General features: G+C 42.0%; 2 protein-coding genes and 3 long non-coding RNA genes across 6 annotated transcripts; 2 read left to right on the top strand and 3 right to left on the bottom strand.

Annotated features, from left to right (window-relative positions):
- Window positions 1-17,939: 17,939 nt before the first annotated feature.
- On the bottom strand, window positions 17,940-46,342 carry zdhhc1 (zDHHC palmitoyltransferase 1). Its single transcript, XM_004066826.5, has 13 exons — window positions 44,912-46,342; window positions 44,636-44,729; window positions 40,840-44,275; window positions 39,447-39,666; window positions 38,177-38,352; window positions 36,908-37,009; window positions 35,886-36,010; window positions 35,423-35,578; window positions 25,209-25,327; window positions 25,039-25,127; window positions 22,479-22,593; window positions 22,226-22,301; window positions 17,940-21,445 (listed from the first exon to the last, which is right to left on the bottom strand). The coding sequence occupies exons 4-13, from the start codon at window positions 39,663-39,665 to the stop codon at window positions 20,952-20,954; spliced, it is 1,671 nt and encodes a 556-aa protein (XP_004066874.1). The 5' UTR covers window position 39,666; window positions 40,840-44,275; window positions 44,636-44,729; window positions 44,912-46,342; the 3' UTR covers window positions 17,940-20,951.
- Window positions 45,952-51,041, top strand: LOC144990924 (uncharacterized). The gene is made up of 2 exons (XR_013654791.1): window positions 45,952-50,807; window positions 50,886-51,041. It is a non-coding gene; the product is annotated as an uncharacterized LOC144990924 (long non-coding RNA).
- An 18,593-nt stretch (window positions 51,042-69,634) lies between these two features.
- Window positions 69,635-91,029, bottom strand: hsd11b2 (hydroxysteroid (11-beta) dehydrogenase 2). The gene is made up of 5 exons (XM_004066807.5): window positions 90,508-91,029; window positions 74,887-75,099; window positions 71,742-71,927; window positions 71,250-71,387; window positions 69,635-71,173 (listed from the first exon to the last, which is right to left on the bottom strand). The coding sequence occupies exons 1-5, from the start codon at window positions 90,788-90,790 to the stop codon at window positions 70,770-70,772; spliced, it is 1,224 nt and encodes a 407-aa protein (XP_004066855.1). The 5' UTR covers window positions 90,791-91,029; the 3' UTR covers window positions 69,635-70,769.
- LOC144990922 (uncharacterized) lies at window positions 78,700-181,350 on the top strand. 2 transcript variants are annotated; one of them, XR_013654786.1, is made up of 3 exons: window positions 78,700-81,127; window positions 164,378-164,558; window positions 181,194-181,350. It is a non-coding gene; the product is annotated as an uncharacterized LOC144990922 (long non-coding RNA). The 2 variants fall into 2 exon arrangements; XR_013654785.1 differs by lacking the exon at window positions 78,700-81,127 and adding an exon at window positions 117,758-118,553.
- LOC144990923 (uncharacterized) lies at window positions 118,233-123,036 on the bottom strand. The gene is made up of 2 exons (XR_013654787.1): window positions 122,367-123,036; window positions 118,233-119,311 (listed from the first exon to the last, which is right to left on the bottom strand). It is a non-coding gene; the product is annotated as an uncharacterized LOC144990923 (long non-coding RNA).
- Window positions 181,351-206,368: the final 25,018 nt, after the last annotated feature.

Genomic DNA, 206,368 nt, shown 5'->3' with positions numbered 1-206,368 from the left:
AATCCGGTCTCACAGGATTAACTGTTAAAAAACTATGAGCAATCAATAAACATTACATACAGGTGTTTAGTCGGAAAGGTCATTTGGGCCATAAATCATGTTTCACACTCACCTCCTATTCAGAAGACCCTCACATACTACTAAAAAGCACACACATACCATGGTAAATACTTGGACATACCTCTACAATAAATGTAGACACGTTGATGTGAAAAAACACGCAGACACACACTCATGTAAAAAGCAACCGCACACTAGTACAAATGCACACGTCCTCTTTCTTCTTGCTTCATTTTTTCTAATTGGCTTCCTGAAAATCTGTGTTTATTTATATTGAAAGAAAACGCATTAAGGGCAATTTGCAAAAAAAAAAGAAAAACATCCAGGAAGTTGATTTTTAAAGAACTTCTTTGAATAATGGTGCAAAAATAAATATCTATCTCCTTCAAACAATCAAGCGTTCTGTTCCCCACTAAGCTGCTACTTCTAGAAGAAGCTCCTTTATTCAACAACGGTTACCTAAAGGTAATGGCTGCCCCTTTGAGAGAGCAATGTCCCTTTAATGCCCCTTTGAGAGAGCAATGTCCCTTTAATGCCCCTTTGAGAGAGCAATGTCCCTTTTCCTTTTTTTTTATTCAAAACACCATACACTGTACGAGTAACTCGATCTGTCACCAGGGGTGAGTGTAGGATTCCTAAACGTTAAACCCAGTTTGGTAGTTCTACCTTCTGACGTGTGGCCATGAGTCAATGGAATGCCCTTCCCACAGAATTGATGTTCAAACTCCCATACATTCTTATGCTTATCAAAGCACTTGTAACAGGTAAATTTTACTGACATTATTGTACAGTATGTAAATGTTAATAGCAATTACTCTATGACATAGTATAGAGCTGGTGTAAAACCCCACTGGACCTCTAGATTGAAAAACCGTCAATGCAAGTGAATGTGGGAAAACATGGGCAGGACTTTCCAGCTCTATATACTGTACCACAGCATACAATAAGTAAAAATATCTTTCACTACATCACATACTGTACCACTGTAGCAATTTTCTGTAGTATTGTAATGAAGGGTTGGTATAACTGTGTGAGTTTTCACAGAGCCCTCCAGGTTAGAAAGTGGTTCGATACGAACCAAAGTTTTATCAATCTTTGCCTTCCACCGTACTCCCCTTTCCTAAACCCTGTTGAGGAACTCTTCTCCTCATGGGCGTGGAAGCTATATGAATGCCAACCTTACACCAGGGTTAATCTCCTGCAAGCCATGGAACTTGCCTGTGGTGACATAGGTCATGCCAGGGGTTTTGCCCCCGATTGCCTGGCAATGTGGCCTGGGATGTGGATGAAGTCAGATGGCCTGACCCAGTATTTTTATTTTTACACAGGTGCCAAACCCTTATTTGTCTTTACAGGAGCTATGTTTAAATGCACAAGAGTTCAGTTTTTTGTTTCTTTTTGAACAAGCCCTAACTGCACAGGTTTTCTGCAACATGCTGTCAGAAGTCAGGACTCTGTCTCCCCCTCTGGTCACCGGTGGGAGCAGTCTCCAGAGTACTGAATGCACTTCATCTCCCAGCAACCCCAGCTTGCAGTTTCTGAGTGCTGCACACCTGACTCATTTGCCAAATCAACCACAAGTACTTCTCCAAGCTTCACTCAGTGTGAAGTATTGTTTGGGCCACTCCGCCTTCATTACAGAGTGTTATATCTGGATCTGATGTTCTGTTTCCTGACCGTGTTCCTCACTCAGTTTTTCTACCACCTGCCCCGACTCTTCTCTGGATCCACTCTACCCCCGTCTCTTCTCTGATGCTCTCGTGTTATTGACCCCTGCCTGACCCTGATTTAGCTTTGTGGACTTTTAGCTAAGCTAATAAATCTGCTGATTTGGATCCAGCCGTCTGTTCTTGTGACACATGCATTTAGCCTACAGTCAACAATAAACATTTCTCCAACTTCATTTCCTGAGCATTGTGTTTTCTGTAATTGTAACGTAATGTCTGCAGACACAACAGCGAAAAGAACTTAAACTGTTAAACCAGAAGAACGGCTGTTGATCAGCAGAACATGGAATACTAACCTTGAACAATCGGCAGAATATGGACCCTTTTTTCTTTTGTATTTATTGCATTTTATTTCACAGCACTACCTTAATAAAAAAAAAAAAAATCAAAAGAAAGAATGCTTAATTATTGAAGATGGTTAGGAGTGTTGAGTATATTGCTTCATTGCTCCAAAAATTGATTCATGATTTTTCCTAATGTAACATTTTGCACATTTTAACTTTTGATACTTGATCAATTTCTATGAAGATTTTTCAAAGGGTTATGTCTATTTTTCTGAGTGTTTTTTAATTATGCACATGATTTTTCTAATTAATCCAATCTGCATATATTTAAGAGCTGATCTGCATTTACTGTTTTCTAAAATTGTTATGTCTGTTGTTTCACTGACTCATCTTTGTCATGTACTTTGATACCCAAGGATTCTTAAGTCTGAAAAGTTATGAACCAGAATGATCATGTAATAAAATGGTTATGGTAGAATGGGGTGGGAATATTGTAAAAGTTCACTTCCCATTTCTAATTATCCTAAGTTTGATACATCATTGTATCAATTACTGCTGCTTTTATCGTTTGTGTATTATTCTTACTTGAAATAAAATCAATTTGTAAGTAGTGTTTTGTTACTTTTCAGTGCTGCTTTTGACTTACTTTGGGCATAATTTCACAATGAAATTCAGTTTTGGGCACAGATTGAGCCGTTTTAAAAAGTTGAGGTTTTGTGACTGCCGTTTAAAATTTGGGATTTTTGTTCAATTTAGATAAAAAGCAGAGCGGCGTTCAGGAAAAGCGTCTTATTGTGACCGAATGCCCTCTTACATTGCACCCTAAATGGAGACTGGATGTGATAGTGGTTAAAAATATACAATTTATTAAAAACGTGACAAGTTCCATAAATGAGAAGGTTAAAATTAACTCTGACAGTTGGACCGCACTCCAACACTGCATGAGGGCGGCTGCCTCCAGGATCACTCAGCCCCACTGCACCGGCGGGTGGCCACAAACACCACCAAGGGAGATCTCCAATCCAAACCCTCACCAGGAGTACCTGCTCAGGGCCCAAATGCACACAAAAACACACCACAACCCAAACAGTGATTAAAAGAAAATACAAAACAGGAGAGGTGCACCTGAGCAGGACACCACTAATTTATGGGCTGAAAACAGGGGGTCCCCCTTACACAATACTATGTATGGCACCCACCAGCTACCGTGAGGATAAAGGGAGGAGGCAGCCACCTCCAGCCAGGTCCAACGACCAAAAGACTAAAATGAGCACAAAACAGTTTAAAAATGGATAAAAGCAAGGGTGCCAAGCTTGATTAAAACATTAAAAACAAGGACTAAAAACACCATGCAAAACACAGCAGTGGCAACTCTGCTGGAAAAAGAAAAATGAGTTAGTTCTCCCTGGGACAAACACATGTTTACAAACCCTTATATTACCTCTCATGCCCCAGGGTCAGAACTCATGCCACCATCTCTTAATATAAGTAGAATTTAAAATGTTGCAAACTCAAATGCTTAAAAACTTTAGTAAAAGGACTCAAATGATTAAAAGCTTTAGTAAAAAAAAAGGTCCACATATCAAGATCACTCACCAAGTCCAAACCAGGAGGGGGTCCGGGCCAAGATGGCGTCTCGGTAAGACACTCGCGCTCGAGCTCCGCTTAAAAAGCCTTGTTAAAGCCAAAATTAAAAAGACTGTGACAACAACAACCGTATATTTATATCACCACCATGCCAAAACCCGAAAATAAACGGAAAGAGCGAGAAAGTCTGCCCACAAAAGGCTGTGTTATAGACGCACACAACTATGCTAACCAAGCGGCTGCAACAGACTCAATGGAAGCTGACGATTTCACTTTGACCCCCCTCCCTGATACGCCACTGAAGTCCCCACTTCTGAAAAAAGGTAAAGCTTCTGAAATCGAAGACCCTGAAGGCATTGTTTCCAAACTCTCTTGCCTCATTAACTCAAGATCTGACTCCATTGAAAAGATGGTGGGGGAGAACTGTATGAAAATTGAGGGTCTGAAAAAAACTATTGACTTCCTTTCGGAGGAACTGAAGGAAATGAAAACTAAAATGAAGGAGATGGACACCAAAGTTAAAATGGGGGAACAGCGCATGGGGTCCTGTGAAAGTCGCATTGAAGAGCTGGAACGTTATTCTCGACGGTGGAACCTGCGGCTGGCCGGGGTTCCAGAAAACAACACCGAAGATGTGAAAGCTAAAGTCATCAGCATCTGCCAGAAAACCCTACTGGATGAAAACATCAAGGTAAATGAAGGACTCGACATCGTGCACAGACTTGGAAGGAGAGACATTAATAAGACCACGCCACGGAACATCATTCTCCAATTTTCCTCCCGCGCCCTGAGAGATGCTCTTTGGAAAGCAGCCAAAAAGTCCAGATACCTGAAAGAAAACAACATGCGATTTTCTGAAGACCTCATCGCTTCTGACCGGGAGAAACGACGCCTCCTTTGGCCGCTGGTGAGAGATGCTCGGGCTGAAGGCAAAACGGCTTACTACGTTGCTGGACGCGCCTTCGCCAACGGCACCGAGTTGTTCCTGCCCCCTTCCACCTAACCGTCACCGTGTGACCATCCTGAGGATGATGCTGGACACCACTCTGACTACTTTCTGGTAGAAAACTTAACTTCAAGGTGTCTGCCAAACTTAGTTAAAATCTTTCTGTTTTGATCTTGGTTGTTAAAATGTGACTATTCACGTCACTTAGTTTTTAATGACATTATTAGGCTTTAAACATGTTAATATTCTGAGTAAGTGAAGCTCGAGTTCTAACGTGTTTCTTTAAGTAAGAAGCACTCTTCTGAAGTTCACATTTCTCCTTATTGTTCTCTGTTGAGAATTTGTTATACTGTTCATGTCTTTATCGTTTCTTTCTTTTAATGCCAGGGGTTTAAGAAATATTTTGAAACGCAAAGCAGTTTTTTTATTCATCAAACAATTTAAATGTGATTTTTGTTTTATTCAGGAGTCTCATAGCACAAAGGAAGATTTAAACTTTTGGAAAAGTCAGTGGGGTAAAGAAATATGGGGAGCTCATGGTTCTAAAAAAATGGCTGGTGTTTTGATTTTAAAGGATACATTTCTTGGGGAAATCATCCATCACTACAGTGACCCTAATGGGCATTTGATTATTATGGTGCTGTTAATCTCCCAGAACGTGGTGATCATTTCTAATGTATATGGCTACAACTCTCCTTTGGAAAACAGTCAGTTATTTGATTTATGGGATGGAAAAATTAGTTTGTGGCTTAAAAAATATCCTGAGGCCTTTTTGATTTTTGGTGGTGATTTCAATGTTGTTAATGACAATACCTTAGATAGACACCCTCCTAAAAAAACTAATCCAAACAATAAGTATTTAGAAAATTTCATGGATAAATTTGAAATTGTGGATGCTTTTAGAGCAAAATTCCCTTCGTTAAAATCATTTACTTGGCACACCAAAGATTATTCTAAACAATCTCGGATTGATTACTGGCTGACGTCAAAAAGAATTAATGTCACTAATATTGATGTGAATTCTCATCCAGCTCCCTTTTCTGACCATATGATAGTCACCCTAAAGTTAACTCTCTCCCCAATGTCCAAAATTCCCAGGGCTGTTTGCTGGAAAATAAATAACAGTCTTCTGTCCCACAACACTGTAATAGAAATGACAAAAAAAATAATCCAATAATACTGTGAAGAAGCTACTGAATTAAAAATATTCAGCCCTAAATGGGAATTATTAAAATTTGATATTGGGAAATTTATGAGATCTTATAGTAGTAACTTAGCAAAACTTAGAAGGAAAGAGGAAAATGAACTTAGCTCTAAAATTGCTGCCTTGTCTAATAAAAGCAGTGAGAACATCACTGAAAATGAGCTGATAGAACTTGGTGAATATCAGAACAAGCTGGAAGAGATGTATAAAAGGAAAACACAAGGTGCATTTATAAGATCTAGAGCAAAGTGGATGGAAGAAGGGGAACAATGTTCTTCCTATTTTTTTGGACTAGAAAATTCTAATTTCAGCAATAACTCTCTGGATTCTCTTCAAATTAACAACAAAATTGAAACAGATCATAAAATTCTTGGCTCATTTTGCTCTGACTTTTACAACAAACTTTACTCTTCTAATTACTCAGAAATTAAAACGCGTGAGCTGCTAGATTCTATTAAACATTGTAAGATTATCAGTGAAACACATAAAAAACTCTGTGATGCCAGTATAACCTTAGAGGAAGTGCAAGATGCTATAATGATTCTAAAAAAGAACAAATCTCCCGGTAATGATGGATTGTCAAGTGAATTTTACAAAAAATTTTCAACAGAACTTAGTCCCTTTATCCTGGAGACGCTCACTGAAAGTATTAATCTGGGAAAACTACCCCCTACTCTAACACAAGGTGTTATATCACTAATACCCAAACCTAATAAAAATAAACTACAAATTGATAACTGGAGACCTATCTCGTTACTTAATAAGGACTACAAAATATTAGCTCTAATTTTAGCCAAACGAATTAAACAAACCTTAACATCTATTATAGACGAATCCCAATCAGGATTCATGTCTAATAGACACATTACTAATAACATCAGATTAGTTTTGGATTTATTGGATTATTCCGAACTAATAAATGAGAATAGTTTTATCCTGTTTTTGGACTTTTATAAAGCCTTTGATTGCCTAGAACATGAATTCATTTATCGATCTCTAGAAAAATTTGGGTTTGGACCATTTTTTATAAAAGCTATTAAAACTCTCTACAATAATTCTAACAGTACAATAAAACTTAAATATGGTACGTCTCCAAGATTTCAGGTGGGTAGGGGGGTACGCCAAGGCTGTCCAGTGAGCCCTTATTTATTCCTGCTAGCAGCACAAATGCTTGCAGCTTTCATCCAGGAAAATAACATCCATGGCATTTCAGTCGCTGATAAACACATTCTTATAAGTCAAGTTGCTGACGACACCACTCTTTTTCTGAAAAATTCAGATCAAATTCCCGTTGTTATCAACCTTATTCATAAATTCTCAGAAGCTTCTGGCCTTAAACTTAATATAAATAAATGTGAACTTTTACCTATTTCAGAATGCGATCACTCAGTTTTACATGGTATACCTGTAAAATCACAAATTACTTATCTTGGAATTATGATTTCTAAAAACACAGAGGATAGATGCAACCTAAATTTTAATCCCATAATTGAAAAGACCAAAAAGAGATTTAACCGCTGGCTTCAGAGGGACGAGTGCCCCCTTCAGAGGTCACTTTAAGAGGAAGAACTTTATTATCCAAAGCTGAAGGAATCTCCAGATTAACATATCCAGCACTTGCCCTCAATGTTAACGCATCCACATGTAAAACCGTTGATAAAATGCTTTACAAATTTATTTGGAAAAATAAAACTCACTACATTAAAGATAAAGTGCTTTTGAACACAATAGACGCAGGAGGACTTAATGTCTTAGATTTCACCACCTTAAACTACACCTTTAAAATCAAGTGGATTAAGAAATTTCTTAGCAACCCAGATTCCTTATGGAATTTTATTCCAAACTATTTATTTTCTAAACTCGGTGGACTCCCTTTGCTTCTCCAATCTAACTATAACATTCAAAAGTTGCCCATTAAATTAGCAAATTTTCACAAACAAATGCTTCTGGCCTGGTCTCTAATCTATAAACATTCATTTTCTCCTCACAGCTTTTAAACCTGGAATAATACTAATATTTTGTACAAAAATAAATCTTTATTCTTCCCTTACTGGTTTCAAAATAATATACTCTATGTAAATCAACTTTTTAACTCAGGAGGGTGTTTAATGTCATATAATCAATTTTTGACCACTTATAATATTCCAGTTACCCCCAAAGAGTTTGCAATAGTCATGGATGCTATTCCTAAAGGCGTTATAATGTTATTTAAAGGTATTGTTCACCCTTTGCCCTCACATTCAGTCTCTTTATTTGAAACAAATATTGGTAAGACCTGCTTTACAAGAACATCTACAAGAAATAAAAAAATAAGATCACTGTTTCAGAAAGATATTGCAGTTGTACCATATGTGACCCACTATTGGAGAAAATTTGCCCCAGATATTGAATGGAAGAAAGTTTGGACTTTGTCCTCTAAATATTTTATTTCAAATAAACCCCGGGATGTTTGTTTTAAACTTCTTCACAGATGCTACCCAGCCAAATCCTCACTCCACATAGACATTGATAAAAACTGCTCCTTCTGTAAATTAGACTCTGAAACAATTATACATCTTTTCTGGAAATGCCCCCCAACAGCAATTTTTTGGAAAGACTTCACCTCCTTCGTTCAATGTAAAGTTTATGAAAAATTTGATTTGGTATACAAGGATGTATTATTTGGTTTTTATAGTGTTAATAATTCACTAAGAAGGGAATACTATTTAATTAACCTTTTGATAATACTAGCCAAATTCCACATACATAAATGCAAATTTTCTGAAAAAAAGCCCTTATTCAAACTTTTTATGATTGAGTTAAACCAATATATCAAAGCAATAAAATATTCTTCCAACCCCAAAGCTATAAGAACGTTTGACACCCTGGAATTTTTTAAATGTACAGAATAGCAACTTGCTGCTTTTTCTGCTCTTATTTATAATTTTTTTTCCTCTCTTTTGTTCTTTATGCTCCCCTGGCACATTTTGTTACTCTTTGTTTTGTCTGTGTACTTAAAATTGACTTGAATTTGTATCTTGTATATCTTCAATCAAGTTTAAAAAAAAAAAAAAAAAAAAAAATTACCGCCAAAGCACAACCCAGAGAAAAAAAAAAAAAAAAAAAAAAAAGTCCAAACCAGGAAACCAGCATCTATTTGGAACGCCCACAGCTGCTATTTATCAGCCTCATGAGCCAATCACAGCTCAACAGACAGGTGCCGGCCAGGAATGTTAACCTATGGAACACCATGAGGGACAAACTACCACCCACAGCCCTGTCTGTCAAATTAGCAATCTAGAAAAACAGTAATATGCTAAAGGGGTTGGCTGAACAGGCTAACAAGCTCTCACACTCACACTATAACTCTGACCCTCTTACTCAACCCCAATCATTCTCACTTGGTCACTAACTCTCACCCACATTAACCTACTCTCACTAACATTAACATCCTCTCACTCTAACTCACTCCTACACTTATTCACTTTCATCCTCTGATTCTGACCACACTACCCTACACTCAATCACTCGATCTCACCCGCTTTAACACTAACTCACCCTCAGCTGCTAGCTCTTTCACTGACACTCACTCACTCTAACACACTCGTTCACAAGCTCACTTTCTTACTCCCACACTACCTTTCTTTTTTACTCTGATTAACCCTCATGCTTACTCAATCTCACCCTCACACGCTCACTCTAACCCCCACTCACTCTCTTACATTCACATTCACACTACCTCACTCTGGTACACTCATTTACTCTCACCCTAATTCTTACTCTTTTACTCCCACTTTAACTCATCCTCACCCTCTAACTCTAACTGGCTCACACACTAACTCACTCTCACAATTACTGTTTCACACTAACTTCCTTATTCAGTCATTGATTTACACCCTTACTAACTAATGGACATACTTTCATTTATTCAACCCATCACGCCTTCACTCTCACTCATCCTCACACTAACTCACCCTTACTCTCTCCCACACTACCTCACTTTTACTTTTTCCAAGTCAATGACTTACTTACTCACTCTCACACTTACTCTCACTTAATTACTTTGTTATTTTCACACTCAATCCCACTCCAAACTAGCCCCACTATCTATAACTCTCACACTTTTACTTAGTCACTTACTCTTACACTTACTCTGACCCATTCACTGCTTGCTCACTGAACTCACTCTCAAAACCTAATACTCACTTACACTTATTCCCACATTATATCACTCTCTAACACTTACTTTCACTTCCTTACCCTCACTAACTCACTCCCACTTACAGATTGCCTCACTCTTTCATACTCAGTCACTCTCACACTCACTAAATCGTATTCACTCACCCTCACTTTAACTCATCATAACCCAATACGACTCACTGGCATACACACTCTCACATTACCCTCACTCACAGTTAATCACTCTCACCTTCTCACACTCTCACTTATTCCCACACTCACTTATTATCACAAAAACTCACTCCTACACACTCACACTAATTCACTCACCTACTACAACACTACCTTACTCTAGATTCCTATCACACTCACTTACACTCTCTTTGACACAACCTCATACTAATTCACACTGACTCACCAGCCACAAGGGACCAAGACTTAGCAGCATACAGTACAGGGTTGTGTCAGGAAGGGCATCCATTGTAAAAGGTAAAAAACAATTTCACTCTCAAACTCAACCTATCACTCACTCTCACAGTAACTTACAATAACTCGCTCTCACATCGCTTACTCACTCCCAAACTATCTGTCACTTATATTCAATTACTCTCACACTAACTCACTCTCGTACTCACTTAACAGTCACCTTTTGTTGCTTAAGGGAGCAACACAAAAGTGACAATGCAGAGCAGATGACCTGACAATGAAGGACTGAAAACCACTTCAATACACTTAATAATAATAATAATAATGGATACTTCATTTATCCCACAATGGGGAAATTCTTCACTGCATTTTGACCTTTCCCCTGGGGGGAGTGGTGAGCTGCAGACTAGCCACCCTTGGGGGGTGACAACTGGGTGGGGAGAGTTGGGATTGATCCACCAACCGTTTGGTTGTTGGATGACCTGCTCTACCGCCTGAGCTAAACTGCCGCACTTAGTACAATTAATAGAAATGAAAACAGCTGTGGATAATAAACATGAACTTGAGTTCAGGGGTTAACTTAAAACATGACCAAAACTAACTTAAATACCAAACGAACCACATAATCCTCCCACTGAGAGCAGTTTTGCCTAGCTTTGAGTCTAGAACAGAAGAGGGCTTTCTGTTGGTCTTTGCTGATCTTTCAGATTACTTTATCAAGAACAGGAGAAAGGCTTGGAGGACTCCAGCAGCTTGACCCAACCTCTTCCCAGGCTGTGATCAGGAAGACAGGTTTCTGCCTGAAACCTGATACAGACATGTGAGCAGTCAGATTCGGTCAGCAGGGAATCATTTAAGGGAAGCAGAGTGTGTGTGTGTGTGTGTGTGTGAGTTTGTGTGTAAAAGGGCAGGAAGCGACATCATGTGAGTAGGAAGCAGCTGCTGGACTCAAATAACCATGTGGTCATTGTCCCGATTGGAACATCAGATGATCCTCACCAGTATGTATGCTTCACTAGAATTTCACACTGTTTGAACACAAACTGCCACTGGGATCATTAGGTTTTTTCAACGATTTAGGATCACCTGCTTTATCAGTGAAAAACCACCTGGCTAGGAAACAGAACTTGTGGAGACTTTAAATGCATTTTGTTTTTTAAGCTATACATTTTTTACTGTCGGTGGCACAGTGGTTAGCGCTCTTGCCTCACAGCAAAAGGGCCAGTGGTTCAATCCCTGTTCCCCCCAGTCAATTGCTGCTGTGTTCTTGGGCAAGACACTTCACCTTCCCGGTCTCCAGCGTGGCTCCCTATGATGATGGTCAGAGGGGCCATAGATGGGAACTGGCAGCCACGCCTCTGTAAGTCTGCCCCAGGGCAGCTGTGGCTACATCAGTAGCTCACCATCACCAATTATGAATGAGGAGTGAATTAATAGTGGACATTCCTTCTAAGCGCTTTGAGGATTTGGAAAAGCGCAGTTAATTCAATTCATTATTATTATTTTTTCATAGGTTAATTGGATTTGTGACCCTGCAACAGATTGGCTAACTGTCCAGGGTGTCCCCTGCCTTCACCACGAGTGGCTGGGTAGGCCCTGGCAGCCCCGTGACCCCAAAGGGAACAAAAACAAGTTCAGAAGATGAAAAAATGAAGAAATTTTTACTGGCCAGTCGCAGCTTGAACAACTCCTCAGTATTGTACATGTGCATCACAAATCTGTGCAGTTTTGTTTTACTACTGTCGTAGATCTAAATGGGAAGACTTAACACATTAGAATAATAAGAAGTGTTTTTTTTAACTCTCTTTGTGTCACTCAAAGAAGAATTTGAAACAATTAAGAATTGCAGAGCAGTTTCTTGATAAAGCTAATGAAACTACCTGATCATATCAAACACTGGTTCCTCGGACCAGGACAGAGGTCCGTCTGCAGGCCAGCATGGAGTTTTCTTTGGGACAGAAGTAGTTCTGTGCAGCCTCATGCTGCCCTGCGGCTCTCCTGTAAACCTCGCTGGGTTCTGCTGCCGTGGCTCGGCACTCACAGCTCCCTGCTGTCGCCTTGAAGGCTGTCCAAGTTCAACACACATGCACATGTGTGTGGGCCGTGCCTCCAACTGCCACTCCTTTGTGACTGTCCCTGTTTTGACGTTACCATGACTGGTTGCTAAGAGAACCTCTCCTCACATCCCAGCAGAATGAGAACATGCAGAAACAAAACACACAGACTCCATGGTGTGTCGGGTCAACAGCTTTCACATGAAGAACTAGTATTTACTTGTGGAAGCAGAAATGAAAATGCAGGACTGGCACACGGGAAATGAGGGTTCAATTCCCAGGGTGCTTCCTCCAGTTTGGGTCCTTGGGCAAGACCCTTAACGCTACCGCCTAACTCCCCTGAAGGGATGTGCCTAAAGGTGAACAACAACTTTGCTTTAGCTGCGGACGGTGTTGGCTGACCATGCTAAATCCATTCGCATAATGCTAAATTTGCTGAAGGGTTTGAAGTTTCCTTAAGCAAAAATGTGGTATAGAATTACAAATAGCCCTGGCATGCAATCAAGTGTAAAATGTTGAAAAGAAATGCAAAGTTGTATTGAGGAATATTCTTTAAATGATGATTTTTTACTAATATGAGATCTATATATACATTCCATTGTAAGTGTTAGAATTAGTAAGCAAGAGGCTAAAGCGCCAGAGACTGCAGATGTTTAGAAACAGTGTGAGCATGTGTAGCTCATTGAGGAAACCCAGAAAGGATGCAGAGACACAGCTTTACCCCAAAACATCAGCAATGTTTCTAAACTATAATCATGATCCAAATTACATTTCAGTTCTGAAAAGCTCAGACAGAAGAATCCAGCAATATACATTTTATTTGTATCCAGCTGAAACTCTTCTTCGGAATTGATCAGAAGCGTGAGGGAGAAGTTGTTCCTCTGCTGAGCAGAAAAGCCTGTGTACATCTGTGGTTCAGAGGTATTTTTTTCTACCTCCAAACAAATGTTCATAACTTTAAAACTCAAAAAAGTTGAGCCATTTTGTGAGAACCACAACCATTTGGGATACAATCTGTGTGTCAGTTTCATCTCTCCAGGTTCAAATATGTACTCAGTCATGAGTTAAAATCAAGATTTGGGATGGGAAGCAGCCACCAAATTTAAAATGAACAGCAATAAGAGAGTCAGTAAAGTCTGTCCCGGACTTTGGGTTCTGGGGTAAAAATTTTGTTCCACAGCTTTGAGAGTTGAATTTTATAAAACCACAGGCCTTTTGCTACGTTTTTCTGAAAAGATTTCACTCTGACGAATGCTGTTGGTGAAAAAATTCAATTATATGTCAATAAGTTTTGTTAACCCTAAAGCAATGATTGTTTAACTGTTATCCAAGACACACTGCTGTTTTAGTTTCAGTCATATTTAGAAATGCAAGTTCCTCATGCATCACGATTTTGCTCAGGGGGCCAAAATCCAGAACACACTGCAGGTTGAACAGGATAAACCTATAGTAAACATACAAAACAAAAAAAAAAAAAAAAAAAACTTTTATTACATAAATATGACTAAAAATAGACCAAATATATTATTCCAGAATACTCAAACCTCAGAAAACTTATATTTTTCCTTTCATAAAAATATGTACTGTCAAAAATATACAAGTTAGAAATAAAGTAATTGTCAAAAGAAAAAAGACATTGACCTTTCTTTACTCTTATGTCATTTTATAAAAAAATAAACTTACAGTTTAAATACACCAAAATATTTTTCCCTCAATAAAAATATATTATGTCACAATTACACAAAATCAAAATAGGAATATGCTGCATAACAAAACTAAAAAAATGGAAATATGAATCAAATCTGTGCTTTTCGGAAATTCAATTCTTTTTTCGTGGCTCTTGTTTTAATTTATCAGAGCTGGATGCCTCGCATCATTTTTTGTCAACAAGTTGGTTTGTGTTTGTTGTGAGGTCCTGTGTTGGGGAGATTCTCAGGATTCTGCAGGTGCTCCTCAGTGAGACGTGGACGACGCTTAGCCTGCTGTTCTTCAACCTCTGGGTCTGTCCCACTCAGATATGGAAGTGATTGATGAGTTTATTATGGCATGGCGGGCTGATTCTCCATAAAACTCTGAGATGGAACACACATGCACATATGTGCACAACTCTCTCAAACTCACAAGAACACAAAACAAACAAACAAAAAACTTTTTGCATTCTAACATCATGAGAAGTAAAATAATTTCTGTTTTCCTTCTAAGGCTTTCCAAGGAGAGTAAAGATGAATTTGAAATCTTTTTACTTTTAGTCTTTTAGGTTTTTCTTTTTCAAAACAGACACAAAAAAGTCTTCTATTTTTGCTCTTTCACCATGGACGTACTTCAGATATAAATTCAATTTTCTTTGCTATCTTCTTGCTTCTATGTGTTGTTCAGCTTTGTTGATATAGAGTGTATTTTTGTTCCCTACATTCACGTTACATTAACTTTAAGCGAAGTAAACAGAAAGGCCTCCGAAATGTCCCAGCTGACATTTTTTTTTACTTTAGATTTTGTAATTTTACTACTCAAATAAAAATCCAAAACAGAAACAAAACACAAAACCATTAAATACACATATCATCAATTCTTTCATTCTCTTCCTTAATGTGTAACAGCAACATAAATAAATAAAAAAGAGCTATAATGTAACTGAAATTTCCTCAATGTTTACTATGTTTATCTGCTGGTCTGGCTACCAAATGTATGTAACATGTATATGTATGCATAGTAGCCTTCAATGTAAATATCCAGGTAATCCTTCACTCTACTCCACCGCTGTCTGGTTTTTTGAACCTCAGGATGCACAAAATGCAGATAAAAGGAAACAGGCTTCATGGCAGAAGGAAGTGACCCACAATGGGATGTACAGGGACTGGCAGAGTCCAGCAGGCTGGATCAGACCGAACTGTGTCAGACGGAGCAGGGTTGGGTAGATGGCGTCAGGCCGAGCAGATGCGTTGACTGACGCTCTGGCAGAGAGGTGGCGGTGAGCAGACACTGTGAAGGCAGCTGCTAAGGCCAAAGGCATGAGGTTGATTGCAGGTCAGGCGAGGCATGAGCAGGATCCTGACACGCTGTCTACAAGCCCCCATTTCTAAATGACCTTTTTCAAGGTCCCTTAGATTTCAAAGAGGAAGTCATCTTCTAGAATTTCCTTTCAGACTAATGTCTTTCAATTTCCACTGAAATCAGTTTAAAGTTTCTCTCTGACAGAGCATAAAATCTCACACTCGTACTGCTTGCATGACGTCACCATGAAGCCCGAGTTACATTACAACATTAAACTGTTGTAATTCCTAAGTTACAAGGGAAAAGTATCAAATATTTCTACATAAATGTTCAAAATATATTTGTCTAAATTCTCCAAAAACCTTTGCTTTTCAACATAAAGAGATGACAAAGTGTCCGGAAGCTGCTGAAACATGCACTATTGGAGTTTGTGTTGTCAGAGTATTCTGATAAAGAAAGACTGGCTTTCAGCGTTTCCTCAGGCCTGAGGAAACGCTGAAAGCCTGCGGCAGCCTGGCTGCGGCAGCCTGGCTGCGGCAGCCTGGCTGCGGCAGCCTGGCTGCGGCAGCCTGGCTGTGGGCTCTGTGCTGATGATCGTTGCTGGCGGTCAGACCTGCTGGTCACTGGGTCACTACGTCCGGTTTGCCCCCGGTTGTTGGGCAGGGGGGTACAGCTGGTGCTTCAGCCTGACGGTTCTTGGATTGGGGAATGCTGCAGTATTCCAGCCAATGAGTCGTCCGCAACGATCCTTTGAATCTTTTGTGACGTAATTTCCCGGTGTTTCCCCAATGCAGTTGATGTCAGAGAAGAAACAAACAACAACCTTGGTGTGCCTGGGTGAGGTCTGCGCTGATTTTGGGGCCCAGATTGCTGCTGCCGCTGCTGTTTAGGCGGTTAGCTTTCCAAAATAAAGCTCAGACTCTCCGGAGCTCAACCGCCGCTTCAAAGATTAGTGATCAGAGGATCTGCTCTCCAGCGGTTTAAATCCTATCTGTCCGATAGGTATCAGTTCGTTAATGTAAATGGACATTCCTCTCAGTGCACTCGAGTTAACTATGGAGTCCCACAGGGCTCAGTCTTAGGACCCATCCTGTTTACGCTTTATATGCTACCCCTAGGAAACATAATCAGGAAACACAGCATTCATTTTCATTGTTATGCCGACGATACGCAGTTGTATTTATCCATGAAGCCTGACCAGAATGACCAGATAGAGAAACTGAACGCCTGCATCAGTGACATCAAGACCTGGATGACAATTAATGACCTCCTCTTGAACCCAGAAAAAACTGAGGTCATTATACTAGGTCCTAAAAACCTCAGAGATGCTCTGTCTGATCAGATAGTCTCCCTGGATGGCATAAGTATAGCCCCCAATTCCACAGTTAGAAACCTTGGGGTTTTATATGATCAGGATTTATCATTTAAGGCTCACATATCTCAGGCATGTAGAACTGCCTTTTTTCACCTGCGGAATATAGCTAAGATCAGAAATATATTTTCTAAGAGTGATGCTGAAAACTCATCCATACGTTTGTTACGTTTAGGCTGGATTACTGTAACTCCTTGTTAGCAGCGTGTCCTAAGAGTTCCTTAAGAAGTCTCCAGCTTGTTCAGAACGCAGCAGCTAGATTGTTAGCAGGAACTAACAGAAGAGATCACATCACTCCTGTGTTAGTTTCGCTCCATTGGCTCCCAGTTGATAATAGAATCAAGTTCAAGATCCTCCTGTTAACCTATAAGGCCTTACAGGGACTGGCCCTGTCCTATATTAAGGACCTCATAGTCCCTTACCATCCAATAAGAACACTTTGCTCGCAAAATGCAGGACTGCTTGTGGTTCCTAGAATTAGTAAAAGTACGGTTGGAGGTAGAGCGTTTAGCCACCAAGCCCCTGTTTTATGGAATAAACTCCCAGCTCATGTAAGAGAGGCCGACTCAGTTTCTACGTTTGTGCCACCAAACAGCCAATCATAGACAAGAGGGTTCATGCTGATTGGTCTAGATTCCTCCCAATCACGTCATTGTATTTTTCTAACAAACTGACTACAACTGAGGCTCAGAAGCCCAACTGGCTTTTTACCCACTATTTTGCCTTTCTGGCTGAAGAAAAGTTCCTTTTTAAAAAAAAAAAAAAAAAAAAAAACCCTCTGTCGTTTTCTAGGACATAGTTTCTCCAGAGCGGCAGAAGTTAATTAGGAATTCACCTCTGAGTTGTGGAGCAACCCTGTCCCCCCTTCCCATCACTCATAACTGAGAGCTCTCTGTTCCCACGCCATGTAATGTGATGTCAAGTTTAAAAACGTGTTCAGGAGCGCCGTTTAAAGCACGCCCTATTTCATAACTTTAGGTTCATGGCAGTGAGGCATGAACTGGAGCCCCGCATGAAGCAATCATTTTGGTCAGAGACATTTTTAAGATCGTTACCGTTTTCCTACGCTCAGCCCATTACCCCCCCCCACCCCCAACATGTAAAAAAAATTAGCAAACTTTCCTCACACATCCTGGTGAAAAATAATTTATTAAAATAGTAAATGACTTTTCCCCAAAAATTATTACGTCACAGCGGCGTCAAACCTGCGTCCAGTAAAAGAAATGCTTGGAGGCGGGAGGATTTGTGTGTATTTTGACAAACCAAACCTTTGTTACTTTGTCAGGAAAATTCTCCAAAACGTCAAGATTGTCATTGCAATAACCTTTGACCTACATTTCAGACCCCATCACAGAATTTTTCAATGCTAACGAGGCTCTGTGAGATCATTGGTTTCCTTAACCTTTGGACTACTTAACTCCGTAACCATTGTGCTATCCTAGGCACTTTAACATTGGGAGTTGGGTCATGTAGACCCACTAGACAGTGCTCTGAACCTTTTTTCTTCAATGATTTGTGATCTTCACAGGTGTCCATGGATTACATGAAATCTTTCCACCTTTATCCACCTTTGTCATGGTAGGGAGAACACGTCAATGGAAGGGTGGGGTCCTCTAAGATAGCACAAGGGTTAAACAGGAGAAGCTCCTCATCCAGAATGTATATCATTGAACTGAACTGTTTATGCAAGGAACAAAATTCAACCAATTTTGAAGCTGAGAAAAGCAGCGTTGCTCTGATATGCAACACGGTGAAAGAGTTTCTGTAGTTCAGAGAGCATTTGTTACGGCGACAGGTCCTGTGTCAATGGGTTAAGTTGGCGACATTGTCTGACATCAAGAGAAGAGCCCAAAATGACCACGCAAGGTTTCAGTGAAGCCAGGTCTTTGCTAGAGCAGAGCTGGGTGGGAGAGAGCGCGGCGGGTGTCGGCAAATGGTGAGGGGCATTCAGCGCCGCTTGCAGCTTTGACTTTGCTTAAACTCATTTGTTAAGAAAAAGTAAACGTGTTTTTGTTGTTGTTTGACACAACAGCAGGACTCATGGATTCATTATGTACTTTTGGAGATGGCCAACAACAGAAAGCATATGAAGAAGAGAATCCAACTTTCCTGTTGGGCTTTAGTTCACTTAACTCCAGAACATAAGGCGCTTCTGCAAAGTGAAGGTGACTGCGTCACAGAAGGTGCTAAAACAGCTTAGCTCCTCAGGATTCCAGGCTTAGCTAAACCGTCGTCGAATCCTTCTTCAGAGGAGCCTAGAACAGTCACTGAGAGGGATCTTAGCTCATCTGTAACACTCACACTACCCTTCACAGTCTAACTGGTGGGGTTCAACAAACTCAGTGTTATTTTGAACCTAAGAAGTTTTCATTTTGGGACCAGAGCTTATAAAAGTCATTCCTCTAAGCTCTTGATCTTTCCTCCCACAACGTTTTTTTCCCCTTAGAATCATATGAAATTCTACAATTTGGGATGAAAACAATTTTAGAAAACAAAGTTCTTTAAGGTTTGAACCCAACTGGACTCAAACTAATCATGAATCCTCAGATTCTCACATGGAGGAAGGATCCGAACCTGAATCTATGGAGTCACATTTGTGGCTCCACATTGAGAACAAAAGTCCCAGTTTAAAAAACATTTCCTAAATTACAATGAAAATGTTCAGTTTTAAAAACAAACATTTCTAAACAGCAAATAAAATTATTAAATGTTTGCTTTCAAAGTTTTTTTCTTTTGATTCAAAATACATGTTTGCGTTTTCAATGTGTTGTTTCACATCTCGCTTTCTCCCTAACTTTGAATTTGCGTTCACATCTCAGAGTTTAGCGTGACGTTTGTGCCCCCAAACAGCCAATCATAGACAAGAGGGTTCATGCTGATTGGTCTAGATTCCTTCCAATCACGTCATTGTATTTTTCTAACAAACTGACTACAGCTGAGGCTCAGAAGCCAAACTGGCTTTTTACCCACTATTTGGCCTTTCTGGCTGAAGAAAAGTTCCTCTTTAATCATTTTATTAATGTCATAAATTTTTAGAATCAATTTCAAATTTAGTCAGATTTATGAATTAATGTCTGAAGAGCTCCTGAAGCAGTAAAATGAACTACAAAATGACATTAAATAAACAGGCCTGTGAGATCTATGAACCCTCCTGAGGAAAATATTAAAGGTTGATTTTCTGTCAGCTCTGTTTATTATCAAAACAGATTTCAAGCACATACGGAACAACAATGTTTTCAGTTTCTGCCCAGAGAGAAAAAGATACAAACATTTGAAAACCATTTTCAAAGCAAACATTTAATATTTGCATTTTAGAAATTTTCTTTTTAAAACGGAACACTTTGTTCGCAATTTAACCCTAGTGCTATCCTAGCCACTTTAACATTGGGAGTTGGGTCATCTAGACCCACTAGACAGTGTGCTGAACCTTTTTTCTTCAATGATTTGTGAACTTCACTGGTGTCCATGGATTACATGAAATCTTTCCACCTTTATCCACCTTTGTCATGGTAGGGAGAACATGTTAATGTAAGGGAGGGGTCATCTAAGATAGCACAAGGGTTAAGAAATGTTTTCAAAACTGTGACTTCTGTTCTCAAAATAGTGGCACATTTATGACTCCATAGAATCCAAAGTCTGCCATTAAACGACTCCACGTTGATGCTGGAATCCGGATTCTCTCCAGCTCAGTAGCCGAGCAGCAGCCTGATGGAACGATGGCGTTCTGTGCTGCAGACACATCTCAGTGTTGAAAACCTGACAACAAGCACCTTTTCATGACATCACAGGAGCGATCTCTTTTACCTCTACACTGATCGTACAGGTGCAGTGTGGAACTGCCTTCCTGGTCTGAGGTTACCATGGAGATGAGGATATGGACGGCAGCTAGCTGCACCCAGGAAAACGTTGACATCATCATCACAACATTTAAAGGAGGGGTGATGTATCAAGGGTGTGTGACGGTGGATAATAAGAATTTGGATGCCTCCATAGGAGATTCACAAACATGCACACAGTTTACTCTGTCAGACTCACTTAGGCTGTAAAATTCCAAAGGTGAGTCAGAGACTATAAAAAAAGGTGTTAGGCTATCTGAACGGCTCAGTGCAGGTGATTGTTGATTTAAGAAGAGTATATTAACGCTAAGGTTGCTCTGTCCACAAAGCTGAGCTCTGAGACGTCCGGGATCTGGGGAGGAGTCTGGAGCTACTCTGTCTCCTGGTTGGTTGAAGCTCCTCTCCCTGAGGATCAGCTGGGTTCCCACTTGCCTGACTGACAAACACAGAGGGAGGCCGCGTAGAGACCATCTGAAACCTCAGCTCTGCTGAGCTCCGATTTGGTCGGGAGGAAAAAGCCCTCTTTTTGGTCCTGGGGTGGGGGGAAGGGAGCAGGACCACTGGAACAGGCTGGTGTGATGATGTGGAGGCGTCTCCAGCAGCAGAGGAGGAGGAGCCTAGCTTGGCCAGGACCACAGGAATCTCCTCCAGAGACTCGGCAGAGTCTGAATGGTATTCAGCAGGAGGGGCAGCAGCCTGGACAGAGCCTGGAGTGTGGGCCAGAGAATGGGGGGCCCTCAGGGGGAATGCTGGAAAAGGAAGACGCTGAGCCTGAGATGAGGTGGACCCACTGCTGGACTCTGTCGAAGACAAAACAATCCAGCCAGGAGAGGTGTGGTGTCAGTGAAATCCAGAATGACAGCAGTTTTGGTTCCATTCAAACCTTTAAGGATGTTCTGGACTGGACAGAGTTTCCTTAATAAACAGGTTTTTTCAGGTTAAATGAAAGGCCTTTTTCAGCCACTTGGAGCACAAAGCGATACCCTTCACACGGTCTACGTCACAGGCAAAATGAGCAAAAGACCTCCCTCTCCACCTTCTTTCAACAAGGCATTTTCCATGCTGTTCGCGAGCATCCAGTCCATTTTAGGGAGCCTAATGTTGTTCTGCGGGGGACCATGCAGGGGCCCTTTCATGTGGAGACACTGGGTTCTGGAGGAACAACAGTTTGGACCAATCGCCCCAAATGACAAAAACTCTTCTTGAGAGCTGGTTGTAAAGGACTTAACTCTCACTACCAATATTTATCGGGATTTGAATGCAGAAATAGGAAAAACGGATCCTGAAAACTTGTTTGATAGGATTGTGTGAAGCGCTTTAGTGTTGTTTTGATTGTTAAGCTTCACACTCACACATCCCAGCTGGGAAGAGGAGACTCCTCCTCCATCTCTCTACAGCTGGGAGTTCTTCTCAGCAGTCTGGGTTATACTCCTTGTGTGTGAATTACTGCCATTCCAAGGTGGAGCGGTTGTTTCTCAGCTGAAACTTTGACTGTTCAAACCCCAGTTAACACAATCACCTGTCAATGTGTCCTTGGGTAACACTCCTTCTCACAGATCTAGAGAGACCGCTGGGATTACCTGGAAGCTGCACAGTCGTCAGGCAGCGCTCCCTGGAGGCCTCTGTTGGGATTTGACACTCCCTCTTCTTCTTCTTCTGAGAAGTTACAACAGAAAACAAGTTACAAGTCTATTTATCAGCTCCCATAGAATGTCAGACAGGCCTGAGGCCACTTCCAACTCCGTCTACAGGCTGCCTCCCAAACTCTACATGTGTGTCCATGCTCAGCTATTAGACGGAAACTTTATGAGAATCAAGTGTTTTCATGTTTACCCGTGCATTTTGGCGCGTGTGTGCAGCTATTTTCCCTTCTGTAGAGACAGGAGGCGGAACCTCTTCCTCCATCACAGGGCTGGACATGCACCGCATTCTACCGTTGGGTAATAACCTGAAACAGACCCACCCACACGCACGCACACACAAACACACACAAACACACACGCAGTCTTAAGTCTTGAGCATTCAGATTTGGGGAAACCTGTAATTGGACAGTGGATGAAGCTGTGAGATGTGATCCACGCATGTTTGGGGTAATAATGGGGTTTCTGTCTGTAGAAGATGGCGGTTTTTGACCACCGTTTATTTTACGTAGAGTCCAAGAACGGACTTAAACACTTGCGTAGGAATGTGTGGACTCGAGTTTTGAATGGTGAAGCTCTAAACCAGGGGTCTCAAACTCAACTTACCTGGGGGCCACTGAAGGCAGGGTCTAGCTCAGGCTGGGCCACAACTTTAGCGCATAAACACACAACTTGAGAGTATCTGAGAGCCAATAAATTTGTATGGAACATATACTATACTATACTATACGGGATACGCTCTGGCAGCCCCGTGACCCCGAAAGGGAAAAACGGTATAGAAAATGAATGAATGAATACATAAATAAAAAAAGTAATACATTTCTGTTTATTTAGTCTTCTATATCTGCTGTTTTCGGATTTCAATATCCTAATTAACTCAGTTCAGTTAACACTGTTGAATAATAACTAAACACAAAGAAGACTCAAATTTTCTTCTGATCACGGCTTCTCTTGTCTTCTTACTGCTGGACACTTATCTGCTTCCTCCCAAACAGCTGAGACCCTCAGTGTGGCTTGAAGATGATTGTCAGTAAATCTGGACTGGACTTGGACTTATTGAAATTTAAGGTGGAAAAGTTGGAGAGGATGTGCTCCCAATTTTGAGTCTGTGTTTTTTTTTTAAGTTTACATTTTAAACCACAAATCAGTAAAGGAAAATCAAAATTCAGTAACCATTTTTGGATTTTTTTTCTTATGACTTTTTCCACATTTAAACCCTGGTCACAAGTTATTGTTGGGCAGCCGGTCAGCCACTCCTATATTTTCATAGTTTAATTCAAACTGTGGATCGTAAAAGAACGGCCGCTGTTCACTGGAGATCAGAACACTCGATACAGATATTGAGATCAAAGGAAGGCTCAAAAATGAATGGAAATTCATGTTGGCGACACCAACTAAGTGCAGCCAAGATGCACAATAAGCGTGTCTGAGATCACCCAGGTGGACGCAACGCTGCACAGATCACCTGGTGTGTGACGTAAGTCTTTGCTTTTGCTCCAACATCACCTGTCAATCATCACAAAAATATCACCAGAAAGGGGCGGGAGCAAGGCCCCAACCTATGCGAACACAGCTGGAAATATAGTATTGTGCTGACTGAAAGCTGCCCTGATGACTACAAAACAATGCATTATGGGAAACGTTGTCCTGAAGGTTTTTGTAGTTAAGTGAATTTGTGCTATTTTAAATCATTTAAAATACCTATTGATTAAAAAAAGGCTACCGGTACATACATTACAAAACATTAAAATAAATATAGAAGATATAATAGCACAGATCATACTAAGGGGAAGAGGCATATCAAAACTAAATTGAATGTTAAGGACAACGTCCTGTTCTCAAACACGTCTATCGTGTCAAGAAATGCTTATTTTGCTGTTTAGTCTGGCAACCTGTGTCTCCTGTGAGAACCACAGCTGCAACCCAGGAGCTGCTTTTCTCTGTTCTGTGCCTGAGCGTCTTCAAACTTGGTGGTTTTGGTTCTGTCCTTCATGGAGATCCCTGCTAAATTGTGGAGTTGTTGTCATGTCCTTCCTGCTCCTGGGTTCCTTCCTTGGCCCCCCCGTCACAATCGTTGCATTTCCCCACGTATTTTTAGTCTCTCTAAGACTAAATCTTGTTTTTGCTCGCCCGTGTTTAATGTTGAAGCCCCGTTAGCCGTCACACATGTAGGTGTGGGACATTTATTCTCCTCAGCGACCCATCTCCTGGGGGAGCGGTGGGCTGCAGTCACAGCCGCGCACAAGAACCGTTTGGTTGGGGTTAATACGCCACCCCACGTAACCGTAATCATAACCTTCCTCCGGATCCGTGTGACCCAGAAACAAGTTCAGCTCTGACTGCATGTATTTAGAAAATTACATGCGAATAAATACGTTCTAAAAAGGAAAGTAAGAAAGTCCTAAATGTGGTCCGGAGAGGGGGCTGTCAGGTTTCCCTAAATGTTCTCCTGCTTTCAAGTCCGGTCAATGTCACGCCCCCAAGAGTCAAATACCCCACTGTGATTGGTTGGTCTGTCAGCTCCGCGCACAACACTGAAAAAGTGTCATTCATACAAACTGACGGGACGGACTAACATTAAACTTTATATTAAGGCGGGGGCCGCAAAATATCATCTTGGGGGCCGCAAATAGCCCGCGGGCGGCGAGTTTGAGACCCCTGATCTAAACGCAAGTTTCCTGACATTTACATAGACTTTTATTGATAGTGGCCGCTTGAACGCGAGATGCCGCGTGGTAGGCATGAAGACTTACTCTGCGCCTCCCTGCACTGCCAGGACCATGGGCTCCTCAAAGTCCAGCTGAGTGTTGGTGTAACCCAGAGTACCAGAGTAGTCCACATCCTGGAGACAATAAAGAAGAGAGGCTCACACAGTCAAACCCCTCGCCCCACAAATATGACGACTAATGGCCAATGGCCCTACCTTGAGGACTGGTGGAGCTGTATTTTCATTCACTGTTGCCGGCTTCCTTGAGCAGTCTCTGCTATCCAGGCGGTGGCGCTGTCGTACAATGTACTCATAGGTACTAAGTCTGTTCCACACTGTCGAAGTACGAGAAACCGTGAGACATGCCCCCCCCGGCCAAACAACAGAAAGTTTCCGATTTATACATGAACAACTCAACAGATGTCATCAAGGCCAGATAAAGACTGTTCTGTGACTTTGACCAAATGCGTCAGTGTTAAGAGATGCCCCACAACTGAGAGTTTGAAATATGTTCCCCCCAATTGTAGCGGTGAGCTGTCGTCACAGCCATATTTCAGTTGAACTCCCCATTGTAGTGTCAAGCAAGGATGTATTGGGTCCAAGTTTGAGTCTGGAGGGATTGTAAGCTTCTGAAGATCTCCTAAACGACTTCTAAAATTATGCCATGAAACAGAAACATCATACAACACACCAACAAAAAATGTTTACCGTTTTTGACTTTTGTTTATAATAATCATACTCATATTTTCTTACTCCATAAAGTATTTACATCTTGTCAGTCATTGATTTAGGAGGTTGTTCCAGTGAAAAAGCTGAGTTTGGTCTGTAAAAATCATCATTTCCTTTTTCCTTTATTTATTTGTTCCTTTCATGAAAAGGATTGAATGTCCAATATGTTTACATGTTTGTAGTACATAATGGAAAAGTTCATGATTGGAAGGGAGCAGAATTGAAGAATACTATTCTTATAATTGTCTGCTCCTTTTCATATTTACATTTCTCACACCATCACCTGTGCTCAAATGTCACCATATACAGTTCAAATAAACAGTAAACACTTTCCATTCTTCAATTTCATTGTACAATGGACAATCTAATCTAATCTAATCTAATCTAATCTAATCTATTCCAGTCAACAGTCAAGTTTGTACAATCTAATTTGTGTAGCTTTATACATCCATTTAAATTGAATAATATTTTGACGTTTTAACTGATTCTCTTGGGAATTCCACATTTTTACCCCTTTTTTACAGACACAAACTTTTGCTTTAGTGTTGTTAGGGCAAACTGTTGTTTGAAATCAAATTTTCTATGATTTTCATCTCCAGTGGTAAAAATAAAAAGCTTTTGTAAGTGTTCTGGTAAATCTGTTTCTGGCTTGAAACATAACTAATAAGGTCTGCAATTCAATTACAGTTTTAATAAAACCTGACTTCATGACTAGTTCATTTGTATGATCTCTAAATTTAGCTTTGTGAATAATTCAAATAGCTCTCTTTTGTAATAAAAATTAAGGGCCTTATATTAGTTTCATATGTATTTCCCCACACTTCAATACAATATGTAAAAAGAGGTAAAACCAAAGAGCAATATAACATGTGCATTATATGACATGGTAAAATATATTTGGATTTGTTCAGATCAAAAAGGCCCTTGGCTATTTTATTTTTTACATAAAATATATGAGATTTCAATCTTAATTTGTCATTCCCTAAAAATTTACATTCAGACACCTGTTCTATGTTTCTGTTGTCAATGGAAAAAAAATCACTTCTGTTTTTTCTTAATTACCAAACACCATAAACTTTGTTTTTATTAGATTCAAAGACAGTTTATTGTAGTCAAACCACATTTTGAGTTTTATCATTTCCATTTCAATACTTTTAGCTAAGGTTTTCAGATTATCCCCAGAACAGAAAAAGTTAATATCATCGGCAAATAAAACAAACTGTAACAACTTAGAAGTCTCACAAATATCATTTATATAAAAAATAAAAAGTTAAGGTCCTATAATTGAGCCTTGTGGAAGTCCACAGATAATATTCATGAGATCAGACTTCTTACCTCCAAACTGCACATATTGTTGTCTGTTTCATATATAACTGGTGAGCCAGTTCAGGGCGATTCCTTTAACCCCAGATGCATATAATTTAGAAATCAGCAAAGAATGATCGATGGTGTCAAAAGCCTTCTTTAAATCAATGAAAACTCCTATTGGGTATTTATTTTTGTCAATTGCTGTTGAAATTTCTTCAACCATTTTATTATAGCCAAACCTGTAGACCTATTAGAATGAAATCCAAACTGATTCTCACTTAACAATTTATTTTTGTCAATAAAGCTGTCTGGTTTGTTAACAAACAACTTTTCTAACACTTTTGAAAATTGGGAAAGTAATGATACTGGTCTATAATTATTAAAAGTATGTCTGTCTCCATTTTCAAAAAAAGGAATAACTTTAGCTCTTTCATCCTTTCAGGAAAAATTCCCAATTTGAGTGAAAGATTAAAGATATGATGTAGTTGTTTGACAACACAGTCTATTGTCATTTTGATTATTTCCATGTCAGTCCCATCACTGTCCTTTGAGTTCTTCTTTTTCAGTTTGTATACTGTAGTCAAAATGTCATTTTCAGTCACATCAGATAAATATATAGATTGGGAAATCAAACTTTATTTTTTACTAACATCTTTTGATTATATATTGCATGTAATTTTTTCTGCTAGGTTTGGTCCTATATTTACAAAAATGAATTTAATTCATTTGCCATGTCCTCTTGCTTTTTAATGACCACATTATCTTTAAGAAAGGAATGAGGAAGTTCTGTTGCTGCTGACTTATTTCCATTACTTTGTTCAGAATATTCCACATAGCCTTTATGTTATGTTTATTTTCATACAGAATGCTACGATAATATTTCTTCTCCGCTTTTCTCAATACATTTGTTAACTCGTTTTTCTAAACCTTATGATGTTTTTCAGCTGCTGCTGTTCTTAAGTTCAAAAAGTTCTTATGAGGTTTCTTTTTCTTTTTACAAGCATTCTGTAAGCTCTTTATCGTCCAGGGTTTTCTGTTGTTTTTAGATTTAGGTCTACTTAGAAATTCTGGACAGTGTCTATTGTAAAGATCTAAATAACGTTTTAGAAAAGCCTCATATGCACCATTTACATCATCTGTATGAATTCCATTCACGTCTTGATTCATGAGATCGTTTCTGAAAGTGTTCACAGTTTCAACATTCTTTATTCTTTTATATATTTGGTGGATTTCTGCTGACTTTTTTGGCAATTTAAAGTCAAGTATAGCAAATATAGGCAATTGATCGCGTATGTCATAAATTAATAACCCACAATCTCTTTGACTTTCCAAAATATTGGTAAAAATGTTGTCCATTAAAGTTGCACTAGTTGTTGTTTTTCTGCTAGGCTTTGTAATCAAAGGATACAGTCCTTTACTATATAATGAATCGAAAAAAATCAGATGTTTGTAAATGTGAATCAAGCTTTATGAGATATACACTGAAGCTTCCACAGATTATTAATGGTTTATGTTGGTTTAGATTACTTAACATATCTTCTAAATTTTCACTAAAAGTTTCAAGTTTTGATCCTGGTTTCCTACATACACATCCAACAGTCATATTTTAGTTTTTTTGTAACTCTATTTCCACAGCAACACTTTCCATTTAACCATCAATAGCAGAAGTCATGCATTCTACCGGTTTCCATTTTAAACCATTGTCAATATAAAGGGCACCCCCCCCCCCAATCTGATTTGTTCTGCTATTGAAATACATATCATAACTTTCAAATATAATTTCTCTTCCCTTAATTAATCCATGTCTCTGATAGTGCAATTCCTTTCAATTTTATTAAATTAATATTTAATTTTGTTAAAGTTTCTTGGCAGACTTCTACAATTGAAATAGATAACAGAAAATGTTCCCTCAGTTTTAACTTCACTGAGTTGTTCTTCGCTGTGGAGGACATGATATAAACGACTGACTCACCACTGAGTCAGTTATTTGTGCTGAAAATAAAGTCCTGCTCTCTACAGAATAGTCCACAGTCTGATTCTGTCAACAGAGCCTAAACAAAAATAGAACTTTTGAGTTTTTCATTTGTACTGATCCAGCTCTTTCACTTGTCTCACTGCTACCACTTTGGCTTGCTCTGGTGATCTATTTAGATTTATGAACACTTTTCCATTCCTGGTCCAGGTGGCTTACAATTTTTGATGCTTTTTCTGGATACGACATGTCCAAGCAATTTCTGAGTTTTTCTTGCAGGGCTCCAGACTAACTTTTTTCACTAGGAGCACTGTGGCCCCTAAATGAAAATTTTAGGGGCACAACCTGAAAATTTAGGGGCGCATACCATAAATCAACATGCAAACCAGATCTTCTAATTTCCACTGTATTATAAATACACTAAATAAAATAAATAAAGTAAATAAATACTTTAATTATAGATGCAAAAATTACAATCTGCTTTTTCAAATTCAGTGTCAGATTTTATTCTGCACTTTTGAAGATGCAACAAGAAGGTAAACTGACAGCAGCATCGCTGTCATGACAGAAAAAAATAGTAAACAAAATACCATAAATTTAGAATAAAAAAAGTTTTTAGTAACAAGTGATTACCGTAATAACCTTTCGGTCATTTCACAGTTAAGAACAATACTTAAATGTATGTAAACATTAGGGGATGGAAATTCATGTTGGCGACACCAAATAGGTTCAGCCAAGATGCACAATAATTTGAGATCACCCAGATGGACGTAACGCTGCACAGATCACCTGGTGTGAGACATATTTTTGTTTTTGCTCTAACATCACCTGTCAATCAAAACCAAAATATCACCAGAAAGGGGCGGAAGCAAGACCCCAACCTGAGCGAACGCAGCTGGAAATTTAGTACTGAACTGACTGAAAGCTGCCCTACAGACTACAAAACAATGCATTATGGGACATGCGTCCTGATGGGTTTTTGTAGTTCACTGATCAATTAAAATAATTTAAAATACCAACTGATTAAAAAAAGGCTACATACATCACAAAACATTGAAATAATTATAAAAGATGTAATATCACAGATCAAACTTAGGGGGAGAGGCATAATTATTAAATTGAATGTTAAGGACAACTCCAACTTCCTGTTGCAGCTTCGCCTTCATGCCCCCCCCCCCCCCGGCGCTGGTTCATCTTAAACACGTCTATCGTTGCATTTTCCACACGTGTTTTAAGTGCGTCTAAGACTAAATCGTGTTGTCGCTCACACGTGTTTATGTTCGAGCCCCGTTAGTTGTCACGCATGTAGGTGTGGGACATTTATGCTCCTCAGCTGACCATCTCCCGCGGGAGCGGTGTGCTGTCGTTACAGCCGCGCATGAGAGCCGTGGTTTGCTTCGCGAGTTTGAGACCCCTGCTGTACACTCTGGCACTGGTATACTAGCCGCAGGTCGAAAGAACGAATCAATAGTTCGCTAGCTGTACATAGCTCAGACGCACATATCAGGTTGTGATGATTTGTCTCCATTTCCTTCCCACAGACGTTAACGCGCACTCGATTATCTCTAGGCCCCGCCCCTCCACATATTTTAGCCACTTGCAGTGACTTTCCCTATTCTTCTCACACGCATTGGCCGCCTCAGGCATCACTCAATGACATGCGAGTGTGCGCTCGCGTGTGCTCCAGTCTCACGAGTGTGTGTGTGTCTGTCTGCGTGCGTGTGGGCTCGCGTCTCATTGATGATTTCATTGCTCATTTCATTGATCATTGACGGGCCGCTTCCACGTTTAATGAATAAAAAAATACGGAGGGTGGGGGAGGCAAATTTACTGGTCGCGCATGTGCGACTGGATGTAAAATTCAGTCGCACAGTCTCAAATTTTGGTCGCAAAATGCGAGCAAATGGTCGCAGTCTGGAGCCCTGTCTTGCCTTTACGTTTCTTTGCCTCCTTTAGGTTTTCCACCTTGTGCTTTCTGTTCCCAAATCTTATAATGATTGCCGACTTGTTTTTATCCTTACTTGGCAGAGTGTGGCATGCTAAGATGTGTCGACTATCCAGATCATAGAAACACTTCAACTATGAGAGACAGAATGTAAATGTGCCTTTTTTTTCCAAAAAAAAAAATTGCGTAATGGGACAGAATCTCAATCTCAATTCTTTGTAATTTGAACCTGGTCTTCACCAGGTTTGCTCTGTAGTTGCTGTTTGGTTCATGCAGATCTTCTCAAACCTGCTTTGGGGGCTGCAGAAAAGTATGATGCTTCTGCCCCCATGCTTCACAATGGGTGTTGTGTTCTACTAGGACTATATTTGGGATTCATTCAACCTCACGACAATCTCCCAATCCTCCTCCAGATCAACCAGATGCTCTCTGAAAAACTTTAAATGGACCTGGATATGTACATAGGCAGGAGGACCAGGATTTGGATCCATCATCACGAAGTGTGTTACTATAATAACATTTAATATTAGGGTCCCAGCTCACTTCTAATAATGGACTAGTTCCCATTGTAGTTCTGGGCTGTTTCCTCAACGTTCTCCAGATAATTTGGTCTCCACCAGGTGAGATCTTGCGTGGAGCTCCAGGTGGAGGGAGATCATCCGTGATCTTCTTCCATTTTCTAATAATTGCTCCATCAGTTAATCTCTTCTCTCCAAGCTGCATCTTATTGTAGATTGGTTCATCCCAATCTTGTTCAAGTCGACAGTCTTGTCCCTGGTGTCCTTTGAAAGCTATTTGGTCTTGATTATGGTGGAGAGGTTACAGTCTGACTGTTTAAGGGTGTGGACTGGTGTCTTTATACAGATGACCAGTTCAAACAGGTGACATTAATATGTTATGGATAGAGGAGTTTCTTCAAGAAAAAAACAGGTCAATGAGGAAGAGAACACTTGATTGTTAGAAGGAGATACTTATTTTCTGCTCTTTTATATAAATTAATTCATAAAAAAAACAAACGCTGTGAATTTCTGAATTCTTTTTTGACATTCTGTCTCACAGTTAAAGTGTTTTTATTTTTCTGCTCCACTGTGTGCAACTTTAAAATTATTTCCTCTTCTTTTAAAAAAACCCACTAACCAAAACAGTTTTATATCTGGAACAATATTGGAGGGAAGGCTCCCTTTTCAGAATATACAGTTTATACACAACACTATTTGCTACCAGTATCTACGAATGGAAATCACGGACACAGACAAATGGTCCAGCTGTGATGGAGTAACCATGACAGAACTAAAATATACACTGACCAAAAATATAAACGCAACACTTTTGTTATTGCTGCCATTTTTCATGGTATGAAGTCAAAAAAGTGAAACATTTTCCACATACACAAAATAAACAGTTCTCTGAAATATTGTTCACAAATCTGTCTAAATCTGTGATAGTGAGCACTTCTCCTTTTCCAAGACAATCCATCCCACCTCACAGGTGTGCCATATCAAGATGCTGATTAGACAGCATGATTATTGCACAGGTGTGCCTTAGACCACAAGAAAAGGCCACTCTGAAATCTTCAGTTGTATCACACAGCACAATGCCACAGATGTCGCAAGTTTTGAGGGAGCGTGCAATTGGCATGCTGATAGCAGGAATGTCCACCAGAGCTGTTGCTAGGGAATTGAATGTCCATTTCTCCACCATAAGCTGTCTCCAAAGGCGTTTCCGAGAATTTGGCAGCACATCCAACCGGCCTCACAACCGCAGACCACGTGTAACCACACCAGCCCAAGACCTCCACATCCAGCATGTCCACCTCCAAGATGGTCTGAGACCAGCCACTCGGACAGCTGCTGAAACTATCGGTTTGCATAACCACAGAATTTCTGAACAAACTGTCAGAAACCGTCTCAGGGAAGCTCGTGGTCCTCATCGAGGTCTCGACCTCACTCCAGTTCGTCGTCGTAATCGACTTGAGTGGGCAAATGCTCACATGCGATGGCGTCTGGCACGTTGGAGAGGTGTTCTCTTCACGGATGAATCCCCGTTTACACTGTTCTTCAGGGCAGATGGCAGACAGCGTGTGTGGCGTCGTGTGGGTGAGCGGTTTTCTGATGTCAATGTTGTGGATCGAGTAGCCCATGGTGGTGGTGGGGTTATGGTATGGGCAGGCATGTGTTATGGGGCGAAGAACACAGGTGCATTTCATTGATGGCATTTTGAATGCACAGAGATACCGTGAAAACATCCTGGGGCCCATTGTTGTGCGGTACATCCAACAACATCACCTCATGTTGCAGCATGATAATGCACGGCCCCATGTTGCAAGGATCTGTACACAATTCTTGGAAAACATTCCAGTTCTTGCATGGCCAGCATACTCACCGGACATGTCACCCATTGAGCATGTTTGCGATGCTCTGGATCGGCGTATACGACAGCGTGTTCCAGTTCCTGCCAATATCCAGCAACTTCGCACAGCCATTGAAGAAGAGTGGACCAACATTCCACAATAGACAACCTGATCAACTCTATGCGAAGGAGATGTGTCGCACTTCATGAGGCAAATGGTGGTCACACCAGATACTGACTGGTTGTTTGAGTCCCCTGACCCCCTCAATAAAACCAAACTGAAGAATTCAGAGGAGCCTTTTCTTGTGGCCAGTCTAAGACACACCTGTGCAATAACCATGCTGTCTAATCAGCATCTTGATATGGCACACCTGCGAGGTGGGATGGATTGTCTTGGCAAAGGAGAAGTGCTCACTATCACAGATTTAGACAGATTTGTGAACAATATTTCAGAGAATTGGTTATTTTCCTGCCAAATCTGCAACTATTACAGAACTCTGCTGCACGAGTTCTGACGAGGACCAGGAGGCGGGAACACATTACACCTATTTTAAAATCGCTGCATTGGCTCCCTGTGCGTTTCAGGATTGATTTTAAAGTTCTTTTAATGGTTTATAAATGTTTTAATGGTCTTGGGCCTTCTTATTTAAATGATGTTATTTTAAAATACGAACCCTCGCGGACCCTGAGGTCCTCTGGCACTGGCCTATTAGTTGTCCCTAAGGTGAGGACCAGGACACATGGTGAGGCTTCGTTCTGCCATTACGGCCCTCGCCTGTGGAACGGCCTGCCTGAGGGCCTCAGGGCCGCAGAGACTGTAGAGGTTTTTAAGAAGAGGCTCAAGACCCACCTTTTTAGTCTGGCTTTTACATGACTTTGATCATTTCCTATGTCTTTTTTATTTTTTATCTATCTATTTATTAATTTATTTATTCATTTACGTATTTATTCATTTAATTATTTGTAAGGACTATTATTATCTCTGTTTTTAATATACTATTCTTTTTATTGTTATTTTACCAATGATACGTAGGTTATGTTTCAATCAGTTTTACGTATTTTGTTTTTTAAAATACTAAAATATTTAAATCTTATTTTATTTTTTATCTTTTTTTCTATTTTTAGTGTTGTTATTTTATGATAATTTTTATTCTGATGTTTTTAACTCCAGTGTTTCCTCTTGGGGATCCATTTTTCTGGGGCACCACCGGCTTGACCTGTAGGGGGTGGTATTGCTGCGGTGCCCATTCTGGTTGGGCGGGCTGGGGTCCCGCTCTGTGGTCTAATAGCCATGGAGTGGGCCCTGGGCTGCTCTGTGCTGGGCGGGCGCTGTGGTGGTGACCCCTGTGGTCGGGCTGGGCCTTGGAATAAATGGATCCCCATCATATCATATCGTTTCCTCACAGCAGTACCAAGCCAGACCTTCTTTTAGCTGCAGTTCTTTGTTTCTGTTCAGGGTTCTACTGGGGGAACTGGGTGGGTGGGTGGGGTGTGGGTGTGGGTGGCGGTGAGGGAGGGGTCGCATCTTTGTGTGATTGTCCTTTGTTTGCTGTTTTTAACAATTTTCGGGTTTTTTGACTGTTTTATCTGCTTTTATGTTAAGCGCTTTGTGTTTTTAACTGAAATGAAAGGCGCTATATAAATAAATAAAGTTTGAGTTTTGTTTGGTCAGTGTAATTATCATAAGAAGAATCGTTTTTCTTAAAAGGGGACAGTGCAATTAAAAAAAGACATGATTAAACATGTTTAAAAAAGCCAGAATTAAGCAAAGGCTAATTTTCATCTGTCCTCTGGCCATGATGTAAAAAAGCATAAATACATAAATAATAAAATACAAAATATACACTTGTATATTTATTTTACACACAAATAGCCTGTAATTATTTTGCACTTTTTATTTTTTTCCTGCTCCATATTTGCCATTTTTTCATGTTTTGACAGTAGGAGGACCAGGTATACCACTTAATTGAACTTGTCAGGGGGAAGCAAGGCTTCAGTGTTTTTAACCAAGGACACTTCAACATGTGACTATAGTAGCAGGGAATTGCACCAGTTTCCAACAACTGAAAGACGACTGCTCTGCCTCTGAACAGCAGGCACCTACAGAAAATGTGTCTGAACTCTTACTTAAGTAGATGTGGAAGAAGAGGAGGTGGCAGAGCAGCACCAAGGACAGCAGAGCCAGTGACACCGTAACAGCCGCCAGGCCGGGAATGACTGCCGCTGCTGACCTGAGGGGCGCCACGGGCAGGAAGACGAACCACACACCCGTCTCATTTCTCACTGTGGACACACAAGTTTGAAGCGTTCTGTTGACTAATGCTGTACAGGCCCAGCTGCGTTTTTTTTTTCTTCAGGATATCGAGAACAACAGTCAAGTTAAGCTAAACATGTTCTTATTCAGAAGCGTGTCCAGCTCACTTCTGCTCTTTGTTTTGTTTCATCAGTAGTTTAGGACACCATGATGGGACAGAGTGGAAACAAGACCTTAAAGGAAGGATGTTCTATCAACAGTGAGAGGGAAACCTCACCCCAGTGGCATCTCTGCATGCGCTCACATCTTGTTTGAGGGTCAGAGGCCAACGCTTACCTAGGAAGTGCTTGTCTGTTCGGAGTTTGGATGGATCCAGAAAGAACTCAATAAAGACGTATGAGGCAAAAACCAGCACAAGGCAAACTCCTAACAGAGCTGAGACCACGCTGTGGAGAAACAACCTGCAAGACACAAAGTGTTTTTGACCACATTTTAAGACTGTTCCCCTTCGGATCACACAACCCCCACTAAGACCCTCAGGCTCAGCACGGGGGTGGAACTCAGTGACCTTCAAAAAATATTTTTGGAGAAAGAAATATTTAATTTCTCTATCGTCCCATCATAACATCTTTACTGATAAGTACAAGTGTATAGAAATGATGAGGTGGTGCACCCGTGGTGCAGCCGTGGTGCACCTGTGGTGCACCTGTGGTGAAGCCGTGGTGCACCTGTGGTACGGCCGTGGTGCACCTGTGGTACAGCCGTGGTGCACCTGTGGTGAAGCCGTAGTGCAGCCGTGGTGCAGCTGTAGTGCGATCGACCTCTGATCGGAAGATTGCCACTGTGTGTCGAAGTGCCCTTGGGCAGGACACTGAACCACACCTTGCCTCTGGTGGAAGGTTGGCGCCAGTGTTCGGCAGCAGAGCCGCCATCATGGTGTGAATGTGTGTGCGACTGGGTGAATGGGTTTGTGACTGTAAAGCGCTTTAGAGGTGGGTAGAAAGGGCTATATAAGTACACGCCATTTACGCCACTTCAAATGTTGTAATGATGATTCTGAATAACGAAGGAATCATGACCAGTAGAATACCGTAAATGAACAAATGTGACCACGGTTCAACTTCGGTCAAGACTTTAGACCCACGTTTTATACAACTTTAATTTGATAGATATTCAATAGATAAATGGTTCCAATAAGTCTTCCTGTGATTTTGTTAGAACCACAGAGTGAAGGTGTGGCAGATGAAATCACAGAGCTGGTGATGGTGGCTTGGTTCCCACATTTATCCATTTTTACGTAAGTTTACAGTGAAAGTGTTTCACATTTGAAGACACATCAGGATACACCTGACACTCACCTGTAGTTCCTGCTGCCCACACAGTTGTTAAGCCAGCGACAGTGATGGTCAAAATTTGCCACACACTTGTTACAAGAACTGCAGTGCTTTGACTTTGGACCCCTGAAACAACAACACACTCAGTCTGTTCCACACGTATGAATAGAGTAAGCTCTTCTGCTGGTAAAGTGAGGAATTCTGCTGTTTGCAGCTGTTTGATTAGTTTATCCAGAGATTTTAAACATCATATGATGCAGTTTCTGGAAAATAAACATCAAAGTTGTTATGGATACTTTTCCCCTGCTGTCATAGCAGGATGCACTGCTATGACAGCAGCTCATGGGACCGTTCGTCTCCTCCTGTACACCTCACCCTTAGATGCCAAACTCAACGTTGGAAAGAGAGCAGGGTTTTTCATGGTTCTAGTGAGTCTGTAAACTGTCAACAGTCTAAACAGTATATTTATAAATATGAATTTAGGCCCTCATTCAAGCAAACCAAATTTCAGACAAACTTTCACACCTGCCAAACGAAGACCAGCTATTTGGTTTTAAAAACCTTGGTGTGAAGCTGTTGGAGTGAATGTGCTCTAAATACCATTTGAATCGGTTAGTTCAAAAGGGGCCCAAGTCCACAATTTTTCAAAATAGAGATATTCTATGTTCTATGGTCTTCGAGAGAAAAGCTATCTGATTATGTGCAAAAAAGTCCCAAGTCCATTGTAATGTATTGACTATGCTTGACATTTAAAATGCATTAAGTGCAATATTCCTGGACTTGGGCCTCTCTTGCATGGGTTTTGCATGGGTTTTTATTTTAGCATTTGTGAGCTATGAACTGGTGCTAAATCTGGGTAAAGTATTAATCAATTGGTGTTGCCTCCCTTTAAGCTATGCAATTAAAATAATTTCCTGGAAAAACAAACCTCTAGGACTTGGGCCCCTTTTGAACTAACCGGTTCAATTGTTTTCCCAAAGTACTGTTCAATGTAATTTAATATTACTGGTAAGTGTATAACAAACATGAAATCATAAAGAAAACATGAATTCATAGAATTCAATAGGTATAGGCTAAACTAAAAACGCTTAACTAAACTGGGCATCCCTGCCCTTATTAACTACAACTGTACATAGTGGCACTAAAATCGAGGGAAAGCCTAAGAAAAAAAAAAAAGCCTGTCAGACAGACGGTAACAGACTGAGCCTGTAAAAATATCACTTCAGGGAAAATGCTGAGCTTGACGTATAACAGTGCTTGTGTAAACCCCGTGTGGATGCAGTTGTTACTCACACGTCGACCTGGCAGAGGTAGCAATGACAGTTCTCAATGACGTGCGCATGCTTGGAGCGGTCAAACGCAGGGAGCGGACCTCGGCTGCTCTTCATCCTCACATTGTAGTCAGCTGGGTCGACAGACACCGCCATGACATGGACACACAGGTGGGCTGCAAACACGATGCCGGTACACTGTAGCACAGTTCAGGGCTCACACAACCAGAGGGATTAGGTCAGCTTTTAAATTAAGACATGAACTAAAACCGGCGACATCTGATCTGTTCCCCAATGAAATGATCCAAATTGTGATCAAAAGTTCAAAAACAACCAAATAAAAATATCAGATACCATTGTTTTCTATTCTTTTGGCAGCACATTTTTTAGACTAAAAATTGCGTGTTTTTTTATATTGTTTGACCAGAGGTACGACTTTCACTCAGGTACGCCTTCTACATGATTTTTTTTTAAATAAATGCTGGAGGACACTGTAGGTGTGTGTATCAATATTTTCTGCTGACAATGCAGAAAATGACGTGTCGCTCAGTGTAACATCAGGAATGGTGGAATTGTTCCAAAGCGACACATGGGATGAAGAATTTAATGGATTTAGCGATTTGAACGGGGAGATTAGTTGACTTGTCAGCCTGTTTTTTTATGCTATGGTTAATGGTTTGTATGTTGCGCTAATCTACTCGATATCTCATGTGTTTCATGAGGTCGAATAAGCATCAACGTGTTACGCTAGTGAAGCGTGAAGATATGCATATGCAGCCTATTGTTGTTATCTATTACATTATTATGAGGCACATAAATTGAAATTATCAGTTGTTTCTTTTGTCTGTGATTTGCTCAATAAATGTGTGCTCATAAGTTTACATTCCCTGGAAGAAATGATGATTTCTTGGTCATTTTTCCTAGAATATTGATATGATGATGATGATGATAAGACAGAATTTATTTATTTTCCACTGATAGTAAGTGATTGGATGAACAGAAGCCTCCCAAATGACCCTGTTCCTGTTCAAAGTTTACAAAGTGCCTTGTATTGCCTCCTTTTGCATCAATAACAGCTTGAAGTCTCTTGTGGTTGTTGTGGATGAGCTTCTCTAATAGTAAAGCAGCCCATTCTTCTTGATAGAAAACCTCAACTTCCTTTAAATTATTGGGCAGTCTTGCTTGAACTGCCCATTTTAAATCTCACCAGAACAACTATTCTCTTATACAGTAAGTGGTACAGACATCTCCCTGTGACAGATCACTAGTGGGAAACTGCACAAAGAGGATACAATGTAGCCTGCAGGAATCCAGTGTGAGGGCAACAGTGGTACGAACACACCAAAGCCTGTGATGGCAAAGTACAGGTAGAGCAGCCAGGCCAGCAGCTGGAAGGGATGTGGAGGCCAGCTCCATCCATTGGTCCGGGAACAAAGAGGAACATCAGCTCGGCGTGGAGTGTCCTCATTGACAGGGGCTGTGCGGTTTGGATTTCTGCCGCACACATCCATCCTGCACACAGTCAACACAAGTTGACCAAAAAAAAAAAAGTATCAGTCATTTTTCCTGTAGATTTAAAAAAATCTGCTCACAGACATGGTTACTGTGAATGCACTCACAGCCACAGCCATCACTTTCAGTGTAGAGTTTTTCTTTAGATGCGCTCTTGTCAGCAGGCAGACAAAATTCAGCGGAACACCAAAGACTGACAGCGCTACACTTTCATTTTTAATATTTAAACACAAACAGGAAATACTAATTATTGCAGTATCTAAAATGACCACCAGAGGCAGGTTTCAGAGGATAGCATTTTCCCATTGGTGATGCTTAAAACCCCAAGCTAATGTACAGCCTGGTGTCAAATGGTTTTATTGATGTTTATTGTTTCATTTTCTCTTGATGGCAGTCATGGTGGAAAACACGGTAAATTAGCTTTTCTGGTTTTACTAAGACTTAAACCTGTGCATAAATTAGGGTTTTTTTATTGAAAAGTGGTAGGACCGTAAAAATCACCCATCCGTCCATTTTTTCCTGCTAATCCAGGTTTGGACAGCAGATGCAAAGATGTCCAGATTTCTCTCCCCAGCCACTTCCTACAGAGGAATCTCCAGACATTCCCAGCCAAAAGACGTCTCTCGAGCCTGTCCTGGGTCTTCCTCGGGGTCTCCACCAAGTAGACTCTACAAATGTCTTTCATAACTCTGTTCCAACCCAATGCTGTTTTTACTAATGTTGTTAAGTAGGATGCAGTAAACTCTAGTTATGTTTTTTTTTACCTACAAATTTTACTTTTTGGTCTTCAGAGTCCGGGAGGTGACGTTAACAATGATTGGTCCAGTTCATGTTCATTTATGTCTTTTGGTGTGCAAAAATAAAAAAGAAAGCTGCAGGGACTTAGAGGATTAATCTTTGTTCAGGTGTATTGATGGGTTGGGGTAGGGGTCCAGCTGAGGGGAAGAGAGGATACATTTATATGCAAAGGGAAGTTCACTTCCGTTTCCTCTGGTTCTTTTGTTTGAATTCTTTGGATTGCATGAATAACGAAAATCGTGTCCTGTAGGCTGATTAGAAGGCAGTCACGGACTATATCTAGATAATCTAACGGGTTTTCAGTCTATGGTCTGGCAGAAATGTTCAGTACAAACAAAGGCATGAAGGGCAACGCATAGGGAACTGTCAGCTCACCTGGTTGGTTGGCGCGTGTTTCCGTGATTCAGGACGCTTCTCGTCTCATCTCCGGACTCTGGGATGGAGCCTTCGCACGGGTTGTCCCGGGACAGCGAGCCAGGGAGCAGAGCACCGTCGACTAGGCCGTCCCAAGCCAGGCCGGACGTCAGCTAACCTCCATGCCGGTTGTGGACGAGAACCGCCGGTATCTGCTGTATGCCAAACCGAGCGCGCGCGGGTCTGATTAGCTTGATGAGCTAAGCTGCTAGAGGGGCGCCTAGCCGGACACCGCAGCCGCCATGTCAACAGTAAGAGCGGGGCGTTTCCGAAGGCAGCAAGCGTTAAATTTTTAACGCGGAATAACCGACAGCAGCGTCTCAGCCAGCAGACTGGGCCACTTGGCCCCTCTCGCTTCCCACCGATGCCTCCCACCGCCTCGCGGCCCTGTATGCTGTTTCCAGGGTAACGGTATAGGTCCCGCCTGATTGGTCTGTTCATTTGACCCCGCCCAATTACAAATGGAACAGACAGGACGGGTCCGTAACTTATGAAATATTACAGAGGGAAGAACGCTGGAAGGCTGCTGAAGGAATGTTAGAGCCGTCACAGTCATTCTATTTACACAAAGTGATTAGAATTCGTTTCTTTATTTGTTCCTTTTATGAAAGCACCACAGAGACAAGCAAACACAAAGCATTCATTGCATCTTCAAAAGCTACACTTATTCCATAACTACAAAAGCCAATTGCTTTCAATAAAAAAATAAAAAAAACAACCGGAAAAAAAAAACAACAGCAATTTTTTCGTGTATTAAAAAAACAAGAAAAACCAGGTGATCTTCGCATAAATCTTTTCTGTGATTTTAATCTAATGATTTTGGGAATATAAATACAAAAAACTACAAACAGGGTACAGACATTGGGGAAGTTTTAAATATTGACCAGTAAACTGTTGTTGTTGTTTTTGTTTGTTTGTGAGTCAATCTCAAGGATATTTTACAGAAAGCAGCGAAGTCCGTGGCTGACCTGCTGGACGCTCACATTGTGGGTGTGATCAACTTTTTCAAATTCGCTGTAATGTTTACTAATTTTCGCTATTTTTTCCTACAATTTGCTATACTTTCTAATAATTTAAGTAGTCTTAAATTCATTGAATTTATACCGCACTCACACACACCTACATTATACAAGGAAGGTGGACCCTCTGATCTTCTATGCCCTATCCCATCCCTGGTGGCGATGTCACTTGGGTGCTGTCTTCCTTGGAGAGGGAGCCCTGACTCTACGCCATGAACTGGGGATCACATCACGTTTTAGCCTGGTGGGGTCCGTGTCCCTGTGATGCTGGTTCTGGTCTTTGCCTTCGAGCGCCGGGCCTATTTAAAATTCCCGGGCCAGTGGTGGTTCTGGCACAAATTACGACATGGGCGAGCCAGACCAGTAGCGCCTCTCTGTACCCCCCAATTACAGCCCAGAAATGTACAATTGATTTTTATGGTTTCCTTTATTGTTCACAAATGTAACAATTAAAAATGAAACTAGAGGCTTGTAAATTCCTACATCTTAGGACTGTTATGAAACACATACTAAACGGAACAACAAGTCTTACAAGGATAACAACACTCATGTTTGCTTGAGGTTTCAAATGACCTCCATTATAAGATTAAAAAAACATATACAACTAGTACAACTTAAAGCTTGAAGCCCATTGAGATGACTGTTGTTGTAAATTGGGCTATATAAATAAAACTGAATTGAATTGAAAATTCTCATGGCTTACACACTAGGAACTTCTGCTTCTCTTAATAGAAACTAAAAATGTGCCCGTTAATGCAGCAAAGTCATCAATCAAATCCTCATATGTTGGTTTCTCAGCTATGGTGTGGTTTATGCTTGTAACTACCAATCTTGAGTCATGGATGATCTTAGGAACATTTTGATAAGCTTCAGCTTTTTTATCCTTACAGCTAATTCTCAGGTTTTCATGCAGTGGATATAATCTGGGCTGTTGTCATGTGAGGTGGTCAAATAACTGGCATGCTTCCAGTCATTAAATCCAGGGTTTGTTTGTTTAACTAAGTTTCTGTTTGGAAAACAGTTTGCAGAAAAAACACAAAAGCCTATTAATTTTCCTCCCCCGAGTACACCAACCACGTTCTTTTGACCTCTTCTCCACTAAATAATGTTTTTTGAAGTACTGTTGATGGCAGCTTCCTCCATCATTGTCATTCCTGGGAAAACAAATGTGGATGGCACCTCAATTCCTCCTCTGGAAACCAGATGTGTTGGATTCCTGTCAGTCATAGATAAGGGCCATATAGCAGGGTCAGATCTTCATCCACTGAAGCTGCTGCAATGGATGGAGCAATGAGCTATATCGCTAGAGGAGACATGTGCGCTTGGGATGCCTGGCCAACGGTGGCGGAGCGTGTCGTTGGCGCCCACATGTCAATATAGCCTTTGGTGGCATCTAAGTAGCTTTAAAATAATATTTAATATAAATAATATTTATGTGTACACACCCACACACACACCTATATATGTGTGTGTGTGTGTGTATCATTTGTTGTTGTTAAATAAGAGAAACAGTCAGCCTTAAAAGCTCAAACTTTAAGAAAAAATGCATACTTGCAGGACTTCTTACAAATTATAAAATTATTACAAAGAATTAAAAATAATAATTTCTAAACATTTAGAAGTTTTAGACCTCTTTGACATGTAATTTAAATTATTTAGAAAAGCCCTACAATAAGTCAATAATTATAATAATATAAATAATAACAAATCAATAGTAAGTCAATAACAATAAATAATAAAAATAAACAAATACGTTTATAATAATAAATCAATAATAAGTCAATTAATAATAATAAAAAATAAATAATTCAACAAAAAATTAAGAAAAGATAATAATAATTAATACTTTATTGACCCCACAATGGGGAAATTCTTCTCCACATTTGACCCATCCTCTAGGGGAGCAGTGAGCTGCAGCTTAACTGCACTTGGGAGGCAGTAGCGTTAAGGGTCTTGCCTAAGGACCCTCACTGAGTGATGTTAATTGCTCGCCATTGATATGGTAAGTGCCCCCAGTACCATTGCTCATTCCCCTCCAGGAATTGAACCCTGGATTCCTGCATGGTAGCCTCTCACCTTACCAACCGAGCTACCCAGCCGGTTCATTTACCCTTAAAAAAAGAAGAAAAGAAAAAAACAATAGATGTGCCCTACTGATTCATGTGAGTGATCAATTTGTGTTAAAACAGATAGTATGGTGCCGGGTTTCAAGCAAACAGTCTGGCCTCTTATCAAAATCTGTTTCCACAAAATGTTCTGAACATAGCCAGACTGTTTTATATGCTGTATTGCTAGTTGGTAACCACAGTTATTCATCTGGGTTAGCTCTTTTGAGAGCTCAGGCCCACTTTTTCTTTAAGTCTGAATCCATTGGAAACCTGCAAGAGAAGAGTCACTGAGTCAGAAATGTATAAATCTATATTACTATAATAGCCTAGTCCTAGAATACTGTATATAGGTTTAACAAAATAAAGTTTACATTTATGTCGACAGCAAATTATACGTACATCATGCAGCATGTTGATAGTAGCCCTGCAGCATCATGCATGTCAACATGTGTATGATTAATGAAGCCCATGCAGCAGTAAAAGAAAAAGATTATAGTACGATGAAATGTTATACCTTCCTCCTTCGTGGACTCATTTCTCTGATTTTGGCAGGTGAAACCCGCACAACGAACTGGCGTTTTGCAAAAAATGTGTTCACATGCATGCACTGCAGCAGCGACTTGACCTCACCAAGATGGCGGCGCTCTCCTCCCATGAGGAATCATGTGGTGTCTCCTCTAGCGATATGACTCATTGGGATGGAGATTGTTTTGTGTTTGTAATCCTTAAAAAGAGACATATATTGTGAATAAATACGTTTTTGCAGTATGAGGCAGTATGGATTTTCATAGATTTTATGAAATTATGTAAGCACTGTGACTGACTATGAAAATATATACCATATCTACTTTAAATTTTTTTTTTTTTTTATTTATACTGCATTAGTAATTTAAATGATGTGCAAACCTGATGTTTCTTGCTGTTGTGGTTCAGAAACAAATAGGCCTTCAGCGTCTGTGGAAATGTTTGGCTCTGCATCCTGATCCAAACCGGGTTCTGAAGTGGTCTCCGTCTCCTTCTGAGTGACAGACTGATGGGAAATCATTATCGTCTTGTACCACAGCAGCTGATTCCAAATATTTTTAGAAGTTTATCTAATATGAAAGGAAAAAATGTAATATTCTTACAAAATATTAAGATAAATATACGAAAGTAGAGGGGATTGAAACTGTATATTTTAAATGTAATTTCTGACAGCAACCTGAGGAACCACCACAAAGTAATTCAAATAATACTGAGAATAAGAGACAAAGTACTGAATATATGTAATTACAAATGTCTAAATAATGTGACAGCAGGTCATCATGTCGTGTTATGCTATTTTAATAGAAGCACGAGTGAAGGAATTAATGAAAACTGGTTGGATATGAGTGAATATAAAATTGTATTTAATTAGCTGAATTTAGTGCACAAATTGAGTTTGGATTAAATAAAAGTTTTAGGCTAACATTGGCCTTACCGTAGCTAGTCTTCAAATATTATTGTGTTTAATAAACAACAACACACTGCTTTGTGAGAACAATAATGCAAAATGTTGCACATACAGTATTTCAATGTACAGTCACGACCAAAAGTTTTGAGAATGACAAAAATAGAAGTTTTCACAAAGTTTGCTGCCAAGCTGATTTTAGATCTTTGTTTCAGTTGCTTCTATGATCTACTGAAATATAATTACAAGCACTTCATTCATGTCAAAGGCTTTTATTGACAATTACATGACATTTGTGCAAAGACTCAGTATTTGCAGTGTTGGCCCTTCTTTCCAGGATCTCTGCAATTCGACTGGGCGTGCTCTCAATTTACTTCTGGGCCAAATCCAAATGATAGCAACCCATTCTTTCAGAATCACTGCTTGCAGTTTGCCAGAATTAGTGGGTTTTTGTTTGTCCACCTGCCTCTTGAGAATTGACCACAAGTTCTCAATGGGATTAAGATCTGAGGAGTTTTCAGGCCATGGACCCAAAATGTCCATGTTGTGATCCCTGAGGATCTTAGTTATCACTTTTGCCTTATGGCACGGTGCTCCATTATGATGGAAAATGCTTTGTTGGTCATCAAACTGTTGTTGGATTGTTGGAAGAAGTTGCTGTTGGACAGTGTTCTGGTACCATTCTTTATTCATGGCTGTGTTTTGGGGCTAAATGGTGAGTGAGCCCCCTCCATTGGAGGAGAAGCAGCCCCACACATGAATGGTCTCAGGATGCTTTACTGCTGGCGTGACGCAGGACTGATGGTAGCGCTCACTATTTCTTCTCTGGACAAGCCTTTTTCCAGATTCCCCAAACATCGGAAAGAGGCTTCATGGGAGAATATTCCTCACCAGCCCATTCACCATACTTTTTGGAGAAGATCGATCTGTCCCTGATGGTTTTTTTTGGAGAGAAGTGGCTTCTTTGCAGCACTTCTTGATACCAGGCCATCCTCCACAAGTCTTGGCCTCACTGTCCGTACCGATGCTCATACCTGCCTGCTGCCGTTCCTGAGCAGCTCTGCACTGGTGGCACTCTACTTTCTTGAACACCCTGAAGCCTTAACAAGAATTTAACTCTTTCCTTGAAGTTCTTGATGATCCTATAAATTGTTGATTTAGGTGCAAACTTAGTAGCCACAATATCCTTGCCTTTGACGCCATTTTGATGCAACACAATGATGGCTGCACCTGTTTCTTTGCAGGTCACCATGGTTAACAATGGAAGAACAATGACTTCAGGCATCACCCTCCTTTTAACATGTCAAGTCTGCCATTCTAACTGTTAAGTGTTGAATGATTCATATACAATTTCATTAATTAATTAATTCATTCATTCATTCATTTTCTTCCGTTTATCCCTTTCAGAGTCAAAGGGCTGCCGGAGCCTATCCCTATACAATTTCACTCTTACTCTTTTTACTCCTGCTCCCATGAGTCATTGTTGTTCTCTGTCTCGGGGGTTGATGACATCACTCACTAAATGAATGAACTCTGATGTACGAGGGAGACGTTTTTGTTCCATGCTCAGTGGTTAATAAATATGCCTAGAGGAGGCTAAAGTTGATCCTGTCCCGGAGTCTTCTTCATCTATCCACCACGCAGATGAAAGATCAGAGCTGCGCTTAACAGGTTATGGGCCCAGGCAGCAACAGAGGCAAGTGAGTTTGGATAGGAGAAAAATGGCGCGAAGAATAATGTGAAACTTCTGCTACTTGTGAACCAGCTTGGAGATGAAAAGAAGTTATTGTTGGGACAGTCTACATGCGACGTATTATGCATCACGTTTGATGTGATGGAAGTTGCTGACATTTAAATGAAAGAAAAAGAAAAACTGAAACAGCGACGTGAAAATGGCGGGCAGATTAATGACGGAATCGTGGCGGCACCGGAGTATGATCTGTAGGAAATAAGATTTCTGGGTCATTTACATAGTCTAAAACTTAAGGAGACTATTTTACGAGCACCTGTTCGCAGCAACGCGGAAAAACTTGCAGCAGATAGCAGGAAGAACGCTGACTCCTATGCGGAGCTTATAAGGCTGGTAGATGACAAAAGCTTGTCTTTGATATGACATGAAGCAGCAGATGATGATAGAAAAGCCCTCGGAGTATTAAAAGAACATTATTCTGGAAAAAGCAAGCCACGAATAATAAATATTTACACATTTTTAACTACTACGCATGACGGAAAAGAGAGTGTCACAGACTATAAGAGCAGAGAACATCAATGCAGCATTAAGAGATGCAGGTGAAACGATGAGCAACCAAGTCAAAACTGAAGAGATTTGCTCAAGACATGTTTGGCACCTAAACATGTCAAAGTTCTTTAAGACGTTTTCCAAGAAAAGAGGAAACTGTTTCATGTTTATGGTTAATCTGAAGAGTTAAGAGCGAGTGGGGGTGTTAAGTGTTGACTGATTCGCATACATTTTCACTCTTACTCTTTCTACTCCTGCTCCCATGAGTCATTGTTGTATCTGTGTTTCGAGGGTTGATGACATCACTCACTAAATGAATGAACTCTGATGTACGAGGGAGATGTTTTTGTTCCATGCTCAGTGGTTACTAAATATTCCTAGAGGTGGCTAAAATTGATCTTGTCCCAGAGTCCGGAGTCTTCTTCATCTATCCACCACGCAGATGAAAGATCGGAGCTGCGCTTAACACTAACCCAATCAGTCTGATATAATGTTCTCCAGCCTTGTGCTCGTCAACATTCTCACCTGAGTTAACAAGACAATGACTGAAATAAATTTAGCAGGTCTTTTAATGACAGCAATGAAATGCAGAGGAAAGTCTTTTTGGGGATTAAGTTAATTTTCATGACAAAGAAAGACGATGCAATTCATCTGATCACTCTTCATAACATTCTGGAGTATATGCAAATTGCTATTCTAAAATCTTGAGCAGCACATTTCCCAATGTCCAATATTTATGTAATTCTACAAACCTTTGGCCACGACTGTATACACATTTTTTCTATGCAGGACATTCTTGGCAAAAAACAACAACATAAAAATAATTAGGGTTATGAACCTTCAGGCACTTTTCCTATTGCCCTGTGAGCTACTTTTGAGACAACAAGCTCCAACACTCCCCCTCTCTTTCTGTATATATATATATATATATATATATATATATATATATATATATATATATATATATATATATATATATATATATATATATATATAATAGGATAATTGAGTCAACCCCATTTAAAAAGTTCTAAGTTGATAAGTAGCTCAATGAACAAACTTTCCACAATGTTAAGGTTTTATTTAACACTTCTTTAACTTCATAACATGAAATGAAGGTTTATGATCTAACTTAAATCACATAAACCTCAGTTTTGCTTAAATTGGTTGAAGCTCAAATGAATATACCCTGCAACAAAAACTACTACATCTAGTATTTTGTATGAGTCCCATGATTTTTGAGGACAGCACAAAGTCTTCTAGGCATGTAATGAACAACTTGGTGACATATTGCAACATCGATCTTTTCCAATTCTTCAAGAATAACCTCTTTTAGAGCCTGGATGCTGGATGGAGATGATGCTCAACATGTGGCTTCAGAATTCCCCACAGGTGTTTGATTGGGTTCAGATCAGGAGACCTACTTGGCCATTCAATCACCTTCAGCCTGTTCTTCAGAAATGCAACAGTAGCTTAGAAGTGTGTTTTGGATCATTGTCGTGTTCCAAAAGTGCTTGACGACCAAGTACATGGGGTGATGGCAGCATCTTCTCCTCCAGTATAGAGCAGTGCATTGTTGAGTTATGATACCAACAATGAAATGCAGCTCCCCCACCCCAGCAGCTCTCAAGCAGCCCCACATAAGGACACTGCCATCACCATGTTTCACTGTAGGCACTATGCATTTTTCTTTGAAATCCTCACCTTTGCGACGCCATACAGTTTTAAAACAAGTAGTTCCAAAAATGAAGATGTTTGTCTCATCACTCCAAAGTACTGAGTCCCAGTAGTCTTCATCTTTTTCAGCGTGGGCCTCAGCATATTCTAGGAGTGCTTTTTGTGCATGGACATTAGGGGAGGCTTACTTCGTGAACAATAAGCGCCGTATGGTGTCACGGGAAACACTCACTCCAGTTTGGCTTTCTGTTGCTTTTGCAAACTGCAGTGAACTTGCATTGCCATTTTCTTCAACCCTTTTCATCAGAAGACGCTCCTGTCAAGATTTTGGCTTCCGTGCACAACCTGAACCTCTCTTTCTTAAATTTGGATCACTTTTGCTATACTGACATGCTGACTGATGTGCACATCTTTGCTGATCTTCTCGTAGCCCTCACCTTTTTTTGTTTAAAGAAATGATTTCCTTTCTCAGATTTTGTGACATTTTTTTTCCATGGGGAGCCATTGCTGACAGGATGAAATACAAAGGGCTTTTCTTTGCTAAGAAATGCCTTTTTATAGTCACCTGTGTGCTGGACACCTCTTAAATGAATCATTAGACTCGAATGCCTGTAAATTAGAATTTTGTAGTGTTAAGTTTGGCTTTTCTCCTAGACCAGGGGTGGCGAACAAGTTTGACACCAAGAGCCGAATTTTTTCACTGAGAGTCAAAGAGCCACACCACACACTGGCCTGCCAAGACGCAAACACACAAACACACAATTAAAGCCGTATTATTTTCCATAACACACTCCTCTCCCTACAACACAACAGCAAGTATTGTACTTGTGTTTATTTCAAGGAAAGTGTCCACCCTCAATACACACATCAAATGTAGCTTAGCCAGAGTTAACACAGCGACTACCTTGGAGGTCAGATACCCCCTCCACACACACAGGCACCTCTCTCTCATCTCATTCACACACAAACACACTCTCTCTCTCTATCTCACTATTTTCTCTGCCTCTCTCTGACACACACTACTACTCAGTGACGGGTGGTGAGGTTGATGCTGGTGGTGAGGCACTGACTCCTCTTAAGTCAGATTTACGATGATAAAAACTGAATATTTCACTTTTCATCCAACAGTATTTAACAGGTAAATCTTTGCATCTCAACATTCCTCTTTCAATGACACTTACACCAACAAATACACAAACATTTGGACAGAGCATCCTTCTGGTGTCTGAGTGATTCATATTCACACTGAACACATTAAATACAATACATTTCAGTTGTGTGCAACTTAAATTAATTTTTACCCCCATTAGAATATCTTGCTGTCATGTTGCCTGTGAGCTACTCCCCCCTCCTTCCTGTTCTGGATGCGACCAGCTGCAAGTACTCACCTCATCACCGCTGCCTTCTTAAGGATCCCCTGGATCTTCAGTCGGTGCCAGTTCGTTGTTCCTCCTATGGTGCATAGTCTGGTCAACTCATGTTCACGAATGTTGTCTCGTTACGCTCTACTCATTGTGCTTCTCACTCTGCTTCAGGAAATACCTTCTTGGAAACTCACCTGGTCACAGTCCTCTGGACGCCTAAGTTAACTCCCTGGGAAATCTGCAGCAAGATCCCTCCAGCCAGCCGCTGCGCCTCGCCTAGGAAGAAGTCATTCCCACGTCAACTCTTCATTAAATCCACTAAACTTACTTTTGAGTCCGAGTCTCTTTCTGGGTTTCAGCATTTGGGTCATTCCGAACTCACGTCGTATCATGACACTTGCTTTTATATGTTTTTATAATTTAATTTTTGCATCGAAAGCAAATAATTTATTAAATGTTAAGACATTGCAATGACTCAGTTCATTCTTCAAGGTAGTAATAAGCAAACAAGTGCTAAGTCACAGTTGAACTGGCTGGCATGAGCCTTAGGGGCTGGAGGCGGGGCTAACCCCCAGGTCGCTACACTGCCCCCACCTAAGAGGGTTAAGTGTCCCCATAACCCTCACATAACTGCAGAGCACTAATAGCAAAACACAGGAACACACTGGCCGAAGACTCATTTGCACAATCCTGGGTTTCAACCACCACAGTGTACAGTCTTCATCCCAACTAGCAGGGTTAGCACATCTGCAACGGACACACAGTCCACGTCAGTATGTGCCCAGCCAGGAGAATCACTCCCCGCCTATGGCAGGCCATTTTAACATTAAAAGGCTAGACTGGATGTGTGTTGCAGATATCTTTATTTGAGTTTTGCCTAGTCAAAAAGAATATTTCAGATATCCGCAACTACATTCTTCCTATCCGTAATCGTAATTTTAGATATCCTCAAAGATATTATTCCTAGGACAAATGACATCACTTTCACCATTCATTTGTATGGGGTTTACAATTACAGATATCTACAGTTCAGTTGCAGATATCCACTTCATGATTTACGGATATCTGTAACTGAATTGTAGATATCTGTAATTCAAGTTTCAGATATCTACAATTTCATTCTTACTAGTCAAAACTCAAGTTAAAGATATCTTTAATTCAAGTCAATTTAAGATATCTACATGTTCCTTTTCAGATATCTTAAATTAAGTTTTGACTAGGTGAAATGACGTTGTAGATATCTGTAACTGGAATTATGACTAGTCAAAATGACGTTGTAGATATCTCAAACTGGAGTTAGGGATAGTCATAATTTAATTTTAGATATCTATAATCAAGTTACAGATATCTTGAAATGAAATTTGAATAGAGATATCTGAAACTTGAGATATCTGTAATGTTCATTCAGGATAGTCAAAATGTAATTACAGATATCTTGAATTAGAGTTTCGACTAGGCGAAATGACGTCACAGATATCTCTATGCAAATTAGGTCCGCATCGCACTTTATCGGAGGAGCAGAGCGTTTTGTTCTAATCATTCAAATCGCACCTGCTAACTTGTAATTAGCACTGATTAGCACCATGTTGCAGCAGTACGACGGGGTTTTAGGACCAGTTTACAAAAAACGTTTTGTTTTCTTTAATTACAACTTTTATCTCGTAAATTTAGGAGATAAAAGTGTTGTGGAGTGTGTGTGTGTGTGCGCGCGCGCGCATGCGTGCGTGCCTGTGTGCTGAGATGGGGGTGAGTACGGAGTACGGAGCGGAGGTGTGTGCGTTGATACTGTGTGTTCGGAGGACGGAGCACCGTAATAAAGAGAAGGTGTCCCTCCCAGAATAACTGTTTTGGAGTCGTTCTTAATCCGCACTGGAGGCTTAGGGTTCCAATCAGGAAAGTGTACCCCGAAGAAGAATCGCCTTCGGCGGAGGAAATCTCCCCTGCGCTTCTGACCGCGGTCGGAAAGAGAGAAAAGAAAAGAGAAAAACACCAAGTCTTCCGTTTATCGGAGCCTAGCTTTATTTCCGGATAGCTTTAACCGAAGTGATTCTGAACCTTTTGGTGACTCAAAATCAGATTATTGTCAGTGGAGCGGGCTTTCCGGGGTTCGGTGTCGGTAAAGCGGAGTTTTTGTCACGGGTCCGCCGTCAGCTGCCTCCCTCCTCCCTACTCCTCATTGGAACCAGCTGCACCTCATCACCTCTTCACCAACAGACCTTCTTAAGGAGATCCATCCCAGCATACTACGCCAGTCCGTTACACTCTCTCCGGTGCCTACGCCTGGTCTCTAGTTAAGTCTAGTTTTGCCAAGTTAAGCCACACACTTACCTTGCCTTGTTCTACGCCTTCAGGTCCGCTCCTCCACGGGTGCCGCTGGTTCTTCCTCGTCACAGGCTGTCTACGCCGTCCTCGGCTCCACCACTCGCTCCAAGCTGTGCTCGCCGTCCTCGGCGCTCCACCTCGTCACAGGCTGTCTACGCCGTCCTCGGCTCCACCACTCGCTCCAAGCTGTGCTTGCCGTCCTCGGCGCTCCACCTCGTCACCGGCTGTCTACGCTGTCCCTGACGTTCCTCCTCGTCCACGACTCGCATCCCCCCTTAGATTAAATCTTCTGACTCTGCCTCGTCTCCTGAGTTTCTTCCGGGTTCCAGCAACTGGGTCTCCATAGTGTTCGACCATGACAGAACGGACTGGCCTTAGCCCAGACCCAGCTGACCCGGAAGGACTCCGCTTCGCAGTCACGCAGCAGGGGATTGCTCTGGGACGCCAAGCTGAATCACTGAACCAGATGGCCACCGTCCAGCAGGATCTTTTCCGTCGGCTGGATGGAATATCTCATGCCCTAATGGACCTTACCGGTCAACAATCGTCCATCGCCGCAGCCAGCACCTCCTTCTCCGCCACCGGAAGTCCGGGCCCCGCTATCGCTAACGCAGCTAACGAAAACATCCGGCTTCAACCCGAGGTCTTCCATGGTGACGTCGAAGCATGCGGGGGTTTCCTCCTACAATGTCGGCTAATTTTCCAGCAGGCTCCGCGACATTACCACGCCGATCAAAGCAAAATAACCCTCATCGTGAACTCTCTCAGGGGTAAGGCGCTCCAATGGGCGCAGGCTTTTCTTACTGCCAATCCCATACACCAGGTCCCATTCGAGCGTTTCATAAATGAGTTTCGTCTGGTGTTCGACCAGCCCCGCAAGGAGGAAGAAGCTACTCGCCGACTACTAGCTCTCAGGCAACGCAGCAGATCAGTGAGTGACCATTTAATTGACTTTCGTATCCTGGCGGTGGAGGCAGGTTGGCCGGACATCGCTCTTAAGGGGGTGTTTTACCAATCTCTCAATGACTCCATCAAGGATCATTTATGTTCTCAGCCCGAAGCCAAGACTTTTGAGGAGCTCGTCACCGCGGCCTTGCGGTCTGACGTTCGCCTCCGAGAACGCCAGGCTGAGCGTCACCACTATCAAAAGAAAACGGTGGTCAAACTCCTGCCTCCGACATCAATCACTGAATCTCTCCATCCCGTTTCTCATGAACAGATCAGAGGACCCCCGGAGGAACCTATGCAAATAGGACACTCCAAACTTACACCTGAGGAGCGGCAGAGACGTAGAGACGAAGGTACCTGTTTCTACTGTGGTCAGTCGGGTCATCTCGTTCACCAATGTACTTTACGTTTAAACGCCAAGACCCCCCGCTAGACGACAGGCCGCGGGCGGGTCACCCTCCTCTCACCACTGAGAATACCTTTTTGTACATCCCTGTCAAGCTATGTAACCTTTCAAGAACCCATGTTTGCAAGGCTCTCATTGATTCTGGTTCCGAACAGAGCTTTATTGATAACCATCTGGTCTCTGAGCTCAATCTTCCTACAGAACCGTTGGAACATCCTGTCAAGGCGGCTGGACTAGGAGGGCAACTCCTTACTCACATCACCCACCGCACCAAGCCCGTACAACTCATCACTTCTGGTAACCATCATGAATTCATGCAGTTTTATGTCACTCAATCCCCCCAATCTCCGGTCATCCTAGGGTTTCCCTGGCTGTGCACTCATAACCCGCAGTTTGACTGGGTTAACCGGCACATCACCAACTGGAGTACTGCCTGTATGGCTAATTGCCTTCGCTCCGCCATTCCTTCAGTTCCCACAAGTCACTGTCCTACTCCGGAGGTCATCGACCTTTCCAAGGTACCATCCGGCTATCACGACCTTAAGACTGCTTTTAGTAAGGCCAGGGCTGGCGCTTTACCACCTCACAGACCTTACGACTGCTCCATAGAACTTCTGAAAGGGGCTACTCTTCCCAAGGGTCGTCTGTTTAATTTATCAGGCCCTGAGAAGCAGGCAATGGAAAAATACATCCACGAAGCTCTCGCTTCCGGACACATACGTCCCTCCTCCTCTCCTGGGTGGCTGGGTTCTTTTTTGTCCAAAAGAAAGACAAAACCTTACGCCCCTGCATCGATTTTCGAGAGCTTAATCAGATCACTGTTAAAAATAAGTATCCTCTCCCGCTAATCAGTTCCGCCCTTGACTCCGTCCAAGAGGCTCGGGTCTTTACTAAACTGGACCTTCGTAATGCCTATCATCTCGTCCGTATGAGGGAGGGGGATGAATGGAAGACGGCGTTTAACACCCCCCTCGGACACTTTGAATATTTAGTAATGCCTTTCGGGCTCACTAACGCAACCGCCATTTTTCAACATCTTGTAAATGATGTGCTTCGTGATTTTCTCAACCGTTTTGTTTTTGTATACTTAGACGACATTCTCATTTACTCCCGTGACCAGGCCCAACACACCCACCATGTCCGGCAGGTACTCGAGCGTTTACTCGAGAACCAGCTTTTCGTTAAAGCTGAAAAATGTGAATTCCATGTTCCCACCATCTCTTTCCTCGGGTTTATAATAGAGGCAGGTAACATCCGCCCTGATCCTGCTAAAGTCTCTGCCGTAGCTAATTGGGAACCGCCTGAGTCCAGAAAACAGCTCCAACGTTTCCTAGGTTTCGCCAATTTTTACCGCCGGTTTATCCGGAATTACAGCAGCATTGCTGCCCCTCTCACTAAGCTCACTTCGGTCAATTCCCCCTTTATTTGGACTCAGGAGGCTCAGGCTGCTTTCGATAAGCTCAAGGCCTTATTCACCTCGGCTCCCATCCTCATTCAGCCCGACCCTCTTCGCCAGTTCATAGTCGAGGTTGACGCCTCCGACTCTGGGGTCGGGGCGGTTCTCTCCCAGCGTGAGAGCGAGACCGGCAAATTAAAACCTTGTGCCTTCTTCTCTCGCAAACTCTCCGCTGCAGAGCGTAATTACGACGTGGGTAACCAAGAACTTCTGGCTATAAAACTCGCGTTAGAGGAGTGGCGCCACTGGCTCGAGGGTGCGGATCAACAATTTATCGTTTGGACAGATCATAAAAACTTAGCTTACCTCCGATCCGCCAAACGTTTAAATTCACGTCAGGCCCGTTGGTGCCTTTTTTTCGACCGTTTTTCCTTCGTTATTACTTATAGGCCTGGCAGCAGAAATATAAAACCTGATGCACTTTCACGTCTCTCCAGCATCAGTGACAGTCAGGAACCCTCTCCCATTATTTCCCCCACATGTATTATTGGTCAACTCACGTGGGACATTGAGACCCGGGTCCTACAGGCCCAAAACGAAGAACCCGATCACCCTCCAGCTCCTGCCAACACCCTTTATGTTCCCTCCTCGCTTCGTTCTGCGGTTTTGGTCTGGGGGCACACCTCTCGTATTTCCTGTCATGGGGGCATTCAAAGGACTCTAAAACTCCTCCGAAGGAGGTTTTTCTGGCCCACCATGGAGCGCGATGTCAGGGAGTTTGTCGCCGCCTGCGAAGTCTGTGCACGCTCCAAGTCCACGCACTCGCCTCCTGCTGGTCTGCTCCATCCTCTGCCTGTCCCTCAACGTCCTTGGTCCCATCTCGCCATGGACTTTGTCACTGGTCTGCCCCCCTCACAAGGTAACACAGTAATACTCACCGTCATCGACCATTTTTCTAAAGCTGCTCAGTTTATTCCTCTTCCCAAGCTACCCACAGCCACAGAGATGGCCGATATCATGGTCCAGAACGTGTTCCGCCACCACGGCATTCCCAGTGACATTGTTTCAGACCGTGGCCCTCAATTTGTGTCGCAGGTCTGGAGAGCCTTTTGTTCTGCTCTAGGGGCCACGGTCAGTTTAACTTCTGGACATCACCCCCAGTCTAACGGACAGGCGGAGCGCGCCAACCAGGAACTTGAGGCTGCGCTGCGCTGTCTGGCCGCTCAAAATCCGGCCAACTGGTCCTCGTTTCTGGTCTGGATAGAGTATGCCCACAACAATCATCCCTCATCAGCCACTGGTATGTCCCCTTTTGAGGTTTCCTTGGGCTACTCTCCCCCTCTTTTCCCCTCTCAGGAGTTAGACCTGGCCGTGCCCTCCGTTCAGCACCACCTCCAGAAGGTTCAGTGCGTCTGGCAGCAGGCCAGGGCCGCTCTCCTGCGCACTAGGGAGAGCAACTGCCGGATTGCTAACTGCCGCAGAGTGAAGGGGCCGACTTACCAGCCGGGACAGAAAGTATGGCTTTCCTCCCGTGATATCCCTCTTCAAGCCACCTCACGCAAACTGGCCCCCCGGTTCATCGGTCCCTACACGGTCGAGAAGATTATTAACCCCACCTGCGTGCGCCTTAAGCTTCCGGCAGCCCTCAAGGTACACCCCGCCTTCCATGTCTCTCAACTCAAGCCCGTTGTGCCCACCGTCCTCTTCCCCACCACCCGCCCGGGTCATCGACGGTGCTCCTGCTTTTACGGCCAGTAAAGTGCTGGATGTTCGCCGCCGGGGCCGTGGGTATCAGTTCTTGGTGGACTGGGAGGGTTACGGTCCGGAGGAGCGCTCCTGGATCTCCCGCTCCCTTATTCTGGACCGTACCCTCATCGATGACTTCTATCGGGCTCATCCGGATCGCCGCCCTGGACCGCCTGGAGGCGGTCGTTGAGGGGGGGGCACTGTCACGGGTCCGCCGTCAGCTGCCTCCCTCCTCCCTACTCCTCATTGGAACCAGCTGCACCTCATCACCTCTTCACCAACAGACCTTCTTAAGGAGATCCATCCCAGCATACTACGCCAGTCCGTTACACTCTCTCCGGTGCCTACGCCTGGTCTCTAGTTAAGTCTAGTTTTGCCAAGTTAAGCCACACACTTACCTTGCCTTGTTCTACGCCTTCAGGTCCGCTCCTCCACGGGTGCCGCTGGTTCTTCCTCGTCACAGGCTGTCTACGCCGTCCTCGGCTCCACCACTCGCTCCAAGCTGTGCTCGCCGTCCTCGGCGCTCCACCTCGTCACAGGCTGTCTACGCCGTCCTCGGCTCCACCACTCGCTCCAAGCTGTGCTCGCCGTCCTCGGCGCTCCACCTCGTCACCGGCTGTCTACGCTGTCCCTGACGTTCCTCCTCGTCCACGACTCGCATCCCCCCTTAGATTAAATCTTCTGACTCTGCCTCGTCTCCTGAGTTTCTTCCGGGTTCCAGCAACTGGGTCTCCATAGTGTTCGACCATGACAGTTTTATCTGTTTAATAAGGAGCTCTGAGACACATTTGGGCCACTGCAGCCTTTATTCTCCTTTTCATTCACATAACCTGAAGTTCATCTGTCACCTTATGTCAGTGCTTCTCAAATAGTGGGGCGCGCCCCCAGGGGGGGGCACGAAGCGATGCCAGGGGGGGCGCGCGGTGGTGGCGGTTTTAGGCACAGGTTTGTCCGGTGCGCAAATTTAACGTGGGGGCAGCGGTGACAGCGGCTCAGTGCTTGGAAAATAATCTGGTCCACTATTCGGTTCCTATTGTCTGTTCTGTCTGTCCGCGGCTGCGCGAGTGAGAACGAAAGGGGAGGGGTGGTGTGGGCCCTGTCTGCCAGGGGAATCGGGGCACGCGGACCACTGCTACCGCTGCCTGTTGCCCAAGATCACCGCTGCCCTTAGATTCCTAAGCTCATGCTAACAATGTCATTCTTTATGAACTATTGTAGACATTTTGATGACGTGTCTTTATTTTCCATCCATGTTTTCTTTGTCTGCCTGTGGTTTAGTTAGTGTCAGACAGACATAAAGACAGCAGGTAATGCAGGAAAACAGCTGCACTTTTATGAGATCAGAAATAAACAATCCGTCATTTAGAAAAAAAAAATCAGCACGTTTTTACCTATTTCTTCAGACTAAAAACGTTAAATATATTGGTGCTGCTGTGTTAATGTTTCAGATCAATTTAGATTTAATATTATTTATTGATTGAATTATTTTTTTCAGCATCAGATGGTTCAGTTGGTCAAAATGTTTCTAGTTTAAATAAGGAATGACAGATTTTTTTTATTTCAGGTACTTTCAGCTTCTTTTCTGTTTTAGACTAGAACAGGGTTTCTGTGGCTAAATAAAGTTAATATTTGTTGAAAGTGGATTTATTTTGCTTTTTTCTTTTGTTAGTGTTAAAAGATACAATTTTAGGTATACAAATTTTATAGATACTGACCTGATGTATTGTCACCGCGCGAGTGTGTCTGTGTGTGTGTGTGTGTGTGGGGGGGGGGTTATGGGGGGGGGGGGGGTCAGGGGGGGCGCGAAACATTTTCTTTTCCTAGGGGGGGCCTGGCAAAAAATAATTGAGAAGCACTGCCTTATGTCATGAACCTGTCATCCGAACACCAATGCGGAAGTAAACAGTGTTATATACACCTCTCCTCCAGATGAAATGTCCCGATCCAACATAAAACAATAAAGAGGAATGAAAATAGTCTGTTATATTAGCATTACAACGTTGAAAATGCCAAAAAGTGCTCCTCCACAGACGGAAGCGTCACAGAAACGTAGAGATCTTGTCTTTAATGGAGAAAGAAAGGATTCAGGTGGACATCTGCAGGGACACTGACGGCTTCGGGCTGCAGAGATCCTGCAAACCACCCATCGATGAATAAAACATGAATAAATCATAAATCAAACTAACGAATTTCCAAACATTTAGAACGTTATCAATAAACATTCAGCTCACCTCTTCAACAAAGTTTAGTCGGTCTGCTGCTGCTGTGTGGCGTTCACCTGCTGCTCATCATGCTCACTTCCACTTAATATCGTAAATTTAATTTAGGACTTAAAATCTTTTAATTTTACTGTTTTTGGTGGCCTTAAATCTCCCTCGTAGAGCAGCCAGCGGGCGAAGCGATTTTTAATCGTCTTTTTAATGCTGTAGCTCGTGCAGGATAGGAGGAGCTAGTGATGATGACGTTTGAGATATCTTTAACTGTCATTCTGCCTAGGCAAAACTGAATTACAGATATCTACAATTGTCATTTAAGATGTGTGACGAGTTGAATGTCGTTTTCAATGACGTCATTGCAGATATCTGTAATTTAGTTTTGGCTAGTCAAAACTGAATTACAGATATCTCTATCTGTCGTTTCGACTAGTCACAATTACGTTACAGATATCTTGAATTACAATTCCAACTATCCAAAATGTAATTACGACTAGTGAGAAATACGTTGCTGATATCTACAATGTTCATTCCGGATACTCAAACTTAGCCTTTTGATGTTAAAATGGCCTGCCATACCCGCCACAGTGGAAGCGCCACCATCAGGGTGCACGTCATCTTGAGGGAGTAGACCCTCTCCAAGCGAAGAGCTGCACATCAGCAGCGAAGGTCCCAAAGCATTCGTTGTCGTCGCTACGGTGACGAGACTCCAGCTGCTATCGCATCCGTTCCGTCGAACCCTGCTCCCCGCTGCCGTCCGCGCTGACAACTCACTTCAACTTCCAGCCCTCTCACTCAAGGTTTTCACCCCAAAACTCCCCACTTCCCATGAGCCTTAGGGGCTGGAGGCGGGGCAAACCCCCAGTTCGCTACACTATGATGAGACGCTAAGAGCTGCACGCTGATTGGCCAAGAGCCGCATGTGGCTTGAGACCCGCGGGTTCACCACCCCTGTCCTAGGACTATGACTGGGGTTTACTCATTTTTGCAACATGGGCTTGAATTGATTTATTAGGAAAATCACTTTTTTCATTGTGCAAATGAACATATCTTGTCCTAAGAAGTCCTTAGTCTACTTTTCTTTTGGGGTTCCAGAGAAGCCAGCTGTGGGCTCCGTGCCACATGTGTCACAAGGGGATTGTGACACAAATGAGGACAGAGCAGAACCTCTTCAACTTTATAAAATAGCAAGGTTATTAATGGTTATGAACAAATCCAACTTGCAACCATTTAACAGAAAACTGTCAGCAGGGGTCACTGTTGTCTTTGATAAATGTCATAGAGATGCTGCAACATTGAGCATCTCACAAGTAGGCCTAGTGAATAAACCTGCTGTATTTGGATCCAGCCGTCTGCATGTTCTTGTGACAAGTGGAGTAAAAGCTCCATGTAACCCTTGTGCTATCCTAGGCACTCTAACGTTGCCAGTTGGGTCATCTAGACCCACTAGACAGTGCGCTTAACCTTTTTTCTTCAATGATTTGTGATCTTCACTGGTGTCCATGGATTACATGAAATCTTTCCACCTTTATCCACCTTTGTCATGGTAGGGAGAACACGTCAATGTAAGGGTGGGGTCATCTAAGATAGCACAAGGGTTAAAACAATTTTGTAAACAACTAGACGAAACATTAAACAAGACTTAAAATGTTGTGCGTTGTAAACACATTTCCAAAGATTTGTTAAATCCTTCTATGTTCTCATTGATTTGAAGATTTGAGATGTTTCTTTAATGTTTTATTCATATGTTAAAAATTGTTTTACCTTCTAAATAAGAATCTCTCTAAGAAAAATTCACTACTGCTTAATATAATAAACTTGGAACACAAATTTACATTTGGTTTTCTGTAAGTTTGGCAGAAAATGTAATCTTTATAATTCTAAGAAGGCTTGAAATGCTGCATATTTTAATGAGGATCCCTTTTTCTCTTTGGGAGGCCTGTGGGAGACTGTGGGTATTTGGTATAGCCATACAGAATAGTGTGCAGCAATGAGAACATGTAAAGACACCAGTGCATTAGTGGGTGCAAAAGGATGTAGAGAATTGAAATATTTATTTCAAAATAATTTTTTTTAACGACAAAAAATTGTGTAGCACTTATTAACATCGTAAGATGACAAATGCAAATAAATGTCCAATAAATGTCTCATTAATTATTTAAAAATACTAATAAATTTCTTAATAAGCAGCATATTAACACTTATAAGGCATTGGACATTATAACAAACCCATTTTCTTGTATCCCGAGGGTTCTGAGCAGTTGCTTCTATCTTAGCGGCTCCGCTCGGACTCAGAGCCACCTGATGGTTCATATTTCAGAAAAAAAGGCAAGGTCAAGGTTTCTCAGGCGCATCAATTCAATTTGGTACTATGTTCAAAATAAAACACCAGGGGAATTCCAAAATAAATGGACATTATAAATATATGGCGCGTTCATAGCTTTCTCACTACAGGTCTGATAAATGTATCAGTTTAACGTAATATTTTCTGATTAGATTTACCTTCCTTAAACTCTGCATCATACAGTTTCACCATCTTTTTCTATTAAAATCTTTCCAATCACAACAAAAGTCTGTGTTTAGATGATAACATGCAAAAGAGAATTCAGCTGTGAACCATAAAACAAGAGTCACATTGGATACACCTGTCAGGAACTGGAGGTGTAGGAGCAAAAATGCAGAAAAATGGGCTTTGAGGCATTTAATTAAATTAATAAATTAAACAGGACAAAAAACCATTGAGAAACAAAAAACAGATGATCTGATAATGAACTGAAATATATGGAAGCATTTCTGTATCGTAATTAAAAATAAAAATTAATAACAGAAATGCTTTTTCATTTTCAAAATGAAACTGCATTTTCTGACTTAAAAGAAAAAAAAAGCAATCCACCAAACCGCTTTTCTTTTTCTTCTTCAACACCGCTCATTCTGTCACTTAATTAAAATGATAAAGAAAATGGTATCTGACATTTCATTTTCAAAAGGTCCACTAGTAAATGCGTGGCAAAATTCAATTAAAAATATGTAATTTTACAATTAAAATGGATTCACAGAAATGCTTTTTCCTTTTCACTATGTAACTGCCTAAAATGACTCAAAAATAAAATGAAAAATTAATCCTCCAAAATGCTTTTTCATTTTCTGCTTAAAAACCGCTTATTCTGTGACATAATTAAAGCGAAAATGCAAAGAGGGGATTGCATTTTCATTTTCACATCCACTGTGCGAAATGTTTAGCAAAATTCATTTCCAGTCAGCATTTCCAGGAGGAAGGCGGGGCGATGTGGCAGATATTTATGGCCCCCAGCAGCAGTCACTGACTGCAAGGACCATATTGTTTTCGCAGTTGGAAAGATTTCTGCGTCTTTGAGCTTATATTTGATGAACGAAAAGCCACTAAAATTTGCACAAACTTAAAAAAAATAATAATTTTTGGCATACTAAATGACACTCCACCCCTTGACAATGACATCACAGCAAGCCATAATGTAAAAAAATGAATGGGCAAAAAATGCATATGGACTCAAATAAAAAAAAGTAAAAATCAGGAACAAATGCTGATTGCAATGCAAGGACTTTTAGCCACATTAGTATAACTAGAATAGTTGGCATAATTAGCATCTTAAGCATTGTGTTTTCTGAGTCAGTTGACAGTGCTGATCGCAATGCCAGTAATTTTAGCCACATGCAGCTCAGTTAGCGTCACAAAAAGACAAGGAGGAGTTAGGTGTGAGTACTGGCTTCTCAGCATGTGGGTTTGGGTCAAAGGTGGGCATTAAGAGTTGTGGTGGTGCCTAGACCCAGACAGCAAGGGCGGCACAGGTGCGTAGAGGGCGGGTGGCGCGAAAAGGTGGAGGGGAGGGCGGCTGGTGCACAGAGGTGGGCATCAAGGGTGGGTAGTGCCTGTGGGCCATACAACAACGCTTGCGTCTTTAATTTATCAATGTTTCTGCATATTACGTTTATGTATTGTTGTTAGCTCAAAATTGTCATGTACGTGTGAATATGAATGTTTGAACAAATGGATGGACATGCAGTATAGATGAAATGAATGGATGGGAAAGTAACATTAAATGTGTTAGACATAACAGATGTATGCCATCAAGCTAAAGGAGTTCTACCAAGCCTGGCTGGCTTGTGGGACTCCTGAGGTGGCTGACAGGTACCAGCAGTTTTAAGCTGCTCTGTTGAAGAGGCAGAACCTCTATCCTGGGAGGAGTTCAGTGAGGTCATGGAGAAAGACTATCGGTTGGCCTCAAAGTAATAGTAGCAAGCCCTGCGGCACCTCAAAAAGGGAAAGCATTTTTTTTAGGCATTGTTCTCAGCGCGGGTGGGGAGCTGCTGACTTTGACTGGGGACATTCTTGGGCGATGGAAGATGTCTGCTCCTGTTCCTGCTGGGTCTCCCAACACTGATGTGCTGACTCAGCTAAAACGAAAAAGTTCTGATTTTTTTTTGTTAGAATCGACTAACTAAACCAACATATCCTTGTTGGGGATATCCACAGAGAATTTGGAAATCTATATGGGATGGCGACACAACCAACCAAACACAAAACACCACCAAACACAACCAAATTTTTGTGCCAAAATTTGCGATAGCATGATTTTTGTGTTTTCCCACAATATGGTAAAAATGAACTTTTTTTCAAGTGATTATCTCAATGTTAAGTGCACATGCCGCTAGCTTAAGTCTACAACCACCTCTAAAGTTCCGTCGACCTTTGACCTCTGGAAAAGGTTGCCACCTTAAATTTTCAATAAATTAGCACCTTTAGTATCGGATCTAATGAAAACTTGTTGTTGGGATTTTTAACCTGTAAAATGTAAGTCTACATAGGGTCCTATGGTGTAATGGTTAGCCCTCTGGTTCAAATCGGAGTTCAAATCTCAAAAAACCCTTGAAACTCTCCTCACTCATCATTTTTACATGGATATAGAAAACAAAACAGCAACTCAAACTAATGAACTAAAAATAACAGACTTTGCATGACTTTAGTTTTGTTTAGTTTTCTGGCGTCTAGCAAAGAAAATCTTTTTTATGTTTTCGTAATAATCCTATGCACTTCACTGTTAGTGTACAAAATATGACACATTATTTTTAACATATAATATTTACTTTAATCATAAATCTTTATCTTGGTCAGCATATTTAAAACTGTAAAAATTTGAGCATACATAGGGTTCTATGGTGTAATGCAGGGGTGCTCATTACGTCGATCTTCAAGGACATGGGGGTAGATCGCAGGCCAGCAAAAAGAAATACCCCAAAAAATAAAAAAGACACTTCTAAAAAGTCTGTCAGCTAATCAAAATCCTCACCAAGAAGTACGTGACTTGATTGACATGCAGAACGGCCTCTCGAACATCCTCTGATCCATACATCCACATGTCACTGTTTGAATACACTAAGCCCTCAGAAAGTCGCTACTTGCCAGTCCAAAACCCCGACAGAAGACCACTCCGGCCCACTGGAGTGTTTATTGAGGCCCGGTTCGACCCGTGTGTCTCCTCCTGCTGCCTGCATTCCCTGGCCCACTCTGAACAAAACAATTCAGCGACAATTCATACGACAAGATCGATAAAGGAATGTGGGCGTGGTAAACAAAAAATGTTCTGATTGAGCTAAAGCAAAATAATTTGGATATTTTGTTTTAGAATCGACTAAAGAAAACCAATATGTCCTTTCAGGGGATATCAAAGGAAGTTTTTTTCAACGACCAACGGTTGGGTAGCCATTTCGTGCCAAAAATAGCAATTTCAAGATTTTTGCGTTTTTACACAATAAGGGAAAATGAACTTTTTTTAGCGGTTTTCACGACAATTCACGCACATGCTGCTAGCTAAAGTCTACAGCCACCTCTAGCGTTTCGTCGACCTTTGGCCTATGGCAAGAGGCTCCCATCTTGAATTTAAAAAAAAAGCACCTTTCGTACCAGATTGTAACAAAAACTCATTGTTGGGATAGTTGGGAATGAATGGCTATAATGTGGCAAAAACGTTGCAATTAGAAGTGGTAGATTTTGAACGGCGTCCGACTGGAGAGCTCGCAAAGTGGCTTAGTCTTATAACTTGCATGGTTATCAAAGTAATACTGTGAAAATTGAATGCATGCATCCATTACTGGAACTGGACATGTTAAAATACACTTGATATGGACATATAAGGAATGTGGGTGTGGTTATCAAAATACCTCCGTTGCTAAGGACGTCCAAAAGTTTACTTTTTCCAATTCGTCTGAAACTGATGTCCCTCTGTTTGTCATCCCCAGGCGACCAAAACATAATATGTTTACTATGGAGATAAAATCAACAAAAAAACACCTTTTTGAAAAAAGTGGATTTTCTATCATCTTATCACATGTCGCTCTTACCAATATGATAATCTTAAGCAATGTGTTTTTCTGAGCAAGTTGATGATACTGATCGCAATGCTAGCACTTTAAACCACATTAGGATAACAAGCATAGTTAGCATGATAAGCATCTTAAGCATTGTGTTTGTCTGAGTCAGTTGATGATGCTGATCGCAATGCTAGCAATTTTAACCACATACAGCTCAGTTAGCCTTACAGAAAGAGAAGAGGGAGTTAGATGCCTGTTGTGGCTGCTCAGCAAAAGGGGTCGGGTCTAAGGTTGGTGGTGAGATCGGTGGTGGTGCCTAGACCTGGGTGGCAAGGGCGGTGGTGGTGCTTAAAGGCGCGCAGCAACGGTGGATGGCATGTAAGGCGGGCAGCGAGGGTGAGAGCGGATAGAGGGGAGGGGCGAGGCCGGGGGCAGGTAGTGCCGCTCCCGGCTTTAATTCTAATTAAATTTTGCTCATTTTGAAAACGAAAAAGCATTTCTGGTATTGACTTTTATTTTTTAATAATTCTACAGAAATGCTTCCATAGAAAGCCAGAGACTTCTACACACTGAAGACAATGAACAGAAATGAACACAGTTTAGGATGATTAACATGAACATGGAGTGATTGACAGAGGACAGAACATGACCAAAAACCATCAGTTAAAAACTGAACTAAACTGTAAAATCCTCAAAGCAACGGTATGAAAATATCATGAAATATTATTAATATTTCAAGAATTCTGAGGATGAAAGTTTTAGGATGTCCGTTGTTAAAAATATCCTCATCTATATAATAAAACGTAATTTAAAATTGACTATGCCTGCAGCACAATGCCAAGATTAATAGTCTCCAGTGTTTTATTGCTTTGACGTCTTCCAAGTCAATGATAAAATGAACAAATTCATGTTGACAATAATTAGCTTACATAAAAAAATGACATGTATAACTTTCACCTACACCGGTATCATAACGGAGTAGTTATCAATAAGTAGTTTATTTAATTTCCATATTGTTTAAAGGACAAAAAAGTATTTTTGCTGCCCTTTTCTAACTTTGAGCCCCTGCCTACAATATCTACAAATTGTAATGAATCTCCCATAAATGTCCTGTAAAGACTTATGCATACTAATACTAATGCTTGTTCATGTCTTATTAAGCAATCTTATTTTAAAGTGTTATATATCAGTGTGTGAATGTTTGTGAGTTAATGGGACTGTGACTGTGAAGGGATTTGGGCCTTCTAAGAAGGTGCAAAGTGCTTTATAGGTGCGTCATTTACCTTTCACCTAAAATTACTTCTGAAAAAAGTTAATTAAAAACAATTATAATGTTTTAGATTTTTATTTTCTTATACCTATTCTTATAGCTGTTTCATATATTTCCCACATTTTCCTTACCTTTCCTGATTATAGGGATATAATAATTCAAAGCAATCTGTCTATGGCGTCCTGAAGATGTCCTGGATCCATTTTAGGTCAGTGAATCGGATCGGCCAGTATGATTCCATTCATTATCATGTGAATGGAATCGTGGGTAAAGTTTGTTTTCCATGTCTAATCCCTGCTCTGGGGGAGCAAACAGCTGGAGCAACAGCTGTGCTCAGGAGCTCTCTTAGTAACTGAATTCCCAATTCCAGCCTTGATGCTCAGTGTGAAGCAGAGAGCTACTGCATTCCATGTTTAGTCATTAAAATGATCACACCGTGGATTCAAACCAAGAGTAGACTCTCTGTAACTTAGTCAGTGAGTTTGTTCGTACAGAAGGGGTCAGATTAGAACTCTGTCTGGACTTCCCATTTTTTTTCTGTCCCAGCTTTCTGACAGACTCCAAAGGCCATCTAAGAAATGTCTAGATGTGTAGCTCTTACCTCATGAGAATTGTTCCTTCCATACCATAACCTTAAAAAAGATACAGCAAAGCCTAACCAAAGATGAATGGATTTGCATTGCTTCGCACATCTAAACCCCACAGAGCTCATCTGCAGCACTGCATGTTAGCTCCTGTGGCTGCAGAACAAGCCTGTAGCATCAACTAACTCTGGATTTCTATTGAGAATTCCAAAGAGCAAAAGGAGGCAAAATAAAAAAAATGTGATCCTGCTTTTGCACAACATGTGCTGCTAACCTATATTTTAGGATAGACTTAAGAAGAATAAAAATGTATGTTCACATCTGCAGCCTATTAACGTGTTATAAATGAAAATTTGGATAACTTTACCTTCCTAAAATAATTGCCTCAGTCATTTTTTGACAAAAGTGATTTCATTTGCCTTAATCCTCTCCTCATGATACTGGCCACCTCTGGTAAGATTGCCTACATCCTCAGTTAACCCTTGTGCCATCCTAAGCACTTTAACTTTGGGAGTTGGGTCATCTAGACCCCACAATACAGTGCGATAAACCTTTTTTCTTCAATGATTTGTGATCTTCATTGGTGTCCATGGATTACGTGAAAACCTCTTCACCTGTATCCACCTGTGTCATGCTGATAACACGTCAATGTAATGATCGGGTCATCTGGACCCCATAGGATAGCACAAGTGTTAAATAGAACCATTCGTCATTCTACTCCATAAGTATAATTGCCTATGTCAAGAGTATGATTTAGGCAGTTTTATTTTGCTTAAGTCATGAGTCAATGAGATTTAGGCAATTTTATAAGCATTTCATAATGGATGATGATTCAAGAAATAGAATTGTCTTTTTCCGATTTTGCGGTTATTTCCATTATTCAGGGCTCCTCCCATATTGGTCTGCAAAAATGTTTACTATGCTATACACTAGGCTAAAAATATTCCATAAGATTTCATCTTCATCTTACACAAGGTGCGTTAAAAAGTGATAATGCATACTTCAAAGGCCATTAACCCTGGTCACTTAAAAAAGAAATGAATAGTAACCCGTTTTTAGTCCTTAATTCTTGTTTTTTTCCAATGCGGACTATTTGTTATGTGGTCGCGCTGCACCATGTAACAAATAGTCCGCGTTGTGCCGCACCACCGCTGCAGTCAAGACTCGGCAATATAAAGCAATATATATATGCTGATCTTTCCGATGGGTTGAATAAAGCATCAGTTCAGAGAGAAAGTTCACCTCGTAACGCTTGTTTTTGTCCAAATGATGAAGCAAAAGGTTGTTTTATAGAAGCCATTGACACAAAACATTTAAGCTAGGTGACCAAAACTTCTTTTTTCACCGTGCGGTTATCCTGTGGTATATCACTTTTTAATGCACACCCAGCAGCCAATCAGAATCGAGTATTCACCTGGACCATGGTGTAACAATAGATTATATATATATAATTTGTCAAAATAAGGAACTGCCAAAAATCTGAGAAAAAGGTTTACTTCCAGCTCCTGAAATAAAACCTGCGCACTGCTTTCTGCCGTCGCAGTGACAAGTTAACGCTTCACTGAAGGTTTACGCGAAATGCAGAATTCTCCTGGCAACCCCTCTCTGACTGCTTGTATTTTAACTTTTAACACACTCCCTAAGACCTGTAAGCCTTCTTGTTTGTTTTAAGCAAAAACCAAAAGGCAAATTTTGAAAAAGAGTTTTATTTCTATCAAACAATAAACAAAGTGAATGCTTCACATCATAGTTGTTCCTGTTTTTCTTTTTTTCATACAAAAATCACAGTTGAAGTAAATGAAACGGACAACATAAATATTTTAACAGTTTGAAACAGAACATTAGAGACAGATCCACAGCCTGAACAGACCCACTGAGCACATGTCTGTCCTCAGAAACATGTGCCAGGGCTGCTCTCAGCATGTGAGGAAAGTAAGGAACTTTTGAGCTGTGCGAGGATGCAGCACACGCTTGAATGAGAAACCATCAGCTGCACTTTTCATCTGTCTCTCAAAAATCCCAGGCTTCACTTGCTTTGGGCCGAAAGTGCAACGAGGTACTCTGACTCTCAGAAGTTACAATAATCTCTTTCTTAAGGAATCTTTAAAACAAAATCACTAAACCGCTCTCCCTCCAAAACAGTTTCCCTTTTTAATAACAACCCATTATCATCGGCATTAAAATGACATTTTTCACACGGATGGATCAGGCTCTGTGCTACTGTCTGGCCACTCTGTGCTGTTGCTCCTTGCTCTGCTGAAATTTGTTGATTGTATAACTGCACCGACTGATGTCCATAAGTGACTGAGGAGTCCCTTTGCTAGTGAGGTATCCAATGCTGGATTGTTGAAGCACACTGACTTTGGTAAAGAGCTGGAGGCAGCTCATAGGTTGAGCTCATCCACCCACAAGCTCTCTGCTGCTTTCAAGAGATATCATCAGGGGTCCAGGATGTTAAATGACAAAAACACAGAAGCCCCGCCTCCAGTTGTGAGACCTCACTCAAATATCAGGCTGGCTTGAGACACCTTAAAATGTTTCTGTGATTCTTAGTGTACATTTGATTTTGCTCTTGGTGGAGCCAAAGTGTGAGACAACAGCCTGAGAGCACACGATGCAGCTTCATTTCTCTCAGCTTAGTGTTTAAAGGCACATGGAATTGGTGTGATTGTGTTCTCGACTGGCCTGCTGCAGCATCCCTACCCTACCAAGTGCATGATATTGTGACCCCCCAGGACTGATTGAACAAACAAAAAGACAGGCTGTGGCTGCAGGAGTGTGTTATAGATGTGGTCCTCTATCTGCAGGGGGACAGCTCCACTGCCTTACAGTTTCTCCGACTTCTCCTCGTTGTTGTTATTGTTGTGCAGGCTGTGGAGCTCCAGGCCTGACTGCTTCCTCAGTGCCTGGGGCATGAGCTTCTTCTTCACAAACAGTTTCTGGAGGAGGCGGTTGCTGATGCTGAAGGGGAAGTAGCTGTGGATGAAGTACATGAGGCCCACGCCGGGGCCAGCATAGTAACGTGCCTGTGGCTGAGCTGCGAGCAGCGCCTGAACAATGGTGTCAATAACCGGAGTGACATCTGGGTTGGCCTGGCTGGCAAAGCTCTGAAACAGGTCCTTGGTCTCAATCACATAGTCCTCGCCATACTCCTCGAGTAGTGCTGGAGGAAGACCCTGCAGCAGCTGTTTGTACTGCTGGTCCCAGTAAGTGTGGTTACTGGTGCGACCTGTGAACAGCGGGGATCAGTGTTTGCAGTATAACAAGCTTTTGAAAGTTCTTGTGCTGGGATGAGGGGACCACACCTGTCCTATAGGAAGATGGCAGGATAGTGGACACCTGGACTCCCCAGGGCTCCAGCTCATGTCGAAGAGTATCAGTCAACAGATTGAGAGCTGCCTTTGATGCTCCATATGCTGCCAGGCAGGGAAACGGCTGGTCACCTAGAAGAAATGGGAAAAGGTCATGCTGCAGAACCCCGGGATTGCTTCGTTAGTAAAAATCCCCATCAGCTGACTGAAGCCAAAACACCTGAAGATGGTTATGACGTTCACCAGAATGTAGCCGGAAAATTTCTATAATTCCTGCTGTTATGTCTCCAATTCCAGTACTAATTTTGAGAAACACATTCTTTTTATTATTTGGTAGCACACCAAACTGATATTTGTTTCTTCTGCAACCTCGTGGATGGCATGGAAGCAATGAATAAGTAAGAATCAGTAACAACCCAGATCCCCCTGTGCATGGAAAAGAACAAAGTTCTGTCGAACTAGATGTGCACGTCTGCTGGTACTCACCGGCTGGGCTGGAGATGGTGATAATGCGACCTTTGGCCTGTCGCAGCAGTGGTAGGAAACTCTTGGTGACACTGAGCGTGCCAAAAAAGTTGACCTCCATGCATCCACGGAAGTTGGACATGAGTGACAGCTCTGCATCACCAAAGTTCACACAAACACCAGCGTTGTTCACTAAACCCCACAGACCTGCAGAAACACACACTGTGGGTCAGACTGATGACGCTCTGAGATTCTTCAGCATCCTGCATTGCCTGTAAGTGCTGGGAGGTTTTGTGTGTGATTACGGTTATGAAATAAAGTGACAGACTTCCGTTGAGGAATGATGTGGCTTTGCTGCTGTGTGGCTGCCAACTTTGCTTTTTGAGGTTTGCTTGCTCCTGTCTGTTTGATGCCAGACCAAACGGTCTGGCAGTACTTGAGTCAGTCTAAAGACAGAACACGTGCAGTGCTGCTCAGAGTCCTTGTGAGGGCTTTTTTTTAGGAACTTGTTGGATCAAAACACTTTATGCGAAGCAATTTGTTTAAAAAAAGCTTCAGTTTGGAAACCTGGACTTGATGTTCCTATTTGAGCCTGGGGCTCTGGAGAGTTCTCTTACCACAGCAGTGGCTGCAGATGCAGTTTAGCACTGCAAATTCACGTGTTGGTCTCTGATACATTTTTTAGAGGCTTCATGCATTACCTGCACTGTCAGATGGTAAAAGACTTCCTGCTAAATGTGTTGCACCTCCTCATCCAGACTTCCTGGAGTTTTAGATTCTGTCAAGGATCCATGTTCGAATCTTGGTTAACCTAACTGTTCTATTTGCAGAGACCATACCTCAGGTGACTTCCGGTCTACACTGATCAAAGGACAGTAATCATCTTCATGTCATACCTGACTAACGGGAATGACCCAGGCCATATTCATTTAACAGTGCGACTATAGAATGATCCACAAGCCTCTGCTTGTGGGTGAATACTTTATTTGAGAGTCTGCCATTGGTTTGCCCGGTCATTTGCTGTTGTTTAGTTCAATAGGTTTGTCTGCGATCTTTTTCTAAATGTGGCTCATAATACGAACAGAGCTGTCTGAGCTGTGCCCAGTCAGCTGTGAAACACATTTGGAACAAATGTGAGTACATCAGGATGTAACTAAAGCAATTCTGCAGGCACAGCAAAGACTTGTGCAACTGAGAAAGAAAGAAATCTGCAGAATGTTCCACAAACATGCTGCTCTTTGTTTCTGCAGGAGGTCTGAACATTTCCTGCTTCCTTACTGGAAATGTCCCACAGACCTCAAACCACATGGCCTTAAACTTTAATGAGGCGGGAGGAAGGTTGCTGATCTTGGTCCTCATAAGTGAAAAGATTCAAAGTCCTGAAAGATTTATGTTCACACCCAAATACCCAGCAAAGGACACAAACAGGCACTCACACAAACACACGCACTTATAATCACACGCTCACACAGTCACACGCTCACACAATCACATGCTCACACAGACGCTCACACAAACACACACAAATCACACGCTCACACAAACACACGCACACACAAACACGCTCACACCAACACACGCTCACACAATCACACGCTCACACAGACGCTCACAAGAACACACACAGTCACACGCTCACACAAACATACGCTCACACAAACACATGCTCACACAAATACACGCTCACACAAACACACGCACACACACACACACGCTCACACAAACACACGCTCACAAAAAACACGCACACACAAACACGCTCACACGAACACACGCTCACACAAACACACGCACACACACACACACTCACACAAACACATGCTCACACAAACACACGCACACACAAACACACAAACACGCTCACACAAACACACGCTCACACAGACGCTCACACAAACCCACGCTCACACAAACACACGCACACACAAACACACGCTCACACAAATACACCCTCACACAAACACACGCTCACACAAATACACCCTCACACAAACACACGCACACACAAACACGCTCACACAAACACACGCACACACAAACACACGGTCACACAGACGGTCACACAAACCCACGCTCACACAAACACACGCTCACACAAATGCACCCTCACACACAAACACACGCTCACAAAAACACACGCACACACAAACACACCCACACACTGAGCGTATCCCTGAATGACCAAGAGGCTCAGGCCCTTGGGCGGTGCAATGGTCAATGTCATGACAGATGCATCTCCTAGCCAATTACAGCCAGCCTTTGCTGATCTTTCCAATGGGTTGAATAAAGCATCAGTTCAGAGAGAAAGTTCACCTCTTAGCGCTTGTTTTTGTCCAAATTGTGAAGCAAAAGGTTGTTTTATAGAAGCCATTGACACAAAACATTTAAGCTAGGTGACCAGAACTTCTTTTTTCACCGTGCGTTTATCCTGTGGTATATCACTTTTTAATGCACACCCAGCAGCCAATGAGAATCGAGTATTCACCTGGACCATGGTGTGAAACATGAACCACCATCCACCCTCCACCCCATTTTCAGAAAGTGTTCCTGGAACAAAATAACTGTTTGAGCATCTGGTTTACCGGAGGAAATACTCAGAAGTGAACAGGCAGAGCAGACTACTGGAGAGCGTTCCAAGTTTGTCAAATCCCTGAAAAATGAGTTAAGCGCAAAAAGGACATGTCCTCTGAGCTACTGCTGACTGACTGATCTCCAACAGCTCCAATGATCTGTGGTCCAAGCTTTTGTCAGGTGAATCATGATGCTGAGATGGGGAAAAACAAACTGCAAAATGATTCTCAGTCTCTTCCTTCTGCGCAGAGTTAGCAAATGTGAGTAAATTATGTAACAGACTCTTTTCTGGTGTCTCCGCCTTCTGCCAAAGATGCTTCTCAGCTGGCGGCGCAGTGAGGCCATTTGGCACAGAGTCAATCCACGAGTCAATCTGATAAAAGTGTTGAAAAGCAGTGCCTCTGAAGCTGAGAGCTGTGTGAGGTTTTTAACACAAAGCTGAGCTTTTCAAGTTTTCTGAAAGTCTTTGATCACATGACCTCTCTTTATGCATCAATAGAGCTCTAAATAAAGACCAGCTGTCGGCATACTTTCCTTTATGCTCTTACTGATGTTGAGAAGTTTGCATCCAAACACCAAACCACAAGTCTTTTACCTCTGAGGCCCAGCTTTGCCTTGGTGTCCAGCAGCGCCTGCTGCACTTGCTGCGGCTGCGTGATGTCCACCTGGAGCAGTGTGAGACGAGGCGAGCAGCTCCTCTGCAGCTCTCTGGCTCCGTCTCCTGTCAGCTCCAACACTGTTGCAAAGACCTCAAAGCCCAGAGAGTCCAAACGCTTTGCTGCCTCCTTTCCAAAACCAGAGTCGCAGCCTGCAGGGACAAACACCAAGAGCTGGAAATGATTGTCCTCAGAGATGCAAATAGAAGGAAAATATTTAATATATTGATCATAGTTTTTTTTTTTTTTTTTTTTCCAATCTAGCCACAGGGGTTGGAAGCCAGTTGCCTCTGTGCCGGTCCCAAGCCCGGATAAATAGAGAGGGTTGCGTCAGGAAGGGCATCCGGCGTAAAAATTGCCAAAATAACCATGCGAATCATCCACAACACTTTACACATACCGGATCGGTCGAGGCCCGGGTTAACAACGACCGCCACAGATGCTGTTAACCTACAGGGTGTCGGTGGAAATTTGACTACTGTTGGTCAAAGAAAGAGGGGAGGCAGAAGGGTCCGTGGCCAGAGAGAGAAGGGAAAAGGCAGGAACATAGGTTTGAGAATAGGGACTCTTAACGTTGGCACAATGACAGGGAAAGGCAGAGAGCTGGCAGACATGATGGAGAGAAGGAAGGTAAATGTACTGTGTGTGCAGGAGACAAGGTGGAAGGGCAGCAAGGCACGTAGTATTGGAGGAGGATACAAACTGTTCTATCATGGTGTTGATAGGAAGAGAAACGGGGTAGGTGTGATTCTGAAGGGGGAGATGGTAAACAGTGTTCTAGAGGTGAAAAGAGTCTCAGACAGGATGATGAGCCTAAAGTTAGAAATTGAAGGGGTGATGGTGAATGTAGTCAGTGGGTATGCGCCACAGGTTGGCTGTGAGTTAGAAGTGAAGGAGAGATTCTGGAGTGAGTTGGATGAGGTCATAGAGAGTATCCCCAGAGGTGAGAGAGTTGTTATTGGAGCAGACTTTAATGGGCATGTTGGTGAGGGCAACAGAGGTGATGAGGAGGTGATGGGCAGGTTTGGTGTGAAGGAAAGGAATCTGGAGGGACAGATGGTGGTGGACTTTGCGAAGAGGATGGAAATGGCTGTAGTCAACACTTACTTCCAGAAGAGAGAGGAACATAGAGTAACATACAGAAGTGGAGGTAGGAGTACTCAGGTGGACTACATCCTATGTAGACGAGGTCATTTGAGAGAGGTTAGTGACTGCAAAGTGGTGGTAGGAGAGAGTGTAGCCAGACAGCACCGCATGGTGGTGTGTAAGATGACTCTGGAGGTCAGGAAGAAGAAGAGAGGGAAAACAGAAAAGAAGACCAAGTGGTGGAAGCTACAGAATGAAGAAACTTGTGAGGAATTTAGGCAGAAGTTGAGACAGGTCCTGGGTGGTCAGGATGAGCTTCCAGATGACTGGGAAACTACAGCAGAGATTATCAGGGAAACAGGTAGGAAGGTGCTAGGTGTGTCATCTGGAAAGAGGAAAGACGGTAAAGAGACTTGGTGGTGGAATGAGGAAGTACAGGACTGCGTCCAGAGGAAGAGGTTGGCTAAAAGGAAGTGGGATGTAGAAAGGACTGAGGAAGGTAGACAGGAGTACAAGGAAGCGCAGCGTAGAGTGAAGAGAGAGGTGGCAAAGGCCAAACAGAAAGCTTACGATGAGCTATATGACAGGCTAGACACAAAGGAAGGAGAGAAGGACTTGTACAGGATAGCCAGACAGAGAGACAGAGATGGGAAGGACGTGCAACAGATAAGGGTGATTAAGGACAGAGATGGAAAGGTGCTAACAACCCAGGAGAGTGTACAGAAAAGATGGAAGGAGTATTTTGAGGAGCTGATGAACGTGGAAAATGACAGGGAAAGAAGGGAGGAAGATGTGGTTGTTGTGGAGCAGGAAGTAGCAGAGATTCGAAAGGATGAGGTTAGGAAGGCTCTGAAAAGGATGAAGAGCGGAAAGGCCGTTGGTCCTGATGACGTACCTGTGGAGGTATGGAAGTGCTTAGGAGAGACAGCAGTGGAATTTCTAACGAGGTTGTTCAATAGGATTTTAGAGAGTGAGAAGATGCCTGAGGAATGGAGGAGAAGCGTTCGGGTTCCGATCTTTAAGAACAAGGGTGACACGCAGAACTGCAGCAACTATAGAGGAATAAAGTTGATGAGCCACACAATGAAGCTGTGGGAAAGAGTAGTGGAAGCCAGGCTTAGGAAGAAGGTGGAGATTTGTGAGCAGCAGTATGGTTTCATGCCCCGTAAGAGCACCACTGATGCCATTTTTGCTTTGAGAATGTTGATGGAAAAGTACAGAGAAGGCCAGAAGGAGCTGCATTATGTGTTCGTAGATTTAGAGAAGGCGTATGACAGGGTGCCGAGGGAGGAGCTGTGGTACTGTATGAGGTCGTCTGGAGTGGCAGAGAAGTATGTCAGAGTAGTTCAGGACATGTATGAGAGAAGTATGACGGTGGTGAGATGTGCCGTAGGTCAGACAGAGGAGTTCAAGGTGGAGGTGGGACTACACCAAGGATCAGCTTTGAGTCCTTTTTTGTTTGCTATGCTGATGGACAGGCTGACAGACGAGGTAAGACAGGAATCTCCCTGGACAATGATGTTTGCGGATGACATCGTAATTTGCAGTGAGAGTAGAGAGCAGGTGGAGGAACAGCTAGAGACGTGGAGGTTTGCTCTGGAAAGAAGAGGCATGAAGGTCAGTCGTAGTAAGACAGAATACATGTGTCTGAACGAGAGGGATCAAGGTAGAAGCGTTAGGCTACAGGGGGCTGAGGTGAAGAAGGTGCAGGAGTTTAAGTACTTGGGGTCAACAGTTCAGTGTGATGGGGAGTGTGGAAAAGAGGTGAAGAGGCGAGTGCAGGCAGGTTGGAGCGGTTGGAGGAAAGTGTCAGGAGTGTTGTGTGACAGAAGAGTGCCAGCAAGACTCAAAGGAAAGGCATACAAGACAGTGGTGAGACCAGCTCTGCTCTATGGGTTAGAGACGGTAGCAGTGAGACAGAGACAAGAGGCTGAGATGGAGGTAGCGGAGATGAAGATGTTGAGGTTCTCCTTAGGAGTGACCAGGTTAGACAGGATAAGGAACGAGTACATCAGAGGGACGGCTCATGTTGCCCGTGTTAGCGACAAAGTCAGAGAAGCCAGACTGAGATGGTTTGGACATGTTCAGAGGAGGGATAGTGGATATATTGGTAGAAGGATGTTGGAGATGGAGCTGCCTGCAGGAGGGCAAGAGGACAGCCAAAGAGGAGATACATGGATGTCTTAACAGAGGACATGAAGTTGGCTAATGTTAGGGTAGAAGATGTTCATGATAGAGTGAGGTGGAAAAGGATGATTCGCTGTGGCGACCCCTGATGGGAAAAGCCGAAAGAGAAAGAAGAAGATTGATCATAGTTTTTTTTCCCTTTTTCTGCACAACTGTAGATGGCAGCACTTACCCTGACAAACAAAAAAGATACATTTGCTGAGGCTTGTTTTGGGGTTTGATGTTGTGAGGTTAGAGTTGTGGTCTTTTGAACCATTTGTGTTATTTATTGACAGTAAAACTCAGATCCACATTAATGCAGACTCTAAATCCCTTGTTATGTCTGTTTATATACTATATATATTTTTCAGAATTCTTTTCATAAATGAGTGTAATTTATGTTGTCATAATTGCTGCTTTGAATGGAATTTTGACTCTGCAGTTTTGACATTTTGCTTTCCATGTAGTTCTATTAATATTTTACTAATCTAACTTTTCTATTTTTAAAAAAATGTATAGTTTGAAAAAACACACGCTGAATTAATTGTTGTGCGCTGTAGTTTTAGATGTTTCAGATGTTAGTGGATCATGAATCCTTATTTTTTTTTGTCATGACGTTCAAATTGTGTCATTTCCCTAATATTTCCATATAAAATTAAATGTCCTTGTTTTCCATACAATCAATATAAAAAAATTTAGACGGCTAAAATATTTAGCAAATTAGTTAAAATTAAAATTTTCTTTCCGGTTTTTGTCTCCAAGGCTTTTTCTTCACAGAATCAGACTGTAGAATATTTGGGCTCTCACACCACATATGTTTTCCTGGAAGGACTCCAGAGTCCCTCCGATGCAGCCACTGTGGGGATCTGTCACGTACTCAGAACTCCTACAACCTGATCTGCAGCAGAACTCGCTGTTCTGTGTGTTCCTTTGTGCAGAGGGTGTCTGAATGAGTTCTGCTGGCGAGCTCTGAGGCACTGGCATGCTGCTTCCCCCGTGTTCCTGGCAGATTTCCAAAGTCATGTCCTGAGAAAAGAGCCGCTGAGAGAGAGGAAAATAAATCCCACCCCACTCTGCAGAAACACTTCATGTTCATGCTCTCCGAGGACTGAGCTCACCTGCAAGGTTACCATAAATCTGCTGCTGCGAGCAGCTTGACAACTCAGAGATCAGAGGGTTTCATCTTCAGCTCCCCAAGGAATAAAAGTTGAAGCAGAAGCTGGACACCGAGGTGGACATAAGATTAGGCAGAGCTTGAGCTTATTCTGACGCAGTGGGAGGTTGTCTAAAGCCCCATTAATTGAAATTGTATTGCAAAAAAACTGTTCAAGTGACGTGTGAACGTTGACTGCAGACATTTGTTTTGTGGTAAACACAAACGATCTGTCATGTCCCTGGAATTTACAGTATTAATTGGAGTGGTACCAGATGCCCCATAGTCAGGAAGCTTTGCGCATCAATTAGTTTTGTACAAAAACACAAGTCAAAGTAGGTCCATAGGGTTGAAATAATGCTTACTGAGCAACTTTTTTCATCGTGCCCTTCTTCAGCTTGTTAAAAAAATATTGTGTATTTTCTTTTTTTAAATTAAATTTCTTGTCAATTTGTTTATATGGACTGAAAAAAGTCTGAGGATCAGATTGACATGGGTCACATTTCTGAGTACCCATCATACCTCACCCAGCTGTCCTGAAATGACCTTGCTTGGATTTGACTATTGTAGCAAAGCAGGCTATAGGAGACCAGAGCAGCAGGCAGCAGCAGAGTTTGTCTTTCTTGTAACATCTACACAATGTAAGCAGAAAACAGTGTGCAGTGAAAGATTAAAAAGATATCAACCCCAAATCGTCTGATTTAATGCAGTCTACAACCAAGCCATGCCAAAATCAAAACAAGCACATTTTCACCGCGCTTGCATTTTTCCAAACAGAAAAGAAAAGGTTGGGATCTGAAAAGGCACTCTTCATTATCAACCAGAGATACTGATGTTCGTCAAGACCTGAAGAGATCAAACTCTGAGTGAGAAATTCCAATGTCATCCACTTGTTTTTCCTTCACCACAGCAAATTACTCCATGATTTGCACTTGTGACCTGGCCTTAGTTTAAATAAAGACATGCCCCCCCCACGTCTATTTATCTGGATGTGGGCACATAAAGTAGTGAAAAGTCTCCCCATCTGGTTGCAGTAACTTACTGCATCCCCCATCCGAAAGCAAACCAGGACCAAAAGGTCCGGTGAGGTAGGGCACGTCGTAGGGGTGACAGTCTGTAGTGGTGGTGTTAAGTATGGGTCAGAAGGCATTTAGGGACAGAAGAAGAAATGTGCACGCATGTCATCTGTCACTAATGAACTGTCAGTGGCAAAGCTGTGCTGTTGTGGATGAAAGATAAAGAATAGGAAATCTCTTGAAGACCTGTATTATGTTTCCCACTTATGAGCAACTTCACTATGTCGTGTCAAATGTCATGGAGGTGAAAACAGAAAAGCTGCTTCAGGTCAAATATAAGCTTTAAGAATATTTCACTGGTTTAAAGTGTATAAATGTTTAGAGAAAAGGATTAAAAACCACAGTGTCTCTGCAGTGCAGCCTGTGTAAACCATCCACATGAAGGTCCTGTTTATTTTTTTATTTTTCTTTTGGGTGTTTTTTTTTTTTGCTTTAACATTTTCCTGTTTATAAAAGCTACACTCGTGTCAAGCCCCTCTGGGTTACCCTATTTCCGTGGACACGTTCCTGGACGTGCAGAGCCGAAGCAAAAGCTGTAGATCCTCAGTGTTCAAGGTCACTGTGAGGGTTTGCAGACCTCAGTCAGTCTGAAGTTGGATATATGTAGGAGTAGGACATTTCACTACTCACAGATCTGACAGCCAATAAGAACTCCCACCAGCACCAGGATCTGTGGGCCCGGCCGAATCGTCCAGCTGGGTAAGCTCGGCTATTTCTGGCTTTTTGTTTAATGGAAGCTTCTGTCTGGTTTATTCACTGCACCGTAGACTCTAGTCGGAAGATTTTATGTGCATCCTGGTCTTTTGCTTAAGTTGTCCAGCAATATTTACTGCTTAGTTTAACAGTTGATTTACAGATACAGGCTGGAGAGCTCTCTCAGGCCTTCAACGTGCTCAAGAGTCATGTGAAGAACTTGGGGGTTGCAACTACATGTGCAGCGTTGATATGTGTATCTGGCTTTGGGGGGTGGGTGGGTGGAGGGGGGGGGGGGGGGTGACGTTACATAATAGAGCTGACATTCTAAGGGGCCCCACATAAAGAAATAAACGTTGATCTGTCCAGAGATGGATGAGCTGGATGACATGGCCGAGGTCAGAAAGACACATATGTGTTTGGGTGGAGGCCAGTGACAACATCTGCAGCTCCACCTCTGTAAACAGCTCAGGTTACTCCAATCAGTGGTAAGGGGGCCAGTGAATATCTTAAGCAGGACTCCTCTTGGTTGAAGTTCATGGCCTACGGTATAAAGAAAGCTTTGATTACATTTTTTTTTTTTCTGTGGGAGGTAAACAATTGAGATTTAGAATAATTTTTCTCTTTCACTGATTTTTAAGTACAATCCCCTGTCAGGATATCTGCCAAATCTGTGTTATCTCTGGATTAGCTTCCCAAATTATCCTTGTAAAGTAGAGAATACTTTATTAAACTCCACGCGGAAAAATTCAGTTGTTGGGTTAGTGTGCAATCACACATACCACGCTCAGAAGGAAACATGAAATAAAGTATGATAAATATACTATAAGAACAAGATAAAAACAATGAATGCGTAATGCATGGATGAGAAAGCAATTAGAGACCCAGGATGTTCTTGTTGCAGATGTTTACCGGCCCTTAAATCAACATGGACATGTGGTGTAACCACGTTCTTCAGTGCCTTATGGGTTCCAAGAAAAAACTTTCGATGTTCTTGAACGTGCTCTTGGTCTCCCCGGTGAGAATTCATGCTTAAAGAGCCAAAAGAGACAAACAATTGCTTGAGCCTAGATTTAAGGGATTTTAGCGCTGAATAAAATAAAAAGAAAAGATGTTGAAGCGATCTGAGTTATGAAACAGCAGCATGAAAGTGTACACGTAGTTGTAACATTTTATGGAAACATTACTCAGAGGACTTCAATGGTTTCCCTCATTCGCTGTTTCTTTGGTGTTGAAGCCATTTCTCTTCTTCAAAAAAAAGTGTTTATTTCTAATTGCATGAGGAGGTGTTGGTTGTGTACCAGGTTTTATAAACTGTTTGGTGACTTTTTGAAGTCACATGCAACCATGACCCTCCCACACATGCTGAGGGTCATTCGGGCCACTGTTTTGTTTTGGTCACATGAGTTCATGTGCAAGTCGCTGTGAAACCAACAGGGGTGAGAGGTCATTGGGGTTGACAGAGGGAGATCAGAGCTGGTCGGGTTCTGAACCAGCAGAGTTAATGATTCTGTTCTACTGCAGAGGAAAGCATGAGTCTGAGGTTTCCATTAACTCGGATCCCCTGGGTCACTGCTGCAAAGTACACAGGACAGGTTAATGGACTCATGGAAAATCACTCAGCTCAGGTGGTTCAAATCAATGGCCTTATTTTAACCCAAAAAAATCTAGGTTATATTGTAAAACTGTAACAAGCATTCTAAAAATGTTTGTGCATAGGCTATGAGGTGGATTCTTCTCATTGTCTTTCAGTTGCTCCCCACCAGCAAAATAACCTACACAGTTATTTGTCAGAAGTCTAGACGACAAAATGGTCTTATTTTCTTTTCCGGCACACAGTAATAGTTTCAGCATTAAATGATTTGCAGCAGAGGAGTGATTATTTGTCTTGTTGCAGTTTATGGGATGCCAACTGTAAAAGTTCAGTAAATATTATAATATGTCAGACGTCCACAATTTTCTCATAATTTTTGCATTTTTATTTCCAATACCCATAGTAAGCCTAAACATTAAATGTAATACTAAATGTTAAATCCAAATGTTAAGCCTAAGTCTAAATCTAAAAGTTAGATAACCTTTACTAGAACTTTATTAGAACGTAAAATTCCTTTTTTTTAAAAACACATTTGTCTTTTCTAAAAATTAACATTTACATATATATTTATAATTCATATCGAACACTTCCATTTACTTTTATATTTAGCATCCAAATCCTGTTTTTGAATAACGTTTTAACAACCATTTCATTAATATCTTCATTTTTGGTTGAAAACATGATTCCTATCTGAAATCGGTTCATTTTAAATGATCTTATTGGATCCGATTCAGTGACCTAAAATGGATCTAGAACATCTTTAGCCAAAACCTCAACCAGTGTGACTCAGAGAGAAATACCTGGTACTGAACAGTGCAGCTTAAGCTTTCCAGATTCTTTGTTTTTCTTTCAAGATAATCAACTGTAAATGAAATATGTGTTAAAAAAAACAAGTCAACAAGAATTAATGGAAAATTTGATCACATTGTAGTGGAATGAAATTGATTGGATATTTGAAATTTGTTTAACAAATAAAAAACTGGAATAGTGAGCGTGCAAAATTACTCATCCCCCTTAATTTAATACTTTGCAGCGCCACATTTTGCTGTGATTACAGATGTAAGTCGTTGGGGTTGGTCTCTATCAGTTTTACACATCGAGAGACTACATTCCTCCTCGCAAAAGAGCTGTAGTTCAGTGAGGTTGGATGGAGAGCGTTTGTGAACAGCAGTTTCCAGTTCTTTCCACAGATTCTCAATTGAATTCAGCTCTGGACTTGGACTTGGCCATTCTAACACCTGGATATGTTTATTTGTGAACCATTCCATTGTAGATTTTGCTGTTTGTTTTGGATCGTTATCTTGTTGGAAGACAAATCTCCGTCCCAGTCTCAGGTCTTTTGCAGACTCCATCAGGTTTTTCTTCCAGAATGGTCCTGTATTTGGCTCCATCCATCTTCCCATCAATTCTAACCATCCTCCCTGTCCCTGCTGAATAAAAGCAGGCCCAAACCATGATGCTGCCACCACCATGTTTTACAGTGGGGATGGTGTGTTCAGGGTCACGAGCTGTGTTGCTTTTACACCAAACATAACTTTTTGTATTGTTGCCAAAAATTTGGATTAAATTTTATTTGTATAGCCCAAAATCACAACAACAATTGCCCATATTTTGGTTTCATCTGACCAGAGCACCTTCTTCCACATGTTTGGTGTGTCTCCCAGATGGCTTGTGGCAAACTTTAAACAACACTTTTTATGGATATCTTTAAGAAATGGCTTTCTTCCTGCCACTCTTCAATAAAGGCCAGATTTGTGCAGTATACGACTGACGGTTGTCCTATGGACAGACTCTCCCACCTCAACTGTAGATCTCTGCAGTTCATCCAGAGTCATCATGGGCCTCTTGGCTGCATCTCTGATCAGTCATCTCTTTGTTTGAGCTGAAAGTTTAGACGGACAATCGGGTCTGTAGATTTACAAAGACCTGGCCGTTCATTTCCATTACTCCTTTCATTTCAATATTGTTGCTTGCACAGTGCTCTTTGGGATGTTTAAAACTAGGGAAATCTCTTTGTATCCAAATCCTGTAAACTTCACCACATTAGTATCTCGGACCTTCCTGGTGTGTTCCTTGTTCTTCATGATGCTCTCTGCACTTTAAACAGACCTCTGAGACGATCACAGAGCAGGTCCATTTATACTGAGACTTGATTATATACAGGTGGATTCTATTGATCATCATTAGTCATTAAGGTCAACATTGGATCATTCAGAGATCCTCACTGAACATCTGGAGAGTTTACTGCACTGAAAGTAAAGGGGCTGAATACTTTTGCACGCCCAATATTTCAGTTTTTTATTCATTAAACCAATTTGAAATATCCAATAAATTCCATTCCACTTCATGATTGTGTCCCACTTGTTGATTTTTCAAAAAGAATTATAGTTTATATCTTTATGTTTGGAGCTTGAAATGAAGCAAAAGGTTAAAAAGTTCAAGGGGGCCAAATACTTCTGCAAGGGACTGTAAATCTGACCTGTCAGCCAATTATCATTTCCCGAAGCAGCCTAAAAACCTCGGCTTGCATCGGCTGTCTGAAAGGGACAGAGTTGCAGTGTTCTTAGACATGTGACTCTGTCCCTTCTGAAACATTCTTTATTTTACATATTGTCACTTCAAAAGCATCTACTTGTAGAGCGCTTTTCTACATTGCTTTAAGGCCCACATTCCTTTACAGTCCTAGGCCCATGCACATTCACACACTGATTGGGGCTCCGCTGCCAAACACTGGTATCAACCTGTAAACACTGGTAGCAATGTGGGGTTCAGACTTCACACATGGGGGGGGGGGGGGGGGGGGGGGGGCAAGGTGGGAACAGAACCTTCAATTCTCTGATTAGTGGTCGACCGCTCTACATCTGCACCAACTATTAAAACAGGTTCGTTTTTTAGCTTGTAGCTATAGTTTTTTTATTAACTAGTTCTAAAACTCAAATAAAACAATTTGGCAAAGATGTTACATGTGCTATTTTTAATATCTTATTGCTTTTTGTAGTTTTTTTATTTATCTTGCAATTGTTTAAGCCGTGGTATTTTCCAATGGCGTAGATGCATTTTTAGCTCTAAATTTGGGATTTAAAAAAAGTGCAGAAAAGAAGCCTAAGTGTTTCTAAATCTCTCAGAAAGTCTTATCTTCCTGGTGTGGAAAAGGTCAGGGGTCGTGAGTGGATTTCCTCATTGCCGTCATAGCAAATGCTCATTATCTTTACAAAACAAACACAAACTGGGGTCCTCACATAATTTTTCGCAGACTCATGTTTGAGTTTGCCAACAACAAACACTTTTTGATTGACTGAGAAGATCCTTCACACATACAAATGTTTCTGTTAAATGAAATTGCTAAATGTAAGATTCTTATGTTTAGGGGAACCTGATGGTCAAAAGAAATGTTTAAGTACATGTAAGTGTCTTTTTTAGGTTTACGAAGCTTTGGATTTGTTTTTAAACATGCAAAACACTGTAAGAATTTTAGAAATGTCGTGTTTCTCTTTATTGATGGTGTTGCCAGGTTGAACAACTACAGCTTCTCCAAAATCCCACCAGTTCTTTCAGGTTTCTCAAGATGTCTTGGGCATGTATGTACAGCATTTGCCCACATTATATGGGAAAGAGGTTCCTCTTCTTAGTTCTCACCTGCAGTCTTGTGTATAATTGTTGGCTGATTGTCAGCCTGTTGTAACTCCTTCTAAAATCAGTTCAATGTTCATGTGAAAAAGTTCATATTGCAAACACAGAAATCTACACATTTGGGTTTGAAATCCTTTCAGAACGAGCAAACTCATGACAAGATTCCTGACAGCCTGTGGTATTTTAAGAGCATTTTATCCTACAGTACCACAGATGTGGAAAACTTCACAACTAAAACCTTCTTTGTTTGACTTTGCTTGTTTAAGCAGAGTTTAGATTCAGGCGTTTGCAAAAAGTGGATCATCAGAGGGCTTTTGTACGCTCAAGTGGTAAAAATAGTCCCACATACTGGGAAAGAAATCCCGTTGAGAAAACTTGTGAAAACAGATCAATGAACAAAACCCGAGCAACACTTCCAGGCCAAATCTCATCAGGGATACATTTCAACAGCAACTGTTTTTTTCTGTTTCTTTTTGTAAACACAACATGATGGAACAGCAAAGATCAGCATTGCTTCATCGCTGGGGAACGCCAAGAGTGTGGTTCAAGTGTAAGCAAAGGTCATGTGACCATGGTGGGCAGCTTTAAATTACCAGAACTCTGTTTTTAAAAAGATCTCAGAGCTTCTTACGTAAGACTTCAATCTTCACAAAATAAACAGACAACAGGAAAAAAATTCAGGAAAGAAATAGCGTGAATTTAATCAGCAATTTTGAGAGATGTAGCACTCCTGATTAAATCAAACAGCAGAAAAGATCTCAGTGTTCTAAAGCTATCACCGGATGTTTTCTCATCCTGCTCTTACTTTTGTTCCATGTTGCTCAGTAGCAGCTCAGTGGGTCTGAGTTACAAAGAACTGCTGATTATGAGCTTAGTAGATGCTCCGCTTAACCCATTGCTCACTGGTCCAGGGAGTTAGGACACGTGCTAAGGAGACGTCTGCAGCTGGAGGAGGTGGAGGAGGTACAACGTCAGTCTCAGGGGTATTTGTTGCACTGGGAGCAGATGGCCTTCTGAAGGTCTGTAGGTCATGTTGATCTGACCAGGATCAGGAATGGAAAATGCACAGACAGAGCCCTACTGACATAGTTGTAATGAATGCTTTTCAATGGTTGCTGGACCTGGTTTTAAAAAGTGATTCACTTTCCTTAAGAATACGAATCACATTGATATTATTGAAAATGTTTCTAAAGATTATGATTTTGTTTTAAATTAAACTAAAACTTAAATGATGTAATCTATTCCAAAAAGGCTACTTTGTTTCCCGACAGCCAGTCGGCCAACTCTTACTTCCAGCAATGAAAACTAAAAACCCTAGAAAGAAAGTTGTTCTGAGCCGTTGACAGCACAGAACTTCCATTCTCAACAGAGCAAGACAAAAGCAGTGAGCCATGTCTGACATGTGTGGACGCTAACGCAACAATGCTTCACAGAAATCAGTGTTTTTCCTTGGTGTGGGTGTGTGATGCTGGCTGCAGTGATTTATTGACACAGATATTTGTATAACCTAGATTTCCTTGCCTGTGATCAGTGCAGCCCTGTTTCCTGAGTGCATGGGAAGAACAGATCTGGACAAGTCCTTTGTTAAGATGTTTGCACCAACAGGCTGAATCATGGTGCCATTGTCCTCCGACCAAAAGAAAACAGAGCTGTCTTTGGAAATCATGACATCAAGTCTAGTTTTGTAGGCTTGTACTCAGTACTCCAAAAGTTTATTGCATGATTGTCAGCATGTGTGTGTGGTCATGTGATGGACGGACAGTCCTGGTGCTTCCCGTCTTTGCCTGAGGGGAGAAGGCTTACTGCTGACCTCATGTTACCCGAGTTCAAACTCAGTCCACACTCAAAACTATAAAATGATACAAACGTCCCACCAAGAATACGTATGACTTCCTCAGTTTAAAAAAACACAATATTAAAACGAGAAAAAAATCTAATTAGTTTTCTTGAGAATTCGTGGTAGAGAACCGCAAAGCACTGACACTGATGACAACTGGTCTTTACAGTTCATTTGAAAATGTCATTTGGTTTTCTGCACAATCTTCGTTCTTCAAATGACATGCAATCCACCCGCAGATCCAAGGGCACAAATTATTTTGCATTTGATCAACACATGGCATAGATGTGTGTCGGACCACACAATGCCAACACAGCTGCCACAGCAACACCGAATGAAGGGACACTCACTTGGCAGTTGGTTTTAGCAGGACTTGAGAACACAATGTCACAGGGTCAGGCGTGAGTGGACAAGCTAACAAATAAAACATACTTACACATTATTCTAATACGTTTCTGAGTCTAGAGTAAACATAAAAATGTATTTGAATCTACTCTAATGGAAGTATAATCAGATTTGAAATGTGGAATGAAATTTCTATCATTTTCACTTTAACACCTCATCTGGCACTCAGAAAGTCAACTGATCATAATTTTTTCTTCCTGTTCATAAAAACATTTTTTTAGAATAAATTAATTATTGCCAAATCTTTATGGATCTCTGCAAACTAAGAGACATTCTTGGATCAAACAGACTTCTTGGCAGCCTCTTCCAGTACAGTTTAACTCGCCTCTGAAAACTGAGTGCCAGTACTTGTTCATCTCGTAGAGTTGGACACCATCAGCTCATGATCACGCATTCATTTCCAGCCAGACCACAGCCTCACTTTGTGCTGTGAAGCCAAACAAAAGAAGAGCCAGAACACATGTACGGGAATCACCACAAAGAGGTGATGTTCAGAAGATACCCACTGTTTCTGCAAGTTCATGGTTGATTCAATCATCCGTCTTTGTCTGGATGGGCATCAAGGCATTCTTCTTTGACGTCCAAAGTTAAAGCACATGTTCATGTCTGCCTAATCAGGGACTGATCTGACCAGCAACCCAGAACTCTTCAAAGAACAATTCTAAAAGGTGATTGTGTTACATCCTCACGTCTTTTGTTCATCAGGTTTTTTTCTCCCCAAGGACAAACAATCTGCTCATCTCATGCATTTTAAAGAAAGAACAAATCAAAAGGCTGCATCAGACTTCCATTTAAATTCAATTTAAACTCAGTCTCTGCAGGGCTCTGCCCTTAACAGGATGCAGTCTTGACTTTAGATCCAAATAAAGGCTTTAATGTTGAGAAGAGTGCATGCTCTTTGCCTTTCAGAGAGCATTTGGAAAGGTTTCCAACATACGTGTTTTAGTGCAGATTACACCAGAGTACATACTCACAGAGTGTTATTAACAAGCCACATTAATCTGTGGATCTGATTATCTCAATAACCACAACACAAATAGTGGAGGCAGTGGCCATTCTACACACACACACACACACACACACACACATCAACACAAACTAAATAGCTTCTTATCAACCGTGTTTTAGCCCCGCAGACATGACAGCAGGTTAGAGTGAAACAGATGACGGTGGATCCCCCCAACTTTGACTTTGGAGGGTAATCCCCCTGCACAGCCTAACACGTGTAAACACGCACACACACACAACGGAGGCATCCATTGTTCTGTGACAAACGGCACAGACAGCACAGACCTGTCTGACCTGAGAAGAGCTTTTTTAAGGAAGCTGATCTGCAATATAATGTACAGACTGACCAAGAATTACGAAACCTCTGTTTTTAAGCCTGCCCTCCAAAAAACGCACACATGCAGACACACACTACTAGGCTTAGCAATAAATCTACCCAGGAAGCTAGGGGTCTGCATCAGGATCTGTTTTTGCTCCAACAAAGACCACTATCCAAATCAAGGTAGCCAATAATAGCAAAAATTTCCACAATGGGGTAAAAAGTCCAAACCTGTGTGAACCCCGTATCACTGTGTGATAACACACAGGAACATTCACACACAGAATTTCTGTCTATGAAAAACAGGCCAAGCACAGCAAAACATCTAAGAGAATATTTAAAGTTTTAGAACAGCTGAGTGACTTGTAATACTGGAAAACGTTCAAATGCTAGAACATAAAAACAAATGTAACAACATTTTTAAAGTGCTAAAGTTGTTTTACATAAAAATAATGTCTGCTGCACATCTGCAATCTTCTAACCACAGCTTCAAGGCTCCTCCAGACCCCCCCTTTCCCAAACACATGCAGTATAGTGCACTTTTCTGCAAACTTCTGAGAGAGGAAGAGCAGGCAGACAGAGTGTCCTCTTACCTGTGATAAAGACCGTTTTCCCCTGACCAGATAGAGCTGTCTGTGGTGGGCCAGTCCTGCAGGCAGAGTAGAGGTAACAGGCCAGGCCAAGCAGTGCCAGGAGCAGCAGCACTGGCATGCAGAACACCCACAGCTGCTCCACGAGCAGGGTGGCCCCCAGCCAGGCCATCAGGGTCGGGCCAACGCTCAGGTGGAAGGCCAGGATTCTTTTCATTGCTCCACAAACAAACACAGTCAGAGCAGCCAAGTAAACCCAGAATGGCAGGGCGTAGTTGTCCATCATCAGGGAAGAGGTTCACCTGGCTGTGTGCCTTTGTCCCTTCTTGTTGCTTCACACACAATCAGTGAATGTCTCTCTGCCTCTCTCTCTCTGTTAATCACACTGTTGCACACTGACGACTGCAGCCGAAACAGAGTTGCGGCTCCGCTGCTCTGTCGGGGTATATATAGAGAGCTGCAGGGGAGGAGGGACTACAGGCAGCAGCTCTGCACTTAATCTACACACAGAAACACAAACACACTCCCTCTCACACTCACAAACACACAAAACAAACTTATCACAGAGGAAAATGCTTAAAGCTGGAGCTTGACCTCCACCTTTACAGGAAGTCCTTCAGCTGAGCTGGAGTTACAAGGTTTTCACACACACAAGAGTTTGCAGCCTCTTCATTGGAAGAGTGTCCTTGTTTTATAAGTGCAACCTGTTTACGGTTCTTTATCATTGGGTTAAGCCAGGAAAATGCAGCAAGTCAACTTAAGGCTGATTAGTGAGTCTCCTGATCAGTATGTTCAAGAGCTTTCAGCTGTAGCACTTGATCTTCATCAGCAGATGGAGTTGCTAAGTCTTCTTGAGGACGAAGAGTTGATTAAACTCAATGATTTAATCATCTCCATCCTCAGTCAAGATCAGAGTACACATCATATATCAAGCTAGGCTAATACAAACACCATCTACACAAAAGCTGGAACACTTTTAAAATTCTAGACATTTTTTTTTTGACATTTTTGACAGTTTGACATTTTGCTTAGAATCTTACTTAATCATCGCAGTTTAAAATCATATGATATCCAACCTTCACCAACTAACTAAAAAAATAAATAAAAAATTCCGCAGCATAAAATTTAGTAATATATGAAAGCAGTTGGGAAGAAAGAAATTTATAAATGATTTTCTGTCCATTATTCTTGCTTTCAGAGAAAATAATTAGCAGGAATTTTGGTGGGGGGTAGCATGAAACACCAGTGATAGCTTTCAGAATTATTGTCATGACCTGTGACCAGAGCATGAAGTTATTACAGTGATGCACAAAGCTACACTATGCTCAAAAACCATACATGGACCAAATCTTGCACATGGTGAAAGACTGTTGAGAAATGTGCACTCCTTGCACGTTTTAGACCACAAACATAGCTGTTTTTTGTGTCAGTTGAAAGGTCAGTAGAAAATAAAAGCTTTCAACATGAATGACAGAATACATATCTTGTCGAGAGGAACACTTGAAATTATGAGATTACTACTTGAGATTAAAATTTTTCCTTTTTTCCTCACACAATAACACCCATTGAAAAAAAAATTGTATTTAAAAAAAAAAAAGAATGTTTGCTTCTCACCCACTGCGTTTGGATTCTTACCCAGGCGTGGAATCTCTTCCAGAGACCTGAGAACTTGAGTTCTCTGTAAGAGAAAGATATCTTTGCTGCACTTTTCTGGACTATGAGGTCTGAGGTCTTTCTAGGGATCTAATACAGCCTACACCTTGGGTCTTGTCTAGTGTGGTAGATCTGAGCCTCTTTCGCTCTGGTGCTCAGGGCTTGTTCCTGAGCTGCCAGGATGAGCGCTTCAGTGCTTTCCTGTAGGCCAGCCCTTTCTAGTAATTGGTAGGACTTCTTGTTATCAGCCACTTCAGTTATGGTCCGGTGGTACATCCCATCTAGGTATTTGTCCTCCAGCACTGTATCCTCTGCTCTCTATTCCTGAGACGTTCACTGAGCACACTGTCAGTTGGAGCCTTGAGCTTCATGAATTAGTGCAAATTGGATGTGTCATCCAGGATAGTGCCTTCCATGCTCACTAGTCTTCGGCCTCCTTCCTTGTGGTTAGCATACAGTCTCAGGGAGCTGGATTTGGGATGGAACCCTCCACGTATGGAGAGGAGCTTTCGTGTTTTAACATCAGTGGTCTGGATCTCTTCTTTTGGCCATATTCTTATTCCTGCAGGGTATCTGATAACTGGCAGTGCATAACTGTTTTTGCCTGGGTCTTGTTCTTGCCATTGAGCTGGTTTCTCAGGACTTGCCTTACTCGTTTGAGGTATTGGGCTGTTGCAGCTTTCCTTGTTGCCTGCTCCAGGTTGCCCTTTGCTTGTGGAATTCCAAGGTACTTGTGACTGTCCTCAATGTCTGCCATTGTTCCTTCTGGGAGTTACAACCCTCCTCTGTGGACTATCTTGCCTCTCTTTGTCACCATCCGGCTACATTTCTCGAGCCCGAATGTCATGTCCAATGTAGATCCTGGTGGTGTGGAGCAGGGAGTCAATGTCACGGTCGCTCTTAAAAATAATAATAATGGATTAGATTTATCTGAATTTTTCCAGACGCTCAAAGTGCTTACAATGTGTCCATTATTCATTGAGGAGTGCCTCATTCATACTCGGTGATGACAGAGGTGGGGCTGCAAGTTTGCGCCTACGGTCCCTCTGACCGTCACCGGGACATCCATACACATTCACACAAATGGAGCCACACCGGAGGCAGGGAGGGGGAAGCATCTTGCCCAAGGACACAACGACAGCTGACTGGGGGAGCAGGGATTGAGCCACTGCCGCCCCCAATATGCCTTTTAGCATATAGCTTCATGTCATCCATGTAGAGGAGGTGACTTATGTTGGCCCCATTTCTGAGTCGGTATCCATAGCCAGTCTTGTTGATTATTTGGCTGAGGGGGTTCAGATCTATGCAGAACAGCAGTGGGGACAGGGCGTCACCCTGGTAGATACCACATTTGATAGAAACTTGTGCAAGTGGCTTGCCATTGGCTTCAAGGGTGGTTTTCCACAGCTTCATTGAGTTTCCTATGAAGGCTCTTAGAGTCCTGTTGATGTTGTACTGCTCCAAGCATTCTATGATCCACGTGTGTGGCATTGATTCATAAGGCTTTCTTGTAATCAATCTAGGCTGTGCACAGGTTGGTGTGTTGTTGCCGGCAGTCTTGACAAACTGTTCTGTCAACCAGGAGTTGGAGTTAGGCTCCTCTGGAATCTCTACCGACACCCTTCAGCGTGTTGCTCCTTTACTGATCCATGTTCCGACTTAAATTGATTGCAACAATGCCTTGTGGTGGACAGACGGGTTATTGGCTGGTAGTTGGATAGGAATGAACTGTTTGAGGGATCCCTCTGGATCAGGATAAGTCAACCTTCCATTTGCCACTCGGGGTGAGTCCCATCTCGTAGCAGCCGGTTACTTTGCGGTGACAGACACTCATGGAGTACAGTGAGTTTCTTCATCCAGTAGACGTAAATCATGTCAGGGCCAGATGCAGTTCAGTTCTCAGTACTTGATGCTTTTTCTTGGATAGCTACCTTTACAATAGTCAATGGACATCAACTGTTGAACATTACTTTTATGTGTTACTTTCTTCCCCACTATACTTTTCCACCTTTCTAATTTGATTCACAGGGTATCAGAGAAAGCAAGGCAGGGAAAGGAACAGCACAAGTGGTGGTGTTCTTTGATGTGGTCCAGTGCAAAAGGTTAAACATCTGTTTGTTTGACGATTGAGGAAAGAGTAGAAGTACTTAGGATGATAGTGCATTAACAAGAAACATGCTGCAAGAAGAACACACTCTGAATTTCTGCCCCACAAATGTTATCAATCAAAAGGGAGACTTAAAGAAAAAATATACATATATAGGAACTGGTGGCGAAGGACCCAAAATTCAGGAGACTGGTCAAGTTGGCAGAAATCTAAAATATTTAATAAATACACTGAAACATGAGAAACCCTGGGAGCAACAAGGAGTGATAGAACAGAAAAGAGGAGATGACTTGAAGAGGAAGAACTGAAAACCAGACAAATAGACTGGGTAATTAACTAAAATGATGACAGCTGTAAATCATGACAAATGTGAAACTGGTGACTGATGGACAATTCAAAACACAACATCACCAAAACCATGACATAACTGACAAAAACCAAACAAAAGGGCAATCTTCACAACAGGTGGGTTTGCAGGTCTTCACATTGGTTTTAAAGCCTGCAGTGATGCTTCAACAATATAAATAAAGTCATTCCAAGTTACAAGGATAATTGAGGACAGTTAAAACTGTACTTTTGTAAGAACTAAGACATGTGAAATCACCCTATACTTAACACCCAAAATGGTCAAAAGTAATTTTCAATATGACGGCTTTCAAGGTCAGATTGGGTTGGTGATACCTCTTTATATGTAGGAAGCTGTGCTTTAACTACAGGGGATTATCCTGAAAAAGTCTACCCCCCGGATATTTTGGCTGATAACTGAACCTCTGATTCAGGAGGAACATTGTGGTTTTTGTGGTGATCATCGAACAGCGGATCAGCACTGCACCTTTCATAGAGTGCTCTAGGAAACGGGGGTCGGTCTCTTCAATCCATATGTGTTTTGTGTAAAGTATCCAGTCTTTTCCTTTGAACTGTTTTGTAGGAGGGACTCTTACCCAAAGTGAGGGTGTCATAGTATTTATTGCCCTTGCTCAGAGGGAGTTGAACAACACTACCGAGGTGTGGTGTCTGCAGTGTCACAGGAGAAGTGACAAAGGTGGATTTACAGGCCAATCCATGATCCGACCATGACCTATGGTCATGAGCTGTGAATCATGACTGAACAAACAAGATCTTGGATATAAGCAGCTAAAATGAACTTCTACTCTTCTTCATCAAGTGAAGCCATTTAAAGTGGTTCAGTCATATATTTTGGAAGCTATTTGGACACCTCCCTAGGGATCTATTCTACCCATGTCCCACCTGGAGGAGGCCCTGAGGAAGACCTGAGAAGAACTGCAGGGAGCATGACTCCTTCCTTCAGTTCCTCCTGAAGAACTGGAGGACATTTGTGCGATTATGGTGATCCGGACATCCCTGCTCAGACTGCTGTCCATGCAACCTGGATGGATGAATAAACACTAGCCTTTGTCAAGAAATCAACATATTTATCTTTTCCAAAATCATGATAACAGCAGAAAAAGTAGCAAGTAAAGCTGGGTTCCCTTTTTTTGTACTCTTAGGATCACACGAGAAAGTTGATTCCCTCTGCAATGTTTGCCATAGATTGTGGTATTGAAACAACCTGCAGCTCAACCTGCGTGTGACTTTGACAAGAGCAGTCATCATGTTGAGGTCAGCAGCCCTCGGCAGATGTCCTCACCTTTCTGACACGATTACCTGCTGTTGATCTGCAGCGTCACTTTGCAAGTCTCACCCCTTTCCCTTAATCCCAGGGCAGTTTGACATGCTCACATACTGCCCCTCACATGTCCCAGAGCCGCTTTAATTCTTGTGACATGAAGCTCAACTGAATGTCTTGCGGATTAAAGATGCACCATGGGGGACCTTTGACATTAGGGACCAGGGTGCTGAGGAAAGTTGGTAGAGCTGCCATTTCTTTCTTTGATTGGCACCAGCTACTCTACTCCACTGCATAAGAAATCCAGCAGAATGAACAAAACATTTCGATTCAAGTAAAGTGAATATATTTAATGAATGTGGGTGGCTGTCCCTACAGATCTGCCACCCTCTGTTGTGTTTAGTTGCATTTTTACACCTTTTGCGGCAGGCCTGTGGGAGGTGACTCACTTTCCTTTCAACCAAAATATTGACCCCAGCCATAGAACATAGTTTAAACCCCAGCACTGCTCAGCATCACACACACTGAGAATACAATTGATGGGTGGGTTCTCTTTTTGCATCTGTTCTTAAACCCTGTAATCAGAATGTGGGAGCCACTCACAGGCACACATACTCAGTAATGTTTTCATTCCCACACCTGTGTCTCTTTACTGCAAGGTTGTTATTGAAAATGAATACTTGTTCTAAGAACTTGGTTTTATATTACAGTCATTAGTACTCACCATAAATGTTTAAGTGCATGTTTTGGTGGGCACAGATTACACTGCATTGTTGTGTTTTGACAGCACATCGTTTCATCTTTGTAGCATTTTGTTGTTGTTTGTTTATCTTTCTTCCCTGATTGGTGGTTGTTTTGTCCACAACTCAATTCAGTTCAGTTTTATTTATATAGCCCAGTATTACAACACAGTTGTCTCAAAGGGCTTCAGACCAATAATTGTACAAAAATCAGTTATAAAATTCAATGGGTGATTGCCAAACTAAACTAAACAGACTAAGCTAAACTGGGGATCCCTGCTCTGGGACCCTCTTTCAAAAAAAAAAAAAAAAGTCCTTACAAAAAAAAGATTCCAGAAAAAAAGAAAGAAGAAACCTCAGAAATGTCCACATAAAGGAGGGATCCTCTCCCAGGACAGACAGACGATGTACCTTGACTGTTAAAGAAGAATGACCTTATCTAACTCTACAACTTCAGGTTTGAATAGTGTACAAGATGGGCTTCATCCAGATGGAACTGGGGGGCAACTGGGGGTACGAGACGAGCCAGAGGTGAGGAGAGGAGAGGAGAAGTAAATCAGAGTAGAAAATAGAACCCAGGTGAACCATACTTTCCCCAACTTCTAACCTCTTTCAGCCTACTAGCAATTAATTGGTGTTGTTATTGAAATTGCATGCACGGTGGTACTTATTGTGAATAGTGATTACACTAACAATAATTTTTAGATTTCAATATTAATACAATATAGTATTAATCTAAGCAGGGGGAATGGGCTGCCCTTACCTGGTTTATGAAACAATCTTCCCATATTTATAACAGATGTAATAAAAATTGTAAATATTCCACCAAACTGCATAACAGTAGGTGAAATAGGGGGAGCAATAAGTTAAACATTCTCTGATTACTAGCTAGTACGGAGCCCGTGTCCTGACATGGAAAAAATAAAATATATCTCATTCCCACAAATTACTATCTTGTTCCCACAAATTAAAATTCCGTTCCCACAAAATACTATTTCGTTCCCTCGAAATAATTAATTTGTGCGAACGAAATAATTTTTCACATCAGAAGTCATTCATAAACACAGATATGCTCTCCATCCTGCCGCAAAAGCCATTTTCAGCGCTAACTTCCATGTCTCTGTGACCCACATTCGTTCAAGAAAGGAAAAAGAAAAAAGAGAATTATCAATTTATTATTGTTGTCTCAATGAATATAAGAAAAATATCCTAAGATTTAGGATGCCCAAGCGTTGTGCTTCACTATGCCCCAGCGATTCTCCGGACATAGCTCCTAGCTCTGCCGCAGAGCGGTTTTGCATGTCATGCCGGCATTCGGGCATGAGCCGGTATGGGATATTGCAGTTTAGGGTCAAATAGGAAGAATAATATTCAGGACTTGTCTTTTATTAACAAAGTCGTTACCACTCGCTTAATATCCGAAGGCTAGTAGGCTACATGCTACCTATCCCATCGTTAAACTGTCATTCACGTCCTAAGGCATACATAAACACGGATGTGAGCAATATTTGGATTCACAGCAGTTACCTTCACATTTCTGTCTGTGTGTGTCTCATTACATTGCACAAAAGACACGGATGATGTTCTCCGTCCTGCTGCAAAAGCCGCTTTCTGCTGCTACTTCCGTGTCTCCGTGACCCACATTCGTTCAAGAAGGGGAAAATAAAAACAAGAATGATCGATTTATTATTGTCTATTTATTAACATCCGAAGGCTACATGCTACGTATCCCATCATGCATCACACATATCCCAAAATACATCTCCACCAATCACCGTGGCTCTGTAACCGTGATGCGTTCATAGACAATAGGACAAATGATAGGCTACGTAGCATGTAGCTTACTAACCTTCGGATGTAAAGCTACTGGTAACAAGTATGATGCTTTTGTAGAGCTTTTTATCTCTAAAAATCCTCCATGTCTTCCACGCAATGTAATGAGACACACACAGACAGAAATGTGAAAGTATCTGCTGTGAATCCAACTATTGTTCACATCCGTGTTTATGAAGCTAGGATCTATGTCCGGTAGGTGAAGCAGGAAGCTTGGGCATCCAAAATCTTATAAAATAACTAAAATGTTTTTTGGATTTTCATCGAGACAATAATAGATCAATCATTCTTGTTTTTATTTTCCCCCTCTTGAATGAATGTGGGTCACAAAGACACGGAAGTAGCTGCAGAAAGCGGTTTTTGCAGCAGGATGGAGGGAGAGCGTACCGGGATGTGAATAAACCCAGACATGAAAACATGATTACAGATGCTTTTGTGCTTTTTAAAATAAATAAATTTGATATCTAAACATCATCCGTGTCTTCCGTGCATGTAATGAGACACATACAAACAGAAATGTGAAGGTATCTGCTGAGAATTCAACTATTGTTCACATCCGTGTTTATGAAGCTAGGATCTATGTCCAGTAGGCAAAGCAGCAATCAGTGTTTATGAATGACTTATGACGTAAATTATTATGTCGTTCGTACAACTCAATTATTTTGTGGGAACAAGATATTAATTTGTGGGAACGAGATATATTTTATTTTATCCATGTCAGGACATGGAGTCCGTATGCTACCCTGTCCAAAGAGGAATGTTTTCAGTCTAACTTTGAATGTGGAAACTTTGTCGGCCTCTCTTACATGAGCTGGGAGCTTATTCCATAAAACAGGGGCTTGGTGGCTAAACGCTCTACCTCCAACTGTACTTTTACTAATTCTAGGAACCACAAGCAGTCCTTCATTTTGTGAGTGAAGTGTTTTGTTTGGTTGGTAAGGCACTATGAGGTCTCAATTCTAGATTGAAGTGGGAGCCAGTGAAGTGAAGCTAAAACAGGAGAGATATGTTCTCTTCTGCTAGTTCCTGCTAACAATCTTGCTGCTGCATTTCGAACAAGCTGAAGACTTTTTAAAGAACTTTTAGGGCACGTTGCTAGCAAAGAGTTACAGTAATCCATTCTGGATGTGACAAACACATGGATGGGGCTTTCAGCATCGCTTTTTGATAATATATTACTGATCCTAGTTATGTTACGTATCACAAGTCTGTGAAATGTGAGTCTTAAATGATAAATCATGTACTGGTAGTTCTATTGAGCTCTGAGTGCCGGTTAACCTGGCTATTGAACAAAAAAGAAATCTTAGATTATTTCCATTTTCTACTATTAAGGTTGAATAGTACTGGGTTCTAGGTCTACGTAGAGCTTTTAAAAAAAATGTAATTTAAGAGGTTATATTTCCAGGTATTCAGAGACTGCTCTGAGCTGGAGCGCTGCCATTCTCTTTTTAACTTACGGGTTACTTGTTTAGGAGAACGTGTTTCAGCATTAAACGACGATGCTACTCAGTTTTGTCTAACACACTTTTGTTTCAAAGGGGCAACAACATCAAGTGTTCTCCTGAGTGCTGATTGTTTTTACTGGGACTGAAGCTAAGGGAGCTGGTCTCAGAGTATTTGCTTAGCATGTTACTAAGTATTGGTTGAACTGTGACTTTAAACTTACACACAGAGCGGTCAGATGAGGTTCTTCTATGCTATTTTTTGTTCACTGGGGCAGTAGCATGTTTTAATGTAAACTGAAAGGTAATTAGAAAGTGATGTGAAATGATGTGGTTGTGATGAAGAACGCTCAGCTGGCTAATCTCTACACAGTGATCCCTTGCTACAACGCAGTTTACTTTTCACGGTTTCGCTACTTCACGGATTTGCATCGTGCATTGTTCTGCAATCTGATTGGCTAAAAAGTCATTCCGCTTCTTCTCTACCTGTGCGTCAATAACGAGGGGGTTTAATATGTCCACGAACAACGTAAAACAGCTTGCCAAATTTACATTACGTACGTGCAAGTTCTCCTACAATTTCGAGTTTCTCCAAAACCCATAGAAAAAAGAGCGACAACAACTGCCTATCACCATGTTCTTCTCCCGAACAAACACAGCTGCTCCGCGGGCTTCAAAAGAAGAAAACACTGCAGAGCGGAGTCAGGATGCAGCGGCTCAGTCTGTAGAGCAGTGATATACACCTGAGTTACTATTTGTCCCACTGTACTTTGTATTTTTTTCATAATCATTTTAAATTTTCTCCCGTTTAATCCAATTACTCGGGTCGCGGTGGGCGGTGCTAATCTCCGCAATTTGAAGCCTTCTGTTCACATTGATGATTAAAATTATGATTTGACAGTACAGTAAAGAAGTTATTTGTTGAAAAAAAAAAAAGGTTTCTAAAGTACTTTTATTTGTGAAACAAATGCTTGAGTCTGTAAAATGTTTTTTTCTTTCTTTTTTAAATGTACAATAGAGTATTTAATTGTATATTAATTGTAAGAAAAAATAAAGGTTTCTACTTCATGGATTTTGCCTATCACGGAATGTAACCCCTGCGAAAAACAAGGGTTTACTGTACCATGAGTTCAAACGAGGTCCAGGGTGTGCTTATGACAGTGAGTGGGATCATTTATGTTTTGTGTGAAACCAACATTATCTAATAAAGCTGCAAATGCATTTCCTATACAGTCACGAAAGTCATCAACAGATATATTAAAATCAGTTACTATTATAACTTTATCTGAAACTTAATCAGAAGTCAATAGAAAGTCAGAAAACCTGGTTAAAAATTCTGAATACATAAACTAAAGCTAGGAACTGCTCGACTATCTTTAGGTAAGGGGAAGCAGTTACGTGACAAGCTTTGAGTAGCTTGGACAACAGACAGCTGAGTAGTTTACTCACTAGTAAACTAAAGGTTCTCTATGTGTGAAATGTTTCTTCAGTGCACAGATCTGCTTTTTCAGATTTCTGTTGAATCTATCCGATCTCCTCTTTTTTAAACTATGATGTTTGTTGTTAATGAGAATCAAGGAAAACAACAGAGAAAAGGAGATAGAAGGGAAATATCATGACACCTTAGAAGAAGAGAACGATACTCAAAGATGAGAAGGATAAATAGTCTTTTATGCCACTGAATGATATATACAGTGAACTGAGGGATATATGGGTAATAGATATGGTAAATGACCAAATGATTTCACTCAAGTAGAACTTTATAGTGTGGTTGCTTTTTTTTCAGAACAACCAAAAGATGAATTTGGATGGGAAACAGAAGGCATCAGCTAACAGGCACTTTCTGATGGCCTGATTGGAAGCCAAACTGAGACAGGAAATAGCTGACAATAACATGCTATTTAAAGACAATCTTATCTCACTTAAACACAACTCAACCCCAGCATCACTTTTGAATCTGTTGGACTCTTAGCTGATTCGCTTCTTCCTCTCTCCTTTGAATGTCTCCATTGTGAGCAGGTGCAGATGATAGCTCATCTGCACTGAGGCCAAGTCACTTTTCATTGTTAACTTAATAATAGTGATAATAATACAATTAAATTAAATGCCTTTTTAGGCCACCTAAAGGACAGAATTAAACATTAAAGGACATTTTGCAAAAAGCACCACAACTCACTAACAGTGAATGGAAAAGTTTGAGCTGTGATGTGACACTCTAATAATGCTGATATCTGGGGTAATGTGTTTCAAATTATAACAAAGTAATAACATAATACCAAATTGTTTGATCAATCAGCCTTGTTTAAACAGAAGTTTACAAGGCTGCAACACAAAGTCATGCACACAAAGTGTCTTTGCACCAAGGACTGAAAGTTATGATCCAGATAACAGAAGATAAGAGGAGGCAGGGCCCATATGCTAAGGACCTACTGTGTCAAGTCAATTGAGAGAATAAAGAAACCTCCAGAGCACGTGTTATTTTAGTGGTGAACAAAAACATGTTGTGGGTTATTGTTCAGCAAAGGAATATGCTCAAGCTGAGAAGTATTTGCCTCCCTTAATGGTAAGCAACACTTACATACCTCCTTTAATAATGAGGTCCATCGATGCTTTGATTTTCATTGAAACAGGCCTTAGTTGTTGAGTATAGCCAGATAACTAAACAAACCATTTAGAAGCCCTGACCTTTTACATTTTTAGAACCTCTGGCATAATTGTTAACGCAAACATCATCATCTGAAGTCAGAGAAGTATCCAGACCTCTCCAGACTTAAAAAAAATGTTTGGAGCTTAAGAATGTGTTAAACACAATCCAAGCTGTCCCATTGGTCCTATTACTATGTTGATGACTTTCTCCCTGATACTTTCCCCCCAGGGGCCACTTGCATTTCCTGTCTGGTACAGAGCCAGTAGCCATATACGGCTTCATCGATCAGTCCGTGGACACTCAGCAGGATTAGACATCTATTCTCATCACAAACAAATGGCAAACAGACTTTAACAAATATTTTTTGTAATATTTCCTTCATTTTGGCCTCACCAAGACCACAGGGGTGTTCAAGCATGTGGTGAAGGAAAGTTTAAGTATTTGTAAAGGATGATAAGTACATTTTTATTATCCTGTAAAACATTTCATCAGACTCTGTCGCATTTTTGCATCAGCAGAGGACAGCTTTTTGTTAATACTGAAGATGGGACATTTTTAGGTTGTGGAGGGATGGAGATTTTTGCTTAATGGAGTTGACCATTGACCTTGATAACAATGAACATCATTGATGAAAATAATGTTACAGAACCACCGTTGATCATGAAGGTAAATGTTTTTTGTTTTTTTTTTAATTAATCATTTTTGCTTTGCCATGACTTTCAGGCCTGGCTAAACCTGTGACATCGGAGCTTTAGCTCCAGTGTTGACATTGTTTGAACATCAGCAACTGTAAATCCAGCGTCTTCTTCTCTCTGGTATGGATCATCACGTACGGGACGAATGTGAGGAGAGTGGTGGAGAGGGGGCTGTGATTGAAGTCCCTGTTGATGAGCAGGAGGGATTGGGGGTGGCACATCTGTATCTTGGAAACTCGTCCCCTCCCAGGAAACCACAGAGTCACAGTTCATTCAGCCACGTCTCCGTGAAACACATGAGGCTACACTTCTTAAACTCCCGTTGTAGCGGGGTTAGGGCCTTCAGCTCGTCAGAGTTGTTAAGGAGGGAATGAACGTTGCCCATAATAACGGATGGTATGAACGGCTTATACTTTTGTTTCAGATTTCTCCACGTATTTTTCAGTTTTTATCTTTTTGTAAATTTGCAGAAATTTCTCCACCTCTGTTGTTGTGCTGTTCAGGAAGGGGCTCTTAGTGAACATTATTGAGAAATTAAATGAACTTGCCTGCTTTTGGCAAATGGTTGCAATGAGACTGAAAGTGAAAAACTGAAAGGGGTCTGAATACTTTCCATACCCACTGTATGTTTCAGAGTCTCCTATGTGTACCCAAATCATTGGAAACACAGGAAATGTCTTATAATTTGTTGTGTCCTTTACCTGAGCTTATTGCGTAATGATGGATGTTGTTACTGGTCTGCCCAAGTCACACAATAAATAGATTGAATGTAATTAACCCTCCTGTTATGTTACGGGTCAAATAGTCTCCCGTTTTAAAGTTTGAACATCTAGGAAAAACAGTTAAAAGTATTTTTTCAGCATGAAACTTCTTCTGCTTGCCTTAATTAGTGTAATCAACATATATTATGAAAATGGTTCATCTCACATATGTGCAACCCCCCCCTGCATGTTTATATTACATAGATACTGTTCGGGTCAATTTGACCCGACAGTCAAACTTGAGGTACAAGGATGTCTTATTATTATTAGTTTTCCTTTATTTGCAGCTGTGAGACATATTTCACTCCAATCACACACATAGACACACACACAAACACACGCACACACAGGTGCATAGGTGTTATAACTTTTGACAGGAACCATTTATGTTCTAGCAGGAAAAATCAGCCCACATTCAGTGGATACTCAACAGGGGAGGGGCAGAACATTTAAAAATTCTCTGCATGGGAGTCCTTCCAACATTACACAGGCAGACCTTTAGAAAATGAACAACCGAAGCAGAACAATGACAGTTCAGGAGGCTCTGGAAGTCATCACTGATCATGATCAGAAGAAGACTATCTTGAGCTAAATTCTGATTCTAATGATTATGATTTTGAACCAGATGAGGGAATTGTTATTCCTGGTCCTCCAAGCAAGACATTCATATAATCTCAGACAAACCTAAAGTTTGTGCCAGGGCCCACTAGAATGGCAGTGACTCATGTGACCATGTCAATTCAATTCAGTTCCATTTTATTTGTACAGCCCAAATTCACAACAACAGTTGTCTCGATGGGCTTCATATCGGTAATTGAAAAAGTAAAACATAAAATCAAAAGGATCATGAATACATAGAATTCAATAGGAAAACACTAAAATGAACTAACAAACTGACTAAACTAAACAGTCATCCCTTCCCATAGACCCTCCTTCGCGGTAAGGAAAAGCTCCTAATAAAAAAAAACGGATTCCAGAAAAACCTAAGAAACCTCAGGGGTGTCCACATGAAGGAGGGATCCTCCCCCAGTACGGACAGGCGATTTACCAGAACTCATAAAGAGGAATTAGTTTATCTAACCCTACAACTACATATTTAAAGTCCAGCAGACGAGCTTCATCCAGGTGGAGTTGGGGGGACGGCCGGGGGCGCGAGTCGAGCCGGAGACAGCATCCAGGTCAAGACAAGCCTGACCTGTCCGAATTGTGCAAAATTAATTTGCATAAAGCACAGTGTAATGACTGGTCACTCTTATGCTGTGTTAATGTACAGACACACACAACTTCATATTGCAATTGCTTGTCTGTTGTATTGTGATTTTGTTTTTTTCTGGTTAACAGTGCATCTATGTAAAACAAAATTTCAAGATTATGTTTCAATGTTATGTAAAACTATTGTATTTTATATGTTAGTCTTTCAAAAGTAATATAGAAGTGAAAAATTAAAAAAAAGTTTGAACATGTATATTTTTAAGAAAAACGAGTGAATTATCTAATAATTGAACCACTTCTTGTTAGAGGTAAGGAACACCATTTTACAAATGACAATGGTCAATGGTCAACACAAAGAATGAGTGAACACTGTGCACTTTGGGTGATAATGAAAACTTCTACTCTCAGAGCACAGCCAGAATGGATCAGGGTGTTCTGAAAGTGACCATCAAGATCTGTTTATCTGATGTTCCCAGAGCAGATGACGCCTAAAGGATACATGGACAGGACTTCTTATCTCCTGCTGCTCTTGAACTGATTAACGTGACCGCGTCACATTAAAGGACTTCATCTGGTACCCACAGAGCCCAAATTTCTTTAAAAGTGTTTCCTTGCGCGGTTCAATGAAACACAAAAACATATTTTTTTGTTTTCTTGAGTCAGATCACAGAGGAGTGCATCTTTTACTGAGTTTGTTTTTGTGAACCACCAGGTTCATTGATTCAGTCCAAAAACTTTCAGGTTCTGAGTTAATATTTTATTTCACATCATTGTCTATCCTTTTTTCTACACCAGCTTCTTGTTGGAGCCCCTTGGGTCATTTTTTTGATACCAGTTTCATCCGATTACTTTACTTTTAAAGTATTTATCAACTTTTGTTCTCCTGTAGCAAAACAAAGTGCAGAGAGGGATATGCGCTCAGTTTCAAGCTGAGAAAGAAAAAAAAACAGAAGCAGTTTCATGAGCAGGCCCTTAGATCAGTGCTCAAATCAAGCTGTGATTGACAGCATCATCTGCAGTCACCAGATCTCAACCCGATAGTTCACCTTTGGGATGTGTTGGAACGGGAGATTGGCATCATCATGCAAATCTGTAGACGTAACACCAATCTTAACTCCTTTCAAAGAATCCGATGAGTCGTCTTAGTAAAGTTTAGACAAGGGGTCCCCAACTCTAGGCCTCGAGGGCCGGTGTCTTACATGTTTTCCAACCAACCTGCCATTGAAGCTCCTTGTTGGCTATACACACCCGATCCTGGTCATCAGCAGCAAATAAGGCAGGGTTTCTGGAAAACCAGCAGGACACCGGCCCTCGAGGCCTGGATGTGTGACAGGGAGTAAAACCTAAAATACAAAGGAAACAATATAATCAATGTACAGATTCACACCTCCTTAAAATAATTAACAATGCTTCAATATAGCATGTAATTAAACAATAAATCACAATTAAGACATTGTGTGTCAATTCTAACTGCAGATGACATTGCACGAATAGAACCTGTGATCCATGTGGCTTTCATAACCTTCCCTTTCTGGCCTCACTAACTTGAACCAACTTTATTAACAATTATAACATCTCTTTCTTAAGAACATACATAAGCTGGACATAACAATCCTGGATGTGCAGCCGACAAATCTGCAGCAACCGTATGATGCTATTATGTCAATTTGGACCAAACAGTCTGAGGAATGTTTCCTTGTTCAATCTATGACGCAGCTCTGTAGGTAAAAGATGGTCCAACCCGGTACCACTAAGGCGTACGTGATAAAGTGTCCGTAAGTGTGTGTGTGCGTATTTGTGTTTGTATGTGTTCTATATCTTCTTATGCCTCTCGACATAACTTTTTGTCTTCCCATCAAATCATGACTAATTATCTATAGATGTAATTTTTTTGTTTGTCTTTAGTTTTTGTTTTGATTGGGTGAAATAAACTGATTCCAAATTGCTTCAGCATTTTATACAAACATCTTCAGCAATTTATACAACTTTTTATCCTAAGCAAACTACAACAATTTCAGATGTTTCAAAATTAGGCAATTTATTCAACATTTTTAGCGATTACTTTGACAATTTACTTAACATTGTTGCTTAAGCAAGCTTCCTCAACTATATCTGCAATCTTTAAAAACCACATTCATCTTAAATAATTTACACCTGCACTATAAGGTAATACAATTCATCTTGTTTAATTTAATCTTGCTTCCAAATCCATTAGAGCAGCAGTCCCCAACCCCCGGGGCGCGGACCGGTACAAGTCCTTGGGTTATTTGGTACCGGGCCACACAAAAAGAATAATTAACTTACATTACTTCCGTTTCATTTATTTCGGAATCTGAAAGATGTTTTATTTTGAAAAATTGCACAATTCTCTGTTACATGTGTCTATGTCACTCTTGATGCAGGCCAATGCGCTCTTTTCGGTGACGTGATAGGATACCGCTAAATTAAAACCCAGGAGCTAGCAAAATGAGTAAAAAACAAACATCTTTGGAAAGTTTCTGTCATGACTTACTAGAGGAGACAGACTCAGACGCTGGAACCCGGAAGGAAGACTCAGGTAAGTTATGAGGTGAGTAATTTAGACAGTAATTTATCCGGTGTGGCTTGGAGTTGTGGCGGAGCTTGAAGTTGGATGATGGCTCGCAGCGACGCTGGAGGTTCTGCAATGGCTCGTGGCATGACTGGAGGTTCGGCGAAGCTTCGTGGCGTGGTAGATAGACTCCGTGATGTAAAACTGCTCAGGTAGTCAGGAGACTCAGGCGTTCACTCGTGCTTAGACAGTCCTGACGACAAGGCAGAAGGCAGATTAGACGAGAGCAAAAACACATGAACTAGAATTACTAGACGACCAGACTATGCACCATCTGGGGCAACGAACTGGCGATGAATACTTGTTCTGGATCTCCTTAAGTAGGTCTGAAGGCATGATGAGTAGAGTGGACACAGCTGAGTCGAATCAGGAACCAAGCAGAGAGGGGACGGGGAGGAGAACTGCCAGAGGCACCATGACAGTTTTTTTGCCAAGGGGAAAAGGCCCAGCCAGGAGACAGAAGAGGAGCCTTCAACTTCCAAAAAAAGAAAGCTACATTTAATTGACAGTACTTTTGCACCATAAGTGTGGTAAGAGGAGAGGATGATGACACCTGTGGGATGTACAATGTCTTGCATGTCAAAATAAAAGCTCAGATTACACATTATGACGTTTCTGTTCCAGCTTCATCGTTGTGTTGCTACAATAATCGTCCGCTACATCTCAAGGGCCAGTCCGTGAAAACTTTACCTGACGTCATACCGGTCCAAGGCGTTAAAAAGGTTGGGGACCACTTCATTAGAGCACCCAAAGTTGAGGTCAAAGGTCAAAGTTGAAACTCTTGAAACACATAAGCATTTGCTAAAAAAAAAAAGAGAAAAATCATTTGTGGCATAAATATAGCATATATATGAACAGTAGGGCAAAAGGTAAGGAAGATGACACCTATGTACAATGAATTTTTATCAGTAGAAGAAAGTAGAGCTCGAAGTGTCTTATATAACTAAAACCCAAATCTTTCAATCAGAAAGTATAGCAGAATAAATAAATAGAAAAACAGGTGTTTTTTCCTGAATGTTGCAGTGTCAATAAGTGCAGAGTTTTACAGAGATCCTTACTGGCCAGCAGACTTTTTGGTCACTGATCACACAAACAGCAGGCCCTTATAGGTTTAACGAAAACTAAAGTTGGTGGCAAGAAGCAGACAAATGATTCTAGCAGCATAATTAGATAAGAATGTGCTGTTGTGCAACGTTGCTCCTCTCAATCCTCCTGGAACGGCCTTGTCCTCATCCCACACAGACCTGGTACTGGCAGCAGTTTATTGTGGATAAAAGCAGCCCATTACCGGCTGCATATCTGTGCCAAAAGCAAATGCCAGCTACAGAAAGCGCTGAACTCTCAGCTGCCAGCCGCTCCAAGAATTCAGCGGGCTGTGTTTTCGGAGAACTGGATAAATACAGACTGTGACACCAACAGTTGTTTGTTTTGGTGCATGTGTCAATCTCAGACTCTAACTTGAGGACACGACCTGGTTCTCACTGCAGAAAGGGGCCTAGAAGAAAAAGGCGGGCCCCTCTGACCCTCATTAATGTCCCCTTTTATTCATTTACCAGGCTGTTTTCCTGGAAATAAAGAATAGCGTAGCAAAACTTTTTTTCAGCCAGTACTAACACAGTTTGGATAAGTGGAAGTAGTAGATTTTCTTAAATATATTTCATTAGTGAACACTGGCATTTACGGAGCCCGTGTCCTGACGTGGAAAAAATGAAATATATATCTTTCCCACAAATTAATATCTTGTTCCCACAAATTAATATTCCATTCCCACGAAATACTATTTCGCTCCCTCGAAATAATTAATTCGTGCGAACGAAACAATTAATTTGTGCAAACAAAATAATTATCCACGTCAGAAGTCATTCATTAACACGGATATGCTCTCTGTCCTGCTGCAAAAGCCGCTTTCAGCTGTAACTTCCGTGTCTCTGTGACCCACATTCGTTCAAGAAAGAAAAAGAAAAACAAGAATGATCTATTTATTATTGTCTCAATGAATATAAGAAAAGTATCATAAGATTTAGGATGCCCAAGCTTTATGCTTCACCATACCGCAGCGATTCACCGGACACATATCCTAGCTCCGCCGCAGAGCGCTTTTGCATGTCATGCCGGCATTCGGGCAGCTGGCTGGCCATCTACCGACCGTCTATATGGGAATATAGGAAAAGTAATATTCAGGACTTGTCTTTTAATAACATACTCGTTCGCAGTCACTTTACATCCAAAGGCTAGTAGGCTACATGCTACCTAGCCCATCATTAACCTGTCATTTACGTCATAAGGCATTCATGAACATGGATGTGAGCAATATTTGGATTTAAAGCAGATACTTTCATTTTTCTGTCTGTGTGTATCTCATGCCAATTTACGGAAGACACGGATGATGTTTAAAGATCATATTCATTTATTTTAAAAAACATTTTAAAAAACGGTAATCACGTTTTCACATCTGGGTTCATTCACATCCCGGTACGCTCTCTGTCCTGCTGCAAAAGCCGCTTTCTGCAGCTACTTCCGTGTTTCTGTGACCCACATTCGTTCAAGACGGGAAAAATAAAAACAAGAATAATCGATCTATTATTGTCTATTTATTAACAACCAAAGGCTAAATGCTACATATCCCATCATGCATCACACATATCCCATAATGCATCTCGACCAATCACCGTGGCCCTGTCACTGTGATGCTTTCATAGACAATAGGTTAAATGATAGGCCACGTAGCATTTAGCCTACTACAGGGGCGGCTATGGTGCCAGGGGCCCCGTGGAGCAGCGGAAGGGCGGTCGACCCATGATCGTAATATTGCAGGTTCGATTCCCGCCTGGCACGCCCATGAGTCGATGCGTCCTTGGGCAAGACATTGAACCCCATCTCGCCTGTGTTGGGCAGCGGAGCCGCCACCAGTGTGTGAATGTATGCTGGGTGAATGGGTCTGTAACTGTAAAGCATTTTGGGCTTTGTAGGTAGAAAAGCATTATATAAGTATACACCATTTACCATTTGCTAGCTTATGGATGTAAAGTGACTGCTAACAAGTATGTTAATAAAAGGAAAGTCCTGAATATCATAATTCCTATTCGACCCAAAACTACAATATCCCATTCCGCAGCTGGCTGGTAGACGTCCAGCCAGCTGCCCGAATGCCGGCATGACAAGCAAAAGAGTTCTGCAGCCGAGTTAGGAGCTATGTCCAGTAGGTGAAGCAGGAAGCTTGGGCATCCAAAATCTTATCATATTTTTCTGATTTTCATTGAGACAATAATAGATCGATCATTCTTGTTTTTATTTTTCCCCTCTTGACCGAATGTGGGTCACAAAGACACAGAAGCGGCAGAAAGCGGCTTTGCAGCAGGATGGATGGAGAGCGTACCAGGATATCAATGGACCCAGACATAAAAACATGATTACCAATGCTTTTGTGCTTTTTAAATAAATAAATCTGATCTCTAAACATCCTCCATGTCTTCCATGCAAAGTAATGAGACACACACAGACAGAAATGTGAAGGTATCTGTTGTAAATCCAACTATTGTTCACATCCGTGTTTATGGAGCTAGGAGCTATGTCCAGTAGGCGAAGCAGCAATCCATGTTTATGAATGACTTATGACGTAAATAATTATTTCACAAATTAGTTAATTCGTGGGAACGGAATATTATTTAGTGGGAACAACATATTCATTTGTGGGAACAAGATATATTTTATTTTATTCATGTCAGGACATGGGCTCCGTAGGCATTAACTGCTACACAAGTGGAGAAATTGTGTCAGTACCTTTGAGTCAATCAAAAAAAATAATAATAATAAAACTCACAATGGTAGAAGAAATAAGTTGAATCTGACAAATGTAATAATAAATAAACATTCTATGAAATGTAAAGTCTGTCAATGCTTTCCACCATGCTTCAACAGAATCATTTAAAAAAATAAAAACATGAAACAGGCCTGGACAAAAGTGACTGAAAGTAATGTGAACAAAGCAACATGTTAATCCAATCCACTAAATAGTAGTGGATCCTTTTGCAGTATCATTTGAGGCTATCACTGCAATCAAATGTTTCCTGTAACTGTAAATGAGATTCCTGCACCTGTGCACAGGTGTTTTGACCACTCCTCATGAGTAAACTGCTCCAGTTTGAAGGGTGCATTTCCCAGATTGCATTTCTCAGCCCCTTCCAGAGACGCTCAGTAGGATTTAGGTCAGGGTTTACAGAAGGTCACTTTAGAATTTTCCAATGTTTTCCTCTCAGCCATTCTAGGGTGTTTCTAGCAGTGTGTGTTGGGTCATTGTCCTGTTGAAACCCATGATCTCTGACTGAGACCAAGCTTTCTGACACAGGTCAGCCCATTTCTCTGTAGAATCCCTAAATAGTCTTGGGATTTCTTTGTACGCTGCAAAGATTGAAGACCCCCTTTGCCAGATGCAGCAAAGCAGCCTCTGAACAGAATAGTCTCCCTTATGTAGGGACAGTAGGGACAATGTTTTTTTTTACTTGACATTCTTCATTTATCCATCTGTGAACATAGAGTTGATGTGGCTGTGCAAAAAGAAACTTTTTTTTGGTCTCATTTGCCCATGGGACATTCTCCCAGAGGCTTTGTGGCTAGTCAACATTCAGCTTGGCAAATACCACTCTGGGGTTTTTTTATGATTTGCTTTTGACAAAGATGTCCTCCTTGGTTGTCTCCCATTAAATCCACTTTGGCTCAAACAACAACAAATGGTGCAATCCGACTCTGATGTTTGCTGATCTTTAAATTCATCTTTAGTCCCGGGGGTCTTTGTTACCATTCGTATTTTCTCTCTCTTGGATTTGTCATCAATATTATTTTTGCGGCAATGTCCCGAGAGGTTTCCTACAGGGGCTCTACCTCCAACTGTACTTTTACTAATTCTAGGAACCACAAGCAGTCCTGCATTTTGTGAGCGAAGTGTTTTGTTTGGTTGGTAAGGCACTATGAGGTCTTTAATATAGGACGGGGCCATACCATGGAAGGCCTTATAAGTTAGTAGGAGGATTTTGAACTTGATTCTAGAATCAACTGGGAGCCGGTGAAGTGAAACCAACACAGTAGTGATGTTAGGAGTGATGTGATCTCTTCTGTTAGTTCCTGCTAACAATCTAGCTGCTGCGTTCTGAACAAGCTGGAGACCTCTTAAGGAACTCTTAGGACACGCTGCTAACAAAGAGTTACAGTAATCCAGCCTCGACGTAACAAATGCATGGATGAGTTTTTCGGCATCACTCTTAGAAAGTATATTTCTAGATCAGATATATTCCGCAGGTGAAAAAAGGCAGTTCTACACGCCTGAGATATGTGAGCCTTAAATGATAAATCCTGGTCAAATAAAACCCCAAAGTTTCTAATTGAGGAATTGGAGACTATAATTTCACCATTCAGGGAGACTATCTGATTGGACCTTTGGGACCTAGTATAATGACCTTGTTTTTTTCTGGGTTCAGGAGGATGTCACTAATCTTTTAAGGGAATTTAAAGTTTGTGTTGCCCAGCGACAGCCCCAACTGTGCATACATGGTCTATAGCAGGGCTTATCAAAGTATTAAACCAGCTGTAGATTGGTTGGAATTTTTCCTTTTTTTTTTTTTTTGGTTTCTGGCGACATCTGGAGGAAAAAAGGTAATTTATTGATTTTATCTCTAGAGGGCAGACAACATTTTCTATGTCACTGCCTCAAATAAGGAAGGACCGTGACGACGGCAGTAAATATGGGGTTAGAGCGGGATTCAGAGAGAGACCCAGAGCAGGTTCCTTTGACCCATGTTGGCGAGGAGAAAAGGCGCTCTCAAGCTAAGTGGACAAATGCTTACTTTGTCGTACCTCATGAGCTGGATAAAGTCATGTGTCTTATTTGCAACCAGGTAAATGCAATGCTCCAGGAATTCCATATTAATCGTCACAATGTTTCAAATCCTAAAAATTATGATAATTTTAACGGCAAGAGCGCAACACTAAGCTCCAACAGGCTATGCTGCACAGCAGATAGTGTTTACAAATATGGCTAAATCCAATGAAGCTGGGACAGAAGCTAGCCACGTTGTGGCTTTGGAAACTGTAGCAAGCCCTTAAGTGACGGGGAGTTTGTAAAAAGAATGTATGCGGAAAGTAGCTGACATTACCCAGAAGAATAGAAAAAAATTGAAGAAATAACTGTCCAAAGATACAAATACTAGAGGAGTAGAGGATCTGGGCAGCAACCTCCGACATCAACTGGGAAAACATCTGAAGGGCCTGGGCAGGGGAGTTTAATTATAAATACGTGCGACCAACAAAAAAATGCAACTTTGTACGCACTTAAAATACGTGCGGGCAATGCGCATCTTGGCTACATGCGACTAACAAGAATTTCCATCACTTTTTGTGCTTGTCACGCATAAATAAATGCACAAATAACATCAGCCTAAAGTTAAAGTCTCACTAGCTGTCACGCACTGAGGCCCCTAATGTGAAATTTGTTCTTGGCAATCGACCCATCCTGGGGGAGCAGTTAGCTGCAGACACAGCCCATCTCAGGAACTATTTGGTGGTTTAATCCTCCAATCCAACCCCTTCATGCTGTGTGTCAAGCAGGGAGGCGTTGGGTCCCATTTTTAGAGTCTTTGGTATGAACTCACAACCTTCCAGTCACAGGATGGACACTTTACCACAAAGCAAGGAGCTGCAAAGTATGGAAAGTATAAGAGACCAGACAAAAGGAGTTGATATTTGTAATGCTGTGTGTTGCAGTCTGGATCCATATAGTGTGAAGCTGCAGTGTATGGTTGGTGTTACAACAGATGGAGCTCTGGCAATGATCAGGAGAAAGACAAGTACCATGTCACTGCTTTCTGAGAAAGTTGCCAAGAGCGGTGGTGAGAAACTCACCACTTATCATTGTATACTAAACCAAGACACCCTTGCTGCTTAAACTCTTAAAATGAAACATGGACATGGACTGCCGTTAGGTGGCTGAGCAAAGGTTCCACAGAGGTGCCACACTAACACGCTTTTTTAACCTGAGGAAATAAATTATCTTTTGTTCATGGAGTCAAATGGCCAAGATGTGACACAGTTAAGTGAAACACAATGGCTGTGTGACCTAGTGCTTCTTCATGATCTGAATACTTTTCTCTGTGAGCTTAATGTGAAGCTGCATTGCCATGGGAAGTTCATTGTTTGACAATGTCAAAGCTTTCAAACGAAAACATCAACTGCTGCAGGGACAGCTTTAAAAGGGAGATTTGACCCAATCTTTTGCCTGCAAGTTGCTGGTAGAACGATACTGACCTTTGATATTTTATGTCACCTGTGTTTACAAAAAAAAACGACCTGATACGAAAACTCAGAGAAAGTTTTAAGCACCGCTTCTCTGACTTCAAGAACCATGAGAAGTCCTTCAATCTCTTCCAAAGTCCTTTCCCTCGTGTCCCTGAAGAACAGCCTGGAAATATGCAGTTTGAGCTCATCGACCTGCAGGAGTGCCTTAAAGCCAGAGTAGCATATCATGACAAGGGCGGCACTTTAGCTCAGGCGGTAGAGCAGGTCGTCCAGCAACCGGATCGATCCCCGGTCTCCCCAGCCAGCTGTCGCCCCCCGAGCGCGGCTAGTCTGCAGCTCACCCCCCAGGGGATGGGTCAAAATGCGGAGAACAATTTCCCCATTGAGGGATAAATTTAAAAAAAGCCCTCATTGAGTTGTACAAGGGACTTTTCCCATCTTCAAATTTGGTAGCACGCAATTAGGATGGTCGCTTTATTTGGAAGCACACACATTTATGAGAAGACCTTCTCCAACATGGCTGGCCATCAACAAATCTAAGTTCAGATCCAGGCTGATAGATGGCCGTCTCCATGATGTTCTTTGTATGACAACGACTGAGATGGAGCCAGACATCAAAGGACTCATGGCCAACTGGAAACAGCACCACAAATCCCACTCCAATAAAAAAAGTCAAGTTGAACTGATAACAATTTTCAGTGAAACAAGTGTTTTTCAAAAGTTGGATGAGACAGATAGCAAAAGTTGTTCAAATTAAAATAAAATAAGTCATATGTCATATCAAACGATGATTCAGATAAAATGTTACTTTATTAACTTAATGGGAAAGGAATTACACTTCATAAATCAATGATGATGCTCGGTGTGGGTAAGAGGGTAACAGGGTTGCACCATGTGTTGTAAACATCATATAAGTTATGATTGTAATTTATCTGTTAAATTATAATAAACATTGTTTAACTGAGCTACTCAAACTTTTACATGTTTTTAACCTAATATTGATGAATATGTACCACAAAATCAGGGATGTAAAATTTTCTTTCAAGAATTTTGAAGCCAAGTGCTCCAATTCTGGAATGACCCTCGCTTATAAACATTTCTCCCCCACCCCGATCTAAAAATCTTTGGAAAGTTTTTGTGCATGTTGAGGTGGTAAAATTTGATTTAAAAATAGGAAAAAATAGCAACTTTAGACTTCTTTTTTCCGTGCTTAAAGCGAAGAAAGTCACCCCCTTGGAGGAGAAGCACCTGGTGGCAGGTAAACACTGCAGTCATTAGGTTTATGTGGTGGAACGGTGGTGGCTCCAGTTTTACCAAGTTTCTGTAGATTGTGGAAACATCTGGGGGAGCCCTCTTTTAAATCGGGGAGGTATGTTGCTCCGACTGAGCCGCTGGGTAGCAAGAATACAGACAGTTGGGGCCCCAACCAAGAAACTTCTTCTGCCAGTTGATCCCAAAATCGTGATCCCTGAACCAAGTAACTGCCCAAGATAACCAGAAAAGAGGCTGACTGGATGACATGAAAAATACCTGTTTTCTAAAATTTGATAACAGTTTGAACTCTCATTGGCTCAGTGACAGACCGGGGACGTCAATGAGGAAATATCTAGGAATGTAGGTGAAGTTCTAATCGTGATGCAAAAAATGTAGCCTGTGTAACCCTACTTAAGTTACTTAGTTTTTCTTTATTAACACTCACTTTTAGTGAGTGTAATTTTCAGTTTCTCCACTGGCGGCAGTCAAAATTTTAAATGTTGGTCTTGAGGATTTGCTAGGAGTAATCATCCTGTCATTGTTTTGATCTTTGACTTTGACTTTTGCTCAAAGCACAGAGTAAGAAGAAAAAAAGACCTGAGCGAGGTAAAAAAGAAAAAAAGACTGACATTAATTGTAGATGTTAAAACTGTATTTTTACTAAGTTTTGGATAGAAAAAAAGCTTACTTACAACAGTTAGTGTGTACCCAGGAAGATGAATCTGGTTAATAACTCGTTGGACTTTTATAAAATTGTGGGGAAATATGTTATCTCTGTGAGTTATAAGCGTCAGGGAGCAACTCTTCAGAAGAATTAGTTCTCATTAGTGTCTCTACATCAAGAGGCATCCTTGATAAAGCATCAGCATCACCATTTTGTTTTCCTGGTTTGTACTTCATTGTGAAGTGAAATTCGGCTCAGTTTTGCAGTTGACAGAATGTATGTGAGCGGGTTGTTATCATTATACACAGTGAATGTTGGGGCATAGTATAAATAATCCCTGAATTTATTTGTGATAGCCCACTTCAACGCTAGGAACTCCAATTTGCCTGCATGGAAGTGATAGTTTTTCTCCGCTGTTGCTACAGTGCAGAACCCTAAGCAATGACTCGCAGCTTACTGTTTTGCTTTTGATACAACACTGCTCCGAGTCCTTTGTGTGAAGCGTCAGTGCGCACGATGAATGTTTGTGGGAAATCCTGGAAATCCAAGCACTGGTGGGTGGAGCAAACAGTCAATAAGATTCTCCAAAGCCCTTTGATGCTGGTCAGTCCACACAATTTGTTTTGTCGAAGGTACAACTTGACTTCCTTTCTTTGATTTTCGTTTTGTCCCTTTTTTGGTTTTTGTGTTCTCTGTGTCTTTGTCCGCTTTTAACAGTTCGTATAGACAACTTGTTTTTCTGGAAAAGTCTTTTTCGTATTGTTAGTAGTATGACAGATTACCTAATAGTTTTCTTAGCTGACCAACATTTTGTGGTCTGATGTGTTTGAGTGCTCGAACTGCTTCAAAATCTGCAGGGTCAACTCTGTTGCCCTCTGCTGAGACAATTCTACCCGCATGCCGTACTTCAGGTTTGAACATGTCACATTTACTGGGCTTAAGTTTTATGCCAAACCCTCTGAATCGCTGCAGCACTTTCCTCACATCCTCCACATGATCCTAGAATGTTTTGCTGTAGACCAATGTGTCGGCCTGGTATGGGATAGAGATGTTATCACAGAGTCCATCTGTAGGTGCCATGAATTATGGAAGGGGGGGTGAGCTGGGTTGCCGTATTTTTTGTTGACCGCTTTATGCGTTTTATACGCTTCATACGCTTTATACGCTTTTGTGCTTTTCCCTTGATTTTTCTATTTTTGATCATAATATTACAAGTGGATGCAATTACCTTCATTTTCCATTATTAAAACCAGCAAAAATACAAACTTCGTTATGCTCTATGGTTTTTGAGCGCGTCATTCAAAACCCGGACCCACCCAGCGTCAGCCTCTCAGTGACTGTTTGGTTTAGTCGCTACATTTTGTCAACAAAAAAACTGGCCAATGTAAGCATGGATATTTTGTGATTGAGCAACGTAGCTGAGACTTGGAGTAAAAGGAGGATTCAGTTACACGGACGGACATCGGAGAAAGTGGAGGTAGGCGCTGGCTGTCACTCAAACAGTTAAGGAGGAGCTGCTATCGAAGCGAACTACAGCCAGGTAAGACCACCGGTGAACGCGCATGGAAGCTTTGCCTGTGGAAGCATGGCGGTTCAAACGTTTGAAGACTGGAAGCGATTGTCTGGCTCGTGGCTCTGAAGGAGCTGTAGTTTCTGCGCAAAACATTCCGGTGCTGAGTGACTTTATGCTGAGTGACGCAGTGCTGTGACGCGTGAATGCGCTCTATTGTTGAAGTTGCCGCCCCGCTGTTTTTGTTCCATATATGGAGATTATCTGGATAAGGTTTATTTTGCTTCCATGAAGACAATATCCAAAGGTGGCCAAAGAATGAAATGATTCAAGAAATCACGCTGATGCTGCATGTTTTGAAATGAACAAACACTGAATGAAATGAATGACTGAAGGTCTGATTAAAATGGAGCGTGATAAAAGACTGATTAAACCAACGGCCAAGGCGTTGGCAAATAAAATTGAAAAGCTTCAACATGAACGAAAAATAGCAGTTAATAAAATGAAATCACTTATACCAGAAATGAAAGCACTTATGAAGACAAAAGAAAATGTTTCACACGTCCAATCATGTTTCAAGAAATTAAATCAATTTTGTGTAACTGCTATTGCCTCACATGATGTTTTGATGCCTTTACTCATGGAGGATGAGCAAAATGGACAAAATGAGTGGTTTGACAGCATCATGACATACACTAATGCATTTAAAGAAGATGTTGAAAGATGGCTGAGTGGGTCTGAAGACTTGCAACAAAATGGAAGCCTCCATTTGCTTCAATCAGTTCCAGCTGTAAAAGATGAAGAAATGCTTCAACATCTAAGAGAGGAAGGTCCACAAATAAATATCCCTGCATCACTGCTCAGTACAGAAGCCATGCAAGACGACATTAAACCATATGACAGTGTGTCAAATGTGGAAAATAAAACTTCAGTTTCTGGGAGAAGGTCTGTTGTTTCTTCTACTTCATCTGCACGTCTAAAGGCAGAGGCTGACCTGGCAGTGTTAATGGCAAGACAGAAACTGCTAAAGGAAAAACATGAACTGGAGGAACAAGAGGAACATCCGAAGAGGAAGAAGGAGCAACTTAAAATGGATGAAGACATTGCAGCACATGTGGCTAAATTGAATGTGTTACGATCTCAAAGTGTCACAAGTTCAAGGAAGTCAACTAAATACTCTGATGGAATGGATTCTTACTTGGAAAAGGAAACGTCAAAACAAATGGTTCTTAATATTGATGCAAATTCCTTTATTCCACAACCATCAATAAAACAAAGAGATGCTAAACAAGACCCCTTGGATCAAGGAACAAGGCATAGAAGGAAATCTCTACCTCTATATATTGACTATGAACCCAGACAATATTCAGAGAATCACAACAATAATGAAAAGACTCAATACAGAAGCCCTTTGAATGCAGGATCAGAGTCAAGAGATGAACATAACAACAATGTGCTGGGACTTATGAGAAAGCAGAATGAAATAACAACTCTCTTGATTCGACAGCAATGCCTCTCATCATTACCAAAGAAAGAAATACCAATTTTTGATGGAGACCCATTGAACTATCATGCATTCATTAAAGCTTTTGAGAATGGTGTGGAGAGAAATACGGACGATTACAGTGATCGACTGTATTTTCTGGAGCAGTACACCATGGATCACGCAAAAGAACTGGTGAAAAGCTGTCAACATATTGCTCCAGACAGGGGCTATGTTAAAGCTAAAGCTCTACTAAGGGAGCATTTTGGAAACGAACATCAAGTTGCATCTGCATATATGGAAAAAGCTCTTACATGGTTGCCAATTAAGACAGAAGACCTCAAGTCACTCCAAGATTACAGTCTTTTCCTTAGAAGCTGTTCTACTGCCATGGAAGGAGTGGACTATTTGCGTGAACTAAATATGCCTGCCAATATGCTAACCATTGTAAAGAAGTTGCCTTACAAGTTCAGAGATAAATGGAGAACTGTAGCATGTAAACTGCAAGAAAAGTACAAACGAAGAGCAACATTCAGTGACATCACAGACTTTATTGAGAAACAAGTGAAAATCTTATCTGACCCAATATTTGGAAATATACAAGATTCTAACTCAATGACAAACAAAGTCATTAACAAACCTAAACTGCAGCCTCACTTTGATATTAAAAGAACAAGTTTTGCCACTGCTGTGGCTCCTTTGGAAAGCAAAACATCACCTGCAACTACATTTAAGGAACAAACTTTGAGGACATGTCTTTGTTGTGGAGGAAGACATAAATTGGATGTGTGTCCACAGATGGAGAAGAAAACCCATAAAGAGAAGATAGGCTTCTTAAGGGAAAAAGGTGTCTGTTTTGGCTGTTTGTGTATTGGACACTTCAGCAAAGACTGCAGAAAACGGATCTCCTGTGAAAAGTGTGGTCTTCAACATGCCAATATACTTCACATTCCTCAAAGAAGAAATAACCATAGTCAAACTGAAAAGACAGAGGTGTCAGTGGACAGCACCATGGTGTCAAGTGGGTTCACTGGGGCTGGTAATGATAATGTTAAACTCCCTATTGTTCCTGTACAAGTAAAGTCCAAGAAGGGTGACAAAATCATTTGCACTTATGCTTTCTTGGATCCAGGGAGTACAGCAGTCTTTTGCACAGAAGCACTAAGTAACAAGCTAGGTCTCACAGGAAAGAAATCACGCATTCTCTTGAGGACTATGGGCCAAGAGAAAGTTGTGAGCAGTCATGTTGTTTCAGGATTGGAGGTTGCTGGTTTACAAGGTGACAACTTCTGTGAGCTGCCAAAGACTTATACACAGCAGCATATGCCTGTCCACAAAGGGAACATCCCAAAAGAAATGGATCTTCAAAGATGGACATATTTGGAACCTGTTAAGTTGCCTGAGATAGACTCAGATATTGAGCTGCTAATTGGAGCAAATGTTCCCCAGGCTTTGGAGCCATTGGAAGTCATTAACAGTGAATATGGAGGACCCTATGCTATCAGGACAAAGCTGGGATGGACCGTGATTGGACCTCTGAGAAGAGAAACTGATGGAGCAACCAACTGTGAGCACTCAGAGATATCAGTCAACAGAGTGTCGGTGGTGGAGTTGGAGGAACTTTGGCAGCAGCATGAGGACTGGACACAGAGACTGAGCCAAGAAAAGGAAACCTCCAGCAAAACACTGAATGATCTTAAAGAAATGCTAAAGGTGAAGGACAGGCTGATGGAGGAGAAGCTGGCCGAACTGAAGACGGCATACAAGGACAGTGAGGCTGAGCTTCTGAAAAAAGTGCAGGCAGCGCAGGAAAAGGAGTGTCAGGCAGTGCGGGAGGCCAGACGCAAGGAGGTGGAGAGGTGCGAGGACCTGCTGGCTATGGCACACAAGGCCATCGCTCAGAAGGATGCAGAATTGGAGAGGAGAGCTGAGGAGATCAGCAAACTGAAGAAAATAACCAAACAGGACTTAGAGAAAATTAAGAATCTCAGTCTTGATTTTCAGAGGAAAGAGGAGAACTCTTCAGATCTCCAGGAAAAATTGACCAACTACAAGAAGCAAATGCAGCAGGTCCAAAAGGGGATTTCTGCAATGAGAAAAGAGGAGAGGCTCCTGAGACAGAAGCTGCCTGATATGGAGAGAACTAAGAAGCAGCTTCAGTGTGACCTCCGTACCAGGGACAGAACCATCCAACAGCTCAGACTGGACAATTTAACACAAGATGTTATATAACACACAAGCTCTACAGTAAGGCCTGTAAAGACGGCAAAGGAGCGCATGTTGGAGGAAATGCGATTGGCTCTAGTGGAGCAGGACAACATGCAGGAGAAGATGGAAACAGTCCTGGAGGAGAAGCTTACCCACATCCAGGAACTCTGCAACGAGGTGGACAGGATGAAGAGCATGCTGCTGCACCATGACTTGACTGATGGACATGAGTGTGACATAAGGACTGATAAGGTCATCCTTATGAGAAGAAAAGAAGATGGGACATCAATTATGGACTTTATAATGCTAGGTTTTTCAACAATTCATGTCCCCTACTAATATAAATGTGTGTAATTATTATGTGTATTAACTTAATAATTAGGGGCTGGTGTGTAGGTGCCATGAATTAAGTGTGTTCTTTCTTATGTTAAATGAATATAGATTTGTTTTTTGATTATAGGTTATTGTGTAGGTAATCAGCTGGTGGGTCACATGGTTGTGGGCGGTGACCTTAATTGACTATAACTCACCTGTGGTTTTTTCCCTGTGTAAGATGGAAGGGGGGGTGAGCTGGGTTGCCGTATTTTTTGTTGACCGCTTTATGCGTTTTATACGCTTCATACGCTTTATACGCTTTTGTGCTTTTCCCTTGATTTTTCTATTTTTGATCATAATATTACAAGTGGATGCAATTACCTTCATTTTCCATTATTAAAACCAGCAAAAATACAAACTTCGTTATGCTCTATGGTTTTTGAGCGCGTCATTCAAAACCCGGACCCACCCAGCGTCAGCCTCTCAGTGACTGTTTGGTTTAGTCGCTACACCATCCAAGCATTCTTCCATACAACGTTGAAAGGCGGCTGGGGCATTCATTAGTCCAAAGGGGACACGGATCCACGGATGAGTATGTCCTCAGTATGTCCTCTGACATGAAACCTTGGTGGTATGTTTTTCCCTGGTCTAGAAGGGAAAACCAGGAATTACCCCCGAGGCTGTCCATGATGTCCTGGACTCGCGGTATGGGCTGGTGGTCTGGGTGGGTCTTTCTGTTCAAGTCTCCATAATCTATGCACACTTGCAACATTTAATTGGGCGGTGGCAGTGGTACGTGGGCAGTCTTAATTTCATCTCCGATCTTAAGTTCATTACATTGTCTCTTGTGTTCACCCCAGTGTTGTCTTTGGCATTTTTTAGTACAATAAAATGTCCTTTTACATGATGAACACTGTCACAAATTCTTAGTGGGATCAGTTTTTTTTTTACAATGGGAACATTGTTGGGACTTATGGGTGATAGTTAACACTTGTCCCTCTGGTAACCTTTGCCCGTTCAAATGGTCCTCTCTTACTGGTCTTGTGCCTCTGAATTTGCATCCCGCCTGAAAATATTCTCCACTCCCACAGAAGTAGCAGTGTGTGCAGCGTTCATGGGCTCCAGTTTGCTGGCAGACATTGCATCTTCTATGGAGATGAGCTGGGTGGGGTAAATAGTACCGGGCTGGATGCAAAGTGGGCGGTGGAACAGGCCTTCGGTGGGATGTAACTGTAGTATTGCTGCTGGTCCCTAACAGGCTTCATCACTGGTGGCTGGAGGCATCGTGTACTTGGCCTTGGCTGCTGTAATGTCGCCTTCATTTGTGCTATCTCTGCACTAAGGCCTTTTAGAGAAGCCCTCCCTGTTTTCAGCTTGGCTAGTTCTGTCAACAGAGCAGGTGGTATTTTAGCTTTGACCTCTTTTGGTGGACACTTAGCATGCAATGTTTCCTCTGACTGAACCACATTCACATTTGTGGCCTACTGTGAAATTAAGCATCTTTTCTTGTTCTTTCTGTCTCATTAGCACAAGCTATATTCAATATTTCTAGTAAAAGCTCATCAGGAGTATTGGAGTCTATCAGGAGGGGCTGTAAATCTAATCTGACACTGTCACTCGGAAGTCCTGACAGTATTGTGTGCAAGCACAGACACTCAACCAGAGCTGGATCATATTTAAGTCCAGACTCTGACTCTTGAGATGCAAACAGGACTTTCTGCTTTAATTCTAAAACTCTAATCAGGAAGCTTTGAGCAGTCTCTTTTTTTTTTTTTTTTTTTAACTTGTCCTGTCCAACAGCTGGGCAGACAGATGAGAGCTGACGGCCTCTTGTGTTGGACATATTTTACTTTAACAATAGGGGTTATTAATCTTCATACAAACCAGAGGTATGTCTGAATAAACCCCTTTTGTAATTGAGGCCAAACTTTATTAATTTCAACCATGTTTGAAAATCTTGGGTGTTGGACCGGACGGAAAAGGAAAGAAGGGAAGAAGAGAGAGGGATGTTAGAGAGAGAGGGGGGTAGGAGGGTGATAATAGGAGGGGAGGGGGGATAAGACCATGAAGCAGCATAAAGCAACAAGTTTACTGGTTGTTTATCGTTACGGTAAGGTTCAAATGTAGTACAAAAAGGGCGGGGCCTGTCCACACACACACTCAAATGTTATCAACACACCTGTTAGCTGCAAAAATGTCCACATGTCGACATGTACACAAAACAGATAGTGTTCACACGCATACTTATGCCTTCAAACCAACTAGTGTGAAATATTTCAGTCATTAAACCATGCAAACTGTTAGTGCAAAGGTGAGATAACACCTGTGCTCAGGTGAGTGTTTATGTTCTTCTAAAATGGATGGTGGAACGTGAAAAGAAGGAGGGAGAGTGCCCAGCCATCCCCACCCCAAGACCCCCGCCGCAGCAGCAGCGGCAGCCGGAATCCCCCCAACGCCACACGGGAACAGGCAGGGAACAACCGCCCCCCGGGCAACTAAGACCACCACCCAGGCCAGGGCCAGCAGGACCGCCGCGAGGCCCTCAGAGCCAGAGAGCAGGGAGGCACGGAGGGAAAGAGAGCGCCGCCCCAGCCCAACCAGGAGAGCAGCCCCCCCGCCGCGCCGGGAGAGCCCAACGCAGGGCCCCACTGGAGAAGTACGCTCACAGCCCCAGACGAGCACCCCATCACCACCCAGAAGTTCCGGGCATCCCCCCGCCCCAACCCCAGGTACAAGCCAGGACCCCCCAAGGGAGACCCGCTCCGCACTCCAGGCAGCCAACCAACCCGGCCCACGGTTGGTCCAGGGAGGAGCAAGGTAGGGGCCCGCCGCCCCCGCCCAGGAGGGGGGAACCCCGGGGAAAAAAGGGGGCCCACAAGGGGTGTTGTAAATATGGCCCGACCAGGCTCGGCCACAGTTGGAAATTTGGCGGGGCCCAGCTCAGGGGCAAGGACCAGGACCTACCCCCCAGGGACACGAACACCCCCGGCTCGGGTGTAATGTAAACCCCCCCACCGCGCGGCGAGAGAACCGCCGGGCCCAGGAAGCCAGCACCCAGGGGACACGGCCGCCGTTGCCAAGGGGCCCGCACCCCCCACCAGGGAAGGGGTAGGGGACAGATGGTCCTAGGTCCCACCTTCCTTGCAAAATGTGTGTGCGTGTATGTGTGTTTGAGAGGGTGTGTGTGTGCATGTGTGTGTGTTTATGTTGGAATGTATATATTGAGGGGAGAGGGGTGTGTGTACTAAGGGGGGTGCAGTTAAAATTGGCGGGTAGGGCACTAAGGGGACATCTCCTGATTACTCACAGTGATGTCCCCTCACCCTCCCCCACCAAAGGGCCCTAGCAGTCTCTTAATGAAGTTGCACCTCTGATGCAAGTTGCTTGTAAAGCTCAGTGGCGCTCTTCTCCTGAAAATGAAAACGCAAAATGTGGCGTAGAGTAGGAAGAGTCAGCTGAGCCTTTCCCTCCAGATAGCTGCGTAGCTGTAGACCTGGTAGAATAGCTCTGATGACTGCATCTACAATGTCAAGTTCTGAGTAGCCACTGCTTAGTCTATTTTCGATTTGATGACCAAGGCTTGAAAACGTCAATTTGGCCTGGTTCACCTATTTGGCCTGATATTTTGAAATATTTTTGCCAAAAGGTGGGTTGCTGTTGCCTATTTGAAGAAAATGGGGTGTTAACTGGACAGCTATTAAGCTAGGCTGAGGATTAGCCACTATGTTGTTGGTTCCATTAGCTTTCTCTGTTATCAGTAAAGCCACAGTTGCTTGTTCATATGTGTGCCCTGTTTTGACTGGTACAATAACAACTTGTTCAGTTGCGCCAACTTCAGTATCTGGGCCTTTAATAATTTCAGTAATTTTGTTTTGGAGTAGCAACAGTTCTGACATGCCTTCATCCACTAATTCTGTTGTTTCTTCTCTTTCGATGTATAGCCAGATGTGTGTGAGCAGTGGAAGTCGTGTTTTCTGGTCACATCTTTTTTCGCTGATATGCATAGAAACTCACAGATTGATCGTCTTTGGATGGGCTGTGCATTTCATCCACAACTTCCTTACGTAATTCTTCCAGAACAGTCGTCATGCCAGTCGACAGGAGGGGATGTTGCAGGGATGTGTGACACTGAGCTGCTAGGTCTTTGCAATCCCCGATGATCTCTGAGCGGTCTCAGGGAGGGTGCACTCTATTACAGCTACCAGCACTCGGCTAACAGCCACGCCTTCCTCTCTGTAGTTTGCCTGGGTTGTATTTAGGGGATTTAGCTGGCTTGGACTTCAATGGACAGGCTGTGAACACTGGACATCCAAGCAGCAATCCCAGCGGTGACTGCAAGTGTTATAACCTGAGAACAGGGTAGAAAGAATCATGAGAGTGATGTATGCGTGTGTCCCTCATGCTGGTGTTTTGCAATGAGGAGGAACAGCGCGACTCCCCCTGGTGGTGGGTGAAGTTATGACTAATCGATCTCAGATCATTCCTCAAGACATAACAGTTGAATAGTAATATCATAAACAAATTCAGGGCTTCAGTAATCTTAAAAAAATGTTATACTTATATCAACTTAAAAGTTCAATGATCTAGTACCCACCATACTAGCTACAGTTTAGACTTGTTTTTTGCTTGTTAAATTATTTCATTTTGGTGTTTATGTTGAGTTAAAGCTCTGAAAAATGGAACATGACTGAAATGATGTTAAAGGGCCATTATATATGGACAATATTTAATGATTTTCTGCACATTTGTGAAGACTGTTTTTTACTTCTTTTTTTACATCTGGATCCCCGACCTTCCTTTTTTCACCTCATCCACTCCATTATCATTCCTTCATCTTACCTCCTTGGTTTATCTCAACTCATCTACTCTACGCCCCCGTCTGGAAAATTACCATGGACATTTAGTGGGTTACCTTTGTTTTTTTGAGTGCACTCAAGGGGTTATTTACCGGTATTTTCTTCTAAAGACAAGAGAAAGTTGGACTCAGGTACCTATTGACATTTTCTTTTTGAGATCAGTTTTATGTGAACCACTTTTTTGCTTCAGTGGCCACTCGTTTTTGTTTTGTCATGAAGTGTTAAATACAAGAAATTTACTCAGTTTCTGCAGACTGTATTTCGTGTTATTTTATTGTCTAAAACGAATTATTCGTTTGTGGTTCAACTGTTAAATGTAGTATAACTTCTTTGGGGTGGAATCTTCCCAGTTAAATATCAGAATATATGACAATAAACAATCTCCTCATTGAACCTAGACTTAGAGACTCCATGAGAAGTTATTTGGAGCTGCCACACACAGCAGCACCACGTAGTGGTCACACCTGCGTGAAATAAGTCCATTATGGTTGGTTGGTTGGTTGGTTGGTTGGTTGGCTGGCAGGAAGGCAGGCAGGCAGGCAGGTAGGTAGTGTACTTTATTCATCCAGAGGGAACTTGCATATCCATCCATTGCTCCACAAAATACACAATACATTCAATAGTAAGAAATTGTAAAAAGTAATTGAGTAATAAATAGTCATAAAAACATTAAAAGCATTAACGTTTACAGTTCAGGCCGTTGACATCTTGCATGCGTGGGATGAGCTCAGACCATAGAAAAAGAAACACCAGAGCCTAGATGCTGATCGTGGTTAACCTTTATCACACAAGAGCTTCAGTTCCAGTCTTTATATTCCTTCAACTACCGTAACACTTCAACCATTGATGCAGTTTACGCAATTCCAGCGGAATTCAAAAGCTAAGAGATGCAGCTTTGCACTGATATGGAACACTGCACAGTAGTGAAGCGCCTGTCGACGTAAACCAGCTGATTCTGACGCTGAGAAAAGCAGCTTTGCACTGTTATGCAATACTTTTCCTTTGTAATGCGTGGCAGATATATTCAATGTTCAACTTCCATATCCCTCTGAATTGATAGTGAGATCACAATTTACCCTATGTATGAAGAGTGTACTTTGAATTATGTCATTATGCAACAGCTAAGCTAGGAGTCTGCAACCTTTAACCCTAAAAGAACCATTCGGTCCAGTTTGTTACTAACAAAACAGTGACAGCCGCAAAATCTCAATACACTTTATAAAAATACACTTTATTTATGTGTTTGTGGCTTTTAAATATTTACAATAATTAAATTATAACCGTTTTATATTTTTCATTAGGTTATATACAAATTTTGATTACTTTCACTCTGAAAAAAGTTCCTTTCAAAATAAAATTCTGTGTATAAATAAGCCCTCCTGCTGCAGCAGTTATTATAATGGAGTTCTGTAATTTAGGTACTTTGCTTCTGAACTGAAAGTAGATACTTCTGTGAAGCAGAAGATCAGAACATGCGTTTTAAACAGTTAATAAACAGTTCTGACAATAGATGTAATCTTCAATACTCAGTCATCTGTCATGTGTGAATTGTAGTGGATTGATAAATCACACAAGGCCTCTTAAATGTTTGTGATGTCATGAGTGGTTCTAATCAAACTGCCTACCCACTGACAGCCGGGGATGCAAAGGACTTGCCTGTTGTGGTCCTGCAATGCATGAGTCAAGAGGCAATTATTTTTAAAAACCCAAGCTAGCTGCTGTATTTGCTGCTACAAGGGTTTGTGTTAATGCTGATGTAGTGCATTGCCTGTAGCTGTGTGTGAAAAGATTTGCTGATAATGCCTACTGTGCACTCTGCCATCCATCCAGCAGTAGCGCTGCTGACTTACCACCAAGTAACACTGACAAAGTGCGTGAATGAGGCTGATAGGCTGCCATGACTACAAGACAGAAGATCAAAAGCACCTGTAGAGCTCTCACACATAAATGTAACTCCCAAATCTTTTGAAGTGGAACGAAACGGCATGGTTACACAACTTACACAACACACACAACGTAACCGTAACATTGGTAGAGATGTTGCCTCCTAAGTATGGACAAGCGGTCATTGAAGTATCTGTTCAAAAAACGCACATTCATTAACACATCCCTGAAAATACCCCACTAAAAAATACCCCACTATATAAATAAATATAAAGTTGTTAGTGTGAGCAAGGTAGGATGGGAGGTCAGGGGCCGAGAGGAGTGATTTGGGGCATACCTGTGGAGATGTCCATTACAGAACTCAAAGCTAACCTACGAGGGGCAGAAATAAGAGAAGCAAGGAGATTAACTGTTTTTCGGCATGGCATGAGAAGGGACTCTGAGAGTATATTGTTGGAATTTATGTGAAGGAGCTTGCCGGACAGGGTGTACCTGGGATACATGTCATACACTGTGAGGGGATACATTCCTAAACCCGTTAGATGTTTTCACTGCCAGAGATTTGGACACACTGCTACTGTATGTAAAGGCAAGCAGAGGTGTCCCAGGTGTGGAGAAGAGCATAGCTATGAGTCCTGTGGTAACAAGTTTAAACCAAAGTGTTGTAACTGTGGGGGGATCATAGTGCTGCGTATAAAGGCTGTCATGTCATGAGAAGAGAAGTCCATATTAAAAAAACCCAGAGTACTACATAGGATTTCACATGCAGATGCAGTCAAAATGGTTGGTAAAGGTTCTGATAGACAGACAGGAGTCATACACGAAGTGTCAAATAGTATACAGGACAGGAATGTTGAGGGGACAGTTTGGTTAGATTTGAAGAAACTGGTCACGTTTGTCGGTTGTTCGGAACAACCTTAGTGCCCAGTCTAGTCAGGAGGTGGGAAGTGTGGGATAGTAAATGGTTCTTATACTTCAATGGAATGCAAGGAGCTTATTGGCGAATGGACAGGAATTGAAAAAGTGTATAGATGACTTGGATCAAAAACCAGATATTATATGTATTCAAGAGACGTGGTTAAGGCCAAATTTAGATTTTAGAATTTCCCAATATACAGGAATCCGGTGTGATAGAGCAGAGGGAGGGGGAGGTGGAGGTGGCACCTTTATTAAAAACAATTTCAATTACAGGGTGATTAAAATAGGAACACAAGAAGAATTTATTGGCATTGAAATTCATATTGGTCTGGGGAGATTGTATGTTATTAATTACTATAATCCATGCAAAAAGGTAGATCTCAGTCTTCTTAAATTAATTATTCATCTGGACAATAGGCTTGTCATTGTGGGGATTTTAATGCACATTGTACATAGTGGGGGGGAAGGGGACAGATGCTAATGGTGAGGTATTGGAGGATTCGATGGATGAATTACACTTGGTGTGTCTCAATGATGGGAGAGGAACAAGAATAGATGTTCGAACAGGGAATATGTCAGCACTAGATCTCACTTTTGTTTCAAATGTCTTGGCAGGGTGTTGTGAGTGGGATGTACACAATAGCACAATGGGGAGTGACCATTATCCTGTTTTCTCTAGGGTTGGTGGAGACAGGGAACCATCAAGTAATGAAAAGGAAGGAAGATGGCTTTTTCATAAAGCAAAATGGGATGGATTTACTTATATGTGTGAGGAATATTCAAACATTAGTATGGAGAGTACTGCTGAAGAAATGGAACAAAAAATTAGAAATATAATAATTTCAGCGGCGGAAAAGACAATTCCAAGAAGTAAAGCAACTATGACCTGGAGAAATATTCCATGGTGGACTGAAGACTGCAAGATAGCAGTTAAAAGGAGGAATAAGGGTTTGAAACTCTTAAAACAGACTCACACATATGAGAATCTGTTGAATTATAAGAGACTTTGTGCACAGGCGAGAAGTATTATCAAAAAGGAGAAAAGGGAGTACTGGAGGTGTTTTTGTGATACAATTGGTCGAACAACTCCGGTTAGTAATGTTTGGGGAATGATTAGGGAAATGAAGGGTATAAAAAGGGAGTGACAATATCCAGTATTAAATATGGGTGATGACATGGCAATATTGGATACGGATAAAGCTGAAATAGTGGCTAAAACCTTTGTGAGAAGACAAAGTAATGAGAATTTGTCGGGATATAGGAAAAGGAGGAGAGATTAAATTAGGGAACGACACTACAAGGAATTTGATGGTTACACTTATTTGACAGCTATGGATGCTACATTTATATGCTTTGATTTTTGTTTGGTAGTCCCCACTCTCACCCACACTCCAACACAGTAGGTGGCAGTAATCCACCTTCACGTTGGTGCCTCCCGCCAATAAAACCACAAGAAGAAGAAGAAGAAGAAGAAGAAGCAGCACTATGGGAAAGAAAAAAAAGTATCTCTGCTGCTGAAAAGCCTGAAACAGTTAAACGCCTTGGACTAGATATGAAAACCTTAGATATTTCAGGAAATTGAAGTGTGATCATCGTACTATGAAGAGATTTGTGGCTGATTCACAACACACACAGGTTGGTGCAGATAAAGGCAGAATGAGGAAGGTTTCTGTCAGACAAATACACGGGATTAAGAGAGCAGCTGCTTAAATACCAAAGCTGCAAGCACATATTTAAAGCTGCAATGTCAGCAAGGAGGTGGTGGAGTCATGGTTTGGGCCAGAATGAAGGTGATAGAGATTGTTGGCCCCTTTAGGGTCCCTGAAGGTGTGAAATGTTGGTGGTACCGAAACAAGAGCCGTGCCCTTCTGTAACAACATCCTCTTCATACATTACAATGCACCATCACATGTTGCAAGGAATCCATCTGCTTTATTGGCTTCCATGGGAAGAAAAGGACTTAAACTGATGGTGTGGCCCCCATCCTCCCCTGACCTCAACATTATTAAGGACATTTGGAGCACTCCCAGGCTATATTTCTATGAGGGTGGGAGGCAGTTCACACCCAAACAGCAGCTCTGGGAGGCTATTCTGACATCCTGCAAAGGAAATTTAAGCAGAAGTTCCCAAAATCTCACAACTTCAATGGTACAAGATCTGCAAAGTTGCTACAAAGTGAAGGGTCTGTTTTTAAATGAAACTTGAACTTTTAAGATGTTTTTGATTGGAATAGCTTTGGCTTTCAGTCAACATGACCTCCTAATGCAGCAAATTCAACAAATGACCATTTTCCATTCTCTGGAATCAATTAAATGTTGTGGAACTTTGTTGTGCGTAATAATGTGGAACAGTGACTTTGAGGGTTTTTAGTTTAGTAAATAAAACTGTTGAGTTTAGGAGGTTTGTTCGATAAAATTTAATGTATACTCTAATGGTTAGTGACTTGTCAAAAATGATGCTGATTGTCATTGGCATTGAGTATTTAGACTAATCATGGAAAAATATCATTTGCATAATAATTTGGAAAACGCTCTAATCAGCTCTGACACAGAAACAGTAAACAATTGCAAATAAATTCTGCTAGAAGAAATGTCTAAGCTTCTGACCTGTGAAACATCTCACTTGGCTGGTTTTGTAGAGTATGTGCAGTCCATCAAAGCATGTTTGGGTCAACACTGAACTCTGAAATGGACCAGCAGCTCAGAATAATCAACCCTATCACCCATAAAAAAACAAAACAAAAGCGGAATACTTTGAACAGTCTGACCTCTTTCCTCCTGCAGGACCTTGACATAATTCAGTTAAATATGTGAACACTTAGTGATCAGAACGGTCAGCCGTGGGTCACTGTACAAAGTCAATGTTCTACTGCAGTTGAAGAAGAATGGCTTCTTTGTGGAGATGGAGATGCTGCTTCAGGGTCGGAGTGCGACTAGATGCTCATTAGAGGATGGCGTGACACGAGGGACCTCCAGCATGGACACATTTAGCTTCAAACGCTGTCACAACATTTCATGTCTACAGTAAACAGGAAGAACAATGCTGCCATGCCATTTATGCCCCATTTAACAATTAAAGCTTCAGCAATAAACAACATATTGTCTTAATGAACCCTATTATTTAAAATTTAAGTTTGCAGGGACTAAACACAAGATGAAACAGGGTAAGGTAATGTCTGACAGATTGGCTAAATCCCAGAGAATTAGCATAATTTGCATTTAGAAATCTGTCAAACTATATGTAATGATACCAACACCTGTGGATGAGGCCTGTTTTAAGAGCAAGCTGAAGCTGAGGACAACAAACTGTTGCATCTCACTGAAAGCAACTACAATGAGGTAGTGTTGCATGAAATAGACGCACTTTGACTCTAGAAAGTTTATTATACACCAGAGGTGTCCAAACTACAGCCCACAGATCAGTTTTAATTGGCCCGCAGCAAATTCTTAAATTTAATAGAATTTTACCCATGCATCTAGCTTGACTGCCCCTTTTGTGCTACTCTCAGTTTCACCTCTAGGTGGAGCAAACAGTGCTTTCCCACTAAACAAATTAAGCAAAGAAAAACTTTTACTGCGAGTCTCTGAAATAGCAGAACTGAAAAAACGCAAAATAGCAAGCAAATGCAAAAGATTATAGACAAATTAGAATCTCTTCAAAAAGATCAATGAAAAGTGTGTCAGTTTGATGAAGCTGTTGCTGTTATGGAAGAGTATAACATCCGCCGGCAAACATCAGAGCTACGCACCGGTGCCGAATGCAACGCACGCGGAAATACCACCACCTTTTAGACCAGCTAGATTTAGAAAGTGTTCAGAAACATTTGTAAGAGGATTCTGTATGAAGCAGCAGCTGTGAAGAAAAGGATGAGACACCTAAAAAAGACAAACAACCTGTATTGAATTCCCATCATCCACAAATAAGGTATGGATGAATATTTGTTTGATCTACTGACATATAAATAAGGTTTGATCCAATAAAGCAGTCATAGGTTGATAGGTTACCAGTCTTCAGTAGGAGTTAGGGGGGAGGGTGGGGTCAGGTGTACCAGCTGCATGACCAGCTATGCTGTCAGGTAAAACTGCTGCAGTTCGTGTTTTAGAAAAACTTACATTTATGAATACTTCTTATTCACACCCAGACGTGTCCAGATGTGTGACTAATGGTAGGATGGTCTCAGAAGTCAGAACTCTCTTCCCCTCTGGTCACCATCAGGATCCATCTCCAGAGTTCTGGCCATTCACTCAGTCAACCACAGCAGACTTAAGCTCTGCACTGAGTCAAGTTTGGTGCGAAGAATTGTTTGTGCCACTCATTACCAAAAGTCATATCTGGACCTGATCTTCTCTCTTCTGACCTTGACTCTGTTTGCCTGCCCCGGCCCTCGCCTGCATCTTGACCACCCTGTCTCTACTCTGATGAATGTATAGCCTGTTATCGACTCCTGCCTGCCTGACCCTGATTTAGCTTTGACTTTTAGCCGAGCAAATAAACCTGCTGCCTTTGGATCCAGCCGTCTGCCTGTTCTGGTGACAGATGGTTCTGTTACATGTCAAAGAGGCAAAGTACTACAAAAAACATTTCACATTTCAAGGGAGAGGAAAACACCAAAATGTTATAGAATGTATTTTGTGTTTTAATAAGACTAAAATAACATATTTTAATCTGGTGTTTTGATGCCTACCTAATTACTTTTCTGGTATAACCTCTTTTCTCCTCATTTTGCTGAACTTGAATCGTTCCTGAATGAAAGACCGGCAAGTGCTGAGGAAGCTGGGAGCATACAAGCAGGAGCTGGGCTCCCTTACTTCTTCATTTGGAGAGGATCTGTTCTCAACAGAGCACGACAGATATGCTGCTGAGCAGCAACATGGACAAACTTTCCCTGACATGACTCTTTTTGATGCAGTAGTTAACCAAAAACAGACGTTTTCCAGATGCATTGCCTTATCTAATAAATGTGACTGACAGCTATGCTGAGTAAATGCTGATTGTAAAAGTAACATTTGATTGAATGCACGAAGAAGCCCATAAAGTAAAAACTACAACTGTCTCTTTATTTCTGTTATTGAAAAACCTATTTGTGTTAAATTTGTAATAAATGTACTGCATTGCCATGAAACCTTTTTATTTATTTTCATATCCATTTTTACAATCCTCATGTTAGCATTGCGGTTTTTCACCGGTAAAGAAACGTTTTCTAAATGGCTTTAAAAATGTCAACAAATTTGTTGATAAAGCTTTAAAATTCAAAATGGTAAGAGTGGAGCCACTAAAGATCAACAAAGCAAGTCTAATATGAATATTTTAAACTACAGTTTTGATTAACTGAACCTTAACTCGTTTGAAGTTGTACAAGTGTTTGATTGGATTCCCCATAGATATTGCTTTCCAGCTGATCGGCTGGAAACTTTAGGCAGGAAACACAGCTCCTCTTCCACTACCTAAGACATCCTTTAAAACCAACCAGGTTTTTATCAGCAGGTGCAGAAAAAATGGCTTTTCTAAAGCATTAGAGATTAATGTCAAATACTATTTAAATGAATATATTGGACATAAATCTGTGAAATTTGTCATGTTAATTTACCATGTCTCCTTTGCTGAATACGGGATGTGCTTTACCCGTCTCATGTGCGCTGGCTCAGCCGTGGCTCCGTGCTGCAGGGGTTTTATTCACTTAGATCAGAGATTGACAGCTTTTGAAGGAGAAGGACCGGCCTCTGGATGGGTTGAGTGACCCTTTGTGGCTGGCAGAACTGGCATTTGTTGAGGATCTTACTCATCATCTGAATACACTCAACAAGAGCCTGCAAGGCAAAAAGCCGCTGTTTCCACACCTGTATGTCCACATGAAAGCCTTTTGTTTAAAGCTCCACCTGTTTGAGACACAACTACAAAACTTTAATGCTGCACACTGCGCCGCATTGTCTGAAATCAAGTCTGCTCTTCTGAGGTCGACCTTTCCGTCAAAAGGGATAAATATGTCTCTGTGATTGCATCTCTTGACTTACCGGTAATTTGAGTGGGGTAGGATTCAAATCAAGTAGAATGGTGTACCTGGCTTGAGAGGCACTTATCTAATAGACAGAGAAACTGTCTGCTCTCTCAGAAATTCTCTCTGGCCTGTAGGGCTGAAATTCTCAGTTGAGCATTTCCAAAAGATACTCTCCAATGATTGTCTTTTAAAGAGTCTATACCATGCAAATCTATTTTTTTAACCTTTAGGTGTATGTTCATTCCTCACGAAAAAATAAACTCTGAAGCAGTATTTTGATTAATTTACGCATTCTTGAGTATTCCTCTAAAAACCTGTGTTCTGAGCACCTGTCACAAAACAGGCAGATGGCTGGTTCCAGTTGCAGCGGGTTTTATTAGCATGGCTAAAAGTTTACGAATCAAAATCATGGTCAGGCTGGCAGGAATCAATAACAAGCATGGGAAAAGCAACTAGAGTATTCAGGATCCAGACGAGATTTGTGCAGGCGGCAGGCAAACAGAGTCAGAGACAAAACAGGGTCATGAATTCAGGTCAGGATATAACGCTCGGTAATGCAGGCAGGGTGGCACAAACAATACTTCACACTGAGTGAGGCTCAGTGCAGTGCTGAAGTGTACTGTGATTTTATTGGTGAATGAGAGTCAGGTGTTTTAAGCATTCAGAATCTCTGCGCTGGGGTTGCTGGGAAATGTAGTGCGTCGAGAACTCTGGAGACAGCTCCTGCCAGTGACCACAGGGGGAGACAGAGTTGACAGCACCAGCCCCTCCCAACCCACAAGTTGAGGTAGACCAGTGAGAACAACCCCTTCTAGCAAGAGTCGGCGCCGTCAGCCCCGCCTCCAAGCTAACACATACACCCACTTTCTCCGCAGAGCTAGCGGTGATCGGCTAAATGTTTTCCTTTTAAACGAACAACATGCACATCCATCTTTGCAAAAGTTCAGATGTTGTTTGTTTTCGGAGATGAAACGCAAACAAGCTGGCAAGGCTGACTCTAGGTTGATGTAATGAAATGGGCGGCACCCAGAAGGACCAAAAGGCGGAGCCTCAGAGATCGAGTTGTCTTGGTACTGTATAGCATAATAACTCGCGAGATTAACTAATATTAAATTTAAAAAAATCATTCTTTAGCATGCCTAAGGTACTAGATTATAATAAACATGGATTTCGTTTGAAAGGCCTTCAGAATAGCATGGTATAGGCCCTTTAAAGATGTGGCTAAAAGTACGTCATCCTGAGCTTTGTACATTCACCTATGCAGAAAAAAGGTTTGGAAACCTTTGCTGCAGAGGCTAAAGAAATATGCAAACAAGTCTTAGGTAATACAATTGGCTCTTCTATAAGCACATTTTTTAATTAAAAATGGTTTGTACAAAAATAAAAATAAAAACTTCACTGCTGTGGGATTTTTTTTCTGTTTGAATTAGATTAAATTCAAATTGCTGTTTGAAACTTTACAAACAGGGAGTGGAATTTATTATTTTTCTTGCGATTTCTACTGTGATGCTTTGATAACAAAGTAATAATACATATTTTCAGTTTGAATTCATTCAAATTTATTATGTTCAAATTAAGAACAGTGGGTGTTGTGTTTGTTCAAGTGTACTGTAATAAATAAAAAGAAGGTCAATAAAACAAAAACAAGACAAACCAAACAACCCCCCCCCAAAAAAACAAAAAACAAGCTGAAGCTCAATCAAAGGTTTGAGCGAACATTCTCTTTTAGAATTTACTAAACATTTTTAAGGTAACCACTGCCTTCAAGTGGCGCAGTGGTTCACGCCTCACATCATCTACATTTCCATTGACCATGAAATTGCGTGAATACGTTTTGCGATAATAAATTTGCCAAATCGAAACAAGACAATCTTGAAAAAACTTTGACATATTTCACAAAACTGCAAAAAACTCTTTTTTCGAATTAAAGCAGTCATGTGACCAACGGCAATGCACTTCTTGGTAGAAACTGGCAGCCTTGAGTACTGCACAGGGGGTGCCCTAAGCGGTTCCACAGCGTCACACAGCTCATCAAAAGTTGAGTGCCCCATGCAAAATTGTTGGGCCACAGCTCTTCTGTAAAATCACATATACAACATGTTTGCATGGGTGAGTGCCATGACCTGCTGCTTGCAGTACACCTGTAGAAAAAATGTGCATGAACATTTTTGCTCCATGGGACTCCTGTACATCATTTCAATTAGCCATTCGCTCACCCATCGTCCATCAGCCTTAATCACACACTGTAAGATTAGACACTGCCTTATCACTCAGGAGCCTTTCCTCCATTAATTTTTACAAAATCAGTAAAAATTCCTCTTACCGTGCATCATTAGCTAAGTCAAAAAAATGTTTTTTATACGAAGACATAAAATTAGACAGAGAAGAAGACTGTCCGACATGTAGCACGTTTTCCAAAGTTTGGAGCAGCTGCACAAAAGCGTGGTTCTATCTGATCATAAGCTTAGTTTGTGATATTTGTGAGAGCAGCTGACCAAAAAGATTGAGAGGGGGCATAAAGGTGCAACAACTTAGGCAGGTGGGCAGGTGCCAAACCCTGTGGTGCTTAAAAGGCAACTGAAAGCACCAAAGGGAATGCTGAAATAAACAGGCAGCCAGTGCAATCGAGCTAAAATTGAGGGAATGTGTTCCTGCGTCCTTGCTCTCAAGATGTGGAGAGGCCTTTTGAACCACAAACCCCCACATTTGGAGAATAGCAGTAATCAAACTTAGTGGTAACAAAGGAGTGGATAAACCTGTCAAAAGCTCTCTTGGAGAGAATGGCTCCCACTTTGGCCAGCGGCCTTCCCTGAAAAAGACATTGACTTTACCACAGACTTCCATGATCTTCTATGAACCAAGTGCAGCAGTGAGGGACTTAGAGTCGTATTAAAAAAAAAAAACTTCACCTCTGTTTTACTGTCATTAAAATTTCAAACATTTATGTTCATCAATGACCTCAGATCCTCCAGACTGAAAACGTTTGATTTCTGTCTTGCCTGCCCATGTGTTTATGTGTCCTTGGTCAAGACCCCAAATCCCAAATTGCTCCTGGTTGTTTCAAGACTGTTACAAGACTGTGAATCCCCCAGTTATAAGTGGGGATAAGGGGGATAAGGCCTATAAGTGGGGGATATAGGGGACAACAACTGAGATGGAACTGTTGTTAATAATTGCTGGACCTGATGAGAGAAAGAATAACATCATACATACCTGGACAAAAAAGTTAGCACAAACTACTGGAACTGCAAGATCACAACCAGGAAATATGACTTAGGAAATCACTTGAAGTGGTGACATTATTCAATGAGAACATTTAGAACAATCTCACATGAAGCAGGTGAAACCTCGGTGTGGATTATCTGTGGGGGATTGAGCATCAAATCCATGTTTTTTAACTAAATGAAGGGCTTGTGTTCTCATTAGTTATGTATTAAACACATGTCTACAGTGAGACTGCATGTCTGAGTCTCTAGGAAACTCTTAGTGTTTGGTCCTCACTCAGATTGTTTTGTAATTTGAAAAGGTGTAAGAGCAGTTATTCCTAAAGCGTGGCCCGACATGCTTCAATAATCCCTCTCCTTCAAGTGTCGTTGCTGCTGTCTTTAGGAGCTAATGATTTAATGAGGATTAGGTGAGGGCTTGTTAAGATAAATGTGAAAAGAACTCTCTGTTTTGACATGCTGAACGGGATCTTTCAAACCTCCCTGACTGCTGCTGGAAGCTGCACCCTGCCAAACAGCATCAAGGGTTTACCGGTCCAAAATCCAAGGAACTTTAGAATCTGTCTGCAGATTATTTAAGAGTTAATCTGAGCAGTCAGGAGCCTGTTGGCAGAAACTTAGCCTCTGCTTCTAAAAACATTAAAAGCCGGTCCCAAACTACAATCCTGTTCCTGGACAGCATGGTTATTTATGCCTCTGCACAGTCACTTCCTGACAGGAATTTATTTCTCACCCAAGATCGGGCCCTGTTCCAGAGGCCTGGGAACATGAGGGTTCTGTGCAGTATCTAGCATTGTACTTTTCTGGACGGGCACCACTGTCACCTTCACTTTCCATGCTTTCTCCAGTTCTTCTCTGACTCCCTGGTATTTCTCCAGTTTCTCATGTTCCTTCTTCCTGATGTTCCCATCACTTGGCACTGCCACATCCACCACAACGGCTTTCCTCTGTTCTTTTTGTCCACCACTACAATGTCTAGTTGGTTTGCCATTACCATCCTATCAGTCTGGATCTGGAAGTCCCACAGGATCTTTGCCCTCTCATTCTCTACCACCTTCGGGGGTGTTTCCCATTTTGACCTTGGGGTTTCCAGTCCATATTCTGCACACATGTTCCTGTATATTATTCCAGCCACTTGATTGTGGCGCTCCATGTATGCTTTACCTGCCAGCATCTTACACCCTGCAGTTATGTGCTGGATTGTTTCAGGCACCTCTTTGCACAGCCTACACCTTGGGTCTTGTCTGGTGTGATAGATCTGAGCCTCTATTGCTTTGGTGCTCAGGGCTTGTTCCTGTAGGCCAGCCCTTTCTAGCCATTGGTAGGACTTCTTGAAATCAGCCACTTCAGTTATGGTCCAGTGATACATCCCATGCAGGGGTTTGTCCTCCCATGAGGAGGATAGATAGTGGCTTCCATGCTCACTAGTCCTCTGCCTTCTTCCTTGCGGCTAGCATACAGTCTCAGGTTGCTGGATTTGGGAAGGAACCCTCCATGCATGGTGAGGAGTTTTCGTGTCTTAACATCCGAGGTCTGTATTTCTTCCTTTGGCCATCTTATTATTCCTTCAGGGTATCTGATAACTGGCAGTGCGTAGCTGTTTATTGCCCGGGTCTTATTTTTGCCATTGAGCTGGCTTCTGAGGACTTGCCTTACTCGTTGGAGGTATTTAGCTGTTGCAGCTTTCCTTGTTGCCTGCTCCATGTTGCCATTTGTCTGTGGGATTCCAAGGTTCTTGTAACTGTCCTCAATGTTCCTTCTGGGAGTGAGACCCCTCCTGTGTGGACTACCTTGCCTCTCTTTGTCACCATCTGGCTGCATTTCTCGAGCCCGAATGACATCCCAATGTCAGTACTGTAGATCCTGGTGGTGTGGATCAGGGAGTCAATGTCACGCTCGCTCTTAGCATATAGCTTGATGTCATCCATGTAGAGGAGGTGACTGATGGTGGTCCCATTTCCCACGGAAGGGTGAAAGGGGCATTTTTTTTAATTTAATTGAAATAGCACTTTCTTAAAAAAAAATGAGAACAGATTTTTTTTTGCCTACAAAACAGTAATAAAGGCAGGAATATTTAGAGTATTCAGTATGAAACAAAGAAACAGGAACACAGAAAAGAAAAGTACAGATTTGTACTTTGTGCGGGTGTATGTTTATTTGAGCAAGTCCTAGCCAGCTGCACCTTGGCTCACATGCACTGGCCACTCATCATCTCATTAGCTCAAACCTTTTTAAGCCCTGTGCTTCCAGCTAAGATGTATGTGCTTCACCAAGTGAGGTACAAGGGTAGTTGCTGCACTGAAAGTAAAGGGGCTGAATAATTTTGCACAACCAATATTTCAGCTTTTTATTTGTTAAACAAGTTTGAAATGTCCAATAAATTTCGTTCCACTTCATGATTGTGTTGTCTTGTTGTTGATTCCTCACAAAAAATTACAGTTCCATATCTTTATGTTTGCAGCCTGAAATGTGGCAAAAGGTTGAAAAGTTCATGGAGGCCGAATAGGTTTGCAAGGCACTGTAGTAGCATCAAAACTAGAATAACAAGTGATGTGAAATTAGGTTAATCCATGGGATTTCCTTTTTAAAACTTTGCATGGATGTGAGCAGAAAACAAGGTGTGTATGCATGTGAATGATCTGTGTTGAGCATCACAAAGGCCAGCGACACAAATTCAGGAACAGATATAACAATTCAATTGCAGCAATGTAATCCATACATGTTTGGCTGTATCAATCCATGTCGTGATCTTTGCAAGAACACAGCAATTAGCTGTATCAAATGCTGACTCTACTGCAAATAAAACCAGAAGAATCTGAAACATGTACCTGCACCCTGTACTAGATGAGAGGAGGCCCTTCCTGTGAAACCACCCCACCAATCCCACAGAGTGGCAGGGAGGAACAGAAGGGACGGAACCAGTTTTTCTTACCATCATTTGAGCTTTTGTCATGAAATATGATAATACAGCTTATTACATAAGAAATCAGCTTACCAGTGACAGGAAAAACATTGTTTGTTTCAGAGCTTTTTTCCCATCAGCCCATTTTTTGTTGTTGTTAGGAAGCTAATGTCCTGAACTATCCCTCCTATGTTTGCCGTTTTCACACGTGTGAGATGTTTGTGCAGCGCGTTTCTGTTGTAAACAGCAACATCATGACCAAAACAAAGCCACAGTGAGAGAGGATTAATGAAGCAAGACTCGATGACTCGTGAATATAAAGCGCGTTCTGTGACAGTGTTAGACATGTGACCAACTGACCGCGAACATGCTGTTTCTGAGGACTGAAATAGAGCAAAGGTGATCTCTGTGAAAATACAAAGAGCTGGACATGAAACAGCACAGCGCTAATGAGAAAAGTTCCGTACATTCTCTGAGTTAAAGCTGCAGATTAGACCTGTGAGAGAACACAGCTAATCCATCTCTGCTGAAAAACTGTTTACAACCGTCTCCACCCCATTTAACCCTGGAAATCTTTTTACACTCAAAACATGCGAAAAGGGACACACAGGGGAAAAAAAGAAAACAGTTGTGCTTTCTTTCAACAAATCAATTGGTCCCTCAGGAAATAATATTGCATAATCTCTACTGCAAAAAAAAAACAACCCAAAACGGTGTCAAAACAGGGGGAGCTGGATTAACAGCGCTGGTTTATAGGCAAGCATGAACCTGCTCTGCATGTTGTTTTGGTGTAGAGTTGTAGACAAGCATGGCAAACACTGTATTCCTGCTTAGCTCATAAGAAGATTTCCTGTAGTAGCTTGAAGCAGAAACTGAAGTGTAGTGTAAAGATAGAAAACAGCCCTGGCAATTCTCCAAAAGACGAGATGACCCAAACCTCAGAGTTTAGGCCAGATAAATCGTCTCTCAGCTGAAAGCAGATCTCAGGCATTGTGTTACTGTCGCCAGCAGCATGAGGATGAATGATAGCTAATGTGTGCTGGATTTTACCGTGAAGATCAATGGACCCTAATAAAAGCTGTCAAATGGTGGTCCCAGCCTTAAACAGTATTTAGGAAATAAGTCAAGCGTCATGCTGGCTTGTTTTGAGACAGGAAGTGGAATGCTGAGGAGCTGCATCATCTGAAGTCTTTTCTAAACACGTTTTGTTTCATGTGAGGAGTTCAGAGTATTTTCAGCTGTTCTGTCAAGACTTAATCAAGAATAATAATGTTGACTGGACAAGACTTTCATATGGGATTCTGTGCAAACCTTCCTTCTTGGTTTTCCACTTCAGACAATAGTAATCCTACCAAGTTTGACTTCCTTTTCATCTGTAAAAATGTTTCTATCGTTCTCTGCCTGAGGAATTGGATTTATTTCAAAGATCACCAGAGTTATGTAAAGATTCTACAATTTGCTAAATTTTAGCACCCTCTCTGCTGTGGAATTTGTCACTCCTGATACATTTTTAATTCATTCAGTTCAATTAAAAACACACTAAAAGAAAAAAACTAAGTCTGTTCCAGAGAGGAGTTTTAAAAAAGCTCTCCCTCTAACTCTGAGCAGTCATTCTCTACAACAAGAACTACAAAAACAGTCATGCCAATATATTTAAGATTGTTTTCTCTAGAAAAGGACTCTAGAGATCACTGCTCAATATACTTTATCTCTAGACACTTAACAAAGTAGATTTTTATAGATTCTGAGGACCCATTTAAAGAGGACATTACAACTGTAATGTTGTATAGACAAACCACAATCTGATGAAAATGTATTTTTGAATATAGATAAAGTTGTGAAGATGATTCTAATGATTTCGTTCTGCAAGTACCCCTGAAACAGCTACAAGTGAAGGTTGCCCACTTGTCTTTTAGCACCTCTTAACCTTTCCACAAACCTCCCCACCATACTGCTGCCACCTTTTTGAGGCGTCTCTCAACCATTAAGATTGATTACATGATGAGAGTAAACACTTTTTGGTTGGAGAAATGCTAACTTGTGTCACGACATGCCCCTTCCCCTGCCAGCAGACAGCTTTGCCAGGTAATTGAAATCCTTCATCTGACCTGTGTTGCAGTCTTTATAGAAGGCTCTGCTTTGCTGCTCAGTGCCAGAAAGTCTCCTGTTCCTGAGACTCTACAGACAGATTGAAGGTTCCTTGGTCTGGATTGCTCAAACTTACTGCCTTCGTTCTGTCATCTGCCTTTGTGGCCTTTCTGGTGAGACCAGGTTTAAGTGACTTTGCATCCCAAATAATAATAATAATAATAATATATTTATCTGTGCTTTTCCAGACGCTCAAAGCGCTTACAATGTGTTCATTATTCATTCACTCCTCATTCATACTTCGTGATGGTAAACTACTGATGTAGCCACAGCTGCCCTTGGCAGACTGACAGAGGTGTAGCTGCCAGGACGTGGGTACGGTTCCTCTGATCACCACCAGGACATTCATACACATTCACACACCAGTGGAGCAACAATGGAGACAGGGAGGGTTAAGTGTAAGTGTCTTGCCCAAGGACACAACAACAGTTGACTGGGGGTAGCGGGGATCGAGCCGCCGTGTCCTGTGTACTTCTGTCTACAGTGCGTTACAAATTATTATGCAAATTGTTTTTAAGGTCAAAAAGATCAAATTCTTTGTATTTCAATTAAACTCATGGCTGATATTGTGTCTCTGGGCTCTTTGGATCAATGACATCAATCTGTGACACCTGTGATAATTTGTTTGCCAAGTTTGTTCAATTTAAGGAAAAACTACTAAAGGGAGATGTTCCACATTAGTAAGCAGACCAAGCTTTTCAAGCAATATGGGAAAGAAAAAGTCTGAAGTGGTTAAACGCCTTGGACAAGGTATGAAAACCTTGGATATTTCAGGAAAACTTAAGCATGATCAACGTACTATCAAGAGATTTGTGGCCAATTGAGAGGCTCACAGGGGTTTGTGGAGATAAAGGCAGAATGAGGAAGGTTTTTGCAAGAGAAATACATGGGATTAAGAGAGCAGCTGCTAAAATACCACAACAAAGCAGCAAGCAAATGTTTGAAGTTGCAGGTGTCTCTAAAGTTCTGTCAGAGGGGTGAGGGGGAGGCCCCAGAACTGCAAAAATATAGGGATCTGCTGGGGATTTTACCAGGTCGCTCCAGAGACAGCAGAAGCCTTGCTTGTAAAATGCTTTAAAGGGCCTATATTGTACTTTTCTTAAGCCTTTCATAGTAAATTATATCCATATACATAATATACTACCTATGGCACACTAAATAACCATTTAAAAAAAATATACAAGTTTTTTCCGACTCGATCTCTGAGGCTCTGCCTTTCTCCCCTTTGGGCGCCGCCCATTTCATTATGTCACTCTAGAGCCGGCCTCGGCACCATGTCTGTATTTTGCCCATGAAAACAAACAACATCCAAACTTTTGCAAGGATGGATGTGCATATTGTGCAGATAAATGAAAGTGTTTTGACAATCAATGCTAGCTCCACGGAGAACAGTGTGTGTGGGTGTGTGTGTGTGTGTGTGTGTGTGTGTGTGTTAGTATGTTGGTGGAGCTGGCAGCACAGACCCTTCCTGGAAGGGGCTGTTTTTTCACTTTGTTCACCACAATTCGAGGACCCACTCATTTTCATGGGTTGTGAGGGGCTGCTGAGACCAGCCTGTAGGCCCACTCTGTCTTAAGCCAAGCCCAAGTCTTCGCTACTCATTGAAAACGTAGGCAATTTTCAATGTCCTCACCAGACTAGAACGGTAGCAACATGGGGTCATTAGGGCTGGAACCAATACTGCAGTGGTAGCTGTAGTGAGCGGTGAAGGCCCACCCGAGGAGAGTCCTGTGGGAGAGGCAGCAACCGCCACACTGGCCAGAGATGGTGACCCCTTACCCGCCTTCATCGCCGTTCGCAAAACTTCCCAATCAGCATCTCTTCTCTGGTCCTCTGGGCACAAAAGAACTACTGCAGCAGTGTAACCATCTCCTGCTCTGAGGAAGCCATCCCACTTCTGACACCAAGATGTCACCCTCCGTTCCCAATTGCAGCTGACAGGTCCAGGTCAAAAACAAACAAAAAACACTCCAGAGGTTTGTGTGGATGAAAATGCTAGTGATTTTATTTTACAGAGGGCATCCGGAATACTTTAAACTCTAAACAGCTCCAAACACAGACTTCCTGAACCACAATGCACATGATCTTTGATAAGACGTGGTCCCTCCCCTGGGCCAGGTTGTTCCACTTTGGCTTAATGAGCGAATTTTAGTCAGGCAATACAAAAGCCTAACAAAAGCAGTGTTCAGCTCCTTTAACCCAGAATATAAAACTAAAACTGTAAGCAGACACAAGTCAGCAAAAGAAAGAAAACCACTTAACATACTAAACATGATACACCCAAACAAACCACCCAACATTATAAAGGAGCTGACAACGGTGTGTGCGTAAAGTATGTATGTTATGTTTTATCAGGGAACTTGCTCAGATGTTTTAGTAGTTGAGTGTGTGCACCCACCGAACCAGCACTAGCTTAGTGTATGTGTGTGTGTCTGTGTCTGTGTGTGTGTGTGTGTGTGTGTGTGCGTGTGTGTGCTCCCGTGAGGAGTTTCAGATAGCTGAAACTGCCACAGTAATTTTGACGTCCAGCCTCCTGTTGGAGCAGAGCTCACGTCAGCTTTTTTGCCCTAATCTCTTTGCACTTTCTGGTTTATCCAACCTTCAAAACTAAACAGAAAAAAGTATGAATAAACCTTGTTGACACTTAATGTTTTCATAAATCAGCCTCAAAGAGCTTCTAGCAAATTGTCCAACACCTTAGGGGACTCTGTGCTAAGGCTTACCACCATCAAGCTGAAATCACAGAAGTAGTTGAAGATCTCCTCCTGAGGGTGAAAAAAGTTTGCTTCAAGTACTTCAAGCCTCTGAACTTTGGGACTATTTTGGCTGACATGTCTGTGCAGCATGTCATGGCAGTTCAGGGCAGTAAGACTAGATTGGCAGACGTGGTGGCTCTCATTTTCATGAAGGAGGAGCAGAGAGTGTATCCATCTACCACGGTATTACACTCCTCAGCCTCCTTGAGAAAGTCTACTCCAGAGTACTAGAGAAGAGAATTTGGCAGATTTTTGACCTAAAACAACAGTGTAGGTTCCGTCCTTCCTTGTCGTGGAACACTGGACCAGCTCTAAACTCTCCATAGGGGGCTGGAGGATTTGTTGGGGTTTGCTCATGCACTTAATTCGTGTTTTGTGGATTTGGAGGGGGCCTTCTACCCCATGTCCCATGGTCTCCTGTAGAAGGCGCTCCACAGGACACCAATGTGATTAAGGGGGTTCAGGGAACATTACTCAGGGCTGTCCAGTCCCTGTATAACCAGGGCATAAGCTTGGTCCATATTTCCAGCAGTAAGTAGGAGCTGTTGGACTTATGTTGGAATTTTCTTGGGCAAGATCTTCAGCGTGCGTTGGGGAGGTTCACGGTCAAGTTGAACAAGGCTCCAAATCGCCAAAAATGAGGGCATGACTCTCAAACTAAAAAGGATAGTTTGTCCTCTCCTTAAGGGTGGAGGACCTGTGATAAAGGTAGTAATTGGTGATTCTGTTTCAGAACTGGGGGTCTTCTTGCTGTGATGCAAGAGCGCTAACCACTGCACGGCTGTGAAACCCATGTTCATGAAAATAGGTCATGAATATTAGTAGCCAATCACATCACATGGTGACTGGGTGACCAAGCCCCTCTTCCTATCTCTAATGGAGCACCCAGAGTACAACTACTCCCCCACATCAAGACAAGCCAGCTGAGGTGGTTCAGGCATCTGCTCGAGTTGATTCCTGGAAACCTCTCGGCATGTCCCACTGCCCGTAGACCTTGGGGAAGAACAAAGACATGCTGGAGAGACCAAGTGTTTTGAATGCCCTTGGAAAACCTCAAAATTTCCCCCAGAAGAGTTGGAGGAAGTGGCCGGTTGTTCGGTTGTCTTTGCTTAGACTGCACTCTGTTCAGGATGAGTGAATAAAATGGATGGACGGTGTTAACTTCACACTGGTAACCTGTCTGTATGTGTGTTCAAGATCTTAAGTTGAATTTCCTATGTTGTATTATATGTTTACTTGAACACAACTGTGATTCTGGCATTAACAGAGCACACTCATACTCACTTCCTGTGCATTTGCAGAGCAATTAAAAAAATGGCTGAAGTCTGTATTTTAAATATATTGAACAAATCTCCTAAAATTACTTTTTGTTTTGTTTTACGGATTCATGTATGAAGGACACGAAAGACCAATATCTGAAGATGTAATACATGCTTCACAAATTCAAAAAATGTAAGAATCTGGAATTCTGGTTTGCCTTTGACACTTATTTCTTGTTAGTAATTATGCACTCTAAAAAAAAACAATTTTCAAAATTATTTTAAAATTCCTTTTAAAGTTGAAAATGTACACTTGCCATGTTAATATCTGTTGGAAGAATCCAGAATGTCCTGGACATGCATGGAGAATTTAAACACTCAAAACAGAAAAACGCCTCAGCCAGGATTTGAACCCAGTCCCTCTTGTGAGGCGATAACTACACAGCAGCACATTACTATCTTATAACTAGAAGAAGCTACGCCTTTACCAAAAACCAGGCACATTTTGTGAAGTATCAGATGTAATCTGAACCACACTCAGCTTGTTGTGCTGGTAAAGCTGAAAGAAAAATATGGGCACTTTGGCTTACATTCGCAGATCTTATCTGACCAACGTAGTTCTCAGAGCTGTTTGTGGCTGTTTGTGAAACAGAGTAATCTAAACTGAGACTGAGACACACAGGCTTTGCTTAGAAGGCCAACACAATAACAGATTGACGAGAGGCTTTGTGAGCAATAGCCAAAATAAGTCTGCTGGTAAATGGAAGCTTTCTTATCATAAATCTTTGTTTAGAGTGCAAACAATGCTTTACCTCTGAGCATGTAATACTTGGAGGAAAGTTGCCCTCAAATGTAAGGGGAAAAAATAAAAAGAAAGCATTGTTTTCATTGGTGTTCTCTTAATCTGTCGCTTTCCACGCAACAGTGTCACATCATTTAAAAAATGTCTGATGTGATTGAGCAAAGGTTTTACTCTGGATCCCGTTCTACCAATGTTCTTGACCTTCAACTAGCAACCTGTGCATTTTAAGCCTAGTGAGTTTCCAAAAAAGCACATCATATTAGTGAATACAAATTTAGACAACATATCAAAGTGAACAGAATTTCCTCATGTCCCACAATATTGCCAATACGAGGAACATATGAGAAACATGTGCCCATCTATTTTTAGACAGCTGTTTCATAACCAGAAGAAGCCAGTACTTCTCCTGCAAACAAAGTAACATGAGATGTTTTTTTTAAATATATATATCTGATTGAATCCATGCTTGACCCTCTTTTGGGTAAATGAAGGTGAAAGAAAAACATGAAGGTTTTGGCCCTGGTCCATGGATCTTATCCAAACCGGCTAACTGAATTCTCAGACATGTTTGTGGAAACGGGGCAGTCTAAACAGAGGCTCTGCTATGTAGGTCAACAACCAGAAAAAGTTTGGGTTCTGTAGCCATCAGTCCCATCATTGTTTGTGAATGGGAGCAATATTATAAAGTGGAAACTGTGAGTTGGATACTTTTCTGATTTTTTTTTTATTTCCTGATGACAATCCTTTTTTGTCTTTTAACCCTTGTGCTATCTTAGATGACCCCACCCTTACATTGACGTGTTCTCCCTACCATGACAAAGGTGGATAAAGGTGGAAAGTTTTCATGTAATTCATGGACACCAGTGAAGATCACAAATCATTGAAGAAAAAAGGTTCAGCACACTGTCTAGTGGGTCTAGATGACCCAACTCCCAATGTTAAATAGCCTAAGATAGCACAAGGGTTAAAAGGTTATGGTCAAAATGATCCATGACGCACAGTTTGAGGTCATAATTACAGAAATGATCAGGTCAAGGAAAGATACACATTTAGAGGCTCACTGCTAGTTTATAGTCATTTTAAAAACCAGAGGGAGCCTAAAGTCATTCTGAGGTGAAAAAAAATGATAAACCTCAATTTTTAGCAGCATTTTGGATTGGATACTCACTTAGGGTTCAGTTGTGAAGGAGGTAAACACTCAAACTTCATTGGTGAAGTTACAAAAAGTTACTTAAAGTGAGGGCTTTTTATTTGCCATTACCTGCACACAACAAAATAAAATAATACTCAGGTTGTGTTTCCCAAAGTGTTTAAGGTCAGAGTGAGGCATTGGATATCTCACTTTGGTTTCTTTAAGCCAGCAAAACCTGTCCCTCTCCTAACACTGATCTAACTTTTAATACATTTCTTAACTTGATTCCAGGAAGTCATGTTTGTCTTCACCCTGTTTTTACAGCTTGGGTATAACATGCCTAGATGCCACCCATCCATTCATCCATCCATTTTCTAAACACAGTGATTGGTGTTTTTGTGAGCACTGGGTTGCTGGAGTCTATCCCAACTACTGTCAGCCAAGACGGGGTTTACACTGGACAGTTCTGCAGTCAATCATAGAGCCACTGAGAGACAAACAAACACATATTCACAGTAACAAGGGGACAATTTATCGATTAACCTATGAATTCTGTTTTTGGATTGTGGGAGAAGCTAGAGTGCCAAGAGAAATGCCTCACATGCACGAGGAGAACATGCAAACATTGGGCAGAGTGTTTTGCACAGTATGGTATTGGGTTGGGTTTTTTTCATTAGAAATCAGCTTTAAGTCCTCCAAACACCTCCAAATAAGACTAATACATTTACCACACATATTAGTTGTTTTTTCATAAAATAATAGAAAAGAAAAACTGAAAAATATGACATGCATGTTAGACACAAAGCAGTCGGATCCAGGGGAAGTTCCTGCCTGAATATGAGATTGTCACAGACATCCTGAATGCATTTTACAACTATTGAATAAAAGTTATCAACTGTCAAAGAGATAAAAATAACAAACTCCACAGCTGTGGGAGGTAGCCTGATACCTTCAAGGGGTTGTGGGTAACACAGAACTGTTCTGATTCTTCTACAATTCTACAATACTATTTATGTCCAGTTTTGGGATTACCCAATTAAAGTGTTACTTGATCTGTTGGATGATCATCATGGCATGACAATTTTCATGTGTATAATCGGGGGATGAGAGCAATGTTCTCCATTTACAATCCCAATACCACATTGAGGAATTTGAAGGTCTTTCATTTTAGCCTTTGTGCTATCTTAGATGACCCCACCCTTACTTTGACGTGTTCTCCCTACCATGACAAAGGTGGATAAAGGTGGAAAGATTTCATGTAATCCATGGACACCAGTGAAGATCACAAATCATTGAAGAAAAAAGGTTCCAAAACCTTCTTGTTTTGGACCCTGAACTTGACAGACTCAGCACAGCAGCAAACCAGCGTACATGGCAGTCTGCAAGTATTCTAAAGCAGTACATGAATGATCTGGGTCTCTGCGACGCTTGGCGCTCATGTCATCCAAGCACTAAGGGGTTAACCTTTTTTTCTCCAGTTCACCATTCACAATCTCGTTTAGATTATTTATTAGTCAGTAACTCCCTTTTGAAAGAAATTAAAAGTTCCAACATTCATCCAATTATTATCAGTGACCATGCACCAGTTTCTGTTACTATTTCAAGGGAAGTACCCAGACCCTCGGGTTCAACCTGGAGGTTTAATACGTCTCTGTTAAAAGACCAGGAATTTATTGAATTCTTTAAAAAAGAGTGGGCAACCTTCTTAGAATTCAACGATACTTCTGAAATATCACCAAGTATTCTTTGGGAAGCAGCAAAAGCAGTCATGAGAGGGAAAATCATCTCTTATTCAACGCATAAAAAACGCAAGGAGAAAGCAGATTTATTAGAATTAGGAAATAAAATAAAAACTCTGGAGAATGCTTATGCTGCTTCTGCACAGGAACACATACTGGGGGACCTGAAAAATTTAAAGCTGCAGTTAAATGACATCATCAATAAACAAACACAATTCCAGATACAAAGGCTTCGACTGGAAAGATATGAAAACTCAAATAAATCTGGCAAATTTCTAGCTAATCAGCTTAAAATTAATAAAGAAAAATCAACAATCACTTCGATTATGGACCAAACAGGGAATGTCACCCATGACCCGGTAAAAATTAATAATGCGTTTAAAGACTTTTATCAAAACTTATACACTCCACAGATCAATCCATCAGAACAAAGCATCAACTCATTTCTCAACAATATAAACCTGCCCAAGTTAAACGAAGATCAAATCACAAATTTAGACTCTCCGCTCTCGTTGTCTGAGCTTCATGAAGCTCTGTTACTTATGCCTAATGGTAAAGCACCAGGGCCTGACGGCTTTCCTGCAGAGTTTTATAAGGAATTCTGGGAACAACTGGCACCAACGTTTTATAAAACGGTAAAATTTATCAATGAAAGCCAATCTCTACCACCTAACATGAACTCTGCCAACATTATCCTTCTTCTAAAACCAGACAAAGACCCCACGAGTCCTTCAAGCTATCGCCCCATTTCTTTAATTAATGCAGATGTAAAAATTATCTGCAAAGCACTAGCACAGAGAATAGAAAAAGTCACTCCTCACATAATTGACTTTGATCAAACTGGATTCATCAAAGGCAGACACTCGGATGACAATGTCCGCAGACTCGTTAACATAATAGACTTTGCCACCATCAAAAACCAGGAAATGACTATACTATCACTGGATGCTGAAAAAGCCTTTGATAGAGTAAATTGGAAGTTCCTCATTGCTGCCCTCCATAAGTTTGGGTTTGGAGAATCATTCATCAATTGGATCAAAATATTATATCACAACCCCAATGCATCAGTTAGAACTAATAAACAGACTTCCAACAGGTTTTTTCTTGGAAGAGGAACTAGACAGGGTTGCCCACTCTCCCCCTCTCTTTTTGCAATATTTATCGAGCCTCTAGCTGCAGCAATAAGACAGAATGAGAGTATTAAAGGAATTAAAACCAAACACAGCCATCATAAAATTAGTCTCTATGCAGATGACATATTACTGTTTTTAAGTAATATACATTCTGTAAATGAAACGGCAACAATCATTAATGAATTCTCTTCTATATCAGACTATTCCATTAATTGGAATAAATCTGTTTTATTACCACTGAACAGTAATGCGGAGCAAGGACTCACAATACCAGTTAAATCAGGCAATATAAAATATCTAGGTATTTATTTTTCCCCCAAAATATCAGAACTGGTGCTGCTAAACTACACCCCATTACTGAAAAACATACAGGACGATCTAACACGCTGGACCAACCTGCCTTTGTCCCTTATGGGCAAGGTAGCCACGGTTAAAATGAAAATCTTACCCAAAGTTAATTATCTCTTCTCAATAATTCCCACACAACCGCCATTAAAATGGTTCAAAACATTAGACTCATCCATATCAAGCTTTCTATGGAACAATAAACCTGCAAGAATTAGTCTAAAAACTTTAAAATCTGCAAAAAGCTGTGGAGGATTAGAATTACCTAACTTCCTCAATTACTTTCTTGCAAATAGATTACAATACATCTTAAAATGGTTAAAAAATAATCCAGAAACCAACTCATGGTTAGACGTGGAACAGGCGTTATGTGGAAAGATCAACCTGTCAGATCTTCCATTTATTAGTCAAATAGTTAAAAAACAGGATTGTTTCAAAAGTATTAATATAAATGCCACTTTAACAGCCTGGTGGGAATTTCTCAAAATATCAAAATCATCAATTCAACCGTGCAAAATGACACCCATCTGGAACAACCCAGACATCCTCATAAACAAAAAAATTATCCACTTCCCAGCTTGGCAAGCAGGGGGCATAAAACAACTAGAGCACATAATTATTGATAGAAGATTCATAACTCCCCAGGAACTTCAAGACAAACATGGAATATATAACTTCTTGGAATATCAGCAACTTAAATCAATTATTACTAAAAAGTTTAAATACAGAGACAACGATTTAAAGCTACCAGATGTAGTTACCACTCTGATCAATTTCTCAATGAATAAAACTCTCTCCAAAATATACAAACTTTTATGTAATTTAGATAACAATATTTCACTTCCGACAACAAAATGGGATGCGGATTTGAGCATCAGCACAGATGAAAGTTTTTGGTCAGAACTTTGTCTAAACACCTTTAAAATGACCAAAAATCCAAATCAGCAGCTAATCCATTTCAAAACTCTTCACATAATTTACTACACTGGACAGAGGATGTTCAAGATGGGTCTCAGTAACTCAGACATTTGTCAGCACTGTGACAGTAATTTACCCGACAATTACATGCATGCACTATGGTTCTGCACGCCTGTCCAGGCTCTCTGGCAGCAGGTATGTGCCGATCTATCAGTCTGGCTTAAGGTTTCAATCACAGCTTCACCGTCACTTTGTGTGCTTGGTGACATGAGTGCCATCGATGTAGAAGGAGGATTAGGCTCTATCATTTTCATAACTCTTTGCATTGCTAAAAAAACTATTTTAATAAATTGGAAAAGCAAAAAAAATATAAATATAAGTCAACACAGAAATCTGCTGCTTGATCATATCAGCTTGGAAAAAATTTCAGCCCAAAGTTCAAGTAACTTTGAAAGAATTCGGTCTCTCTGGTCTCCCATAGCTAACTCCGTGACTTAGGGGGTGGGGGGGGCATGGTCGTCGCTCCTCCTTGCCCTTCTGCCGTGGGCCGGGGTGGGGGTCGGGGCCTCCGGTGCCTGGCCGGGGGTGGTGGGGGCTCCGTTGGTCGGGGGGTCGGGTCCGGCGCCTGGGTGGGGCGGCCTGGGGCGCTGCGTGGTCCTCTGGGCTTGGGTGTGGGGGTGCGTGGTGGGGGGGTTGGGTGGTGGTCTGGCTTGGCTTGGGGGGGTGGTCCCTTTGCCTGTGCTGGGGGGGGTTGGCGGGGGGCGCTGCTCGGGGGGGGGGGGCAGCGGCGCTGGATGGGCTTCCCGTCTACACCTGGGGCTGGGATCGGCCCTTCCCTGGCTCTGGGGCGGGACGGGACAACCCTCTTGGGGCCCCCGGTCGCTCTGGGTGTCATCCGCTTCGGCTGCGGGGTCTGGGGGTGGGGTGGGGTGGGGGTCTTGTCGACTCTGTCCTGTGGGGGGGCATTCTGGGGGAGGGGGGGGGGCACTATTGGTACGGGGCAGGGGGGGTTGACGGGTCGGGGTCTCCGCTGAGGCCATCGGCGGTTTCCCCGGCCGGTTGGCTGCCTCGGTCCCGTCGAGGCCTGACCAGAGCTCTTCTAGGGCCGGCGTTTGGGGGTGGGGGCCTGGGCTTGCTCCGGGGGGGGCCGGCGCTTTCTGGCTCCCCTCTCTCTGTGTGGGGGTGGTGGTGCTGGGCCTGGGGTGTCTGCGCCTCCGGGGGTGGGGCCCCGGGGCTGGGTGGGCCTGGCCCCCTTGCTGGGGGGGGGGCGGGGGACGGCTGTTTGACCACCGGGGGACAGTCTATCATCTGTCCCCAACTTACCCCCTTCCTCATATAACCTCATAATAGGGTGAGGGGGTGGGGGGCTTAGCCTGCGATGAGCCTTGGGGGGGGGGTTTACTAGGCAGTGACCCCCCTCCTGTGGTTGCCGTATGGAGTGGGCCCCCCCTCTTTCGGTTTTACTTGCACCTTAGACATGTAGGGCCCTTGGTAGGGGGGGTGCTTGGACATCACTGCCAGCAAGCAGCGGATGTCCTCCTAGCACCCTACCCGCCAATTTTAACCGCACCTTAGACATTTAGGGCCCCTTGGTGGGGAGGGTGAGGGGACGTCACTGTGAGTAATCAGGAGACGTCCCCTTAGTGCCCTACCCGCCAATTTTAACCGCACCCCCCTTAGTACACACACCCCTCCCCCCTCAATATATACATCCCAACATAAACACACACACATGCACACACACACTCTCTCAAACACACATACACGCACACACATTTTGCAAGGAAGGTGGGACCTAGGACCATCTGTCCCCTGCCTCTTCCCTGGTGGGGGGTACGGGCCCCTTTGCAACGGCGGCTGTGTCCCCGGGGTGCCGGCTTCCTGGGCCCGGCGGTGCTCTCTCCGCGCGGTGGGGGGGTTCACATTACATCTGAGCCGGGGGTGTTCGTGTCCCTGGGGGGTGGGTTCTGGTCCTTGCTCCTGAGTGCTGGGCCCCGCCAAATTTCCAACTGTGGCCGAGCCTGGTCGGGCCATATTTACAACACCCCTTGTGGGCCCTCTTTTTTCCCCGGGGTTCCCCCCTTCTGGGCGGGGGCGGCGGGCCCCTGCCTCGCTCCTCCCTGGACCAACCGTGGGCCGGGCGGATGGCTGCCTGGAGTGCGGAGTGGGTCTCCCTTGGGGGGTCCTGGCTCGTACCTGGGGTTGGGGCGGGGGGATGCCCGGAGCTCCTGGGTGGTGGTGGGGTGCTCGTCTGGGGCTGTGGGCGTCCTTCTCCGGTGGGGCCCTGCGTTGGGTTCTCCCGGCGCGGCGGGGGGGCTGCTCTCCTGGTTGGGCTGGGGCGGCGCCCTCTTTCCCTCCGTGCCTCCCTGCTCTCTGGCTCTGGGGGCCTTGCGGCGGCCCTGCTGGCCCTGGCCTGGGTGGCGGGCTTGGTCGCCCGGGCGGCGGTTGTTCCCTGCCGGTTCCCGTATGGCGTTGGGGGGATTCCGGCTGCCGCTGCTGGTGCGGTGGGGGTCTTGGGGTGGGGATGGCTGGGCACTCTCCCTCCTTTTTTTCACGTTCCACCATCCATTTTAGAAGAACATAAACACTCACCTGAGCACAGGTGTTAGCTCAACAGACTGAATGACTGAAATATTTCACACTAGTTGGTTTTAAGGCATAAGTATGCGTGTGAACACTATCTGTTTTGTGTACATGTCGACAGGTGGACATTTTTGCAACTAACAGGTGTGTTTATAACATTTGAGTGTGTGTGTGGACAGGCTCCGCCCTTTTTTTTTGTTTTTTTTTACATTTGAACCTTACCATAATGATTAACAACCAGTAAACTTGTTGCTTTATGCTGCTTCATGGTCTTATCCCCCTTCCCCTCCTTTTATCACCCCCTACCCCCCCTCTCTCTAACGTCCCTCTCTCTTCTTCCCCTCTTTCCTTTTCCGTCCGGTCCAACACCAAAGATTTTCAGACATGTTTGAAATTAATAAAGTTTGGCCTCAATTACAAAAGGGGTTTATTCAGACATACCTTTGGTTTGTCTGAAGATTAATAACCCCTCTTGTTAAAGTAAAATATGTCCAACCCAAGAGGCCCTCAGCTCTCATCTGTCCGCCTAGCTGTTGGACAGCTAGGCAGACAGATGAGAAACATATAGACTAAAAGAAAAAAAAGAAGAAAAAAGGTTCAAAGCACTGTCTAGTGGGTCTAGATGACCCAACTCTCAATGTTAAAGTGCCTAGGATAGCACAAGGGTTAAAGTTAAGCATGGCATATCTTAAGGCCATTGGCAGCTCTTAACTTGAAGACAAAAGGGTTCTCCCCAAGTTTCACTTGACTGAAATACCTGTCAAACAGGCTTTGCCTCATCAAGGTGACTTTGTCTATCTATCAGTCCTGACATTTCCACTCCTTCAATTGACTTGCGCTGTTAAACAGTGTCCAGTCAAAGCCTTGGTGGTCCCTTTATTACTACATGTTGTGCTCTCAATCCCAGCGCCCCGTTCATCAGCAGCAAGGAAAGCTAGTAAAAAGCTAAGCTGTCTGAGTGTCAGTCGCCTTACAATATCTATCAACATTACCTTTTTGTCCACACTTGCAGCCAATGCGCCTACCTTGATTATCCCAATTTAATTTGTTGGTGGTTGGGTGCTGTTGATTACCTCTGGAGCATGTGCTACGGGGACTTCGCATGGCTGCCACTGATTGAAGTACTTGAAGTGACGTTTTTTGAGTTATGACATGGATGTGTGGCATTTTTCTTCAAAAAGATAACAAATGTAATAGAAAATCTTTTCACTGTTGCATTTTAAATCGCTGTCATTTAAACTGTCTCAAAGACTCTGTTAGAATTAATGAGCTGTTGTGATGTCACAACGACCCAGGAGCGCTTCTTTAACTTAACTGTAAAACTTGCTGCCTCTGCCGTGGAAATCGCATTAGTTGTAAACGCAGCTTAACTATAACCAATAATCCTAAACTTAACCCTTCCTCTGGGCCAATGCAGGCAAATGAAATTACATGCAAATAGTCACTTTAATTTTATTAAATGAGTCTGGTACACACATCAGTTTTGTTAGTCCGCAGTTTGTTTAAAAGTGTTGACTTGGAACCAAAAATTTGTCACTTTCCAAAATTTGTTTTTCCATCCATCCATCCATCCATCCATCCATCCATCCATCCATCCATCCATCCATCCATCCATCTTCCTCCGCTTGTGCGGGACCAAGTCACAAGTCTCAGTCTAAGACTCCTTCCAGTTGGCCTGTGGTGGATTATTGAAATTTTAATGTTTGTTAACAGCAGCACATACCTCTGGTTGTGATCTGGCATGGTCCACGTCCAGTAGCAGTGTTGCCTTTTTCAGAGAGGCAAGATGTTCCTCTAGGTATCATATTGCACAGATCCATAAGGTTGGGCCAAAGGACCTTTATAAAATCTAAGTAGTAGTTAGTCCTTTAGGGCAGCCCAAGTTGTATCATTAGGCTTCTGTGGACAACTAAAAAAAATGTACATGTGACCGGAAACTTTATGGAGTTTGATCCCCATAAAGAGAATCTAAAACCAATAAAATTGGTCCTTTAAATTCCCATCTAAAAACACTAATCTGAACTTTTGCCATGACAAAGACAGTAAATAATAAAATAATAAATACAACCAAACTACTTACATTAAGGGTCTTCTAATCCACATTGCTCTTTTGCTCTTGTACCAGAGAAAGTAACCCAAAACTGTAGTTAATTGACCACCATCAGTAACATGAATTTGATTCTTCATATATTTGTAAGCCTATTTGTGTTGATGCAACACTGCAATCCATTTTATGTGGCCTGCGAGGGCATAAAAGTTTTTAATTTCGTAAAATAAAAAATTGGTGTGTAGTTATTTATATCTAGGGGGAATTGGACTTAAAATATCAGTTTGGAAAACTATTCATTAGGACTTAAACACTGTCCATATAACTTAACCTGACAGAATCACCTTTGGGGGATTACCCCTGCCCTGTACAATCCGGTGCTTCGGCTAATTTTTTTTTTTTTTTTATTGTAGATTTAAGGTGTTCCGGGTCTAGCAGCCCACCTACTTTTTGGAAATAAGTGTTTGACTCTGGGCTGGAACCCACGCTATCAGATCTCAGCCCCCTTAAAATACATATAAAAAGATACATTAAGAGCGTGCTTTGACTAGTGAAGAGAGAGGTGGCAAAGGCCAAACAGAAAGCTTACGATGAGCTTTATGACAGGTTAGACACAAAGGAAGGAGAGAAGGACTTGTACAGGCTAGCCAGACAGAGAGACAGAGATGGGAAGGACGTGCAACAGATAAGGGTGATTAAGGACAGAGATGGAAAGGTGCTAACAACCCAAGAGAGTGTACAGAAAAGATGGAAGGAGTATTTTGAGGAGCTGATGAACGAGGAAAATGACAGGGAAAGAAGGGAGGAAGATGTGGTTGTTGTGGAGCAGGAAGTAGCAGAGATTCGAAAGGATGAGGTTAGGAAGGCTCTGAAAAGGATGAAGAGCGGAAAGGCCGTTGGTCCTGATGACGTACCTGTGGAGGTATGGAAGTGCTTAGGAGAGACAGCAGTGGAATTTCTAACAAGGTTGTTCAATAGGATTTTAGAGAGTGAGAAGATGCCTGAGGAATGGAGGAGAAGCGTTCTGGTCCCGATCTTTAAGAACAAGGGTGACATGCAGAACTGCAGCAACTATAGAGGAATAAAGTTGATGAGCCACACAATGAAGCTGTGGGAAAGAGTAGTGGAAGCCAGGCTTAGGAAGAAGGTGGAGATTTGTGAGCAGCAGTATGGTTTCATGCCCCGTAAGAGCACCACTAATGCCATTTTTGCTTTGAGAATGTTGATGGAAAAGTACAGAGAAGGTCAGAAGGAGCTGCATTGTGTGTTCGTAGATTTAGAGAAGGCGTATGACAGGGTGCCGAGGGAGGAGCTGTGGTACTGTATGAGGTCGTCTGGAGTGGCAGAGAAGTATGTCAGAGTAGTTCAGGACATGTATGAGAGAAGTATGACGGTGGTGAGATGTGCTGTAGGTCAGACAGAGGAGTTCAAGGTGGAGGTGGGACTACACCAAGGATCAGCTTTGAGTCCTTTTTTGTTTGCTATGCTGATGGACAGGCTGACAGACGAGGTAAGACAGGAATCTCCCTGGACAATGATGTTTGCGGATGACATTGTAATTTGCAGTGAGAGTGGAGAGCAGGTGGAGGAACAGCTAGAGAGGTGGAGGTTTGCTCTGGAAAGAAGAGGTATGAAGGTCAGTCGTAGTAAGACAGAATACATGTGTCTGAACGAGAGGGATCAAGGTAGAAGCGTTAGGTTACAGGGGACTGAGGTGAAGAAGGTGCAGGAGTTTAAGTACTTGGGGTCAACAGTTCAGTGTGATGGGGATTGTGGAAAAGAGGTGAAGAGGCGAGTGCAGGCAGGTTGGAGCGGTTGGAGGAAAGTGTCAGGAGTGTTGTGTGACAGAAGAGTGCCAGCAAGACTCAAAGGAAAGGTGTACAAGACAGTGGTGAGACCAGCTCTGCTCTATGGGTTAGAGACGGTAGCAGTGAGACAGAGACAAGAGGCTGAGATGGAGGTAGCGGAGATGAAGATGTTGAGGTTCTCCTTAGGAGTGACCAGGTTAGACAGGATAAGGAACGAGTACATCAGAGGGACGGCTCACGTTGCCTGTGTTAGCGACAAAGTCAGAGAAGCCAGACTGAGATGGTTTGGACATGTTCAGAGGAGGGATAGTGGATATATTGGTAGAAGGATGTTGGAGATGGAGCTGCCTGGCCGGAGGGCAAGAGGACGGCCAAAGAGGAGATATATGGATGTCTTAACAGAGGACATGAAGTTGGCTAACGTTAGGGTAGAAGATGTTCATGATAGAGTGAGGTGGAAAAGGATGATTCGCTGTGGCGACCCCTGATGGGAAAAGCCGAAAGAGAAAGAAGAAGAGCGTGCTTTGACTAAAAGCTGCATTGCCCACAATGCCTTTCGTCTACAATAGCTACGAAGTGATGATCTACCGCCAATACACTGCAGTGTTTCCACATCAAAGCCAACAAGTGTAATTGAGAAATAAGCAATGATCCCAAAATGTCCAGAAAGAGAAAAAGTTGACGCAAACGGAAGATTGTTTCAAGAAAGATGGGACGGTAAATACTTGTTTGTTCTTGAAGGAGAAAGACCAGTATGTCTTTTGTGTTACGAGGCAGTGTCAGTAGCCGCGGTTACATGTGAAAAATATCTTGATCGGATCAATGATCGGATTAAAATTTAACTTCTAATTTTTGTCGGGACACGACTGGAAGCACAAAGCCAAGTCATTGTTTGAACGGTTTGTACTGTAAGGACTGAGCGGCATTTCTGTTTTGAAAAGCTAACACGCCCCCGCAAAGCATGGTTCTGGCACCTTGTAAACCCAGAATGGCGGGATGGAAGCCTCCCCCCTGGAGCGCACACGTGACAAAGCCCCCCCTGCCCGCGAACACAAAGCCATCACTCCAGGTCCTCTGCTCATGGACACGGTTCACTCGCGCGGAGCAGCTGGTCTGTCCTCTATGAGCTCCAAAGCTTTCTCTGGAGCACCGCACCGTCTATGCATGACGTAAACCAGAGCAGTAGTGACACACGATCGGAATGAACCGTTTACATGCAACACGATCGGATTAACAATCGGCAAAACCCACCTATCTCGATCGGAAAGAAATTTTGATCCGAACGAGTCTGATCAGGGCAGACTAATCCGAACAGCGTGTTTACATGACACATTTCATTCTTTCCGATTACTTTTGTCCATGTAAACGCAGCTAGTTGTCAAAGAGTACAATCTCCGTTCACATTTAGACACCAAACACGGAGCTAAGTACGCCAAAGCCAGCCTTCAAGAAAAGAAACAAATTGCACAAGAATTAAAAGGCAAACTGCAGTCGCAGCAGAGTTTCTTCACCAAATCAACAGTCAAAGAGGAGGCCTCAGTGAAAGCTAGCTTCATCATGGCTGAACATATCGCCCACGCTTCCAAGTCTTTTTCAGAGGGAGCCTTTTTAGGGCAGTGTATGCTGAAGGTTTATGAGCAGGTGTGCCCTGACCAGTTACAGACTTTTAAAAATGTCAGTTTATCACAAAACACCATCGCAGGCCGAGTGAAGGAAGTAGCAAAAAAATCTTAAAACACAGCTGGCCGAAGAGACATGCAGCTAAACGTTTTTTTTTTTATTTGCTGTTGATGAAAGCACAGACAACAGCGCAGTTATCAATTTTTATTAGATGAGTAAAGTTGGACCTCTCTATCACCGAGAAGCTGTTGGACGTGGCTGCAATCCATGGGACAACGACGGGACAGGACATTGTTGATGCAGTTGAGAAGTCCGTAAGTTAACATGCATTGCCTTGGGAAAACTACAGACGGTGCACTGGCAATGTCTGGAGGAAAAGTGGGCTTGGTTGGACTAATGAAGAAGAAAATGCAAAAAATGAACTGTTACACATCTCTAACAATCTATCATTGCATTATCCATCAAGCAGCTTTTGTGTCGGACGGTGGTGAACGGTAAACTTCATCCAGGTGTGTGTCCGGAATCACCGTCAGTTCCAGCAGCTTTTACTGGATATGGGCGGAACACGGAGATGGGCCGTACCATACAGAAGTAAGGTGGCTAAGTAGGAGCAGAGCCCTCAAACTCTTTTTTCAAAGGGAAGAAATTGCTCTTTTTATGCAGAGTAAAGGAAACCCCATGTCTGAACATTACGATCCAAAGTGGCTGTGACTTTGCTGTGATATGTGACATAACTGACCATCTTGCAGCTAAATCAGAGGCTGCAAGGACGCAAACAACTCATAACGAAGATGTCCAACACGATCACGGCTTTCCAGCGTAAACTGGACTTATGGATGTGGCAAGCGAAACAGTACACACTTGTCTATTTTCCTGTTTTCCTGTTTTCCTGTCAGCCTCATTTCCCAAGACTTTTTCATGTGCTCAGGTGGCTTCCAAACTGAGCCGGTTAAAGACTTTTAAAGAGTTTGATCTGCGCTTCTCTGACTTCAGAGCACAACAGTCTGGCTTTGACATCTTCGCCAATCCTTTCATCACCGATGTCTGCACTGCACCCCAACACCTTCAGAGTGAGCTAATTGAGCTTCAAAGTGATAGTGGACTGAGAGCAAAGTTCCAGGATGCTGCAATCCAAGACTTTTACCCTCTGCTGCTTCCTGGTTTGATGCCACAGCTTCGACTACATGCTGCTTCTTCTATCCATGTTTGGGAGTACCTACCTTTGCGAATGTGGCACATACTAGACTATATTTTCTTTTAATACCACGAAAAAAAATCACTCAATTTTTTATGAATGCTTCTTGTCAATAATGCTCATGCTGTTCAGTGATCGATTGTTTGTGCCTAGAATGACCAGTAGGGGGCAAATCCGGCTTGTTTCACTCATTCAAATAAATGCTCTCAATGAGGGAACAGCTTGTCTTGTTTTCTTTCTTTCTCCTTTCAGGTAATTATTCATTTGTTTAGAATATTGTCTTGAGTATAAACAGTCAGCCTGTTCTTGAAGTGTGTCAGAAATGCTTTTAAGTTTAGTCTATATGTTTGAATGGAGAAGATTAGATTTGCTTGCTCCGTTGTTAAGCGAGGGGCTGAGTGGCGTGCACCTGCAGGGCAGCACCCTGCCCTGCAGGTGCACGCCACCACAGGAATTAAAATGCTATCCATGTACACTGTAAGCTATGTTTAGTGTTTGAAAGTGTTTGGAAATATAATTTGGTTCGAGTAAATGCTCAATGCTCAATGAGGAAACAGCTCGTCTTCTTTTCTTTCTCCTTTCAGGAGAGTAACACGAGCAGTTATTGTCCATAATGAATCTGAACAAAACCAAAGACAGATCGGGCCTCACAGACGACAACCTCCATGCTGTTCTACGTATTGCCTCTGCACAGGACCTAAAACCAGACATTGACACACTGGCAATGGGAAAACTGGGTCAGACATCTGGTCAGAATACACACAGGTAAGCATTTTTTAAGAACTTAAGTAAAATATCATAAAATGTAATTCAGCCATGAAGAACAGTTTAACTGTGTGCAATTTTATGATTGTGCTTGAAATTTGTTTTTTGTCATTTTTAGAACATGATCAATTGATGGTAGAGAGAGAATCCTCTTGGTGTGTTCAAAGACAGGCAGCATCTACTCATCAAAGATTAACTTAAAATTTGATAAATACAGTTGTGAACTGAATCAACCTCTATTTTGGCATTTTTAGTTGATTAGATAAAGATAGATAGAGATAGAGAGTACTTTATTAATCCAGAGGGAACTTGCATATCCATCCTCGCTTCCTATGCATTGACTTCCATCAATGCGTTTGAACAATTTTATTGTACTTTTTTGGAAACCATCAGAACCAATTGATTCATAAATAGTCTTCATAAAATTATTGTATTTATTAGCTTCTGGTTCCAGGTTACAGCACGAACGCATGTCGCTCACGGCGGCTAAACAACTGTCTTCAAATGACTTAAAAAGTTGATTTTCTCCCAAAAAAGAGAGCTGACCATGGCCCCTAAGAAAAACCATGACTACGAAGACCTTAAAAAGATTCTTGATGACATCCAAGCTGCGTTGTACCCTTTCATGGAACAAGTGACTGCTAAGCTAACTTTCCTGATGGAGCTAATGAAAGACTTCCGAAGATTCTGAGCTCAAAACAAGCAACGAAAAAACCGGGTCGACATCCTGGAGAAAAGACTGGACGATGTGGAACAACAAGCAAGGCTGAATAATGTCATTCTCACTGGAGTACCGATTAAACCTCGGGCAAAGCTAAATGCAGCTGGAGTTAGCATTGTTAATGCTAATTGCGCTAGCATTGCTAGCAGTTCTTCTGAAAAGGGGAGCGATGGAGAGACTCTGGAACACAAAGTGGAATCATTTCTCAAGTCTAAAGGGATTTCCCTGGATCTAAATACCATGGAGACCTGCCACACGCTCCCCAGGAGAAAGGAGACGGATAAACCAGCGATCCTCATCAGGTTTGTGAATCAAAAATAGAAGCTAGCTCTGATGAATCAAAGGAGGAATCTGAAGGAATCTGCTGCTTATCTGAAGGACCATCTGACCAGAATGAATGCTGAAATGGCCAAACATGCCAGGTTTCTCAGGAAGCCTAAAAAGATTGAGAACACTTGGGTTAAAGGCTGCAGGATTGATGTCAAACCGGTCCACCGGACCGGTCCAAGGTTCAGGTTGTGAACACCATGAAGGACTCGGAGAAGTGTTTGGTTCTGTGTTCTGTGCCGCCAGACATCGAAGAGCTGCCTCCAGTTCTTGGTTCGCTCTCTCTGCTTGGACGTTGGACTGTGGATGATAGCCGGAGGTGAGACTGACCGTGGCCCCCAAGGCTGTGCAGAAAGCCTCCCAGACCTGGGAAAAGAACTGGGGGCCACGGTCGGAGACAATGTCGGCAGGAATCCCATGATGGTGGAAGATATGGTCAACCATGATGTTAGCAGTTACAGTGGCAGTGGGAAGTTGGGGGAGTGGAATGAAATCAGCCATCTTGGAGAAACGGTCAATGACGGTGTTACCTTGAGAAAGAGGTAACCCTGTGGCGAAATCAATAGCCAGGTGAGACCACGGACGATTGGGAGTGGGGAGTGGGTGTAGTAACCCCGGCGGAGCAGAGGATGACGTCTTGGAACGGGCACAGGTAGTGCATGCAGAGATGTATTCCCATGGAGGGCCAAAAGAACCTCCTCCGGATGAAGCTAAGGGTTCCCCACCATGACACGCCACACGAGAGGAATGGCCCCAGGAGGTGACGTCTGATCGAAGGGAAGATGGCATGAACAGGGTACCCCTACAAAAAGTTCCTTTAGCTTACCAAACGCCTGTTGAGCTTCAGTGGACCACATGAAGGAACGATTGATGGAGGTTAGACGTGTGAGAAGGGCGGCTATGCTGCTGTAGTTTCTGATGAAACGTCTGTAGAAGTTAGCAAAACCGAGAAATTGCTGGAGCTTCTTATGGTTTTCGGGGGGTTCCCAGTTGGTGACGGCCTCTATTTTGGAGGGGTGGGGACGAATGCGAACCGCCTCAATGATGTAACCGAGGAACTGCACCGTAGGGACATGGAATTCGCATTTTTCGTGCTTAACGTATAGTTGGTTCTCCAAAAGTCTCTCCAGGACTAGACGGAGATGGTGTTCGTGCTGGGCTTGATTGTGAGAATAGATTAAGATGTCATCCAGATAAATGAAAAAACGAACCGATTCAAGAAATCGCGTAATATGTAATTTACCATCCTTTGGAAAACAGCCGGGGCATTAGTTAGACTGAACGGCATGACTAAATATTCATAGTGGCCCAATGGTGTGTTGAAAGCAGTTTTCCACTCATCACCGTCTTTTATGCGGACGAGGTGATAAGCGTTTTTGAGATCGAGCTTAGTAAAAATCCGGGCTTCTTGAACGGAGTCAAAAAAAGATGTTATGAGAGGTAAAGAGTATTTGTCTTTGATGGTAATTTGATTGAGTTCCCGGTAATCGATGCAGGGCCTTAACGTTTTGTCCTTCTTCTCGACGAAAAAGAAGCTGGCTCCCTCTTCAGTGAGTTTCGAGTGACCGATTTGCATGGGTTCCTCCGGAGATTTGTTCGTGACAGGACCATCAGTGCGAGACACGGATTCAACAGGGGAAATACTATATTAGTTAGTACGATGGGGGATTGGCGTGCGTTCTTTTTGGCGCTCACGTAGTCGAATGTCAGAGCGGAGAGCCGCCGTAACTAACTCCTCGAAAGAGCGTGCTTCAGGTTGAGAGCAGAGGTGGTCTTTGATATTTTCATCTAATGACTGGTAAAATATGCCTTTGAGAGCTAAGTCCGGCCATCCAGCTTCCACCGCTAGTATGCGAAAATCAATAATGTGGTCACTGACTGATCGATTGCATTGTTTGAGATTTAACAAACGTCGAGTAGCTTCCTCTTGTTTACGGGGTTGATCAAAGACTAGGCGAAATTCACTGAGGAAGCGGTCATATGAAAGGTGTGTAATGGGATTGGCTGATAAGAACGCTTGGGCCCAATAGAGAGCTTTGTTTCTGAGGGAATTAATAATCAGAGTGATTTTGCTGAGGTTGGTCTGATAATACCTGGGGGCTTGCTGAAAAATCAGCTGACTTTGTAATAAAAAACCACCGCAGGCTTCAACGTCACCATAAAACGGTTCCGGTTGAAGTCGGAAGTTTTCCGGAAATTCGGCAGAACCGGAAGCGGAAGTGGGACTGTTGCCGGAACATGAGGAAGTAACTGGAATGAGGGAGTGACCAGAGGGATTTGTTATGATATGCAGTGTCCGAGAAAGCAGATCTTCTTCAAGAGCAGTAATCCTTGAAATGGCGTTGGAGTGAAGTTCTAGGAAGGCTCCTTGTTGTGAAAGGGCAAGGCGAAGTCCTTCCAGGTCAGCTGGGTTGGGAGTTTGGCCAGTCCGTTATGTCATGACTAGCGGAACAGAATAGACCCAGACGCTGGAACCCGGAAGGAAACACAGGAGAGTTCTGAAGTTGTTAAAAAAGGATTTAGTGTTCGGATTCTGAATCAGATGTGAGTATGAGGAGCAGCAGACCCACGACGAGGACTGAGGAGTTCCGTCGGCTCGTGGCATCACTGGTGGCTTCGTCCGTGGCTCGTGGTGAATGGCAGATTTGGCAGAGGCTGGTGGTGGACTGAAGGATCGGCAGAGGCTCGTGGTTTAACCGGTGATAATGACAAAGCTGGGTTCCGGATTAACAGCAGACTCAGGCGACCACTCGTGGCAATGGATTCCTAGAGACAGGCGAGAGCATGATATTAGGTGCAGGCTTGAGACAAAGGCAAAGAACGTGACAACCATTTTATGCACCATCAAGGGCAACAGACTGGCGATGAATACTGGTCCTGGAGCTCCATAAGAAGGCAGGCAAGTGATGAGGTAAGTGGTCGCAGCTGTGTCTCATCAGGAGCCAAGCAGGGAGGGGAGGGGGAGGAGTCTGACAGAGGCACCATTACAGTTATATCTATGTTTTACATAATAATTAAGTAATTCATCTTTGTCATGTTCTTTATTGATACTTCAGGATTCTTAATTCTGTCTAATAAAAGTTATAAACCGGATAATGATATGCAATGATATGATATAATGATATAATGATATGATATGCAAATCGGACACTCTAAGCTAACAGAAGAGGAACGTTTTAAACGTCGGGAAGAAGGCTCCTGCTTCTATTGCGGGAAACAAGGGCCATCTTGTCTCACTATGCCCCTTACGTTTAAACTCCAGGCCCCCCCGCTAAAAGACAAGCAGCGGGTGGGCCACTCTGTTGATAATACAGAAAGCAACTTCCTTTTCATTCCTGTCAAAATCTGTCTGCAATCCAAGGTTTTTTATTTACGTGCCCTTGTTGATTCCGGTGCCGAGCAGACTCTTATTGACCAACAACTTGTCAATAAACTATCTCTACCTACAGAACCTCTGGAAATACCCATTGAAGCCTCCGGACTAGGTGGTCAATATCTGTCTCGTATCACCCATCGCACTAAACCCTTACTTCTCATTTCATCGGGTAACCATAGAGAAACTATTCAATTCCTCATGACTCAATCCACCCATACCCCTATTGTATTGGGGTTTTCCTGGGTAAAACTACACAATCCTCAGTTCAACTGATCTCAACGTAACATAGTCAATTGGAGTTCCTACTGCATGACCAACTGTCTCCAGTCAGCCATTCCCACAGTATCGTTTTGCGCCCATGATAAGACCAGTGAGGTGGATCTTTCCAAAATCCCTTCATGTTACCACGATCTTAAAACCGTATTCCGCAAAGCAAAATCAAGCGCTCTACCACCTTACCACCCTTATGACTGCTCAATCAATTTGTTACCTGGCGCCACCCTTCCTAAGGGGCGATTATTCAATCTATCTGGTCCCAAAAAAGTAGCCATGGAAAGTTACATCCAAGAAGCCCTGGACACATCAGGCTGTCCTCATCTCCTGTGGGGGCAGGCTTTTTTCTTTGTAGAGAAAAAAGATAAATCACTACGCCCCTGCATCGATTACCGCGAATTGAATCAAATCACAATTAAGGATAAATACTCTCTCCCACTCATAACTTCCGTATTTGACTCAGTTCAAGAAGCTCGTATCTTTTACAAACTGGATTTACGAAATGCTTACCACCTCGTTCGTATTAAGGAGGGAGACGAGTGGAAAACAGCCTTTAACACACCTCTGGGACACTACAAATATCTAGTCATGCCATTTAGATTAACTTTTGCTCCTGCCATATTCCAAAGGATTGTCAATGACATCCTCAGAGACTTTCTCAACCATTTCGTATTCATTTACTTGGACAATACTCTACTTGCAAAACCAAACGCAACATGAGCATCATGTCCGATTAGTTCTGGAAAGACTCCTGGAAAATCAACTTTTTGTAAAACATGAGAAGTGTGAATTTCATGTGGACACAGTGCAATTCCTAGGCTACATCATTGAGGCTGGTCGCATCCGACCAAATCTCTCTAAAATAGAGGCCGTCGTGAACTGGGAACCTCCTGAAACTCGCAAGAAGCTCCAACAATTCCTAGGATTCGCAAATTTTTACCGTCGGTTCATTCGGAACTATAGTAGTATAGCTGCTCCCCTCACGCAGCTCACATCCACTAGCCACCCCTTTCAATGGACCCCAGGGGCTCAAAAAGCCTTAATCGACCTCAAGGAACTCTTCGTCTCGGCCCGTATTCTTATCCAACCCGATCCGTCAAGACAATTTATTGTTGAGGTTGATGCCTCCGACTCTGTGGTTTTTTCCCAAAATAAAGAAAGTTTATGCTAATTAAAACCCTGTGTCTTTTACTCCAGCAAACTTTCACCTGCAGAACAGAACTATAACGTCGGCAATCTGGAGTTGCAGGCCATCAAATTGGCTCTGGAGGAGTGGCGTCACTGGCTGGAAGGAGCAGATCAACCGTTTATGGTCTGGACTAACAGAACCGCCAAAAGACTCAACTCTCGGCACGCTCGTTGGTGTCTCTTTTTTTTTGATCGATTCCGTTTCACAATCACCTACAGACCAGGAACCCGCAATTTTAAACTGGATGCCCTCTCACGCAAATTCTGTCCCACTGAACGTGCCACCCCCACCATTCTACCCACTATCTGTGTTGTTGGAAATCTCACTTGGGACGTGGAAACCCGGGTTCTACAAGCTCAAGGTGTGGAACCTGATCACCCACCTTGCCCCAGGGGCACCCTGTTTGTACCATTTTCACTCAGGTCTGATGTCATCTCATGGGGACATTCATCCCGGTTGGCGTGTCATGGAGGTGTGCACTTGACCCTTAATCTTATCCGGAGGAGATTTTTCTGGCAAACAGAAATTTCAAACAGAAATTTCTGGCCTTCTACGGAGAAGGACGTCCGAGAATATATCTCTGCCTGCACTACCTGTGCCGTTCCAAATCGTCCTCCTCAGCTCCGGCTGGACTACTTCATCCCCTGTCCACTCCTAACTGTCCATGGTCTCATCTGGCTATAGACTTTGTTACTGGTTTACCCCCTTCTCAAGGCAACACTGTCATCTTCACGATTGTCGACCGTTACTCCAAAATGGCTCACTTTATTCCATTGTCCCAATTACCCACCGCTACTGAAACTGCCATTATTATTGTCAACCACGTTTTCCCGCATCATAGCATCCCCTCCAACATTGTTTCCAACCGTGGCCCTCAGTTTGTTTCCCAAGTCTGGAAGGCATTCTGTTCTCCCTCTGGGGCCACGGTCAGTCTCACTTCCGGATATCACCCCCAATCTAATGGCCAAGCGGAGAGAGCGAACCAGGAATTGGAGGCGGCTCTTCGCTGTCTGGCGGCGTAGAACCAACAGGACTGGTCCCAGTTTCTGGTCTGGATCGAGTATGCCCACAATACTCATCCTTCCACGGCCACTGGGGTGTCTCCGTTCGAGGCCACCATCGGGTACTCCCCACCTCTGTTTCCGTCTCAGGAACTCAATCTGGCTGTGCCCTCAGTCCAACATCATCTACGGCGCTGTCAACGCGTCTGGCAACTGTCGCATTGCCAATCGACGCAGGGTGGTGGGACCCGCTTATCAACCTGGATAAAGGGTCCGGCTCTCGGCTCGGAACATTCCCGTCCAAGCTACCTCTCAGAAACTGGCTCCTCGGTTTATTGGACCTTACGTCATCGACAAGGTCATCAACCCTACCTGCGTCCGTCTCCGTCTGCCCAGGGCTCTCAAGGTACACCCATCCTTCCATATCTCACAAGTTAAGCCAGTTCTGGACAGTCCTCTGTGCCCGCCGTCCGCTTCCCCGCCGTCCGCCCCTGTCATCAACGGCTCCCCTGCCTTCAGGGATAGCCGGGTTTTGGATGTCTGGCGTCGGGGTCATGGATTCCAGTTCCTGGTCGACTGGGAGGGTTACGGTCCTGAGGAGTGGGAGATCCAGGACTGCTCTCATTTTGGATCCATCACTCATCGAGAATTTCTACTTGGCTCACCCAGATCGCCGTCCTGGACCGCCTGGAGGCGATCGTTGAGGGGGCGGTACTGTCATGGTGCCTCGGTCAGTTCTCCTCCCCCTCCCCTCTCTGCTTGGCTCCTGATTTGACACAGCTGCGACCACTCACCTCATCACCTGCCTGAAATCATAAGGAGATCCAGCCCCAGTATTCATCGCCAGTTCGTTGCCCCTGATGGTGCATAGTTTAGTCGCCAAGTTTTTTTAGTTCATGTATTTATGCCTTTGCCTTAGCCATGCTCTCTGCCTTGTTCCCAGGATATCATTACCATGAGTGGTCGCCTGACTCATCAGCTCTCCCGGATCCAAACCTCACATCCTGCTGTCACGCTTCAAGCGTCAGCCTACCTCCAGACTCACCACAAGTCTTTGCCAAATTTCCTGTCACGCCACGAGCCACAGTCGGATCCTCCAGTGTTGCCACGAGCCACGGACAAACCTCTAGCCACGCCACGAGCCATCTTCTGGTCTCCCGCTACACCAACTACCACACTGGACCAAGAGAAAATAAAACTTTATTTCTCACCTGTGTTTTCTTTCCGGGTTCCAGCGACTGGGTCTGTTTCATCACGGTTAGCCATGACAGGTATCCCAAAAATCCAATAAATAAAATTCATTTTTTGTGTGTGTTACACTTCATTATGCTATCACTATGAAAATATATACGTTATACTGCATATAAGGTGTTTGCTTTACCAGTTTAGTTAAAGCAACTCTTCTAAACACATTAATCCCCCTTCAACTAGTCATAATGGACTCTTCCATTCTTGCTTGTGCCCGCCGGAATGTTCCACTGAAAAAAATTTACAAAAATATATGAAGAGTTATGATTGCGTCATCTGTGGATTGCAGTGTTTTTTTCTTGTTTTGCATGTAAAAGGACTCATTTTTAGGTTTACAAACTAAGTAAGAAAGGTAATGCATATTTTTCTTAAATCAAGTTCAATAATCTTACACATGCTGTTGTTTTCATTTAAAATCAAGATTGATAAGATTTTACAACTAGTTTTAAGATGAATAATCTTAGGTAGATTGACAAAATTTGCAGTGCAGAGTTACTATACAGACTTTAATCATAATGTTTGATTTGATTTTGTTACTTCTAACTAGTGGACTTTGCATCTCCTGGACTTTAAAACTTTTCTTTTCTTTTTTTTTTTTTTTTTTTTTTTTTTTTTTTTTTTTAACTTGTCCTGTCCAACAGCTAGGCAAACAGATGAGAGCTGAGGGCCTCTTGTGTTGGACATATTTTATTTTAACAAGAGGGGTTATTCATCTTCAGACAAACCAAAGGTATGTCTGAATAAACCCCTTTTGTAATTGAGGCCAAAATTTATTAATTTCAATCATGTTTGAAAATCTTTGGTGTTGGACCGGACGGAAAAGGAAAGAGGGGAAGAAGAGAGAGGGACGTTAGAGAGAGGGGGGGGTAGGAGGGTGATAATAGGAGGGGAAGGGGGGTAAGACCATGAAGCAGCATAGAGCAGACAGGTTTACTGGTTGTTTATCGTTACGGTACGGTTCAAATGTAGTACAAAAAGGGCGGGGCCTGTTCACACACACTCAAAAATTATCAACACACCTGCTAGCCGCAAAAATGTCCACATGTCAACATGCACACAAAACAGATAGTGTTCACGAACGCATACCTATGCCTTTAAACCAACTAGTGTGAAATCTTTCATTCATTCAATCATGCAAACTATTAGTGCAAAGGTGAGCTAACACCTGTGCTCAGGTGAGTGTTTATGTTCTTCTAAAATGGATGGTGGAATGTGAAAAGAAGGAGGAGGAGCGCCCAGCCACCCCCACACCCATACCCCCGCCGCAGCAGCAGCGGCAGCCGGAATTCCCCCAACGCCACACGGGAACAGGCAGGGAACAACCGCCCCCCGGGCGACCAAGACCGCCACCCAGGCCAGGGCCAGCCGGACCGCCGCGAGGCCCCCAGAGCCAGAGAGCAGGGAGGCGCGGAGGGAAAGAGAGCGCCGCCCCAGCCCAGCCAGGAAAGCAGCCCCCCGCCGCGCCGGAAGAGCCCAACGCAGGGCCCCACCGGAGAGGGACGCCCACAGCCCCAGACGAGCACCCCACCACCACCCAGGAGTTCCGGGCATCCCCCCGCCCCGACCCCAGGTACGAGCCAGGACCCCCCAAGGGAGACCCGCTCCGCACTCCAGGCAGCCACCCACCCGGCCCACGGTTGGTCCAGGTAGGAGCAAGGCAGGGGCCCGCCGCCCCCGCCCAGGAGGGGGGAACCCCGGGGAAAAAAGGGCGGCCCACAAGGGATGTTATAAATATGGCCCGACCAGGCTCGGCCATGTTGGAAGTTTGGCGGGGCCCAGCGCCCAGGGGCAAGGACCAGGACCCACCCCCCAGGGACACGAACACCCCCGGCTCAGGTGTAATATGAACCCCCCCACCGTGCGGAGAGAGCACCGCCGGGCCCAGGGAGCCGGCACCCAAGGGACACGGCCGCCATCGCCAAGGGGCCCGCACCCCCCACCAGGGAAGGGGTAGGGGACAGATGGACCCAGGTCCCACCTTCCTTGTAAAATGTGTGTGCGTGTATGGGTGTTTGAGAGGGTGTTTGTGTGCATGTGTGTGTGTTTATGTTTGAATGTATATATTGAAGGGGGAGGGGTGTGTGTACTAAGGGGGGTGCAGTTAAAATTGGCGAGTAGGGCACTAAGGGGACATCTCCTGATTACTCACAGTGATGTCCCCTCACCCTCCACACCAAGGGGCCCTAAATGTCTAAGGTGCGGTTAAAATTGGCGGGTAGGGTGCCAGGAGGACATCTGCTGCTTGCTTGCAGTGATGTCCAAGCACCCCCCCTACCAAGGACCCTACATGTCTAAGGTGCAAATAAAACCGAAAGAGCCACTCCATACGGCAACCATAGGAGGGGGGCCACTCCCAAGTAGCCCCCCCCCAAGGCGCATCGCAGGCTAGACCCCCCACCCCTTCACCCTAATATGAGGTTATATAAGGAAGGGGGTAAGTTGGGGACAGCTGGTAGACTGTCCCCCGGTGGTCAAACAGCCGTCCCCCAGCCCACCCCCAGCAAAGGGGCCAGGGCCACCCAGCCCAGGGGCCCACCCCCGGAGGCGCCGACACCCCAGGCCCGGCACCACCCACCCCACACAGAGAGAGAGGAGCCAGAAAGCGTCGCCCCCCCCCGGAGCAAGCCCAGGCCCCCACCCCCAGACGCCGGCCCTAGAAGAGCTCTGGTCAGGCCTCGACGGGACCGAGGAGGCCAACCGGCCGAGGCAACCACTGATTGCCTCAGCGGAGACCCCGACCCGCTAGCCCCCCCGACCCGTACTAATAATGGGCCCCCCCTCCCCCCCAGAACGCCCCCCCACAGGACAGGGCCGACAAGCCCCCCACCCCACCCCACCCCAGACCCCGCAGCCGAAGCGGGTGACACCCAGAGCGACCGGGGGCCCCGAGAGGGTTGTCCCGTCCCGTCCCAGAGCCAGGGAAGGGCCGATCCCAGCCCCAGGTGCAGATGGGCAGCCCATCCGGCGCCGCTGGGCCCCCCCCACCCGAGCAGGGCCCCCCGCCAACCCCCCCCAGCACAGGCAAAGGGACCACCCCCCCAAGCCAAGCCAGACCACCACCCCACCCCCCCACCACGCACCCCCACACCCAAGCCCAGAGGACCACGCAGCGCCCCAGCCCGCCCCACCCAGGCACCGGACCCGACCCCCCGACCAACGGAGCCCCCCACCGCCCCCGCCAGGCACCGGAAGCCCCGACCCCCACCCCAAACCACGGCAGAAGGGCAAGGAGCAGCGACGACCAAGCCCCCCATCCCCTAAGTCATGGAGTCAACCACAGGAGACCAGAGAGACTGAATTCTTTCAAAGTTACTTGAGCTTTGGGCTGACATTTTTTCCAAGCTGATATGATCAAACAGCAGATTTCTGTGTTGACTTATGTTTATATTTTTCTTGTTTTTCCAATTTATTAAAATAGTTTTTTTGGCAATACAAAGAGTTATGAAAATGATAGATGCTAATCCTTCTTCTATATCGATGGCACTCATGTCACCAAGCACACAAAGTGACGGTGAGGCAGTGATTGAAACCTTAAGCCAGACTGATAAATCGGCACATACCTGCTGCCAGAGAGCCTGGACAGGAGTGCAGAACCACAGTGCGTGCATGTAGCTGTCGGGTAGATTATTATCACAGTGCTCGCAAATGTCTGAGTTACTGAGACCCATCTTGAACATCCTCTGTCCAGTGTAATAAATTCTGTGAAGAGTTTTGAGATGGATTAGCTGCAGATTTGGACTTTTTGTCAGTTTAAAGGTGTTTAGACAAAGTTCTGACCAGAAGCTTTCATCTGTGCTGATGCTCAAATCTGCATCCCATTTTTTTGTTGGAAGGGCAATATTGTTATCTAAATTACATAAAAGTTTGTATATTTTGGAGAGAGTTCTATTCATTGAAAAATTAATCAGAGTGGTAACTACATCTGGTAGCTTTAAATCGTCGTCTTTAATTTTATACTTTTTAGTAATACTTGATTTAAGTTGCTGATATTCCAAGAAGTTATTTATTCCATGTTTGTCTTGAAGTTCCTGGGGGGTTATGAATCTTCTATCAATAATTACGTGCTCTAGTTGTTTTATGCCCCCTGCTTGCCAAGCTGGGAAGTGAATCATTTTTTTGTTAATAAGGATGTCCGGGTTGTTCCAGATGGGTGTCATTTTGCACGGTTGAATTGATGATTTTGATATTTTGAGAAATTCCCACCAGGCTGTTAAGGTGGCATTTATTTTAATGCTTTTGAAACAATCCTGTTTTTTAACTGTTTGGCTAATAAATGGTAGCTGTGACAGGTTGATCTTTCCACATAACGCCTGTTCCAAGTCTAACCATGAGTTGGTTTCTGGATTATTTTTTAACCATTTTAAGATGTATTGTAATCTATTTGCAAGAAAGTATTTGTGGAAGTTAGGTAATTCTAATCCTCCACAGTTTTTTGCAGATTTTAAAGTTTTTAGACTAATTCTTGCAGGTTTGTTGTTCCATAGAAAGCTTGATATGGATGAGTCTAATGTTTTGAACCATTTTAATGGCGGTTTTGTGGGAATCATTGAGAAGAGATAATTAACCTTGGGTAAGATTTTCATTTTAACCGTGGCTACCTTGCCCATAAGGGACAAAGGCAGGTTGGTCCAGCGTGTTAGATCGTCCTGTATGCTTTTCAGTAATGGGGTGTGGTTTAGCTGCACCAGTTCTGATAGTTTGGGGGAAAAGTAGATACCCAGATATTTGATATTTCCTGTTTTAACTGGAATTGTGAGTCTTTGTTCCATATTCCTGTTGAGTGGTAATAAAACAGACTTATTCCAATTAATGGAATAGTCTGATATGGAGGAGAATTCATTTATGATCATTGCTGTTTCATTTACAGAATGTAAATTCCTTAAAAACAGTAATATGTCATCCGCATAAAGACTAATTTTATGATGGCTGTGTTTGGTTTTTATTCCTATAATGCTCTCATTCTGTCTTATTGCTGCAGCTAAAGGCTCAATGAATATAGCAAAAAGAGAAGGAGAGAGTGGGCAGCCCTGTCTGGTTCCTCTTCCAAGAAAAAACCTGTTTGAGGTCTGTTTATTAGTTCTAACTGATGCATTGGGGTTGTGATATAATATTTTGATCCAATTGATGAATGCTTCTCCAAAACCAAACTTCTGGAGGGCAGCAATAAGGAACTTCCAATTAACTCTGTCAAAGGCTTTTTCAGCATCCAGCGATAGTACCGTCATTTCCTGGTTTTTAATGGTGGCAAAGTCTATTATATTAACTAGTCTACGGACATTATCATCCGAGTGTCTGCCTTTGATGAATCCAGTCTGGTCGAAGTGAATTATGTGAGGAGTGATTTTTTCTATTCTCTGTGCTAGTGCTTTGCAGATAATTTTTACATCTGCATTGATTAGAGAAATAGGGCGATAGCTTGAAGGACTAGTGGGATCTTTGTCTGGTTTTAGAAGAAGAATTATGTTGGCTGAGTTCATGTTAGGTGGCATTGATTGGCTCTCATTAATAGATGTGACAGTTTTATAAAATGTTGGTGCCAGTTGTTCCCAGAATTCTTTATAAAACTCAGCAGGAAAGCCGTCAGGCCCTGGTGCTTTACCATTGGGCATAAGTAACAGAGCTTCATGAAGTTCAGACGGCGAGAGCGGAGAATCTAAGTTTGTGATTTGATCCTCATTTAGCCTGGGTAGGTTTACATTATTAAGAAATGAGTCAATACTTTGCTCTGACGGATTGATCTGCGGTGTGTACAGGTTTTTATAAAAGTTTTCAAATGCGTTATTAATTTTGACCGGGTCATGGGTGACATTTCCTGTTTGGTCCATAATAGAGGTGATTGATGATTTTTCTCTGTTAATTTTAAGCTGATTAGCCAGAAATTTGCCAGATTTATTAGAGTTTTCAAATCTTTCAAGTCGTAGCCTTTGTATTTGAAATTGTGTTTGTTTATTAATGATGTCATTTAACTGCAGCTTTAAATTTTTCAGATCTCTCAGAATGTGTTCCTGTGCAGAAGCAGCACAAGCAGTCTCCAGGGTTTTGATTTTATTTTCTAATTCTAATAAATCTGCTTTCTCTTTGCGTTTTTTGTGCGTTGAATAAGAAATGATTTTCCCTCTCATGACTGCCTTTGCTGCTTCCCAAAGAACGCACGGTGGGATGTCTGGAGTATTGTTGAAGTCTAAGAAGGTTGCCCACTCTTTTTTAAAGAATTCAAGAAATTCCTGGTCCTTTAACAGAGACGTATTAAACCTCCAGGTTGTACCAGAGGGTGTGGATTTTTCCCTAGAAATGTTTACAGAGACTGGTGCATGATCACTGATAATAATTGGATGGATATTGGAGCTTTGAATATTTTTTAAAAGAGAGTTACTGATTAATAAATAGTCTAAACGGGAGTGTGAATAGTGAACTGGAGAAAAAAAGGTGAACCCTTTAGTGTTTGGGTGACATGAGCGCCACGCGTCGCAGAGACCCAGATCATTCATGTACTGCTTTAGAATACTTGCAGATCGCCATGTACGCTGATTTGCTGCTGTGCTGAGTCTGTCAAGTTCAGGGTCCAAAACAAGGTTGAAGTCTCCTCCTATAATGATTGTGGAGTCAGAGTGAACTGAGAGTGAGGTGAAGAATCTGTGAAAGAAGGAAGAGTCGTCAACATTAGGACCATAAATACTCACTATACAAAAGTCCTTATTCTGAATGGATATATTAATGATTACAAATCTGCCTTCTGGGTCAGTAACTGTATCCTTATGAGTAAAATTAAGATTTTTATTAATTAAAACAGCAACTCCTCGTTGTTTGGAGTTGTAACTGGCAGAGTATATAACTGGAAATTGTAAGCAGCACATAAGGTGATCCAAAGAATTTGATAAATGGGTCTCCTGCAGTAGAGCTATATCTGCTTTTAGACCATCCAGGTGATTTAGCACTTTCAGTCTCTTTGGCTCAGAGCCAAGTCCACGCACATTCCAGCTAACGATGTTAAGACTGTTCATAACTGCTCTGACTGAAAAGGTGTAAAGCTAAGTAGTGCTTGTGTACCAGTCCGTGTGCGCGTGCCCGCATTGAGAAGCGCTGTGCGCGTGAACGTTTTCTGGCTATGTGAGCTGCGTGTCGCGTGCGTCCTATGAGAGCCTGTGTGAGGTGATTGCAGTATGTCGGCGTGTGTGTGCGGGATCGCATGTGCACGCCCCTGTGTGCGCTTGTGTGTGCGCGCGCCCGTTCCGTGCATAAATAAATACTTACCGAGGATGAGTTGCTTCCAGGTGATTTACATATAATGAGGGGGGAGAGGGGGGGGGGGGGGAGAGTAAAGGAAAGAAAAAAAGAGATAGAAGGGAAAACGAAAACAACAACAAAACAACAATAGAAACATCAGTGGGACTGAGGTGACGAAGAAAAAAAAAAGACTGTTTTCCTGCGATCGAGGTGTGGATCGAGGTTTTCCATTCATTGAAGTAAGTTTAGCGGGTTTCTTCTGGGCAGCGCAGATGTTCTCAGCGCGGATCTGAAAGCCTTCAGCACAGCCAGGGGGTGATCTCCGGGTCCCGGAACAGCCGGCCGTCCACGTAAAGTTTGTCAACGGCCACAATCGCTCTCGAACCAGCAGCTAGATGCTTCCTCCTCAGCGGGAACAGGATCTTCCTCGGAGGATTTCTGCCGGGAACTGGTCATTCACGCTGTAATCTAATAACTTTGTAATAACTTTAAAACTTTTCTGCCATGCTTGTGTGCCGTGCACCTTAAGTTCTGACATCAGTGTGGAAGCTGGAGAAAGTCTAAGCTAAGGAGCCATTCGATTGACTGAAAGCGAGCGCGCCTGCTTTTCTTATGAGTTTGATTGACAGATTCATTAGCCAATGGTGACATTAGTTGACCTGCAGCGTGAAGGGAGTCTCAATATTCACCGTAAAAAAATCTCTACGGTGAATTTCTAAATGAGAGCGGGTTTGTGAATGCACATTCTAAAATTTGCACGATCTGTGAGTTCATATTACAAGTATATCTAAAAATGTTTGTGAAGAATCTATTGTGCATTTCTGAAAAATGTATTGTGTTTTTGTGAAACATTAGGGTGCATGTGTGAAACACAACGTGTGTGTGAAACACAACGTGTGTGTGAAACACAACGTGTGTGTGAAACACACGGTGTCCATTTGTGAAACACAACGCGTGCTTTCTAAAATAATATTGCATTATTTTAGAATTGATTATTGAGACTTAATTAACTCCATACGTGGCCTCCACAACTCTGCAGTTCTTCACGGAAGCTGTTCATAACTTTGGTCTTCCTCACAGGTGGATCAATGATTTTCTTATGCTCATGTAATTTCATTTAATAAGAGTTTGTTGCGATCATGAAGTTGAGAACGTTGATGTAGCTCGCTTCATGTTTTGGCTTTGTAGCCTGATTTTATGTGGGGGTTGTTACGGCCTTCCATTTCTTTCTGTTTCTTTCCATTCTGTTTGTTTTTCTGTTTGTTTTCTCTTTCAGCGACACGAACAGCTGGTGTGGATCAGCTGATTGAAGGGTTTTCACCCGGACTGGCTGATTGCCAGAAGAACATGACGGGGATAAAAGAGAAAGAAGATACTCTGCGTCAAGGAAGAGCTAAAGTTGACTATTTAAAAAATAAACTTGTAAACCTTGAGCACTGGTCCTTCAATGGGTTGTGGCGTCCCGTTTTTTTCAGTGCTGTCCTCAGTATCCTTATGTTTGAATAATTTGTTGCGTTTTGTCCAGTTGTGTGTTGGGGACATGTGTTTAGTTTGTAACACCATGAAATTCTTACAGCAGGTTTGTTTTCAGTTAGGCTAAGCGAAGGACAAATGAGGAGAACAGTCACAGTTTGATTATTTTAAGCACTCTACTGGGATTTATGTTGTGCTGTTGAAGAGGAAGTAAAAAGATAAATTTAGTGAAAGTATGAAGCCATCCAAGAACATCAGCAATTCCCAGACACCACTGCAGTGAGAGTGCTGAGTTTATGGAGGACAGGTCACATTTGACACACTAAAGGAAGGGAGATGGAATTTATCTGCTCTAATACAAATAACAAATGGATGGTGTGGACTGCTAAAGCAAGAATGGGTGACCTCAGATGCTCTGTGGTACAAGTGGTACAGCAGTACATGAGCCAGTGGGCAGAGCTTACAGGCCACCTTGGCACAAGCTCACTAACACACTAGATCAGGGTGAGTGTGAGAGTGACATGACCCTGGGCATTTCCTGCCTTGCTTGGTTCTCTTCCCGCGTCTGGATTAATTTTAAAGTTCTTTCATTGGCTTATAAAGGTTTTTATAGTCTTGGGCCATCATAACAGCTATGGATAAGAGCCCTCACAGATTTTCAGGTCTTCTGGTACAGGCCTCTTAGTAATTCCTAAAGCTGGAACCAAAACTTCATTGAGTTATTATAGACCTTGCTTGTGGAACAGCCTCCCAGTGAACCTCAGTGCCGTGCAAATGGTGATTTTAGGCGGATGATAATACAAGTTCATGGGATGAGGGTTATATATAACTTACTTAACATGCATTGATGCTAATACCCACACATACACACTACATCACGCTGCATCCACACAACTGTTTACAAGTCTTAAGCGTATCTATACAAATTTACAGTATCAATAGAAGACATTTTCTGCCAACCGTCACTCCGACCGGCACGTCCCCGTGCACACAAACATGAATACGTGGGATCAGGCACAGCACACTTAGGGCCGGGTGCTTGAGTACCTGCCGTTTTTGCCTCAAAATAAAAAGTGCCATGTGCATTTTTCTTTTTTTTGTATTAACATTTGAAAATTTCTGTTGGAGATACAAGAAAAAAATGTGGCTACAAAATCCCCCGCTATTTTATTGAACCTATTTTCCTGTAATACAGGGATTCTGAGCTGCCGCTTCTATCTTTTCGGCTCCGCTGGGACTTGGAGCCGCCAGTGAGAGTTAAGGACAATGAGAGAAACTGCTGCCCCACAGAGAACTGAAGAGGACTGATTAGAAATGCCTTCTTTAACCCATAAGAACACAACAAATTTCCCATTCGTGGGATTAATAAACAAATCTAATCTAATCTTTTACAGAAAAATATCAGAAATCGATTCTGTGTTCCACTTGGTTTGTGGAAAATACACATAATTTTATTTTTTAGGAAAAAAGGGATATGGGCTGAATTCTGAAGAATTTCACAATCTTCTGTATTAAAATCTTTCCAGTCACAAAAAAAGCCTGTGTCTAGAGCAGGGGTGGCGAACACGCGGCTCTCAAGCCGCATGCGGCTCTTTGCATCTCATTACATTGTGGCGACCTGGGGGTTAGCCCCGCCTTCAGCCCCTTAGACTCATGGGAAGTGGGAAATCTTGGGTGGAATGTTCCTCACCATGAGTGTGGGGACTGTGAGCAGAAGTGAAGTCCATGCTGTTTGGCTGTTTGGGCTGTGCACAAATAATTGGGCGTTGATGCCAGAGAGGAGAATATGATGTTTGCTTCTCTGTTTACTTCTCCCTCTCAGAGACCCTTCGCAGTCGTGCTGTGTATGAGGCACGGACAGTTTTCCAATGCAGCCAATTAATTAGCAACTCGGCTCTCATCTCCCCGCCCGCTGCAGTGACGAACCAGCTGGGTCGTTACTATGTTTTCTATATTGTGCTTCATTTGATAGTTTTTTCCCTCTTAAACCACATTCAAATCCATCAGAAGGTCTTAAAAATAAATAATAAACAATAACAAAAGTAATTTGGCAGTGTGTGTGTTTTGATACTGCTCCCGACACATCGGTGACCGCTAATCATTTGAGCGGGTTACGCCCAATGCCGAAAAAAAAAACTAAACATTTGATGTGCGTGCAGACTGTGACCCTCATGGTCAAAATGGCTAAATTCAGAGTATAAAGATGAACACAGGACGTTTCTGGAAGAACGGGAAGATTCATACTTTTTTACTGAACAGAATGGTAAGTCACTTCCTGATCTGACACAAATTGTCACCTTTGTTAACAAGTTGAAGCTTTTCAAAGTGCACATTCAAAACGGCCATTATCCCACTTTCCTTCTTTGCAGAGCTCACAGCAGAAGGCTGCAATCAAAATGAATGAAGTGCAGAACGTGACGCTGCTTGCTGGACAGAAACTTCACTTTGCGGTTTGAGGACCTCCAGCAGAAACGACCACAGATCACTTTTCTCATCGACACTTTAATGCAGAGACTGACTACCTGAGATCCCCGCTTGTCACTGATTAGGCAGCGAGCGAACCCGAGATGATTGAGCTGAAATCACTTTTGTAAGAACGTCCTGTTACGTTTTGGAGAACTGTGCTTATAGAAAAATACCCGTGTGTAAAAGAGCTGCTCTCAAGCTGCTGTCGGCGTTCTCCTCAATATATGTCTGTGAGTCCCGGTTTATTACCTTGAAACACATGAAATCAACGTATCGGTCTGTTCTGACTGACACTCACGTAAAGGAGCCGCTCAGAGAGGCTACAACTGAATGTAAACCTGATGTGCAGAGGAATACTAGAAACAAGAGATGCCAAAAATCCCAGTGAAATCATCGTCCCATTACTCCAGCAAGGTAAGAAATTCTGAGATGTAGTTTGGAAAACACACCTGACTGAGCATGCTTGTGTGAATATTCTAATTTTCCATCAATTGTCAGTTTTTCACTCAAGAAGTCAATCATTAGTTTTTAAATAAAACAGAAAAGTTAAAAAAGTAAAACATTTTTACTGAAGTTCAAAATTTAATGTATGCTACACACAACTGAAATGTATTGTATTTAATGTGTTTATTGTGAATATGAATCACTCAGACACCAGAAGGATACTCTGTCCAGATGTTTGTGTATTTGTTGGTGTAAGTGTCATTAAAAGAGGAATATTGATGAGTTATAAAGAATTACCAGTTAAATACTGTTGGATGAACGGTGAAATATTCACTTTTACAATCGTAAATCTGACTTCAGAGGAGTCGGTGCCTCACCAGCCACCAACCTCATCGCCCGTCACTGAGTAGTTGTGTGTGTCAGAGAGAGGCAGAGAAAAGAGTGAGATAGAGAGATAGAAAGAGAGAGAGAGTGTGTGTGTGTGTGAATGAGATGAGAGAGAGGTGCCTGTGTGTGTGGAGGGGGTATCTGACCTCCAGGGTAGTCGCTGTGTTAACTCTGGCTAAGCTGCACTTGATGTGTGTATTGAGGGTGGACACTTTCCTTCAAATAAACACAATTACAATACTTGCTGTTGTGTTGTAGGGAGAGGAGTGTTTTATGGAAAAAAATACGTCTTTAATTGCGTGTTTGTGTGTGCGTCTTGGCAGGCCAGTGTGTGGTTTGGCTCTTTGACACTCACAGTGAAAAAAATCGGCTCTTGGTGTCAAACTTGTTCGCCACCCATGGTCTAGAGTAGGGGTCCCCAAATCCAGGCCTTGAGGGCCGGTGTCCTACATGTTTTCCAACCAACCTGCCATTGAAGCTCCTTATTGGCTAAACACACCTGATAAAGGTAATCAGCAGCAAAAAGGGCAGGATTTTCTAGAAAACCAGTAGGACACCAGCCCTCGATGCCTGGATTTGGGGACCCCTGGTCTAGAGGATCAAATGCAAAAGAGAATTTAGCTGTAAATCCTAAAACAAAAGTCACTTTTTCTTTACTTGTCCTGTCCAACAGCTGAGCAAAAAGATGAAAGGTGAAGGCCTCTTGTTTTGGACATGGACAAGAGTCAGATTGGATAAAGCTGTCAAAAACTGGAGATGTAGGAGACAAAATGGAGGAAACTGGGTTTGGTGGCAGAATCAAAAACATTCAATAAATAAACTAAGACAAGACAAAAACGTGGCAAAACAAAAAGCAGATGACCTGCCAATGAAAAACTGAAAACCAGACATTTCTACTCACTGAAGACAATTACCAGAAATGAAGACAGCTGTGGATGATTTACATGAACATGAACTGACTGGTAGAGGACAGAACATGACCAAAAACACCACTAAAAAACTGCACTACCCTGCAGAATCCTCACAGCAACAGGATGAGAACTTGAAATATTATGAACAATTTCAGCATTGTAGGATGTCTGTGTTTAAATATATGATAGTGCTGTTGTATATGTTTAAAGGTTTGCTGTTATTTAAACCTTTTTGTATCCTTCTAGATCCATTTTTATTTTAGTATCGCCTATGTATTGTTTTAACATGTTTTTATTGACGTTTTACATTTTTGTCAAGAGGAAAACAGGAATCAACATTTAAATGATCTCTACTTACTAAAGAATTGTTTTGATGGTTTGAGGATGAGCTTGATTTTCAGTGATCATCCTGAGTCCAGCCCATAAGATTACCGGTTGGTTCCAATCTCATAGTCCATGAACAGAGAATTGGGACAAACAGAGGTCACAGGTCTCACTCCTGCTGTGTGGGATTGATATTTGAAACAAAGGGAGCATTATACTCATATTTGCATGATTACAGCAGATTTCCAAATGAAGTTATAAATCAAAACCTAATCAGTCAGGCAAGCAAGTTAGAGCCCAAATGCAACAAAAAACCACGAGTAACACACACACACATACGTGGTCACGACATATTCATAATATTTAATGCATGTTCAGTTTAGATTTTTGTTATAAGGTAACTAACATTTTTAGTCTCTGTCCTGTGTTTCACTATATTTTATAAAACTTCCGTACTTCCAACATTATTTTATTATCATATAATTTCAAGGAAAAAGTATTGTATCGGTATCGATATTGACGATACTAGGCCTGTAATTAATTGGTAGTGGATCGACACCTAAATTCCCAGCATCGCCTAACACTAGTGCAAGTCACAGTTAGCCCAAAACAAGGAGACACTTTCTTAACCCTTTCGTGTGGGGGGAAGCAATGTAAATGTAATATGCATAGCGGTTTGTCTTAGATTCCATCTTTTAGAGTCCAATTCTTTTATTGTTAAGATTAAGGCCATTTGTTTTGTTGCTAAGGTGAAGATGATTAAGAAGGCTGGGCTACACTGCCTTTGTTCAAAATTTTGACCCAGAACATGATTTCAAAGAGGATTTACTTGATGTATCCGCTACTAGCAGCTTGTTGATTGACCTTAGTGCCTCTTTAAAATCCTTTGCCAAAGTAGACCTGAAGGAATCTGAATAGATGTTGAAGCCCTGACCATCTCAACTATTCTAGTGCTCATCTCAAACTTTTTGTTTTGTTTTTAACAACTTTAGCTGAAACTCCTGTTGATTTCTGAGAACAAGCAGTAGCTTTGCGTTTTCAGATCTGTCACAGTCCTAACCAGACTCCCTAGTTCCAAGACTGTGGGCTGATGGCCTTGATAAAACTGTTGGTGGGGTGGTTAGATATTTGGGACAAACAGTGGATTCTGGGATTCTTCCTGCTGTGTGATAATGAACTGTTGAACAAAGCCAATGCTTATAGGGGGCCAGTGGACTTTGAGTTCCCAAACTGGTCTGGTACAGAACCCAGAGGGGGGTCCCTGTGTGATCTGACCATTTCAGCATGTCCACACCTCCTCCTCTTCCACTTCTGCTGAAACAAACCCCCTCATAAACAGACCCTAACAACAAGTTTCAGATGGCACAAAACGTTTTGTTCTTTTTTTTTCAAATCATAACTAAGCAATCTGCAGTTTAGAAAACCCACATGCCAGAAACCAGAGCATTATCACACACCTCAAAGTCAAGAAAAAAAACATGGACCATTTCTTTCCTGCAGTGAGGAATAGTGAGCTTTTATGCGGTCAGCAAATCATCAATACTTCTGCTTTAAGGTATACAGATGTAGAAAAAAAACTGATAAAATATATAATAAGTGTTGTTCAAGGGCTGAAAATATAGCCTCCTTGATAAGTGTAAGCTGTAGGGGGTTTCCATCACCAATGCATTGTATATTCATTATTTGAAAACACACCAATGAAGAACTTTTTAGAAGAGTTTATTCAAAACTAAAATGTTCTGATTTGTTCATTGGGACACCAGCAGGTTTGTCCCAATGACCAATTCTGCCTGCTGCCAGCTATTTCTTGTTTAGGTTTTTAAAAGGCCTATATCCTTTCAGAGTGAACTATATATATATATAATCTTATATTACCTTTAGAATTTTTAAATATGAAGTACTAGTTATTTTCACAGTTCATTTTACTACCAGAGAGTGAGATAACTCGTTCTCTGAAGCAGCACCTCACTCATGTTGGGTGACGCCTATTTTAATGACATAATCCTAAAGCCAGCGTTGGCGGTGTGTCTGTCTCTACGTCAGAATTCCCACCCCAATCCCTAACTACTAAAAAACAAAATAGTGCGGAACTATGTAGTGCCCTGAATTTTAAAAGCAATTCGGACACCAATCAATTCGGAAATGACTTCATCGATTTCCCAAAGTTAGCATCCAATTCATTTGAGAGTTTCACGACGATTGAGTCCACTATCTTCTGAAGATAAAACCATTGATGGTTTATTAAAAAAAAAACGAAAAAAAATTAAATACATTGTGGTCTATGTTCGCCGATGTAGTCAACATCGACGCTCACTGCTTTTTCGCAGAGACTTTTGGGAAATTTCTAAGACACTCGATTTTGGAATTGTAGATTTGGACAGTACTGCAAAATGGCGAACGCACTATATAGTGCACTAGTACAGAAGGAATTCGGACACAACAGGTGTCTCGCCCATGAAAACAAACAACATCTGAACTTTTGCAAAGATGGATGTGCATATTGTGCATAGAAAAGGACAGTGTTTAGCCCATCACCATTATCTCAGTGAAGAAAGTGGTTGTGTGTGTTAGCCTGGGGGCAGTGCTGGCAGTGCAGACCCTTCCTAGAAGGGGTGGTTCCTTTCTTTACTTTTCAGCCAGGTATATTGTTGTAAGGTAAAGGGTTTGTGTACCAAAGGGTTGAGCTTAAATTGGTGGCCTTTAGTGCCAGCCACGAACTAAAACTCGTCTTAGGAGTCAATGACAGGTATGACAGCTTCAGAGAAGAAACAGGGGTAGTCAGGATCCAGGCAAATGGCATCAGAAACAGGGTCAGGAAACAGAAGATCAGATTTAAATACAATGCTTGGTAATGAAGGCAGAGTGGCACAAACAATACTTTGCACTGAGCTTCATTCACTCAGTGCAGTGTTTAAGCATGCTGTGGTTGATGGAGTGAATGAGAGTCAGTTGTGCACCATCCAGGAAGTGTGCGCTGGGGTTGCTGGGAGATGTAGTGTTTATAGAACTCTGATGTATCCCCCCCCTACCACCACCACCTCTGTAATCATCCTCCAGATTTCCTTAACTCCCCTTTTCCCCCTCTTTTTAGCTCTTTTACCCCCTGTCGCCAACATCCCTCCCTTCTTTCCTCTTCTTCTTTTCTGTCCGGTCCAACAAAAAAAAAACGAGAAAAATGTAATCAATATAATTAGAGTTTAGCCTAAATTACATTAGTGGTTTATACAAATGCACACCTGGTGTGTTAGAACAGTGTTTTTCAACCTTTTTTGGGCCAAGGTACACTTTTTTTCTATTTTATGTAACCTCATAAAATCCAAATGAGAACAAAAATATGTTCTTTCTAAACAGTGATTTTTTTTTAACGTTATATGATCACAACATGCTTGATAAATTGTACACAAAAAAGCCCAACATTGTATGTATGTTTAGGTTCAATTGTAAATACATAAAAAGTGAACACGTTGATGTTTTATTTGTTTTTCTTTTGTCTTAATCACAAATTTTACCAAAAATGTTTTATTTCTCTTAGGGGGAATAAATTGTCTCGATTTAGTTTAAATATGTCTTTTGGCCACTTAACCTTAATCCTGATGTTTCTTTTATTTTGTAATTACTTATATTTAAGCTTAACTCTTCAGATTTTTCAAAAGTGAAGCTGAATTTCTCCTTGATCACAGATACTATTAGAAAACTGTTTAAGTTAGAAACAGGACTTGGAACAAACACTAGGATGTCTGTGTGATAATGAGAAACACAAATCATGAAGGAGAACCAAACTGTTGCCTCCGATTTCATCATGAAGATTTGAAAACTGTTCAAACAGACTAATGTGTGCTTTGTGCTTCATGACAGTTAATAGAGTGGTGTCATTGCAGAGACGCTGTCACTTTAACCCAATGCATTATGGGAGATGTAATGTAAGAAAAGCTTCTCTGAGTTTCATTATTTTGTTCACTTTTTCCACGGTCTGACACTAGATTCTGAGGGAAGCTACACCGCTAAAGACGGGCTTTAGGTGATATTTTTGTTGGTAATGAGAGCCAAATCGGAACAAGGAAGTGAGGACTTTAACCACTTCTGACTGGTCAAACTGATGATGTATGATTAAGCCTCAAAGAATGATTGGTGGTGATAGTTGAAGGGGCGGGACTTCCATCGGTATCTGCTAAAACTGCGGCTAAATCGTGGTGCCGCACCGGAAAATGCCCAATTCATGCGGCAGGACCTCTGATTGTGTCTGTGCTTTGAGTCAACATTCAAACTGGCCACCCCAAATTGTTTTTAGTGCGCAGAGTTTGTCTACACGTAGAAGTCAATTTCAGATGGCCTTACATTGACTTACAATCATTCCCGTCTAAAACTAATTAGTTTCCATTACAGACAAAGATTTACTTTTGTCCACAACAGGAGGTGAGGTTACAGAGTGTGCGAACAGATTTATGGCGAACATCATTACAGACCCACACAAAGAGCTAAGTGTTAGCAGATGCTTGTCCTTTGGCTGGCCACTTTGCTCTGAGTCCTCTGAAGGTCTGAGGGTTGAAACACTTTAAATGTAGCTTGGAACTGGAGGAAACGCAGCTGGACTCTCTGCTGGCAGAGGACATTACAGGGTTGTGCAAAGACATGCTGAACATTTTCTAACAGCTACTGAAAGGTGAAAACCTTTAAACTAGTTGTCTAATTTACTGTATTTACATTCTAAAAAAAACGATGCTCCTTTCAAACAGTAAGAAGGTTCAGAGTCACATTATTCACATTTTCAGGGAGCTGCAAGAAGTTCATCTCCAAGGAGGTTGTGACATGTTCTAGTATCAGATCCAGTCCAGTCTATCAGTGTCACACTTTCACTCTAAAAAAGTATTTCAGCTGTAGTTGGAAAGATGAATTTTTTACATTGATCTAACTTAATTATTTTGTTTGGTGAAAATAAATTATTTTTTCGAGTTCATTCAACTTAAAAGTAACACGTGGTTGTCTGACATGGTTATTTTACTTTCAATCAACCTAATTCAAATAAGTTGGTGTAACTTTGGTGTGAAGCTGTCAGTGTGTCATGAAGTCATAACGCAAGGCAGCGCAAGGAATTGTGGGATATCATTTTCTTTGCCTATCTGGGCAGATTGGGGTTTAAGTGTAAGATTTTGTCCATGTGTTTTGTTGTCTAGCTGTTTTAGTCTGTTTTAACTAGTAATTTAAACTGTTATGTTTATTTCTTTCTGCACTATGAGTTAGAGTTTGGGAGAGGATAATGACCAACCCCCTTGAGTGGAAAGACACAGTATAGTTCAATATTAAAGACAGAGTTCACGTGGGCTTCTGCCTTGTAATGCAAGACATTGCTGGGTCATTCATGTCTTTGATATGGAACTGACAAGACCCATTGGTTAAAACTTTAGAAAAATCTGTCAATTTAAGTTGTGTAAACATAAATGAAAGAAAAAAAAATTAAGGTAAATCAAAATATTAAATTGAATGTGATAAAAATAAAAAAATTCAGTTGAATAAAGTTAATTCAATTGCGTGTTACCAATTGAAGTGATTAATTTAAGTTGGATCTGACTGTATTTACAGCAACTAAACCCTGCAACTGTACAGCCAGTGTGTTTAGTGTGTCTGGACCCTGATGAGCCAAGTCATTCAAAAAATGACTTTGCCCATTTTTTCATTGTTTTCATTTTTTTCATTTACCAAACCAAGCAAGCAACCCCCTCGCTCACTCACACAGTCTGTAATCAGAACATAGATTTACTCTGATCTGTGCAGCTACAGAATACGCAGCTGAAGGGTTGTAAAATGTGGCAAGGAGAACCTCTGGTGGCAAACGCAGGTCTAACACACTTGAGTTATGACACCCAGACAGAAACAAAAATCTGCCTTTCTCTTCTTCCCTACTAAACTCTATACATTTTTATTGGAAAATAAAAAGTGAGATCATACCCTGGTCAATAATGATTTATCAATCATACAGGAGAGATTTTCAAAACAAAACAATAACTAATGTGTAAAAGAACAATTCTTTCTAGCTTATATATGTATATTAAAACCAGAGTGTTAATGTCTTAACTTGACACTGAGCTTTATGTTTGGACAGTGGTAATACTATATCCTCAGATTTATTCAAATGTATCTATTACAATTTCAGAAAGTGATTATAATATTAAGAACTGGTTAGGACACTGCATGAATTAGCATTTAGGATAGCTACATTTTAACAAGGTTTTAAGTGAAGCTTTAGACTGGTGAAATAAGAAATGGGAACAAGAAACCAAACATTTTGGGAAGACCAAATAGAAATTAAAGGGTGCAAATAAAGGACTAAATAATGAGTAGCTCCACCATACTTGTTGATCACCTGAAAATTTTGTTTTGCCGTGCTTCATGCAAGTGTTTCTAAAAGGCAAGTGGTAAGGTTTGTCAGTCTGCCCCAGGGCAGCTGTGGCTACATCAGTAGTTACCATCACAAAGTATGAATGAGGAGTGAATGAATTATGTAAGTGCAGTGTAAGCGCTTTGAGCGTCTGGAAAAGGGAAGATAAATCCAATCCTTTATTATGATTAACCTTTGTGCTATCCTATGACCCCACCCTTACATTGACGTGTTCTCCCTACCATGACAAAGGTGGATAAAGGTGGAAAGATTTCATGTAATCCATGGACACCAGTGAAGATCACAAATCATTGAAGAAAAAAGGTTCAGAGCACTGTCTAGTGGGTCTAGATGACCCAACTCCCAATGTTAAAGTGCCTAGGAAAGCACAAGGGTTACATGGTGAAGATGGCTTCATGAATGACATCCACTGTCTGTAACAGATGTTAATTTTTCTAAACTTCCTGTACCATCCATCCCCAAATGGATTTAAACCTAGAGAACATGCAGAGAGTTAAAAATAGGCAATATTTTTTTTCGTGAATTTTTTATTTCGTGAATGACGTTGCATTTTTATTTTGTTCTATCCTGTCTTTTGGATGGTACGACGGAGTTTAAGGGTCACGGAAAAAAAAATTACATTATTAAATTAACAAAAAAGTCGAAATGGCAAGATAAAAGTCAAAATAAAGTTTCGAGAAAAAAGTCAGAATGTTGCTCGAGAGAAGTAAAGATGAGTCTTTATTTTATGATTTATCAATGTTTTATTTATTGATGGGTGGCTGCAGGATCTCTGCGGCCTGTTGATGAAGACATGGGTGTGCTGGCAGCTGTCCAATTCCATCCTTTCATCCTCCACCAAAGACAAGATGTTAGTCTGTGTGTCGCTACCGTCTGTGGAGGAGCACTTTCTGGCATTTTCAACATTCTAATGCTAATATAACAGACTATTTTCATTCATCTTTGTTGGTTTGTTTGCAATGTGACAAGAAAAACAATAAATGATTCCGACAGTTTTCTGAACACAGTTGTGATTGATTGGTCAAGACAAAACCTAATGCAATGGTAGAAGTAAAACATGCAGCAAAAATACTAATTTCTATTTAAAAAAGTCATTGAAAAAAGAACAATGCAGAGAAGATTGTTCAGGAGGAAGATTTCAAGTGAGGATGAAGATGTACAAGTTGGATGTTGATGTGACGTGCTATAGTGCCGGTGTAGGTACCAAAAACTGTTTGGCCTGCAATAAGTGCTTGGGGGCCTGCGACTAATGATGACATCACACTACGGTAACCCTACTTGGACAAACTACGTAGCGTTAAAATCTGCTTGTGCTCTATATATTTTCCTTTTGTAACCTAAAGTTCTTTTCCCTCCTAAGTTGTGTCTGACATTATTCTCTGTAATACTTAGAGAGATTTTGCCACAACCCACTTTGTTAAAAGATCTGTGGCTGTGGCTCCGTGTCTCTGAGCAGAGCAGCTGGATTCATAGCTTCGTGTTCGTTACGGTGTCAGCCCCTGGAGGAGGCTTCCGTCCACAGTCCATCCGGCTGTTCTACGTGAGCGAGCTGCCGGACTAAGAAGAACCGTGTCTCCCGGGAGATTTGGATCTCGAAGCAGGGAAACGGCTTTGAGACGGTGTGTGCGCTAGCGGAGGAGGCTTTTGAATGAGCAGTCCTGAAAAACCATGCAAACAATCATGTAAATTTGTGTTACCAGTCGGGTCCAGACAAAATAAAGGCTGATTTTATTCCTATTTAAGTTCATCCATGTCTAAATGTTAGTAGCACGTATTGACCTAATCCTAGCCCTTCTTCCGGGTCCGTTTTTACCAAGAATAAAGCCCTGCCGGACGGATCTAAAAAAATATGAGCAAACACGCACTTAATAATACTCATAACAATAATAAAAGCCCATTTAGAAGATCATCTCGCTCTAGCTTTGTTTGTTTACAATGGAACTCGCAATTTCTTCTTCTATAGCTGCACAGTAATTTGTCAAGACCAATCACTATCTTACACATCATCGGACCAACATATAGACAATCAAAGTGTGACGTTGTTACGGCTGTGGCCGTATTTGGTTTGATTTCTTTTTGTTCCGAGTGTTGTGTATTTTCTTCAAATATCAGAGTGGGACTTCTGTGTTTTTTATGTATTTTTGTCGGATTATTTTCAGGTGTGGTGAATGAAGGCGTGGCTCCCATTGGACCCAAACTGATGGAGGCAGCCTTTAAAAGCAACATTTGGACTTCCAGCCTGTGAGAAGGGGGCTTACCTGCAAGCGGTCTCCACTGCATCTTGGCGCTATTCTCCACTTTTTTTGTTGTGTGTTGCACTTTGTGCTACTTTGTGTTCAGGCCTACTCTGTGTAGTCTTTTGTTTGCAGTTATGTTAAAGTGAAGCTGTAGGTGTGGACTGCCATCTTCCCCGTCACGTTGTTTTCTGTCAAAGGAAAGTTTCTGCAGGCGAGTCAACGAAGACGGCTGTCCATTTATTTCTTTTAACATCACTAGCAGACGATCCGTGTCCGCCTTTTCTGCGGTAGACCAGTATTTTATTTCCTGCTTAGCCTCGCCCCCAAGATGGTCATGTCCAGCGCTTTCTCGCTCTGCTGAAAATGACAGAAACTTAACACAGAGTTAATCTCATCCAGCCATTCGTAAAAGTCCGAGCATGAAACCCTGGAAAAAGTGCGGCATTTCTTCTCCTTAGGGGGTTAAATGACACAGTCCTTCGGCTCAGTTGATGACGAACCACCTGCTGCTCTGTCCAATTGGGACTCTGCCGCTGCCGACGAACCAGAACCAGCGGCTGAAGCTTCCTGCTCCCACAGCCTCTCAGTCAACACGTCATTCATGTTCCGCAAGGCGACCATGGTTGCTTTGTCCACAGCTATCCGGTCCCTCAAAGCCTGCAGCTCCGCTCACAGCTCTTCCATGACGACAGTGACAAAGGGAATCCCTGGAATCCCGTCATGACATCAGCCACCGAACACCTGATCGAGCCGCTGCTTTGGTCTGCGTACCAGACTGCGGCTGCCTCCGCTCCGTAACGCAACAGTCCTGCTCACAGCACCAAATGTAGCCGTACCCCCGCAGGTGCATGCCACGATGGCAGAAACGAGAGCAAAGACAATGAAGAAAGGTTCAAGCCCTTTATATAGGCAGACCACAGCAGCGGCACATAAACAGCACCCGCACGACGCACTGCAAAACAAGAAACGGTCAAGTGTTACACCCACATACAGCAGGGGTTCTCAAAGTGTGGCCCAGGGGCCATTGGCGGCCCGCAGGAAGATTTTTTGTGGCCCTCAATAAAAGAGAGCCAGAGCAGGTTCTTTTGAGGATAGAATATTTTGCTGGTGAGAAGAAAAGGCACTTTTAAGTTAAGAGGACAAATGCTTACTTTGTCGTACCTCATGAGCTGGATAAAGTCATGTACCTTATTTGCAAGCAGGTAAGTGCAATGCTCAAACAATTCAATATAATTCGTCACTATGTTACAAATAAAAAATCTATGACAAATTTAGCGGCGAGGAGCACAAAAATGGGCTCCAACAACTACAACAAGGCTATGCTGCACAGCAGATGTTACAAAACTGGCTAAATCGAATGAAGCTGTGACAGAAGCTAGCTACGTTTTGGCTTTGGAAATGGCCCAGAAAAGCAAGCCCTTCAGTGTTTGTAAAAAGAATGTATGCTGAAAGTAGCTGACATTGTTTGTCCAGAGCAAAAGAAAGTCTGTCAAATGATACAATTACGAGTAGAAGATCTGGGCAGCAACCTCCAACCACAACTGGGAAAACATCTGCAGGGCTTGGTTAACTGTACAAATGACACTTGGTCATTAAAGTTATTAAAAACAACTTTTTCTGTTTATCTACCAAAATTGGCCCATAGTCTACTGTCAAGTTCCTAATTTGGCCCTCCACTACAAAACTTAGAGGAAACCTGGTTTACTGTCTCTAAAAGAATGGTGGCACAGCCCTTCTCAGGGATGCGCCTTTCTGCTGCACTGCCCCTTGTTCCTACCCTTTTCGGCGTTCTGTTCACCTGCCAGGTGTGGGTCAATAATATCTAAACCAGAGGGAGGCCTCAACCAAGGAGGCAGAGCAGGAATCTGAGCATGAGCAGAGCATAGATTTGTTGTTTGTTTTCCTCTTTTTCCTCTTTGTCGTCAGCAGTCTAACAGCTGCAAAACATCTTCTGTTTGATGAGGTGTTCAGATAAATATAACTTCAGAATAAATTATGAGCTATTACATTCTTGTGTATTATAGCAAATTTTAGGATCTCCATTGCAAAGAGACAACGTTTCAATGGTTGGTGAATTGCTTTTTTTATGTTTTTTATTTGTTAAGTCAAATTTGCAATTATTTGACTGCTTCAACTCTCCCTTAAGAAAAAGATGATGCTTAGATTTGTTAAAATGAGGTATTATCCCAACTCTAAAATTCTAACTGGACTTCTGACTCAGCACTAGCGTTGGTCAATGTGGCCAACAGTTCATGTGTGTAAGAGAGAGAGAGACAACACAGTTGAATGGCTTCAATTACAGCAACTAAACGTGAACATAAGAAGGGTCAGTAATCCAACATCTCTGGATTTCCATTTAATCTCTCTTTAAAGGTAGTGTTCTGTGGTTCCCACGCACACAGGACAATGAAGCCAGTCTGCTGCAGGAATGCTGCAAAAGAAATGCATTCAGGTATCTATTTTCTATACTTTCTTCCTCTTTGATTTCTAAACTTCACTTCAGGGTAACAAAATAGTTCAAGAAACCCTTATCTTTTCCACGATAGGCACCTCATTCAATATCTCATAGCATTCTGTTGTCTAAGTTAGAACGTTTTGAGCTGCTTCTAATTAATTCATGATCCGTGCACACCATCATGCTAGCTGACAGCCCCTCACAACTCCAGTCTAATACGGTCCAAAACAAATGATGAGCAATATTAGAGCTATCCAGCCATACAGTTTAGATCCAGATTCCAGCTCAGACGAGTAAAACAAAGACATTCATGGATCTATTTTTCTGCAAGTGGATGCATCAGGATGGAGCGAAGCTGGGAGCATCCGGCTACCCAGCGCATAAGCGATATTACAAAATAAAGCATTATTCAAACAGCATTTTTTAGTCTGCTCCTAATTCACCATGATTTGAATAAAGAAATACTCAGAAATGTAATTTTAATCTTAAATTTTCTTTATGTCCTCCATCATGGCTCAACTCCTGCACAGGTGCTGCAGGTTTTTGGGTTCTCCAGGCCCGTAGAGGGTTGCAGAGAGGAGGCCCTGCATCCTGAGAAGAGGGCTGGTGTGTCTTTCAGTTTCGTGGACTTAAACCAACCATCTCCACATAAAATTAATGAAATTTGTGCTAAGGCGCCCTTACTATCGTGTCAACTTGCTGCTATGATGACTGTATTTTGCGCTCTCTGTGTAGAATACGCTGGTGGAGCGAGCGCGGGTGAAAAGGGGGGTGGAGAGGAAAAGTAGGCAGAGAGGTGAGGGAGGGGCTTAGACTCAGACCCCGCAACAAACTAACAGCTGCTTCCTAATAAAAAAAGAAATACTTTATTGGGTTGACTGGATTTTATGAAAAGTTTTAAAAAAATTAAAGCAGCGAGAGGTGTTGAATGGCCGCCCCCGGCCTCGCCCCCAACCTCTGTCCACTGTCTTTTAGAAAATTCAAGATGGCAGCCTTTTCCTGAGCTCAAAGGTCGACAAAACTCCAGGTGGTTGTAGACTTAAGCTGGCGGCATGTGTGTGCAATTTCATGAAAATCGCACAAACAAAAATGTTGTTTTACTATAGTCGAAAAATACGAAAATCTGCAATTCTCAGAGTTCGCCACAAATAGGCCGCCAAGCCATAGGTCTTATGGCCATCCTATAATGAGTTCAAAACTATCTTCAAAACTACCGACACGTATGTTTTGATTTCGTAACAGTATTTCTCTTTTTTTGGCGCCATAAGCGATTTTCAGGCCAGTCCTTTTTATGATATCGCTTGCTGTGATGTCATCCTCTTGGTGGGGTGTTGTTAACTTTGCCGAAAATTCATTTTCAATTCATCCTAGGTGTCTGCCAATTTTGGTCACTTTTCAAGGAGGTGGCGCAGCGTCAGAGTCCTTTTGTGCATCTTTGTCTGATGACAGGTTTGAAGCTTTGGCTCTGGCTCCTCGCATGACTTAAACTAATGTCCAATTGACTATCCCACTTCTGACACCAATTGTGAAGGTTCACAATTAGTCAATGGACAAAAATAGGTGTTTCTTGCAAGATCTTTTAATATTGTTTTTTTTTCTTTGTAAAGGAAGATAAAAAAAAAGTACAAAAACCAAATAGTTTCAAAACTAAAATAATTTGGGCCCAACTGAAAACATAACTAAATGAAACAAAACAAGTGGGACTAAACTGAACAGGCCTGACCAGACTCAGCCATTACACTGACACACTGGGGAAGCTTTATAGACAGGGACAAACCATACTGGACACATGAGGGAGAGGAAACTAACTAATCAAACATTCAAACTAATTAATCTGATTACAAAACAGAGAAACAGAAACCAAAAAAAATTCATATAATACAAAAGTAGTCTTCAACAAAAAGTGGACTAAATCATTTCCTTTAAATAAGCAAAAATAAAGTCCATGAGGAGAGTTGGCAACCCCTGCAGTTCCCCAGTGGAATTTCCCAATCTCCTCTGCTGATTACTATGGATGGCTCACCTGGGATGGAAACTCAGAAAACAAACAAAAGGGAATAAAATACTTTTTTCTCACTTAAAACAAATTAATCAAATGTGTGCACCCATTGTTAATCTATTTTAAGTAAACAAAGTAAAAATGAATGTTTTGAATTTAAAGAAAAATAAAGAAATACTAACACCTATGTGGTGGTTTGAGGTTGAACCACCACACTCCATATTGGCAAAATACACCTGATCCATGTAATCAACTGAGGATATGGCAGGATTTCTGGAAAAAAATTAGGAGTCTGGGCCTATAGGCCTGGATTTTGGTATCCCTGGTTTACATCCATGTAACAGTGATGTGTAAGGAGAGTTGGTTGGGTTGTAAGGTTCTACAGAGATATGAACTCAGACTACTGGATTCACAGTCCAGACAACTTACCATTACATCACAGAACCCTATGTTCACTTAAATTTTTAAAGGGTTTCAATTAAAAAAAGTTGTAACAAAATGGAAAATATACTGACCAAAACGAATTTATCGTTTTGGTCAGTATCATTTATGCATAAAATAAATATTATATGACAAATTAACTTGGCACATTTTGTTCACTAACTGAGGCACATAGATGATTTGTTTTTTTAATAAAAATAATTTTGTAGCTAGAGGCCAGGAAACCTAACCCTTGTGCTATCTTAGATGACCCCACCCTTACATTAACGTGTTCTCCCTACCATGACAAAGGTGGAAAGATTTCATGTAATCCATGGACACCAGTGAAGATCACAAATCATTGAAGAAAAAAGGTTCAGAGCACTGTCTAGTGGGTCTAGATGACCCAACTCCCAACGTTAAAGTGCCTGGGATAGCACAAGGGTTAAGTTATGTATGAGTCCAGAGTGCTAACCACTACACCATAGAACCCTACTAGATTCTGCATTTTCACAGGTTTCATAAGAAAAACTGTAATAAATTGGAAAATATGCAGAACAAAATAAAGATTTATGATTAAAATTAGAATTATATGTAAAAAAAATGTGGCATATTTTGTACACTAACAGTGAAGTGCATAAAATATTTATTCAGAAAAAAAAAAAATTAAGTTGTCAGAAAATGGAAGGTTTGTTTGAGGGTGCTGGTTATTTTTGATCTGTTAGTTTGAGGGAATGGACTGTTTAGATCCATGTAACAAAGATGAGGAAGGAGAGTTTCAAGGTTCTACTGAGATTTGAACTCAGACTACTGGATTTAGAGTGCAGAGTGCTAACCACTACACCATAGAACCCTGTGTTGACCTACATTTTACAGGTTAAAAAACCCAACAGCGAGTTTTCATTAGATCCAGTACTAAAGGTGCTTTTTTTTTAAATTCAAGATGGCGGCCTTTTCCCAAGGTCAAAGGTCGACGTAACTTCAGAGTTGGTTGTAGACAATGAGTTATATCGCTAGAGGAAGCCAGGCCAACGGTGGCGGAGCGCGATGCCATCTTGGTGAGGTCGTCGGCGCCCACATGACAATGATTTCTATAGCCTTTAGAGGCATCTAAGTAGCTTTTATATAATTTATACGTATTCATATATCTATATATTTATACATATACATATATATATATATATATAATATATATATTCACATATATATATATATATAATATATATTCATTCATTCATTCATCTTCTTTACCGTTTATTCCCTTTCTGGGTCACTGGGTTGCCGGAGCCTATCCCGGCCACTTGGGCGTAGGCAAGGGATACCCTGGACTGGTCGCCAGTCTGTCGCAGGGTAGAATATCCTCAATCACACATCCATTCACTCTCACACTCACACCTAGGGACAATTTAGAGTTGCCAATCAACCTATGAAGCATGTTTTTGGACGGTGGGAGGAAGGAATATATATATATATATATATATATATATATATATATATATATATATATATATATATATATACACACACACACATACATCATTTGTTGTTGTTAAATAAGAGAAAAACAGTCAGCCTTAAAGGCTCAAACTTTAATGAATAATACATAGTTGCTGGACTTCTTACAAATAAAAATGTTTTTTCCAAAGAATTTTTAAAAATAATTTTCAAACATGTAGAAGTTTTAGACATGTAATTTAAATTATTTACAAAAGCCCAACAATAAGTCAATAGTAAGTCCATAATAATAATACAGTGGTGGACAAAATTATTTGTACCCCTCAGTTAAAGAAAGAAAGTCCACAATGTTCACTGAAATGACTTGAAATGTTCAAAAGAAACAATAAATTTAAATTTATTAAAAATTAAATAGTCAAAATCAGCCATTACTTTTGAGTTGTTGATTAACTGAATTATTTTTAAAAACAAACTAATGAAATAAAGGCTGAACAAAAATGAAGGTACCCATAACTTCATATTGCATTGCACAACCTTTTGAGGCAATCACTCCAATTAAAGGCTTTTCTGTATTTGTCAATGGGCCTTCTGCACCTGTCCACAGGTATTTTGGCCCACTCCTCATGAGCAAACTGCTCCAGGTGTCTCAGGTTTGATGGTGTCTTCTCCAAATGGCATGTTTCAGCTCCTTCCACAGATGTTCAATGGGATTCAGATCTGGGCTCATAGAAGGCCACTTCAGAATAGTCCAACGCTTTTCTCTTAGCCTTTCTTGGGGGTTTTTGGCTGTGTGTTTTGGATCTTTGTCCTGTTGGAAGACCCATGACCTGCGACTGAGACCAAGCTTTCTGACACTAGGCAGCACATTTCTACCCAGAATGTCTTGATAATCTTGAGATTTCATTTGACCATCACAACTTCAAGACACCATGTGCCAGATGCAGCAGAGCAGCCCCAAAAACTGAACAAAATAAAGTTTACATTTATGTCGACAGCAAATTATACGTACATCATGCAGCATGTTGATAGTAGTCCTGCAGCATCATGAATGTCAACATGTGTACGATTAAAAAAAACATGTCTACTATTAATGAAGCCCCTGCAGCAGTAAAAGAAAAAGATTATAGTACGATGAAATGTTATACCTTCCTCCTTCGTGGACTCATTTCTCCAATTTTGGCAGTTGAAACCCGCACAATGAACTGGCATTTTGCAAAAAATGTGTTCACATGCTTGCACTGCAGCAGCGACTTGACCTCACCAAGATGGCGGTGCTCTCCTCCCATGAGGAATCACGAGATGTCTCCTCTAGCGATATAACTCATTGGTTGTAGACTTAAGCTAGCTGCATATGCGTGAAACGTCGAGAAAATCGCTCGAAAAAAAGTTCTATTCATCCATCCATCCATCCATCCATCCATCTTCCTCCGCTTATCCGGGACCGGGTCGCGGGGGTAACAATCTAAGCAAAGATGCTCAGACTAACTCACCCCGGCCACTTCTTCAAACTCCTCTGGAGGGACCCCGAGACGTTCCCAGGCCAGCTGACAGACATAGTCTCTCCAACTTGTCCCGGGTCTTCTCCAGGGCCTCCGCCCAATGGGACATTCCCGTAACACCTCTCCAGGGAGGTGTCGAGGAGGCATCCGGTCGAGAACCATGGCCTCAGATTTAGCGGTGCTGACCCTCATCTCAGGCGCTTCACACTTGGCCACAAAACACCCCAATGCACGCTGGAGGTACCTTTGAACAGAACCGGTGATAAAGGGCATCCCTGCCGGAGTCCAACATTCACCGGGAACAGCTTTGACTTACTGCTGGCTATGCGAACCTAGCTCTTCCTTAGCCCTCAGTAAGGGTCCCCGGACCCCATACTCCCAAAGCACCTTCCACAAGATTCCACGGGGGACGCGGTCGAACGGCTTCTCCAAATCAACAAAACAAATATGGACTGGCTGAGCGAACTCCCACAAACCCTCCAGCACCCTGAAGAGGGTGTACAGCTGATCCACTGTTCCACGACCAGGACGGAAACCGAATTGTTCTTCCTGGATCTGAGGTTTGACTATCGGATGGACTCTCTTCTCCAGTACCCTGGCATAGACTTTCCCAGGGAGGCTGAGGACTGTGATTCGCCGGTAGTTGGAACACAACTAGATCAAAAACAGATCCTCGAAAATGTTATCAATGTACTGTGAAAAGTACGGGATTGGACTCTGGTATTCACAAACTTTGGGGTTATCTTGATAGGCTGGGCGCCATGCTAGCACAGGTGTACACCTGTTATGATGGACGTTTAAAAACACAAAAAAATCAAGTTAATAAAAAATAATTAGTTATTTTTTTCCATTTACACATAGTACAAACACTACAATGTTCTAACATAGTCATAAAATGTAAGACATTAGCCTGAAACCAAGGAAAACATACAAGTTAGTCCTGGTCCACAGAGCACGAAGACTTTGCTGCTCCTTTTCTGACTCACTAGATTCTCCTGAATCATCATCTTCTCCATCTTCATCATCACCTATCACAGACTGAATCTCATCCTACTCAACTTTTCATCATCCAAAAGCTCCAAATCTGAATCTCCCTGGACTATCTGGTATAGAATCCTCTCTGCTTCACATTAAAATGGTCCTGGTGTCCACTACAGTTGACATTCATTTAATGCCTGCTGTTTAAAAAACAGACAAACATGAAACTGTTTTCAGATCTAAAAATATTGTTCCTAACATGTTTATGACCAACAATATACATCATTATCATGGTAAAAAAAGGAATAGATACAGAATATTTGACCTGCCTTTCACCTTTGTATAAAATGAGGTTTATTTTATGGCAGCCATCTTGGTAGAGGTAAAACTGGTAACACTTCATATTAAGATTCCTTAACAAGCTTTGTTAGCACATTAACAAGCATTATAATAGAATTTTTAGGGTGTTAGTAAGACATTAGAAAAATGGGTCTAATAATGTTTATTAAATTACTTAGTTTACACATTTACAAGCATTATTATTAGGATGTTTTTAAGATGCTAATGATACACTTATTGGCATTATAGATGCCTAACAAATTTGTCAGTGTTAATAAGCCTAATAAGATTTATTAACAACCTTTGTTAACAAATTAAGAAGTATTATTATTGTTTGGGGTTCTAGTAAGATATTTATTAGCATTATAGACGCCTGACACAATCCTAAGTGTTCATAAGCTTAATAAGTTTTATTAACTAACTTAACAAATTAATCGGCTTTATAAATGTGTAAAATGCTAATAAGATATTTATAAGCTATAAGCTTAACAAATGTATTAATTAACTTTGTTAACAGTTTATTAAATGTTTTGCAGCACCTCATCTAAAGTGAAGAAGATTTTTACCACAAACAACCACAAAGCATAAAGTTTGTAAAAATAACTTTATAACATCAAAACAGACTAAACATACAAAAATCTTTCTGTAAAAGAAATACAATTATTTGTTTCAGACAAATTGAACAAAAAACAACAACAACAAAAAAACAAAGGGACCGGTGTCAGATGACGTTAGCATCATAGCTAATAAGGATAAAGTATTAGCATGTATCCTGAGTGAAACATTCATTGCAAATCCCATCAGGAGACAGTTCGCTGGATTCAATGCCAACTGCAGTTAACCACAGTTGCCTTGCTTCCAAATCCACTGGAAAGTTACACAAGCCACTGATTTTTAAAGTCCGAAGGCAATAAACCTACAGGAGCCATGCTAAAGCTAACATGCTAACGACCGACCTGTTACCATTGGCTAATGAATCTGTCAATCAAACTCATCAGCAAAACAGGCGTGCTCGCTTTCAGCCAATTGAATGGCTTCTTAGACATTCTCTAAGCTTTCACACAGGTGACAAAAAAACCCCGCCCATATTTGATTCTGTACAGGTCGGTTGTTATGGCTCCCGTAGGTTTATTGCCTTCGGTCTTCAAAAAAAAAAAAACCCACAGCCTGAACCCCCTCGCCCAGCACAGGATCCCATTTCCCGATCAATTCCTCCAGCCGTCCCTCGCAGTGACGTTGTTGTCCCGACTGACCATAGACCATAAAAAGTGGCCTCAACAGACTGATAATAAAATGTGTAACATTTCATTGGAGATGTTGAATGACCTTTCTTGTGAGATGCCATTGTCTGTACGGACCAGTCCAGTTTGTAGTCAAGGTGAACTTCAAGATATTTGAAGGAGGATACCATCTCAATGCTGTTTACATCAATGCTAACAGGCGGATGGCAACTGTCCTTCTTCCTGCTAAAATCCACATTCATCTCTTTAGGTTTCAATGTGTTGAAAATGAGACCATTAGAGTTCCACCAGTCAGTAAAATCATAGAGGATCTTTCTGTACTCCTCCTCATTGTTCTCCTTCACAGAAGGCATTACTTATTGAAGTTTTTTCCACTCATAATTCAAAGTAATTTTCAATTCTCAATTGACAATTCAATTTGCAATTCAGGCTTGTAATATGAAAATTCATTTTGCTATTTAAAATTCAGTATTAAAAATTACAATTCATGCTTACAAATTTAAAAATAACATTTAAAATAAAAGCAAAATCAATTGTATTTTAAATTGTCACGGGTTGCTGGTACCACAATTTAAATAAATGTGCATTTTGCAATTTACAATTCAATTATAAATTTGGTGAAAATGCAGTTTGTACTTGACAATTCAATACTAAAAAAAATAACATTTCAATAACCTGTTTGCTCTAAATTAATTTTAAAATAACTTAAAGGAAATTTGCCATGGTGTCTTTCTGCCAAACAGCGCCCCCTGGTGTAATTTTCATGTGCAGAGCATTGCGTTTTGTGTGTCTCAGAATTAAATTTAAAAAGAAAACTCTCAAGCGCTCTTGCCTCAGAACAAGTCCCGGGTGGGGGACCTGAAACAGAACACCAATGGGGAACCTTCTTCTGTAAAGTTTGGACTAGCGACTAACCTGTCCAGGATGTTCCCTGCCTTCGCCCACGAGTGGCCAGAATATGCTTCGGAAGCCCTGTGACACAGAAAGAGACAAAACGGGTTTAGAAGATGAATGAATGTTTATCACTACGACCCAATTTGTTGCAGAGCAACTAAATCTTATTATAACACGAAAATGAACAGAACTTATACAGAATTTATAATTGGGTTATTATAATCACATAATTATAAACTTTCAGTGTGTCTGACAGAGTTAATGAAAATTAAAGTTTCAAAGTAAACGTGAATTTGTTCATATACCTGCACCTTTACATGCTTAGATAGCAAATATTTATCTACATAAATCTGTTATAATCAATGTAGTGTAAAATGTTTTAAAACGTTTTTCTGAAGGTGATTTGTCCTGACTCTCAAGAATCCGTGACACATTCACTTTATTTTTTATCTGGGAACCCTCCAGGAGGTTAGTTGACGTCGACATGGGCCACTGCAATGGGACATGAAAACATTGGTGGGGCCCTTTCTGTTGA

This window comes from Oryzias latipes, chromosome 3 (genome assembly GCF_053564925.1).
Source record: "Oryzias latipes strain Hd-rR chromosome 3, Olatipes_Hd-rR_3.1".
NCBI lineage: Eukaryota > Metazoa > Chordata > Actinopteri > Beloniformes > Adrianichthyidae > Oryzias > Oryzias latipes.
Note: the sequence above shows the minus strand (reverse complement) of the source record. Positions and strands in the feature narration are given on the sequence as shown.

Excerpts from the sequence above, each read along its gene's own strand:
- hsd11b2 (XM_004066807.5), bottom strand. The coding sequence starts at position 90,790 with ATGATGGACAACTACGCCCTGCCATTCTGGGTTTACTTGGCTGCTCTG. Across the intron at positions 75,100-90,507 it reads GAAAACGGTCTTTATCACAG|GCTGCGACTCTGGTTTTGGA; the intron begins GTAAGAGGACAC and ends TTGTCCCTGCAG. Across the intron at positions 71,388-71,741 it reads CACCATCTCCAGCCCAGCCG|GTGACCAGCCGTTTCCCTGC; the intron begins GTGAGTACCAGC and ends CATTTCTTCTAG.
- zdhhc1 (XM_004066826.5), bottom strand. The coding sequence starts at position 39,665 with ATGGATGTGTGCGGCAGAAATCCAAACCGCACAGCCCCTGTCAATGAG. Across the intron at positions 38,353-39,446 it reads GGATTCCTGCAGGCTACATT|TGTACCGGCATCGTGTTTGC; the intron begins GTATCCTCTTTG and ends ACTGTGCTACAG. Across the intron at positions 22,594-25,038 it reads GCAGTGCAGGGAGGCGCAGA|GTTATTACCCAACGGTAGAA; the intron begins GTAAGTCTTCAT and ends GGTCTGTTTCAG.